This window comes from Chenopodium quinoa, unplaced genomic scaffold (assembly GCF_001683475.1).
Source record: "Chenopodium quinoa cultivar QQ74 unplaced genomic scaffold, ASM168347v1, whole genome shotgun sequence".
NCBI lineage: Eukaryota > Viridiplantae > Streptophyta > Magnoliopsida > Caryophyllales > Amaranthaceae > Chenopodium > Chenopodium quinoa.
This window is the reverse complement of record NW_018744537.1, coordinates 1,734,229-1,984,308: the sequence shown is the minus strand read 5'-3', so window position 1 is coordinate 1,984,308 and position 250,080 is coordinate 1,734,229. Positions and strand designations below refer to the sequence as shown.

Genomic DNA, 250,080 nt, shown 5'->3' with positions numbered 1-250,080 from the left:
GGTTATAATTTTATTTTTTATTTTATTTTTTTGCAAGGTAAGCAAAAGAGAAAATATTATGAAAACCTCAGATTATTAGTTATAATTGTGGTTACTCATAAAGTCATAAGCAAGGAAAATACTTTAATTTAAATGTATAATACAAACGCATAAATGCCAATTAGTTTAGACCATAGTTTTTGTACTGACTAGATCAATTTTATTAACATTATGTTTTGATAACAACAATGAAGGAGAAGGGAGAAGGGAGGTGAGGGAAAGGAGAAGGTGAAGGTGACCTTGTAATTTGAGGGGTATTAACGTCATTTCACCCAATAAGTGGGGTTAGCTTTGTCCTTTCAGCCAACAAGTGGAGGGCTGCTTTGTCATTTCATCTGCTATTCTTTCCATATTATTTTGTTTGTTTTTTTTTTTAAAAAAAAAAGTGGTTGTCTAATTAATGGGGGATTTCCTTGACCTTGTATATAGTATTTTCTTTCCAAATCTCTTCCATAAAATAGAGAGATTTGATTTATTAAAACAGAAAGGAAAATGTATTATTCTAATTCCCTCCCCTTCACTCCTTGCATTGTATATATAAACATATAATGATGCATCCCTCATTTTCTCTTCTCTTCCTTTCTCTCCATTTCTCTCTATCCAAACATACACTACCACAAAAATGGGAATAAGCAACACACAATACCCAACAATCAAGTGGATAGGTGATCTCTAGAAGTTTACAGATTGCCTAAATAAGATGAGCATTGTGTAAGTTGAAACTTATAGAACGCCTCCCCAACTTAATCGTTCTATATGATTTATTATTATTTTAATGAAAAAGTGACTTTGCAATATAGAGCTTCTATCTTAGGTAACAACTCTATTTGTTTTTAACATAATAATAAAAGAATGCTTTAAACGAAATAAAAAAAACCCTAAAGCTCCTTTGCTTTGCAATTAGCCGTTGTCACTCTTATTCCCCTCAAAAAAATTTCTTTCTCTCACCTCCTACTCCTCCCTCCTCTCTTCCTCTTTAGATCTAGCTAATTTGTTGAATGAACGGCAAGCTCCAATTCTTGACACAATCGGCTTAATTAGTTTGTATTTAGAACTTGTAATGTAAATTTCTTGTAAGGAATTTTATAATTGTAATTGAAATATTTGTAAAAAAATTTTAATTAATATAATGTTATTGCTACGGTTTTTTATTCATTGTATACGAAGAATTATTATTATTATTATTATTATTATTATTATTATTGAATAATAATAATAATAATATAATTTTTTTTAAAAAGAAAGGTAAGGAAAAGAGAGCGCTTATCTGTAGTAGGCGTTCTCTTTTTATATATAATCTATAGAACGCCTATCCTAAGATGACAACTCTCTTTTCCTTATTTTTTATTTATTTTATACCTAGAATATAAAGCGCCTATCTGAGATAGACGACTGTATTATGATAGATATAGAACGCCTCAAAGAGGCGTTATGTAGACTTTATAGGGCACCCCCCAAAAGAACGCCTCTGAGGAGTTCTATATTGCTTGTTTTAGGCGTTCCATATTCCCATTTTTGTAGTAGTGATAGTAAATCTAATAATTTATAATTTGGATCTGTTGTCAAATTGATTGTTATTGATTATTGAACGTTTGTCATGTGAAGTACCTTATTTCGTTATTGATTAAAATGATTTTTTGACTTGTACCAACAAAAAAAAAATACAAATTGTCTTTTATCACCCAAACTCCTAGAAGTGTTATTATACAACTAAAAAAAATAAATTAAAAGTTGGATTTCACCACCAACGAACGGATTTCGATCCATTTATGAATTCGTCAGTGAGGCCGCTTATCCCCTTCTATTTCCCCTTTTATCTTCACGGTTACTCTTACTTTCTTCAATCTTCACCTCCATGGTTCCCATTCCTTCAACCTTCAAAATATTTCCTCTTTTTTATTTATTTTTTATTTTTTAAAATTATCCTCTCCATATGCATGTTATTGTGGTTTTTTTTTTTTTAAAAAAAAAAGTCATATGATATATATTTCAAAATAAATAAATAAATAAGAGTCAAAATTTATCGAATTATCTTAATTTTGAAAACTAACAACAACATCAAAAAAAAGTCTAAACCACCCTTTTGTGATTTCTTGTTTCCTATTAAAAAAGACGAACAAGCCCTTAAATTTTGTCTTGGGAGGAATTTACCAAGTGAAATCAACTTTTGTCATGTCTTGGGAAATAGAATCCATATAATTGGTGTTTTGCCAATCAACCAAGTGTCTCTCAGAGTAATTATTAAGGACTACTTCATTCGTGATTTAGATGTTTCGATTTTAACCGTTCATGATTTTTTTTTTTACCATAACCGTTTCAGGTTTTCAAATGCACATCTTTGTCACTTATTATCTCTAATACATAATGTATTTGTATAACATTCAATACTCTCTCTAGTATAAGAGTGAGGGATAGCTCAAGTGATTAGAGCTTCCCTTCCGGTTCCAAGAGATCTCAGGATCGATTCTCACCGTACCTCCACCCTTGTGGCTCTCTAAACACCGGAAAAAAAAATACTCTCTCTAGTATTTGCATCTCGTATTAACTTAGGCGTCAAAGGGGTTTCCTCAAACACACCGACCTTGCTCGCGATTGGACCAAGCTTGTCTTCAACCCACATTCAAAAGTCAAAGTCTTGACCGCATTATTTTTCCCGAAATAAATTATAATAAAAATTTAATATTCTGAAGCCGCAAATATGATGGCGGCATATACACAGTGCTCATTGTGCATCTATTGAACATCAAGCTTTAGACCAAGCCAAAGAGCATGAATACTAATTCCAATGAACATATACCCAATGAACTTAAGAGCTATAACTAAAATGATGTTATGCTCGTTGGAGTTTGTATTGTGCATACCCCTTCACCATCCAATTATTCAAATATTTCTTCAAAATATGAATAGTTACAAGATTCAAAATATGAACATAAAAAAGAAAAAAAAAATAAATACTCCTTAATACTTTGGGTCTAGAAATGTATGGTTAATGCTCAAGTTAATCCAATTTGTTTAAAAACCAATAGTGAATGGACGTTCGAGGTTTTCTATTTAAGAAACTTAATTATTATAAATTATACGGAGTAAGCAAAAACTTTTGGTACTACTTCCAGTATATAGTATTTTTATTGTATATATCGGCCAATTGTGAGGTAACATTTAACCTGATATGGGAGTAATTTAAAAAAAAAAAAAAAAAATTGTAAAGAGTATGGTAATATGATTACATCTATGCTAGAGGTGATCAAAATCGAGACGGGTTGTACTTTTGAATAAAATCTTGTGCTCAAACACGCAAAATAATATCAGACTCATTGGGCAAAACTAAGCTTATCAGGCCGGGCTCGAGTTTTGAACTAAAAATACATTTTTAGATTTGCCCAAACCTGCACTTCACGGGTTAGGCCAAATCGGGATAGCAGCTCGGACCATTGATAATCACCTCCAATCTATGTATTACAATTGATTTTTACGAGATCAATTTCTAGTGAAGAGAGTTAAATTATCAAATATTCCATAATCCATGTACAATATTTAATAAAAGCTCGTAATTTATAAGAGGGTAATGGCAAAATTGAAACCTTTATTATTGTTGAGTATTATATATACTCGTAGCATACAAGAAGATAAGAAGAAGATTTTTTTCTGTATTTTTATTTTATATATAAAGCCGGTCTCGCAGCCAGGCCATGAGACAGCGACACTTGGCATTCTAGTTTTTCGCCAAGTGTTGCGCCACGTAGGCAACAAATAGTATGCTAAATAATCGAAATTTAGATAGATTTTTAACAATAAAAATGTTATAAAGTTTTATTATCGATGCACTACTAATATTTCACATATGCAAAATTAATCATAACTTTTAATAAAACTCTAATAACTCGGTTCTATTTCCATCATAAAATTCATTTTAAAAAGTTCTTTAAAATAAGATCCATTTATAATATATTTAAAATAATAGAGAATTAGTAAAAATAAGTTTTAATCGGTAAAAATACTTTCAGTTTAGTAAAAAAATTTAAGTATGATATCGTATGTCTAAATATCCTACATTATCAAAATTGATTATATAACCGTATTTAACATTATATTCAAGCAAAAAGGTTTATTCTAAATTCAATAAACAACCTGGGAATCGCCGGAACACAAAAACTAGTAAGAAAAATAAATTGGAGTACTAAAAAAATTTAGTTTGGCTTAAAGTCCTATTCTAAATCAAACTCACCAAATAATATCTTTCTGACCATCAAATTAACCAATTACTAATAGTAGTAAAATAGTTTAATTCCTGTGCTTTTAAACTCTTCCCCCAATTCCGTCCAAAAAAAAAAAAAAAAAAAAAAAACAAAAAAACTCTTCCCCCAAATTTTTAAACTTTAATTCCAAGTTCATAATTTTTTTTTAAAAAAAGTGATCCTTAAATTTGACATCTTACCGACAGATAGACTAACCAGACTTTGCTCACAAAGAAAGTTCCTCTCTACTTGCTTATGATTTAATAAACCGTGTTCATTCTAATCTGACGGTCCATAAATCATCTCTATTTCTCTTTAAATTATTTGTTCAATTTTTCATACAATTCTTTCTTCTTGATTTTCCGATCTTCCCAATTTTTATCAGTTGACCCTCCTCAGATCTAGCCCAAATTCCTCAATTTTTTCTACACATTCCCTCCTTTTCTAAAATCCCATCAACCCAAATTCACGATTTTGAGGATATTTCTCTTGGATCTGTCATTCTGTAAGTTCAAAATCGTTAAAGTTCTAATCTTTATGGTTTGATTCATTCAATTTTGTTATATAATCATATAATATATAGTTTTTTCATTATAATCGCTAGTTTATTGTTGATATATTAGACAATGGCTAGTGGTTATTCAGCTGTTCCTAGAGATAAATTTGTGGAATTACAATTGCAAAATCATGATACATCATCTCTTATACCAATTACTAGTAATGGGTATGTAAAACCACCGAATGTGGTTGATGGTAATATTGATATTGATGATTCTGAATTTGATAATTACCCTAATTATCCCTTAATTGTCGGTGGTATTGGTAAAGGGTCTGGGGTTCCTGGTGCAGTTTTTAATCTGACTACTTCGATTATTGGTGCTGGGATCATGGCTTTGCCGGCGGCAATGGGGGTTCTGGGGTTAGGTTTAGGGATGGTTTTGATAGTTGTTATAGGGATTTTGTCGGAGATTAGTGTCGAATTGCTGGTTAGATTCGCGGTGCATTCAAAAGCACTGTCGTATGGAGAGGTTGTTCAGTTTGCCCTAGGCCGTCCTGCGAGGATCTTGTCCGAGATTTGTATTATTATAAACAATGCAGGGGTTTTGGTTGTTTATTTGATTATTATTGGTGATGTGATGTCGGGTTCGTATCATCATGTTGGGGTTTTTGATCAGATGATGGGTAATGGGGTTTGGGATCAGAGGAAGCTTGTGATATTGGTGGTTTTGCTTGTCTTTTTGGCACCGTTGTGTGCGTTGGAGAAGATTGACTCCTTGAGCTTGACTTCAGCTGCTTCAGTTGCTCTTGCGGTGGTCTTTGTTGTTGTGACATGTTCCATTGCACTTGTTAAGGTTGTTGAAGGGAAGATTGATCCTCCTAGGTTGACACCAGATATTAGTTCTAATAAGGCGATTGTGAATTTGCTTGTGGTGATCCCAGTGATGACGAATGCGTATGTTTGCCACTTCAATGTTCAGCCTATTTATAATGAGCTTGATGGGCGCTCTCCGCAAAAGATGAATCATGTAGTAAGAATCACAACACTTGTTACTGTAGTGGTTTATGGTTTTACTGCCTTCTCTGGATATTTGCTTTTTGGGAAGAACACTGAATCTGATATTCTCACCAATTTTGATACAGATCTTGGAATTCCCTACAGTGCTGCCCTGAATTATATCATTAGGATAGGATACATTCTCCACCTAGTTCTTGTTTTCCCAGTTATTCATTTCTCACTACGGGAAGCAGTTAATGCCTTGATTTTTACCCATTCATCTATTTCAGATAGTAAGAAAAGGCTTTACATCCTAACTAGTGTGTTGTTGGCCTTGCTTTATCTTGGTTCTACAATGATTCCTAGCATTTGGACTGCATTCAAGTTTACGGGGGCAACAACAGCAGTATCATTAGGTTTCATATTTCCATGTCTTATTGCATTACGGTTGGATGGGCAAGGGCAAAGTTTGACCCGTGGAGAGAAGTTTTTCTCATGGACCATGCTGGTAGTGGCTGCAGTAGTTGGTATCATTGGTGTGATTGGCAATGTTTATGGACTACAAGATCATTCTTAGTTGTCTTTTTTACGAATTAGGTGTCTTTTAGTTGATATTCTTTGGGGGGATAACGAAGAGACATATACAGGTTAGATCTACTTCTGCTGCGGGAATTCGAGGGACCCCTGGAAACAGGGAGTGTACTGTTACATTAATGAGTTTGTCCATATGTAAATTGCTCCACAATGGGCCACAACAATTGTTTATCCATCATTGCATCATGGAGGTTGATCCAAGGATAGATTTTTGCTCGATAATTCAGGTTGCGACTGATTGCACACAATCAGTTTGATGGCTTGACATATGAAGGGGGAGACTTTCATGAGAACTGCTGTATGTTCAGGGATTTGGAGGCTCCATCAGTGTAAGCCCCTGTTCTTAGAACTAATTCAAATGTTATCTCTCAAACTTGATCTTGTGTAATTTGTTAAAGCCTCAAGTGTTCACTCATTCATTATTGAACAGGTCATTGATGTGCATAAAAGCAATATCTGTATCTCTGGCCTGATTTTTGTGTAGGAAACTGCGGAATAAATAGAGTCTAGTATTATTAGCTGTTTCCGGATGCAGAATCCGACCAGTGTGTTACTTTAATAGCAATATTTTGATTTTTTTAATTTTTTTTTAATTTTTTATTTTAGCTTTGCATCAAGTATAAATGTTTACATTCTTGTTTGCGCCGTACTCTTGAGTCTTGACTGTCTTTGAATTTCAGTATTTATTTCATCATCTGTTTCTTGCCTCTCAGTTCACTTCAATGAGTGAAGCACTTAAACTCTTGGGAGCTCAGATTCAGCTTTTACTTAATAGAAAAATGTTCTGCACTTTTGTGGAATACTGTCATGCTAAATATTGGATGTTCGGCTGTTCGCTAGATGGTTTGGCTATTGGATGTCATAAATCAAGCAATGAACTTTCTTCTTGTTGCTACCCTGGTATGATTTGTTTAGGTTAATGGCACTCTTACTGGACTGTATTTTGGACTGATCACATGTAGAAATAATTGGGAACTGATTGATGGAAGGTACTTATTGACAAGCAAAACATTGTTTAGGATTCTTGACGAGTTTGGATGGACGAACTGTAATGTTGACTCAGAAATTATGATGCTGAACAGCTTATGTCATTATGTTTCTTTTATGATTTTGATGAATGTCCAACGAATATACTTGTAATGTGTTGGGAGGTATAGAGCTTATTGAGTAACTTTGTGTTGGGATTTGGGAAGTATTGAGAGATAGGACTTCGATACTCCACCTTTGTTATGTTAATAACTTACTGAGGGAACTAAGAGTGACTGAGTAACCTAGCATTTGAAAGGATATATTTGAGAATGGTTCTTATACCATAATCATTTGGCATGTCTGCCCCCTCATTTGAAAAACTCTTGTCTACTCAAGAATCAAGATTCATCTTTTATCTCTAGCTTTCTAAGCATTTATTCTTGAGAAATCACCTTCCCTTTGACAAAACCTTGGATTTATCATTGGAATATGACAAGCCATGAGGTTAACAAAGTCTTTCAAACACTTCATCCTCACCATAGAAGAAAGGAGTTGCTGCTGTTAACATGGATTGCTCATTCTAAGCCTTGTAGAGTACTGGCTATAAAGACTAGTCAACCATTGCCTAAATCTCATTTGAGTGATTGATGCGCGACTAATGTATGGTGTGGTGTTGTAATCATCACTGCTAGCACTTTCTCTTGTGCTTTCTTAATGCACTCTTCTTCAGGAAGAGCCACTGATGTTTCCCATGCCCGATTCATTCTTCTTGATGTTTCCATTGTTATTGATTCAATCTCCTTTTAAAGTTCATTGTAGCTCTGTAGAAAGTGTGTTAAACACAGATTTGAGATTAAATGTGAGAGTATTGCAGAGAATTCAGACTTTGCAGTTCTAGAGTATAGGTTAAGTGAAGCTAAGATTCTGATTATAGAAGCCAGGATACTGTAATTCCAACCGTACCTTAGGGACTGTGAAAACAAAGTAAGTCTATGCAATATTAACAAACTAGGCCCAAAGACAATTTTCACTATTACACTTTATTGTGTTTCATCAGAACTCTTTAGGCCCAAGTTGTTGGGCTTTGACTCTTGAGGATAGATTTATTTGGGGTTGTAGGGTGAACAGAGAGACAGAAGATGGTCATGACAACTCCCCATTCCCCAAACTTTAATAATGATTCTATGGTACACTCGAGTGTATATATCAACCAACTATTGGCACAACGGCGCGTGCACCATAAGTGTTGTGTGTGGTGATACACGTGATGAATGTATTGATGCACCTCACATCCTGACACATGTGGGGGATGCAATGGTGGATGCACTATGCTATGTGAACTTGGGTGGGGCACTTTCAGTGGTGGGGCATTAAGCTTGGCTTGATGACTGACTTCGCTTTAGTCATCTGAAATTCATTTGGGTATGAAACCATGATAAAATTGACAGTACTACACAGGAGACAGCAGAATGTTGAAACTCACAAACCTCAATAGAGGAATGTGAGCATAAAAGTGTCAGAAACACTAAAATAGGCTATGAATTCCACAACTTTTCTGAACTCCCTAAAGTAGTGCTTGATGACTAGGTGTATATTTTTGCTCACAGAAATCTACTGAAATTGTACTATAAAATGTCGCAGCAGCCAATATTTTTTGAGAAGGTTTATACAACGAACTGGTTCATTCGTTTGTGAACCACTCAGAGGATGCTGTTTACCCTGGCTCCTCCTCTCTGGTTCATCCTGAACCCATTCGTTGTTTGGCCTTTTTCAAAATACACCCTCTTCTAATTTATTTGGGTACTAACTTGGGCATCGAAGGCTCTACCCTAGGCTCGGAGTTCACTTTGCAGGCATATTAGGGTCCTATATATCATTTTGAAACGCACTCCATAACAAATTCCTTAAAAAAAAAAAATGAATATTTATTTCAGTCAAAAAAAAAAGTTTTCAAAATAATTACTCCGTAGTTGAGATATATAAAAGATGTTTATGAGGCAACACGATTATTGTGAAGGACAAACGGAATGTGTTTGCCTATTTATTTTGGTCAAGATGATTAAAGACAATGTACATACATAATTAAACCTAATTTATTGGGTAATAAATGGTGTTTGTTGGGTCGTTATTCAATGCATTGCTACTCCAAACTTATCCATGCGTGTAGTTCAATGGTTACGTATAGCTTTGCATCGCCTCTTATTGTTGCATTGTCTCTTATGGTCATGATTTTATTATGTAGTGAAGAAAACTCTACGACACTTGTACATAATCTAACTGCTTTGATATTTCGTTTTTGTTTGATAGACATTTGGTTCGCGGAATATAAGTATGAGGTATGGGTTTAGAATGACTAAAACCCATACCATATGTTTGGTCGTCAAAAGTATGAATTTTAAACTCATACCTCAAATAGTCAAATCCATGAAGTATGGGGTTTAGAAACCTTGGGAGGAGGTGGGTTTGACCCATTCCATTCCCTTAGGTATCAAATAAAAGGAGAGAATTGTGACTTGTGAGATATTCCATTTCAAAATTGAACCAAACACATGGTATTAAATATCAAGTTCCAACCCGATCCACCTTAATTCCATTCCTGATTTCAAACTCATACCACTTTGCGTACTAAACGCCCCCTTATAGTTCTCTTAATTGTCGAAAATCAATTTTTGGACCACTAGTTAAAAGGTAAATAGCTAAGTATCTAATAATACACGGTGTTAAGCATAATGTTCCAACATGTAATTCAATTCAGATTTTGCCATCTCGTCGGTCATTAGGGAAAAATGACGAGCTTTAATTTTAATTGAATATCTTTAATTTAGAATATCAAAGTACAGAATCAATTATACACCAAAATGTTAGAATCAAATAGAATGACAATCTAAACAAGAGACCGAAATTTGAATGCTTGTATGAAATTAAAAGCCACTATTAGACTATGTTACATTATTTGAATTTTATATATTGATAAATTATTGTTTGTTGATACGTTTAATCAGAGTAATGTCAAACCGCCGCATTATTAAATGAGGTAAAATTATGCATGATTAGTACCTATAATCCGGCTTACAACTTAGGCCCTGTTCACTTCACTTTATTTTTGCTGAACTGAAATTATTTTTACTGAATTGAAATTAATTTTACTGAACTGAAATTATTTTTGCCGAACATAAATTATTTTTACTTAATATTATTTTTTTAAAGTGAAGTGAACAGAGCCTTATTGGTTTCAAATTTTCAATGTATCATGCAAACTCCCTGCATTGATTTTTTTGACAATAACCACCAATAGTTTATATATATATATATATATGTATGTATACTAAAACACCAACAATAGTTATTGAGCTCCCCACATATAACCCTTAGTCATTGCACTATTTCTTGTTTCGATGAGATCTCTTTCATATACAAGTATGATGCAATTTATGTTTGGTCGATCCTAAAAATTATCATTATCCTTACACGATTCACCTTACGATGACTTAGTCATATTTTCAATCTAAATAAACTCGGCGGCTATCCCTTTCATTGTCCTAACTTCTAACCAATATAATTAGTACTAAACCGACACACAAAACCTTGTTACATAGGCTAAAGTTCCAAACCATTGAAACATGATCACTATCCAAATCTAACATAAATATCAAAAATTGATAGGTGGAGTATGGGAAAGGGTCATTGAGTGATATTATACGTTGAGGACAAAAATAATTTCACATGGTAACATTACATTACATTGCATATCTCATTCTCAAAATTTGTGATAGAAGAGACCAAAAAATATGACAAAGTCCAAAATATCAATTGATTGCATGCATACAAAGAAGGCATGTGAATACATGTGAATTTGAACTGTTAGCAAATTTCTTGTTTTTGGACCTACATATATTGTACCTCTGGTTTATTATGTCCGATCTTTTAAGGAGTATTTTTTGTTTGAACTGGTCTTAATCTAAGTCATTATGATTAAGATTTTGACAGATTGAGTTGTTTAGCCCTTCATTATTGTCAACTCAACATATCTTGATCTTATAGTTAGAACTCATAGCATTAATATAGTAGGGTTTGGGTCTACCTCATATTTTTAAGAGACAACTTGCCCATCACAATTGCATAAGCCGTTTTCAGGATTGGAATAAGGTAAGATAATACTACTTTTAAAGTGCTCCAAGTACGACTTGATCTCATAAGTTCAAGATCATGTGATGTAACTTTAATTTTCACCATTCGATTGAGTTTTGCTTGGTTGATAACTAGAGTTGATGTTAAAAATGGGATTTAAAAAAAAAAAAGAATTCATTGTTTATTATATTTAAAATAATAGGCTGTGTTAAGTACTTTCGTTGTTGGTAAAATTTGCTTTCAAATGAGGTTAGCTTGTTGCGATTAACTTGCTAACTACAGAACTAATTCTATTTATCATTGATCTTCTTACTCATTGTAGCAACATAAATCAAGAAAATGAAATTTATTAGTGAAAAATTATAGGTTAAGAGAGGATAATAGAGGTAGATTAATTTTCCATTGAACAAAGCAAAAATACAAATATAATGAGAAACACAACTAAATAAACAAGTAGGAAAATCAGAGAGTAATGAAAGAAGAAATATATTTCGTAATAAATTGGTTAAAAAGTAGGGATGATCTTCTTTAATTTAACTTTAATTCACAAGTTTTAATTTAACGCCAATACTTTAATTAATACAAAATGCAAAATACAAGTATTGTTGTTAAAAAGTTTACCGCCCTCTAGCGTGCGCATGGGGGACATTAAGTTACCACCTTTTCCCATCCACACTTGCTATGAGATAGTTGGCCAATATCAACATTATTTGTGGAATAGGCTCAAAGGCCACTTGTACTATTCCATAATGATTTTTTTTAAAAAAAAGGCATTTTCAATTATTGTTCATTAGATTCATTTTACTTAAGCTATAAGTGAGCTCAAGTTTAGATTCTTTGATTGTTCATGATATATATAATAATTTACTAATGAAATCAATCGTGTTCTTATGTTTAAAAGGAATTGTGTTTGATTAATCTTTGATGTCAGACAACATTCTTATACAATTACTGTTAGTTTTTTATCCGAACCGTTAAATTCGACTGTTTCGAACCGATTCGAAAAGGAACTGAATTGTTAAAAACTAGTTTTTTGGAAACCGAAAACCGACCCCATCCAATTTTTTCCAATCCGAAACTGAACCGAACCGAATTTGTGCGAACCGTTACTAACCCGACCCATAATCAAGCCAAACCGTTACACCCCGAAATTAAAAACATCCTGAACCGATTATGTCTAAACCTGATAGTAACCCGACTCATTTAAACTGAAAACCGTTTAAACCCGGCAAAAATCCAATAAACCTATATCGTTCCAACCCGTAATCCGTTGTGACCGAACCATTTATAATCCGGAACTCGTTGTGACCGAACCGTTTTCAACCCGTAACCCGTTGAGACCAAACTATTTACGACCCATAACCCGTTATGACTGAGTCATTTACAACCCGTAACCGAATATGTTTATGATCTGATCTGTTTCAACCCATTACTTGATAAACTGAACTTATTTATGACTTGACTTGATTATAACATGACCTATTCCTACCCATTATCTGACTAACTTGACTCGATAATCATCCGACTCAATTTTAACCCTATATGATTTGAACTGAAACCCGCTTCAAATTGGGTAAACTCGTTTTCAAACCAACCAAGTTCAATCCAAACCGATTATAACCTGAAACGATAATGATTGGACCCGATTTCCCCCGATCTGTTTTGAACAGAAACCCATTTTCAAACCGACTTAGTTTAACCCAAACTAATTATGATCCGAACCGCGATTACGACCCGACGTGATTAAGACCCGAATTGTTTTTAACCGAAACCCACTTTAAACAGGCTAAACCCATTTTCAAACCAACTCGGTTCAACCCAAACTAATTATGACCCGAACCGACTAGAACCCGACCCGATAAGGACTCGATCTGAATAGAAACTGCAATTAAAAAAAAACCAAATTGAACTGACCCGATAATTCTCAAAACCGACCCAAGCCGACCCGCTAATTATTTCAACCCGTTATAAACCGACATGTTATAACCCGAAACTTATAAACCCAACCCAAATCCGAACTGTTTACCCAAATTGACACCCCTATATACAAGAGATTGTTGTAACTTCCTTATAAATATAGCTTTAGAAAGAAAAACCATTTGCTCGATTTTGCTCCTATAGTATTTGACGTATGTTTAAAATATTACACTATTTTAGGTTCTGTATGTCTTTAACTGTCATTTTGATACATAATACATATTTTTTTTTGAAAGAACATGATACATATCATTATTAGTATAAATAGTCAAGTGAATCTTGTAATATTCGTCTTGATATAAACTTTCAATTATATAAACTTCTTTTATTTTTTACATTAAAAAAAAAATTAATAGTACGTTGTAGATATGCATTCGGAAGGGAAAAAAAATAAAAAAAAATACATTACGATTTAAAAAAAACAAAATTTTAAAATAAAATAAAATTAAAATTCTAGAACTATAATTTAAGGCAATTTGTTACAATTTTAATTTATTAGGTGTAAAATGCCCACATCTATAGTCTATACGTGCCATTAATAGAAAAAAAGAGAGTCAATACTCATCAATAGAGCGTCAGCCTCCTCCTATAGTTAAAAGCATACTTCGTATCATTATGATTTACGAGGACATAGTATAGTACAGTGATTATCATCAATAAATGTACATTTTATTTAAATGCATGTCCTGCAATTTATGCATGGTATGTAGGACTTTTATAGGCGCTGCCCACCACTACGTCCTTTTATCGACTTCATCTGCTAACCTCAATAAAAACTAGAGTTTGGTACTGACTTTTGCCCCATTATTCCCTACTGTACTGTACAGCTTTTCAACGCTTGATTTAATTCTAACCTTATTCCAGTATTTTCTTAGGTACATACGTAACGTTTAATTCTAACCTTAGTACAGTATTTTCTTAGGTACATACGTAACGTTATGTTCCATACTTCCATGAGGTGTCAAAAACTAAATTGGTCAATCCGATTTGAAACCAACTAACTTAAATAAAACCCGACTCAGATTTCAATGTGTATAAATAATAATTTAGCATGACTCAAATTTGAATTAGACTTAGCTCGATTCGACCTCAACAAACTTGATCCAACTTTCCGAATTAACACCTTAGCTTCCGTCTTTGATGTGTGTGTGGACGTGTGGTACGTATATATGTCTTGTATATATAATTTCTCCCGCCCACCTTATCTTTTTCATTAAAACATATCTAATTAGACTAATTTTCGAAGTGCTACTTTGTAAATGACATATTATGATTTATAAGAGACTTTAACTTGTCATTTGTGTTCATTATTGATATATAGATAGACACCTTAATCAGTTACTCGATCTTTGAGGCTTTAATTCACTCATTATTATCTACTTACGACTTTCATTATTTAATTACATATACTACTCCCTCCATCCTTTATTGATAGTCTCTTATGGAAAAAATCACGGAAATTAAGAAACTTAACTAAGAAGTAGTAAAAGTATATTGGAAAGGTAATTTACATTGGGTATGCAAAAAAAAAAAAAAATAGAGAGAGAAAGTAATAAAAGTACATGAAAAACAAAATTTACATGGGGTTCGTTTGGCTTTGCTGTGGTTTTCTGTTTTTTGGTTTTTTATTTTTCAAAATCATATGATATATGTTATGTAATGAATCAAAAACTAGTCAAACTTATTAAAATCATGATAATTTTGAAAACTGACAACAGAAAAGTGGAAATACCTTTTTCTTATTTCCTGTTTTTGGTTTTTTTTTTTTTTTAAAAAAACATAAAACAAAAAACAATGCCAAACAAAAATTTGCACAAATATTGTTGCAAATTGGAGGGAATTTTGGTAAAAAGTTAATACTAATGGTTTTGAAAAAAACAAATGGAACTATTATTTTGGGACTTAAAATTGACCATAAGGGACGGAGGGAGTATGTGATTATAAGTACTTTAATTAGAAAATATGAATTTTAAGTCTCAAGAATGAACATTATTATAGTAGTAATAAGTAAACCAAATACCAATTAACGTTAATCAGTTGAGTCATTATTACTTAATATAAAATTCTTATAAGTAACAAGTGTTATAATGGAGTGGCTTAAACATGATCATTTTATGCATGGAGTATAACTTATATATTAACGTTACCTAATTAAATCCAACTTTTGTTACAAAACACAACAATAATCCAAAAAGTTATAATAGCGACCATTCCAACACTAACTTATTAGCGTTACATAATTAGTTATTAATACGGTAGATATATTTTAACGCAAATGCATGAACATAACAATTATGATGCAATTAGTATAATTAAATATATGGCACGCATTTAACTTATTAACTACTCATTATTAAAGTGAGGTGATGGCAGACAAGGTAACCTGCTACATACCAATACATTATAAAGTCAAAATGATAGCTAAAGATAAGCTCTTTATATTAAGCTTTTGTCGAGACAGTCCATGCATTTTTATATATTGCCTAGATTACAGTAGATCAAGGACGAAGCAATCGATACACATGGTCAATTACTCGTTATAGTTAATGTGATCTTAGAATGTGGTACGGAGTAGTCTTTTTTAATGTTGATCAGCATTTATTTGAGTCAGAAATATTTTTAAGAATGGTAATTTGATGCCGGAGATTGAATCCCGACTATATTATCGTTGCTCGTATCTCTCAAGACTCAAACTATATAATTACTTAAAAAAAGAGGGAGTAATATAAATTGGATAAAGGTGTAGGGTTAGACTTTTTTTAACATGTTTCTTTACATTGTAATATACTCGTACGAAATATAAACTTTTACACTAATTACATCTTTTTGTTTGAATGTTTATTACGAAATTAGATACATACAAATTACATAAGAAAACAATTACTCATCGAGCCTTCTAAAGCGTAAAACTCTATAATTTGCTACAGTTTTTTTAACAAAGGAAGTGTGTTTCATTAAATCAACAAATTATTTTTATGTGCTTGGCTAAAGTGACTACCTAAGGAAAAAATAGAAATTGGATCCAAAGTTTTGTTTTGTTTATATTTTTCCATCTTAGATTTGTTTAGTTCTATGTAGAGGTGTCAATTCAGATAAGCAGTTCGGGTTTGGGTTGAGCTTATCAGTTTCGGGATATAACGGGTTGAAATGATTAGCGGGTCAATTTGGGTCGGTTTTGAAAATCATCAGGTCAGTTCGGTTTGGTTTTTTTTTTATTACGGTTTCTATTCGGGTCGGGTTCTAATCGGGTCGGGTTGTAGTTGGTTCGGGTCATAATTAGTTCAGGTCATAATCAGTTTGGGTTGAATCGGGTCGATTTGAAAATGGGTTTAGCCAGTTTAAAGTGGATTTCGGTTCAAAACCGTTTAGGTTCTAATCGGGTCGGGTTCTAATCGGTTCGGGTCATAATCAGTTTGGGTTAAACTGGGTCGGTTTGAAAATGAGTTTCGGTTCAAAACAGATCGGGTGAAATCGGGGGTCCGATCATTATCGGTTCATGTCATAATCGATTTGGATTGAACTTGGTCGGTTTGAAAACGGGTTCACCCAATTTGAAGCAGGTTTCAGTCCAAATCATATTAGGTTAAAATCGAGTTGGATACTTATCGAGTCGAGTTAGTCAGATAATGGGTAGGAACGGGTCAAGGTAAGTCATAAATAAGTTGGGTTTATTGAGTAGTGGGTTGAAACGGATCAAATCATAAATATATTGGGTTACGGGTTGTAAACGACTCAGTCATAACAGGTTACCGATCGTAAACGGTTCAGTCTCAACGGGTTACGGGTTGGAAACGGTTCGGTCATAATGGGTTACGAGTTATAAATGGTTCGATCGCGACGGGTTACGGGTTGGACCAGTTCAGGTTTATCGGATTTTTGCCGGGGTTAAACGATTTTCGGTTTAGAATGGGTCGGGTTACTATCGGGTTCAGACGTAATTGGTTCGAGTTGTTTTTAGTTTGGCTTGGTAACGGGTCGGGTTAGTAACGGTTCGCACAAATTCGGTTCAATTTAGTTTCGGATCGGTTTTCGGTTTCCAAAAAATAGGTTTTTAATTGTTCAGTTTCTTTTCGGATCGGTTTAAAACAATCGAATTTAATAGTTCGGGTCAGAAATCGACCGCTCTAGTTTTATGTGTCAGATCTATAGGGATTTGTAACATTTGAATCACGTATCTAAAGGAAATTTATGATAACAACAATGTTGCAAAAAAAGAAAAAAAAAAAGTATTGAAAATTTGGAATTCCAATTGTTAGGCAAGCAATTCGTTCTTTCTACTTTTTTTAGAGCCCTTAAAACAAGTTGTACTGTTCAGATAATCAGATCATAATTCGTAAGGATATACTCTTTAATATCACAAATCTAAAACTACAATGATTTTTCCTAGGCCCGTTAAAACAAATAATTTGTCTAAATTATATGGCATATACCTCAAGTTATTACGTATGATTCCTACACATCTTTTGACTTTTACAAGTTTAATTCGACTCCCTCCTTAGCTTTATATACCGTCTTTGACATCAAATACCCAGATATCCTCCCTCACTCTCAAGTGTCCGATTCACAAAAACAAGCTAGATTAACCCATAAAAAATCCGATCCGATAACTTTACTTCATTATCGATTAATAATTAATTAAACATACAAGTCGATTACCCTAATTAATTAAAGTAATAACCATCCAAAAACTCAGTGGACACAACACGTCAAGACCAAAAATATAGTGGGTAACCCCAAATATCTTTACTTTAAATTGCCCTGAGCCCCGTGATTAATGGCATCATACACAATTTTTCTTAAACCTCACTCTTTCAAAATTCTTCTTCATACTTTCCCAAATTTGTAGGAAATGTGGTCATCCTACCTTTATATCTTAAGACCCTACATTCCCATTTTTCACAACTCTTTTATCTTTTGTCACTCTCAAGTTATAAGTTATAACCATGCCTTTTAATTTTTAACAATAAAGTTTGAAATTAAAATCTTCATTCAAATCTTTTATAAATTTATAAATAAAACCCTTCATTATTATCATATTTTCCTTTTTATTATACACTTACAAACCACCCCCAACTGCCCCTTTTCATCATATATAGAATTTCTACATTTCCATAACAACTTATTATTAATTATTGTACACTTATTATTTTAGTATAACACACTATTACACACTTCAAATTGTTGCTTCCTCCTTTACAATATTCCTAACTTGGAAAATCTTGAAGGTCTAGCTCGTTTCGTGTACAACGGTTGCATTAGATATCTTCGGAAAAGTTTTTTTTAGTCATGGATTGGTATTCATGGTTATCAAAAACAGGGTTAGAGTCATCAATAGTATATGAATATGGGCTAGCATTTGCACAAAATGAGCTAGAAAAAGAGGATATATCATATTTCAACCATGAATTTCTTCAAAGTATGGGAATTACAATAGCCAAACATAGGCTAGAAATTCTTAAGTTAGCGAGAAGAGAGAAAAATCAAGCACAAAGTTTAAGCTTAAGCTTGAAGCATCCAATGGCAAAACTCTTTGTTGCTTTGAAAAAGACCAAAAAGTCCTTGGCTAATTACATAGCAACTTTGGTACATAGGGAAAATGATGGAAGAGCACTAATTGTTTTGTCAAACAAGAAGAAGATCAACAAGAAGAGTAAAATCGGCGGCGGCGGCGGCGGAGGTGGTGGTGGGATAAGCTATAGTTCAAGATGGAAGAAGGCAATGATGATGAGGAGTAGTAGTAGGAAATTAGTGATGGTTAATAGTAATTATCAAGATAGATTAATGCTCACTAATGGTGATTATTTGGGTGATTATGATAATAATAATCATGATTATGTTGATGGTGAAGGTGATCATGATTCAGTGGTTGTGTCATCACCTAAGCTTGATAGTTACTCAAGTCCTTTGATGTATGATCTTCATCAAAATAATAAGGAAGATAATAATAAAGTTTGTGATGATCAAGAAGATGATGAATATTGGACTCCTGCTCTTGAAGAAATCAGGTGGGATGCGATGTTTCAAGATTTAAAACCCACTTAATTTTTCAGAATTTTGTGGGTTCTTTTTAAATTTTAATTTTTTTTTTTTTTTTTTTAATTTGTGTGTGGAATGTTGAAAGATTTTTTTTTTTTTTTTTTCTTTTCATTTTGACTGTTTATTTCCATAATTTGAGGTTGAAAAGTAGATAGAATTTGACTTCAATAATTTTTGGGTTTTGGTGAAAAAGAAATAATCAACTTTATGGAAAAAAAAAAAAAAAAAAAGTTGAGGGTGGAATTTAGTAAGAAGATAGAATTGTAGGTGCTTTAGATGTCAAAGTAATATTTTATATTATGTATGTAATCTTAGACATAATTATTATGAGTGTAGAAAATATGTTTATCTTTGTGACTGATATGAGTTTGGATTTTGAGTTAGACCATATCAGATTCTGTAGCTCAGCTGTGTGAGAATGTATTAGATAATAATATAATAAAAAGTTCATGATTTTGATTTTCCTGTAATGTTGTAATCCTTCTTACTTTCTTTGTCTGGCATATCAAATTAATTGTTAATATCGATAGTGTGATTTGAACTAATAATACAGTGACTTTATTAGGACAGGGGTAGTATGATTTAGACTGATTGATAGCTAGAATTGTTGTTGGGATGATTATGTTGTTGGCAGTTTTATTTGTTAATTTTTGGTAGCAATTTACCCTGATACTGTTGCTTTTACTGCAAATGTTCAGCATCCTATGAACATTAATTTACAAAGTGTAGGTGGAAAAGATGTACAGTTAGCACTCTTTTGAAGAATCTGATATAATGAGCAGTATGATAAAATACACAATATACATTTGATGTTTTTTTTTTCCTTCATGTTCTCAAGTAATCTGCACATACAGTATATATGTCTTTTTAGTTGTTCCAATTTTATCAGATGTTTCCGAACAGAAGAGAAACATCCTTTTAAGTCGAAAGAGTCAATAGATCGATAATTATGTTTTCTTTAAGCTCTTAGTAGTTAGTCTTCAGTGTTGGTTCGCAGTATAATCAAACACCAATAAAGTATAATCAGTGATGTGGTGTTGTATCTCAAATAACATTTATTAACTCCCCTGTACTGTAGAGTTACATCTCCAAATCCCCTGATTATATACTCAAAATTAATGCTATCTTCTAATCATTTGCATGCAAAATTATGAGACCAACATTTGAATTGGTGTTTATTGCTTAATTTTATGTTTTTTTGAGTGAAATTTGTACAAGAGCAGAGTGTTTAATTGTGCAGATGATCGAAATTAAATGTTGTGTGCACACTAATTAAGTAATCGTTGTGTAATTTCTCCTCGTCGCACCCTCCTAACTTATTGTGTCAATAAAAATAATTGCAACTAAATAGAAACAAGGACTCAAGGAGGATCTAAGTAGTATATTGATTTTTATTCGAAAAAAAAGAAAAAAAAAAGACCTTGCTTTCAGATACTCTTTTCCAATTAAGAAGTATGCCGCCAAAAATCTATGGAATGCAACATAATTATGAAATCATTGTTATTCTAAGGTGGCTCTGATTGTTGAAACCTATTTTAGTCCACTTGTGAGTATTCAACATCGGATAAAAAGAAGAGATAGTTCCACTTTATATGATACAGGAGTTATTCCTATTATCACCAATAGATTTTAGTGAGAGTGAATGATAGCTCAATTAGTTAGAGCTTCCTTCCCGGTTCTAGGGATCCTATGATCGATTTTCAATTTCTCATCATCCGCTCTTGTGGCTCTCTAAATAACAATAAAAGACCAATTGGTTTTACTCTAGTATAGAACCTCTTTTGACCTTGTTGTTAGTGAATCGAACTCTCCTCCTCCTTATTCGGGTTGTCTAGGCCCATTTTATGTCATCTCATAATATATCACTAACATATTATGGGCTTCAACTGGCAATCATCTTTAACGTGGTTTATTGTTTTTTTTTTCAATTGAATTTCTAAATTGAACCTATTATTTAATCAATTTCAATCTTTTTTATTTGGATAATAAAAATTAAATGTGTTAAATTTTTATTCTAATATAATTTTAATTTTATGACAATTACGTATTTTATTTGTTATAATTCGAAGTATCATTCACTTTTCATTGTCCATATTTAATTTTATTATTATTATTTTTTAATCTAATTCAATTATTTTCTTTTTTCAATGGATTTCTAAATAGAAACTCTTATTTACATGTAAGGGGAAAAAAGTTTCAAATTAGGGTTTCAATCAAATTATAAAAGAAGTTAAACTTAAACCTCTCTTCTTTCCTAAACCCTTTAGCATCTTATTATTTGACATACGCTCTCTATATATTACTTAGCTCTACCCGGCCACTTCCTCCGATCCTTCAATTTCTTCATTGATGGCTTTAATTGTCCCAAACATGGATGAACCCTCAAAACACCTCTTATCATGGTTAACATCCCAACTCGATCACACTCACACCCACCAACTATCTTCAATGGAAGACTCAAGTCAAATCCGTGCTCATCGGCTTAGACTTATTCGACAAACATATCGACGGCACCTTTCCATTACCATCCACGACCATTCTAACCCCCGCTTATCAAACATGGTTTCGCCAAGATAAACTAATCTTTGGTGCTCTTATTGGTACCATATCATATGATCTCTTTCCTCTTGTTTCGCAAGCCAAAACAACTCATGAATTGTGGGATATACTAGCCTAAACATATGATAAACCTAAACCTAAACCAACGCAGGGCAAATCAGTGAGTTTTCGATCTCCATATTGTTTTTCAAAGTAGATCGAATTATTTTAGTCGGATTACTTGTTGATACGTTTTTGTCGTGTTTATTTTACCTAAGTTAAAAACATACACATGTTAAATAAGTCATATTTTCTTGAATATTAACTTTTTATAATTTTTGTCTATTGATTATTGAAAGATATTGATATTATTTAAAATAATCATTTCATTTCCTTGTTTCATATTTAGTACACATTTGTTATTGTCAATTCATAATTTCAATAATGCTTTATATACGTGAATCGAATTAAGTACAATTAATTGTCAAAGTAGAGAAGAAGTTTTATTTTGGTACAAAAGATTTCATGCACAAAAGTATTATTATTATTATTTTGACGAATAATCCATGATATATTACCATGTTATGATCATTTTTTTGGTTTTTTATTGACACGTTTTGATTGAGGAAGACTATTCAATGACTCATTGACTTGCCATATGTGATGTTTATATTTTTTTGGTTTTTTAATCGATGGTTCTAGTTTAAATACATATAATTAAGGGTTGAAATTGGTGATATATTATTTTTTAATATTAACACTTTATAATTTCTCTAATTGAAAGATAGTGATATTTGAAATAATGCATGATTTCAATATCAATTATCAAAATCTTTGATAATAGAGAACTTAGAGAAGTTGTTATGATACAAAGATTAATTACTTATTAATATAGACAAACTAGTTTGTAGAGAAAGAACAATGTGAAAGAAGGCGAACGAATGGACCGACTTAGCAACTTACCGTATGATATCATGGTACACATATTATCTTTTGTAGACGTAAAAACAGCAGCAAGAAGTAGCCTTGTTTCCAAGAGACGGAGGTATGTTTGGACTCAATTAGTTAATCTAGTTTTCGAGGCCCCGGAATCTTATGACTCTTGCCCGCAACAACTTATTAAAGGAGCTAATGATACTCAAGTAGAAAAATTTTGTACAATGGTTAACAAGGTTATGACCGCGAATTGTGCAACGTTTCTGAATTCCTTCCGAATACGTTTTCCTCTAAAGAAACCCACCCCGAATGAGATTGATAATAGGTTAATAAATTTCTTTTATCCTCTAAGGAACTCCAATCTTGGTGATATTAATAAGTGGATTCAATTCGCCTTAATAAAAAAGGTTCGGAACTTTGAGTTGAACTTGTCAGATTTCTATGAGAATAAAAATGTTCATAATAATAGTTACACAATTTAGAAGGACTTTTTCCTAATTCGCCCGGTTTATAATGATCATCTTAATACCTTACAATCTAACGGCGAGGTCATTAAGGAACTACTTAAGGCCAAGTTTTGATCCTACACAACATCAACATCAACATCTCGTTGTTTCCTCCCTCAAGCTGAAATACTTGGAGATAAGTCACTGCTGTGACATAAAGTCTGTAAAGATTTATGCTCCAAAACTTACTTCGTTTACATATTTCGCAACTTATGAATGTGACTTTTGGAGATGATTATTGCTTTCACATTCTTTATAGTTTGCATCTTCTTTCATCTTTCTCATGTCGACTTCAGAAACTCGCTATTCATTGGTATCAGGTTAGTTGTGAAGAAACATCGCGTCTTATCATCATAAGACCACTTTTATATGTGGTCTGAGTCACTGCAAATATGTGACCCTAAGGTGGTTTTATGGTGGTAAGATAATTTTAATTATAAAGTTTGTATAATTTACTCGGTTTTGGATTGATGTTCTTCCAAATTTGTATGTAGAAGAATCGTCTTCCATATGGATTGCAGATGATCCTTAAAGACAAACTTAGGTCTTTTGTTGAGAAATGCCCTGTGTTGCATACCTTCAAGTTGGAGGTATGATTATTTTGATGCACTTTTTAATTTATAAACTTGAAGGTGTCGAGATGTTACTTAAAAGTCTAAGAGATTAGATTCTCGATTTGAGGTCTTTCATTGAGAAATGCCCTATGTTGCATACCTTCAAATTGGAGGTACAATTATATTGATGCACTTTTTAATTTATGTACTTTAAGGTGTCGAGACTTAAAAGTCTAAGATATTACATTGATAATCTCGTCTACATCAATTTTCTTTTTTTAAATAATCCTTTATTTTTAATGATGCACTTTCCTTTCAAGGCAACAGTAATGTGTATTGACTAGTTTAAGTTGGTTTGCAGCTGTGGCCTTTGTCGCAACAACCAGTGCCAATGTCAGGACAAAGGGATGTTAAGATTAATTACGAGATGCGTAAACATAATAAACTCAAGGTTTCAGAGATTGTTGGATTTGATGGAAGTGCATCTCTTGCTGAGTTTGTGTTTTGTGTCACTCAAAATGCTCCGATGCTAAAGAAGATTATTTGTGATCCTCGCTGTCCCCGATCAAAGGGAAATGCTCACAAATGGTATGACCTTACATACATTGATAGATTAGCCCCCGCAAGAGGACAAGCCAAGTTGCTTGCGAAGCAAATTGGAGGAGGCATTGATGTGGTGATTCTTTGAATGATCGATATTCTTCTCTTATACCCCTTCCATCCCAAAATAAATTACCCGTTTCTTGTTAGGGTGTAATTTTTTTTTTAGAAAAGCACGAATACTTACTCTTAAGTATATAATGTTCTTTGAATTCATCTTGTTGTCACGGTCGACTTCAAGTCCCTCAAATAGTAACCAATGGACTGAATGAAGGTCTGCTCCCTGTTTATAAAGCTCCTCTGATCTTGCTGAGTGGCCTTTGTTAATATGGTACAGTACGACCATTTTGAAGTCGGTGTTTATAAGGAAAAAAAAAATACTTAAAACATGAAAGCAATAGATGTCATTTACTTGATTTCATTTATAAAGGAGTATAGAAAGATTGTACATAACATTGTTAGGACGATGACCACTGGATCTTATCCAATTGTGAATCCAGTTGTGAAAACGCGAAAAACTTATTAAGACAAGCGTCTAGAGCAATGTCTGACAGCAGACACTGAAAATTTTGAATACAAATAAGTATAACATTCAACTGGAAATCACAGGGCAAATAAAATCATTGCTCTCTGGGTTTCCAAAGTTCAAGTAGAATAAAAAATGACACTAGTTACCTCACAAAATGTACCAGACCAATTTTACGAAGGAGTACATGTGTAGTATGTAGCACAGGATTAATCTGATCTACAATTTCTGCAGCCACCTTCTCATCAATGATCTGATCTTTGACGTGAACGAAAAGAACCTCCAGCATAAAGCATTTGATATACTGGTCTGATTCTTAGTGTAAGTATTATGCTTAATAAGGATCCCAACCCACAAAGTCCAGCAAGAACTAAGAATGTAAGCTTAAAGCAAGAAGCCCCGATGCAGATTGATACTCCTTGTTTGTTGGCTTCGGCATCATATACATGACCAGCAAGCATTCCTGAGAAAAGCAGAGCACCAATGGGATTGCCAAACTGTATAAAGTTGTAAATAACGCCAAAATGTTTAAGACCAAATAGCTCAGAGGCTGTTGGAATCATTATTGCAGTCTGAACTCCGTAGCAGATCCCAAGCGATGCAGTTGCCACAAGAAGGGTACCGGTGAGAGCATATGCATAAAAAAGGAATGCTACGACCATAATCAGTTGAGTAACTGTCATCCAAACAGTCCGAGGAATTAAATGTAATCTGCAAAGCAAATATTTAGCAGTCAGTTCATGCTCCAGGAGTTCAAGTCCAGAATATCTTTGTTTGTTTTCAGTCAAACAGCTGTGCACTAGCACAATTTTGTGGGGGATGTAACTTTTCATGGATATGATACTTGGTACGGGTATAAACTAACTTATGCTTTCAAGTTGTAGATACAGATCCAATATAAAAATTTCCCCCAAACAAAAAGAAAAAACTCTTAACATAATACTACGTATGTAGTACTTTAAAGTGACTTTTCATGGACTAGGACTTCTAAGAGTTCTAATATAATGCTTGCACTTACTAGCAGATCATTTCATATGGCTATGAATTGAAAAATGGGTTGAACATCATATTTATGCAAATGGTCATAAAATAGAGCATCAACTCCCAAGATATTCAGAAGTAGACTAGGATTCTGTTTGAATTGTAACATGGTCATCTCTACCTGACCCACTGGACTGAAATTGGTCTTGCAAAATCATATTTGGGCAAATGGTTATGAAGGCTGAAGATTGACGAACATTAACTATAGCTGTTATGAAGCTAAAACGAGAATTTATTAAATTGAACAGTGAAACATCATCAATTTCCCATGAAGCAAATCAGAAAACATTATCACCTGACGAAATATTCTGAAACGGCACCTCCACCCAGGCGTCCAACAAAATTGCAGATAGAAAATAGGGACAAGAGTACGGTTGTGTCATGCTCTTCTTGGGCATAACCTATTTGAGCCAAATTGTTAAGAACAGTCACTCCAGTACCAACTCCTAGAAAGTACACAACCCACAAAAGCCAAAAATCGGCCTTGATCAAAACATCACGGAAAGTAAAATCATCTCCTCTACGGGGTCTCCTTTTTTGTTTTACAGCACCCTCTCCAACAGCTAGAAGGATGTCCAAATCAGAAGCATCTTCACCCTCTCGAAAACCCCCAAATTCTGAAGAAGATTTTACCAGCAAGGATTCTGTTTGTATCGATTCATCTGTATCTGACACCAATTTGTCTGAAGAATCAACAGGTCCAGTAAGTTTGTTTTTGGAGGGAAATAATGTCATCTTGATAGGGATTGCAAGAGGAGCCATCATTAATATAACCATAGCAACAATAAACGCATAGCAAACAGCTCTCCGGACAGAAAGTTTATCAGCAATAATTGTCGTTGTGAGGAGATAAATTCCGAGAAATATACTTGCCCCTTGAGTAAATAGGAAATGACTTTTTTCAGAAGTGTCCTCTCCAGATGCTGGTGTACAAGGTCTGATGAAGTACATCATGGAAAAGCATATGATTGGGATGCCGATAGTGAGGAAAAGGAGTAGGGCAGTATCAGATTTTTTAAGCACCATACCATATATCTCTGTATATATTGCAGCACTAAGACCAACATAACCCTTCAGAAGACCAGCAACTGTGCCCCTACTCAGAGGGAAGTTCCTCATGTTGGTGACAAGAACAGCTGTCCCAAAAAATGCACTGCTATTAGCCCCAATAACCATTGCAAGCCACAGCTGATCATAGAAACGGGTTGGAGTTACAGAAACATCATGAGAGTGATGCCTAATACAATCGTCAAACTAGAGAACAAAAGGAACCAATTTGGCACCAGTGCAGAACAAAGTTTGTGGATCTAATATATAGTTTACAATATAATGTCAAACTAGTAGAAAATTTTTTATTTTAATAATTGAAAGCAGCAATTTTGATAAGTTTAACCCAAAATTCCAGCATAAGAAAATGGGAAGCATGGACATCAATCTTGAAGCAACTCTAAATAATAAAAATTGCATAAAGTTCTCTCATTGCACAGCATTTAACCATCCTCTCATATATAAAAAATCTGTATATTTAGAATTTACATGTCAATGTCTCTAATTTCAAATGTATTCTTTTCCTTTATAAAATATACTGCCTCTATGGTTACTGCTCAATAAATTGCCATTCCTACAACTCCGTATAATCTATAGATTCCGAATTCATTTTTACCAAAGGAATAATTGCTCTAAATTTTACAATACCACAACAGGACTACTAATAACATACTTCACGTCTCTTAATATAAACCCAGGTCTTCATTATACACCCAAGGCTATTTTTTCCGCACATTTACTCATTTTCACACTCCTAAGGGTAAAAAATGAGTGGCTAAGAAGTAAGACTTTCAAAAATCAATTTCAAGTAATGCAATAAGCCAATAAGAATCTAAGATAAAACCCCATAAAACCAATCAATTTCACTATTGGGTACTAAAATAAAGAACACACAATACACGTGAAAATCGTCAATATCTATCAACTTCAGATTCCAAGACTTGAACTTTTTCACACACCAACCAAATCAAAATCAAAATCAAAATTTCAAATGAGAAATTAAGAAAAAGAAGTTCATACCAACCAAAAAGGCAAATTGGAAAGAGTCTGAGAAACAGCAAGCCAAAGAAGTCCATAACCCAGAAAACAACCCAAAGCACCAAAAGAAAGAACAACCCAAGGTGAAAACTTGTTACAAGCAATGCCTGGCAAAATTCCAACACTTTCACCAATATCATTTGCAACACCCAGAATTGTAATCTGCTGTTGTGTAAAACCCAGTACAGATTTCAATGAAGGTGAAAAAAGAGGGAAATTATATGAATTTCCTGCTGAAAATTCAACCCAAACTGCTGCTGCTAACCCTATCCATGGTGGTCTTGTACCAGATTTTAGTGCAAGTTCTGGCATTTTTTTTTCCCACTAGTTTTCTTTTCTGGGTTTGTTAAATTCTGACAAAGATCGGATTTTTTTTTTTTTGTTACTATTTGAGCATATCCTAAAATGAGGCTGAAGATACTTGATTTCAATATATAGTAACAATTATTTGTTTGGAGTTTGCAGTTTGGCACGTTTCCACTTCCACCTACTCAATTTTTTTTTAAGTAAGATTCAAAGTTTTTGTGTTTGTTGTTTTTGGAATATGAATGATTGATTGAATGAAAGGGGGATTGAAGCGGGAGGATAGTAGCTACTTGCTCAGTTGGAGGTTGGATTTATTACCAGAGACCCCAATTTGGCAATAATCCTTTGCCGTGTTTCTCTATCTTTCAATTTTATACAGTAGTTTCTGCCTAAGCAGCTCATTTGTCACGAGATGTTGTTATTATACGACCTCTGTTTCTTATTATGTACAACAAAGGGGTATTATTTGTCCGATATAAAATATTTCTTTGTTGTACTATTAAAAATTACAAATTTCTACTCTGTTCCTTATTAATTGCGGGATATGAAATTTTGCACTTGTTACTGCACATCTTATATCATTAATATTCTCTTCATTTCTTTTTATGGGTCATATTATAACTTTACACGTTTGTCAATACACCTATTTAAACATTAACTAATGTTTAGCCCAGACGATGTCCCAGATCTATACATTAAACATTATTTTCTTCGTATTATAGTTTTCATGTATTATAATAAAATCTTAATACTTTTATTATAGATTTAGTTGAAGAAAATACAAATAAAAATAAAAATAAAAAAACCTCGTGGCCTACATTAACTTTATTTAAGAAGAATAAATAAGCAAAAGTATTACATAGCAAAGATGGTATGGCTTCTTATTTATTTTCTAATGGACCTGAGTTCAATTCTTGTCATAAGCATTTTTTTTAATTGAGACATGACTACATTATGTCTTATACTTTGGGAATAATTTTTTTTAATTGAGACATGACTACATTATGCCTTATACTTTGGGAATAAATTAGAAGATTTTCTCATATTATGAATAGTATCAAAAATCAAAATGTAACCAATAAAAAGGAACGGAGGTAGTATATTTAATTTCTCAAAAAAAAATATATAGTATACATTTAATTATATTTTTTTACAACATAAATAGAAGTTGATATATTAAAGCTTCTAGATGAATCAAATAATATCACATACACTACCTCCGTTTATTATTATTTGCAACAATTGTATCTTTTACGGAGGCCAAGGCAAAAGTTTTTAAGCATGATTATTAAAATATAAGGGCATGTACTTAAACACTAATCCAATTAAAAAAAAAATTATTAGAACCGCTAAAACCTAGAATCACCACCACCACCACCACCACCACCGAACCCACCGTAAACCACCACGAATCAGATTTGAACCCCTACAACCACCCCACGAACCACACAAACATACAAACCCAAACCCACGAACAAGACAAACCCAGCCAGCACCACGAACCCAACCCACGCCACCCCAACAAAACCAAACCCAAACCAGACCTACCCAGCCACCACCATCAACCAGACCCACGCCACCCCCACGAAACCAGACCCACCCAGCCACCACCACGAACCAGACCCACGCCACCCCACGAAACCAAACCCATGAACCAGACGAACCCAGCCACCACCACGAAACCAGCCACCCCTAAAACCATATCTGAAACCTTTAACATCCCCACGAACCAGAAGATTTGTTGATCTTGATGAGATCGTCGAGGGACATGTTCAATCATTTTCCATTGCCATGAGAAGAAGAAAATGTAGAGGACAGAGAAAATTGAAGGAGGAAGAAAATTGGGAGAGAAAGTGGGAAGATGAATGATTTTTGGTGAAAATGATTACAATAATCAGATTTATTAGGTAAAAAGTTAAATTAGGTTAGTGATCTAATTAGATGTCTAAGTTGTTTAAGTAAGGGTAATATGGGCATTTTGTTGGCAAAAAGTTACTAAAAAAGGAAATAAAAAAGTTTGTTGCAAATGATAGGAAGCGCCTAATTTTAGTAAATGTTGCAAATAATAATAAACGGAGGTAGTATATATATGCTTTTCTTATTGCATACTCAGTAAATCACAGCATACCTTTAAGCAAGTATGTGTGCAAACTGTTGTTCAAAAAAAAAAAAAAAAAGTATGTGCGCAAACTGTGACAAATAAATTAGTTGAGAAATGATTGAAAGAGACTTACATGAGCTCAAAATAATGCAGTACTAATAAAACCGACTATTTTTGGTTGAATTAATTCAATGTTTTTTTTCTAAAAGGAACTTATTAAAGTTTATTGATTGAGACAATTTTTTACTTTAAAGTTGAAGTAAATAAAACCCGCACCCCAATTGAAATTGGCCAAATTAATCTGTGTCAAATATTTGTTGCCTACCTTGTCATTATACGTAGAGACGTAGAGTAAGAATGGACTGTAATTATTATGATAAGCCGGTCATAGAAGTTGCTCATAGATTCAAAGCGTTGGCTTGTTCTTACCACCTTATTTGCTTGTACCAAAGATCAAATAACCCTTTAATTGCGCAATTGGACTGCTGTAAAGTGTAACAATTAGCAAGGCGATTGCAAGATAAAACTGGTAAACACACAAGGAACACCGATAAAACTGTATGTGATTGAGTTATTTTGAAAGATAACATAGATTCTTAACAAGGAGTAATATAATTTTTTCTACAAGAATGTAAACCAACATCATTAATTCACATGAATCTAATAGAGTAGATCACAATTGACAGAAGTAAAATCAACACTACACAATCTCTTTAACATGGTATTGATTGGATGAGCATATGCTCAACTTTCGCCGCTAAACTAGCCACATTTACATGTTTAACTAACAACAATGTCTACTTAATCAAATAACTAAATAAAATCTACTTAGGAATTGCTAGTCAAACAAGTCCTACATATTAAGACCTTAATACCTGAGTACAAAAACTCGATATCTTACCCCTTTGTTGAAGACCTTAAAACACAACAGCCCCTACATACAAAACCCGATTGTGTATCTTCCAAGATACATAGATCCTTTCACAACACATACAAATCGTTCACCAGGCTCAGAAGTCCATAAACCCAACTGTAAGTCATGTAACAGCAACACGACCATTAAAATGAACAAAATATTTCTCAAGAACATTCTTATACCAGCAATTACTTGTCTATTAAGCAATGCATTATGATCCTTTTTATAACTAGCTAGACTGCAAACTTGTTACCATAAACTGTCCAGAATTATCAAGATTGATACATGTAGCAAATTCTTTACTCGATTTTTATATAGTAGTATGTTATTGGTTTTTGAGCTTGCATACCTAAGAAATTTGTTCTTTGAACAACTCCTTACTCTATATTGGTTATATACTTGAATGCTTGCTTGATCAGCTAGAGAGACTTAGGGAATTAATAGAACCCTAATTAATGAATTGGGAAATTGGATATTTGAACCAAAATAGATTACTTCACTAAATATACTTACCTTAGATAGGAACAGATTCGAAGTCGATATCATCAAGTTCCGTCTCATTAATGACTTCTACTCTTCTAGAGTATCTCCTCAACTTCACCATAGCCAAACATCCAATTTTGGACTAGAACAAAAACCTCCATGTTTTTGGGCATGTCAGATGACCTTAGGTTGGTCAAAATTCTGCCTCCCATACTAAAAGAAGATTCCGAGGCAAAGGATGTGATGGGAATTGCCAAAACATCTCTAGCCATACGAGCAAGAGCAGGGGAATAACTCGGATAATCGATTTGAGTTTTCCAATATTGGAGAACATCAAAATTACCTCCACCAGTTCGAGGCACACGGGGGGAATATAGATACGAGTCAATATCAAATTTGGTTCCCCTACTCTCAGGTTCATCTTCTTCGTCAAACACCTATAATTAAAGCAAGAAAAGTTGATTATTATACTAAAATCATCAAAACAAAATAAACAAAACTAAAATCAGATGAATCATCAATTTAACAACCTGAAAAATGTTCTTCCAGAAGGGACATAAATAAGAACTTGAAATACTTGGAGTTGAGGATGCACTAGTTTGAACAGAAGATGGAGTAGAGGAATTTGCATAAAATGTATACAGTTCAGTAAATGTGTCATATACTGCTTTCACCTTATCGTCATACTCCTGACCAGCATAAAGCTTGCCATACAAGTACTCCACATATCGAAGTTTATAACGTGGATCAAGCAAAACAGCAATTGAAAGTATTGAGGAGTAGTTATCCCAATACTTCTCAAACTTTTGGAGCATAGGAGCAGCCATTTCTCCGATGCTACCAATAGAGTCATTTTTAGCTTTAGCCAACACATATTTAATTGCCGTAATATAGGCAAAGTACAAGTTTGCAGTAGGGTATTCCGAACCAGAAAACAACAAGGTTATATTATAAAATGGTTTAAGAAAATCACGCATATTTTTAATGGATTCCCATTCCTCCTTGAGAAGAAAATACTCAAAACCAATCTCTTGAGAAGCAAACTTATCAATAGGCGCTTTCGCCTCCAAACATTGACAAAGCATCAAATAAGTTGAGTCCCATCGAGTTGGAACATCAAGCCTCAACTTACCAGAAAAATTAGAATGAGAATCTCTGATAGCTTGCTCAAATCTAGTAAGTGTAGAATCATGATATTCAATGTATTTCACAGTCTCACGCAACTTAATAACACTTTCATCAATCAACTTCATACCACTTTGAACAATGATATTAAGAATCTGATCTGCACCCCTGATATGAAAAAATTTACCACCACAAGGCAAAGCACAAGTAGAATGCAAGTCTTTCTTAAGATACTCAATCATGGCATCCATATCACTGGCATCACCAACAGTCATAGAAAAAGCTTTGCCTTTAAGATGCCACTCATCGATAATATTAAGAACAAAACGATAAATATCAGCACCATTATGGGGAGTTTGACAAAACCTAAACGACAACACTTTGGACCGAAGTGTCCAAGATTTATCAACAAAATGGGCAGTAAGCGCAAGGTAACCACGAGATGAGCACGCATACCACAAGTCACAAGTAAAACAGATTTTACCAGGCACCTCAGACAATAATTGACGCAACTGTGCTTTGAGCTTTTCATGCTCCATGGTGCAATGATTAAGAATGGTATTTCTTGTAATATGCTTCACATTGGGATTCAAATAACTAAGTAACTCCCTATAATGTTTGTCCTCCACCATCTTAAGAGAATAACCATGATGCATGATGGCTTCAGGCATCATAGAACAGAATTTATTTTGATCAAACGAATTTTCAGATTTACGAGCCTTACGTCGTTGATAAGGTTTGCAAAAATCAGCATGTCTTTTAAGGCTAGAAGTTACAAGATGCCCTTCAGATTCAGGAACCCAGTCCTCATTATCAGAATCAGAAACCCAGTCCTCATTATCAGATGCAGAAACCCAGTCCCCATTATCAGCTTCAATAAAAAAATTGTTAGTATGTTATTTAAGAAACTAAACTACAGAGTACTCCGTAGTTAGTATCGAAACTAAGGAAAAAGAGACAACTAAAAAAATTTCATATCTATTGAGCATACAAATTGATAACAAAAGAACATTTCCAATCACATATGAAGAGCCTCAAAGCAGGGTTTCACTCATTAGACAGAAATTTTAGCAGAACTCTAACATATCAAACACATTGATTATTTTGCCACGAATATTAGCATCCTTAGAACCATTCAGAATCATCGGAAACTCAATAACCAGATTTTGCATCATTCCAAGTTAAATTAATCCAATGACAATCAACAATATCAACATATATCAAATTTTTGCTTCACTCAAAACGGCAAAATACCATAAATCAGCCGTGTCAGCAACAGACCATTAATATTTACAAAACATTGCTTAAGAACCTCTCTATCCCTAACATATGCAGCAATTATTGGTTATTTTAGCAATGCATTCAAATGATCAACTTTTATATGATTTTAAACACAAATTATCAAAGTTAATGTATGTAGAAAATTATTTAATCAAAATAATATGGAGTATTGAAGTATACCAACTGTATTTGAGCTAGCAGAACCTTCAATTAGAGCTCCAACCTTAGGAACACATTCATTCGGATTTGATGAGGTTTTCATAATTTTTGGGATTAATGGTAAATTGAAAAGAAAAAAATTTTAATTAAGTTTAGGAGAGATTGATAGAGTAAAGAATTGATTGATTGCTGAATCAGAATATTAGATAGAACCCTAAAACCCTAATTGATGAATTGGGAGTTAGGAAATTGATACTGGTAATCGATTAGGGCTTTGGAAATTGGAATTATGGGATGTTATTTATTCCACAAATGCCCTTGTAATCTAGCCGTTAAGAAGGGGTATGTTAGGAGTTTCCACAATAAAGATGAACGTTAAGAAGGGGTATGTTAGACTTTTAGGTTTTTATTACACCAAATTTTTGACTCGACTTGTGAGTGAGTGATTTTTTACTTATTGAAATTCAATACTTCGTATTTTTGTTAACTAAGTTTATACTCTTAATTTATAATGAATTGATTCTAATTTATAGTCTGATTGAACTAATTTATAAAAGTCTTATAATCATTATGTATTTGTCCTAAGCAACCTTTTTAAGTTGAAGTTTTTTAAAAAAAAAAGAAATTTGTAAGTTGAATTGTTGAAATGAACAACATTTGTGTTTTGATTTGATAATTCAACATTAATTACCTACCTAATCATTACAAGTTGGGTGAATAAATACCTCGACCCAACCTAAATTTACCTAAAGTATTGTGAATTCGATCAAACACTCATCAATAATCACTTTGATGTGTCATGACTAGAATGAGGACCTAATACCTTTCTAATAAAAAGTAAAATAAAGAAAAATTTCTTTTTTACTTGATGAATTCAAGTTGACTTTTAAATTTTACTTGACTTAAGATTGGTAATGGCTAGACTAATTCCTGGAAAACTTCTAAGGAGTATGTATCTTCAATCAACTCACTTGATAGCCAATCCAGCAACTTACGTCTACGCTTGAAAGTAGGGGGGGTATTGGAATTCCCCTACAACCCTACGCTTGAGTTTTTTACCATCTCCACCAAGCAACTCGGTTATGGTGCAATTACATATGCCAAATTGCCAAGAAGTTTTATAATGTAAGACGTATTGATGTCGCACTATATTCCCTAAATCAGGGGTTTGAGTTATATTCTCCACAATCTCAAATTAAATAGTTATCAATTTATAATTAACCACTTTTAACCTGTACTGCTAATACAAATAGCTACTTAAATAAATCATTACAGCATTTTCATGTAGCTTCTAGTTCTAGATAGAAGATATTAAGATGCTATATACATTTTCTTGGGTCTACAGGGACCAAGGACTCCTTCATATTTGAGTCCAAATTTCAGATTACTTCTCCAAAGAGAAAGAAATAGAATGATTCAAGTTTTGTGCATTCATGTCCCCTCTGTTTCTGAATCTGATGTGTCCATCATCATCCACGAATCATCATTGTTAATTTGTTGAAGGTGTAACTGTTGTGCACGGTTTTCAGCCATGTCCCAATCCCGTTTGCAGATACAAGCTTGAATTTCTCTTGGCTGAAACTTCAACCACTGCTCATCAAGAACCCTTTCACCTTCACCTGTACTAAAAGTGGACTCAAGTGCAGCCATTGATGTGGGTATGCATAAAATATCTTTTGCTACTTTAGACAAAATCGAAAACACCCCATCATTTTTCTTCCACCATTGTAGGATGCTTTCATCTCTAGAGATAAATTGTCGAAAAAACAGATATTCATCTAATTGTGCTGTCTTACTTGGGCTAGCCCTTGGCTTCTTCAAAATTTTCATAAGCAATTTTGATCTTGGTGAATGGTCTATCTCCATATCTTCCTCTGAAGACATCATTTGGGATTGAGAATTGGGTTGTGTAGTTACATTTTTGCACTTGTATATGGAGGCATAATGAGTATAAAGCCGCTTCAAAATGTCTTTACACTCAGAAACTTTCTCTTCCACACAATAAGTAACTCCTAAAGTTTTGTAATAATAGTCTAACAAATTTGATAAACCCTCCACCTTAATATCAGGATCAAGTATCGGCGCAATACAGTATATTGTAGGTATATCAGACATATACTCCAACCATTTGTTCTTCATGATCCCAACAGCCAAACCCAAAAGCGGATCATTCTCATACATTTCAAATACATGAATAATTTCTACACATTTAATTACAACTTGATGACAATTAGCATCATAAACCAATGAGAAGGCCTGAATTGCATCATTAAACGTCTTAAACAGCTGAATTATAGAGTTAATAACATCCCATTGCAAATCTAAACTTTGGTCGACATTATCTTTATAATTGTTACTTAATATCTCCTTGTACGGGAAAATCAGACATAACATTTCATACGTCGAATTCCATCTCCTTGGCCAATCCAAAGGGAAATATCTCGGTTTTAACCCAACCGCCTTACAAGAAGTTTTAAAAACATCCTTGAAACCTCGAAATGTCCTAGTCCACCTAACTAACTCTCTAATTGGATTAATCAAACACCCTAATTCCTCCATACCTCGTTGAGCACACAAATTAGCAGCATAAGCACAACTCCTAACATTAGAAATTATCCCTCTTTCAATCGGATTAATTCTATTCGTAAGAGACTCAACATATTCATCACCATTTAAACCAGTACCAAGAGATATGCAAAAGACCTTAGTCCACAACTTAAACACATCTAACACATTACATATTTCCCAACATATTTCATTACAAGTAGCATCATCCTTAATAACTCGAAACCCAATAACCCGATTTTCCACACTCCAACACCCATCGTCGTCATCGATCCAACGACAAGTAACACATACAAAGCGTTCACTCCACTCAGAACTCCATAAATCAGCTGTTACAGCAACACTACCACCAAAATTCAAAAAATATTCTTTAAGAGATTTCTTATCCCTTTTATATGCAGCAATCATTGCTCTTTTAATCAATAAACTCAAGGGTTTCTTTCTAAAACCAGATTGAAAGCTGGGTTGAATAACATGCTCAAAATATTCACTTTTACATGATTTTATAGGAAAATTAGCAAGATTTATGTAAGTAGAAAGTTCTTCCATCATTTGAGAGCAAATAAATATACCTTCTGGGTTTGAGCTATCACACGATTCACACCCTTCAATTTGAGCTCCAACCTCAGGAACAATTTCTTCGATTATGTTGTGCATTTTACCCTTATCCATTTGATTAGGTATATAATATTTGGAATAAAAATCAAATTGAAGAGGAGATTAATTACTTTGAAGACAGTTAAAAAAAAAAAAAAAAAAAATGGGTAATTGATTTGTGTTCAAGAATGAGTAGTAAGAACCCTAATTGATGAATTGGGAATTTTGGCTGGGGTTTTAGGTATTTATTGAATCATGTAAAATTCAAGAAATGCCCTTAAAACTTGGCCATTTATGGCTTTAGGAAGGGGTATAATTGGAATTTCATAGCCGACTATCTCCACTCTTTAGTACTGTACCTCTGTTGTTCTTCGGTCTTCCATTTTACTCTCTCCTCTTATCTCAGTTTTTTTTCATCTCTGCAGTGCTCATCTTCTGGGCTGCCGTTCGTTTCTCAGGTATTCTATTAAACTTCTTCTTTCTTATATTCGTGTATTTTCCCCATTTCATCCTCCTTTAATGATTAATTCTATGTTGCTAATTGGTAACCTATGTTTTGGATGATAGAATTTATTAATTCTGCTTTTCTTCGTCTAGTTTATACCCTGATATTTTAGTAGTGTAATTTTGTGTATTTGAACTTAAAAGTTGGTTCTTTAATTTGATTATTTCTGGGTTAGTTTCCCTTTTAATGGTACAACTTCTCATTGTTACAAATATATAATATGGGCATGACTTATTAGCAAAATTAATTAGATGGTGTTGCATATTTTGAGATGAATCTGACAATTATGGTGATTGAGTGGAAATTTGAAGGTGGGTAGGAAGAAGGATGACAGAGAAAGTTTGATGTTAGTGAGATGACCATAAAAAAATAAATAAATAAATAAATAAATAAAATAAAATAATAAAAAAAAGTGTGAATTTCTTCTCAGTGTTGTCTAAACTAATTGAACAGGAAAAGGGCATGTGTGAACAATGAACAATCTAAAGATGTTTGCCAGAAGAACGTCGGCCGCCTTTTACAACCCTACGTCGAATATTAGGTTGTATCGTTGGTTGTCTTCGTCCATTTCAGCTCCATCCTACAATAATAAGCTGTTTGTTGCTGGGTTGTCGTGGTTGGTTGATGAGAGGTCTTTGTTGGATGCTTTCTCCAATTTTGGGGAGGTTACAGAAGTGAGAATATTGTATGATAAGGATACAGGAAGGTCTAGAGGGTTTGGATTTGTTTACTTTGCCAAGGATGATTATGCGATAACTGCAAAAGATGCTATGGATGGTAAGGAGCTGTTAGGTCGTCCAATGAGGATAAGCTTTGCTCTTGATAAAGTTCGAGGAGCACCAATTGTGGTACCTCGCATTCGGGACACTGTAACTGCTACCAGGGACAAGAGCTGAATTTGTAACTGTGAAGGATCATTGCTAAAGAGAAAGCTTCAAGATCAAGACAATTACTATTCGAGTGTTTAGCATTTTCATCATTGTTTGCTTACAGAATAGTATAAACATTAATACAAATTCCCATACCCGAGACAGTGTTTGATCTATATTGAGGTTTTGTCAAATTTGAAGTTTGGCTATCTAATAAAGGCTGTTTTGGGTGAGGTTGCTAGGACTCTATGAAATACCTTCTATAGTCTCTAATTGGTAGTGTAAATAATTTTAAACTTAACTTGAAAAGTTTTGTTAGTACACTTATAAACTTGATTACATTTCTAGAAGGAATTAGTATGACTAGTTCTGTTTTGAAATTCCCTCCATGCCTGCATAACTGCATTTATGTTTTATAGCAATTGGCAATTTGCCATACCAGGTGTTTGGTATTTACCATACCAGGTGTAAAGTGTTTACCAACTAAATTATGGCTAGAATGGTTGTAATAGCATGGATTGCGGTGAGGGTGGGATTTTGGATTTTCTAGTTGTTTTCCTTGGTGCATTGTGGGAAGGAAACCTTTTTGGATTATATTTGCAGGAAATGAGCAACAGATAAACAAAAAGAATCTGTCTATTTGTGGTAAAGGAATTTGTATGAGCTGAAGGTTACTATATTTAGGAAAGCTTTGTCAATTTGTATTTTCTTGACTTGTATGGTGTTACTGCTGTGCCAAGTCTCCGAAAGCTTGTAACAAATAACCTTCTGCTGTTGATTGTCTACTTCAGACCTTCAGTATCAAGCATGGAAAGGTAAGGATTCATAGCTCTACCAGAATCATGTTTAAAGTACTTCCAACACTGCAGGTATCTCAAGTCGCATCAGATTGCAAGAGATGTCTACTAAAATGCAGTTTTCTTGAAGCATATTCAATGCAACCTTAGCTTTGGTTGCTTGGTTAGGTTATTGAACTTAAGCTGACCAAGTAATGGTAACAGTTGTGTTTGGTAAAAGCTCTATGAACTGTCATTTTGAAGGTGGTTCATGAGGGGTGTGAATATGGCTGTTTAAACTGATACAGAGCTGTAGGATTACATGAGCTCACGCATATTAATCGTTCCTGAAATTCCCTCTCATTTAAAGATGAGTGGTTGGACAGTGAACTCTGGTGTGTTACATGGGTTTAGATGTTGCAGTTTATTGTTACCGTGCAGACTGTAGACTGAGTGCTCTGTCTTGCTTGTATTCACTGTTTTGCCGTCTTGGTGTTTGCAAGTTCTTCATCTGAAGGGTTACAAAATTGATCGTGATAGTGACAAATAAGAATGCTGATATTCATAATAGTTTAGGACTTGAGCAGATTTTAAGCTTTCCCTTTGTTTTGTCAAATTATTGTAATTATCTCTTTTCCTTCCCTCCTATCATCTCATTCGTAGGAGTACTCTGCAAGCTATACCCCCTTTCCCAACCTATAGCTGCTTTTTCATTCTGCTGATGTGCAAAGTACTATTTTCAGTGGTGATTAGCCTGTTTCCTTTATTATACAAGGTTCGACCTGATTCTCATTCTGAAAATGTGCAGCGCTCATGGGTAACAAACCTGCGAAACAAGAGAAGGATGAACTCCTTTTGAAGTTTCCCCCTCCTGTCGACCCTGCTTTTGCCCGGTGGCTTGCTCGTGATATTCAGAGGGTTGAGGGTTACACCGTGAAAAATTCCCAGAGCCTGAAGCCACCAGATCATTACATTGAGTTCATGCACTTGAATGGATGGCTAGACTTGGATTTAGACGACCCAGATTTGGCTCACTTGTTCAAGTGATAAACTGTTTGTTCTCCTTGTAGATTGAATGAGACTGTAAGTGTTGAATTGTATATGCTTTCATATTGCTCTACAGTTTCTCTCAAAACTGGTTTAATGGATTCATGATGCTAAATTATTCAGCAAGTCTGGTGTACCTCTTTTGATTCAGGCCTCGAAATCCAGAAACACGGCAACACCCTTGCAATTTTGTTCAAGTACTACCTATCATAGATTAATTAAATGAGACTCCCTTTTATTCATTCAAATGAACCAATTAGCCCAATCTTTGTAGTTCGTTGTTCGTGATTTCTTAGTCAGATTAAAGGAATCATTGTGCTTAATGCATCAAATACGATCAATGAAGCTTTTAAATATACCAAAAGAAAAGTATGAACACATTACATTATCACGCTATACAAAAACCAAATCAACACACGTAAAGTACGGATTGAAAAGAGATACTCCTCTGTCTCTAAAATTATCTGTTTTGACTATTGTTGTGAGGTAATCACAGGCCGAACAGGAAGAACTTTTTAGAAATGAAGGAAATATTTATAATTGTCCATGCATATCATGTTTATTTTTTTTCTAAGTAAAACCGTAACAGCATAGTGCTCAAAGGTTTTATCTTGAACCAAATGTTGGAATGCATAATGTGTGAACTTATCATATATAACGGTGATAATTTCTTCTCCAAAATGGTGTGGTAGTATCGATTCTGAGTATGCTCTAAAGACTTTCGTAAGTATCTTAGGTCTTTGCAATTTGTCTTCAATTTCAGGTGCAACATCAAGTTCCGTTGTCTCTGAATGTTCAACTGCAAATGACCCTTCCTTTTGCACTATGATTTCCAGTTGCTTTGTGCTAGCCAAATACATAGGGAACTCAAAACTATCTAGCTTCTCTTCCTTGATTAGTCCCTGAAGATTATTCATTGTAAGTTATCTATAAAATAATTCCTTGTAACTTACCCGGAAAATAAAATATTTTAAATATCTTCAACCATTGATATTTTTAAATATCAATATCAAAAATTGTACAGCAAAAATATTTGATATTTGAATGTATAATTATATAATTATTTAAGATGAATCTAACGAGACTCCACATGACTAATATTTTTTTTATGAAAAAAACCAGCAAAAGTAGATATTTGTAATGTGAATCTATAAGTATTACTGTGTCATCTTTTTAAGCACTATAAATAAATCAGCAACTTTTTGGTGCAGCAGGTCACATCGTGTGGCAGGGGTTACCCGAGTTATTTTGTTAGGGGTTACTCAAGTTACTCGGTCAGGGTTACTTGAGGGGTTTGGACAGGGGTTACTCGAGGGGTTCACTCGGTCAAGGGTTACTTGAGGGGTTGCTCGGTCAAGGGTTACTCGAGTTACTCGGTCAAGGGTTACTCGGTTAGGGGTTACTCAGTCATGGGTTACTCGAGTTGCTCGGTTAGGAGTTATTTAAAGAGTTCGGTCAGGGGTTACTCGAGTAATTCGGTCATGAGTTACTTAAGGAGTTCGGTCAGGAGTTACTCGATCAGGGGTTACTTGAGGGTTCAGTCATGAATTACTTGAGGGGTTACTCGAGGGGTTCGACCGTGGATTACTCGAGGGGTTACTTGGTCAGGGGTTACTTGAGGGGTTACTCGGTCAGGAGTAACTCAAGTAACCCCTGACCGAGTAACTCGAGTAACCCCTACCGCACGGTACAGCAGACCGTATATAAAAAATTGTGTAAATATTTTACATCATCCACTCAATCATGAACCACCTATAACAAATAAAAATACTTATAGTAGTATTTGAATCCAAGACCAATAACTTATATAGTTATCTTATAACTATGTTTCATACTTTACTAAAATATACAAAGTGCTTTGTATGTTACTTGAATTACTTTTTGTAATTTTTTTCAGTAGTTCTTTTATTGTTTTCAAATAATACGGAGCATAATTTTGAGTTTTAAAGAAGTAATTCGTGGCATCAACAAAGAAAGTGTTGCAAGTAAATAAAGAAAATACTTAATGTATGTAGTGAAATCAAAAATGAAAAGTAGGAGTAGAAGGATAGAGAACAAAACCTCCGAAATCAGACAAATAAGGGCCTCGTTCAATATTTTGGTCACGCACGGAGTCCAAATCAGTGAATCCGTAGAGCATGGTGAACCAGTAAGTGTTAATAGCATAAATCCATTTGTTACCACTTCTTTCGAGCGACATTTGAGAAACTGGCTGAAATCTGGTTCAAATTGAGCCCAATAAGCTTCAACAACTGGTTTGGGACTTGTTTCGACTATATGAATGTTTCCCTTGTTTATTGACATACCTTGGTTATCTAAAAGCCACGGTGTCTATACATAATATCGCACAGGCACACAATTACTCACTAAAGATACAAAATATCTAACGAGAAAAAACCTATTCCGTACCTCCGTTTCATATTATTTGCTACGATTTGACATAAAGTTGAGTAAGAAAAATGTTTAATCGTTGCAAATAATATAAAACGGAGGTAGTATATCAACTTAACAAGTATTTAATCAAACGAACCTTAGATAGCCAATGAAGAGTGAAATTAGAATGAACAAAATGCAAACTGTTGCGAGGAAATAGCACGTCATAATAAGAACCAGGCACACCCATCAAGAAGCATGAGGGCTAAGAGTCATCCTTTCTTTTTAATACCTCCAAATTCAGCAAATCTTTAAACAATAAGCTAAAATCATTAGAGGGAAGGTCATTCATATACATATGTAATTTAGGGTGTTGATCAACTTCACTATCAAGCCTCAATTCCTTGAACTTCCTTTGCATAATTTCTGTTATCAACGATACTAGAGCTAATGGAACATGGCCCACTCCACATCCCAAATCAGCTACATTAAGGCCCTTAATTAAGCCTTTATCCTTAGAGATTAGATATTGTATTGTGCTCTCTATTAAGTGTTGGTTCATTAGCCACACTCCATTCTGTTACAATAATCAAACTTGCATGATTAACATTTAATTAATCCAATATACAAAGACTCGATAAAGAAAAAGACTTCAATCCAATATACATAGACACGGTAAAGAAAAAATTATTTAAAGAACAAATAGAGTTGCACATGCGCGAATAAATGTCTTAAGAAAGAGATACCTGGTCAAAGGAATTTTGAACGTAACTGAGCTCCCCATCACCTTTATTCATATGAAGAAATTCATTGATTCTCATTTTTGAAACTTATATATATTACTTCTAGCTTCTCTTTTTCTTTTTTGAGCCAAACTAAGCTATTTATAAGTCTGAATTATTAATCACCAAGTTTTTATTTTGAGTTTCTTTTAATTTAATACGCATAACACATTGACCGGTGGTAAGATTACATTATAAATATAATCTATGGCATATTGACAATATTATTCCATACATTATTAGCCATGCGATACGCATGAGAAGTATTTTTTTGGAAATATTATACGCATAATCATAAGTACCGTGCAATTTTAATAAAGTGTGAACTTATATCTATTACGAAATCGATCCATTATCCATAACTTTCATTTTTTTTTTTTAATATATATGTAGACAGTGGCGGACCCAGGATTTTCCGACTGGTGAGTCACAATCGATAATCAAATATGTAAAAAAAAAATTTTACCAAACAACCAAATAATAGTACTAAAAAATACATCCAAATATTCAAACAGTACAAAATACAACCAAATGTTCATATAATACTACAAAAGACAATTAAATAGTAATGCAAACTTATTACAATAGTTCTCGACGAGTTTTCATGTTTTGATATCGATTTATGATATCTTCCATGCTAACATTAAAAAACAAATCATTCTCCAAATAAGTAATTAAACAATCATTCAACATTTGATCTCCCATGCTATTTCGTAGTTTGTCTTTAACTTGCTTCATGCCAGAAAATACCCTTTCCACACTTGTCGTTGCGACAGGAAGAAGCAAGACCAACTTCAAAAGTAAATAGACCCTATCATGAGTTTCAGACAATCCCGTTTCAACCAATTTGATTGAAAGTTCACTAAAACCCTTCAAACTCCAAAACCTTTCATATCCTCTAGCAGAACAAATGTAACTCTCAAGTGTATGACCAAAGACTATCAATTCTGAACTTGGAAATTCATTAGGATAGAATTTCGCAAGCTTAATCAATTTTTCCTTATCAAACTTAGAAAAACGATCCACAGGACTCAAACAAGACATACACACAAGTAGTTCTTTCGTTATTTCGGGAAATCGATTATCAAGTTCTTGCAATTGAAGATCAATGACACCAAAAAAAACTTCAACTCGAAAATGATGTAGATTAGACACTTGTGGGCATTTACCTCTAAACAACCTCCTCCCGAGAACAACATATTTAGCCTCCATATCTGGAACTGCAATAACATAGTCACCAATAAAAGAAATTACCTTTTCCATATGAGAATCCCATCCTTCATCTCTCATTTTTTGCAAATTAGTCTTGGTTACATTAACCATGGCCATTGCATTCACAATGTCTTGATCGTGCTTTTGTAAGGCCACATTCAAAGCATTTGTTATCGCAAATATACTAACCATCAAGTGTGCCACGAACACAAAATCAAAGGACATCAGAAGATTTGTAAGTGTTTGAGCTCTATTAGAATCTATTGTATCAGATACTTTTGCAATATCCTCAAGAGAACCAAGGATTACAGGGAATAAATCAAGTACATTCAAGATTGTCTTGAAGTGAGATCCCCAACGAGTATCACAAGGTCTACCTAATCCACGTTCTTGATTTAAACCTGAACCCGTTTCAAGTTCACCTAGAGACAAAGCATCCACCACTCTTTGAGCTTGATTTTCACGAAGAAACTCTTTTTTTTTTGTGAACCCCCCACAAAATTCAAGAGAGGTGCAAGTACATCAACAAATAACCAAGCACAATCTGAATTCTTTTTAGCAAGTGCAACTTGAGTCAATTGAAGTTGGTGAGCAAAGCAGTGGACAAAATAAGCTTCTTTACACTCATTCTCTATAAGAGTCCTAAGGCCATTAATAGAACCTTGCATATTACTTGCCCCATCATAACCCTGACCCCGTACTTGAGAGAAAGACAAAGAATGCTCCATTAATAAGGATTCAATAGCAGTTTTGAGAGTCAAAGAAGCAGTGTTTACAACATGCACAATTAAACACTCACAAACTTCTCCCTTTCTATTAACATATCTCAAACAAAGAGCCAATTGTTCCTTGTCAGAAACATCAGCGGACTCATCAGCAAGGATAGAAAACAAACCACCATCAATATCTTCAAGCATTGCTTTAGTGGTCTCTTTTGCACATGCATTTATGATATCTTTTTGGACTTTTGGAGAAATAAGTTGACAATTACTAGGAGCATTTTTCAAAACAACCTTAGAATATTCAGGATTACCTTTGGAAATAAGGGATAAAAGTGAAAGAAAGTTACCTCTTCTTAAGGAACTTTCTTTTTCATCATGACCACGGAAAGGTAACCTTTGGAGTAAAAGCCATTGGATTGATTCAATTGAAGCTTCAAGTCGCTTCCTATATGCATTTGTACTCTCAGCGGTTTGTTTTGTCTAGGCTTGTGTGATGCTTGACTTTTGTTTCTTGAACAAATCCATAGCTAACACTACATTATTATGTGCACTCAAGTGTTTACCGACATGTTTTCTTATTAAATCCGATCGATTCCATGATTTGAAACCATCACTAACAAAAGCATCACCTCCAAATGCATTTTCGTCCTTGAATAGATAACAAGGGAAACAATAGGCAGCATCCTTTTCCACACTATACTCAAGCCAAGTCCAAGTATCAAACCACTTAGCACAAAAGCGACGGTTTTTGCCAAAAATAGAAGTTTGAGGAAATACAAAGTCTTTGGGCTGACAAGGATTTCTTTGAATGTAAATTCTTCTCACTAAATCTCTATCATCTTTATGAAATTCACTCATCTTTCTCCTCTTTCCTGGATCTTGTGGAAGATTAGCAAATTCATGTTCACTTAATCTTTCACCAAAGATTGGGGCATTAGGAGAACATTGGCCTTGTTCATTTTGAGGGGAATTGAGTTGAATAATGAGATGGAGATGAATGTTGTTCACTTTCTTGAGGTTGAGATACAGTTTGTTCACACTACTAGAAATAGGTCAATTTACGACGGACTAGTTCCGACGAACATTAAATCCGTCGGAAAGTTCCGACGGATTTAAAATTTGTCGGAACTTTCCGACAGAATTTCTACGGAATACAAATCCGTTGGAATTTACGGGTATTCCGACGGAATTTTCCGTCGGAAACTATATCTTGCTACGGAAATAAAATCCGTCGGAACGTTCCGAGGGAATTAACCGTCGGAAAGTTATGTTTCCTACGGAAATAAAATCCGTCGGAATTCAATTAAATAATAAAAAAAAAAACTTAAAAACCCTATAAACTTTGCTCATCAGCCGCCCAAAGCCCCTTATTTCCCCCTCTCTCTTCTTCTCTTCCTTTTCTCTCTCCTCTCCTCCCTGTTCTCTTCTCCCTTTACTCATCTCTCCTCCCTGTTCTCTTCTCTTCCTCCTCCCTGTTCTCTTCTCTTCTTACTCATCTCTCCTCTCAAACTTACTCCACTCTTCTCATCCCCTTTCACTCTCCTCTCTGTTTCAATACCAACAACAACAACGCAAAAAAAATGGTAACCAATGCAACAACGACATAGCAATTACGGCTTCACCGGGCAACCGAGCAACAATCACAACGGACATCAACAAATTTGAAGAATAATTTTTTGAATCTTTCGTTTTTATTTTTCTGATTTTGATTTTAAATTTGTAGATCTAGTTTGTGTTTATTCGATTTTTTGCTCGGATTTTGATTTTCCTACTTTTGTATTATTCAATGTATATAATAGATTTGTTATTGTTCGATTTGTGGGTTAGATCTGTTTTTGTTTTTTTTTTGTTAATATATATTTTTTTTTAATAACGATTTTCTGATTTTATTTTAGGTTTTTTGGGTGGTCTAATGGGGTGTGAGATACGGTGGGTGGGTGGGTGGGGTGTGAAATACGGTGGGTGGGTTGGGGGTGAAATACGGTGGGTGGGTGGTGTGTTGGGGTGTGGGCTGGTTTGGTGGGCTGGGTGGTGGGTTTTTAGGGTGGTTTCGGTGAGGTGGGTGGGGGGTCTGGGTGTGTAGGGGGTCTGGGTGTGCTGGGGGTTGGTGGTGGTGGGCTGGTGGCGGGGGTGGGATTGGGCAGGTGGGGTGGGGGGCTGCTGGGGGTCTGTGGTGGGGGGGTGGGTGGTGGTAGGCTGGTGGCGGGGGTGGGGTGGGCTGTTTTTTTTTTTTTTTTAATTTTTCTGACGGAATTTTCCGTCGAAAAATACCACCTCCGACGGAATATTCCGTCGGAACCTTGCGACGGATTTTCACTGAAAGTCAACAAAAGCGCCGACAGAACAAAATCCATCGGAAATTCCGTCGGAATAGTCCTTTCCGACGGAATATCGCAAAATACCTACAAAGGGTCTTCCGACAATGCTTTCCGACGGAATTCCGTCGGAAATGGGCATTTTCGACGGAATTTCAAGGTTTTCCGACGGATTTTTTCCGTCGTTGATTGACTGCTTTCTAGTAGTGTCATTTTGTGTTGGATGTGGAAGAGAAGTTGGAGTAGGATTCTTTTTAGCAAAGAAGCTAGTAATGTTTTGCATTTCATTTAGAGTGCGTTTTCTCTTCATTCTGAAAATACAAGACTAAAATCAACAAACTAATAATTAACAAGCTATTAAACACCCTAACTACTGTTCTCCGTGTAATAACAGTTTCAACAATTTACAGCAACAATCACAAGAAAAAACTTAAGAATGATTTAAGGTTTATGTAACCACAATTCAGACACAATGTTTTACAATTCCTGAATCCACCTAGTCTATACGGAACTTCCAGCCGAATATGCGACTAGCACCACTAACCAGTCCACACTGTAATCTAATTATAAATTTATAATCCTCCTTACACTAATAACTGTCTTATACAATGTCCGACATCACATAAACAGATAAACTAATATGTTCAATTTAACAGTCAAAACACAAATAATGCAAATTCAATGAACATTCATCGTATATACTAATTTTAAGCAACAAGTAATGCAAATTTGATCAAAAATTCACAAAAAAAAAAAAAAGAATAAATTGATGATTACCTTGCCAGATGCTGATTGAGGCGAGCAGGCGGAGCAGCAGGGCCAGCAGCACAGCCATCACTGGAGGCGACGAGGCGTGAGCCGGTGAGCGAAGAGGAAGCGTTAACCACAAATCAACCAAAGTTTAAACCAAAGTTTAATAAAATTAACTAATTAGATTGAATTAAATTGAAGATTAGAAATTAAAAATAAAAATTAGAAATCAACTTACTAACGAATTAGCGATTGCGTCGAAGCGATTGCGAAGAAGCGAAGAGCAGTGACCACGGAGACGGAGCAAGCGAGCATCAAGCAGGCAAGCAGCACAGGCAGAGCAGGCGACTGGAGCCTGGAGGGTGGCTGCCTGGCTGGGTGGAGGCAGTCTGGTGAAGATGAAGCGAAGAGGAAGTCAAGAGGCGAAGAGGGAAGAGCAGCTGAGGAGGCAGTGGGCTAGGGCTTGGGGAAGTGTCGGGATCTAAAGTTAGATTTTTTTTTATTTTTTTTTGGGCCCTGGTGAGTCATTTGACCCACCAGGCACAAGGTCCAGTCCGCCACTGTATGTAGAGTATTTGTGGACGAAATGCCTGATTATTCTGCATGATATCTGATGAACATCTGTATTTGATATACTACGTACTTAGATCCAAGTTAATCAACATTAGTCATACTAATTATCTGGCCTATAGCACGTTGATATATTCTAATCTTAAATCAAAAAGTTATTGTATTCCATTTTGATTGCGCATGTTTGAGCATAAATATCTATAGTTGTATATTAGTGAAAAATGTAACAATTAAATTTTAATAAACTACTGATTAAGATGAATCATATAAAACACAACATATGACTATATTGTACGTGTTTTATGTATTGAAAATAATTTAGAAGATTCAATCAACTTATGAATATTTGTAAATTTCAAATGAGTGGGACTGTGGGAGTACTCGTACGTCACAACCTCAATTATGATGTTAAAATATGTCAAGTTTGACTTTGTCGATATGAACCAGAAATAGTATTTAATGATAAAAGATCAAAAAGGGGTGGTGGCGCAGTTGGCTAGCGCGTAGGTCTCATAGCTAAAGTTGAGTGATCCTGAGGTCGAGAGTTCGAGCCTCTCTCACCCCATTTATAATTTTATTATTTTTCTCATTCACTTTTTCATTACTTTAATTTGTATATATTGAATGATCAAATTACAACAACCTGGGGTGGTGGCGCAGTTGGCTAGCGCGTAGGTCTCATAGCTTCTGAGTAATCCTGAGGTCGAGAGTTCGAGCCTCTCTCACCCCAATTTTTTTTTTTTTAAATATTTTTTTCTGCTACTTGACTTTTCTGATTATATGATTTATATCCTATGGATGTGTAATGTGTAATGTGTAATGTGCAAAAGGTTATGTAATGTTTATTTTGCTGTATTCTCTAAGAATATTTGCATTCAAGAATTGTAATTATAAAATTTATAGCTGAAAGATATACATTCATGAGAGCTAACGCATAATAATAGGTAGACATTAGACAAATATGTAATTAACACATTTTTCTTCATTACCATAGAAAAGTTCTCTCAACAAAACCACATTTAATTTAAACGTTTAGCCCTTAAAAAAATAAAACAATTTAATGGGTTATCCCATCAAAACATTTTATTTTATTTTTGAATAAATTAAAAGATACACATGAAACTAAGCACGTCTTCTCTCAACACCGTTGTCATCTTGTCAATATTGAAGACACTAGACCTACTAACAACGTCCTTAAAACCACCAACAACAACCGCCCTGAAGCCATTTCCGAAGCAGCCGATGCGTGCTTAGTAGATTCAGAGGAGTGCTTGGTGGCAGCAATAGAAGCCGAAGGCGGCGGAGGAATAGAATGAACAACAATAGAAACCTTCATTCCACTAGTACAACCACCAGTGCCACAAATGAAGTAGTATCTTCCTGTCTTATTCAAATGGACAAAATCCTTCCCATTGCTCCAATTCCCTGCTGCTCCTTCAATTGTACAATTGTCATATCCTGTCTTGTTCACTTCAAACACATTGTACTCAAATTTCTTGTACCTAAAAGCTGCAAAATCACACAATTTTAGTGCTTTAATTTAGTGCTTATATACCAATAACCAATTCAATATAAGTCCACATAGTCAATATATGATAAAGTCTAACCCGACTTGCTTTGCCTGATACGATACAGCCCAAAATGAAAAGTGTTAAGATCATTCAGAAACGGATGCAGTATCAGTATTTAAGACCAATACTACTAATAATACTACTATATAATTTTCCTCAAAAAAAAAAAGTAATAATAATACTACTATATAATAACTAATTTTTTGTTACTTATATACAAAATAATTAATAAGGTAGGAAGTACATACATATGTAATCACCAACATAAAAAGTTTGGTTGTTAGCCCAATCAGTGTAGTTGATTCCAGGGTTCCAACCCTTATTGGCACCAACAATGTGGTCGGTAGCGGTGGCCGGATAAATTAAAAAGGCAGTACCGACAACGACGAGGAGGAAGTGGATAAGGGAAGGTGATGAATTGGACAACATGACCGTTTGATGGTTGCCCCCACTTCCAACTGGATGTTTTGTGTTTGTGTGGTATATGTAGTGATAATAAATTAAAAGCAGCAAAAGATGTTGCCTTTCACTATATGTTATTGAAGACAGTTTGGATATGATATAGACAGTTGATAAACCAGCTAATATAGACAAACGGTTATTTATATAATATAGGGTTAAAAAAAAAAGGCGCTCCCAGGATATTTGAATATAAAGTATGCAATTTAATATTATACTGTAGTACATAATATTCATTAGGCATTATTTCAATAATAATTATGCTAGAAAAAAGAGGTTAATCCACTTCCTATTTTTTTATATGGCATGCGAGAATGATATATGTACATTTTAAACTGTGCTCCCTAGGTCCAATAAAGCTGTTCTAATAGAGTATTAGTGTATTACTAATTCATTATGAATAATGTAATTATGTAAGTAAATTTTAGTATTATTGAGTCTTTTTTTTTTTTGTAAGTAAAGGCACTTTGTGTGGAACATTATAACGATTTTTAATTTATTTTATCAAGTTTATGAGGTACAATTACAATCCTCCAGATCAACAAAAAATTTGTTTCCCTCCTAAATGAAATGTATTGGATATTCTTCCTAATTTGATTACTTCTTGAATCTTGATTTCTTGTAAATAAAGAAATGAAATAGGCATCTTTGAAAGAAATTTCTTTGAGTTATATTAAGAGTTGAACGAGGATGTAGTTGGTAAGAGCTCTATGAAAAATACTTCGTACTTTAGTTGATTAACATGTGAACACGTGATAGAAGTCTGGATGAGGATACTTGAGGAAATTGTTGATGGTCAAGCGAGTAAACCCCTTCATTTAAATAGATGATTAAGTGCTACTCCAAATGCAAATGTTTTCATGCATCCAAGTCCAAGTATTGATTAATATATTCCTCCTTTTATTACTCCACAAGTCCACATAATTTACCTAAACATTGAGTAGTAACATTAAAGTTGGTCTTCTAACAACTTACGAATCGCTTACTAGGAAGACACAAAAGCTAATAAGGGTACAATTTGATGGATTAAATCATTAGTGTAAATTAGGGGGGAAAATAAAAGGAGGGAAGAAGCATAAAAAAGAGAGACAAAGCTGCATGGTGAAGGAAAACCAGTGAGTACCATAATCACATGCAATAGTAAAAAGAGGCATATATTGGTCCAACTCAACATTGAATATAATGTGAATGTCCGTGATATCAGGCGCAATTTTGGGTTGGTGCGCCCAATGAGCTGCAACTTTAAGCATTTTTGCTTAAAAATAGTCGTAAATTTTGAAAGAAACCTTAGAGCCTTCATAATGACTAGCTACATGTACATATCATTTTAGATTGTCACATTATTAATCTTCAACCTACATGATTTAAGTTACAACATCTACAATGGTAAGCGATATTTTTTGTAATAAATAAATCATAAAAAAATAAAAAAATAAAAAAACAAATTAATACTACCTCCATTTTTTTTTAATTGACACGTTTTGACTTTAACACTATTCACACATTTTCATTTGACCGTGTTTTGTGATTTATACGTAATGAAAAATATAGTCATGTGAGGTCTTGTTAGAATCGTCACGCTTTATATTTTCAAATTCAACTTTTTATAATTTTTGGTAATCGGTAATTAAAGATATTAACAGTTGAATTTGCGCATTGGCAAACGTGACTAAAAACCTATGTATTTTGGCCTTAGCTACAACCTATGTAGCTCCATAATGGCTACAACAGTACAACCTATGTAACTCCACAATGGCTAGCATGTAGTCTCAACATTATTTAGAAATTGCAAGCAAGTCCTTTTATGCAACCATCATAAATGCTCTATATTCTCTTAGAATTAGAAATATTGTGAGGTTGAATCAATGAATAAAAAAGACTAAAGATTTACTGTGCATGATGCAAAATTGCAAATGTTGAGTGTCTCAAATAAAAATTCTATTATGGTCTGCTTAAAATAACCATCACTATTTTTAAATCTAATTGGTTGATTTTTTCTTTTTATTTAAATGTTTGGTCAAACCTCTTTTTTTTTATTTCTTTTTTTTAATTCATTATTTTTTTCTGAAATTAATTTATGTTCTGATATTTTAAAAAATCAATTTTTTACTTTCATAATTATTTGATTAAAATCAATTTTTTAGTTCATTTAGAATTACGTCCATGCAATGTTTATACAAGTAGAAAATCTCGATGTACAAAGATTTTGAAGATCAATTTGACATTTCCCCACTAATCAATTGCATGTAATTACCAGGATTTAATGTGGGAATTGCAAATTTGCAATCACATGAATATTGTACACGATAAGAGGATCATAATGCAATTAGGCTTTTGCACCTTCAAGTAAGCCAATGGATACATTTCTTATATCGGGTAGTATAGTAACTGCCTGATACTGCCGTAAATCGTTCATAATTCATAAAAGCGATTTAAACTGAAATTGAACCAAACCATACTACGGTTAGCTTCTACCTAGCTAGTAAGTAGCTAGTTACTGTACGACCTAAATTTAAAAATTAACTGAAATAGATGGCTAATGATTAACCTACATAATTTTACACACCCGTATATATCTTTCATAATTAATGTTCAATACATAATTAGTTTTTTTTATATGAGAATCACATTGCGCCAATTACGGAGTATTAGAGGAACTACTCCCTCCTTTTTTCGTTAGTTACTCTTTGACTTTTTTTTTTCCCTTTTTTTTTATTTTTAATAAACATTGATTCATAAATAAAAAATTATACAACATTTACAAAAAAATTTACATTTAATATATACATGACAATGGAATCAAATAAAAATATTCGTTCAGCAGAGCTACAATCGTTGTTGCAAATCGTACATTTTTCATACCCTCTTTCATATCGCTGTAATTTACAGTCTTCTTTGACGAGAGGGTTTATCGATCTGTTGTAGTCGTGAAGAAAAATTTCATTTGATTCATCTGATTGTACTCAAAGGATTAACCTCTTTTTCGATCTCGCACAAACTTTTACCCATAAAAAAAATTGTACTATACTAAACTCAAAAAACAAAAACAAAAACTAGAACAAATCCCACCATAGGGGCTCTTATTACACTCAAACCCACTATAAGGGTACTTATTACCTTCAAAGAGTGTAAATTATTGAATTCAATAATAAAAACATAAAGAAATTAAAGAAAAAGAGTCGAAGATAGCCAAATTTTTGAGAAATTTGACTATTTCAGGCCTATAAAACACTTTTTTTTTTTAAGAACCCTAGAGAGGGGGAAAAAAATAGAGAGCTTTGACTTTTTTTTCTCTAATAAAACGATTTCAAACATAACCAACAAACAAGAGCATATATAGTTAAACAGTTTTATTTTATAAAAATAAGAAAAAATTGATACCATCCCTCGTAACTATGGACATTCTTTGTTAAAAGGTGTCAATTATTGATTAACACATGACGACTCTAATTTTGGGGGCATGCTTAAAACAATCCCTAACTTATTATGACCAAGTAGATTGGTTAAAATTGCAACAATGTAAAATTTTTAGTATATTATTTTACTAAATATCAATCCCTCCGTCGAATAATACTTGACACAATCATTATTTTCATTCGTCCCAAAATACTTGACACGTTACTAAAATGGAATCACTAATAAAAAAAATATTTTTTTATACTCTCTTTGGGATTACAAACTATAAAATCCAATTAAATCCTACATTTTTTCTCTCCTTACTACCCCCACCTTCCCCACTTTTTATTTTCTTACAATATAAAAATACAAAAGAGAATCTTTTATACAATAAACAAATGTTTTAAATAAACTCACTTGTAATTTTCTAAAACTATGTGTCCACCCTAACGTCCCAAATATTATGGGACGGAGGGAGTATTGTTTAAAGGTGAAATGAATAAGGCCTACGGAAAGGATAGGTGTTTAGAGTGATGGAAGATTACTTTTTTACTAGGTCTATCGAAAACATGACATGTGACGTTTTGAAATTGACCGATTAAAATTAGGACCTTCCTGAATTAATCGATAGTAGAAAACTTTTGAAAAGAAAACCGGTCATACTCCGTCGTTGATACAACGGGTAAACAAAAGTACTCCTAATGCGAATTATGCTATGTCAGCTACGGCTAATGGAGTCAGAGTAATAAAGTATCAACTGCCTGATTTAGTTATCTGACTCTAATGAAAAACAATGGCTGATTTATAGAAACCGCAATATTAACTCAGAGTGGCCAGCTGTTCAGATTTAGCAATACAAATAATGCTAATTAATTGATTAAAAAATTAAATGAGTAAATTAAAATTTGGAAAGAGAAGAGTAGATAGCTAGGTAGGCTAGATGATCTTTGCAATTTTGGTTGTCTCCTGCCCATCAAACATGGGGAGTTGCACTCCTTATTTGGACCATCTTTGTAAACAACCACCCTAACCTCTTGCTCTTTGTTTTTTTACCCTTTTATTTCTTCGAGGTTGCAAGCTTGCAAGTGCATCATTAGTTCATTACATACGGAGTTCTCTCTATAACACTATTACTCCCTCAATTCCTTTTTGATTGATCTATTTGAGTAAATTTTATAGAAATTAACAACGATAGAGGAAAGCTAGTAAAAGTACATTAAAAAGTTAATTCACATAGAATTTGTAAAAAAATAGGGAGATACAGTAACAAAAGTATATGAAAAAGCAAAATTCACATAAAGGGTATTAAATTTTTAATGCAAATGAGTTTATCGTAATAGACCAAGAAATTGGGCAAATGGATCAATCAAAAAGGATGTAGGAAGTACTTTAATTTTATGTATGGGTATTTGATAAATTTTTTTAGCCCTTGTGTAATTAATTAGTACGTAGTACTGTTTTCATTCTGTATTTTTGGCACACTATTCATTTTCATCCGATTCTAAACGAGGAGGTTCTATATAGGTCGTGTTGGTTCTATTTGTGAGAAGGTTTTGTATAGGTCGAGTTTGCTCTTTTCAACAATAGTTGATTCATATGACCAATTCAAGTCATTCAATTGTTTTATTTCATGTTTAGGTCAAAGTAATTGAGCAAGTTCGACTGGTACAAACATATAGCACAAAGCATAGAAAAAGTCTGAATGTATAAAGTCAACTTAATAAAATAAAAAATAAATTTATAAATGGGTAATTGAATTCAGATAAGGGATTAAAATAAGCTCGATTATTAAAAATAAAAAGTTTAGACAAGTCCCAAACTCCGAATAGTCACTATGATATTTTAAGGTGCAATATACTTCTACTCCGTCTCTTCTTTTTTTAAACTTAAAGTCTATAGATATGATTCATATGAATCTTTTCATGGAGAAAAAATGATCAAAGTAAAAATTAAAGGGTAACAAAGGAAGTATGTAAAAATCTTTTCACCTCATTTCTAATTAATTTTAAAAATTTATTTCATGATTTTAACTCTTCAAACTAATTTACAAGGATAAAATACAATTTTTTACTAATTGTAATTTGTCTTTACTGGTTTTAACAAGTTTAAAAAAAATGCTTAAATGCTAATTTTTGTTAATCTTCCACAAACGGCATATTCCCCCTAAATTGGCATCTTTTAGATATAAGGAATTTAAGATACCTAAATTTGTAAAGTAACCTTAATTTATTTTATTTTAATTAAAAAACTTTAATTTCAGTCAGGATAGTTTAGTTAGCCTGTCAGGTGTTCTAGGTTCCTGTGCAAAAATTTCAAAATCCAAAAGTCTCGTCCCAGATTTAAAATTTAATCAATCTGGATTTTACAGTCTACGATGCTCCAATTTATTTCCGAACTTTTCCGCTCTTATCAAATCTGCAGAGAAGGAAAAAAAAAAAAAAACAAACGCATATCAGATTTATCATCCCAATAAATATACATAATCAAACAAACAAACAAACACAAAAACTTAAAATAAAATAAAACACCTAAAACACATACTCACTTCAAACAAATTATTGAAAAAATAAATAAAAAATACGAAATATAGATAAAATAAATACGGGTTTTGATGAATAACAGGATTTGGATTAAAAATGAAATCAAAAATGTGGAAAAAATAATGGGATTCCTGTATGGAATAATCATCAGATTTAACACACACAAGTTCTTGTAAGTTAATTAACCAATTATTGTGAAATTAGTGATTTAAATTATGATTTAATCAATTTTAAAAAATTAACTAGTAAATTCAAATTCACCATTGATTTAATAAAAATAAACAGGTACTACTATGACTCAAGACTTTCAAGAGATCTAGTAATTTAATTTTAGTAAATGCATAACAACCACTACGTCCTGTAAAAATATTCGGATCTTGGAGGATTTCTATACACAAAAAAAAAAATAAAAAAAAAAAAACTCGGCGAAACAACTCAGCATCAACTCAGTGAGTGAGTCAACGCGGATGATCCGATCCACGACTCAGTGAGTCAACTCGGGCGCCGCTTCCACCGCTCCTGTACATACAACAACAAACAAATTCAAGCATCTTCCGCCTTCGACATCGCACTGAGTCGACTCGGTCGAGGTTGGAAATCGGATCGCCGCCTTTGCTGGTGCGCGCAAGGACGGATCAACGTCGCAAGAGCGCGTTTCACCCACTCACCGCCTTCAACTGTACCGATTCTCACCAGCGAGTTCGTCATCGCGGATCGCCGCATGTTCAACCGGTTCGGCTGATACGACACCGTATTCTGCTTCTTCGCTTCCAGATTCTTGTGGTAGCTACACCGAAATGAGCCAGGATGTGTTGTCGGAGAACATAAACATGTTTTCTTCTTCCCTGTTGTCGCCGGGAATGGATTCCGATTCCGATTCACGGCGGCGAAGGATCTGTTTGGCGACGTCGGTCGGTTATCGATTGAGAATCGAACCGATGGCGACGTCGTTTGAGGAGAGGAGCCGTAGATGCTGACTCGCGTAGGAGAAGATGATCGGTGAAAGAGATTTTCGGATTGCGATGAGAAAGTTGGAGAAGATGAAGCGAAGGAAGAAGATGAGGAAATGGATGATGCACAGAATCTTCCAGAAGGTGAGTGAGAGCGTTGATGGCGCGACGTAGTAGCCGCCATTGTTTTTACAGAGGAGAGAGGAAGTGAGTTTTTTCAATGGCTTAAGGAGGAAGAAAGAGGAGAAATGTAAATCTTTAATTTTGTTTTTTTTTTTTTTTTCTAAAAAAGGGGATTTCGGATTTCAGTTCTCCAAACCTAGAGGTGTCGCCGAGAGGGTATTAATAGAAGAATGAAGAAGATGGGTGTGTTGTAAAAACCTGAATTTTAAAGGGTAATAATGTAATTTCTGATATTGATTTTTATATTAAAATAAAAAATCCGGCCGTTGGTTGAAGAAACCAGAACAGGTTTAGGGTTAGGTTTTTTTAACAACACGCGCGTGTAAAGAGGTAAACTATACGGTTGATTATGAGCCGTTAATTTAGGTAAGATCTGATGGATGGGAATTGTTGCGAGTGGGAATATTTATTGAAGTGCGTGCCGAAGAAAGTGGCTTAAAAATGAAGCTTGAGAAGGGGGAGTATAGATGGGTGCCACGTATGTGATTCGGAAGGAATCAAATCGATATTCAAGGGTCCTGATTTTTTGGGATTCTATTTTTAAATTAATTATTTTGATTTTTAAAATAGAGTGGATTAATAATTAGGATAATTAATTATATGAAGTGCAGTTGAAACGCAATAATAATAGGGAATTCAGATATAGTGAATTTGGTGTACCTTTGATGTCAAATTATTTACCAGAAAAGTTTTAGTATCGTGTCGTGTCGTAATAAGTCGAAACAATGATGCTATTGTAATTTATTTTAACAGTAATTATTTATTATTCTATATTTCTACGATACTAGAGTTTACCCCTATAATATGCACGAGATATATATTATATTAGAAAGATATTAAATATATAATATAAAAAAAAATTTCATATACAGAAAGTTGATTTGACATAGTAATTTAGGCCATGTTCTTTTGAGCTACTGTGGTCTGGTATGCTCTACTCTACTCTGTTAAAATCTGTTCTACTGAGTATTAATAATTTGTTGACACCTATTTAGTTCTGCTGAAATTTGATGTTCTCTGCTTTGCTCTGCTCAGAAATTCAAAAAAACAAGGCCTACTCTTATATGTGGGGGGCCACACAATGTGGCCAGTTATTATGGGGATTACTTTGTTAAAGCTATAGAGGCTACCCATTCAGCGTTATAGGGGTTACTCGATTAGTGTCATAGGGGTTATTTCATTAATGCTATAGGGGTTACTTTGTTCTTCTGCAAGCAGCTATTCGGTGAGGTCAGTCGTGCAAAAAGCGTGTTGTAAGTTTAAAAATGTGAAATGTTATTAGTTATTGCAGTCCCTTGAATATATATATATATATATATATATATATATATATATATATATATATATATATATATATATATATATATATTATGATGGGTAGTTATTGATTTTTTTTATTTTTTTTGTAAGTTTAAAAATAAATAAATAAAGTAGTGGGATGGGTGCTTGGGTAGTTATTGGTTTGTAAATAAAAAAAAATATAAATATAAATAAAAAATAAACTCAAATCCATGAGATTTGAGCTTTGGAAATTTGGAGGGATGTGGTGAATTGACTCTAAAATTATATAAAAGATTAGAGTGTGCCCGTACAAAATACACGGGGTATATATTATATTAGAAAAATATTAAATATATAATATAAGAAAAAATATATTTCAAATACAGGAAGTTGATTTGATGTAGTAACTTAGGTCATGTTCTTTTAAGCTGCTGTGGCCTGGTATGCTCTACGCTGTTATGTTAAAATCTACTTTACTGAGTATTAATAATCTGCTGACACCTATTTAGCGCTGCTGAAATTTGATGTTCTCTGTTCTGTTCTGCTCTGCTCAGAAACTCAAACAAACAGGGTCTTACTCTTATATGTGGGTGGCCACACAATGTGGCCAGCTATTATGGGGATTATTTTGTTAAAGCTATAGAGGTTACCCATTCAGTGTTATAGGGGTTATTCGGTTAGTGTCATAGGGGTTATTTCATTAGTGCTATATGAGTTACTTTGTTCTTTTGCAAGCAGCTATTCGGTGGGGCCAGTCGTGCAAAAAACGTGTTGTATTTTTTATTTTATTTTTGTTTTGATGATTAGAGAAGTGGATATTGTTTGGAGGATATTCCCCAAAAAAAATAAATGCATATAATTGAAGGGTTGGGGATTTTGAGTGCTATGGTGAATTGTTGATAAAGGAATTGTATACCCATATATTATATGCGAAAGAAAATGTGGATTGCTAAACATCGCCCGCAAATCTCCACATAAAGCCCACAAACTTATATTGAAGTTACAATATTGCCCTTGACCTTAAAAAAAAAAACACAACCTCAATAAAAATCAAAGTACGGGGATGTCGAGGCTCGTGGCGGCAAGGTGGTTGGCTCGTGGCGGAAAGGTAGTGGTGGCTCGTGGCGGCAAGGTGGTGGTGGCGCCAGGTCCGGCAGCCACGTCCACCGGCCTGGCGTCTGGGCAGGACGCCCAGCCACGGTGAGTGGCGTTTGGGACAGGCGCTAGTCACTGTGGCTGGGCGTCCTGCCCAGACGCCAGGCCGGTGGACGTGGCTGCCGGACCTGGCGCCACCACCAGCCACGGGCCGTCCTGGCAAGGCGGCCCAGCTGCCTTAATTTTTTTTTTTAAATTTTTTTTTTTTTTTTTTTTTTGGAAAATCAGAAAATTTTTATAATTTTTTTTAATGTGTTTTTTTTTTTTTTAATAATTATTAATTTTATGTGTTATTTTTTATAAGTCTAGTATATATATTTTTTTATAAAATCAAATAAAAAACATAAATTTCCACATCCTAAATCAAAACATAAATTTAATAAACATAATTTTTTTTTAAAAAAAAGGCAAAAAAAATAATAATTAAAAAGTAAGGGCGGCGTCCAAACCAGACGCCAGTGCACTGGTGGTGGCGCCTGGCCTGGACGCCAGTGCACTGGTTGAGGCGCCTGGGCTAGACGCCAGTGCACTGGTTGTGGCGTCTGGCCTGAACGCCAGTGCACTGGTTGTGGCGCCTTGCCTGGACGTCCTTTCCATGGTTCCGGCGTCCAAACTAGGCGCCACCTCGTTTTCCGTCGAAGACGACGTATCTCCGGCGACCCTCGCCTCTCCGGCCTCCCTGGGCAACCCAATACGACTCCACATTTGTTAGATCGAGATTTGTTCACTTTGGGTACGATTTTAGAAATGGGCAAAATTGTCAAACCATGTCTAATTTGTGGGCTTTATGTGGAGATTTGCGGGCGATGTTTAACAAATCCCAAGAAAATAATATAAAGTGAAATGTTAGTAATGTTTTTTTTTAAAAAAAGTGAAATGTTATTAGTTATTGCAGTCCCTTGAAAAAATACAAAAAAAAAAAAAAAAAAAAAATAGTAGGATGGGTAGTTATTGAATTTTTTTTTGGAAAATTTGTCAAAAATAATACGACCTTTCATCGGTCTTCCCAAAATAAAACGACCTTTGGATTATCTCAATATAATACGACCTTTGATACATATCTTCCATAAATGAAACGTGACCGGTTGGTAACCTATTGAATAGGTTACCTATGACACGTGTCAAAGTATCATTGGTCAATTTATATATTATTTTCAATTTTTTAAAAAAAAACCTTAAAACTGAAAAAAAAAAAAAAAAACTTATTAATAAAAAGAAAACCCCCCTGTCATCCCCACCGGCTTTACCGCCCCTCCTCTTCCACTGCCCATCCCCTCTCTTCGCCGGCGTCTTCCTATCCCAACCCTATCGACGCCAGACCTCCCTTTTCCGACGCCATTTAATTCCCATCCCCGATTCCGTACTCCCACTCCCATCCTTGTCCCCAAATTTGGCCCCCAATTCCTACCCTGTTCCCGATTTTGTCGCCCCTCCCTACCACATTTCGATCAGATGCTATCACCTATTTCACCTCCCTCTCCTTCACGCAAGCTCTCTCTACTCTCTTTTCCCATAGGTTAAGGTGTTGGTTGGGTTTCAAGGGTGGAGCGGCAATTTCACGGTGGTGGCGGTGGTTTGAAGGTGATAGATGAGGATATGTACGTTGGTTTGTTTTGAGTATGGGCTGGGAGGGGGCGGACTTAGGGAGTGGGCAGCGATGTGGCTGGCTGGTTTGGGGTGGTTTCCAGGGAGTGTTTGGTGGAGATGGAGGTAGAGGCGGGGAGGGGATCACGGGGAAGAAGGTGGTGTTTTGTTAATTTCAATTTTTAAAATTAAGATCATTAATATAAAAAAAAAATCTTAACAAATTACAACAAGACACGTGTCAAATGTAACCTGTAAAACAAGTTACCGGTTTTTTGTTCAATTTATGGAAGATATGTGTCAAAGGTCGTGTTATTTTGAGATAATCCAAAGGTCGTTTCATTTTGGGAAGACCGGTGAAAGGTCGTGTTATTTTTGACAAATTTTTCTTTTTTTTTTTAAAAAATTTAAAAAATAAATAAAGTAGTGGGATGGGCACTTAGGTAGTTATTGGTTTGTAAAAAAATAAATAAAATAAAAAAAATAAAAAATAAAAAATAAAAAATAAAAACTCAAATGCATGAGATTTGAGTTTTGCGGATTTGGAGGGATGTGGTGAATTGACTTTAAAATTATATAAAAGATTTACAAAAATTAAAAAGTTGCTCATTCTATAAATGAATCCATCCAAAAATTAGATTTGAAAAAAAGCTTTTTCCACTTTTTGTCTAAAACATGATGTTGGGCTAAAATTAGGAAAGGGTTGCTAAAACTTTGAAGTTTTTTTTTTTTTTTTTTTTTTTTTTTTTTTTTTTTTTTGGGAGATTTTATTAAGGGTTTAGTTTAGCTAATGAATGATATAATTGGCAATGTATAAACATCAAATGTACATTTTAAACCTACAATGGTAACTTTTTATTAATTATTGCAAAATTATGTTTTATTCTATTAGAGAAATAATTTAAGACATTTTTACCTTTACTCTTTTTTTTTTTTAAGAAAAAACACATGACTAATATTGCAATTAGCTAGGTTACTTTTAACATTTGTTATTTGAAATCTTAATCGTTACATGCGTGTAACTTACAATATATTTTGGTGCTAAACACGTGTTATGCATTCATTAAATTATGAATCTGTCACGCTATAGCCTTTGAAGCAGTTCATGTTTTCGGGGAAAAAGCCATTAAATAATGATGTTGTTACACTTTAGGTTGCATATTGTGAGAAAATAATTGTCTTTATTAGTCATCAATTACCATATACATTAGAAAATACAAGTAGGCATGAGTGATTTGTCTTGTTCAAATACATATCTCAAGCTAGAAGTACAAGTTTACAATGGTATTAATTTGATAATTAATACTATTGTAAACTATATATTTAACTAACACAACAATTGTATTTATTTAAGTAAAAAATAATAATAATAATTTAAAAAAAGAAAGATATATAAGCAGTGTAAAAGTCAGTTTGATACATTTAACAAGAAAAAGGGGAAGTATTATACTCGTACATTGTGTTTCGGGGTTTTCTGATGTCCTGCGGGAGAGTTACAATTCCGAGACTGGAACCGGACGCCTGTACCTGCAAAACAACGGAGACTCCTGGTGGTGGGAGCTCCGCCTCCAACGATCAAGTTAGTACTTGTTTGAGGAGTAATTAATGCGGAAATTAAAGTGATTGGGTCTCTCTAGGTGAGAGTGTTTAATGTAGGTAATCTGCTTTTTTAGCGTGATCAGCCTGTTGTTCATGTAATCTCCCTTAATGAGGATTAAGGGAGGTATTTATAACCTCGGGAAACGTGCCAATCTAGGTTTAGGTTAACCTTGGGCTGATTGGGCTTCCCTCGGAAGTTGGGCCTAGGTGACCGGTTATCCCATGTGTTATGGGAAGGACACGTGTCGTGTCGTAATTGGTCCAAGGTGGACGGATCATTGCTTGACACGTGGCAGGCTCCTATTGGCCCATGTGACGGACACATGGCGGAACCTGATTGGTCCACTTGTCAGATGGTGACTGGTGGGGAAAAATCCCCTAATCATTTGCCCCTCACAGGTGGCACGTGACTGGTCACATGTTACCTGTGACAGGTATCACCCTGTAACAGGCGACGACCTGCTACAGGTGTCACTCGGCGAAAGGCCGAGAGATTCTCCCGCCAAAATTTTGAATTCTGGAAGTGACCCTTCGCCTTCTCACTTCGCCTATATAAGGGAGTGTTGACTTCAGTCATTTTCATACTTGAGAACTTTGTGAGAGAACATTTGGACCCCTGAACTTGCTCTGACAATTTGGACCCTTTCTGCCTACCGCCTGTTCTGACAAGCCGACTGCACAGGATTTTCAGAACTCCATCAACGTCACTCGTTCAGGTAACCGTCGGTTCTCTTACTCTTAATTTTCTCTTTATTTTATTCTTTTTTGAAATGGCACCACGGAAGCACACGACACGACCTAGGTTAGTGATCAGCCGGTCACCGGGGACGGCTGAATCTAGGACTAGGAGTGCCGCCTGCCCTTTTCCGGACCCATCTTTGCCCTTTATACAAAGTCCGACTGTATCTGTGTCTATGCAGAGCATGATGGCCAGAACAAAAAAGACTGCCAGGATCTCAAACTCAGACGGCTCCTCCCACAGGGTGCCGATTAGTGAAACATCTGACCAGGCGCCAGATGTGGAAGTGAAACAAAGCGGCTTGAAAGCCGGCAGTTCTGAGGGAGGAGTCAAAGTGACCCCTTCCCATTTTATAGTTGACAATTCTACATTCTCTCCTGCTCCTTTTAAAGGAGAGGAGGCGGGCCCCTCCGGGAGAGGGGAGGAGTCGTCTTCTTCGGACTCGTCAGAGGACGATTTCGAGTCTAGCTCTTCTGGCCATGCTTCTCTGGACACAGAAGAGAAAAACAGTCGCCTGCAAGAGGCGAGGCTTTCTCACGCAGTTGAGAAGAGGGACGATTGGGCGGAGCCATCCGCCTCTTACCGAGAGCAAAATACCCCCTACTACTGCACGGTACCTCGGGGCCGGATCACGGCCATGCAAGAGAAAGTGGAGAGCTTTATCGCAAACCACACAATGGGCCCCGACTTTTTAGTGTTTGTGCCGGATCCAGAAGACACAGTCGTCTGGCCGGCTGGTACCAGTTATGATAGCGCCTTCTTTGGCTGCTACGAGGCGGCTATCAAGGCTGGGCTGCGCTTCCCACTACATGCGGCTGTTTAGCGGATCTTGGATGGGTATGAGTTGGGGTTATGGCAGTTAGCCCCGAACTCCTGGGTCAACGTACTCGGCTATGTGGACGGGTGCGAACTGCACGGGGAGGAGCCGAGCTTCGAGGCTTTCGCCCACATGAACTACCTCAGCCGGACCCCTAAGGCAGGCGGTACCGGCTGGTATCTATTGACGAGCCACAGGGGCTACCTCATGACGAGAGGTAAAGCAAACAAATGGAAGGACTGGCGGAGCACCTTCCTCATCATTGAGAGTTCAGACACAGAGCTGAACAAGCGCTTCAACAGGTGGAACAGGAATCCGCCCCTTCTTGCAGGCGGCCGCAGCATGCCGCCTGTTCCCCCCAAGGCTAAGAAAGAGATCCTAGATAAAGGACTCTTCAAAGTAGAGTCGAAGGTGAACTCTACTTTAGGGGTACGAGAGCAAGTACCCCTGCACTGCGTCCCGAGCTTATGGCTCTACGACGAGTACTTTTTGGACGCCTGTGGCCTCAGCAGTCGGTGCTCAAGAGGTAGCCGGCCTGTCGAATACTCTGTTATTCCATGCATTTCTTGTTATGACTTATTAACTTTGCTATTTGTTTTTGCAGCGGACGCTATGAGCAAAATTACCGCCTCCAAGACTGCGGCGACCATGTTGCGGGCCTCCATCATGCAACAATCTTCAACCGACTCCCCCAACAAGGGGGCACCCTTGGTGGGGTTCGAACCTTTCACCCTCTTTTTGGACGACTGTTTTATGCATATACTGACTTCTTCTTTTTTAGACGGGCGCTCCAAGAGCTTCTTCTTCCCAACAGCCGGACCCCAAGGCCCGGAGGACGACTGTTGCGAGCTCTCCTGGTTCTGCCAGGAAACATGCGGCGGCTGAGAAACAGCCGGCCACTTCTTCTAATACTCCAGCTGGGCCGCCTAGAAGTATGAAGTTGTCCTTATAAATTTTAGACTTGCTCCCTTTTTTACAAGGTCTAATCCGTTTGTTTATGCTTGATGCAGCCGGCCCTCAGGAGCCTGACTTGGTCGAGGTGGCCAAGTCTATGATCAAGGCCGTTCCTCCAGCTGAAAGGGAGGCGGTCAGGGGTGTCGGCACCCTTGACCTAGACGGGATTGCAGGGGTCCTTGCTGAGGTATACTTAGCATATTTTTGAGTATTTGAATTCCAGGACGCCTGTTTTCTTTTTGTTTGGAAACTGACGCATGTTCCCCTTTTTACTTAGGCCCTGCTCCGAGTGAACGGCCTTCGCAAGCCGCTTGACCGGAAGAACAAAGAGGTAAAGGCTGCAAAAGCTATGGCCGCCTCTGACTGTGATAAGGCAATGTTTCAAATTGCCCAAAATGAAGTTCTGACCATTGATATTCTTTATTATCAGGCGCAGGCTACCGCCGCTATCCGGGCTCAGTTAGAGGCGGCCCAGAAGAGGAATAGCGAGCTGGAGGCGACCATCAACAACCTCAAGGCCGAGCTGAGACCTCTTCGCCAAAAGATGTCCTCATACGAAACCTTGGAGAAATCCTTGGCGAGCGTAAAGGTACGCCTGGTGACCCAGGAGAAGAGTCTTACTCAGGAGCTCTCGGAAAAGGCCGAGCAAGAAAAGAAAGAGCTGGTCCGAGAGATGATGGAAGACTCTGCTCAAATCCAGCGCATGACTTGGGGCCGCCTCTTCCCCAATGTCGACTTTGCCTCATAGGAAAAAACGTACCGCCAGTGTTCTGATAGATATAATCAAGAGATCCTGGCGGCTGCTGAGGAAGAGGCGTTGGAGGACGCGTTGGAGGAGGAGGAGCAGCCGGTAGTGGCGCTTGTACCGCTTGGGGGTAATGCATCGAAGAAGGATGCAGCTGAAGCCGAGTCCAGCAAGAAGAGTGCTGACCAGGCAGCAACTGCTGATATTGAAAATCTGCCCCCTTCTTAAGCTTTATGTCTTCTTTCCACGGCCTGTGTGCCGTTTGTTTTGTATTTACCCGGCCAGGGGGCCGGGGCTCTGAATATTTTGCCGGTCTTTAATGACCGACTTCTTTTTAATGAATTTTTTTGTTTTGCTTCAAATTCGTTTAAGTATTGAATATTCTGAAATCCAATTGTTCACTATACCGACTGTTTTACATGGCCGATAGTTGCAGACAGGTACGGATAGTTAGTCACGCCGCCTATGCCCCTGGACTACTGGTTGTCTGTTTCCAGGCTAGACGATCAGTCGGCCATTTATCCAATCGGTATTCGAACCATTTTAAAGACTGGATCCCCTTTAGGCAGGCGGTCCTGTCATTTGTAAAATTCACCAAGTAGGAAAGTGGTTTGACCAAGTAAACATGATTGTTACCTAGTCGCCAAGTAACTGAGTAGTAGAGGTATCAAGCGGTGGGTACCGGTTGTTCCCCTTTATTCGCCAATGTTTGTTGGCTTTTAACTCATAAGTTGTTAACCTAGCAGGAGTAGTGGTTGAGAGCCCCTGTTTGCTAAAAACAGGCGGACGACTCATACCTTTTAGGCTCCATACTAAGTTTGAGAGAGTGACTATGAGTTAACTTTGGAGTTACTCAGTCGCCGTCACTCCTGCTTGAGTAGTAAAGGCACCAGGCGGCGGAGGCCGGCTAAACCTTTTGATTCACCAATGTTTGTTGGTTATTAACTCAAGAGGTACCCCCTGCATTTATCCCAAGTAATACAGGCGGTCATCTGACTCAGATGTCAACTGCTACCACTGGTTTGGTTAGTGATAGAGTTATCCTTGTCTCAAAAACGGCTACGTGGTTGCCCTTGGGGACAGTCGTATAGGTGCCGTGTAATTAGTTTATAGAGCAATGTTCCACCCAAAAGGGAGCTGCTCTCTGCGACGAATTTCATCCGGAGGGATGCCGCCGGACGCCTGCTATGATGTTGGGACAGGTCGTATTAGTATTGAAGATAAGATCAGTTGGCTTAGAGCCTGGTCTGATCATTCGGCCTGTGGCCTTGGTTAGTTCTTGGTGAACGTAGGTGCTAAGTAAAAAGAGGGTAGCCGCCTGTTTAAGCACAGGGTCGGCCAGGCCCTAATTTTTTTTTTTTAGCTAAGTATAAGGGGGGTGGCTGTGTGCTTTGGAACCAGTCGGCCCTCTTCTATGGAGAGTAGCCGACTATATGTCCAGACGACATGCCCCTATGGTGATAGAGTAAAATACTCAATGGAGAGTAGCCGACTGTAAAGGTACAGGCGGCATGCCCCTCTGAAGATAGAGAAATACTCAATGGAGAGTAGCCGACTGTATAGGTACAGACGGCATGCCCCTCTGAAGAGAAAAATTAAACATGGAGAGTAGCCGACTGTTTGTTAGTAGGCGTGCCCCTCTTAGTACAAAATTGAATATTAAGTACGCAAACTTTTATTAAGTAGCCCTTGACTATTTACATCATTCAAAAGAAATTTATTTCTTAAGATTGTCTACATTCCAAGTTCGAGGCAACGGTTGGCCGTCTGGTATTTCCAGACGGTAGGTACCGTCCCTGACTTCTTCATAGATTCGGTAGGGTCCTTCCCAGTTGGGAGTTAGTTTGCCAGACTCATTAGCCCTACCAACTGCTTCCATTTTTCTAAGTACAAAGTCCCCCACTTTGAGTGGACGCCTGTGTACTTTTTTGTTGTATGATCTAGTCATTCTCAGGCGGTAAATTTCATGGCGCAAGACAGCATTGCCCCTCCTTTCAGGGAGTGAGTCTAATGCCAGACGCATGGCTTCCCAGTTTGCCTCTTCGTCATATAGCATTACTCGAAGAGTCGGCTCTTAGTGTTCTATTGGAAGAACAGCTTCCGCACCATAAGTTAGGAGGAATGGAGTTTCTCCAGTCGCCCCTTTTTCAGTCGTCCTAATGGCCCAGAGAACATGTGGTAATTCATCCGCCCATAGGCCGCCTGCTCGTTTAATTTTTTTCTTGAGACCGTCTGAGATGATTTTATTAAAGGCTTCTACCTGACCGTTTGCTTGTGGACGGCCGACAGATGCAAAGTAGTGTGCAATCCCTTGGTCACCCAACCAGCTTTTGAGAACAAGCGTCTCAAATTGGGGACCATTATCAAAAACCATAGACATGGGAACCCCGAACCGAGTGATGACATTTTTCCAAATGAATGAAATTACATCCTTCGTCTTGATTCCCTTTACAGCCTCCGCCTCTACCCATTTAGTGAAGTAGTCGACGGCGACAAGTATGTACCTCCTTCCGCCTGTAGCAGGCGTATATGGACCCAGAATATCCATGCCCCACTTAGCAAACGGTAGTGGGCTATGAATGGTAGTGAGGTCAGTAGCCGGACGATGAATTAGCTTGCCAAACCTTTGGCACTTGTCACATTTTTTCACCATCACCATCGCATCTGCTTCTAAAGTAGGCCAAAAGTAGCCCTGCCGCCTTGCCCGTTGAGCAAGCGTCCTACCGCCTATATGGGAAGCACAGTAACCAGAGTGAAGATCGTCTAGTATCTCTCGTCCCTTTTCTGGAGTAACACACTTTAAGAAGGGTTGAAGGTACCCCCTTTTGTGAAGTTCTCCCTTTATTATTTCAAAACTGGTTGCTCGTTTTTTCAGTGCTGCCGCCTGATGATGATCATCCGGCAAGGAACCGTTTGTCAGATATGCCCTGATTGGATCCATCCAGGTTGAGCTTCTGTCTAGGATTCCAATAGGGTCTTCCTCGATGCTTCTCTTCTCCATTACTTCCCATAAAACAGTTCGAGGAGTATCACAGGAGGCGGATGATGCTAATTTTGACAGTGCATCCGCCTGGTTGTTTTCTGATCTCGGCACTTGGATCAGATGGAAATCCTCAAGGGAGCCGACTGCTTGTCGGACCGCCTGTAAATACTTGATCATGGACGGATGGGTTGCTTCGTATTCGCCATTGTACTGACTCACTATCAATTGTGAATCGGAACAGGCGTCTATTTTTCTTGCCCCTGCCGCCTTGCACATGCGGATTCCGGCTAGTAAAGCTTCATATTCTGCCTCATTGTTTGAGGCCTGAAAAACTGAAGCGTAGAGCATACTCGTACCTGTCGCCCTCTGGCGACTGACATATGACGCCTGCTCCACAACCATTTGAAGTAGAGCTTCCGTCCACATATACCTTCCAGACTTGGTTTGTAACTTGAGAGTCAGGAGGACGAGTCATCTCAACAATAAAGTCAGCAAAGGCTTGCCCCTTCACTGCTTTTCTAGGCTCGAAAGTAACTTCGAGGCTCTGTATTTCTATGGCGCATTTGATCATTCGGCCTGACGACTCCATGATGGTCAGTGGCCGCTTGATAGGTTGGTCTGTATACACGACGACTGCATGTGCCAAAAAGTAGGGCTTCAATTTTTTAACAGCCATGAAGAGTGCAAGACCAAATTTCTCCACTAAGGGATACCTCAACTCGGCATTTTTTCAGTACATGACTGACAAAGTAGACCGGGAGCTGACAACCGTCTCTTTCAGCAAGGAGAACAGCGCTTAACGCATGATCAGAGACGGCCAGGTACATGTAGAGTACTTCTTTGGGCAAAGGGCTGACCAGCCTCGGCAAGGAATGCAAGTGAACTTTCAATTTCTGGAAGGCGGCCTCAGCATCCGGCCCCCATTCAAACCTTGCCTTTTTCTTAATTGCCTGGAAAAAGTATAGGCATTTGTCGCCTGATCGGCTTAGAAATCTTCCTAAGGCCGCCAGACAACCTGTTAACTTCTGAACCTCTCAGATGGTACGAGGCGACTGCATGTCAATGACCGCCTGCACCTTCTCAGGGTTCCCCTCTATTCCTCTCTGATTGATAAGGAATCCGAGAAATTTCCCAGACTCAACTCCAAAGACACATTTCTTGGGATTGAGCATGACATGGTGCCGCCTGAGTGTGGCGAAAGTTTCTCGGAGGTCCGACAGATGATCTTTCTGAAGTTTTGACTTGACAATCATATCATCAATATATGCCTCGACATTTCTCCCAATTTGATCAAAGAACACAGTGTTTATCATTCGCTGGAAAGTGGCCGGGGCATTCTTAAAACCAAACGGCATGACCGTGTAACAGTATAACCCCTGATCAGTGACGAAGGCCGTCTTCTCCTGATCTTTCTTCCATAAAGGAATTTGATGGAAACCAGAGTAGGCGTCCATAAAGCTCATCAAAGCATGGCCGGCTGTTGATTCGACCAGGTTATCAATTTTAGGCAGAGGGTAACTGTCTTCGGGGCACGCCTTGTTTAAGTTTGTGTAGTCTACATACATTCGCCAGGTGCCATTCGGCTTTTTAACAAGCACCACATTTGCAACCCAGTCTGGGAAGTAACATTGCCGAATGAACCCTGCATCAAGTAATTTTTTAACTTCGGCGGCTGCCGCCTGACTTCTTTCTTCGCCATGGTTCCGCTTCTTCTGCCGTACCGGCTTCTTTTTCGGATCCACAGCCAGTTTATGTACCGCCAGATCAGGACTAATGCCTGGCATTTCATGGACTTTGAATGCAAAGATGTCCTTGTATTCTTTCAATAGTTTGTGAAAGTCGTCACCTAGGACTCTCAGAGCAGTCGTCCCAACTTTGACTGTTCGGTCAGGACGCGAGTCGTCTAGGATCAGGTTCGTATGCTCACCAGCCGGCTGAGGGCGGAATTCATCCGACCGCTCCTCTGCCAATGATTGCTATTTTCTGTCTTTTCTTGCGGCCCCTGTCTGGGATGCCTTTCTCTTCTTGCCGCCTACTTCTTGAACAGGCGCACTCTCCTTGAAACTGTCAAGGTCTATTTTTCCACCACTCGACCCAGTGGCCATAACAGTGGGTTTGACATCCGAGAGATAGCACTCTCGGGCCATCCTCTGATCTCCCCTTAGGGACCCGACTGTTCCATTATCCCTCTTAAACTTGAGTAACATAAGAGATGGGATTATAACAGCCTTGGAATTATTCAGGGTTGGTCGTCCCAGAATCATGTTGTAGGCCGAGAGTTCTTTTACTACCAGGAACCGGACTACCATGTGTCGTCCTTCTCCTTTTTCGCCCAGGCGGATGGGTAAATCCACTCGTCCCACTGGGTGGACGAGTCCTCCTCCAAACCCTACTAAAGGGTGGGATGCCGGATGTATGCAATCAGTCTGATATTTTAGTTTCGACAGACATTTGCTACTGATGAGATCTGAGGAGCTTCCGGTATCTATGAGGATTCGGCCAACTCTCTGGTTGGCCACTTTACATTCAATAACGATAGGGTCGTCATGCGACCCTCTTACCCCTCCTAGATCTTCTTCAGTGATGACAATCTCAGGAAATGAATATTTGGAGGGCCATTCTTGGTGAACGGAATGTACATCTAACCGCCTGATATTGTCTTTGTTGCCCCTAATAGTGGGGCTGCCTCCTGAGAAGCCGCCTGCAATGGTGTAGACGACTGCATCATCTGTATCGGAGCTGTCGGCCTGTTGATTCTTTTTGGCCGACTGCTTTTTCGAGGAAGTGTTCCCCATAGATTTCTTGACATAAGTGTCAAGATCACCTTGCTCAGCCAGGCGGTCCAGATACCGCATGAGACTGATGCAATCATTGGTGTGATGACCTACATCTTCATGATAATCACAGAATTTTTCCTGGTTCCGATAGTTTGCAGAACCCTTCATGGGGACCGGCTTCTCAATTGAGATCCGTCCCTTGATTTCCTTTAGGATAAATTGGCTATCCTTGTTAAACGCATACTTTGGGGAGTATGGTTTGAATTCTTTTTTCTTTTTCTGGGCCGGCTGTTTAGAGGAATCAGCCGCCCAGACCTCTTTTCTCTTCTCGTCTTTGTTGGACGACTGCTTCTGTAGTCCTTCTCTTTTGTCGGACCTTTTCCCGTCCGACTGTTTTACCGTACTACAAAGATCAGTCGCCTGTATATAGGCTTCCGCTTCAATCAAGGCCTCTTGAAGAGTCGCCACCCTCTTTCGGACCAAATCAAATTTGAAGGTCGACCCGTCTTTGAGACCTCTGAAAAAGTCAGTATAGGCTACTTCATCCGGTAACCCTTGAATCTGTATTCTCATCAGGTTAAACCGCCTGATATAAGAACGAAGCCCCTCCTTCTCGCCCTGCTGAATTGTTCCTAAATCAAGAGTCGTCTTCTTCGCAGGGATGTTCATGGCGAAGTTGGAGGTGAATAAGTAAGCAAGCGTCCTGAAGCTATTTACACAACCAGTCGGCAGGTTGCCGAACAATTGTTGTGCGATTCCTTTGAGAGTCGCTGGGAAACACTTGCACCAAGTGGGATCATCCAACCCTTGAAGGTACATCAGGTTGGTGAATGCCATCAGATGGTCTTCTGGGTTAGTAGTGCCGTCATAGGCGCCTACTAATACATTTTTCACTTTAGCCGGCTGAGCGGCTCCAGTAATTTCCTTGGAGAAGGCCGACGGCTGTTCTCCAAGTCTAAGCAACCGTAGCTGCCAGTCCATAGGTTGGACGTTTTTTTGCTGCATGTCCACCAAACGGAGGTGGCTGTAAGAAATACTGTTGTTGCGGTACAAACGGTAAGTTTGGTACCGCCTGGTCGCTATGATAGCCGGACTGACGGGAGGTGCCGCCTGACTGACTCTCATGATACGACTGAGTATGCCTCATCGAGGTATTTCGCAGACTGTCTTGGAAGTTTGAAGTAGAGGCCGACTCTGACAATCGGTTACTCTTCTTCTGCTCTAGCAGTAGCCGAGCGTCTGTGTATGTTTTCCTGGACCCGTCCGCCTGAATATGACGAACAGGTTTCCTAGTTCCTGGAGTAGGAAAACGGTATTTTGTGAAATCAAGGGCAGTCGGCTCCCGCTTCCTAGATTTAGGATGAGGAGTCGCCTCTCGCCCTTGAACTGGCTTCCTCTTCTGTGAAGTGGAGGGTTTCTTAGCCGACTGCTCCTTGTCCAGAGCAGGCGGCTTCTTGTTGATCAACTCTTGAATTTCTCCCTTGAAGTCCCTCATGAAGGTCTTGAGTTCGTTCCTTGTGATGGGAGCAGACCCATCAGTCGGCTGCTGCCGAACAGGCGGTGCGCCTGCTGGCTCACTTCCAGTTTGAAGATGCTCCCGTTCCCTCCTTTCGGTATGACGGGTACGTCGGGCCCTTAGGGTCCCGTCTGAAGCTGTGTGAGCTTCAACTTCAAATTCATTCTCAGTATCGTGGTCCGACTGAACTTGAGGGTCGTCTAGGGGACGCCTCTCTTCAGGAGTCGGTACAGACTTGGATGCCATCTCAGAAGTACTCTCCCCACAGACGGCGCCAAATGTTTTGGGGTTTTCTGATGTCCTGCGGGAGAGTTACAATTCCGAGACTGGAACCGGACGCCTGTACCTGCAAAACAACGGAGACTCCTGGTGGTGGGAGCTCCGCCTCCAACGATCAAGTTAGTACTTATTTGAGGAGTAATTAATGCGGAAATTAAAGTGATTGGGTCTCTCTAGGTGAGAGTGTTTAATGTAGGTAATCTGCTTTTTTAGCGTGATCAGCCTGTTGTTCATGTAATCTCCCTTAATGAGGATTAAGGGAGGTATTTATAACTTCGGGAAACGTGCCAATCTAGGTTTAGGTTAACCTTGGGCTGATTGGGCTTCCCTCGGAAGTTGGGCCTAGGTGACCGGCTATCCCATGTGTTATGGGAAGGACACGTGTCGTGTCGTAATTGGTCCAAGGTGGACAGATCATTGCTTGACACGTGGCGGGCTCCTATTGGCCCATGTGACGGACACATGGCGGAACCTGATTGGTCCACTTGTCAGATGGTGACTGGTGGGGAAAAATCCCCTAATCACATTGTTCATATACTAATTCCCGTAAGAAGTTGTATTTCATGGGAAATCATTTCCCAAATGAAATATTTTTAAGAATTTCTTTAGGTTGTGTTTGGAAACATGTTATTCATTCAAATGTTGGAATTGAATTTCAGAATTTGAAATCTTGATATTTAATTCCATTGTTAGGTGTTTGGGAAACATTAGAATTTCATTTCCAGAATTTGAAATTCTAACTTTTGTTTAGAGATGACTGATATTTTGAATTAAGCAAATAAAATTTTCATTAAGAAAAAAAAGTTACATTTACTTAATTAATACTCATGATAGATAATTAATTAAATTAAACAAGCAGAAAAAAATGAAAATAAAATTAGCTAATCAAGTAATCAACATTTAACTATAAATTGGAGGAACATATACTCGGTAATTAAAAATTTTATCGAAAAAACTGAACATTAACTGATAATTTCGACCAAAAAATTATTGACTTAATCGATATTATCTGGAAATTAAGATGATTCAATAGAGGCCCAGAGAAAGCTCAAAAGCTCCTTCAATGGGAGAGTGATAGCTCACAAGTCAGTTTAGTGGAGGAGAAAGAAAGCTCACACGCCATTTCAACGGAGGAGAGAGAGACCTTACACACCGCTTCAATGGAGGAAAGAGAAAGCTCATACGCCGCTTCAATGGAGGACAGAGAAAAGCTCAGATGCAGCCTTAATGAAGAATTGAGAGTACACTTTTATGGAGAAGACAAATTAAAGCTTACTAGTTGCTTTAATGGAGAATTTGAGTACGAAAAACCAGATCAATTTTCAATGGAGCTAAGTATAGAGCTCACAAAATGCTTCAATAGAGGAGAGAGAAACCAAGCTGAAGAGAGAGAAAATCAGAAAAGGGGAAATCGGGTCTAACCCTAGGAGAGAGAAAGTCAATTATTATTTTTATTTTTAAGAAAGTAAGAATTTGAAATGATAGACTTTGGGATGGAATTTGAAATTTTGATAAAATGGGTATAATTCTTTAAGGCTGGATTTCAACCAAATGCAAATTTTAACATTACCCAAACTTGTTATTTGGCCCAAATCCAGCATTTTAAATGAAATGCTTGGAACCAAACAGGCCATTAAGTTGTTTGGTTCATTGGTTGTGACAATGAGAAGTTGAAATTCCTATGAATTTTGAGTGACCAAGGGGGACTTAGGTAATTTACTTCTTACATTTTGTGGGAAGCGGATTTTCCAACTTCCCTCATTTTTGTTTTTTTGTGTCAATTAAACAGTTACCCAAATTACAAAATCCCATAAATTTTCACTTTCTCCATTTTATTTTGTCAACCAAACTAATCCTTAGCATTTTAATAAACATCAAAAGAACTATATTACGTAAGATGCCGTTAGATTCAAGTTGAAATATTATTTGTAAACATCAAGTTTGTAAAATTTTTACTCATATATTATATACTTCCTCCGTTTTATTTAAGTTGGTACGTTTTCTTAGTCACATTTAAGCTACATGATAAAAACAGAGGGAATATATGATACTGGAGTAATGAGATTGCGAATACATTGGGATTTGCAAGGATCACAGCACAAAGACAGCTTATCCCGAAGGTCCCTCACACTAACGTCATAAACTAGAAAATGATACCACCATACACAATGAATGAATACAAGTCTATCTACAAAAGCTCAACCTTAGTGATTCTCAATTTATCAATCACCCGATTTGTCATATTTTCCAAAATAGTCCTTTTCCCTTGCACCATTTCGTGGCTAGCAAGAGCCAAACAAGTCCTTAATTTCCAACTTTCTGGATAAGCATAACTGCCCTGGCTGCCCCATTTGCCCGTTTTGGGTATCGGTTTAATTGTTCGATTTGACCAGACCGGTGTGTTAAAGTCTGAACCGGTGGGGTGGGGTGGGTGGGGCTTGTTTGGGTGATTGAGTTACGGAAAGGAATTAAATTAAGGCGGTACATTGATTCGAACCAAACAAGGCGCGGGAAAATGACATGTTGTTTTATTGTGGTCCCCTTTATTGTTTTGTTTCACCTTCTTTAGTTTGCCATCTGTTGGATTCTGTTGCATGTTTTGTTAAAGTAATTTACTCCCTCCGTCCCTTATTAACATGCCTACTTAACATATCTAATTTTTTTTTAGGGTTTCAAAACTACATGTTTATTTCTATTTAAAGAATGTATTATTTTTTTTTTTACAATATTCCCTCTTTTTGATGAGTTGTGATTAATTTTCTTTTATTTTTTGTACTTTTGACATCATTTTCCAACATTTTCTCTCTATATTTCTTTAATAATTACCAACTACCTTTTTTTTCGCTCTATCTTTCTCTAATCCCACATGCACATTTGTACTTCTCAATCATGGGTTTTAAGGAATCTTTAAGTTCCTTAATTCTCGTGAAAAATGGAAAATAAATATACATATAGGTAAGGGACGGAGGGAGTAACATTTTATCCCCTCAAAACAAAACATTAATGAAACTTTCATTATTATTATTATTATTTTTTATACAGAGTAGTTATAGCACTTTTCTTTTCACGCTTATCGATACATAATTTTAGTCGTTAATATTTTTAATTATTAATGTGTAAAAATTATAAACATTTGATGTTAAAATAGTATAAATTGAAATGAATCTAACAAGATCCCACATGATTATATTTTAAAGGTAGTCAAAGTAAAAAACATAATAAATAATGTAAAAGTCAAGCAGTTGTAACTATAAAAAAAACAGAGAAGGTATAAATTACGAAGTAAAATAAATGACCCAATTAATTTTTTTTTTTAAAAAGTATTTCATATTGACATGATATATATGTCGATGCAAAACTTTAGCCAATAATATTTATTTATTAAGACGATTCCAGCCATGACTATTTTTTTAATATATATTATTCACAAACATAGGTCAAAGTAGGTATGATGAATAGTGCCAAAACTCTTAATGTGACACTTCACAAAAAACAAAAGGAGTCCCATGTTTGTCAACGTAAAACATTAACCCTTAAATTGAAACTTACTTAAGGAGCGTGTGTAATTTTAAGTGAGGAGAGATATAGAGGGGAAAACAAAAAAGGGGAAAAAAAAAGGAAAAAAAAACTCATATAATGAGAAGAGATACATAGAATTATTGTTCTAATAAAGTATTACTCCGATATTACACTAATTTAAAATATATTCGTTGCGATTATAAAAGAGCGGAGTAAAGCGTCAGCATTAACCATCCTGAAAAAACAAACAAAATGAGACACTTTTTACAAAAAAAAAAAAAAAATTAATTTAATTTGTATAGTTGGTCGTGTGTGAAGTCCGTGCATGGCATTAGCAAATTAGTATATTTGCATATTTGCATGTGTTGTTACACTGGCTTTGATAATAGATTAGATCAACTCATTTGGTATGATAAAATCAAAAGAAGATATTTCTTATGTACGTGATGAAAAAGTATTACCATTAATCTTTCTTCTATTACTTAAAAGGGAGTGTTAAGTAAGTTAGAATCAAGTAACAATTGTAATTAACTTAGAATAGTGTTAATTAAAATCCCAATTCCCAAATCGTGTCGTGGCCCAGTTGGCAGCGATTTGGACTGAACGTAAAACATGGGTCCATTATACTTTGAATACTTTAACAACTAATTAATACTACTAATAATAATAATAATAAAATTAATAATGCATAATAATAAGAAATTTGATGTGACCACTGACCGCCCAACTTGGTGTCTAGGTGGCTTGTAAATCGTAATCGTCGTGTTTGGTCCTCCAAAGTATGATCACTAATAAGATGTTTGCCAAATGGATAACGTAATCCAACTATTTTGTTCATATGCTAGTCATCTAAAATTGCCATGAAACAAATTTTTTTTTTTTGCTCTATTCGCTTCATATTTTAGGACGCTTAACTTATTTTACTTTGTTTTATATTTATCAAATACCGAGTACCTTCATATTTCCTATCACACTTATTTTTATAGCATTTACACCTTTTTACATGTGTTTCCTCCTTTGTCCTCGTCCTTTCAAGTTTAAGATTATAAAGATCATCTCGCTACGCTCCTTAGGTTCACACATTTTTTTCTCCTATAGAGAAATGAATTCAAAGTTCCTTCACATCTGTGCATTCTTTTCGAGTGAAGCGTTTCCTCCACTTTTGAAAAAAAGGAAAAAAAATTACCTTACAAAAGCTTCGCTTAAGCGACTACGTTCCTTCTATCCTCTAAAAAAAGTGGGTAGTAGTGGCTGGCAAAAGCTAATCGAGAAGGGAGAACGAATGGCTCAGGAATCAATCGGTTCTGAGCAGATTCCAGCAGCTGGAGAGGGTCAACATAGTTTGTTCCCAGATGTTAGTTTGAATAGCATCATCTTCATCTCTTTCATCGCACGTAGGCTCAACATCCAAGATAGCGTAACAAGACCCAAACTATTCTGGTTGGATGAACCAACTTGAGATACAAAAATATTCCATCGCCGGTAAGTGATATAAAAACATTAGGCACATCAAGCTTAACTAGGACGGAATCATCGCAACATAATGGGGGAGGAGCGAAGGCATGTATGTGTTCGAGAGGTAGAAAACAACCTCTGCGGCTGCATTTACCAGGTATAATTCAACGGGTCCCTAGCCCATCCTGGAGTCCTGAACAAACATTCCATCCTAAAAAGAGAGCTCAGGAGCCTTCATCTCTTATAGTAACGAGAGATTTCATACAACAAAGACCTGAACTAGCAGCTCCTTTCATTTGAAATGGGAAAAAAAAATAAATCATTTTTATTAAAATCAATCATTAACAGAAGGAATCCAATTCTCTCGACTATTAAACTTTAGAAACCGAAAAATGCAATCTTAAATTACATATGCTCTGGCTCTGGGATGAAAGGATTCGAACCTCCGATTAACGGGACCAAAACCCTATGCCTTACCACTTGTCCACGCCCCACTTATATCTCCTTCATATTAGGAATGACTTAAGTTTTTCCATTCCAAAATTATATACTACGAAGTATTTTTTTTTTTTTTTTTTTAATTCCATTGGATTTTATTTATTTATGCACACTTTAATAACATAATTCTTAAAAAAGAAAGTATTGTATGAATCTGGACTTATGGTGAGACATACAATATAAGCTAAGGGACATTTCATTTAGATTTTTAAACATCTTGACTTTTATAATTTACATATAAGTTAGTTTTTTTGACATTTCAAATATTTTTTGTAAAACTTTCATATAATATAAGTATTGAATTTTTATGTATTCGGTGAGTGGACTCACCTAATATCTTATGTTAATTACCCTACCCAATATGATGATATAATATCAAATTGTATTTGCCTTAGTGATAGACCCAAGGGCTTTAATTTGGAAATATCTCTACTCAATAATTTGCAACATTTTTAATTTTATTGTTGCAAGACTTGCAACAAACCGGGAAGAAATAGTCATAATCTAATGTGATTGACGCCATTAAGGAAAAAGTACATAGGATTAGTATAAAGTAAATACTCCCTAAGTCCCTTTACAAAGTTAAAGTGTTCTAAAAAACAAAAAAAAAAAAAAAAAAAAAAAGTTAAAAGTTAAAAGTGTTCTAGAATAATTTAAAATTGAAACTTTTAAGGGTGACACTTCTTAAACCTTATCATATACGAAGTGTAATTCACAAAATATCGTAAGCATTATTTTTAAAATTGATATATTCAACTAGTCACTAATGACATGGGTTCCGCATCCTACTTTAATTAGTTTTGATTTTTAAAGTAATAGTTATAAAGGATAAGCCCAATTAGCCAAGGGTCTATGCTCTATGATCTAAGCAAATTATAATAGTGCATCTCAAAAACATTATCTTTATCTTTATTATAAGGGTCATATAATCAATTACGTGATATCATCATATATATGGCTCTTCAAAATAAGGGAGGCCTCTTTCTTGTTATATTTGAATTACTTTTTTTTTTGAAAAATAAAATAAAATGTATTAATAACAATATAAATATGAAAGTTGAAGTTCAAAGTTTATGGAATAGTATAAAACTATTGTAAAAAAAATTAAAATTTCACAATTATTTCGAGAAGTAGAAAATATTAATTTGAGTGTCATTTTCATGGAGAAAGGTCTATCTAAATAAATCAAAGATATTATCATTAGGTAGAATAATTTTCTAAACGTATAAAAAGACATATACTTAGTATATTCAAAATATTCAATGCTTAGTTGCTTGATAAGCTTAATAATTAGCCACTAGACATAGTACGCATCATGAGTATTATTTGTATATAAATCTACTATGTTCACGAAAGCTTATCATATCCATTAGAAGACTCGAAGATAACAATTGTATTAAATTATAAAGTACGATTAGTCAAAAGTGGTGTACCAAATTCACTACATCACTTTGATATTACAAAATCCGTCTATAGTTAATGTAACTTCATTAAGCAATTAAGTGTCAACTAAATTTCCTAATTATGGATTTATTAATTAGTACGAGTACTTGTTACTCAATAAGATTAATAGTGGATCATGTATGAGATAGACGATAGATTGTGATTACTTACATTAGCTTCCAACTTTCTAATTTAGGATAAGCAGTGCGTGTTTTATCATGTTTATTATGACGCTCTTTGTAATTAACTGATTAATATAATTGACAGTATTAATTAAACTAGTTGGTTACATTACATGCTTGTCTAACTCTTTAAATTATCTATTTTATACTTACCAAAGCTTATACTCTTGTGCATCCTAACGCATCTTTACCTGGCTACAATGTATAATCTGATCTGTTGTATGAGACCAATAGAGTGTACTGCGATTTTGAGGATCACATGAAGTATATCACAATTATTGTGATTTGTTAGGCTGTAATCTTTAACTTTGTATGAAGGAGTCAAGAATCTAACTAAGTTTGAGTTTCTCAGTTATTAGACATGAAATACTGCCATAAGATTTAATTTATTAGAAGGTCGATCAGAAGACCCATTAATCATCAATAATGTAAGCTTAGGTTTCAAAAAAAAAAAAAAAAAAAAAAAAAAAAAAAAAAAAGTAAGCTTAATTAAATTACCATTGCACCAACCTAGTAGGAGGTGACAACCAAGTTGTTAGTCGATCGGCTTCATACTTTAGTGAAGAGGATGATTATTCAACCAACAATGAAAATAAAAAAAGAAAAGAGAATTATGTACTTTTCTAATTATTTCTGTTGAAAAAAGAGTGACAAGATCATAACAATGACCACTTTTTCTCATACAAAAATGATAGATGATGCATGTTTGTTGCTTCATTCGTTTCTAAATACTGCTTCTTCCAATTCGTGGATCTCAAATTGCAAGAAGTGAAACTATTCGACGACTGTAGTTTAAATGAAGACACTTTTGTTTGATTCAATTGGTAAATTAAGATATTTTTTGTAGATCATATACGAAGTAATACAATTCAATTTGTTAACTTTTTGTCAAATATAAAGTACTTTGTTATTGAAAATTCTAATTAGTGAGTATTGTCCAGGGTTTTGATATGATATTTTCACAAAATACAATGCTGAACTGTTAATTACCTACTCTATAAAATTTAAAATGCATATTAGAGCATCTGTAATAGTAAACTAATAGTTAGATTAGCTTGTCATGCCACATATGATTTCAAACTAAATCTCTTTGTAGCTATTTTGTGTCCCAATGGTTAGCTACTAGCCTACTAGCTTGCTAATTAAATAAGCTTGATTTTCTCAATTAGCTTTATGAATTTAATGATTGTAATATATTAATCTCCAAAAATTTTGGAAACTTTTTTCTCGAGCAAATCAGCTTGGCCATGCTAATTGTATTTGTTAGCTCCGTTAAGCTAGTAGATAGAGATTTTTGAAAATTACAAGCAAGTACCTAACTACAACCATCAGAATTGCTCTTAAGCTATAACTATACTTTGACAATTACTTATCTTGAAATTAGTTGATAGTAGTTACCTCTTTTGTAACTAATTGTATCATTGCATTTGTCTAATTGTATATTACTCTTTCCGCGGATAACAATTACATGTTATATATATATTTTGCCAATCAAACAAGCACTAGAGTACAAAGCATTAATGTAGACATCTTTCAAAAAAAAAAAAAAAAAAAAAAAAAAAAGAAAAGAAAAGAAAAGGTAACTTTGTCAGAAAAAACCTTTTAAAAGCACCATTTTGCAAAAAAAAAAAAAAAACCTTTTTAAAAGCTTTTTATGCTAAAAAAACCGCCATGTTCATTTTTTTTGCGAGAGGAAACCTATTTCCTTAATTACCGTCTAAGTAACTTAATTAGACTCTAATTTCGTCTCATTTCTTCTAATTAACCTCTAACCCACCAAATTACTAAATAATTAGATATAATTTAGGAAAATTCAATAGGAATAATCCAACCTTTTGTCCGTTCTCCCATATTAATCCCACCTTTTGATTATTCCTCATTAATCCAACCTTTGCCCCCCTTTTTCTCACAGCAACCCTTGGAGGTCATCTACCGGTTACAACCGGTTATTAGTGCTACGTGGCACTTCCTAATTGGTTTTTTGTTTTTTTTTATTTACTTTTTTTTTTAATTTTAATAAGTAAAAAAAAAATAACCCTTCTTTATTCTTTCTCTCTCTTACCCCGTCACCCGATTCACCACCATCCTTCTCTCTCTCATTTCCCTTCCATGGCCATCCTCCATTACCACCATCCTCCTCAATTACCATCTCAACTTCCCTCCTTACTAACCAACAAAAACACCAACATCACCATGTACCACAACCACCATGAAACCCTTCATCCACCCTCTCGACCTCACTACACCACCCTCGCCATTTGAAAACCATCTAAACCCACCCAATTACCAACCCCCACAACCTGGAAACCAACCCCAAAATCTAAAAATCAATCCAACCCATCGGGATCTAGTTGCTGCGATTACCTTTAGGAGGTGGTGCGGGTGGTTGATTGTTGCGAGGGAGTTGTGGTGGTCAATTTTCGGGTGAGTTGTTGCAGATGGTCATTGTGGCTACTGTGATGTTTTGTAGGGTGTTGTTTGTTGTTGTAGTTGGTGCGACTGCTGAGATGGAGTGGCTGATGGCAAAGGATTGGTGTTGAGTGGGTTAATTGGGAAGTGGGTAAGGTAGTAATTAGGTTTTTAAGGATGGATTAGCCATAAAATTAGTCTATGGAAGGGTTCTGGTGGTGGGGATGGGGTGAGGGTGCGCCGGAGTATTGTAATGGTGGTGGAGATGGGGTGGTTTAAGTGGGTGGCTACCATTGAAATGGGTAAGGAGAATTTCGTGGGTGAGAGCTTGTTTTGGGGTGGAGGGGGGTTGGCTGTTTTTTGGAAGGTGGGGGCTGCTTTGGTGGAAGGTGGTGGCTGTTTTGGTGCTAGTGGTGGCCAAAGGTGTAAGGTGGTCAAGGGTGGTGAACGGAGGTGGAGCTTTGGGTGGTGGTAATGGAGGAAGATGATGGCAAATGGTAAGAGGAAGGAGAGGGAAAAGATGACCAGTTGTTTAGGTAACCGGTCATTTGGGTTCATTTTGGGAAGATGGGGTATAAATGTTGGATTAATGAGGAATAATCAAAAGGTGGGATTAATATGGGAGAACGGACAAAAGGTAGGATTATTCCTGTTAAATTTTCCAATTTATATATAAAAAACCCACCACCCCCAACCACCAACCAACCACCCCCTCCCCTTCCTCCTCCCTTTCCCCCTCCCTTGGCAGCAACCCCCTCCCCTACTAGACCCACCTCCCAATTCCCCCCACCTCCGGCAACCTACCTCCACCGCTGGTCGATCCTCCCTTTCCTCCTTATCCCCGCCGGCGACCACCACCTCCTTGATTTTGAAAAACCCTAGAAAATCGATTGGGGGTTTTTAATTTTTGTGCATCTTGCTTGTAATTGATACTTGTTTTGGCTTTGATTATGTATGTATGTGATGATAGGGTGATTTAGAAGCATATTGCAATTGATTTGGACTTGATTTGAGCATGTTTGAGTAATTAAGAGCCAAAAATTCGAAGGGAGGTGGTGGTCGCCGACGGGGATAGGGAGCAAAGAGAGGGTCAACTAGTGGTGGAGGTAGGTCGCCGGAGGTGGGGGGATCTGGGCAGCGGGTCCTGTGGGGGAGGGGGTTGCTCCCAAGGGAGGAGGAAGGGGAGGGGGTGGTTGGTTGGTGGTTGGGGGTGGTGGGTTTTTTTTATATATAAATTAAATCTAATTATTTAGTAATTTGGTGGGTTAGAGGTTAATTAGAAGAAATGGGAGGAAATTAGAGTTTAATTACAGAAATAGGTTTTCTCTTGCAAAAAAAAATGAACGTGGTGGTATTTTATAACCAAAAAGCTTTTCAAAGGTTTTTTTTTTTCGCAAAATGGCTTTTAAAAGGTTTTTCCGACAAATTTCCTAAAAAAAAAAAAACAAAAAACACCCCTGAAATAGTCAACTTCTTCATCAAAAAGGTTTTTCCAATTATTTTACATTTCATAGGAACCAAAACAAAAATATATAGTAGGAAAATTGGCTTAAAATAATCCTAACTATTAGCGGTGGGTGTAAAATAATACGAACTGCTTTCAACGGTACCACCTTTTGTAATATATGTGGAAAATGGTACGCCAGCTATCGGAGAAGGTATCTCGAGGAATATTTCGTCCATATTTATTATTATAATATTTTATACTATTATTTTTTTTTCCAAAGTACATAATTCCTACATCTTATTTACAATAACACACTATTTTGACATAACACACATTTTAAGAGAGACACTAGACTTGATAAATGGACAAATTAATCAACAAAAGTTTACCACCAATAAGAAGAAACTATCATGTTTAAAAAATTGAAGAAGAAAGTGTTAAGTTGCTACAATTAAAATTTGTAGCATTATTTGTCCGCTTACATAGTCTAATAATTTTTTCAAATAGCTTAGCATGTCAAAAGGTGTGTTGTAAGTATAAAAAACAAAGGAAATATTATGTTAATTTTGGTTGTTAATACATTTTTGAAACTAATTAATTATATCAATATAATATGCATTTAAATACCCTATTTACTTTTGTTTGATAGTAAAAAAAAAATCTTTAGAGAAATTAATTTACTAGCCTAACAAAGGGGCTGAGTATTATTAATTTGGATAGGATGAAATTATTAACATAAAATGTGCAAATAGTTGAGGTCGTATTATTTTGCACACACCGTTAATAGTTGGTATGATTTTAAGCCAATTTTCCTATATAGTATTCATTATCTTTTATGATTAAGTTATATAAAAGTGGAATTATGAATATTCTCTAAATTAGAGATTCAAGAATTGAGGAAATATGATGGTTAATTTAGTGAAAAATTTACCCTTATAGTCACATCAAATCATCACCTATTGTTCCGAACACACCTTATTAATCGATATCAATATCTTTCACTATGACGCTACGTATTGTCAAATGTGACTTATTATTTGACATCAAAGGTATTCCATTCATTTCGATCAGATAAAATTGTAGAGTTCACAAGCATAAGAAACAAACAAAGCCATTCCATAAAAATTCAGTTGTGTTTGTAATTGTAATGTATACCAACAAAATTACAAAAAAAACAAAATTAATACTCTTATAGGAGTATTACAATATATCTTTTCACTCCTCAAAAAATAACAAAATAACTAAAATAAAATAGAGGAAGGCATTTTTTTTTTTTTTTCTGTGTGTAAATCAATCACCTAACCAAAAGTGTACTATTATTCTGAGATAGGCTAAACCTGGTGGGCTTGGGCTTGAAGCGCCAACGCCTTTGGAGATCATGTCTTGATGGGTTGATAATCTGTAACAATAAGGCCTTCAACAGGCTGGTCTTTATGGCACTATTGGGCTCAATTTTCCTGAAGTTAGGCCTTGCTGGTGGAGATCTCATCGGAAACTTTCGTCAGCCGCGGTGGAAGCTGCACCGGAAAGAGCCTTGATGGGTGGTAGGAGAGCAAAGGCATGTTCTTTTGGTGGTGGAGTTTGAGGTTTTGGTAGCCATGCCAACATGCTTTTCCATTTGCAATATTATCTTCTATTCTCTAGGCATGCATATCACATAGGAGGAAAATGACCAAGTTACACTTTGCCTATTCCAAAATTAAATTTTTATTGGACTATAAGTAATGGAGCACAATTATGGTGTTGACCTTATCCAATAGTTATCCACCTAAATCATACATGGATATTCATTATAAGATTACGTGAACAATCAAGGGTAAGGTAGGTCTAGTGGCCAAAGTTCTTGTTTATCTTTTAATTCGAAGATTGAATCGCACAAGAATGGTTGTTCGATGTCATTGCATGACTTTCTACATATCACAAAGATTTTGTTTGAACTTAAAATTTTGTACATCTGTAATTTTAGTTTATGGGAGCATTGGAGCCTTCTCAAAACAAACATTCTATCTCTTGTAAGGGGATGATAGTCTGATTTAGTATATTTGTATCGGCTATACTTAGTAGTACATGTGTACCCTAAAATATTGCTAACTAGTCAAAGGCTCTAATATCTTCTAAAACTAATTTTATGGTTGAATGCAAATTTTGACAGAGATGTGACAGGTATATATGAACCGTAAATTTTATCATTTTGAATAGGTTGCTAACCAATTTAGTCATCTTTTGCTTTCACGTTTCAAGAGTTGATTGCAACATTGTATGCATTTTGGGTTGACACTCAACACAAATTCATCTCATCAAACGCTTCTTAATTACATTAAGAAAAACAACCCAACAACATTCACCTTAATCCCTTCCTTTAAATATTTTAATGTTTTAGTTTAATGAATCAAATGCTACACGGTGATTTGTTTGATTAAAGTAACTTTTTTATGAGATCAATAAAGACAACAATTTTATTTTTATGATGACATATACATGTAACAAATACTTGTATAACATATTGTGTGACAAAACAACTAAAAATTCTAAGTAATACACTTTATATAGATACTCAACATACCACATTCATAATACATTTAACATTTTTTTTTTGCTTTATTTATAACATTTTACTACATTTTTTAAAGAAAAATATATCAAAAGTTAATATTATATGAGGTACTTCATATATAATTACATAGCTGGATTGGTTTCATTGAATATCAAGTTTTTATTAAAATATTTTTTATTTATTTCGTATTTAGTATCAAGATGGTCAAACTTGTGAAGAAAGTCAAGTGTGTCAATTATTTTAGAATAGAGAAAATACTTGTGATTATAAACTAATGCTCGAAGTTGTGTGTTACACACAATCTAATCAAGAAGGTAATTTGGTAGTTTCATACTTTCATAGTTTGGTTACTTTGGTATTGTTCATTGTTTGTGCAATTATGCCTCTTGATAAAGAAAATTAATTCATGTGCTTAACCTTGAACAAGAAGTGCCCACTCTAGAGCTTAGACAAAAGTGAGCACATCTCACATTCTCACTTCCCATAAAATCCCATTCATACCCTCAACCCAGTTTCCTCTCTCCTCTTTGACTCCCCAACAATGGCAGCAACCCATTTACAGCTTCATTTGGCGGCGCCATTAAAACCCCGAATTCATCTTCATAAAGCTAAAACCTTTGCTACAATTAACCCCACAAAATTCCCAACTGTGCGATGTTCTGCTGCTGCTGCAACGCCCACCAAAAGAAGCTACAACATCACTCTTCTTCCTGGTGATGGCATTGGCCCTGAAATTATCTCTATTTCTAAAGATGTTCTTCAATTAGCCGCATCTCTTGAAGGTTTTGACATTGTTTTTGTTCAATTATTGTTACTTTTGAATTTAAATTTCGTTTATTGTTATCTTGTATTGAATTGGGTTTCAGCTATTCTACTACTTTGTGATCTTTGTAGAAAGTTAGAAACCCTTATAACGATGATTATGGCTGAAATGAAGGATACATTGATGTAGCTGGAAATGTGTGTTAGGTGAATATTTGTCATTGCAGTTGGGGTTGTCCCACTTGATTGTGTGTGTTTGGTGGATGGATGGGTGGGGGTATTGTTAATTTATTCTTCATTGTTGAGAATTCGATTTCGGATTGCGTCATTGTGGTTGTACTCTTCATTATTGAGTGGATAATAGGGCGGGGTTGTTAAGAAAAAGGAGAATTTTGTAAGTGTTAGTGAGGATTAGGGTATAGGAATTTTGAGGTGGGTCATTGCTTGGATAAAGGTAACATTTTATGAATTTTGGGATGATAAAGGTTTGACGAATATGATTGTTGAGTAAATTTTTAATCTTGATATTGAGAGCTGTCTTTGGCGGGTGCTCTGCGGTATAATGTTTATAATGTTATATGTAGCCATGTAGGACACAAAGGCATAATATACTCATAATTAGTTGGATTGGTGTGTTGTGTGGAGAGGGAAAAATGAGCTAGAGAACAACAGAGAGGAAATGAGAAAGGAGATATTCATTCCCTTCAATAGTAGTGTATCATTTTCTTCTCACTTTATGAAGTGTAGTAGGAGAAGTATGACTAAAATGTGTATGATTTTGTTTTTAGAAAAAGTTAAGTTTAGGGAGATACAATGATAGGTTTTAGGGTTTGATAAGAGGGTTTCTAGATTTCCCATGCATAACTTGTTGCTTGTTTGATGAAAAGTTGAGTATTTTTGTGCGGGTGTGGATACTTTAGGACAACTTCACAACTTTACATAATCCCACTTGACAAAAATTCTTGATTTATTTATAAAGAATGATCACTTGTCCTTTCTAGACTTTATACTTTTTAGGCTTCCTTCTTGCTGAAATGGATTGTTGATGTAGATGACATTTGTACTAACCAAAGAAGTGGTATTTCTTTTTATTAGCAGTAGTTTGTGTTTGAGATGTCGTGTACAAAGCTATATAAAAGTATCCAATCTTTCTAGTATGACCATTGGTTCTATGACAGTCGTTCATGGATGTTTATAAACTCCTTCTATCTATGTTTAGCAGCACTTTAGGATGAAATAACCGTTAATTCAAGGGAGAGGCCCAAACAAGAGAAGTTTATGGTGAATACCTAGCTGCCAGAGATGTAGAAGGGTGTGGTATTCTTTGGATAAGATCATGAACAAATCTTAGGCGGAACTGTGGAAGGGATGGCTATCTTTGTTTCTTGAGTTTAAGGGCTTGATGTTTTAGGTTGCTTCCCTCGTGCAATTATATATAAGTGTTGATTTAAGGTTAAAGGTGACAGATTGGGCTTGTCTTAATCTGGATTAGTCAAAGTGAGACCATCAGCATTCAGTTAGCTTAGAGCTTATCGATATCTTTTGTAGTTATATGACTAATACGTGAGAAGTGGAATAAAGAGATTGATGTTTCCCAATAACCTCATCTATATCTATACTTGTATATTAAAAAGCGTTCCTAAGGATGTTTACCTTGCTTCCTTATGGTTTATAGGGCATTTTTAGGGGTATCTCACTTTCGAAATTTCAGTTTACTTACTTTGAGTAAACTTTGTTTATTTGGGTCTATTTGGTGCAAACACATAACTAAAGGTGTATCCAATTAAATTTTCTGAGCATCAGACTGTGTTCAGTTGGCTCTCAGCCTCTTAGAGTGGAAGGGCTCATAAAGGTTTTGAGGACATTCTGTTAAATGTCAGGTTTTCACGTCAAATCATGCCATTACTGTTTGCTACTTGCACCTTGTTGAGTGTAACTATAGAGCATCAAGACTTCTGCAGTATGTAAATTGTGATTAACATAATGAATGAATTAACTATACCTTTCTAAAAAGGCTACTCCATATGTACATATGGACCTCCTAAACCCTGACTAAGTGCAGGGTCTGTGGTCTATACACTAGATAACTAATTATATGTTTTTGGTTAACTTCTATATCTGCCATTCTGCCTTATGCTGCAAATTGTTAAAAGTTAAATTATTGAAATTATGCTTGTCAGAAATGATTTTTTTTTTTTTTTTTTTTTTGGCAGCTTTTCAGTTGGTCATATTGTATTTTTCTGTCAATTTTTAATTTGTTCATTGGCATTCTTAAATTTCTAGGGATTGAGATCAAGTACCAAGAGATGCCTGTTGGTGGCTCTGCTTTTGATCTCGCCGGAGTTCCATTGCCAGAGGAGACCCTTGCAGCAGCAAAACAATCTGATGCTGTTCTTCTTGGAGCTATTGGAGGGTAATATCCATTCCCACTTGTTTTAATTATTTTTTTCTCTCTGTCTTCCCTCCCTTGTAATATGTGAAAATAAGGATGGGTTACTTGGCCATGTCGGAAATCAGGTATAAATGGGACAAACTTGAAAAGAAGTTGAAGCCAGAGACCGGCTTGCTTCAGCTTCGAGCAGGTCTTGACGTGTTTGCAAATTTAAGGCCAGCTACTGTCTTGCCTCAGGTTGCTCTGCTGTTTCTTTTTTCTTTTGCTTATATTCGGTGTTATATATTTTATTTTATTATTATTATTTTTTTTATTATAAAATGTGGTTATGGTGATTTATACTGAAACTTCTTGCATAAATCAAGCTCATGGGCTTTCCCAACCCCCCTCTGTCCCTCTCAAGGCATAACTTTCATTGTTTTCCATGGAGAATATAACTTTTGTAAACGAAGACTACAACTTTGAGTAGCAATGTTCTGGATACTGCAGTGATTACTGTTGAGGTGGGAAGCATTAACCCCTGAATTTTTGTATCCTTTGTTGAAATAAGACGTATATGGCTTATGAATCCCAAGGGTAAAAAACCTTCTAATGTATTTCTATATAAAGCAATGAGAATTATTATGTGACGCAAGTGACCTATAGTTTTGTTGAGTTTAGGAATGTAAAAAATATATTATGAATTGTTTCAACCTACAGTATCTTAAGTCAGATTTGTCTTAATTATGGCCAGTGTAGTACAAGAATCATTTAAGTTTGTCCTTAGTTAATGTAGAAAAACCACTTCGTGAATTTTTGAGGGCAAAAGTTATTTAAGTACTTTCTGAAAGTGTGCCTTGGAAGTAATAACTGTGTGTTAATTAAAATTATTTGCTCTGGAATAAGACTCTCTCTGGCTAAATGCTATTTTATGGGTAAGATTAAATCTTGCTCCTAAAGGATGCGGCTACACTATTATTTATATCTGGTCGAATTCCTAGAATACTTTTGGTGTTATTTAATTTTACTAATATTTTTGAAGTTTCTAATGTATGGGCTTTGGATTTCCAGTTGATCGATTGTACAACATTGAAGAGAGAGGTAGCTGAAGGTGTTGATCTAATGGTGGTGAGGGAGCTTACTGCTGGTAAAAGTCCTATATTGTTGAACTCATTCTGAAAGCGCTTCTAAATAACTTTATTAGTGGATGTAATTTTCTTTCTTCTCTGAAACTTCTGTCTTTATATTCAGGTATTTATTTTGGGGAGCCTAGGGGTTTTGGTGTGAATGAAAAGGGAGAGGAGATTGGTTTCAATACTGAGGTCTATTCTGTTTCTCAGGTATGTTTTCCTAGGCAGATTTTATGTAAACTTTAAGGTAATCTTATCTTTTGTAGAAATACAATTTTTGATGTTTAAAATTGTCCCACAAAAACAAAATGGACTTATCACATAGGTTCTTCGTAAAAGTTCTTTGACATAGAGTGGAGAGGAAATTGGGTGGAATGGGAAATAGGAACTCTGAATCCTTTTAGATAGAGAAATTTGTCAGATATAGTACAAGGTAAGGATTCCTTCTATAGGCAAAAATTAATAAGACCAAAACAAATATACGACTTAGTGACATTTATTTGCAGTGGCTATCCTAGTAAATACGGTTTAGTGGGGAGGTGGCCTGTCTTTGGGATGAGGTGTGTCTGGGTGAAAACTGTTAGGAATACAGGTCTACTAAACTACTAAAGGAGAGACTTTGACTGCTTACACCTTGTTTACGATTCTTCAATATCTTCATTATATTTCCTTTTCTCGTATAAGCGTAGCTCTCAAAATGTCTTACAAATAGGGGCTTCCATCACAGATGGTTATGAGGACCTTGGTTTCGCTTGTTATGGAGCCCAGGAGGGTTGGAAACTTGTCTTCTCTTTCACTTCAAAAGATCCATGAGTGTTAAAGCTGTATGGGAAGAATGTAATGGTATTGGGAAAGTTATCTGTGGAAGGAATACTTTTTATTTCTTAATTTGACTATGTAAAGTTAATCATGAACTAGATTATGTCAGAAGCTTGGGATCATGGAAGTGTACAATGCCAAGTTTCTTTTTTCCATGATAGCAGACTAGGGTTGTTTCCTGTTCCCCTATATTGCTCCAGAGCTGAGCGAAATGTCCATTTAGCTAGGAACACTGTTTGTGCAGTGTAGTTTGGCCTCCATTCTTCTCATTTAGGAATCAGGCTCTATTTGCTTTATTCAGTCATTCCAGTGACAGTAAATGGTGTATGTCTCGGGTTATGGGTTCATGTTTTGTCTATAGGCGGCGGCTAGTGGATTGAGAAAAACCAGATTGTAGTAATTATTCAACCTATGAATTGAACTTGCTTTTTCAATTTTGTTCTTGTTTACTGGATTAAACTGTCTTTGTTTCTGTCATCTTTTTAATTAATAGTTAATGTGTATATAATTTAATATAAGTTAATGATGAAATATTTTTGCTTGATGTGAACATTTCATTTTTCATGATAAACTCACAGTAGTTTCTTCTTGTAGTGAATTGTTTGTGTTGACTTCTCTGCATGGTGCCATGGTGCTCGCTGACTTAATGATAGTGTTGTTATGGTTGCTCATCTATATGTATATCTTGGAGCAAATAGGATGAAACTTTCTTTTGTTTAATTACCTTTATTAGCAGTTAAGCACCCAAAGAAAAAAAATTATTGGAGTTGGGAATAGAGACTTTTTGTCCTTTGCTCCCTCTTTCAATGATGCAGTTATCTCTGCAATTCATGATCTCACATTCATTAAACTGTTTATCAAAATTTTCTTTTGGCAGATTGACCGTATTGCTCGTGTTGCTTTTGAGACTGCTAGAAAGAGGCGTGGGAAACTGTGCTCTGTTGATAAAGCCAATGTTCTAGAGGTTTGTGGTGCTGGTGACTAATAAGAATATTTTAGTTTTTGAGGTGATTTTTGTGTGTGGGTGTGTGTGTGTGTGTGTGTGTGTGTGGGTGTGTGTGTGGGGGGGGGGGGGGGGGGGGGACAATACATCTACATATGGCGATTATGCTATGCATAGCATGTGGATTAGCCTATACTGGCAAGTGACAGTATGGTATAAAGTGCGCTAAAACCCACTAAATAGAATGAATATGGCTATAAAAGTTCTGAGTTATAATTACTATCAGGCACCTTTCCTTTGTACAGAGTTTGAGAGGGTTGTTTACTTCTTTTCTGTATAATATTTGTGGGATGCGTTTTTGTGTTTTGACACTATCTTGTTAGCATTTCATCTTGATGGACCTTATGCAGATTTTGCTGTAATTCTCAGACAAGCTAGTGTATGATAATTACCAGTCCCGTAAACAAGTTGTTCTACTAATACAAGTATTCTATTGCAACCACAAAGATTTGGTGTAAATTATTTTAAAAAAATATATAGTTAGGCATAAAGGTGATCTCTGTCTGTTACTTTCTAATTTAGTACTTTCAGAGATATTGGTGCATGATTTGGTTGCATAAGTCCTATGAAGTACATCTTTCGGATTATATGTTACAGTGAAGTTTTTCATAAGTTTAATTTCTGATTATTATACCATATATGTTGTTAAGTCTCATTTCTATACAATTTAGTCAGGCATCTATGCTTTGGAGGAAAAGAGTTACGGATATGGCAGCAGACTACCCTGATGTTGAGCTTTCACATATGTATATTGATAATGCAGCAATGCAACTTATTCGTGATCCCAAACAGGTATTTTATTCATCTATTCACACTTACCAGCCCAAAGTAACTAAGCACTCAAAAACTTATTTTCTTTCCTCTTTCTCTTCTTTTCTCCATAAGTAACAGTGTCGGTTAATTTATTTGTGCAGTTTGACACTATTTTAACCAACAACATATTTGGTGATATATTATCTGACGAGGCTTCAATGATTAGTGGGAGTATTGGAATGCTTCCTTCTGCAAGCATAGGTCAATCGGTATGGGAGTATATTTTGGTGTCACTAATTGCTTGCTTTTTGCTTTTTTCTTCCAATGTTCGGTGTTTCAATAGTTTAGAATTTATTTTATATGACTAAGGACTTTGTTTTATGATTAATTTAGGGACCTGGACTTTTTGAACCTATACACGGCTCTGCTCCTGACATTGCCGGACAGGTTGGACTTTTAGAAAATTGAATCTTAGTTTTGCTTGAATATAGAATGGAAATTTTGACTTATTGAAAAATGAAGGACAAGGCAAATCCATTGGCAACGATCTTAAGTGCTGCAATGCTTTTGCGATATGGTCTTGGGGAAAGCAAGGCCGCAGAAAGGATTGAGGCAGCTGTTATGGAGACCCTAAATAGGGGATTCCGAACTGGTGACATATACTCAGCTGGAAATGTATGTGTACTTAATGAATTGTGATATAAATTCCACATTCTGCATGTTTACGTTATCGTTATATAGATTGTACTCTGTAAATTTTATGTTTTATGTTTTTTTTTTCTTTGGTTGGGGGTGGGGGGGGGGGAGAGGATTGTAGTGTAGCGGGCGGGTTTTCCACCTCTTGACTCTGCTGTCACAACTCACAAGGATTTTAGAAATTTTGGAGTGCATGAGAATCGCATGTGGTGTGACCCTATAACATGTTTCTATCCATGGCAGTGTACACTACGCTTGACTATTTTCTCCTTCCTTCAAATAAAACAAAAAGTGCAGTTAAATTGAACTCTTTCAATGTACACTATATAATGAAATTGGTAATGCTAGCTTTAAAAATGGGTACACATTGTCAGGTTTTGTACACAAGTCAATTTGCTTCTGGTTTGCAAAAGCATTCATTTTACGATGCACAAATTTTGTGACGTTAGTTTCTGAATTTGAATATAATGTATGACTAATTACTTACTTTTGGGATCATTACATTTTTTCTTCTCTTGTAAACCTTTCTTTAGTTCATGACTAATGTGTAATTTTGACTACTGCTCACAGAAATTAGTTGGATGCAATGAGATGGGTGAACAGGTGATGAAGTCAGTAGACTCTCCAATTCCTGCTGCTGTTTGAGTCTGCATTTTCGCATGAAAGCCCAGTGGCTGATATTGGACAGTAGCTCCCTCCAAGTACTGAGGGCATAAAATCCTGACAATTCATTCATGTGGAGGATGATCGAGAAACTGACTCACAATTTTGCGTAGCATGCTATGATATGTGGTAGGTTATTTCCAATTTGGGAATAACAGATTTGCACTGTAATTTCTGATCTATATTAAGAATAATACTGTTAACTCAAAGCCGTAGCAAAATGTGGCATTCAATGTAACCAATTCTTCTGTCTTGTTAACTGTGAGGCAACTGATAGAGGATGAAATAAATAGGGGCCCTGGGTCTATATTTAATGGGGCTGCAATTTGCTCGTGATGACTAAAGAAGGGAGTATTATGTCATCCTCAATAACTAGTAACACTATAATCATGATGAATTATGAAAACCATGGACAATTTTAGTGCTTGTTTGGTTGGAAGATATATCCCTTGAAAATGGAAATTCCTAGGCAATAGCTGAAATATGTTGTGTTTGGTTAGATATTTTCTAGGAATGAAATTTTCAAGGTGAATGTAAATTCTCACATAGCATGGGAAATAACTCACCAAGCAATTAGGAAGGTGAGTGAATTCCTACAATGCATAGGATGATATTTTCTAGGAAATACTAATTCCCATGATGTCAATCAAACACTTTTGCACAATTTTTATGCAATTAGCAAGGGAAAAAACTTCCCATGATATATGATTTCATGTGGGAATTTATTTCCCATGTTGAACGAAACGAGTACTTAATATGCTGCTCTTTGCTATCCTCCGAGGGATATTTCAGATTTTCAGGTGCTATTGTTTAAGAACAACCTTGTTATAAATTAGTCATTAGAAATTACCCTTTAACTTGTCACCCGGTTTTAACACATTGCGTGATAACAAGTACCTGGGTTGTCTGATCCTAATCGAATGCTACACCTGGGTTTGCCTAAGAATTTGCAAGACACCCTATGCTTTGCACACACCTTGTCTTAGCCTTGAGGATGGGCTATAGTTTTGGCATCAGATGATGCCTTGGGGCTTGGTCGGACAGACTGTTAGCTTGGTCCTTGCAGCGGTTGGGAACATTGGAAGCGACAGGATCAACTCTTTCAGTACCAAGAGAGGACCACTGCACGAAGTACATTACCCTGAGTCCCTTATGCTTACGCAAGAATAAAGCGGTCCAAACAGCCCCTCAAACAGATACGGAGTATTTTAGAAGTTGATAGCTCGAAAGGAAATCCAATCTGACAAAATGCAAGACGAACATTGCTAGATAACTGCTTCAACTCAAGTAAAGACGTGCACTGGTGGGGCAACTCGGCATTATGAAACAAAATTGTTGCTTCTACCAGCCAGTTATTTATGAACAATATACATCTCCTACAGACCTACCATACAAAATACATTTCATAGGGGCCAATACAATATACACCCCCTTGATCCCTAGAATCCAACCAAAATTTTGAACGAGATAACTGCACATTCATTGACACACCGTAACTGGTTCTAAGATGGAATCACATGTACCAAAGTTTCGGTGTTTGCCATCAGCAATATTGGTGAGGAAGAAACCTCGTTTTGGAAGCTGATTGATCAGAAGGGTCTCAAGCTGGCAAGCTACACTCTTTCCTTGGACTACGAACGAAAGGAATGCAGCATTCTGCATACCATCTTTTAATCGATGTGCTTGGACTCGACCTTGGAGATCATCAGTCTGCAGCACCATGAAATTCGAAAAATAAGGATCTGTTGATTTGTTACAAACTTACTACGGAGTGATTACTACAGAAGTACATATCTGTAAGATTCCAGCATGATGAAGCAAGGAATGGATGGGATCTTGGTAAAGTTGTTTGCTAAATGGCAAGTAATAGAATTTCAGCAAATAAAGAGCTCCCTTATAAGCCTCTTTTTTTTTCTTTTTTTTTTTTTTTTTTTTTTTCCAAATATTTTTGTATAATATAATGCATAAATTTACCTCTCCAACATATAATTTCTTATCCGGGCGTAACATGACATAAACACTTGAAGCACCTATTGTTGATGGAGGTGGCTGTTCCTTAGCGGCAATAAAAATGCAATTAATCTCTGGAATTTGAGACGAGTCTGCCAATTTATGAAGCTCAGCCAACTTCTTCTGGCATATGGCAGTAACAGCATTATAGACTTCTCTCTTTAGAGTTTCCACTTGGGTAGCCAAGTTTAAGTTAGAAAAGGAAGTACTCATGTCGCAGCGAGCTTCATTAGCGTTATTCACTATAGCAGTAGAGCCAAAACAATCAGATTTGTCATATTTCAAAGGCATCTCATTTGCATATACAGAAAGATATAATTCTTCAGCTCGTTTGACTAGAGTTTCAGGTACCCCTTCTCTTTGGGCAGTTTCAAATGCGAGGCTCTCTTTACAGATTCCATCTACTAACTTCCAAGTTGGTATTGTTTGACCATCAACAAATTCTGCACTCATTGCTTTGTTAACAGATTTGCTTCTTCTCAGCGGCAAATCAAAGATTCCATGCAAGTGAGTTGATACAATACCCAAACAGCCAATCGCATCCAGAGTTTCAACAATACTACCTGCAATACAAGTTCCCTTTGCTGTTTCTGTTCCTCGGCAGATTTCATCTATGAGAACAAGACTTCTTGAGGTCGTTGCAGATAGTAGTGAACGCATCTCTGACATTTCTATCTGAATTTTTTATATTTAAAATCAGAAACTTGAATGCAGTCCAGACATAAACAACTGAATTTAACTGCTGACTAGGCACTAGGTAGGGGTGGGCAAAAATTCCGATCCAACGATCCGATCTGGGATCCGGTTTATCCGATCCGAAAAATTAGATATCCGATCCGGTTTTTTCGATTTCGGATCGGATATCCGAAAATTTTCAGATCGGATTCGGATCACGAATCTAGAAAAATCTAATATCGGATCCGATCCGATTTTTCCATATAAAATAAAATTATAAAAAAAAATTAACTAATTTGCAACAAACTCCCACTTAGAATGTTAGCTCTAATTATAATGTAATACTGTATTTGTATCTTGGATTTTAAGGAAGTGATTTTTTATTTTTATTTTTATTTTTACAAGCTAGTATTTTTTAGTTGCCTTAATAATCAAGCGAACCTTATTGCATCATTTTGCTTGAATTTGTTTCGTTTATTTAAATTTTTTATAATTATTACGAAAGTTCATAAAATATAAGATTTTAAACAACTCAAATCAAGGGCATTTTACCAAAAGAAATACCAAAATTTCAATATTAGTATGCAGATCGGATATCCGGTGATCCGATCCGAAATTTCGAATATCCGAAAATCGGATATACGGTTTTTTTCGAATTGGATTCGGATGAAATTTTGGATATCCGAAATGGCCACCCCTACCACTAGGTGTTAATTCTTTTAAATATTTTTTTTAATAGATATCCCAGGCAACGTACCTGAAAAGAGCTTTTCCCATCAACAGGGCTATCATAGGATTTCATGTGAAGAATAACAGCATCAAAATGAGGGATTGAAGCAGACTCTGCAGGAACCATAAACCCACATATTCCAAGTAAAGCGGCTGCACAGACTGATCTCAATAAACTTGATTTACCACCTCCGTTTGGTCCTGTTAGAAGGAACAATGATTTCATGTTGACAGTATTGCACACTGCATTGCCTTGAGCTATATCAAACCAGTATGGGGATAGACCGGTCATCTCCATGCTTAAGGATTCACCATCCAGCTTTCCATTCTGTATACAGACATGGATACATCAAATACCCAGTTTGGGCAAGAAGGATCAGCACTTCAGGAAAGGGTAGGAGAAGGAAGGAGTGATTCTTCTTTCTTTCTTTTTTTTTTTATTTTTTTATTTATTTTTTTTTATTTTTTTTTTTTTTTTTTTTTTATGTTAGGGGGGGATTGGAATCAGGAACACTACCTGTGAGCTGCTAAATTCCACCAGAGTAGGAAAGACCCATTTCCTTCTCCTTCCTTCACTGTAAATACAAATGAAGATTGGCATGTATTAGTTGCATTACTTGATCTTGTGTCAAAAATTTCCAGCTCTCGGATGGCAAAAAAGTAGTCCTAATATTAGAAATTTTGCTTAGATACAAATAAAAAGAAACTCAATTACACATGTATCGACTATGAAGGCATTGCAATAGGCTGGTTACAGCAACTAGATGTTATTTTTTTGGCGGGCAACAACTAGTAGATGTTAAATGCCGAAAGGATTAAATTTGATTAAATATGAAGCTCAATCTCTCTGTCTTGGCATGAATAGTGCTCATATTATCACTTTCGCCTAATGTCCTGACACACAGATTTAAGAAGCATACACCTTAGTAATAAAGATTCCTCAGCAAAGACTTGATAAAGCCATAAATTACATCAACCAAAGAATACCATCATAAGTCAACTATTAACGAAAACTTAAACTGCATCGAAAGATAGCAAGAGTACTGAAAGATAAAAAGAGTCTAGAATGTGCAACTCTGCAACACTAACCTGACATGTGAAAATAGAGCCTTTGCAATAACAAGCATCATGGATGCAAAGACAAGAACGTTAATTTTATGTTGTAACTCAGAAGACAGACCCCTCAGCAGTTCAAGAACTTTGGCTTTAGCCTTTTCATTAGCTTCATGGTACCTGAAACCCAAAACTTATTTCTTAAGCATTTTTCATTGTTAAATCATAATTCAATTCTAGTTACAAATCAGAAGCAAACCTCATCAATGCATCCTCCACCTTTGTCGTGGTAAACCATTCTTCACTGACTTTCTTCCCTTTCGAATCTAATGCATGTTTCAGCTGTTTAATTTGTTCCTCCCCTGGGGTCCCAGACCATACTGATGGTACAAACCGCTTTCCTTTAAACCAAACAGCCTCATGTTCTCGAGCATAAAGAATTTCACCCTTTGGCCCCCCAAGTGGCGCTATAGAAGCTCTTATCCTTGAAATAATGGGTAGAAAATCCTCCGATACCTAAAATATGTGATAGGCACAAATGGTCATTGGAAGGTATCTTATGCTGTAAGCCTGTAACTCTGTAAATTCCGGTAAGAAAACATAACAAATACAAAATAGACAACAACAATTGAGTCATGTTGAGTGATGAATAGATTCATTTAATCCAATTTAGCAGGACACAGCTGTAAAATATAACAGCTACAATAAGCATCCCCACTAACAATCCTCAATGTGTTTGCCCCAATCCAAGGCAAACTGGAATGCTACTCAATTCTTTGGTCACAGGAGCAAGGATACAAAGAATTATGATTTAACCCCCTGTCGAAAGTAGAATCCTCTTGTGAGGAGCTTGGTTGATAGTTTCATTTTTTTTTTCTTGGAGAAATCAGGTCTCGTCACATAAATTTGATCATGACTTTGCTCAAATTACATCATGATCCCCATATGATAAAAAGAGAATGAACGTATGATACAAAGGAAGTGCAGGTATTGTATAAAGAACATGCAGCTGCAACCATAATAATATTGAAGTGTATGAAAATAACACAGTTAGGTATATAATTGAAAACAAACATGAAGTTATTTCTTAAGGTCAAGAATTCATGATCAAAATCCTTACAATGAAAAGGATGTGAAAGATTTCATGTGCAACCTTTGTTAACTCAGATATGATGCACCTATTTTTGAATAGAATGGGCATATATTAATTTTTATTTTTCCAGTGAAATCAGAAACTATTTTCAGCCTGAAAAAATATGCACATCCATCTTTCTTACTCTTCTTGTTGGATCCCATATATAAAGAATTTTCACACTTTTACCCCTCTCTACCATGCAACGCTCCCTATTTTACTTACATAAACCCCACATTTTCTCTCTCTTTTTTTTCTATTACGTGGCCAACTTGCTATATTTTCTCTCCTGTAGTCCTACCTTAATATTTGTGCAAATATACTCATTTTACTTAAGTACTCTTGCATATTTTTTCAACTGCAACAATATCAATTTGTTTAAGTGCATAATATGTAATTGTGTTGAGAAGAATATGTACATATATATTTACAAAATAAAATAAGAAAAAAAAAAAAAAAAAATCAACCATGTAAACAAATTTCTCTATTTTGTAAAAATTTTAAACTGCATGTTCTTTCGTGATCATGATGAGCATCATGCTCCTGAGAGCATTGTATAACTTAGTCTAACTGAACATAAAATCCATACAGAGTAGTTAACATCCTGGATCCTGGTAAGACATTTAACGGTAGAAACTAAGAAAAGCACTAGATTGAGCATCTTTTTCCACAAGCATATCTGCAATACATAAATTAGGATGTTTAACAGTCTAACAAGACAGTCTACAGCAACAACCAATAACAGCCAAACAAGGCAATGTAATGTCAGTTTAACCAGGAAAGATCACTTTATCATATAATCAAGACACAGAAAACATTCCTTTGGCAATACATAAGCGCTGTAGGCCTGTATAATGCAGTAAGCATAAGAAGTGTGACATCTCCCAGGGCAAGATTGCTCAAAGGTTTGAAGTTATAAGAAATGCATAAACAATCTCAAGGCAGCAATTTCAGCTGCATTTATCAGGACAATTTCCAAATTATTTTATGTGAAGTATAGGTAAATTTGAAAGAACAATTCAGGCTTAATAGCAGGAGTTGGTAACAAGCCTGAATAATGTACCGATATAGTATCATTTATCAGGACGGTCACTAGTTTGTGATTCTGTGTCGGTGCACCATCCAGAGTTCATTGCAGAGTTTGGGATCCAACAAATGAAATATTATGATACAAAGACAGCTATGAAAGAGCACAATTAGAATCCAGGAAATACATGCACCTACCGCCATATCAAGGACCTTGGCTGCTTCATCAACTTTTTCATAAAAATCTTCCATATGCTTTCTTTTCACGCGCCCTTTCCAAGAAGACTCGATGTCTTCAAAAAAATCACTAGGAATATGCGGGAAAGAACTTATTTGTTGCTCGATTTCACCATCTAGTGAAATAAGCTCACCAATTCTACGTGACACCCATTCACAATCATTAACCTGGAAGATAATTTTTTTTTTTTTAAAAAAAAAAAAAAAAAAAAAAAAAAAAAAAAAAAAAAAACTGTTAGCCAACAAAACCAATACTCATGACGAATTATGAACCATATACAAATTCCATTACCAATAAAGTTATTGGCTAGCATAGCAAAAATTCAGAGTGCCAGTTGACATACTACATCACCCTCACCCCAAAAAAAAGATCTGTTTTTAAAAGACAATTCATCAATTCATTTCATTTTGATATCAACTTAAAGGTTGCCTATTTGACTAAATATCTTTTCATTCAGCTTCAAATCAGTCCCTACCAGTGCTACTGATTACGCATTTATGCCTGTAACATTAAAAAGCCATAGATCTGTAACATCTATATTTTCAGATTAACACTTCAGACATAATGCCCCACAATTAGGACTAGTCCGTTCAAGAAGCAGCTTCCTTCTATCTTCAAGTAGTATAAGTTACAATCCATTGTATCATATTCTTTAATCAGCTCCTAATTTTAATTGCAAAAACATAAAAGAGCATATATTAAAAGTAGTCACTTTTGAAGAAGATAATCTTTTGCACACTCACTAGTGTGTCAAATTCAAGGTTCAATCCAGTTGCCACTGAAGTAGGAACCATCAATAATTCGAGGATCTGACGAAGCTCATATTTATCATGCAACTGCAATATTTCTTCAGCAACATTATTTATTCTGCAGAACTCAATATGATTAGCCTCTCTCAGCTCTAGTAACTTGACAAGCTGCAGATGAAAAATCCAAAATTAGATATCCAACAATATCTAGCTCAAAGGAGTGGATGGAAAACAAGCACTTTCAGAATGGAAAAAAGATGACAAGATGCCTGATGCACGGATACGGACATGCATAATACAGAAAGGAAGAAGGTTCTATGCAGCAGATCGATATCAGCCTATGGATCATCAAATTTAAAAAAAATATAAAAATATTTACAGCCATCAATAGAGAATTAATTATCAAGAAGAGAGATAAAGAAAAAAAAGATGGTTTGCAGTTTAAGCAAGCCATTACTGCTTACAGATTATTTGGTTACCGCTTTCCCTACATATCATATCTTGGAGAAACACTCACATCCAGAAAAGAACAAAGCAGTAGTCTATTAGAGCACCCGAAGCATGCAATTCTACGAAAGATCCACAGCTAGTTTGTGTCTAACAAACACAGAAAATGGGTATGAAGATGTGTTGATGGTACATATGCATTTAAGGAGAGCATATATACCATACACTTGATTACTTTAAATACTCTGAACTGCATCAGTGACTGAATAAGTCATCACACATACATGCACATCACTCATATAGTCATTAAATGTGTAGCTCTGTATTCTGAAAATGAATTTTTGATTTTAAAGATTAAGTTTTGAATCCTATACTCTTTTATGATCGTCATGCGGAATTGCAGATCACATAAACATGTGGAAACAAATGGCTTCTGAAGTAAGACACATAGCCTCTCACAGGCTCTCCCTTGAGGCAAGGATGGGTGTAGGAGACTAAGATGTATCCTCAGACTGAAGATATGAAATTTCAATTAGATCCTAGTTGCAAATGTATTGATTAGCGTACTGCATTCCCAGGGATGGGGGATACCACATGTTTTGACTTTTAAGGCAGGAGAATGGACATGGAATCTACAAAAACCTTTGAGTTTAACAAGACTAACTAGATAAACCATATAGGCAGATGAATACAAAGTCAAGACAGAAATGATGAACAATGAGGGCAACTTCTGACATTTACCAGACCAGAAGCCTAGAGATTATGCATAAATCAGTACATAATTACACATGGATCAACCATATATTAAGGAGACTAGAGGATAACCTTTGCAGATGATACACATGTGAACTCAGGTATTGAGCATGTCACAATGCTCATGCGTTTGCATATTTCTGCAAATAATTTAGAGGTACATGAGAAAAACTACATCATCGAGAATCCATAAGGACTTAGATAATTTCAAAAGTGTAAAACATATATTAGATCAAAGTATCTGCTTCTAATTCAAATGGAGTAATGAAAAGAATACTGGGTACAGAAACTACTGACACTTAATAATTTTAGATCAAGAGTCAAATGGAAAATACCTCTCAATTATTATAGAATAATACTTTTATAGGGGTAGGGTTGCATACATCCAACCCCTCAAAACTTGCTCTAGGTGGGAGTGTCTTCAAAGGCATTGACATAATATAGAAGTTATGTTAGTGTTGATGTTGATGCATTAGTATAATAAACTCTTACAGTACTTGCCAAATACTTACTAGAAGTCTTTTATAGCAATTCAATGACATTTCAGTCTACAGGCATTCTACCAGACTATTATAACAAGCACTGACATATTGTTTTACATGTTAGTTTCAATATATTTCTTTCAATGAATCAAAAACAATTAATCCAGCCACTTGAAAGCCAAAAATATGTTGGCAGCTGGTTACCCCAAGTCTTCTAACCTGAATATCAACAAGCCTAACTTCAAGGCCTCGAGCCTATATCAACATACCTTGAATTGTAGCTGCTACAGCATAAGCAGGAGGATTAAGAAGAAGATCTCTAACATACCTGAAACAAAAAATTTCAATTTAAAGATAATAGCACTCAAAAGTCAAAACCCCAATAAAGGCATAATCCCACAAGGTAAGGATTGGTTGGGGTGAGTAAAAAAGACTTGTGAAGAAGCTAGATAACAATCAGTGCATGCTTTAATTTAAAAGATAGAATTCGTTTGGTAAAACAAGGCCAAAGCTATATCAATTATACAGTTTATCACTATATATTGAAAAGATTTAGGGCAAGTAAAAAGGAAGGAAATCCATGCAAGCCCTAAACCCTCAAAAAGCATTCCAGTACATATTTCTAAAAAAATAGAAGGCAGATTTTCATACCGACAAATTAAATAAGATGACCAATGATTCAACAAAATAAAGAAAATAAACTACTTACGATTGGGGCAAACCAGTGCAACTTGATGGAAGTAATACTTTGAGCAAACAAGGTATACCTTCTGTTGGTATGGCACCTGAAGACATCAAAAATAAATATGACCAAAAAAAAAAGAAGTCAAGAGCTAAATAATATTACAAACTGCACTAACCAATCTGTGTGGCAGTTCCAAGATGTAAAGGGCGGGGCCTTTTTTCAGAAGGAACAGCTATATTTCTGAATACAACTACATCTTCAAGACCATAAAGCTCCTTCACCTGCATGTTAACTTAAGCTTAAACATAACATAAAAAAACATCATACAGAACTAACAAAAGGATAGGCATAAGATATCCAGTCATTAGCTTCTTCAAGGAATCAACCTTGAGCAAAAGTTCTTTGACGGGGTCACCTTCAAACCATTCGAAGTATCGAGAGCTGCATTCTGCCCACAGCAATCCTCCCTCACCAAATTCTCCCCAGCGACAAGTTCCTGAATCAAAGCATCTTCATGTGAGATAAGGAATTGTTCAATTATAAAAACTAAAATTCAATCAATCACTAGTCCCAAGCCTGGATAAAGGAGGAGGGTTACGGTGGGCCAGTGACAGCTAGTGTAAGACTTTGTCACACCCCATGACACGGGCCAAAAACTAAAATTCAATTTCATAAAAATTTCCATCCAAAATACCCTATAATAATGAAGCCAAAATTACCACCCAGTATGATCCTGCAACTGGCAAGATCGCGACTCAAAGTGCATGTACCCTTAAACCCTGATTAGTTTACAGAGGGCCAAAAGAACCAAAACAAAGAATAATTATTGGTTCTTCAAAGGGAAACATGAAGCATCTGATTCTATAATTAGCGAAATTGGTGATATTAATTCATTCAACAACTGTCAATAGCTTCTAAAATCAATAGCTATTTACTATAATGTGACTTGAATAATGTTTATCCAAATTACTTCAATATAAGTGGTCCATAGGTGACAAATCAAACCCAAATACACAGTCTATGTCAAGAGTAAGCACCATTGGGGGTTGATAAAGTATATCGTTGAAGATTACAAACAAAAAAGGATGTGTTCATTGCCTCTGCAAAGTATGTTCCAGATAAATTAAATCCTAGAGCAAAAGGATAGCAAAGCAACAAAGCATCAGCGATATTACCACCACAACTAGAGCATCTGAATACAAGGCATGAGAATAGGATATTCACATATAAATATATGACTTGAAGTCAAAGATGCACACCTGAAGAGTTGTGCTTTAATGATTTGTGGAGAAACAAATAATGGCAGTGGCAAGTGCGGAGCTTTGTGACTAAGGCTTCTTCAGTTAAGCCATCCTCAACAGAAAATGTTTTCAAAGTCTCCAAGACTGAGGTTAAAGAATAGCCTTTTGCAGAACGAGACACCCCTGAAAACAGAAATCAAATCAAATACCCAGTATCTGATTGGTCTCAATAGTTTGCAGAAAAAATTCAACAAGGGGAAGAATAATTTTGACCAAGATGCCCACCAAAGAAAGAAAGATATCCAAAAAGCGGACAGTACAATTGACAGGAAATTTTAAGTTTTTAACACAGACCACCCACTCAAAAGAAAAAAAGTATACGGAACAAGAACAGGAGCTACAGCATCATTAACTGAGATAAATAAGAGCTAGTCCACCATATTCATTATTTATTCGAACTTCAATTCAAAACTCAAAAGCACTACCAAAGTGTTTCAAAAAAAGTTATCTTGACATAGCACAACCAAATAAAGATATAATTAGCATATTCAACTGCTCTCTTACCAACAACAGGCATTGGTTCAGGAAAATCAAGGTCGCGATCAACCCCAACATGGCCAAATACATATGGGCTTCCTGGATGGGCGTGCCTAAGCATCAAAAACAAGTTAGCTCACATTGAAACCCTGCAGATCCAGGCTTAAGACAACATACACAGACATCTATTTCCTATGACCAATATATTCATGCACCTCTGAAAAACAGCCTTTGTTATTGAGCAATAATGGGTACAAAGTCACAGACAACACAGTACATAGGAGGAACTTTAGCTAAGAATGGGATTATGAAAACATTGATAACCAGCAGGCATCCTATCATCAGCAAGGAACTTTTAATAGGTAAATAATTGATGCTGTCAAGACAACCACCAACCCAAGTGCAGATGAAGTCATGCCACAGAAACCATCTCAACGGCTAACAACTTTTCTCGCAAATGTGAAGGATGAACTTCAAGGAATGAAAGCAATATAACAAGATGTTCCCTTTGCCCCTTCAAGGCATAAAGAAGCAACTTTCCCTATTACCCCTCCCTCTATATACCTCACCTCCCCCCCCCCGCCCCCTCCTCTCCCCCCCCCCCCCTTCTAGAATTAAAAAAACACTAATCAACTAAAAATCCTGGCCAGTTAAAATAGAGGACTTGAAAACAACAGCATCCCAACTAGGGAGAGGGACATTCTTTTCCAACCTTTTTTTGGCACAGCAATGAGAAAATATAACATGTCGTCATTAGGGAGAGCTACTTTCAACCTTATATATATCCTAGTTTCTGTAAAACATAGAGACAACTCAATGTATTCCGTGATACCACTTCCAGTCAAAACTGTCAGTCATGGACCTCATGTTCCTCATGGAATGCAAGGGAGTACAAAGATTGTGCATAACAATGGAAAATTCAAACCCCTATATTAGACCATTACTACTTTTTAACTTTTTCAGTGGTTTCATGGTTCACAAGGGATTTGGCCTCCTTCCACACCATTTTCAAAATCACATTACCTACTTAACTAAAGTGATTGTCCCTTCAAAATCCATAGGTTTCAACCAACAACAGTAGTCAGTTATATGACATGGTTCTTGTTAAACAACTCCTTGTCAGAGGCGCCATAAGGCCCATAAAGGAAAAGCCGGTAAAGCAAACTCAGAAATAATTGATTGGTAAAAGAAAAGTGAATCTAAAATAGCATATACATATATATACCCAGATATAAAACGACCCTTCCGAGAACGAGATTGAGTTGGACCCTGCACTTCCTCAACTATGCACTGCAAAGGAAAACCAACTTGTTTAGCTAATTATATGATACAAAAAATACCAAGTGAGCAACTCATAAAAATAAAAGGCGAATTTCTTGCTATGCCCATTTGTTTTTAGATTGCGTGAGATGGAATTAAGAAATTTTCCAACTCAATTTAGATTCTTATATACCTCTCATGTGGAGTGCCATATGAACTCATATTTTAAGAATAATTGTGAATTTTTTTACTTTCAAGTCTTTTCAAACGGAAAATTTTCAAAGGAAACTTTCAGGCAATTTTATGGAATTAATAAATACTGGTATGTTACACAGTCAGTCAACTAGCTTAAAGTACAATATAAACATAAGACAATTCTTAAACTGCTCATAGTTTTTCATTTCTCTAAAGTACAATATAAACATAAGACAATTCTTATACTGCTCATAGTTTTTCATTTCTCTACAAAAGACAAAGACCCTAAACACAGCAAGGGATAAGTTAAAGACATTTATGTCATTAAAACACTTAGTAGACTAGTAGAGCCATTTATGTAATAAGCTTTTGACTTCTCCATGGATTAAATATGAGACTATATGTAGATCTATTAATGTTAAAGAAGACAGCTTTAAACAATACAATAGTCTTTAGAATACTCACAACAGAATAGCCATTGCGAGTCAGGTCGTCCAATGTTTGTTGCAAATTCTGCAAAAGTACAATACAACAGTAAATCTCATAGGAGAATCGGCATGCAGACAAAAAGAGATAAATTCACTTGAGAGCCCAAATGGAGGAAGAAGAGATTTCCAATAAAGAATCAGTAAATTATCCCCAGGCAAATAAACACTATGGGGGGGGGGGGGGTTTAGGGTTTAGGGTTTAGGGTTTAGGGTTTAGGGTTTAGGGTTTAGGGTTTTAGGGTTTAGGGTTTTAGGGTTTAGGGTTTAGGGTTTAGGGTTTAGGGTTCAGGGTTTAGGGTTTAGGGTGAATAATCAAGCATGCAAAGTTCCAGCAATTCCAGAGTAAAATAAAGATATCTTTACAAACCTCCATATTTGACAGAGTTATAAATAAATTTTAGTCTTATGAACATTATTTTTCTGACATATCTGAATTAATCATAGGGAGCAGTGAAAAAATTGGCTATGAGCTAACCCTTACTGGAGGATATAAATATAAGCCCCAAAAGGCTTTTCTATTCTAAGATGTCCTTACATAAGACACAGCATGGTCAAAACCCATTTGTTCTTAGTATTAAATGAGTAAAAATAAAGGCAAGGGAATAAGCCCACTTGACAGCAATATAAGATAAAACATAAACATAGATATATTTTATTTTGGAAACTAGATAATCATGAAACATAAGCGACTCTACGTCTCTACCAGTTAGTGCTGAAAAGAAGAGGAAAAGACACAGAGGACCTTTCCTTTTAACAAAGCACTGAATAAGCTGAAGAGCTGAACAGTATCTAGAATAAAAGACAGGTTTCAAATTAGTTCACATTCTTGCTACTATAGTAACAGTTAAAACAAAGTAGATGCTATATTATGTGCTCCCACATAGCATGAGATGATGAAATTATCAGGAATAAAAAGAGAAGTCATTTCAATACCACCACAGGACAGCCAGCTCTTGGAACACTATCCGTTCGCAAGCCACCAAATGGATTTAAGCCAGCATATTCAACAAGAACACAAGCATCGATACCAATGGCTTCATAAAAATCCCCAACCTGAAAAAAGGAAATGGGAAGAAGGCATAAGTTAACCTACCACTGCAGAGGATTTTGAAGCTAAGTGTGATAACAACAAGGGCAGTAAATCAGATGAAGGCATACTCTACATAGCAGAACTTCACGTGGGAACCTTGACTTGAACTGCAACATTTCCATGTTAAGGTTTCCTTCTTTTAAACTGCATAAAGGAAAAGTATTCCATGTAAGTATATAAAGGCTGAACAACTTGTCATTATTCCTCTTATGACAAGGATCTACATATGATTTATTCAAAAATCAGTCACCAAAAAAGCAAATATAAATGTGGAACCAAAACAAAATGGAATTTACTATTCCAAACTTACCCCCTAACTTCCAGTCAACATCTAATACAAGCAACAGAAAAGCATTTATCTAAGAAATTTTATTTCACAAAGCAGAGAAAAACTACACAACCAAAATGCCAAAATTCTGAAAAAACAATCAGTTATATTAGCTTACCTTCCATTTTTCAAGTTAACATCCAACCCAAGCAAGTTGGAGTAGACAAGTCTCTTAATAAGTTGAACTGTTGAAGGTTTCCGGCATGCACCTAATTTCTACAACATAGGAACGCGGAAGAATATAGACGTAAGCTATGTATAAATAAAGAAATGCATAAAAGTGTTGATATATACAAATTTGTGTGCACATGTAAACAACTGTAGACATCATAGACATGTATATGGGCAGGGATGAATGTCAATGAGAAAGCATATAGCTAAGGACCTCTTTCCACCAGAAAATATGAGAATTATCCTTTTCACTCAGAACATCTTTCCATTCTTTAGCTTTCTTGTTTTTCCTAGTTGTTCCTTTCAGAGCTTCTTTATCTCTGTAATATTGCACTCCTTCACTCTGTCTGCCTCTGCAAGTAAGCAAAAGCACCAATCAAATTTTCTTTTTTTCCTTTTTGGAAGGGGAGAGAGGAAGAAGGTAAAAGTGAAATGTCATCATACATCTTTTCGTGTCAAGGAAGAAAACAAGAAAAAAAAAAAAAAAAAAGAACTTAACAATGAGTCGAAAAAGACAAAAGCACAAAAAAATTGCGGAGTATAACCCATTTGAACCTTTGACAAAATAATTTTGATGACAAACAGTTAGATGTCAAACTTAGAATAGTACATCTTATTTTAAAATGCTTATAGGTGATTTGATCCCACAGTCAAACTTTTTTATCAGCTGATCTCCAATTGTCATCCCAGTTAACTACCCTCAGGTGTTGCAACATTCGAAATAATCATACATTTACTTATCAAAGATCCCTGTAAAAACTAGCAGCAAAAAACTACCATTGCTTCCTAGTTCCTACCTAAGTAGTCTTTATTTATGCCATCCACCTATCTTGATTACCTCAAAAAGTTCTTCGTACCTGCAAGCCCAACATTCTACAATGCCCAAATACACTATCTACTTTCCTTTGTAGAATAACTTCTAGACCGGTCAGGAAACGACTGCAAGACTTTGTTTTTAAGTCATCTCTCTCCACACACACACACACAAAAACAAAAACAAAAAAAAAAATCACGGACTGTAGCATTGTAGTAAATCAAACATTGCTCATTTTGATCCATTTCTCAATAATAGTATAATACACTCCTAATTCTTATATACTCATACTGGAACTAGAACTCACCTCTCCCTCAACAGCTAAATTCTATGAACTCCGCCTTGAATAATCCCCATTTTACAGTAAACAAGTCAATGTATAATGGTTTCAAAAAAACAAAAAAAAAAAACAAGTTAATGTATAACAATAACAAAAACCCAACATGAAACATACATCTATGCAACACTCTCATAGTCTCATAACACAACAAATCCTAAACACTCTCTTAACACGAGTATCAACACAAATACTGTACTTCAATTTTTAGCCAAACAAGTGCAAAATTTTCCCAAACAAAATAACATTCTTACACACACACTACCCTACTCCCCATATATTTGATATTGTAATAATCATACAATCTTAATACTCTTATATTAACCCAACAAAATTAAGCTAAACAGACCAACAAATAATTATTACCCATTTCATAATTTGCATAAAATCCCAGAATATAGACTATAAAAATCAAAAAGTTAGAGAGAGAGAGTACATTGGGAGTGAAGAAGAACGAAGAGACGAGCAACTGTGGAGTGAAAAAGGTAGAAGAAGAACAACTGGGCGCCATTTTGGAAGTGACAGCGGCATTGAACTAACAACCGCTTTCATTGTTAACCTGTACATGTGAATTTCCAGCTTTTTTGCAGTTTTTTCTTGAAACCCTTTTAAGAAACACAAACCCAGAAAAACCCCAAAAGAAAAATTGAGTGAGAAAACCCAGAAAATTCAAAGAAGAATTAAGCAGAAATTAGTTGAAAATGCAAAGTTGTACCCAAAATTAATCGAAAAATTGAAGGTACCTGATTTGCGCGCGCAAATTGCAGGGTTATTGTGAAGAGAGAGAGACTGATGACTGTTTGTCTGCCTTGCTGCTCCTTTGCGTTTCTGTTGCTTGCCTTGTCGTCTTGAAAACACACAAATATTCTTACATGGCTTAGGCCCCGTGCCATGTACAGTAACTCAATAGGCCTATTTTTCTTAAAAAAAATAATAAAATCAAACAAATAAAATTTGATAAAACTTACATATCAAACCTATAGAAAGTACATTGTCATAAATCTATATCAAAAGGCAAAGCAAAAGTTTAATGTATGAACTCATATTTTAGATATATATAAATAAATAAAACTAATTGTACAACAATTTGTACTTCAGGTACACCTGATTTTCACTTATCTTATTTTATCTAAAATAATCTAAACTTAACTTAACTTATCTGAACTTAACTTAACTTATTTGAACTTATTTTAGTCGTAATTTGAACTTTGGTAACTCTTATCATAACTTATTTTTCCTGAACTTAACTTATCTGAACTTATATTAACTTATCTGATCTTATATGAACTTATTAGATCTGAAATAAGTGAAAATAATGTGAACAAAAACAGACCCTTTATTAGAGCATGCACATTATTGAGGAAATCTAAAAATTCTTTCTTCTTTGTTATTTTTACTGTTGTATTTATTACTTCACATTTCACGAAGTTTTATCTATGCCGTTATCATTTTTTTTTTGGAAATTTTTTTTAAAGAAAACCTTAAAAAAAATATAGAAGTTGGTAAAATTACATTAATATTTTACAGAAAATTAATTCAATTTTTATTGTTTCATAAGATTTCAAATCAATAATATGAATAGAAATGTCTTTTTTTTCCAACGACCCACACTACACTACGTTATTTAATGTAATGGTAATTCTAATGTGAATTTTGTATGCATGTCTCGTTTTTTTTTATAATAAAATTGATATTTTATACTTACTAAAAAATAACAGTCCAAGTTAAGTAAATGAATATTGAAAAAAAGGTAATAAAGGGTATTAAATTTTTGGCAAAATCTAATACTCCTATAAAAGATAATTATACAAGAATTGAAAATATTTTAGGTAAATGTGTATGGAAGAATAAAAAATACCTAATAAAAAATAATATTTATAAAAGATTTGGAATAAAATTATTATAGTTGAATTGTACAAAAATTTAACAAAATTATTTTATCTAAAAAGGAAGGGGAGTTTTGGAGTAAAAAAACAGAACCAGGATGTGACACGTGTTAATCATGGTGTCTGTTTTAGTATTAAGTTATTGACTGATTTGAACTCGCTATTTGGCACGAACCGCTAAAAGATTTGAAACCATAACCTCCGAAACATAAAGATAATACAATTATCTTTTGAACCAACTCTTATTAATGTTTCAAATTTCACATAATATTATATATGTAGTCCTTTCATTTATTAAGTAAATTAGAGATAATATAATTCATTTATTTTTCACAAGATTAGAATATAAATACATATGAGGTAAAAAAAAAAAAGTGACACCTGAGACTATGCCCGAACCACATACTAACTATACAAACAGTTGAACATAATTGCCAAATTAAAGAAGTACACAAACTAGGGCGTCGCCCGGGGCACACACTAATTGCTTCATCAAATGTTGTAAGCTTCTAAATACCCGCAACACTTGTCTTTTTTACCGTTCTAAAGAGTACTTGCAAGTTGCAACAATTTTTTTATAAGGAAACTTTTTTATTTCATATATTACGTGTCTTCGACCATTATTGGGTCCTTACAAACCTTTTATATACACCTGGATGCACATAGAGGTAGGTGCACCCAAAGATGTGGAATACTGGTTGAAGGATTTCGCTGATTTCAAAGACGGGTAAGACCCCAATTAACTATGGTTAACTCCTTTCTACATTCTACCTAACGATGTTATCTGGGAGTTACATGCCAATATTCTATGTGACGAAAAAATAACGAAAGTACCCCTTCTTTTTAGCAGGAAATGACCAAAGTACCCCTAGATAAACGATAAACATGCCCAGTTTATCTAGAAGATGAACCGAGACCTGCTAAAAAAACTCGTGTAACTCACAATTCAAACAATATGTGAAACATGTGAGCTTATCCACTCGGAGACAATTGCAATTTTGGTACGGAGTAATAGTCCAAATGCTCTACGTCATTACATAGTACATACAAAGCGGGTATAAATAGTATGGCAATTTGGAACAAGCTATGCAAAGAAAATTAATACTAGCACTTGTAGAAGTTGAGAAAGTAATATAAGGAAGAGAGAGATAATATTCAAAGATAATACTACAAAAATGGCGTCTGTACCACCAATGGCTGTACCAGCAACGGTAGTCTGTCTGAAATCAGCCTACAATAGCAAATTCCTACGCTATAGGAACGACATAGATAGTCAAACATATGGCCTTCTTGAGTTTGCTGGTGATGAGGTAATGGATCAATATGCCCACTTTGAAATTGAGCAATCCAAGACTTATGATGGTCTTGTCCATCTCAAATCCCGCTACAATAACAAATATTTTGTCAGGTATGCATTTTTTTTTTTTTTTCTCTTTCAGACATCTGTTTCAAATTATTTGCAAGGATTTAACATAAAGTGTTGGTACGTAGATAATATCTAATTGTTATGAATAATTCAAAACGGATGTAGTATGTATGTACTTACGCTTTGTCTTATATTACTTCCTCTGTTTTCTTTAGATGCATTATTTTCGAGTCATGTACAACTTGATATAGTTTTGTTTGGAGAAAGATATAGTTTGATATTCTCTAAAAAAGGAGCATGTATGTATGTAAGTAATGTAACTATATAAGATGATATATAATATGCCAAATGTCACTGTCTCGTGGGCTGGCTGCGAGACCGGTTTTATGTATTAGTGATGTATAATATGATTTGACACCTCAAAATTAGCAAAATTTCGGTGTCAACAAAAATGATCAATTATTTATTGATAAACTCCGTTAACACTGGACTGTTTATTTATAGGTGGTCTCCCAGTCACAATTGGATTAGTGCATCAGCCCACAACATAGATGAAAATCAAAGCAATTGGAGTTGTACATTGTTCAAGCCAATATACCTAAGTGATGATGACGGTACACAAAAAATGCGACTTATGCATGTCCAACTCGGTCATTATGCAAGCTTGTGGAAGGACGAAGCCTCTTTTGATTCATGCTTAAATGCAGGGTCAAATGAGACTAATGAAGACTCGTATGATGTTTTCACTCTCGTAAACTTGTTTAATATACCCAAGCATGTTGCATTAAAGGGAGATAATGGCAAATATTTAGGTGCAGTCTCGGTAAGGGGTGTTTGGTATCTTCAATTTTCATTTGATAATCATGATGATGCTATGGTCGCCCACGAGGTGTTCGAAGCTCCTGATGGTACACTTTGCATAAAATCGAGTCACGTTGGAATGTTTTGGAGGCTTGCTAACGATGATTATATTGTTGTTGATGCAAATTATCCTCGCGGTAGTAGCAACACTGGTGCTATGTTTAGGGCTGTTGTGCGTGACGTTAATGCCATTGCACTACTAAACATGTCCAAAACTTGGTTTTGTAAGAGATATACATTTATCTGGGACCACTTCCTGAATGCCGCTACTCAAAATGTTGATGAATTTGCAATACTCGAGATGATTGATTTGGGAGCTTAACGGGGTCGCGTCGTTCTGTATGTGAAATCATACTACTATGTTATTTCTTCAACTATATATGGTGATATTTATGTTCTTTATTTATTATATATGTTCTCAATTTAAGAAATAAACGAGTTGTTGGGCTCGGACGTTGAAACGGGCTACTACATGTGTAACAACTCGATAAACCCCAAGCACTTCGGGATTTTAATTATTTATAAATAAAGATATCCTTATCGAAATTTTAATTAATTAATTTATTTTTTTATACTAGACATTAAGAAGTCTGTAGGACAGTATTTGGATTCACCTTCATTTGTTTTATTTGAAATGCACTATCTTAGCAAGGTGATCGATGAACCACAACATTGTTATCAATCCCTTTTAAGATGCATGGACCAACTAAAAAGTATTCCCTCTGTCCCTTAAGAGTCTATTTGGGTTTTTTCATGGAAATTAAGAAAATTGGTGAAAGTACATAAGTGCATGTGGGGTTAAAGAGAGATTTAGAGAAAAAAAAAAAGTGGTAAGAAATAATTGAAGAGAGGGAGAGAGAAAAAGTTTTTGTAGTCAGTGGTTCATTTTTGGTGAAGTTTAACTCCCCTTGCTCTTACTAACTATGGTCAACCAAACAAATAAAATGAGCACTTGTTTCAAATATTTTTCTATGTTTCAAATTTTTTCTACTTATGTAGTTATATTCAATTTTTTTTTTTTTTTTTTTTTTTTTTTTTTTTTTTTTTTCAATGTTCCAAACCTATGTTCTAATTTTTTTCTCATTATGTTCTAAATTTTTTTCTGCTTATATTCTAAATATTTTTTTAACCTATGTTCTAATTTTTTTTTTCTTATGTTCTAAATTTTTGCCTCATGTTCTAAATTTTTTCCATGTGCTATTTTTTTTTTTCATGTTCAATTTTTTTTTTTTTTTTTTTTTTTGGCTTATGTTCTAAAATTATTTTCCTATGTTCTAAAATTATTTTCTTATGTTCTAAATTTTCATATGTATGTCATCTTTCAACACTAGTAATTGCTCACAAATAATTCTAGAGTTATGCATTAAATATTGTAGTAGTTAAGTAAGAACTATAGAACTAACATAAATCAAACTGAAGGATTAGTTAAATAAAGTCGGAGCAAATAAAATGACCAGAGTCACAACAAACTGCTATGATTTCCCAGAAAAAATCTTAAAGTAAAAGGCCATGTAAACATGTGAAACAGAGTATTTGTAGCACTAGTCCACCAACCAAAGACTGTCAATTACCCAAATTTAACAAGGCAATTATCTTTAGTGCTCGGTTTTGGCATGTTAAATGCCAAGAACTCGGTTTGGTAAAATTACAAGTATTGTTAATATAACCAAATGCTGCTAATTAAACCAAAATCAAAGACCACCATATTAACTATATAGTTGATCTGAAGAGGTAGCAAGAATTGCAATAGGTTAATATATCCAGGATGATTAGCAAACCAAAAGAGAAATAGATAACATATTCAAATTAATTATGGTTTAGAACTAATAGATGCCAAAGTATTCAAAATTAAAGATCAGCATAGAAAGTAATTAAGGAGCATAATGAAAGGAAAATCCATAAATTACAATGAAGTAAATCGTGTAGAATACAACAATAGTCCAATATCTTCCTAAGTATGAATCTGCTATGACATCTACAATATTGTAGTTAGTAAACAAGTTCCTAACCATGCTGTTACATTCCTAGCCACAAATACATTTTCGATCAGAATACATGAATAATCAAACAAAAAAACGAACTGAATAATCGTGCAAAAAAAATTGTACAGAAATAAAATGAAATTAAAATCGAAAACAACAAAACAATAAAAATGGAACAAAAATAGACCAAAAAAATTGCCCAAAAATCGCATAAATTCATCAAAAAATCGCTCTAAAATGCGCTCATGAAATTGCTCATGAAATTTACATGTTTTCTAGTAGTGATCTAACAATTCCATCACTATTTCTTAGTGTTTGTTCCGGGGGCATCAATAAGTCGATAACTACTTGTAGTTTACGGGCCCAATTATGTGGTCCTAATATTTTGTTTAATTTATACTCGTAATATTTTTTGTAAAAATCAACTCATATATTTTCACACTAGGGTCAAATAAGTAGAATCAATATCTAGGGGGAATAGGAGGACTCGACCTGTGGTTGGTAGTGGTGTCCATCCGCGTCCTAAATATATTGAAGGACCGTGCTAAAATTTAAATACTACTTTAGTTTTTTACGGAGTATAAGTGGCCTAATTTGGCAGGACACATATGTATAACATTGATTGATGTATTGTGTTTAATTATCGATAAATATAAATAATAATAACTTAAACTTTCTATCCGAAAACTACATTAGGACGATTCCAACAAATCTTGAATAAGTGTATATATGACTATTTTTTCCTATGTATGAACCTCACTAAGACTAATTAAAGTGAATTTTGTGAATTCATATAGTGCAGAAAATTAAAATGGCACTTAAAAAAACAAAGGGATCATGCATTGCTTCATACTTATAAAAATGTTAGCTACATATAGAACAATGTATCAATCAATGTCATTAATATAAATAAATATTTTTAGTACAATTTAATTTACCTAAAGCATAGATATAGATAGGATAATATGTAAATGTTAATATAAACACACAATCTTCATTATATGTCGAATTTTGAAACCCTCTTAAATGAGGGACCCCCTATAAGCGGTTGGTCACTTTGCACACCCTCATTGATGGCAGCCTTGAGCCAGGTAACTCTCTACCTTACTTCCGTTGGCATATAATAAAGGCATAATAAGTTATTAACTTACTACCTTTGTTATATTATTATGTGTAACTTTTGAGTATTATTTGTGAAATATAAAAAATTCAAAACTTGCACATAATATGCAATGGAGCTGAGGTAGTATGTTACACTAGCTAGTGATGAATAGTGATGTACTTTCACTACTCTCTCTCACTCACTCACTCACACTCACTCACTCACTCACTCTGAATCAAGACCCTTGATAAGAATATGCACACTGCACCCTCATTGATGAAAGCCTTGAGCCGAGCCAGGTAACTCTCTACCTTACTTCCGTTGGCATACAATAAAAGCATAATAAGTTGTTAACTTACTACTTCCGTCACATTATTATGTGCACCTTTTGAGAGTATTATTTACGGAGCCGAGGTAGTACGTTACACTAGCTAGTGAGTAGTGACGTGCTTTCACTACTCTCTCTCACTCACTTTGAAACAAGACCGTTGATAAGAATACGCTTATCTATGATTCGAATAATAAACTACGCAATCAAGGAATTGGAAAGCCATTAACAAAGTACTGTAGTGACTACGTACTTACGAATAATAATCAAAGAAATTCTGCTGATCTGCTATATATATTGATTGGAGGAAAGTGTGGTTATTATTTAATTTGTAGTCATACATGCAAAGTTGCTGAATAATAATACTTATAATACAGATAAAATGAATCATTTAGATACTCTATTATTGGCATTTGGCAACCAAATAAGAATCATATTTTCTACAAAAATATTTTATCCTTTCTAGATGTGTATATATTTTACCATATATACTAGAAGTTGGAGCTCAACAGCCATTATTATCACATAAATATATAAACTCAGGCAGATGAAAGAATCAAGGGAAACGACTACTTTATTATGGTGAGTTTTTTTATTTCATATGTTTTACATGTTAATTAATTGTTGCATTGGATTTCAATTAGCAAATACTAATCATTATGTCTCTGGAAGTTCTGCCTATTTGAACGGTAATGATAAACTCACAAGAAAAATCCAAATTAAGAAGAATTTTGTTTTTGTATGTTATTTGAACCTTGATGTTCTATATATAGTTTTAATTATGTTTATTATTTATGGAGTATTGTACAAGGCATATATATAGAAATAATGGCATACACGCACACAATGACAGAATAGAACAAATAAAGGGTGGTTTACTATATTGACGAATGACTGTATATGTTAATTTCATGATTCCAAACGATGGACAATAATGTATGACGAAAATCTTCAATACCTATTTTGGTAAGTTTGAATGTTCATAAGAAAAACATGTGTAACTATACTTTGAAGCTAATTTAAGCGACTAGGTGGAATGCTCTATAGTTCTATATTCTTTATTCTTGGCTTCCTTATCTTTTTCCATCCTACTATCGAAATTTAAAATTGGGTTGTGAAGGTGAGTAAATATGATATCAAGTAATTTATAATATAATTAAAAAAATATTTATTTTCTAGAAAATTACACTTGTTAACAAAGATATATAGAGTATATAAACCACTCCTGGACTTCAACTATAAGCTTAACCTTTTGATTGTGATAGTCCCTTAATATACTAACTACAAGTATAATTGCCCTTTCCTCCAGAACACTTCACACTTAATTAAATTACGAAAAATCATTTTTCCAACTTTTAATCCAAAAAACACTCCAAACTTGTAATCCTTATTTTATTTTTTATTTTATTATTTTTTTTTTTTTTACACACTTTGTAAAAATTCTCAAAACTTTTAACATTGTTTTTCTTTACAAATTTGATATATCCCGTAAAAAATTTATGCAAGTGGCGTAAAAGTGATACATACTGTATCGATCTGCATCGTATATTCGTATCCCAACCGGCAACACTTAATAGCCATAATAACAAGAGGTAGGCCTAGAAAATTAGAAATAGCACTACCTACCCCATACTCCAAGTTGCAAAATAAATTGATGTGTCATTTTATGAATCCCATCTATTAAAAAAGGAATAAGCATAATGGATGATGGACCCCATAAAAGAAAATTAAGGCTATCAATAATACCCAAATATCAATGTATGACCATGTACGTTAATATTTCCAAACATAATTATTAAAATTAACTTCACTCTTTTATATATTTTCAAACAAATTTACATTTCACATTTCCTTTTCATTGTGCACTTCCACACACTTTTCTTTTCATTGTCATCCGATCCCTCATCACTTTTATACTCTCTCTTTCCAAACACTTCCTTTTAACTTTTTACCATCCCCCTCATGCCTAACCCTTGTACGATCAAAGTGTTGGAGGTGATATCAAAAAACTACTAATTGAAAGTATATACAAGACGAATCAAATATGATCACATGCATGTGTTTTGTAAATAACAAAAATTTTCTTAAAGAGTGTGTGTGAATAGTGCAAATGCCTGCTAAAAAACAGCCTATAAATTTTTTAATACTCTATAAATATAATTTGATCTCAATTATTTCGTACTCCATACTCTATAACTATAATCTGATCTCATGCATCTTCATACCTTATGCATAATTTGTTTTTCTCTCTCATCAATTATATAACAAAAAACAAAAAAACGAGTTTACTGTTGTTATCGTTTCAATTATAATTTATAAATCCTTCAAAAATCATAATACTTCGTATGTCAAATTACGCTACCACATAAACCAATAGTCCAATACAATACTTTATTAATACTTTGAGAAAATAAACCAATACAATACACAACGTGTTTTCTATGTAGCTGGCCATACCAACTGACACACACCAAAACACTGATTGGGTAACCCCTAATCGAGTAACCCCGGCCACACGGTGTGGCCAGCCACAAATGATACTTTGTGTATTATATAACGTGATTAAATTATTGAAAATGAAAGTGAGGGATAACTCAAGTGGTTAGAGCTTCCCTCCCAATTCCAAGAGATTTTGGGATCGATTCTCATCATCTACCCTTATGGCTCTCTGAACATCCAGAAGAAAAAAAAAAAAATTGAAAAAAGTATAGAATATCTTTTAATTACAACGATGAAGTCGACTAAAAAAATCAATGGAAAATCATATTGCAAAGGCTACTAGGAAAAACAAAAGAATCTATCTGGAAACCATTACAACGACGTGTTCAATATTGTAAGACTAAAATTGGTCCAATATGACCACCAATATTTTAGACTTAGACTTTTTCATAAACACCTACAAAACTATACTATATATACACTTATTATTCCTTTATTTGACGTTACTTTGAATTTTGTGTATCCTCTCTCAAATATTTCATATGGTTTGGCATGTTTTAAATGATATCCTTTATTGATTATTTTCTTAGCTTATTTATCTTCTTATAATTAATTAACTCAAAGTATTATTTATTAAACCACGGCAGGGTTATGTGTTAATTAATCAATCATCTAGTGAACGAAGGCATAAAATTGAATTGTACTAAGCTAGTAGTTTTATTACAAGAAGAGTCATGGAGGAGGGAAAGATTATTGATGAGGGTAGCCCAATTATGGGAGAGATTACGACGATGGAGGCCATGAAGAATGATAATTATTCATCATCAACAACAAAACCTTTAGATTTTGCAAGAATTTTGACGAGTTTATTGGTATTTTCGACGCTTGGAATTGCATTTTTGGTCTTGTATTACTCTTCAAATGAAAAAAATGGGCAGTTTGTTCCAAGTTTGGGGCGCTTATCTTCTTCTTTCTACGGTGACAATAATGGCACGGTGAGCTTCTACTCTTAGTCTCAATCTCGATGTTTTTCTTTTTTGGTGTTTAGAGAGTCACAAGAGTGAGTGATGAGGATCGATCTCAAGATCACCTAGAATCGAGAGGGGAACTCTAACCACCAGGGTAATCCCTCGATCACTCTTTTAAATCTTGACTTTAAAATTACTTTTCCAATCGATTAAATATTGTTTGATTTCTTTTTCATCACCATTAATTATCAAGATCTTAAATTTTAAGGACGGTATGATACAAATTACGTAAAACATTGGTATATCATACTATCAAATTTGTCCATTTCATGATATATATTTAACGACCGTCGGTCCAATGTACGTATCATACGTAGAATGAATTACTTTGCATATGACTAAATAAAAAAAATTAGAACATTTACCATTGGATACACTTATTATTTTCACAAGATTTGAAAAGTAAACACACATATATTGACAACAAACTTTGATAATTGTAGTAAAACTATGGACTTATTTTTTAATCATACATTTTATACATGTAGGTCAAAGACGAGTATTATGAGTTAAGGAAGGTTCTAGAGGCGGCTTCAACAAAGGAGAAAACAGTGATATTGACAACTTTGAATGATGCATGGGCAGAACCAAACTCCATATTTGATCTTTTCTTAGAGAGTTTTAGAATTGGAAATAATATAGCCTATCTTCTCAATCATTTGGTTGTTATAGCAGTCGACGAGAAGGCGTATTTTCGATGCCATGAGTTGGGGTTCCATTGTTACTATCTCAAGACTAACAAATCATCTTTAATGGCTCATGAAGCTAGGTTTATGACCCCTATCTATTTGGATATGATGTGGGGAAGACTCGCTTTCTTGCGAACTATTTTAAGCTTGGGTTACAACTTTGTTTTTACGGTAATTATTCTAATCTACACATTAAACATATATGCAATTTTGGTAGAATATTGCGATCCCAATTATATGTGGTTTGTGCGTACACACGTGTTAATTTTATTAGTTTGCTATTGGGTGCGTATGCAAGTGACAATTTTCAATAAATTGAAACATATATAAATGTTGCACGATAAATAATGTTACATGCATAGCAATTATGCCATATTAATTTTGTTTTCTTTTACAGGATACCGACGTTATGTGGTTTAGAGATCCATTACCACATTTTACACCTTATTCAGACTTTCAAACCTCGTGTGATCACTTTAATGGCGACGAATTCGACTTAAACAATGCTCCCAACAATGGATTTGTTTTCGTAAGGTCTAACAATCGTACCATCAAATTCTACGATTTTTGGGTATCCTCGAGACACACGTACCCTCGTTTGCATGAACAGGATGTTTTTAACAAGATAAAAAGTGGTGATTTTGTAAGGCAACTAGGATTAAAACTAAGGTTCATGGATACAACTTATTTTGGTGGGTTTTGCGAAAGAAGTAGAGATTTTAATAAGGTTTGCACAATGCATTCTAATTGTTGCATTGGATTAGATAACAAAATAGCTGACCTTAATACTATACTTAAGGTTTGGAAGAATTATTTGTCCAATAATCATATGACACTTCAACCTTCTAATTGGCGGGTCCCACATAAATGTCATATGTGAAGTATTTCCATGTTGACTAATTGGATTTTTTTTTATAGCCTTGAATTTGATTATAGGTTCGTGTACATGTTTTTCTTTTCTTCCTTCAGCTGAGTGAAGTGAGTTGTTATTGTATCAATTATAAATTTTTTTTACTTCTTGAATCTTACAATTGTAACAAAATGATAGATAAGTTGTAGTTATAAAATTATAGTTGTTCAAAGTTAACTATGATGATATCAAAAATATTATGTCATTCGTACCATTTCAATAATATATAATAAATTTAAATGCACGTAACGTATGTTTTAGATTTCAAAAACAATTACTCATTATCTCTAATTTTTTTTTTTTTTTTTTTTTTGACAAACGCCGCAAGATATCATTAAATAGCTTCTCTGTCCAACGAGACAGAGGAAAGAACATCAGATGGGCAGTCCTCCATCCAAATGAGACACTCCTCAAAGTGAAGAGCGCATTTAGCCATGGAATGAGCTGCTTTATTACAGTTTCTACTAACATACGAAAACAAACAAACATTAAAAGTCCTACTACAATTGCATATATCATTCACTATAATCTGAGTTTCAGAAATCTCCTGTGAATTGCCACGAATTAGAGCTACCAAATTCAGGCAGTCCACTTCCACTTCCATTTCGGAACCCACGAGTCTTCCCATATCCGAATTTTTTGCCCATTGCCAACAACCCAACTCGAGCCATCTTTGATCAATTCCCTTGGTGACATTATCTCTCTCTCTCTATATATAAGTAAAGTATACTATTAGTTATTTTAGGTGTGCATCAAATTAATATATATTCAAAAGGTGGCTTAATTATTATAGAAATATTTGGTAACTTAATAATTTGACTCCACCAAAAATATAACAAATGACTGTTAAGTTTGCTTCGGCCCTGTTCAGTTCACCTTAAAAAAATATTCGGTAAAAATATTTTCAAGTACAAGAAAAAAATAAATTCAGTTTAATAAACTAAATTTTAGTTCAATAAAAATAATTTTAGTTCAGTATAATAAAATCAGTAACTCTAAAGAAGAAATATAATTGGGAATCAATAAAAATAATTTCAATTTAGTAAAAATAATATCAGTTCAGTAAAAATAAGGTGAAGTGAACAAGGCCTTTTTCATTCGTTCCTTGCTCAAGTTAAGTTATCCGATTTGCATTGATTTGAATACTCACTGTTTATTTTAACATCGTGTTTTTATGTGTAGCTGGCACACCATGTGACCGCTTGTAAAAGAATAAAGTGACACCTATAACAGTAACCCCCTGTAATGTTGACCGAAGAACCCCAAGATGAAGCAATAACACTTACCGAATAACCTTTATACCACTAATAATGAGATAATTCCCTTGATGACTGGCCACACATATAATAATTTGTGTCATTTTAATTAGTTGTCCCATTTAATTCAAAAATCTATCATCATGTGAATATATGATAGTCAAATGAGGTAAGTAATGAGACAAAGAAAAAAAAATTAGTACAAAATAAATTGATGTTATTATACTATTTTTTTTATTTTTTTTTTTTACTTTTATGTCTTGTTCAATTCACCTTAAAATAATATGAAAAATAAGTTCAATTCAGTTAAAATAATTCCACTTCAGTAAAAATAAGTTCAGTTCAGTAAAAATAATTTCAGTTTAGTAAAAGACAATAACTTTACAAAAAAAAACATAATAGAAAATCTGTTAAATAATTTCAGTTCAGTAAATATAATTTCAGTTCAGTAAAAATAATTTAAGTTCAGCAAATATTATTTCAGTTCAGTAAATTAAATTTCAATTCAGCAAAAACTAGTTTAATCTCTATTAAATAGATATTATTTGTTTAAAGCAGTAGTCAACATTAGATCTTTATTCGAAAATGTGCAATCATAATCTCATTAATTAATATTGAAAGAAATATTCATATTTGTTTAGTTTTAGACTTAGGAGGAAAAAACTAGAGAAAAAAAAATGATGATGTCAAAAATAGTTTTGATGGGAAAATTTTTCATATAAAGTTGATACGTGTCCCTTAATGATGTCAGCATGTTTTGTTTTAGTAATAGTTACTTCACTTCACCTTATTTTGTTGAATTTAAATTATTTTTACTGAACTGAAATTATTTTTACTAATTTTCTATTATATTTCTTCTTTGAAGTTAATTATTTTTACTGAATTGAATTGAACTTATTTTCACTAACTGAAATTATTTTTACTAAATATTTTTTTTTAAGGTGAAGTGAACAAGGCCTTATAATTTTATAAAATATACAATTTTATAAAATATACATGTAATTATTTAATAACCTTCTTAATTTGACGCCATAATAAATTGAACAAATAACCTCTTATTAGGTGTCATTCATATATATATATATATATATATATATATATATATATATATATATATATATATATATATATATAGATATATAGATATATATATGAGCAAATCACGAGAATATATAAGAAACTGGATATTCAAAATCGGAAACAAGAAGTGCAATGGAGAATAATCAGTCAAATAGATACGCTAGAAAATTTTCTTTTTCAAAGATCTTCTTAATTTAATTAAAATAGTCATTATTTGTTTTTTGTAATATAAAATGGGTTTATGACGAGCCTCTGTTCACTTTACCTTAAAATAATACAGTACTATTCAGTAAAAATAATTTCAATTCAATAAAAATGTAATAAATTCAGTTTAGTGAAAATAATTTCAGTTCAGTAGAAATCATTGACTTTAAAGAAGAAATATATTAGAGAATAGTAAAAATAATTTCAGTCTAGTAAAAATAATTTAAGTTTAACAAATATAAGATGTACGTAGTGAACAGGGCCTTAGAAGAGCTATAAGGGTTTTTTTTGTTTTGTTTTTTTTTTTATATCTTTTTTTAATTTTAAAGTTCTAACTTGAATCTTCTCAAAATTGGATGTAAATCGAGAGATAGATATGTTCATATCAAATCAAACCTTCACCAATCTTGTTTGATTTCCATTCACCAATCTTCTTGGATCTCAAGGCACAATTGAAAGGACCACACTCATATATCCGGATTTTTCCCCTAAGCTGCTCAACTGAGCCTTGGATCTTATTGCTGTTTTTGCAGCTCTGCCAAAATGAATAATACCAATAATTATTCAAAAAATTGTGTTAAAATAGTAGAAGTAGTGATGTTATTCTCAATATGTACAATTTCATTTCTAATGTTGTACACTTATGATCCGTACATCAATATTAGCCGATTTATATATATTGAGGGTTACGATGAATCGTTCATACCACCACCTGGAAGTGAACTCGTAAGTGATTGATTTTTGTGTCTAATTTCTTCTTTGCTTGTGCTTGAAATTAATTTTGCGCGATGAAATATTAAATTATACTCTGGGATGTGTATATACTTTAATTTGTACTTCGTATATTGTCTAATCTTAATCAGCGGTCTAGTTCATGTATACTTTAATTTGTACTTCGTATACATGTACAATAATTTATTGTTACGAATCATTGTTCAATCAATTTCATCAATTAATTTTATTATTAGTGCTATGTACTGTATTTCATTAATAATAATGATCTGCTGAAATTTAAGGTCCATGATGAGTACTATGAGCTAAGAAATCTTCTAAAGGCGGCAACAATGAAGGATAAAACAGTGATCTTGGCACATTTGAACGAGGCATGGGCAGCACCAGACTCAATATTTGAAATCTTCCTAGAGAGTTTCAGAATTGGCAACAATACAGCTTACCTTCTCAACCATTTGCTGGTTGTGGCTATCGACGACAACGCCTATACTCGGTGCCAGACGCTTGTCTCCCATTGCTATCTCCTAAGATCAAATGCATCATCGGCATTGGCTCATCAAGCTAACTTCATGACTCCTAACTATTTGGATTTCATACGGAGAAGAGTAGCCTTCTTGCAAACTATTTTGACCTTGGGTTATAACTTCGTTATTACGGTAATCTTTTATCTACCTTTTCCATTATATTCGCTTTTACCCCGATAAAAGTCCTCACACTTTTAGTTAAGCTTTTGCAACTAAAGTGAAAAGAAGTGGTATTATATATATATATATATTATATATATATATATATATATATATATATATATATATATATATATATATATATATATATATATATATATATATATATATATATATAGAAATGGGATCATGTGAGAACTCATGGCTTAGGTGAGAACCATTTTAAAATGAGAACTCATCTAACACCATTCATTTTTATTAGATGAATGGTTCAGATTTATTGTTTCATTAGTGGAAATTCACGTGGGCCACCTTCATTAATTGTAATGATTGTTTGTATTTTTTTTTAATTTTTGTGCATTGGGACACAAAATCTGCCAGAAGCTGTCATTATTACATGCTTTTTATTATTTATTGCATTGAAACACGTTACGTTAAAATGTAGTTGAAGTGTACGTCGTTAATGATGTTTCGTAAAATATATCAAGTGTTTCAATTTATAATATTAATGTTTCATATATATTATTGTTTGTTTCATACAGTTGGGCTCTATATGAACTAGGTGTACTGTGATTTCTTATACCTTATCTGATGTTTCAAAAAATATACCTTATGTTTCATTTTATAGTGCTTATGTTCCATAAAATATATGTGTTGTTTCATATACTAATGATATTGTTTTATACATAAAAATCATTGATGTTTCATACAATATTTTATTCGAATATTATTTATATTGTTCCAGAAATTTGAACTATTGTCTCATAAATATTATACATTGTTCCATACCATATGTGTGAAATGTATCAATGACTGAAATGCATGTTCCCAAGAAAATTAAAAAGCATGTACCAATGACTGAAATGCGTGTTCCCAAGAAAATGCATGGGAAATTGATAATTAATCTCAGCCATCCATTAAGTGTAGTTGGTGTACGTTAATGATGTTTCGTAAAATATATCAAGTGTTTCAATTTATAATATTAATGTTTCATATATATTATTGCTTGTTTCATATAGTTGGGCTCTATATGAACTAGGTTTATTGTGATTTCTTATACCTTATTGATGTTTCAAAAAACATACCTTATGTTTCATTTTATACTACTTATGTTCCATAAAATATATGTATTGTTTCATATACTAATGATATTGTTTTATACATAAAAATCATTGATGTTTCATATAATATTTCATTCGAATATTATTTATATTGTTCCAGAAATATGAACTATTGTCCCATAAATATTATACATTATTCCATACCATATGTGTGAAATGTACCAATGACTGAAATGCGTGTTCCCAAGAAAATTAAAAAGCATGTACCAATGACTGAAATGCGTGTTCCCAAGAAAATGCATGGGAAAGTGATAATTAATCTCAACCATCCATTATGTGTAATTGGTGTACGTTAATGATGTTTCGTAAAATATATCAAGTGTTTCAATTTATAATATTAATGTTTCATATATATTATTGCTTGTTTCATATAGTTGAGCTCTATATGAACTAGGTTTACTGTGATTTCTTATACCTTATCGATGTTTCAAAAAACATACCTTATATTTCATTTTATACTACTAATGTTCCATAAAATATATGTATTATTTCATATACTAATGATATTGTTTTATGGGACAATAGTTCATATTTCTGGAACAATATAAATAATATCCGAATGAAATATTATATTATGTATAAAACAATATCATTAGTATATGAAACAATACATATATTTTATGGAACATAAGTAGTATAAAATGAAACATAAGGTATGTTTTTTTAAACATCAATAAGGTATAAGAAATCACAGTAAACCTAGTTCATATATAGCCCAACTATATGAAACAAGCAATAATATATATGAAACATTAATATTATAAAATGAAACATAAGGTATGTTTTTTTAAACATCAATAAGGTATAAGAAATCACAGTAAACCTAGTTCATATATAGCCCAACTATATGAAACAAGCAATAATATATATGAAACATTAATATTATAAATTGAAACACTTAATATATTTTATGAAACATCATTAACGTACACTTCAACTACATTTTAACTTAACGTTGACAACACAATTCAATGTAACATTACATTTTTTAATTGAAACAACGACAAGTCTTTTTGAAGCAATAATAACATCTTTTGAAACATCTCAAAATTATTCCTTTAATACAATAAAATAAGTAATTAATACTGTTCCAATTGAATGATATGCCCGTTATTGTCAATACAATTTATATTGTTCCAGAAATATGAATTATTGTCCCATAAATATTATATATTGTTCCATATATAAGAACTAGTGTTCCAATTACATGATATGCCCCTAGTTTTCGAATTTTAAATATGTCGTTCCAGAATTTTCAACTATTGTACCACATACAGATTTGCTCTTTTTTTGCACTACTTCGAAAATTCTACCAAAAAAATATCAAACAAACTCCAAAAATTCAGAAATTTTGTATGCTTATTCTACACAAAAAAATAAGCGGATTCAAAAAAAGAATCGCTTCAAAAGGGTTTTTTATGAGAGAAAAATCTTCATTTGAAATCCGTCTTTCCAGATTTGCTCCTTTTTTGCACTACTTCGAAAATTCTACCCAAAAAAATATCAAACGAACTCCAAAAATTATGAAATTTTGTATGCTTATTCTACACAAAAAAATATTCAAATTAAAAAAAAAATCGCTTCAAAAGCTTTCTTTATGAGAGAGAAATTTTCATTTGAAATCTGCCTTCATTTCTCTCTCTTCAATGGCTAAATTAAAATGAAACTAGATTTTCCATTTTCTCTCTCTTCAATGGCTGAATCTCTTGGTTTTATAGTATATAAATCGGTGTTTCAATGCAGAAAATAAGGAAAAAAAAGTAAAAAACATGTACTAATGACTGAAATGCGTGTTCCCAAGAAAATGCATGGGAAAGTGATAATTAATCTCAGCCATCCATAATCTCAAAATTGATAGTGTAAGATTGGTTCTTATTTTAAGAGGGTTCTCACCTAAGGGGTGGGTTCTCACATGATCCCTCCCCTATATATATATATATATATATATATTTTTAAATGACACATCATTATTATTATTACTGCTTTGACAAAATAATCAACCTATATACTTATATAATATTGCATATATAATTTTTGTTTTACAGGATAGTGATGTTGTATGGTTTCGAGATCCACTCCCGCATATAATGACTGATAATAATTCAGACATCCAAGTTTCATGTGATTGGAACCGTGGAGACGAATATGACTTGAACAACCTTCCCAACTTTGGGTTCCTTTTCGCAAGGTCTAACAATCGCACGATCAATTTCTATGAATTTTGGGTATCCTTAAGACACAAATATCCCAAATTACATGAACAAGATGCATTTAATCGAGTAAAACATGAACCTTCTTTAAGAGAAGTTGGAGTGAAAATAAGGTTTTTAGACACAAATTATTTTGGTGGGTTTTGTTCACCAAGTAAAGATTTTAACAAGGTTTGTACCATGCATGCTAATTGTTGTGTTGGGTTACATAGCAAAAAAGCTGACCTAAAAACAACATTAGAGAATTGGAAGGCTTATTATTCTAAAGATAATCTCACGGCCGTGTCACAACCTTTTCATTGGAGTGTTCCTAGAGAATGTCACATATAATGTATTTTGTATGTAGATGAATGTTAAATACATTCAGGTGTTATAGCCAGAGTAAATTATAAGAGTGTTACAAATTAAAGAAATAAAAAATATGTGTTTCTTAAATCAAAACTTTTCTATATCTTGCACTGAATGATAAATTAGAGATTTAGGTGGAATATAGGCCAGGCTTATATGTAGGTGTACGATATTGATACAGACGAGATTTATGTTAAGTTTTGAGAACAATCTTAAAATTGCATGTAAACGGTGCAATTAAAAAAATAAGATAAATAAATAAAAAGGAAGTATCCATTTTAGTTTATGTAATATTGTTACGTAGTAATCTAAATACATTATGCACACTTCTTATTGAATTGAAATAATTGGTTATACGTCGATCCTCTGCAAATTGCTCCATTGTATACTTATGAATTGTGTTTTGAAGATATTGTTAACTAAGCATTTATTGTAAAGCTTGACTCAAAAATCATGTCCGACTTGACTAGTCTGTGGCTCGGACAATCTACAGAAAAATACTTATGTAACACATTTATCCTTATAGAGTCGTCGTTCGATCTTTTGGACTTATTTTGTTAATACAGATATGAACGAAGTACATGAAACTATGTTAGTTATTATGAAATGAAAAGAGTATAAATTTATTAGTAATCACTTTATCTGTCTTGTTACGGGTGCAACTCAACCAAAAACTTAAGATAATAATAAAAGGTGGGGTTTATATACTCTATTCATGCCCCCCTATATGTGAGCCCAAGTCCATTATACTTAAAATGTAGATGCTACATGGGGTTTCTAACTCCAACACTAAATATTATTCAACTTAAAAAGAGGGTTAGATAAAATTTGAACTCGTGCCCTACATCTTTGTTACGATTGATACGACGTTAGAGGCATATAAGCAACAAATATTCCTTGAAAGGCAATAATCGGCAAAAAAAAAAAAGGTTTTGGATCAAAAAAGTTTGTTTCCTTTTTTATTTTTATTTTGTATTTTTACTCCTTTCTTAGTGGAGATTCTATTGTTATAAATGTTTATAATAACCCCTTCACCTCTAATAAATTAAAAAAAAATACAACATTGAGAGTGGAAGAACAATCCAATTACAACGAAAATGATGTATAACAATAGGATTCAAAAAAAAGTATCAAATTATGTTAGAATAGCAGTAGTAGTGTTAATGTTACTGTCAATGTGTACAATTATATGTATAATGTTGTACAATTTTGCTTCGTACCTCAGTTTTTCTCGATTTACATTTTATGAAGGTTCCAGTGAATCTTCCTTACCACCACCTCTAAATGAACTTGTAAGTGATTTTTGTGTTTATTATTTTCTTCTTGATTGATTTGTGCTTAAAATTAGGTTTGCGCTATGATATACTCCGTATTATACAATGTAGTATATACTTCATATATACTTTAACTTTTTACTTCGTATATTGCTGTATCTTAATCAATAGTAAATAAATTATAATTGGAAATTTTGTGGAATCACCATATCCCATATTTTTATGGGTAATTATGAATTTTATTTATTTATTTTATTATTATTATTTTTATTTTAATCTTTTTATTCTTATTTTTCGTTTAGATATGTACTAGGTAAGAACCCGAGCGATGCACGATTTATATAAATTTTATTTTTATAATTTGTACATTTTTTTAAAAAAAATGTACAAATATAAATAAGAATTATACACCTTGTACAAAAATACCTGTTTATTCTCATCAAAATTATGATATAATACATGTTCAACGTCGCGTAATACATATTTCAATGTAGGAGTCTATTTATTAGTGTGCTACTTAAAATTATTTCATTTTTTAAGGATAAACTGATTAAGTTGTATTTGTAATGTAGAAGTTTCCAATATTCAAATTTCAAAATTATTAAATATAATAGCCCCACAAAAAAATAAAAAGAAAAAGAAAGAAAGATGACATCATCCTTGTATTTAGGCAGGAAAATTTTTATTATGACAATAACATGTGAACAGTGATGACATCAGCAACTTTTGTTTTAGTAATGGTTAATAGACGAGTTCTTCCCTAAAAAAAAATAAAAATACAATGAGTTCGTATTTTTTGAAAAGAATATTGTTTCCAACTCTATCGAATTTTTATCTCACCAGGCCACATGATCTAAATTACACTTTTTTTTTTTTTTTTGGGTGACGAGTACATTATATTCCTTATAATAATACGAGGTATCAATGTTTTACAGTCTAAGAGCATGTTTGGTTAGTGTATTTTTTTTTATTGGAAACAGATTCGATTAAACCAATACTGTTACCAAGTGTTTGATTAGAATGCTTGATAACAGTTACCATTACCTAAGGGTAATGATTAGTTCTCATTTGTTGCCAAAAATTTAGGGTAACAAATACCCTTACCCTCCTCAAACACAAACAAAGGGAGTAAAGTAATTGATTAATTTCTATGGTTAAACCAAACAAATGAAAAGGTAATATTAATTAAATGATTCTTTTTCCCCCTCTTATCTATTTCCTTTCCATTCCGTTTCCATTATTCGAACCAAACACCCCCAGGTGTTTAAGACACTGGTGTCTGCATGTCTCTATGCAACTTTTTCTTTCAACTAATTATATATATTTTTTTTTGCTATAGCAAGTAGGAAATTAAATACATAGTAATGTTAATAATTAATATACCTTATTACTACGGATCAGAGTGGTACCATTATCATTATTACGTAGTTTAATACTTTTTTTGATCTTTAATTATTGCTATATATTTCATTGATAATGATCTGAATATTAATTAAGGTCCATGATGATGAGTACTATGAGCTAAAAAATCTTCTAAAGGCGGTATCAATGAAGGATAATACAGTGATCTTGGCACATTTGAACGAGGCATGGGCAGCACCAAATTCATTGTTTGATATCTTCCTAGAGAGTTTCAGAATTGGTAACAATACAGCTTACCTTCTCAACCATTTGCTGGTTGTAGCTGTCGACGATAACGCCTATACTCGGTGCCAGTCGCTAGTCTCCCATTGCTATCTTCTGAGATCAAATGCACCATCATCGGCCTTGGCTCATCAAGCTACCTACTTGACTCTTAATTATTTGGATTTGATATGGAGAAGAGTAGCCTTCTCGCAAACTGTTATGACCTTGGGTTACAACTTCCTCATTACGGTAATAATTATGTTACTCCGTACTTCTTAAGAAATTTGTAGAGAATATAAGGAATATGCGTAGAATATATAGAATGTCATCTATTTTTCTTTAAGATAGTAACGACACATTGCCACATTCATCACGTATGTACCATACCAAACTAGGAGTTATGATATAATTAATCACACTATTGTTAATGTTTGGGTCCAATTTAGTCAAAATTGGGCCTGAGCACTAAATGATCCAATTAAAAGCCCAAGGTCAAGGTTCAACTCTCCAATTGCTCAAAAGTCAAAAGTCAGCCCACAAAGTAAGCCAATTGGGCTAAAGCCCAACCTCTCCAAATATGATGAGGTATAAAAGCCCTCATATTAACACATTCAAGAGACATCTCATAACATCATATACACTATCAGACACAACAACACATGCATCATCACATACATTATCTCATACACGGATTATTCCAACTCATATGCTCATTCTTGCATTGAGAAATACTCCACAAAAGCCTCAAGCTACAAACTCTCTTGCATAGTGTCTTCCTTTTTACACATTGTACTGACTTTAGCATCGGAGGGGCCTTCCTCGGAAACACCCCCGAGGCTAGTTTACGTGTGTTCACTGTGCAGGAAACCTTCGGCCCAACACAGCTTGGATCGAATCCAGTCTTCTCCATTTTAGTGGACCTTCGGCAAGGTCCCATTGTTTTCAACCGAAACAATTTGGCGCCGTCTGTGGGGAAGACTTTCAAAAATCTTTAAGCCAAATTCCTAACCAAGATCATCTTGCAATTGTCTTAGCAGCCATGGCTAAGAACCGCAAGAGCAAAAGCCTCCGTCAAGGAGCGGGCGAAAAGCCTAAAACCCCTACACCATCGCCCTCGCCGGACCGGAACTCTCCCAAGGGTGCCGGCTCGGGGGGAGGATCACACAAGGAGGATTCCCTATCTCCTATAATGCATGACTCTCAATATAGGCCGGACCACTCTCGGTCTAGCAGGGGTCAGTCTGATCATAGGACATATTCAGTGTCCCGAAGACAACCATCGGCTGCACGGCCTCATGCCCACACTCGGCCGGAGACCCCTTTGACGGGGCCCAGTTCGGAAGAGGTGGCAAGAGCGCTGGCAGTACTCATGGAGGCAATGAGGGCACAGAATATGCCACCGCCTCGTGATCGAACTCCTCCGCATACCCGGCATCAGCGGAGGAAGTTAGACCATGACGGTGGGAAGCTTCCTTCCTTCCGGGAACTGGAAGAGTGGGAGGAGGATTCTTGGAAAAATGAAAAACAGAGGAAGAAGAACTCTCAATTATTTAAAGGATCCTCATCCTCAAGACCAGCAGCGCATAAGAGCAGCAGCTCAGCTTCTCGGCCAGAATCTGCTCGCCGGGAACCTGAGACTGCTCGCAGAAGCGTCCTTGACCGACTCGGCGGCCAGGAACCGAGCGTGCGTAGTCGCCTCACGTTCCCTGCAGCCGAGGCCCAGACTTCCCAGCCAGGGACGAAAACCACTCCTACCTCTCTGAGAGGGCGGAGCGCGGTCCCTTCGGCCAGGAACAAGGGCAAGGCCATTATGCTTCCCGCTAGTTCACCATTCGAGCAATGGATACTAGAAGAGCGCGTACCCACGGTTAAAATACCGTCGCATATCACATATGACGGGACCACGGATCCGAAGGACCACGTGGCCTCGTATGAGACTCATATGCATCTTTGCCCCAGATCCGAGGCGACTTGGTGCAAATATTTCCCAACCACTCTCAAGGGGGTCGCGCAAGCGTGGATCTCCAAGGGAGTAAGGCAAGGCTCCATAACAGGTTGGGATGATCTGTCCTCCAAGTTCAGAAGCAAGTTTTCCACGGCAAACCGCCGAGAGAAGACTACCGCAGAGCTCATGGGTCTGCAACAGGGGGAAACCGAAAGCCTCCGAGACTACCTGACCCGTTTCAGTAACGAGTCATCAAGCGTCTCTCAGCTGGACCAGGGGCTAGCTGTTTTTGCAATGCAGAATGGCCTTCAGCCAGGAAAATTCCTAGACTTCATGGTCATGCAAACCCCGCAGACCTTGGAGGAAGCTCTTAGTGCTTCGGATAAGTTCATCCGAGCCGAAGAATGGAATAAAGCAAAAACCCAACCTCAATCCGGGGGAGGGAAACAGAGGCAAATACCCTTGTCTGAAGGCCGAGGCCATAAGGCAAAGGGAAAATCAAAGGCCTCGGAACCATCTTCGGCCAGCGACCTAAAGAAGGACAGGTTTGCCTCATACACAGGCAGATACGAGTCCTACACTCCGCTCTCTCTTCCACGCGCCAAAATTTACAGTGTGACGAAGGAGGAGCAGAGTTACCGAAAGCCGAAACCACTCCCAGAGTGGTATCAGCAAAAAAATAAAAATCAGTGGTGTGAGTTCCACGAGTCTTCGGGCCACAACACTGAAGAGTGTATCCAGCTGAAGGACCAGATAGAAGACATGGTCCGGAAGGGATACTTGAAAAAATACATCGCGGATCACCGCGAGAAAAAAGAATCCGAGAGGTTAGCAAAGGACTCTCGGCAGGACCTTGATTTCCCCCGGAAAAACAGTAAAAAACCGGAGGGGAAATTCCCTCCGATCAATGTTATCTCGGGAGGAATATACTCTCGGAGGGAGCACAAGCGTCACCTTAGAGCTTTGACTCACCAGGTGAACAACGCTGACATTCAATCTCCCCAGTCGCCGGTGCCGAACATGACGTTCACAGCCGCCGACTGCCGGGGGATTACGTTCCCTCACGAGGATCCGTTGGTGATCATCGCCACGGTGGCCAACCACGACGTCAGTAAGGTCCTTGTTGACGGTGGCAGCGGAGCAAACATTCTGTTCCGAAAGGCCTACAACCAAATTAAGCTGAAGCCCAAGCACCTTACGCCGGTACCCTATCCGGTATCCGGGTTCAATGGGGCTTCAACTTATCCAGATGGGAAGGTGACACTTCCTGTCACCATCGGTTGCGATGAGGCAGCCCGGAACGTCATGATTGAGTTTTTGGTCATCGACGCTCCTTCAGTGTACAACGTGATTTTGGGGAGACCCATAATTCACGAGATCCAAGGGGTCGTCTCAACTTATCATCAGCTGATGATTTACGTCTCAGACGCCGGCTTCCCCGAAAGGATACAGGGCAACCAGAAGGACGCCCGAAGGTGCAACTACCTCAAGCCATCCAGTAGTCGCCCAGATAACGACAAGGATGAGGAGGAGAAAGAAAAAGAAAGAGAGCCGAGCACAAAAAAGCCGAAAGGCCTAAGTGCTTCGGCCCAAGGATCAGTGCCCAGAGAAAAAGGTCCCGAAAGGGAAAAGGTTGACTCTTCATCTGAGCCGAAAGACTCAGAGAGCCAGCCGAAGAACACAAAGACTGGGACACCTGCTGACATTGGCAGCAGACCAGATTCTGAAGAGTCCAGTCCATCGGCAATGGACATGGACCAACAGACTGAAACAGTTGAGTTGGCCGAAGGAGATGCTGAGAAATGTGTAACAATCGGGATGGACCTTGATCCTGACACCCGTTGTGAACTTATTCAGCTCCTTCGGGATAACAGAGATGTGTTTGCTTTCTCGGCAGCTGATATGCCCGGGATAAGTTCAGACCTCATCTCCCACAAGCTTAATGTTGACCCAGCGTGTCGACCAGTTAAGCAAAAGAAGCGGAATTACTCCGCCAATAAGAACCGAGACATCGCAGCCGAAGTCAAAAAATTATTGGAGGCAGGATTCATTGAACCTTGCCAATATCCGGAATGGCTGGCAAATGTGGTGATGGTTCAGAAGCCCAATGGTACCTGGAGGATGTGCGTTGACTTCACGGACCTAAATAAGGCTTGCCCAAAGGATTTCTATCCCTTGCCAAGAATCGATCAGCTAGTCGATTCGACAAGTGGCCATGCCTTGCTTAGTTTCATGGACGCATTCTCAGGGTATCATCAGATCTTCATGCACCCCGACGATCGAGCAAAGACAGCATTCGTCACGAACGCTGGGGTGTATAATTACAAAATGATGCCCTTCGGATTGAAAAATGCGGGGGCAACCTATCAAAGGCTGGTGGATCAAGTTTTCGCCGATCAAAAGGGCCGAAACATGGAAGTCTATGTTGACGATTCAATCGTCAAAAGCAAAAAACTAGAGGACCATGTAAAGGACCTGGCTGAAACTTTCGCCACCTTGAGAAAGCATCAAATGAAGCTGAATCCGAAGAAGTGTGTCTTCGGCGTGAAGTCAGGGAAATTCCTGGGTTTCATGGTCAGCAAAAGGGGGATTGATGCCAATCCCTCTAAAGTCAAAGCGGCGTTCGACCTTCCTGAGCCAAAAACGAAGAGGGATGTTTAGCGGCTCACCGGAAGAATGGCAGCCCTTTCGAGGTTCATTTCTAGAGCTTCGGATAAGGGGTTACCCTTCTTCAAAGCCCTGAAACTCCCGAAAACAAAAGAGCTTGTTTGGGAGGAAGAGCAAAAAGACGCCTTTCAACAGCTTCGGGAGCATCTGGCTCAACTCCCAACGCTGGCTAGCCCAGTTGAAGGAGAAACTCTATACCTATATGTGGCCGTTAGCCCGGCCACCATCAGCGCAGTATTGCTGAGGGAAGAGAGTAAGAGTCAGCAACCGATTTATTTCGTCAGTCATACACTGACGGATGCCGAGACCCGCTATCCTCTACTCGAGAAAGTTGCTTTCGCGGTAGTAGTAGCTGCTCGGAAGCTGAGGCCCTATTTTGATTGCCATCAGATAGTGGTCTTAACTGATCAGCCATTGGAAAAAGTTCTTGGCAAGGTTGAAAAATCCGGTAGGCTAGCCAAGTGGGCTTTTGAGCTCACCGAATTCAGCATCAGCTACCGTCCGAGGGCTGCCATTAAGGCTCAAGCCCTGGCGGATTTCTTGGCCGAATGCTCATACCAAGAAGTGCTGGACAGTGAAAAGAAAGTCTGGACCGTGTTTACGGATGGGTCTTCCACCGAAAACGGTTCGGGGGCAGGAGTAGTGATAACTTCTCCCGAAGGCAAATCCTTTGAGTATGCACTAAAATTTTCTTTTAAGGCCTCGAACAATGAAGCCGAATATGAGGCAGCAATCGCCGGCCTACAATTGTGCATCTCCTTGGAAGCCGATCATGTCTGCTTAAAAACAGACTCTCAGCTAGTTGCATATCAGATCAGTGGCAGCTATGAGGCCAAAGAGCCCTCCATGATAGCTTATCTTGCCAAGATCAAATCAGTCATTGCAGAGCTGAAAACTTTTGAGGTTCAGCTGATCCCAAGGGGTCAGAATACTCAGGCCGATGCACTCTCCAAACTTGCTAGTTCATCTTTTACCGAGCTGAACAGATCTGTATATGTAGAAGTGCGTCGAGTAAGAAGTGTCGACGAAGCACCTGAAGTGTGCTGCGCCGACCCAGAGCCTAGTTGGATGGAACCCATTTTAGCTTTTAAGCTTCGGGGAGAAACTCCTGAGGACAAAGCTTTGGCCTCCAAAATGAAGAGAACCAGCTCTAGGTTCATTGTCTTCAAGGGGGAACTTCTGAAAAAGTCCTTCTCAGCCCCATTGCTGAAATGCGTGGGACCAACAGATGCAGATTATATCCTGCGGGAGATTCACCTCGGCATCTGTGGGAACCACATTGGGGGAAGAACCTTAGCCCACAAGGCATTGAGGGCCGGATATTACTGGCCCACCATGATCGCAGATGCTAAGGAGCTGGTTCGGAAATGCGAAAAATGTCAAAAATATGCTCCAGTTATCCATCAGCCAGCAAGGGATCTTCAGCCGATCCTTAATCCACTCCCGTTTGCCCAATGGGGACTGGATATACTGGGACCATTTCCAGAGGCTGTGTACCAGAAAAAATGGCTGATAGTTGGCGTCGACTACTTCAGTAAATGGATCGAGGCCGAAGCAGCCTCGAACATTACAGAGCAAACTGTCAGAAAATTTATCTGGCAGAATATCATCACTCGCTTTGGCATCCCGAGAGTATTTGTTTTCGATCATGGGAGGCAATTTGACAACTTACCGCTGAAGCGATATACAGATCAGTTCGGCATAAAACTGGCATTTTCAGCGGTATGCCACCCGCAGAGTAACGGACAAGCCGAAGCAGCAAATAAACAGATCTTAAGTGCCCTCAAGAAGAGGGTGGAAGATCAAAAGTCCAAATGGCTAGAGGAGCTCCCTGGAACCCTTTGGTCCCTTCGGACAACTGAAAAAGAGGCAACGGGCCACTCACCTTTTGAACTGGTGTATGGTGCCGAAGCCGTCCTTCCAGTGGAAATTGGCTCTGAGAGCCTTCGAGTGCACCATTTCTCGGCTGAGAATGAGCGACTGATGAGGGAATCTCTCGACTTCCTCGACGAAGTAAGAGACTCAGCTCGAGATAAAATGGCGGCCTATAAGCAGAGAGTCAGCAAATTTTATAACCGAAGGGTCCATGCAAGGCCTCTCAAAATTGGGGATCTTGTCCTTCGGAATGCTGCTGCAGTTCAGAAAGGCCGAATCCATGGGAAGCTCTCAGCTACATGGGAGGGACCTTATGAAATTTATGATGAGCTTCAGCCAGGGACATACCGACTTCGGCAGTTGGATGGAACTGAGTTGAAGAATCACTGGAATGCTGATGTACTGAAAAAATACCATGTGTAAACCCTTCGGGGCAGAACAATCTTTGTAAGTACATTTTGAACTAATGACAGGCCTTGGAGCCGCCATTTATATAAAATTTACAACTGTTTATCCTTTCAAAATTTTCTTTGTTCTATCTACTCTTTGAGGGTTTTTTATTCAGCCTCGTCTGAAGCCTTCGCCTTCGGGTAACTGGGTTTCAGATTGCTGACAAAACCTGTCTTTTTAAAGAACACTGGTCTTTCAGCTGAAGTCAAACTTCAGTAAGACTTGTTCTCCAAAGACATGAGTCCATGGACAATTCTGGGATATTGCCTTAACTGAGCCTTGTATCCCAGAGAGCCATTATCCGAAACATTGCCTTAAGTTGGCCCTGTGTTTCGGGTATCCATTTTTCAAAGATAGCCAGAAAATCAAGGATAACAGCAACAGTTGAAAATTTTTAAATCAGCCTCGTCTGAAACCTTCGCCTTCGGGTAACTGGGTTTCAGATGGCTTACAAAACTCAGTCTTTTTAAAGAACACTGGTCTTTCAGCTGAAGTCAAACTTCAGTAAGACTTGTTCTCCAAAGACATGAGTCCATGGACAATTCTGGGATATTGCCTTAACTGAGCCTTGTATCCCAGAGAGCCATTATCCGAAACATTGCCTTAAGTTGGCCCTGTGTTTCGGGTATCCATTTTTCAAAGATAGACAGAAAATCAAGGATAACAGCCTTTTTAAATCAGCCTCGTCTGAAACCTTCGCCTTCGGGTAACTGGGTTTCAGATGGCTTACAAAACTCAGTCTTTTTAAAGAACACTGGTCTTTCAGCTGAAATCAAACATCAGTAAGACCTGTTCTCCAAAGACATGAGTCCATGGACAATCCTGGGATATTGCCTTAACTGAGCCTTGTATCCCAGAGAGCCATTATCCGAAACATTGCCTTAAGTTGGCCCTGTGTTTCGGATATACGTCTTCTTTAAGAACGCTGGTCTTTCAGCTGAAGTCAAATTTCAGTAAGACTTGTTCTAAAGAGGTTAGTCCCAGAAAGCTAATATCCCAAGCATTGCCTTCAGTTGGCCCTGTGTTTCGGATATCCAACTTTCAGACAATCTTCAGTAAGACTTGTATCCCAGAAGCATTGCCTTCAGTTGGCCCTGTGTTTCGGATATCCAACTTTCAGACAGTCAATCTTCAGTAAGACTTGTATCCCAGAAGCATTGCCTTAAGTTGGCCCTGTGTTTCGGATATCTATTTTGAAGAAGTTCAGAAATTGCTTATTCAACTAAAGTCATACTTCAATTTCTGTGGGGGCAAGAAGCACGCAGTGCAGCTATGTTCGGCAGAGTTGAAGAAAAGAAACAGTAAAGCATTCAAAAATAAAGCAGCTGAAGAAAAAAAAAATTTTTGAGCTACAAGTTCAATAATTCAGTATCGGCAGCCGCCCACAAGCGGAAAATAACAGCTGCCGAAATACGTACATAAGCAAAAAAATAAAACTGTTGTACGACAAGGCAAGCTGAAGCAAAAAACAAGGCAAAAAACTCAGAAAGCGGCAAGTCTAAAGTTAAGCACATGATGAACCGCAAGATTCTGAAGACGACTGCCCGAGTTCCTATGCTTCAGCCGGGGGATCAGACTGATCAGCGTTGAGTCCCATGGTGGCCTCAGCCCCAGCAGCCGAAGAGGCGGGCTTTGCATTTTGCCGAGCCTCCCTTTCCCTCTGCTCAGCTTCCAACTCCAGTCTTTCAGCTTCCTCTTCGGCTTCCTCAGCCTTAAGAATTTCAGCTTCAGCTGGAGTTGCATACTTCATGTGAGGGTCTTCGGGATTTTGGACCCACTCAGCACATTTAGACCAGTCCAGCTTCGGCTCAACATGAAGGCAGAGTCTTCGGCATACTCGGAATCCGTTTCTGAAACCCATCTCATATTCCTCTTGGGTGTAAACACGGACTTTGAGTAAAGCCTCAGCATCAGCCAGCTTCTTCTGGGTCTCCTCCAAGTCTTCCTTGGATTTCTTCAGCTGTTCAGCGACTTTGGAGGAGGAACCCTTCAGCTCATTCAGCTCTTGCTGAATTTGGAAAGCCTTTGTCTGAGCTTGGGCCACTTCAACTTTCTGGATCAGCAGTTGATCCTCAGCCTCTTGGAATTTAGCTCTTTGAGCTTCAGCAGCAGCAGCAGCCTCTGAGAGTTGGACGTCTTTGGCCAAGAGCAACTCTTCAGCAGCCATTCGGCTGGCTTCAAGAGCCTCTAGACGCTGCTGCACTTCAGCTTGTGCAGCAGTTCCTTCTTGAATTCGGCTCTCAATAGCAGCCTTGAATTTGGAGACGTCCACTCCCATATGCTCCTGGAGGAATTTTTCCCCTTCCATCAGTGGGGGAAAAACCTCCATCTCCATAGCATCGCAGAAGGTTTTCAGAGCTTCGGCAGCTTTTTTACCGTACTCCTCAACCTCCTGCTGCTTCTCTTCAGCTGCTGCTTGCTTCAGCTTAGCAAGCTTAACTTCCTCTTCAGCCACCTTCCTTTCGTGCACAGCAGCGTCTACCCTATCTTGTAGGGTATCAATCAGCTCTACAGTGAGAGTCTGATTGTGCACGAACTGAAAACAGGAAGACAAAAAAAAATAAGTAATAAGAAAAAAAAAATAGAGCTGAATTTCGGAGGAAATGAAGGAAAATTACCTGCATCATCAGCAGTTGGTTAGACCTGGCTGGGTCAGGAACTGATCTACTGGATTCGCCCATCCCAGCAGTGGCCTTCAGCGACCAGATCCTTGCCCTGTCTACTTCGGACATGCCAGCAAAATTGCCGAAGTAGGCTGCAGCTCCTTCTCGGTTTTGACCCCATATGAGGTCCCAGATGTGATCTGGGATTGGAATTCGGGGGGCCGAGAAACCCATTTCTCCAGAATGCAGAGTCTGGAAAGAAGGGAAGGACGACGATGGAGCTTGATTAGCTTTGGTTGTCTCAGCATCGTCCTTCTCAGAGGAGTCAAGTACTATGACCTCCTCTTCTTCAGGGGTGAGGACGAAAGCCTCAACCTCTCTTGCGATATCTGCCGTGAAGCCTTCAGCACTTGACATCACGGCATCTTTATTTTCGTGCTCAGCAGCACTCTCCTTGATTTCTTCTTGGACCCCTCCCTTAGGTTCGGGAGTTCTCTGATCCACCTCCATCTCAGGAGGTGGCGGAGGGGTCTTTTGAGGAGATTGGGGTGTTGGCTGGGGAACCCTCGGCGATCCATTGCCTTCCTCAGGTTCCCTTATTGCGACGCCGATGGTCATCGGCCTCTGCTGAAAATCATGAGGGCCGATGATGGCCATCCTTCGGCGCCTTTTCAGAAGAGGCTGCTCGTCCATATCTGAGTCTGAAGACTCTTGTATTTGATCTTCGGGACGAACAGGAGCTTTGCCTTCTCTGTGTCTGTTACTCTCTTCAGACTGTAACAGACAGGGGGGAAGAAGAGTGTGAGTAAAAAAAAAAAAAAAAAAAAAAAAAAAGAAGAAAAGAAAAAAGTTGTCTGAAAGCTCACCGAGGTCTTCAGCAAAGCCTCGTCTTCTTCAGCTGCTCTAGCTGCAGCTTCGGCTTCAGCAGCTCTGGAGGACCCTTCTCCTCCTTCACAAGCCTCAAGTACCCGTGCAACCTCTTCGGCTGTGCGGGCAGCTTCAGCTTCTTCGTTCAGCAGCTGAAACCAAGGGTCTCTCTTCTTCCACCAAGGCTTCTGCCTCTGATACAGAGCAACAGCCTCAATTTGGAAGTGGGAAGAGTCCAGATGAACTTCCCTATGCCTCGGCTCAGTGATAGACGGGGCCCGTTCAGTTACAACTCGCTCTCGGTTAACACCAAGACGAGCGTAGTTAATACCAACGTTGGTCTCGTCCCGCTCTGAAAAAAGGAAAGGGAAAAAGTTTAGCTCAGATATGTTGGCACAGCATAAAAAAGCAAAGCGAGAGAAGAAAAAGAGGTAGTTAAAAGCCTCGGCCCCAGCCGAAGAAGCTTACCATCCTTAAACTTTCGGCTGAGGCCAACAGCTGCTAGCATATTCTCTTGGAAAACGTAATGCGTATCGGGGAGCCAAGTCTCCGGGATATGCTGCATTCGACCACTTCCCCCCGGGTTCGGCAGCTTGCCGAAGATATGTTGCTGATCCAGGTTCGGATCCGCCCCGTTATCTGCGGGGGGACCTAGACTTCCCATTTCGGGATCAGGCTCAGCTAAGTACCGGGGAGCGCTGAAGACACAAGGGTGGCCCGGATCTATGGGTGCCCTAACCCAAATCCATTGACCTCTCCAGTCCTTGTCTGAAGAGTCATTTGGCCACATGGTCAAATATTGGGGCCGGGACTCAATCCGATACCACCCAGAACCATGGCTTCCGTGCCCACTCTGAATATTTGGCACTAGCCGATGGAGCTTTCTGAAGCAGTGCAGGTTCGGCACGTATCTGAAGAACTTGCAGACCCATAAGTATGTCATCACCCTTCGGATGCTGGTGGGGGTTAGCTGACATAGGGAAATGTTGTAATGGATCAGCAAGTCTCGGACGAAAACGTCCAAAGGGAACCTCAGCCCATACTGAAGCTGTCTCGTGTACACCCCCACATACCCCGGGGGTGGACGATGGATTCTATCGGATGCTGAGGGCATTCGGCACCAATATCCATCAGCTTCAAAAATGCCGTAGTGCAACTCAATTTGCTCAGCAAATCGATATTGATCGGCGTTCTCTACCCACCATGAGTAGGGGCGGTTCTTTATCATGGCCGAAGCGACTTCGGCATTCTCCCACTCTGAAAACCCAGGGAGGATATCCCAAAGGACAGCGGGAATTTCATCGTCCCGTCCAGAAGCACTCGGCTCACCCGTTCTTTGAGGAGGAGCCGAGGAAAGGGGAGTCGCCCTAATCCCTTCAGCATGGTCAGACTCCGGCCTTCGACCATTCCAGGTCCCAATCCTATTCCTAGGATCGGGAATCGGCCTTGCTCTTCTTGGAGCACGGGCTCTACCTCTAACTCCTCTTGCCATGGACTATTTCGAAGAGAAAAGTCGAAAGAAAAGGGGAAGGAGTTCGAATTCGAAGAAAAATAAACTGAAATCAAAGGAATTTACCTTAATCTGAAGCGAAAGTTGCCGATTTACGAGTTCGTAGTGGCAAGTCTCAGTTTCTAAGCTCAATGCTCGGGGGAATTTGCGAAGTTTTGATGCGGGTTCTTGGATTCTCTCTCGAAGAATTCTGGGTTTGTGTTGGTGAATCAGTGAGGAGAATGACGCGCCTCTGTTTATATCTCCAGGTACGGGATACGAAGAGTCTGTGCTTTAATTTCTCTTAAGTACCCACTAAGTAACCATTAAACACATGTCTTGTGATTAAACCGCCCATTATCCGTCCAACTTCCGCAAATCATTAACCGTTGTTATCTCATTAATTACGGTTTAAATTCAAATTTTTGGATCAATTAAATCATTTACTTCCCTCCTTTTCTGAGTTAAATCAAACCCGACCCGTCATTCTTCCGAATCGGGTCTGGGGGGCAAGTTGTTTGGGTCCAATTTAGTCAAAATTGGGCCTGAGCACTAAATGATCCAATTAAAAGCCCAAGGTCAAGGTTCAACTCTCCAATTGCTCAAAAGTCAAAAGTCAGCCCACAAAGTAAGCCAATTGGGCTAAAGCCCAACCTCTCCAAATATGATGAGGTATAAAAGCCCTCATATTAACACATTCAAGAGACATCTCATAACATCATATACACTATCAGACACAACAACACATGCATCATCACATACATTATCTCATACACGGATTATTCCAACTCATATGCTCATTCTTGCATTGAGAAATACTCCACAAAAGCCTCAAGCTACAAACTCTCTTGCATAGTGTCTTCCTTTTTACACATTGTACTGACTTTAGCATCGGAGGGGCCTTCCTCGGAAACACCCCCGAGGCTAGTTTACGTGTGTTCACTGTGCAGGAAACCTTCGGCCCAACACAGCTTGGATCGAATCCAGTCTTCTCCATTTTAGTGGACCTTCGGCAAGGTCCCATTGTTTTCAACCGAAACAGTTAATACTAAATCTTTTATTTTCTTTTGCAGGATATTGATATTTTATGGTTTCGAGATCCACTACCACATATAATCACTGATGATGATTCAGACATCCAATTATCATGTGATGCATACAATGGTGACCCATATGACATGAACAACTACCCCAATGTAGGGTTTCTTTTCGCGAGGTCTAACAATCGTACCATCAAATTCTACGACTACTGGTTATCCAAAAGATACTTATATCCAACTATACATGAACAAAGTGTTTTCAATAGGATAAAATTTGATCCATTTCTTGCATTAATTGGGTTGAAAATACGGTTTATGGATACAAATTACTTTGGCGGGTTTTGTACACCAAGTAGAGATTTCAACAAGGTTTGTACCATGCATTCTACTTGTTGTGTTGGGTTGAGTAACCTGGTCTAAACACTTCACTTGAGGATTGGAAGAGATATTTATCTTCATATCAAAAGGCTAATTATGCACCACAACCTTCTCATTGGAGATTCAAATGCCAACGTTGATGGGTCTAATCCGTTGTTCTACTTTTTGTGTACCATACACATATGTATTTGCTCTATACTACGTACATAATACTTCTTATATTGCATTGCATTGCATTGTTCTATTACTAAAGATTTTTAAAATATGAATAATGTGAATATTCACCATAATGCTAATGTCAACCAAAATAAAGTGGGACGAAAGTTATGGATCCGAACTTGATCACATTATTGTACGTCATTTCTATTGTTTTAATTATTATATTGTAGATTGAGGTGTTAATTCGGATGTTTGGATCGAATTCGGTGAGGTCGGGTCGAGTCAAGTCAATTTTAAAAGTTAAGTCATACTAAATTATTGTGTCCATGTAAATCAAAATCTAAATCGGATAGTTTTTGCGTCGGTTTTGAATCGAATCAGGTCTAGTGTGCTTTTGACACCACTAATTATAGAAATATTTCTAGCCCGGAAAAATCATGAATACAATATTTCAATAAGCGCATGACTAATTAAGCTAGATTTTTGTCGAGAATGTCATATGCTCATAACTTCATAAGCAATCATAATTAAAATTGTGGGTTTATGGAATTTGGGGCACACTCACTAAACCCAACACTAATTAAACCAATCTTAAAATACAACCAAATTGTAATTTAATTTAGCATTGGCTATTTGTATAAAGGAATTTATTTATTTATTTTTAAAAAAAACCTAAAAAATAAAAAATTTCAAGTTTAATTCTACTCATCGATATTTTGTTTTTGCCCTACCTAATCTCTCCATCCTGTGTCTACTTACTACTCCCTCAATCCCTTTTTGTTTGCATTATAGGCCCACTTTTTTGTGAGAGGTTTTTGGATTAAATGGTACAAACAATAAGAGATAAAAGGAGTAATTAGAGAGTGGAAGTGAAAGAAACAAGCTAGTAAAAGTGTTCTCTAACCAATAATTTATTGAGATTAATGGGTGGCGCGGCGGTGCTTAGTTTTTCTCCAGGTCATGTGATAACAACGTCGACTTTAAATTAAAGTGTTTCTTTACGTACGGTAAAGAAAGATTATTACAATTAGAGAGTGATTAGAGTAGACAAAAAATGTTAGATTATACAATTTACAAATTATTTAACTATGTTTGAGAACATAATTGAAGTCTAAGACTGTTATACGAGTATAGTACAGCCTTAGTTGTTATATATGTATTCACTGAATGCACACGTACATGATGATATGCTTCTTTTTGTTCGTAGATCGAGCAAGATAATACAGCCTCGGATGTTTCGGTTTATTTTACCTCATATGTATTTATTTTCTAAACTTGTGAAGAATAAATAAATTAAATAACCTCTAATTTGAAAGGAATATATAATGTTAATTATGTGAAATTTAAAACACTAATAAAAGTTGGTTGAGATGGTAAGTGTATAACCTTTACTTATTGGAGGTTGTGGGTTTAAATTTAGATCAAACCATAATTTTTTATTTTCTTAAATGAAGTTGCAAGCTTACGTCGAGTATGGCTTAATAATAAGCATGTACGTTGAGATAGATCATTTGTCAGTTTATAACGTAAAGAAGCTAACGTATGTACTTAACTATCTTAAGTCATCCTAACACAAAAAACAAATAATAATTGTAGAATTGTATAATTCTCATTAAATGGCAACATGCCTACTATACACATATATATAGGTTACCAAATAACCTATCGTACATAAATACATTATACTCAAAATATACATACGGTATTTATTGTCTAACACACCCCCTCAGTTGGAGCAGGAGAAGGACGGATGGTCAAACTGTGACGAAAAACCACAAACAAAGGTGTCGGAAGACCCTTTGTGAAAATGTCTGCATACTGAAACGCGGGAGGAACATGTAGAACACGTACATCACCAAGAGAAAATGAATATCCATCTCAATATGCTTAGTCCGTTGATGATGAACCGGATTATGGGACATGTAAACAGCACTGATATTGTCACAATATATACAATCGTAGCAGATCGTAATGGACAATGTAATTCCAAGAGAAGATTACGTAACCATGTTGTTTCAGCAACAACATTCGCCACACCTCTGTACTCAGCCTCTGCACTCGAACGGGACAATGTGGCTTGTCGTTTAGACGACCAAGATATAAGATTATCACCAAGAAACACAGAATAACCAGACAACCACCCCAATCAGCATCAGAATAAGAAATGAGACCAGAAGAAGGAGTGGCAGATAAATGCATACCATAATCAAGTGTACCTTGTAAGTAACGAAGTACCCGTTTCAAAGCATTGTAGTGCGAGACACGAGGATCATGCATGAACAAACACACCTGTTGAACAACATATGATATATCTGGTCTTGTAAAGGTAAGATACTGCAGAGCCCCTGCTAACTGACGGTATAAAGATGGATCATCAAAGGGAGCACCGTTATCACCACTAAGCTTAGACTTAGTATCCACCAGAGTGTTTGCAGGCTTACAAGCACTCATATTAGCCCTGGCCAAAATTTCCTGTGCATACTTGCGCTGACAAAGAAACAATTTACCCTTATGTTGCGTGACTGAGACACCCAAAAAATATGACAAGGGACCCAAATCTTTCATTGCAAATTCTGCACTAAGGAGAGAAATAATACGTTGCCGAAGACTAACTGAAGAGCATGTCAGAATAATATCATCAACATACAAAAGAAGAAAAGTCGTTTCCGATCCTTGCCGTAAAACAAATAAAGAGTTATCACATTTGCTGTTGACAAATCCAATACTCAAAATATAAGTAGCAAAACGTTGAAACCAAAAGCCCGCGGAGCCTATTTCAAGCCATAAATAGAACGACGAAGAAGACACACATGATTGGGTTTAGCATAATCAACAAAACCTGGTGGCTGATGCATATACACAGTTTCTTGAAGATTTCCATGAAGGAAAGCATTCTTGACATCAAGTTGATGAATAGACCAGTTTCGGGAAAAAGCCAAACTCAAAACAGTACGAATAGTTGTCGGTTTAACAACCGGGCTAAAAGTTTCACCACAATCAATACCAATTTCCTGACTTTTGCCATTTGCAACAAGCCGCGCCTTATAACGCTCAAAAGACCCATCCGCCCTCTCCTTATGTGTAAAGACCCAAAGACATCATGAGGTCTAAGAACCAAATCCCATGTGTGTGAGTCATCTAATATGAAATGGAGGAAGTAATATACTACTTATGGAAATTGCTAGAATGAGAATGAGAATATGAGAAAACCACTTAAAGTTGGCACATGTCCCACTTCCTAATAAAAAGCAAATATTCATTTCTTATATACTTTGTACTTTATAAGGGACACGTGACAATTTTTAACTAACTTTCTCATCTTTTCATTTCTTATTCTAGCAAATCCCTACTACTTATATATTTCATGTATCCCTAGCTTTTTAGTAGGATAAAATAGGGTTAATTAATTAAGTTTTCCTCCATCCTAGATTTTGATTTGATTAAGAAAGTCAAATGTGTTATTTGATATAGTACTACCTTTGATAAGACTATGGAGTAAGTGATTTCATAATTAATACTCAAAAAATAAATATAAACACTCCATCTTTTTAATACTTCATATATTTCTTGAACTGATTAAATTAAGTCATCTACTTTGTACAAAGTTACTCATATAAATGGAATATTAAAAAGATATATGGAGGGATTGACGTGTCCATCTTAATAAGAAAGAATCGAAATAATTAAATTTCTTGTACAAAATACATACTGAAAATAAATTTCTCTTCATTACTTAACCTTCTACTTCATTATTCTATGTACATTAATTAATTATTAACTGTCATATTTGCTTTTCATGATGTTTGACAGTTAAATATTTCCGTTTTTTTATCTAACAAATCTTTAATATTGAATTGGAATTTCAACTTGCAGGATATAGATGTAATATGGTTTAGAGATCCATTCCCACATTTCATTCCTGATTCTGACTTTCAAACATCATGTGATCTATTTAACGGCAGACAATTTGATTTGAACAACTTTCCCAACATTGGGTTCCTTTTCGCAAGGTCTAACAATCGCACAATCAAATTCTACGAATATGGGTATCCTTAAGACACAAGTATCCAAATTTACATGAACAAGATGCATTAAACCAAGTAAAACATGAACCTTCTTTCAGAGAACTTGGAGTGAAAATAAGGTTCTTAGACACAAATTATTTTGGTGGGTTTTGTTCACCAAGTAGAGATATTAACAAGTTTTGTACCATGCATGCTAATTGTTGTGTTGGGTTAGATAAGAAAATTGCTGGCCTAAGTACCGCGTTAAAGACATATATATCTACAAATCACACGGCCGTGTCACGACCCTTTCGTTGGAGAGTTCCTTACAAATGTCGCACGTAATGGTTAGTATTTTATTGTTATTGTTATAATATTTTTGTATGAATGAACCACAAAGACACTGAACACGCCATTGCTAATGGGGGTGGGTGAATTTACATGCTTGTGATTAATCGTACATCAATCATAGTTTTACGTCTCTTAACCACTAGCCAAGGCCTCATTCATATATACTGAGTTTGTATGTAGATGAATATAAACTTCAATAGTAAAATCAAGAATGTAAGCTCAAGTGTATTATTTTTTATTTTATTTTTTGATAGAGCTCGAGTGTATTATTAGTAACTATGAGTTTGTTACAATTTTTGTTTATACATGGATGATAATGTAAGGTATATAAAATACGGAGTATATAAATAGTGTAAAAATCACTTTGCGTATACGGACAACGCATGTGGTGCATTTCTCCCACATTTTGTCATAGAAATGTAATTTGTGTTCCCTTGAACAACATAAAAATCTATGTAATTCAACTTACAATCCGAAAAAACATAATGTAACCCTTCTATTTTTTCTGTGGAAATATAAACACATTTGATCCCAAAACAATTGGAGGACTTATGGTGGAGATTAAAGGTTGGAGTTGTCCAATTCTGAATTTGATGAATCCTTCTTCATCATCATCAACAACAACAAGGCCATGTAATTTTGCAATATTGCGTAAAATTGCGGTGTTGATCTCAACTCTTGGAATTGCATTCCTCATCTTAAGCTTCTCTTCTCCTTTCAATCGTTTCAATAGATTTTCCCCCCTTGATGAACAAGTGAGTCTACAATTTTCTTGTTATAATAGATTGATTTCCTTTCTTTTGCTTTTTCGATAAATTTGAGGGTTGCGGATAAGCATTAAATATAATTCTTAAATTGTCTTCATCAAGTTGATAATTTATTACTAAATTATGAGTTGTTCTGAATGATTGAAACTTTTATCATGCATGTCTCATTATAACTTGTTACATGTAGAGCGTATAACATTTTGGCATCATCTCCATATTAGTCAATTAATAACATTGCTAGAATTGAGTTTTTACACATTAATACCGTTGCAAGAATTCATTAGAGGAAACAAAAAGGAAAAAAAAAAACAAAGTATTGAGCAGTCATCTTAAAAGGGATTCAAATTCGGGTTTTCTCGACTTGCAAGTGTTTTTAAGTTTACCAAAGGATCTCCCCTTTCTTATAAAGGGAGGAGTTCTTTTTTTTTTTTTTCTTGCAAAACCTTCACCAAAAGTTATTTGCTCTCTTATAATGCAATGTGATAATTTCTTACATTTTATCAAAAATTTTGACACTTGAAGGTCCATGATGAGTATTATGAACTAAGAAAGCTTCTAAAGGCAGCTTCAACAAAGGAGAAAACAGTGATATTGACATACTTAAACGAGGCATGGGCAGCACCAAACTCGATATTCGATATCTTCCTAGAGAGTTTCAGAATTGGTAACAATACAGCCTACCTTCTCAACCATTTGCTGGTTATAGCAGTCGATGATGACGCCTACACTCGGTGCCAGACATTAGTCTCCCATTGTTATCTTCTGAAGACAAATGAATCGTCTGCAATTGCTCATCAAGCCAACTTTATGACACCCCTGTATTTGGACATATTGTGGAGAAGACTTGCTTTCTTGCAAACTATTTTGACTTTGGAATATAACTTCATTATCACGGTAATCTTATCTATCTTAAGCAATAACACATTATTATTAATTACTTTATCTAAACAAAACTATACACTTTTGTTTTTACAGGATACTGATGTTGTATGGTTTCGAGATCCATTCCCACATTTTATCACTGATGATTCAGACTTCCAAACTTCATGTGATCGATTTAATGGAGATCAGTATGACTTGAACAACTTCCCCAACATGGGATTTCTTTTTGTGAGGTCTAACAATCGTACCATCAAATTCTATGACTTTTGGGTATCATCAAGACACTCATATCCACATTTACATGAACAAGATGCTTTTAACAGAATAAAACATGATCCAGTTGTTGCACTACTTGGGTTGAAAGTAAGGTTCATGAATACTGATTATTTTAGTGGGTTTTGTTCACCAAGCAGAGATTTCAACAAGGTTTGTACCATGCATTATAGCAAAATTGCTGATCTAAAGACTGCATTAGAAGATTGGAAAACCTTTATTTCTGCAAATCAGTCTGAATTATCACAACCTTTTAATTGGAGCGTCCCAAACAAATGTTTGTATTCCTTTCTTGGTTAATTTTTCTTGATCTTCTGCATTTGATTAGGTTTGTACTTGTATCTAATCACTAGCTTACTCAATTTAGCAAGGGAAAGAATTTCTCTTGAATTTTGTATTTCTACTTTGTAAAGCTGAATGTTACGATGGTAAGGACATGACTGTCATCTGAAGCTTTGTAATTACTGAATTTCCGGTTAACTGAATTTGTTACATTTGTAAATAGCTACAAGAGCAGATTCATCACTACAATCTAATTTGAAATGACTGACCTGAGGTTTTTGGAATCTACAACGAAGGTTCTCAAGCACTGTACTTTTCTGAAAGTATTCCACTGGTTTAGCGGCAGCTAACCAGCACTGTGAAATTAACAGGTAAACATTTCAACACTTTGGTGGGCAGTCTGCTAGGTAATGGATATCGCAACTTTGAGATAATATGGTGCTAAATTTAATAGGCGCATTCATGTTTTGAATCCAGGTTTTGGGTTTTTCCCCTGTTTCGTACCACATTACATGGAGTTACTACAGAGGTAAGGGGGGGTGTGAGAGGATCTGGTAATTCCTTAAGAGAAGTGTGTATGAAAAGTGAAAGATGTCACATAACCTCAGTATAATAAGAATTACTATTGCTGCAAATGATTTTTTTCTGTACATATCACTGCTCATACCTGGTGACAATATTACAACTACTGGAACATGATATGGACAACCAACTGACAATTAACATTGTTTAGCTAAGCTTAATAAAACCAAATCTCTGTGAAAACTTGTCAAATCAAGCGGAGAATCCTTCTTCAAACAGTTAAATATCATTTCTGTAATCTTTCTCAGATTCCTTTTCTTGCCCATATGATGCATGCACAAGATTTCCCTTCTCTCTGAACATTGGGACATATAAATCAAGTATGTGGCGAGGAGAGATGTCTAGACCTTCCTCCACTGCATAAGCTGTTCTTCCATCTTTGGTAATCAGCTGCAGGGCAAGAAGTCCAAACGCAAAAATGTCTTCCTTGACAATAGCACCTGTTTGTCAATATATAAAAAGTGATGAGGTCATGATTTTGGAGAACACGGGTTCTAGTTCTATACTGCATTCTGCAATCAACTTAAAAACGTATACCTTCTTGTGTTGAAGGATAGTATCTGGGATTATCATAGGTGGTTCTTTGCCCTTCCACTACACAATGCCTAAAATCAACGACTTTAGGGATGAAGTCCTGAAGATCAGTAGACAACAGTACAATAAGTACATTTTTGGTCAGTTGGCAATTGAAATAGTAAATTTCAATTATCTTCATAATATAGAGATGCAAATTTGTGCAGAATAACAAAGCAAAAATTTAGGGGCATATAAACTAATACAAAGCAATATTACTATAGATTATACCTTAGTAATAAGAATGCTGTTAGTACTGATGTTGGAATGCACAAATGGCCCTTCTGAATGGCTATGAAGAAAAGCCAACCCGGAAACAGTTCCTTTTAGAACCTTCAATGCTTGTTCCCATGTCAAGCCTGTTTGGCAAAAAATGAAGTTAAACAAATGTTATATATATATATATATATATATATATATATATATATATATATATATATATATATATATATATATATATATATATATATATATATATATGTATGTATGTATCCGGTGGGAATGCATGTGTTCTATCAATAGGTTAACTAGATCAGTAACTAAAACAAATATGGAAAGCTAGAGTAATTTAATATTGAAGAAGCAGATCAAAATTACATTAGGTTTCTATTTTTGCCATTATTTACTAAGCTTGAATTTATAGAGACATGACTCAGAAGTCCAAACAGACCATACTCATAATCAAAGTGATCCACGTACAAACAATAGGTACTCTTCTTGCTTCAAAAGGCAGGAGGAAGGGGTACTGATCACAATTTTCAGAGAAAGGGAGATACCATTTTCACTAAAATGATCATAAATGAAAAGATAATGTGTAGCTGAGCCACACTACAAACCATTAACAGAGTTCAATAAGTCACAATTATAAGATTTAGACAAAGCAAACAGGCAACTAACCCTTGACAAGTTCTGATAACGGCCTGGCTTGCAGCATTTCATAGACAAGGTAAAAGTTCTCCTTTGTCTCGGAAAATCCAATCAAACCAATAATATTGCGATGTTTCAGAGAACACAACTTCAACTCATTCTGCAGTTCACGATGCAAACAAATAAATTACAAGCATAAGTCCCAGAAGTTTTATGAAATGAAAAAAAAAAAAAAAAAAAAAAAACAGTTGCAAACTTTGAATGTTCATTGAATTCAACATATGTAAGAACTAAAGGTTCCCTCTATTCTATTTTAACACATGTATTAAGTATTTTCTCTCCATTGCATTTGCATTTTAAAATGACACAATATTGCATTACTTTTTCAAAGAGGCATGTAAACTTGCACTGTTATTCTAACAAGTCTAAAATCAACATTCATTAAAAGAGTTGCCTTAAATTGACTCGACTTTCTCTGCGACCTCCGCAAATTCACTTATGTGCATGTGTGATAACCACATAAACATAATACAAAAGAGTTGCCTTAAATTGACTCGACTTTCTCTGCGACCTCCGCAAATTCACTTATGTGCATGTGTGTCCTATGCATTGATGCACATCGCATTTAACATGCATCATACATTGATACATATTGGGACGTGTCCGTGCTTTTCACGAGCGATCAAGCATACGCACAATAGAAATTAAGATGTTAGAAAGTCAAAACGTTAAAAAAAACTATCTAACATCCCAAATTAATAACTTGACTTCCACTACCTAGTCACAATCATTATTTAACATTTAATCTAACCTCAAGATCTAAGATCTATCTTCCAATTATTAATCAAACATTTAGTACGATGTACACAATACAATAATAATCAACACTTAATGATTTATTACACCCTCCAAAATAACCAACTTTGAACTTTCTAGTCCACCATGGAACCACCACAACTTCTCCCATATCTTCTCTCTCTCCTCTTCGTTCTTCTTCCCTCCCATTCTCTCTCCTCTGCGCCACCTCCGGCCACCGTCTGCATCATCGGAAGCGGAATCTCCGGCGCATCAGTCTCCCATTTCCTCCGCAAATACTCGCCGGAACCCTCGCCAATCGCCGCCATTCATGTCTTCGAGAAAAACTCCGTCGTCGGAGGTCGTATGGCTACGATCACAATTGCTAACAATACCTTCGAAGCTGGTGCCTCAATTCTCCACCCTAAGAATTACCATGCCTTGAAATTTACTGAGTTTCTTCAGTTGAAGAAGAAGGTTTCCGAAGATGATGATAGCGAGTCTTTAGGGATTTGGGATGGGGAGAAGTTTGTGTTTACGACGTGGAGTTCGAATTGGGGATTTTCGATTGTTAATAAGGTTGTTTCGTGGCTTAATTCGTTTAAGCTTTTGTGGCGTTATGGATTTTCGTTGTTCAAAATGCAGAATTACGTTGAGGTAATATACTTTCTTTTCTAAAATTAGATAGGAGTGACAATTAGCATACTGAAAGTGACAAGTAAATGAAGCAGAAAGGGTCAATCAAAACAACAACAAAAATTATAAAGGGGTAATCTTAGAAGCATTAAGTAATAATATGAAGATAAAAATTATTTTGAAATATTGCAAGTAAAATCACAGAAAAATTATTTTGATCCAAAATTCAATCAAAGAATGTGGCTATCATACTGGCTAATCTCTCCCCAAGTCGTTGCATAATAGGGGTAAGAAAAATCTTGGTCATCATTTGACACTGTCTTATACCTGAACTCACAGCATGGAGTTAAGTAAGATTGCAGGGTAAAATTGTACTCCCATACCCGGCATATGGATTCAAGAAATAATGAGCTTAAGCGGGGTGAGGTTTGCTCTGAGATAGGGCATCTTTGTAACCTTACCAAAGTTCTTGAGGTTTTAGCAAACAAAAACCCGTGTAACCTCATTAAAAAAAAGTACAATTTGCTGGATCTTCGGAAAGTATAGTATAATTCACATTCAACTTCAACATGCTTCCATTAGCCAAAGTATCTACTCAGAACTAGGAAATAATTCGTAAATAACAAAAATGATCTGAAGTAACAAACAAAAGAGCCTTCTAAAGATAGGTAACGATGAATAACTGGCTCTTCATCACTCTCCTTCAAGCTTAGCAGTTGATAATTTATCAACAACGTATTGCTTACTACCAGAAGATGACAAAAACCAGCATCTCCAAGTCTCCAACAACAGTGCTCCCACTCAAATCTTTCCCCACACCTCTCCGTCACTTATAGCAATCCTATGAAGACCTAAATGCCTCTTGATAAGGGTACAGTGCTAGAAGCTGATAAGATAAGCCGCCAAGTATAAGTACCTAGCAGTCAAAATTTCTTCTTCAGACGGAAGGGAATGACTAAAAGGGGAGAAAGGGGGGAAAAGGGTGGACAAATATAAGGAATGGGCAAAGGGGGTCTGACATTTTTCTTATCAATTCCTACCCTTCTATTACAGCCTACCAAATCGGCAGTAATTGTCAGATATTAATAGATTTGAGACCCAAAATGAAATTCAATCAGTTAAGCTATAAGTCAAAGTAGCAGATATGAGGAGCAGATAGGATCTAAACCAACAAACCCTTTTCCCTTTCTTTGTAATAAAACACGCACATGGAATGCGTGCACTAATCATTTTTTAAGCTCTTCTATAACTACTGTAAAACTGAAACATATATTAGCCTGTGCAACTAATAGCCAGCTGAAACAAACCACTTCTAGATTAAAATTTTACTAATCAATTAACAAATTCAGCAATCAGCAAAACAAACAAAGAATTTAGAAAATAGAAAAAACCACATCAGCTAACAAACTAAACATACTTTAAACTGTATTTGAAGATTCTCTTCCTGATCTTCTATTCGAGGGTGTGACACTCTGATCGCCACATCCATCTCCCCAAGTCCATAAGAATTGTTAGCAGGAATGTGACCAAGGAAAGTCTTGCCAAACGCATCCACCCTACCTAGTGGTCGCTCACTCTTAAACGCTTGAATATCTAGTGGTGTGATCTCCATACCTAGCTGCATCCAAAATGATAACAAACAGCTTCAATACACCTCACAAATCATGCACATAACTGAAAAGGCAAACATTTTATTTCCCCAAAACCCCAATAACAGCAATCACAAAACACAATAATGTTCGAAAAAGCAGCATTCGAAGCAAGCCAATTCACCTCCAAATTTTACACCTTAATAATACCATAAAACTCTCCTGGCCCTTTAAAATTATTATAGCCTCGGTTATGCATTGTCAGTAACCCCATTTGAACGCGTCACACTATCAACTAATGGTGTTACAAATCGCATAAACGAATTTGTGCAAAATTAATATGCCAAGATTTACAGGTTAAACATCCAACTGATCTTATACATAAGCTTGGTTCATCCAAATAAGACCATCTCTAAACATTTGATAAATACCCACCACTTGAAATTGAAAGGGCAAAATTTAAAGTACTTTAAATGAATATTTTGGAGGTGATTTATTAAACTATCTAATATATACAAAGCAAGGTGGAAAATTGTTTTGCACCCAGTTCCTCTTCTCATGATACGAATTCAATTTATCAATAAACCATTAACATAATAAACATACCATAAATTATTAAAATCAAACACAAGAAAAATTGCAAAGCAATGAAATTTAAGATTATAGATTGAAAATGGAAAGATATTAAACTGACGAATGCTTACCTAAGTAGATTGGGAGATGGACAGGAGAACTCGCGATGAGCCGGTGAAGTGCTTAATCAATCAATAGTCTTAATTAACATTGTAGTAGACTAGTAGTCGGTTCCTTTTAGGAATTTTAACCTTTGTATGTATAATTCCGTTTACTCATGTTGTGGTTGTTTCATTTGACTTTTTACGGGTTTTAACTTTAAAATATGTCTTAAATTTTAATTCTTTTACTTTTATTATGTTAAAATTTTTAATTATTTTAAAAATAAAAAAAAAAATTGTTGAAATATTTAAAAAAATGTTCTCTCCAATTATTTTTGGTTATATTAATTTTTAACTTTATTGATCCCGAAAAATCAAAAACCTTCAAAAAAATTTCTCCCAAAAACAACCACCATGATAATTCCATTATTCAAAATAGCAAGACCCTCAGAATACTTAGCCATAACAATATGGAACATCCAAGACATTAAACTAGCCAAGAAAGCTCTGATTCTTCCCGGCCAACGTTACGTTCGGGTCAATGTTTCACCTGTCAACTACACTTTCAACGTCCAAGCAATAAGTTCCGAGAAGCTCCCTTTTGTGCTCCCTGCAGCGTTCACTATCGGCCCTCGAATCAACTCCGATGATCATCACAGCCTTGTTCTGTATGCTAAGCTCATGGCACCCCATAACATGAATTCTGATCATGTTCATGAACTTGTTCAGGGTATTATCGAAGGCGAAACTCGGCTTCTTGCTGCTGCTATGACTATGGAAGAGGTTTTTAAGGGTACAGAGTTTAAGAAGGAAGTGTTTCAGAAAGTTCAGATGGAGTTAAATCAGTTTGGTCTTTTTATATATAATGCTAATATTAAACAGCTTGTTGGTGTTCCTGGTCATGAGTATTTTTCTTACTTGGGTCAGAAGATTCAAATGGAGGCTGTTATTCGATCTAAGGTAATATTTTCTTGATTCTTGGAATTTTAATTTATGGGTTTTTTTGGTTTTCCTTTAATTTGGTGGTAATTCTTGAAGATTGTGAGGGTTTAATTTGATTAGATTAGAGTTTTGTTGATTTGGGGTTTTTGTGTTTTAAAAATCGTTATATTTGGTTTATTAACCAGAAGGAGGCTGATGTTGCAAAAGCAAATGCCGAGCTTGCTGCTTTGAAGGCCGGTAGGTCTAAGTCGGTTCAGTTGGCAGAAGTTGAGGCTGAGCAGGCTGTTTCCCTTAGAGGGGCCAAGTTGCAAGTCAAGGTGGGGAAGAAGAATGCTCTCACTAGGACTGAAAAACTCAGGCTGACCTCCTCAGTAAAGCCTCTGTTGAGTGTGACATCAAGGTACTGATTCTAATGAGTATTTGCTAAACTTGTTAAGAGTATATGTTTAACATGTTGCTTTTCTTATCTAGTTCAGTTTTCTTTACTGAAATTATTAGCTGTTAATGATTGTATCCTCTTGTGTAAGTATCCTATTTAGTTGATGTTTATGCTTAGCTTTTGTTAATAAATTTTATTTTATTTTTTTTCATTTTTACATGTTTGCTAGCTCTGTGGAATAATTGATGATAAAACGTGTATGCTATTGATGTTATGTTAGTCTCTTTATCTCTGCATTTTCGTACCAGTTGAATACGGTGAAATGGTCATAATTTGCAGTTTAAAATAAGAAGGTAAAATAGGCCAGGTTTTTGTTGGTTAGTTTGTAATTTGGTTTTACATGATACTTTGAGCAATGTGAAGAGAGTATGCCCATCTTTTATAAAGGATTTGGGAAATTTTGTGTCATATTCTTGATTACGAGCCATATGAAGTTAGGATAATGTAATTATGATAGCATTCATCCAGAACTGAATAAAGTAGTACAAATTTTAGCATAAAGTAATCATCTTCAGAGCTGAATGCACCTTATAGTTGAAATGCTAACCAAATCTGGTAATGGAAATGTGAGATGCATACAATTCTGACCCTGTGACACATTCTGTTTAAGCTTCTATCTGGCTACTACATCTTGTTGCTTCCTCATTCTCAACTTCCTATGCTTAAAAGTCGTGCGAATGAAATGATTTTAAGGCTTAATCCTTTTACTGATCTTCATAAATACTCAAAATGACAGAAGATACTAATATCGGATATAAATGTGTGTGAGTAATAATTTTCTATTATATCTCCTTGAGTTACTTCCTGATTTTTATTAACTTGCAAATTTTTGGTTACCAGGGTCAAGAAGCAAATAAATACCTATACAACAACCAAAGAGAGGCAGATGCAATTCTCTACAGGAAGCAAAAGCAAGCTGAGGCAGAAAAGGCATCAGCAGATGCTGCCTTCTACACTCGCCAGCAAGGAGCTGATGCAGACCTCTATGGCAAGAAGAAAGAGGCTGGGGGAATCTCGGCCCTTGCTCAAGCCCAAGGATACACCTCAGTACCCTGCTCAAGGCCCAGGGAGGACCAAGGCAACTCCGATGCTAGGGACTAGGCATCATGGTGGAACAATGGGGCTCGAGTGTGGATTCAATTGGAGGGACAGGGCAGCGGCGCACGGAAGCATCCAAGGGTCGAGTGGTGCGCTAGACCAGGTCGCAGGCACGTGCTCCATCGGGCGATCTTGCCGAGGTCGACAAGAATTTGGGTGGGGGAGAACGTCACGGGTCATCACCCTTGCCAACCATGGGCGTCATTTGGGTCACCAGGCAACATGGCATAATCGCAGCTAGGGGGCTTGCCCTTGGTGCCCAGCTGAGCACTTCCCCCTATGTAGCTTTATTTGGCCCAGGTAGTGAAATCCTAGTGAACACCCAATTAACAGTAACACAATAATGGGTCATTTGGGGGCCCAAACGAAGTCCAAATGGGCTCAAATTTGGGGGTCCACCGTATTTTGGGCTGAGGAAGACCGTGGTGGTGACGGTTTTCCGAGTTGAGGTCCCAAAGTACATTCTAGGAAAAAATTTCTGGTTTTAATCCATACAATGATGCGAACTACCATATAGTTGCAAATTGTGTGCTTTTTATGATTGCAGTTTGCTCCTGGTTTTGTTATTCTTACAAAAACTCAACTAGATGTTTGTTTTGTGGCCTTGTTGTCTAGAACATAATCTAAAAACAAAAGGAATAATGTTTGACTTTATGATTAATCATACAAGCTCTATAGCAGGAGCGTGTGCCCAAGGCTGGAGATATTATGCATGTTGAGAATATGAGAAGCCAGTTTATATACTATATAATGATCATAGGTTCTGTTAAATGACATTTATTTTTCCTGAAAAAACCAAGGTCTCATTGTAGAAAATATGAACTGATCACACAGAAGAATGTTTGTAATTAATAAATACTTTGTATTTTATTAACACAATTAAGACCTGACAGAATTGCTTAAGCTTACAGTGAGGCCTCAATAGAACGGTTAGTTCTTAATGATACTGAATCATTCTTTTGCTAAAAGTGCAACTCTAGACATGGTTTGTGAGGAACATCACAACTATAGACATGGCCATTAGTGTCCATGAAACTCAAACCACCTTTTCAGCTTCCTCAACACTTATTGGAATTCCTATACCTAATCTCATAGTTGGCATATATTGCTCAGGAACTGCAGCCCCAGCTTGAACACACAATTCCACCACTGCAGGTGCCTGACCATAAAAGCTTCGAAGTTCCCGCTTCATTGGAGGACCATTGACATCCGGCACATGCCACACATATCTTGGGGGTATCAGGTCATCAAGTACTCCCCTTTGCCAACCATGCTGTCCATTCCGTTGCTGGTGCTTATAGGCTCCACAGTTTTGAGCCTTGTGCCCTGAAGAACCCACATGCACCTCGGGGCAATACCCACATACCCTAACTGGATACATTTTCATCAACTTATTGGCTCCTTTTTTCATCCTCTCCCATGCTAAAAGTGTTTCTTCAGCTAGTAAGACAGTTTCCTCAGCACTTGATGGGGGTACTATTTCTGCATCAGGAATTTCAGATAATATTGGAACTCTGGGAGTTTCTAGTTCAGGATCTGGCAGATGACTTTCATCTGCATCAATAAATTCATTTTTCCCAATTCGAATAACAGCCTTCCTTCGCCGCTTCACAGGGTATTCTGGAAGATTAACTCCAGCTTGGATGCAAAGTTCTACCACAGCAGGGACACGAGGAATCGAAAATCTTTCATCATGAGCAATACGCTTCCTGAGACGGTCATGCAGATGGTAAGAATCCACAGGGACTAAAATGTCTTCCACCACAACACCTCCCCAGTCATGACAACCATACCGACTTGATGCTCCTGGACCCCTACAAGACTTGAAAGGGTGCCCGACGGGTCCAACATGGATCTCATTGCAGCCTCTACACAGCCAATAAATTAAATAAAAATGAATACAAAAACCACATGTAATCAGAAAGAAGATTTTCTAATATTTCTTAGTTGTTATCTCAAGTATGACCACAATTTCCTTTAGTTGCAACATGTGTTTCAATTAAATTCATCGAGAATAAGAAGCCCCATACATAACAATCATGAAATATGAGCATTACAATCATTATCCAGAATAAAATGTGCAGATGCATGCAACATTGAAATATGGTACTCTTCACCTATAATGTAGTTCAACTCTTTAGGATGTCAACAAAGTCAAGTGTTACAATACTTAACTACTCAAAATTACTGGTTCAAACATCGATAATATCTTCATAAAAAATTGCTCACTACAACCAAATTGCATTCCAGCACGGAACCACTGGGCAAATTCAGCAGTGTTTACATGGGTATATGCAGGTACATGTAGAAACTAGCAAATTATAGAATAGGAGTTTGACAAGAAATATTACTTGCATGCATGGACTTTCACAACTTTCAAGAGCTTCTTCAAATTATTTATCAATAAAATCCTCGCATTCAGGACATCATAAGCAACTGGTACTAGGCTCTTCACCAGCAGGCCATTCTTTGGTGGTGGCACAGGTTTCCTAGGCTGACCTCTGCTATTCTTTAATCTCTCTCTGGCTGCTCGCCTCAGCTCTACTATAGGAATTGGAAAAGGCTTCTTTTCCCTCTTTGAGTAATATTTAGGAAATCAGCATTTTGAGGATAATCATTCTTAATGACCAAAGAAGAAGTATGGCTTGAACTTTGTGGCAGAAGTCTATGCTTCAATAACAGTTTGGATAGATTGCCACACTAAAGGAAGAAAAATCAGAACAACAGAGTTACTCCAAAAACCCGAGCAAGCTAGTTGCACACATAGATAGGGTACATAGAGTATGTATTCAACATATATAATGCTCAAAAATTTTACAGAATGCAAAGGAAAATTACAAATTTAAAACAACTCAAAATAATGACAATTACATTTTTAAAAATTTGTTCCAGGTTCTTCTAGGACCAAATATTAATGAGAACAGCAATCAGCTAAATTTTGAATTACAATAGATTGAGAGATGAGAATCAAAACTTAATAGCGTCATACTATCATACTAGGCATCAGTTTTAGAGCACAAAAAAGACTTTGAAATTTGTTCTATAAAATCTATAACATACAAGGGAGGTTGGGAAACATGTGGATAGAGAGGTTTCTGTAGTTTTTTAAGTGTCTTTTTTGTTTTATTCCCTTGGTTTTCTTCTACTCTTGCATATGAACCATTTCGCCTCCTTCTATTCTAAATCTGGATTGCAGTGAGGATGGACCAACTAGATTCAAGGAAAGAGTGAAATAGAGAAAAGGATGAAAGGTGATTACTCAAAAGTATGTTGGCCACTATCAACACTGTTGGTTTAAGCATTTAGCTTGTTTGTGCTAGCTTTAGAAATATATATCATAGAAAAAAGCACAAATATTTTTAGAAGGGCGTGTTCCTACATATATTCTATCATACCAATCATGAGTTTCATTTCCCTAAGAATTTTTAACAATCAACAGTCTATAACACAAGGGCAGCCATTGATTACCAGTGTTTAAAGTCGTAATGGCTACATTCAGGCAGCAAGATTCGCCAAAATACAGTGCCATCAAATTTTATCTTCCGCCCCTCTTCCTTTTCCCAAATCACAGATTTTAATTTCGCAGCTAACAGAATGTGATGCAAATCTGATTCTTGCAATAGATAGAAGTCTGGATCTCATAATTTTCAAAAGGGTACAAAGCTGAAGAACTGAGGCCTCATCATGGCCACTCACAGTTAGGGTACGATAACAAGCTATGACAATTTCAAAGAAGATGAAAGAGGTAACAGGGATTTGTAGAGTGGCAATGCAGAAGCAAATATTGAAGCTTCATTTATGTACCTAAAGTCCTGAATCACAACACATACAATGACAAAAGGTGTATCATACCTTCAAATGATTATTAAAACCAAGATCAGAGTAGCCATTGAGCTTCACAAACTCTGATTTTCTGCTGTAGGAAACACTGGGTAACGTATTACGACTAAGCAAGACACATTCATTAAGGTAGCCTGAATTCATAGGGCATGCTTGTAGATGAGATGAAGTCCCTGTAAGAATTAAAAGATGGAATTATATGTAGAAAACATCCAATAATTTAGGGGCTTCACTTTTTGCCAACTTTAACATGAAGGTAGCACCTGGATTTTTTTATTTTTTTTAAAGGAGGTACCAACTGGATTTGAATACACATCATGCACAAGTAGATAATTATCTACTCCAAGGATGTTATGGCAAAGGGAAAACACAAAATATTTCTAGGATCTTTTGCACAGCTCTTGAGTTACAAAGGAGGGTGAAAGTGATATAGAACAAAAATTATATCTGCATAAAGTATGCAAAGATAGAGGAGCATGATCTAATGAAGAATGAAGGTTCACTACATGCCAAAGGCCTCAAAAGAGACAACACATAAATGCAGGTAGAGAGGTGACTGGTAAACTCTTCTCGGGAAAATTTTGTGAGACATAGCAAATGATGTAACATTAGTTGTTCTGCATCCTACTCAGCTAAGTCCTAGTACAGTAAAAGATAAAGGTGTACCTCCTAATGCTGGAGTCACTGAACTTGGCTGGAGAACCACCAATGGCATCACCAGGGGATGGACTGAGTAAAGAACAAAAGGATCATTTCCATCAGCATGAAAATTTGAAGTAATTCAACTTTGTTAACTCACTTCTGCTACTTTCTGTCAAAGATTTATACTAAGAAAACTCCAAGACAACAATAAACAAACATACAAAGATAATTACTCAAAGCAAAATCTCTAGTATTGTAACTTAAATTGTAACTACACAATAACTGAAGGTTGTATTTTATGAGACTTCATCTTAATAATGAATCAAATCCATCAACAGAGCATACATGTTGTATGTGACTCTATCAACTCTGCACTTAAGAGTTTCTACTGACAATCAGGTTAGAAACTTGAGCCGTACCCTTTCTTAATTTATCATAAACCCAAATAGTAACACATGAATGGTCCTAGCTTCTTATATTTTGTTGATTTCCCAATTTCACATGAAACTCTTCATGAAGTTGCAATTTGCAAGAGTCGACAATTGAAATTTTACTAGATTCACAAATACACATCAAGTACATCTTCTTAGGAAATTCTACTTCCTATAGAATGCGAAAGCTGGTTATATAATAAAATAAAGCCTGGTAACTGAAGATTTTTGAGAGAAGTCGATCAATCATTGTATCACACTCCTCAATCCTTAATAATGGAATGGCAATTTCCTTACAACTTTATCTCCCTACATCCACCCACACGACCACTCATTTAAAACCGAAATATGGAACTTACTTCCCCTCAAGCCCTTACTAGAGACAGGAAGATGATAACCATTGCATTATATTTCAAATTCGACCCTTAAATCTTCCAAAACAACAATAAATCCTTTTCTCTATACGTTACTTCTTTTTCATTTTTTTCTACGAAATTCCCATTCTTATTGGCATCCTCGTAAATCTACTCTTTCTGTCCGGATATAGTTGTCACATTACATATTCAAATTACATTATCAACGTGAATATTAACCCCGGATACCCCGGATAGAGGAAATGATATGCGTCCGGTAGTGTGTTATAAATTGGAAGAAAGAACAACAGCAATCAACTAACAACCTCCATAAAAAAATCAAAAAAACTATTCCACTCAATTCATAATTGTTATTATCAGTAAACATAAAGTAGATGCTTTTCCAGAACAAAATCAAATACGAAGTACAAGTATATCATAATTCACAATCATATCCACAAAATATAAACAAAACTTAATGCGACGTACAAAAAATTCCAACTTATTTCAATAAATAACATAAGCTTAAAATCATACCTCCTTATTCTTCACTCAAGTTCCAATTTTTTCAAATGGGAAAGTTTGAACAATAAAAATGGTTGTGACTTCAGTGTTGGCAACAAATGAGTAGCTCCAAATTGACGTAATTCGGGTTTAATTCAACTGCAATTTAGCTGGGTAATCTTTAATTAAACCAGTGAATAACTACTGTTATTGGGTATTTATTGGAATATGGGTTTGAATTGAAGAAACAGAGCAAAAGCACAGAGGAACAAGAAAAGAAACTGAACAAACAAATGAGTTGAGACTTGAGATAGATTGTGGCCTTTTATTGAGGGAATAGGAGGATAATACTCAGTTAGAAAGAAAAGGAGGACAGTAAGGAAAAAATACGAATTGGCGTTAACTTATGGTGTGAATTTTTTTTTTTTTTTTTTTTTTTTTTTTTTTGCCTTTTTTATTTGGGATCAAAATCACAGCCTTAAAGATTTAAAAAATAATCAGAATTGTTATACATTAATCCGTATGCGTGATTCAAGAAATGCTTATAGGTTATGTATGTATGTTGGCACACATGCAGTGTTCGCATATCTCATGCTTAAGCGAGTCGGGTTTAGAATGAGCTAAGAAATAATTATGTCGTGTCAAACTCATGCTAATCCTCAAAATATGAGCCCATAACCAATCTTATTTGTTGTAATAAGAATCCTTACGCTGCACCTTAAGAAATTCATATCCTTTGTAATAATCTAGTTTACTTTTGTTGTAATAAGGTATCCAGAGAGGTCGTATTTATAGCCCATTCTCTAACTCATAGGGCTAGAAAAGAAAAACTAGATAACTTCTCCTTTGCTTGTTTGCCTGTTATAAAAAAAAAAAAAAAAAAAAAAAAAAAAAAAAAAAAAAAAAAAACCAATCTTATTTTACATTATTATGAGAGGTCGTATCTATAACCCATTCTCTAACTTATAGGGCTAGAAAAGAAAACTTAGATAGCTTCTCCCTTGCTTGTTTGCCTGTTGTAAAAAAATAAATAAAAAATAATGGAAAACCAATCTTATTTTACATTATTATGGTTATTATTACTTTATTAATGTTTTTTCAACCATTTAGCGTTTGAAGTTGTTCCTCTAGTTTTACAGACGTTCCTATCAATCGTCTTTGTTCTATCGTCGTCCATCTCTAGGCTCTTAGAAATTGGGTTACAGCGCTTTCGCTTTCCTAGGTGCTTCGTATTTTGCAAGGTTAAGGTGGGTTGCAACTTTTTTTTTGAGAGAAAGGTTCGCAAGGTGGGTTGCAACTTACAAGGGTAGACTAGCTTCGTCTATAAATGATAACTCATGCAATTTATTGTGAAAGAAGACGTGCCGCATTTTATTTATTTGGTTCTCCTGTTACGGGGTACTTAGTTTTTACGTGGCTGTTTCGTTTTTATATATGTAGTATATGTTACCCGTAGTGTTTTTTTTTTTTTTTTTTACAAAAACCCGTAGTTTTTAGGTTGTACGAATGTTTTTCATTAAATAAATTTCTTGATAAAGAAAAATCGTTTCCAATCTCAAATACAGTGTAAAATAAAAAAATATAAAATATAAAAAAAATAATAAAAAAAATCCCCAAACTGAAAAATCATCTTTCCTCTTTAGGGTTCTTCAATCACATTTCGTAGTCCTCTGTCCTATCTTGGCAAATCTCACTGTACAAAACTCCCATTTAATCAGGTAAAACCTTAATCACATATTTTATTATTTGGATTAATTCTTGAAATATTGTTCAATTCATTTAAGTTCGCATTTCAGATTCAATAATTGGGGAAAAATTGGTTGTTCTGTAAATTAGTAATCGGGGCTTATTTGTTAAACATCATCTTAATTCAATCTGCTACACATTTGAATTAGAGAGGGTGTTCGTTGATTTTGGTATTGCTTTATCAATTTGTCTGTTGAGTAATAACGAATAAGCACCATTACCAGAATTGTCTACTTTGTTCTTAAAGTTCTTTTTAACAGATTTTGTAATTTTTGTGTGTTTTTCTATTATATTATTGCTATAATTTAATGGTCTTATTAATTAATAGGTTTTTAAGGAATTAAAGGGGCCAGCTTTAAGTTTATAATCTGTGATTCAGGTGGAGTTTAAGTTGCTAGTAGGAGGGAAAAGAAATTAATGTGGTTTCGTTTCGTCTAGTGTTTACATCAATGGTTGATTAGTGTACTAATGATGTTAAAAGGTGGTTGTTAACTTATGGATTGCTAATTTGCATGCCCACTATATTATGAGGACATAAATCTTTTATGTTAATGGCTATGATTGAATGGATTCTTTGCTTAAAGGAAACAATGGACTTATTTCATAGTTAAAGTAACTTCATATGGCGGCCTTATGATGCACATGTATTTTATGATCATCTTATGCATCACTTTGCTAGCTATTGATTTTTGAGGGAGAAGGTAATGTTTACCATCTTTGTTACAATGGTTTTAACTTCCTTGACCTTATCTATCACATACTATGTACTACACCTATTTTTCTTTATTTAGCATTTTTCAAGCAAAGTAGCTAAGGAAGTTTGGTGTCTCTCCTTGCGAGAGCCAATTCAATAGGATTATATACAATTTCCTATAGGGGGAGATGCACCACTACTCTTGGCCCCACTAAGACTGAAATTTTTTACGTTGTACTGGGATAGTGGGATTACAACATGATTGCTCAGTTTGTGGCTTCAGTGAATTAATATTAGGGTATCGGTGGTGCCCCTGATGGGTTGTGCCATTGTGCGGCATTCATCAATATTGAATTGAAGAATATAATTTTTTTTCTTTTGGTATTTACCCTGGAATCTTAGTATTTGTTTTTGATTCTTTAGCTTTCAGTATGTGTATTTAGGTAATTTAATTAGGGCATTGTGGTGGTGTTTTGTGGGCATCCAAATAAATCAAAGATACGAATATGTTTTTAGTCTTTAAACGCTGACGTATGGCTCTCTTTTCAGAAAGAATTATGTCTTTTCTTTTTGGTGAACAACTATAGGAAGGAATCTTGCCGCAGGATTGTGTCTTTGGCAATGAATGGCACTGTACTTTTATGGAATTGCTTTCTAATTCATCTATGTGATTTCAATGAGGGAAAGAGATGTTTTGAGATTATATAAAATGGCTCTACTGCCTTGGAAATTATCCAAGCCAAATGTGTTCCTTTCTAATTTTCAGTTAAGAGTACCTTCAGATTTGATATGATGTATCACCCTCATAGATTCCTGTGTGCTTGTAATTAAGAAAAAGTAGTTATGGTCCTTGTAAATCCTGGGGATATATGAAGATATGTACTTAAAGCTGGACCCTTTCAATATACTTTGTATAATTATTTTCTTAAGCAAGTGCATTATGTTCCATCACTGTCTGAAAAAGGTTCTTGCTTGAGTTGAATTATTTATCCAGACAGGAATTTTAACATCCCATCCTTTAGCATAGGTTTAAATGTGACTCATAATTGTGCACCTTGTCTATACTTCTTGTAATTGTGCTAAAGGCCATTTTTCTTTTTCATGTCCAGCTTGCTGTAGGAGTGTGCAGCGTGCAGACTACACACTACGCAAGGAAGTTCAGTTTTAATGGACACTTTGCCAGATGCATTGATATGGGACATTTTAAGTAGGATTACCCGAACTGAAGATAGAAACTCTTTATCTTTAGCTTGCAAGCGCCTCCTTGAGCTTGAAAATGAGCAGAGACTATATCTTCGTGTTGGTTGTGGTCTGAACCCAGCAAATAAAGCTTTAAACACACTATGCAACAGGTTTCCTAACCTGATGAAAGTGGAAATTGTTTACTCTGGGTGGATGTCCAAATTGGGTAAACAGTTGGATGATCAAGGGCTTCTTGCTCTTTCAAACAGTTGCCCTTCTCTTGCAGATCTGACCTTAAGCCACTGCACCTTCATTACAGACGCTGGTATTGGTTACTTGGGATCATGTTCAGTACTCTCATCCTTGAAATTGATTTTTACTCCTAGAATAACTGGCTGTGGAATTCTCTCTGTTGTTGTTGGCTGTAAGAATCTGAGTGCGCTGCATCTTATTCGATGCTTAAACATAAGTAGTGCTGAGTGGCTTGAATATCTTGGGAAACTCGAAAAAATTCAATACCTTGTTATCAAGAATTGTCGGGCTATTGGAGAAGGTGACTTGGTAAAGCTTGGATATAGTTGGCGGAATCTTAAAATTTTGCAATTTGAAGTGGATGCCAATTATCGATACATGAAGTTATACGACCGCATAGCAATAGACAGATGGCAAAAGCAATTGATCCCATGTGTTAATATGAAGGAACTGAGCTTGATAAACTGCATCATCATGCCTGGAAGAGGTCTTGCTTGTGTTTTGGACAAGTGCAATAACTTGGAGAAAATTCACTTGGACATGTGTGTTGGACTTAGGGACACTGACATTGTGGGCTTATCCCAAAGCTCAAGAGGTCTGCGGTCAATTTCTCTCCGAGTTCCGTCAGATTTCTCAGTACCTCTTCTAATTAGCAATCGCTTAACACTAACAGATGAAAGCTTAAAGGCACTGGCAGAAAACTGTCCTACGTTGGAGTCTGTCAGAATATCGTTTGCAGATGGTGAATTCCCTTCACTTTCGTCATTTACTTTAGGTGGAATTCTGTATTTAATTAGAAGTTGCCCTCTTCGTGAACTTTCACTGGACCATGTTTATTCGTTCAGCGATGATGGAATGGAGGCTTTATGTTCAGCTTGCTGCCTTGAATCCTTGGAACTCGTGAGATGTCAGGAGATAAGTGACGAGGGCCTACAACTTGTAGCTCAGTTTTCACGATTGTCTGTTTTGCGGCTTAATAAGTGCTTGGGTGTCACTGATGATGGATTCAAGCCACTGGTGGGATCAAACAAATTGGATTTATTGGTAGTGGAAGACTGCCCTCAGGTTTCTGAGAGAGGCATTCATGGGGTGGCCAGAAATGTGTCATTTAAGCAAGATTTGTCTTGGATGTACTGATCTGTTGTTTGCTCGCTCCACAAGATTCAGTGAACTTGAGTTGGTAGAGAGGAAAATTCATGTTGTCGCTGCATCACAGGAAGTTATGTATCTGTTGTTGACTAGTAGCTTCACGTTGGTCAGAATTTACTGTAATATTGGTGTATTGTTGAATAACTAAAGCTCATATATTTATGGTTGTTTTCTTGTTGGTAGCATTATGAGTTTTAAGTTGTTTTTAAGTTGAGTGCCAAACAGCATGGGGAACTCAGTGTTGGGCATAACAATAAGTACATTAGTACTTCGTATTACAGTAGATGCTCATGTTAGCCATGTATGCACGAATAATTGTAGTTGCTTGTAAGAAGTAATTCGTGATTATATAGTGGTTGACGCTTAGTGCTAACCATCTTAATAATCACATTTTTTATATCTAATACAATTTCTCGCTCATTGTTTTTTAATCACAATAATAACTGTAAAGACACAAAAAAAAATTACTTCATACTCCATAGTTAACTAGCTAGAGTATACTTCTACTCTCTACGGAATTTATAACATTGTCGGTAATACTTTGACAAAATACTCTTTTTAATACTCAATTTTGGCTACTCTGTTTTATAAAACTCACACCAATTCAACAAATTATATGTCATCTGTGTCCATGTATATGAGAAAACAGAATTTCAAAAAGAGAATGTATTTAAAAATATACATTAAAACTAATCCAACAATCTATTTCATTATAAATTATTGTTAATACGGAAGGAATGTTATTTTTTCTAAAATCGAGGAAGACAAAGAGAACAAATCCAATAAAACCCATTTTCTTTCCAAAACCCTAAACTACAAGTCTACAACCTCATTTTTTCTTCTTTAAACCAGCAATGACTTCTTCCCTACAATGCATCTTCGGCAACACCGCCGCCTCTTCCACCAATCTCCGCCGTCAATTCAACCTCCCACCCCTCAACTTCGGCCACCATAAACGCGCAAACATACCCTCATTCACACCTTCAACATGCCTATACGTCGACGTTTTGGACCAGAAGAATGCTCCCCAAATTGGCGCCAAAACAAAGGAGATAATGGAGGATGATGCAAAGGTGATTGTGGGAACGTATGCTAGAGCTCCGGTGGTTTTCTCCCATGGAAAAGGTTGTAAATTGTTCGATGTTGAAGGGCAAGAATATTTGGATCTTACTTCTGGGATTGCTGTTAATGCTCTTGGTCATTCTGACCCTGATTGGGTTCGGGCTGTTTCTGATCAGGCCCATTCTTTGGCCCATGTTAGCAACATTTATTACTCCGTTCCTATGGTATGATTTTCTCTCTGATTTCTTGATTATGTTGTTGTTGTTGTTGTTATTATTATTAATTTGATTGTAATTGGAGAAATGGGTTTTGATTTTGGTGTGTTATTTGCTAATGGGAAAATACATGATGTTGAGGTTTGTGTCTGTTTTAGATAATTTATGGTATAGAAGAAGTATTGTATTGGACCGGAATCTCACACGGGTCAATTAGCTATACGCCTAAGTCCTCGGAGTGGGGCCGGGGTTTATGTAGGAGAAGCTGCTTTGTGCATCAATTTTGTACCTTGTTAAAGTTGGATGTTATATTTGTTGGGTAATGAAATATAGGTAGAGTTTTGTCTCATGTTAGAAATAGGTGGTTTTGGCTCTTTGAGTATGCATATGATCATCTTGTTAGCTTCTTCACTCGTTTGATTAGTTTGAGGGAGAGTATGGAATGTCATTTGAGCTAGTAGTTGTTTAGTAGTTTTGAAATTTTGGCTGATTGATGATTTGCACATGAAATACAAGTGTAAAATTATATATGGCATCAATTTGTGTCAGGTTTTGTAATTGCTGGACTGCTATGTGATGGATGATGTAGATGTAGAGGTTTCAGTGGCTTTATTGATGTGTGCTGCTCTCATTCTTTCACCTTTTAAGTGGAATGTGATGAGAAATCTGTTATAAATTAATTTCAGGTGGAGCTTGCAAAGCGTCTAGTTTCATCTTCATTTGCTGATCGCGTATTCTTTACAAATTCTGGAACAGAAGCAAATGAAGCTGCCATTAAATTTGCTAGAAAGTTCCAGAGACATACACATCCTGATGCAAAAGACCCACCAACAGAGTTTATTGCGTTTAGTAATTGTTTCCATGGAAGAACAATTGGTACTCTCTCTTTGACTAGTAAAGAAAATTACAGATCTCCTTTTGAGCCACTCATGCCTGGAGTCACTTTTCTTGAATATGGTAATTCTGAGGCAGCAAGAAAACTTATATTGAGTGGGAAAGTAGCTGCTGTTTTTGTTGAACCCATTCAAGGCGAAGGGGGAATATACAGTGCCACCAAGGAATTCTTACAGTCATTACGTGCAGCTTGTGATGAAGCTGGATCGCTCTTGGTTTATGATGAGGTAAGAAGTTATGTGTTCTGGTTCATACTCTTTATTATGGTTAAACCTCTATGGCAGTTAAGCTAGATGTGTTTCGGCATGGTATATATTTACAATTTCTTATCTGACCACTAGCTTTTTCCCATGACCTATACTGATGTTTTTTTTTTTCCTTTTATTGGTAAAGTGGGTTGGATTAAATTATCCAAATTTTACTTTGTGGCAAGCTGAAACAGTGTGTGTTAGCCTGGCTATTCATGGCCTGTGGATGATATTCTCTAAGTTTGAATAAGGGAAATGGAAATGATGGTTCTAGTAAAAGGTTTGAGCAGGATATTACTATGGGTGTTTTATTATTTTGAAGAGGGCCCCTGTCCTTGTATGAGTTGCACTGTGACATCCGCAACCTCTTCTATAGCAAAGTATGCCCTGCGCCAGCTTGGTATCTGGGTTGAATGAAAAGGCGTGGCTGTATTGTAGAATTGAATGCTAGTCTAGACTTCTCCCAAACAAATACCCTGTAATACTTCCTGCATTTGATGAAAAGTTCATTCTGATCCTTCCCTGATATATTCCAACTTGGAGAGCAAATCCACATGCCGAGTCCCTAACCCTAAGCACCCGTATATTTATGACGAGTTAGTAAGCTTAATGGTGCATCCTGAATAGGGTTAATCTGATATCTCAATATAGAGGATTAATAGAGGTGGTCATGTAACTAGTGTTCCTTTGCTCATGTATTTGTATTTATTTAAGGCATAAAGATGATTGTGAAAAATACTTTTAACAAAACCTATATATGTTGTGACTTGTGAAGGTTTGACTCAGGATAGCATGGACTCCACTTTTTCCTTGCTGAATTGGAAAGAGTTGGAATGAGCCTGGGGAAGAGAGTGATATTGAAGTAATCCTTCATGTCTTCACGATCACTCCATCCCCCTTGCCTACTAACTCTTAACCACAAAGTTGTTTTTTAACTACCAATTTGACTCACTGAACTCTTATGTATATGTCTACTAGGTGCAATGTGGTTTGGGCAGAACAGGTTACCTCTGGGCACATGAAGCCTATGGTGTATACCCTGATATAATGACACTTGCAAAGCCTCTTGCCGGAGGCTTGCCTATTGGAGCTGTGCTGGTTACAGAAAGAGTTTCATTGGCTATAAACCCTGGAGACCACGGAAGCACCTTTGCTGGTGGACCACTTGTGTGTCAAGCTGCACTTACTGTCCTAGATAAAATCTTGAGTCCTAGTTTTTTGGCTGGTGTGTCAAAGAAAGGCCAGTACTTCAAAGAACTCTTGACAAAGAAATTGGGAGGAAATCGACATGTCAAAGAAGTCCGAGGGCAGGGTCTTATTCTTGGTATAGAATTGGATGTACCAGCTGGTCCTCTGGTTGATGCTTGTCGAAATTCAGGACTGTTAATTTTAACTGCTGGGAAAGGAAACATAGTGAGATTGGTTCCTCCACTCATCATATCAGAGCAGGAACTTGAAAAGAGTGCAGAGATTCTCCTTAAGTGTTTCCCTGCCTTGGATTGAAGCAGTCTACGTTGGATTAGTGTACGATAAATGTAAAATTTTCCTGTGACATCAATAGATCCGAAGCACATATTAGGGCATAGTAGCTGATTAGCTGTAAATCAGAGAAGTTGTTTCTACTAAGCCTCTCTTTGAAGTGTGCCATGGAATAATGTAGAAATTGTTTTTTTTGCCAAGTATACTACTCGTTCAATAGGAACACTTAAGTAATTTTGCTTGTTAAATTTTGATACTAGTATGTGACTTATAGCAGCAGCAAAAAAACCATACCTAGTGATATCAATGTTAAAAAGAATAGACACAAATTACAAATTAAAAGTTATCCTTAAAGGAATTAAAGTTATTTTTAAAATTGCTAAAACTATTCTCAAATTGACCGACATGACCGTCTTACAATAAAAATTAGCGTAAACCTGCCTAGTATAATTATAAAATGGTAAGTGACGGCTGTTACTACCGAGAGAGATGAAGTTCATCGTCTAAGCATTTCAAAATCGATGCCATTATACAATTTCGGATATAAACAATTCTGCAAAACGGAGTCCATAATACAATCGATGCCATTATACAATTTTGGATACAAACGTAGCCCGATCAATTAAACGATTATTCTACAAAACGGAGTCCATAGACCATAATACAACAGCTCTGTTCTTGAACAGCCAAAATGTCGATCTTACCCCCACATAAATCCAGGAAATTACGACCTTACCCCTGATACACACAAAATGTATCTCAGACTTATCAACATGTAATTTCTTCCTATTCTTGTGAAAAAAAAAAAAAAAAATCTCCCTTTTAACTGTACGGCTGCGCCGCTGCACCTCACTCTCTCTCTCTCTCTCCTCCATTGAAGCGAGCTCTGAGTTCCCCATTAAAGCTGCTTTTGAGCTTTCTCTCCTCCATTGAAGCATAGGTAAGATGTTTTTCCATAACTATCGAATATCAGTTTCACATTCTAATGACTCGTTATTTTATTCAATTTAGGGTTCTTGAAGATTTTAATCTGATTTTGCAGGGTTCTTGTTGCTGGGTTTGTAGCCAAACATGGGAAGCAACAAACCAGAAAAGAAGATGAATAAGATGAAGATAAAAAAACGTAGTCGGGAGCTCCTTGAAAAGGGTTCGTAGCACAGATTGCTAGCCTTCTTACAACTATGTGCTCTTTTTATTTTTTCATAAATTGCAATTTGGGGTGTTGCAATTTGATCTTGTTAGTTATAAGTGTAACACTTTGATTCTATGTGTCGATGACCATCTTCGAGTTATTATAATTCTGTTCTGTGAGCATAATATTTGATTGGACTCGACATTTGTGCAAATAGATATGCAAAGTAGCTAGAATTTTGAATGTGTTTGGCTTCATGTGTGCATTATGGTGTCAATTTGATTTCTCAAAGGAAACTAAGGGAAGAATGACTAATAATTGAAATTGTCCGTGCTCTGCTTATTTTTCATGGGAAGAAGGGGAGATGGGAAATGGTGCTACTGTACTCGCTGCAGTAAGTAGGATGGGGAAAACGTGTTGATGTTTAGAGTATGTAGAATTTCCGGTAATTGGAAATATATGCTAATGTATCCTGTCTATGGTTTTAGGTGTTATTTCTAGATTATTGGGTATGATGTTGTAAAAGCCATTTATGATATGATGCTTTGTTGCAAGGACTGGTAATAAAAAAGAGGCAATTCTGAGCAAATAGTCCTGTACTGAAATTGATTTGTTTATTTCCTGACCCGAAAAGCTAGCTGAATTTAGGTTAGTACTCATCATTCTTGGAAGTTGCAGGCTTTAGTGAGTCATTGGCAGCTCAATAAAGGTCAAATCTTTGATGATTTTATTATACTTGATTTTATAACAGTAACTTCTGGATGCAAGGTGTGAGGGATGGAACATTGTATGTTTTGATTCCAAAGCCTGCTAGAACTCTATGCATAAAAAATTTAAATGTAAACTTAATGTTAATGTCTTTTGTGTTCCCTATTCAAGCTATTCCTTCATGCTAACATTTCAAATTTGGGGTTCATATATACATAGGATTGCTCTTGCCCTGTATCAATTTCTAAATGCTGCTCTCCAGGTGATGGGCTATTGCTGCTGTTATAAATTGTTATCTTATGGAACCTCTTTTCAGGTGAAGGTGCAGCGAATGCATGTACTCTTGAACATGATGGCAAGTATCCTATTGTCAAGAAGAACGAGGATAATGTGGCTGGAGTAGATCGAAAAGCTTGTAATTCCATATTGCCTGCTCATTTATTTTCTACTCTGATATGATTTAAATCGACAGTAGTGTATATTTCTTCCCTCTATATAAAGCTGTGGTACTTATTCCCCAAAGAAATTTTTTTTATAAGGATCGTCATATACTATTTCTCTTTTCTCATATTCAACGCGACTTTTTGTAGTCCTCAAGGCATGTTTTGAACTTTTTTTTTTTTTTCAAAATTTTCGTACTGAGTAATTAGAGTGTAATTTTATTCTGGGATGGTGGTTTGAAACTCAAGCACACCAGCCATATTTTCCACTTAAAAGTTTTTTAAAACAATAGCAAGTTAGTCATATACTAATTAGTTTGATCACTTAAAATTGAAATGGGACTGTTAAAATGGAATTGAGGGGTACATGTCATGTTGTTTAAAAGAATTGAATGATTGACTGGACTTTTAGAATGTTCTCCTGATAAAGGGAGTGTCTGAAGTAGATAAAAGTACTAGGCATGCTATGATTGCTATCAATGCAAGTCTACATTAAACGGAAATCAGAGATATAATGGTGATTTGTTATTCTCTTAGCAAGCTTTCTCTATGCTGTAGATAAGCCAAAGAAAGCTCGCAAAAGCAAAATTAAGGATAATCATCCAAGTGAACCAAGCATAGTGGTGAATGAGAAACCAGATACAGAGGTTTCCTTAAAAAAAGTAAAAGGTTTGTTGCTCTATGAATGGTTTCTCTCTTCTTTATCTGTTTTCTTAAGATGCAGACCTGCTACTTTAGGTGAAAGGATAATTGACACTAGTTATTTGCATGTTTATTATCTCACTGGGCTGTTGAGAGATTTTGGTAATATGTTAACATAAATGCAATTTCTTTTTGTTTAGGAAAGTCAAAAAATGCTCATAAAAAGAAGATGGATGGTCAGTCAACAAATAAAAAAATCAAGTCAGTGAAGGAGGTGCAAGAAGTTGCAATGGATGATGTATATGAAATCTCTTCAGTAGATGAAGATGACTCCAAAGGGATGAAAAGTATGCAAATAAATTTCTATTTCTGTTATCTTAAAGTGTTCTCAAATGGGCGTGTGATTTTTTTTTTTTGGTAGTCATTTAAATTCTGTTAGAAAACGGTAATATAATATTTTGCTTTTTAGGCCCCATTCTATTACCTTATTTTCGCTTATTTTAGGAAAATTAAGTTTATAGACAAGATAAGTTCAAGAAAAATTAAATAAGTTAAGCTCATATAAGATAATTTCAAACGAGTAAAAATCAGGTGAATAGAACACCCCTTCATCCTCTCAGCTTACAAATCTGGAGTTGTTGGGATTTTTATTTTCAATTCTTTCTGTGAGGTCACATTTTATGTTCTGGGGATTTTTGCTCTGTGCCTTTTATGTCAGCACCTCATTGTTTCTTGATTTACTCAGCAGAGTTCATGTTTAAGTTATTTGAACTTTAAGTGCAACATTTAGCATGACCTTTTTGGTTAAAATATGTCAATTATAGAGTGGATTAAGGAGTTTCACGTTAGGAGACCTGGATTGAAGGTGCTGCAAGAACAAATTGACAACTTTATAACTGCACATGAGGAGCAGGAGGAGCAGGTGATTTTTCTTCTTTCCCTCGTCAAGTCGTCATTACATTTACATATAAATGTGGTTCAGGCGTTTATACTTTCAACCTGTTTGCCATCCTTTCCATGCTCATGTCTCTGCCTTTATAGACATAATTGCTTCTCATTATAGATTTATACATTTGTTGCTGAAGCACATACAAACAAGAAGTACAAGGTTACTGTTGTAATGTGCATGCTCTTGCAGACTTGCTTAACTGTAATCATTGGAAGTCCAGGACTAAGGGCAGATGGTTACAATTTTCTTAATTTCCTTGTTATTGTTCTGGACACATTGCCGTTGGCATCATCCTTTGATGTGGAACAGTTGCCTTGTCATTGTTTAGATATTCCCTGTATATCGTTATGTGTTAAGTATTAATTAACAAATTCAAGTCTACTTCTTAAATGGTTTTGCCCTTGGTAATCAGTTGGTGATCATGTCTGAATTCTGTTTTCCAGTTTGGTGTGTGGCTACCCTCAAGTCCTTAACTACTTCCTTGATATGTATATAACTGTCATGGTTTTGTATCACAGGCAAAAAGAGAAAGAGAAGCCAAGCTTGCTGAGGAAGGATGGACTGTTGTTGTACATCGCAAGGGTGGGAAAAGAACAACTGATCCTGATAGTGGTGTTGCTGTTGGATCTGTAGCTGAGGCTGCTGTGCGCGATAAAATGGCCAAGAAAAAGAGTAAGGATGTTGGGCTAGATTTCTACCGATTCCAGAGGAAAGAAGCACACAGGAGTGGTATGATTACATTATATTTATGCTCTCAGATTTACTTTTTACTTGCTAAGTGGGATGGCATTGAAATCCTCTTTATTTTAGGCATCCACTTGTGTGGATTATGTTGATGCATGTCTCGTATGGTTAGTTGGTTACTATTTAATTGAATGCTGATTTTGGTTCTTCATGTATCCTGAGCCTTGGCATTCTTGATAGACAAATGAGGTGTTGCATTATCATGTGATGTGTTGTCAACAATGCATTTCAAATTTTCATTTTGTTTTAGAAATCTCGTGGCTTCTCCTTCCCTCATACTCACCTAGGGATATGTTACGACTTTTAAGCTCCATCCTTGGTGTAACTTGTGAAACATAGTAGACTCACTCATTTACATTAATGAAGTTAGATATTTGTTTTTTTTGCTCACCCCCTAATTGCCACAACCTTTTTCTACTGGCACTGTTACATCCTCCTTCCAAGCACGGAGCAATTGCAACTATGCATGCCCATTTCACCTAATTATGGGATAATAATTGAGTAATGCTTTGATTGACTTAATATCTCTAGCTCAACTGGTTTGGACAAATATTTTCTTAGTCTATAATTTGTGTATCGCTACTGTTGATGTTACAGTCCTAGCTCCAATATTCCCTGTAGATGATCACCTGTTGGATCACATAGACAATTTGTAGATGCAAGTTAATTTCACCTCATTTCTCTATGCTCAACATATCCTATCTGTTTGCAGATATTATGAAGCTACAAAGTAAATTTGAGGAGGACAAGAAACGGATACAACAGATACGAGCTGCAAGGAAGTTTAAACCTTACTGATTGTTTCCTTTTAATCACAAAGCAACAGAAGTATTTAAAAGGAGGTTAGAGAATTAAATCAATGAGTCGGAAGCCACAAAGAACTGTCGATATCATCCACGGATACAGACTTTAGATTCCCTTAGTGCTATGTCTATGCAGAAACCTGATCTTTCCCTATTGTTATAGTGATGAGGGCTGAAAAATCTTAGGCTGTCCAATTGTAACAAGCTGAAACCAGTGACCCTGTCTGCTTTACAATGAAGCGCAACAATTTTGTATGTCCTGTGAGTCTTTTATTTATTTAGATTTTTATTTTTTATTTTTTACATTGGCCAAGAGTAGCCAAGTATGATGTACGTCTCTTGATTAGTAGATGTGGTTTGATCAAACACATACTTCCAGCTCAATACTTCTGTTATGCTGTTTATTACCAGGGAATTTGATTTCCTGTTCAAGAATATAAATTCCGCTGACATTTGCAAGGCTACTAACTACTGGAATCAAGAACAATATTTTGACCAACAATCTTAAAGCAATTTTAGTTAACTTCAAATTTTCTAAATTGCAGCGATATGCTTCACACGGAAAAAATTTGAGCTCGGCAAAATAGAACTTGAACAAATATACACGATGCTCAATTGCTCACTGTGTATCACAAGAACCTGAGTGCCTGTGTAAATTAACATGTGATATGCTGTTTTTGCAATAGTTACAAACAAGAATAACGTTGTTTTATAATTGAACTACGAATTGTCGACGAGTTTTTTTTAAATGGAAAAATAGTAAGGAATGCTTTTACTGTCCCGCCTTTTATAAGCTTATAATGATGGGAATTTATTATACTACGAGTAGATTGTAAGATCTTCCTAATTTTCTCATGTAGAAAATGTGGTCAATGTATACCAAGAGCATGAGTAAATGAAACAGAGTGAAAGTTGCCTATTCATATGGAATTACTTCCTTTGTAATTTTGTATACATCCACTTTAAAATTCATATACATTCATATTTTTTTCTTATGTTCATCCAAAAAAAATTCATGTATTCGTATAGTAATTATTTTTATACATCCAACATTTAAAGTTTTTTTTTTTTTTTTCCCCTTCTAATAATCCATCCAAAAATTCTGCAGTATAATTCTTTTGAGCTCAGAAAAACTGATATGCTTAAATTACTTTGGCCATTTATCAAAAAAATAAAGAATAAAACAAAAGAGTAATGTTGTAAGACTATCAGTTGATCGACAAGATGAAAGTGAGACAAAGAAAACTCTAAGAATGAAGCACTGGAAATAGATTTTTTGTTCTTTTCCAAAGTCAAGTCAGATACTGTATATTGTGCATGTTTCACTGCTATACTCATGTGCATACTGTGGAGTATTTGTAAGCTGTAGTAGAGTTTGGAAATTATGACTACTCCTTATAATTCTACCTAACATAATTTTACTCTCTTCACCTCAAATCTCAAATTATATGTCACCTTATGGTTTATTCTTTACTCCGTATTAAATTTTTCAATTCAACTATAACGTTACCATTGTCAATAGTTTTTCCTTTTAAACTTATCTTCCTAAGTGAAAATCACTCATTTTCTCTCTTTATTAGTATCTAATCTATCTATTATTGCCAAAATGATTTCCGTCAATTAAAACGAAACATAGGTATTACATTTTTTTTCTGCACATCCGTGTATATATCCCCAAGTAAACCTTACTCTGATCTAACATTCTTATTCACAATAAGTTCCTTAAACCATGGAAAAGTCATAGTAATACCTTCATTTTCTTTAACCTAAGCAATTCTAATTATAGCAATACAATAGTAAATAATTACCTAGGACTTTACCAATCAAACCATAATTATTTCTAACCAGTTAGTACATAAATAAACGATTTTGTAATACTTTTTTCACTGTTTACACTTTCAAGTAGGGCCGAGCAAAATAATCCGAAAACCCGAAAATCTGAACCGTAACGCTAATCGAAAATTAGGGTACCGGTTCCGATAACCATAACGGTTCGGGTACCCGATCCGATAATTTGTTATTAGCTACGATTATTGGGTATCATTTTAATATTAACGGTTATCCGATCCGATCCGATAAGCAATTTTTTCTTTTTTTTCCTACTTAAATCTATTTATCCAAAATCTAAACTCTTACTTTACTTCATAATCACTTTATAATTTAAACGATTAGTAATATTATTAGTGTTATCGGTTATCGGATACCCAAACCAATAATGCTAACGGTACGGATATCCGACCCATGCTCACCCCTACTTTCAAGTGATGTTAGTTGCATGTTTCTTATGGCAACACTTAAAACAACACAAACAAGAAAGCATGTAAACAACACAGATTATCAGTTACACGTATTTGCACTTTCTTAACATCAATAATTTCATAAAGTTATAATCATACCTTACTTTTACTTCCGATTTTGCTTCAGTTTCTCTTTTTAATCCCAAAGATTTTACCTTTTTGCATGACACAGTAAAAAAAAAAAAAACAAGAGGAAACCAATTTTATATGTCAGTCCAAAGTATGTTCCCTTTGTTTTCTCTTTTTTTTTGGGAGGGTGTAATTTTATTTGAGGTAAAAAAATAAAATATTGCTACTACATGCATATTTTGTTTTCCCAAATTTATAGATTTAATACAAGTATATCTATATATTGTCATGTATTGTGTGTTTTAGTGGGTAATGGACCGACATTCTCTTTGGTTTGTTGGGAGGTGTTTCTTTAATTAGCTAATGAAGAGTTACACACTTGCTATTTCTTGTTGGGGACTTCCTTAATTTAGAGGCATAAGGTTTTTTTTTTTTTTTTTTTTTTTTTGGAAAATTTAGAGGCATAAGTTGGGTTACAATTTACTCCGTAGTTAGTAGTTTACACACTTGCTATATCTTGTTGAGTTATTGGGGACTTCCTTAATGTAGAGGCATAAGTTGGTTTGTAATATGCAAATTACTCTCTTCATCCTTTTTATGTGCATAAAATTAAACGTTTTATTTATTTATATTCAAGTTATGAAACATTTTTAAATACTTTAAAATAAATGTAATTTCAACTAATACAATTATTCATAGTCTAACTTTCTGAACATAATTTAACTAAGATAGAGGCAACGTATTCAACCCGGTTCCACAAAACTGAATTATGAGTAGAGTTCATCTAAATTAAATGCATTTCCTGATCCAATATTTGCGAATCAAATTAATCTTTATGTATTAAGTATTTGAAATTGATTTGATACTCAGTTGTACTAACTATTGTGCAAATTTTGAATTCAATACCAAAATAACACTAACCGTTACACAACTATTGGGTTTCATGATCAATCGAAAATCATCAACCAATTATCTATTTATGTTACATGTTACACCAATACACCTTATATAGTTATATGTACCTAATTAAAAATCAAGACGATAAATAATGTTATGATAGTGGAGTACAGTGAGAAACTACTAGAGAATATCCTATGGTACATCGTGAGCATTACGCCATGCAACAGGTGCAAGATAATAAAGATGTGAATCTATAAAATACTCAGAATTATTGTCAAATAAATTCTGCTACTGTACCATATTTATATATCAATCATTTCAAGCAGTCAAACTAGAGCTATACTATCTTTTCTTTTCTTATGACGATTATCTGACGTTAATTATTACGGTATATATCCTCAACCTAAGCTACTCTTCCACCCATTAATTATTTACAGTACCATTTTCTTACAAAAAAAATTATATCTTTGTTTTACATTATCAACGGTTCTCCTTTTTTACCTAATTTTTTTTTTTAACTCATCTCGAGATTGTAATGTTGTTTGTACTTACATTTATCATTAATTTACCATCATCTATAATTTAGACGTTTTACAAAGTTGTACGAGTACTCAACAAATAATAATAATAATAAAAAAACCTAACCTAACTACTTTAAAATTTTAAAATTTGAAGTTCTCTTTAAAAAAAAATTAAAAAAAAAAAATTAAAAAAATATAGCGCATATTGCATATGTAATTATTTATTGTACTGGCTTCATTTTTTAATTGAAGACATACCTATTATTTATAGTTGTCATAATTAAAGAGTTTAAAGTTTGATTACGAATTAACAAAATGCAAGAATTTTTTATATATATATAATTTAAAAAGTTAATAATAATCTATACTAATATATTAAAAGGTGTTCCTAAAAAAGTTTATGTGTCACGTAGACCCCTTTATCAAGCCACATCATCCACTCAACTTCTTATTATGACCCCTTTATGTGTCACGTATAATTTAGTTGCTCGTAATTGCAATACATTATGTTATGGGTTTATACTGGCTCATTATTTTAAAATATTATGATATAATAAGTGTTCACATATAACCATATAAATATAAATTTTAAAGGTAAAGGTTGCTAAGGCTTTTAGTGTCTCATATTTTATATGCTACTATACCTAATAAAAAAGACTTAAACTCGTCCCCCACACAAAAGAGGGCAGAAGGACTACGGGAATTGAGGTTCATGTTGGAGTCATTTGATCTTCAAAAAATGTTTGCTTAACCATATACTGTTGGTAATCTAGCTTGGTGAACATGTGAGATTGACATTGGACATATTAGTATTACATAGCTCTCTATGAACAAATATTAGCTTTATAATAACCATTTGTGTAATTTGTTAAGTTTCCATCAAATAATTTTAAACTTGTTATTTTAAAATAACTATGAGTATATAAATAACATTTCTCTATGTTTATCTGATTATCTCACCTATGTAAGCGCATGCATTGATGCATAAGCTATATATACTTCCTTTATTTATTGTTTTTCTTCAATGTGTTAGCAAGCGTTTTAAGAAAAGTATTACATATAAGATGTACTAAACGAATAATTCAACTAAAATAACTTAAATACAGAGAACCTATATAAGAAAGTATAATTATATTGTAGATGTTAATTTAATTAGGATCAAATCTTATTTACTTCAAAGCCCTAATCGATCTCAATTGGGAGTATACATACCCAATTTTTTTTATTTTTTATTTTTTTATTTTTGAATAATTGTGGTAAGATGTATATATTGACCAAATGAAGGAGAGACAAGAAATACTAAAAGTAGAACTGTAAACAGATTTTACGTTCTTTTCCAAAGTGCAACAAAATACTGTTTCTGGAGTATATTTGGACTCACTCACACTCACTACACTACTTGCCTTTGGCTACTACTACTAGCTGTTACACTTTATGACTTTTGCATAACCTTACTTCCTCTTCCTCACATTTATATACTTTGCATAAATTTAATTTCATTCATATCTACCTACTATTATTATACTCCGTAATAATTATTTTCATTATTATAAACTTTATTTTTCCCATTAATTTCTACTGTATTACTTTTAAATAATTAGCATTAATTGATCTCTTTGTAATAAAAAAAAAAAGTATTAATTGACCACTATATATTCATCGGTTATTTGAACAATTAACACACGTCTATAAATTAAATAATACTCCCTCTGTCCCAATATATAGTTTTTATTTGTGTTTTTTCGCGGTATTTAAGAAATGAAAGGAGAAAATAAATGAACTACATACAAAAAAGGTTAAAAGTACAATTATAGACAAAAGTTAGAGAGAGAAAGTGGAAAAAAAGTTCAAAGCAAGTGAAAATTTTAAGGATAATTTTAAAAGTACAATTGATAAATTTAAAAAAATAAGGGTATAATAGTCTTTAAAAACTATCCAAAAATAGGAACACCATTAAAACAGGAACTATAATATGGGACAGAAAGAGTAGAATAATTATTTTTATCAATTATTAATTGACCACTATATATAGAAGTAGAGTGGCTTTTCATCATTTCTCATCCCTTTCTTCTCTTCACTCCTCTCACACTAAAGTTAAGCCACCATGAATGATCTTAGTACCTTAGAATACGTTTCTTCCTTCATATTTGAGCAAGAAACGTTTCGAAATCTACCCTTTTTCATTTGCAATGACCCTATTTTCAACACCCTTTATCAATATGATGCACTTTCATCACCTTTCTCACAAAACGTTTCTTCAAGCTTTCCTACTACAATTGATAGACAGAAGAGGAAGACTCCTCCTCCACCTCTTCCTCCTTCGCCGCCATCGTCTCAGGTCCTTGAAGGTATTGCCGCTGTTGTAGGCCAACATGTACTCTTTGGCACCACCCCAACCACCAAACCAACAACATGCAAAGATGACAAGAAGGTTGAAGTTTCGAATCCTAACCCTAACACACTGAAACGTTTCGAAAATGAAAATGATAGAAGAAACGTTTCGGAAAAACAGTCAAACTCTAAGGGAAAACGTTTCGAAACGAGTACAGGGGTGGAGAAGAAGTATAGGGGAGTAAGAAAAAGGCCATGGGGAAGGTGGTCAGCCGAGATAAGAGACCGAGTTGGGCGATGCCGGCATTGGCTTGGCACGTTCGACACACCCGAAGAAGCGGCGCGTGCGTATGACGCGGCTGCTCGGCGACTCCGAGGATCCAAGGCCAAGACAAACTTCCAAGTACCGTCGGTGGTCCCCACCTCAACCTCAACGACATTGTCTCCGACATCATCATCCTCGTCTTCCTCGTACGACTTTATGAAGAATAACAACGCAACAACAACAATGTACAAGAAAAAGTGTCAAGTGGTAACATCTATGTCTCAGCTTGTTACTAAAAATAGTTTTATGGAGCTTGACTTACAATTGGGAGTACATAAATAGAAACTACTCCCTTTTTTCTCTAATTAGTATTAAGGTGCTAGTTTAGAAGTGTTTAGGTAAGGAAATTATATTAGACTATATATTGTTAGTGCATGGTTATTTAGATGGAGAATTTACATAATACAAGTACGAAGTATATGTATCTTTAACCTAATTATTTAATATTTTACTAATTTTGTTGGTAGAAGGGTTAAGAGTACGAAAAAAGATATTATGTGTTGAAAGTTGTGAAGTTATAAAATTATAAAGTCACGTAGGTTAAGATGGAATCATTTCTTGTGATTTTGAATGGAATCTTGGCCCAACATTTTTTGTCATTAATTTCCTTATGATTTTGGTATTGAGCAATGATAATACTCTAATGCAGTTTACCAAGTTTACCACTCGTGTACGACGCAATTTAATTTTTTTCTTGCACATCTTCATTATCTTTTACATGGGTGGAAATGTTTCAAATCAAGGGTTGATTATCTGTTGTAAACTTGTACCGAGTAATTGTTGATTAAATTAGATTTAAATATGGGCTACTACGCCCTTTTTAAAAAAAAAAAAAAAAAAAAAAAAAAAAAAAACTGAAAATTTCAAATATTGAGCATTAGATTAATTAGTGAAATTGATTATTTGATACATACACGATGTACACTTGTACGTGAATATTATACTCACGTGCAACTAGAAATAATCAGAAAATTTACTAATATATTGGACAGCAAAATGTTCAAGTTTTATTTGTTGTGTGAATTGTGATGCATGTCTTAATGGAAGTGCTTCTTAGCTCTTAGACAATATTCTACCACATGTGACCTAAAAAATGAGATTTCACAAATTTTAACCAAAATAAATTAGAATTCAGAGTAAACCTAGAAAATGATGGTAAAATAGTTACAAATTACTCCATATTATTGTTGATTATAAATTTATCATGAGGTCCTTCGATTTTAGGGTTATTTAAATCATCAAACAAGGACCCTAAATATTTAAGATGTTATACGTTATACTTCTTGACATCCTTTTACTATGTATCCTTAGCTTAATACTCAGTACTCTCAATTGATCTATACTTTGAAATGTAAATCATGTTTTTTGTTAATCACTAAAATACTTGTTTATTCTAGCTACATTAGTGAAAATGACAAATAGTCAATTTCAAGATACGGAGTAACATGTTTGATGGTGTAATTGATTTTCCGATCCGAAATTATGAAGAATAGTTTAACTTTAATGATAAGCCTATGGTAATGGCATTTCCAAACATGATAATCATGCAATCACATAAAAATACTTCATATTTAAATTCTCCTTTACTCCTGTAATTTTGGTTACATGAATTATCAAAATACTATGGACATAAAGTATACAGTATGGTCCAACAGGAAACTTCAGCTAACTGGAATAATAGATTCATAGATCCCTTGGGTTTCAAATAAATCCCCTGATCTCTGCCAATATATCTTCCCAAATGTACTTTTTTCTCTTTTTTTTTTTTTACTTCATGTTTTCAATCTGTATCTACTTATTAAAACAAATTACTACAGTATTGTATTTTTATAATATTACCAAAAAAAAAAAAAAGAAAGGGGTGGAAGCAGGGATTTTGGTACAAAAAATCTGGCATGAAAACCTGGATATAAGTTGTGAAAGTGGCCCCCCCCCCCCCCCTGCAAAGTAACAGTTGAAGATACCTCCTTTACTTATTGATTGAAATTACTGCAAGTGCACAGAGATTAAATTGGGAGTTTGATGGATTTTGAAGTTTGAAGGGATGCTGATTTTCCTGGATTTTACTACGGAGTACTTCTCTATACGTTATCTTAATTTTAATTTTATTACACAAAAAATATGCAAGATCAGAAATTTCATCCTTGGTGTCATACTGTCATTATAAGAACCAATGGTTTATGGACAATGATTTTATTGTATTGTTTTGGTAATTTTATGTGTTAGTTAAACTCGCAATCTCGAGGGAAGCTAATTATGGGATTAATCCATAAATCTATAGTCTTAGTGAGTATAATAACCTTATGGATTTCGTTCTTGGAAGAAATTGAAATGACGCAATTGGCATATAAACGAAACACATCTATGTTTAAAGGTTATGTTTGTTCTTCTTGTCTTATATTTTCACTTATCAATTTACAAGAAATAAGTCATATGAAGTACAATATATGTTCAAGGTTAATAAGATAAGATAAGATAATCCCTTCAACAAAAAAAAAATTAAAAAAAAAAAAAAAAGATAAGATAATCTAAGCTTAGGTGCAATAAGTTAAGAAAAATTATATTAAGATGAAGTTTAGGTTTGGCCAAACTATCTAAATTACTCCCTCTGTTAAATGTCATGTGCAACAAAATGAGAGTTCGTGGTTGTCAATGCAAAAGTTAAGGGGCAAAGATTAGAGAAAGTTTAAGGAACTTGTGGTATGTAATTAAGGTGGAGAGAGAATGTTTTGATAATTAATCAACCACCCACTGTCGCCATCAAGACCAGCCAACACCACCCACACCGCCTTCACCAACACCACCGCCGCCTTCACCATCACCACTACCACCCCCACAAAACCACCACCACTACCAACCCCACGAAACCACCACCACCCTTACGAAAACCCACCATCCCCACGAAACAACCCCTCATTCGTCATCCCCTCCCTTTTTCGACAGCCCCCTCCCCCGTCTTTCCCTCCTTTTTCCGGCAGCCCATAAATCCCAAACCTAAAAACCCATAAATCCCAAACCTAAAAAACCCAGAAATTGTCACCTAAAACCCACGCCCTAGAACCCTAACCCAGAAATCCGACCATCATCATCACCTTCAATTGAAATCAAAACCCACAAAATCAAAACTCAGAAAATCGCAATCAAAACCCAAAAAATCGAAATCAAAACCTTGAAAATCAAAGCCAAAAAAATCGAAACAAAAATCCAGAAAATCGAACAAAAGAAGGTCCGATCTCAAAAAATTGAATGAGCGAGATTATCAACTTCCCCTCACTGTCGTCGTCAATGGCCATGTACGCCTCGTGAAAATGAACAGAGAGTTGGTGGTTCCAAAAACTCATGAAGACGAAGAGGAGAGAGAATGACAAAGAAGATGAAGATGAACTAGGGTTCATCTGGAAAAATCTGAAGAACTTATAAGGAAGACCAGCCATCACAGTAATTGTTGGTGGTTGGGATTGTGAGTAAATGGAGGGATTAATTAAATTAGGGAAATCTGATTAGTTTTAGGTTAATGTGATTAAATTAAGTTAAGGGCAAAATTAAGAAAATCAGAATTTTTAAGTAAGGGTAAATATGTAATTTCCAGGGTTTTTGTTTACTAAAAATACAAAGAAAACAGAGAGTTGCACATAACCCTAATCATCCCGTTTTGACAAAAGTTACACATAACATTTAACGGAGGGAGTAGTTTGTTTTGCAAAGTCAAACTCGCGACCATGTTAACCAGGGGATAATGAATCATTGATTAACAAAATATAATTACCTCCATCATACCATGCATGTAGGTAACTTGTTAAGTAACTAAATTATGGCATACATAAATTGATATTGTTCTCCTTGCCTAAAGGTGCCTACATAAATTATATATCATATATATTGTATTGTAACATATCCTCTTAATAATTAAATGAAAATGAGTAAAACAATCAATAATAACATAATACTAAAACAGACATCAGAAATGACACGTGTCACTTCTTGGTGCTGTTTTTTCCCTCCAAAACACATTTTTTTTCATCAAATCTTTCTCAAATATATTTACTATATTATTATAATATATAACCTTCCTATTTGACTACCATATGTTTTAAAAACACTAAAAAAGATTCACGCCATTTATATTATAGCAAATATCTAAAATTGTCATCAAAATAATATTCTATATATCGCTAATATATATTTCCAAATTAAATCTTCAAATACATCCAAATCAATAATTTATATATATATATATACTAAAATGAAATTAGGCATGATACATGTCATTTTATGGTTAAAAATTTTCTCTCCATTTTTCCTTTTTTTTTTCAATATTTCAAGAAAACAATTTAGAATTAGATATATAATATATATTTTCCAGTTTGACAATCAAATTTTTTCTATATATATACACACTCAATTGGAATACTTTTTCATATCTTTCAATTATTTTATATTTTGCATGTATTTAAAAAAAATGAACAAAGATTATGTAATTATTAAATTAATACTTTAATTAAATTATTCCTATAATATTATAATTTTTCCTTTGTTTCAACTTTACTATTTTTGCAATAAAGTTTATTTCAATTTTTAATAAATCATTTAGGTAAAATATATATGTACAAGTATATCTTTCATTTTATTTTTTATAAGTGGTATTAATAATAGCATGGCCACTGCCTGGGTATTAAACTTGATTTGTATTTTTTTAATATAAAATCTCATAGACCTTTTTTTATTTATTTTTAAATAAAGTCTAATGTTTCGATAACCTTGTCATTGGTATAATAAGTATAAAAAATAATGGTGTACGTACCATTATTGTTGAATTAATATTGCAATTTGTTACAATATACTCCGTAAAAATTTATTAATAACCGTGCGATGCACGAGACTTAATCTAGTAAGTTTAAAATGAGTAGATTTCCTCCTCTTTAACACTTTATTTGGATAAAAAAGTAGTTAAGCGCCTTCATTCTTTTAGGTTGGATATACGTGATATAACTTACGAAGTTACAAGGTTTAATTAACCTATATGTCATATTGCTATAATAGTAGTGCACTATTTTTTTTTCTTTTCTAATTTTTATTTATGGCATAAATTGACAACATTGACCATATTAAAATATAATAGAACATTAATAGTCATGTACAACATTGTTAAATACTAAATCTATTCTTAAAATTATTTACATTTGATTCTTTCATGGTTTCAAATACAAATCTATGACAATTTATTATTAAAACAATGATGTAAAACTGATGTTTCAAAAATATACGTTTTAAGAAAATCAACAAGGTCTCACTTGAAAATTCAAAATTTGCATTAGCAAACAACTAACCCTAATAAACAAATCAATATACTTAATTTAAGAGTCACTTTTAACAGAAAGGTCTAAAACCCCAATCCACATATGATAAAATTCAATTATAAAAATAAAAATCATGATATTCATGCACCAATAACTTTGTTAATGTACTTTCTATTCATACAAATTATTATAATATGATTAATAATACGAATATTTGCACAATTACATTACATTCTAGTTCTAGGATGAAAAATTACAACTCATGCACCATTCTCAAATACGAAGAATTTTTTTTTGGACCAATTTTGCTAACTTTTGCTTTAGTCCAACCAAAACATTTGGGTCAAGCTTCAAGCAACCCAACTCAAACATTATAGGCTCAAAAAACACCCAACACAAACACAAGCCCACCTGAATCGAAATGCACCCAACTTCAACTTACCACTTTTATTTAGCTTCTTCAATGGCTTCCAATTTCTAAGGTTAACCCTTCATTCTTCTCCAAAATCTCAGGGTTTATTCCTGCTACTACTACTCAAGCATTCATCAATGGCGTCTTTAGCTCTTCATCTTAAATCCCACCACCATAAACCCTCTCAATTCCTCCTCAAATCCACTTCATCTAATCTCACTTTCTCTCTCCTCTTTTCTTCATCTTCTTCCTCCGACAACAACAACAATGGCGGCGGTAATCCCCCCGACAAGCCGCACCCCTTTTCATCTTACTTTGATGGTATCAAATCCAAGTTAAAACACCATGAACAACAGCGAGAACAAGAACAGCAATCTTTGGGTTTTAAGTATTCGAATATTGGGGCAAATCCTCAAGGTTCTTTGAATCCCAAAAATGCTGCTTCATTTGATGAAATCAAGAAGAATTTGTCGGAGTTTCGCCGTCGATCGACGGTTCCGCCGCTGGGTTTCGAGCAGCAGCAGAAGCAGACGATGTTTCAGACCGGAAATGCTGGAAACCCTAATGATAATGCTGGGAAAAATAGGGGGAATTTATCGTTTGATTCAATTAGAGAGAGTTTGCGAAAAATGAAGGGGACAGTTGGAGTAGATGGGAGTAATACGAGTGCTAAGATGTCGTTGAATAACTATAAGCAAAGCCTTAAATTGCAGCCGATAATGTCCGGAAGTGGCGGCGGAAGCGGCGGAGTTGGTGGTTTTGGAAAGGTGATTGGTGGGTCGAGTGAGAATTTGCCAATGGAGGTGTTTGGGAAGGAGATGAAGGAGAAGGAGATGAATTCAGGGGAAGCTGGGGATGAAAAAGGCGACCACGAGTCGGGTTTCGAGTTATATAAGATGTACACTCATGATGAGTTGGGGAATAAGCTGAGGGAGCTGAGGCCTGAGGTGAAGGGGAAGAACAAGGATGGAGAGGAGGAGAGTTGGTTTTCGATTTCGGAGTTGGGTGAGAGGTTGAAGAAGCTTAAGAAGGATGAGGAGGCGGCCGAGAAGCAGAGTCCAACTTATTTTAGAGAGTTGAGGGAGAGTCTTTCGTCTCTCCACAATAGTAGCAAGGATAATAGGCTCAAGAATGCTCCCAGTGAGTGACTTTCTTACATTGATAATGTTTTTATTCTTTGAAGAATTGTGTTTTTTGTAATGTGATTGTGATTTAGTGTTGACTGTTTTGTCTATTATTTTACATAGTAGTTTAGTAACTCCCAAAATTCTTATCCTAAAAGGGGTTAATCTGTAACGTTGATATGAAACAGAATTGATAATGAACTTTGCTTGGTTTTGGGATTGTTATTTTGAAGTGTTGTGTATGGAAGGATGATTTCATAGTTTTTGTTTGAGCTTGAAGAAATGACTTAATACCCTAGTGTTTTGTTAGTTTCTGAGCAAATTTGCTGAGCTCAAGCACGTTTTAAGTTATAATGATGTTTTATTCTTAATCCGTGTTCTCAATTAATGTATTTAAGGAAGTTTAACATTTCATTGTACTTATAGTTTAACATTTCATTGTACTCATCTCTTATGATCATATTGGGGTGTGGGTTTTAGTTGGGGTACGTGGGTGGAAAATGGTTTCATTTATATTCAAGGCTGTATATATTTTTAGTTTATTTTTGGTTTGAGCATTGAAGCCTTGAAGGCCTCGCATGATAATTCCAGGCTTAAGATGTGTTATAGAAAAGAAAAGTATGAAATGCTAGAGGAAGTGAAATCCTTTTGTGGACATGGAAGGCAGTGAACATATTTGATCTGTTTGATGTTTGGGGTTACAGCTCTCTTCTTGAAATGGGGACTTTAGGATCTATGTTCATGCTTTTAGCAGACTTCTTTGTTAAAAGCATGAATATACGACTTGGAGGGGATGATGTTTAGTTTGGGTAGAAGGTATGATTTTTTTGCTTTTGAATAAACATTTGAAAGAAAAAGTCTTATTGTGATGGATTAAGGATGTTGTTTTCTGTGCATTTATTCATCATTGGTCACACTCTATTGTAATGTCTATTGTCAAACCCTTAGTTTTCTTTGTTATCCTAGGTGGGAAACTCCATATTAATGTTATTGTTTTAGACATAGCAAAGTAAGAGTAGTGTTTATACACCTTGTTTGGTGCTTTCTGCTGCTAGGTAATATCATATAATCTCATCTTGTTTTATTTTCAGAAAGATTCCATTGGTGTAATAATATCTGTCAATTTACACCACTTAAAGTAATAATATCCAACAAATTACGCCATTTAGAGTATTTATCATACACTTGGACGGTGTAGTGGATGCTGCATGCCTGCATGAATGGCTACCTTGAAGCTCTCTTGGCTGTATATGACCTGGTTGTGAAGGGTCTCGTTATATTTATAATCTGCATGGTTACAATTTGCAATATTTAATACTCTTCAGAGGAGGATTGTCTGAAACATGAAGTATTTTGTCAATTATTATTGGTTGAAGTATTGTACTTAAAATTAGAGTGGCTCATTTTGCTATTGTACTTAATTTTAGAGTGGCTCATTTTGCTATTCTGATTTACTGTGCTGATGAATGCATTTTTTCTCTCGTAGTCCAGAGTTTGGGTTTGTTGTCTCCATCTAATTTCACGGAGTATCCTCCTCAAGAGCATTTAGTTGAAAAGGTAGTGGTTCCTTTCTGAGACCCCTTTTACTTTCCTCTGTTGTCTCCTCTCTGAAATTTCTGTTATTATTACGAAGTATATTTGTGTGTTTATTTGTCAGTTTAACTTGCAAACATGCCTTATTATTCAATTATGTATCATATTCTATCAGCTTGATACAGCGAATGTAGTTGACCAAGGCTAGGGAGAGGGGCTGCCAACACTTGTTCATCAGTCCCCACAATATAACAAATGTGAACGCCTGTGGGGCGTAGCTTCATTTATAGATCCAATTTGATTAGTCTGAGGGGTTGACTTTTTTCTCTCTAGGACGAAACTTTGTCTGCTTAATATTTTGGATTTATAAAATTAGTAGGATTGAGGGACAGACTGTTTATTTATATGTAGTATGTTATAATTTTATTTGTTTCCTTGTTTAGCTTTCAAATCATTTCTGATGTCACACCTTAGGCTGGGAACTCCTTTACTTGTACTCAAACATTAAGAGCATTCTATTCAAAGCTTCATATTTACTCGAGTTTATTATAATCTTGACATTTGACCATGAACCAATAGTCAGGGATGGAAATATTGCAAAACATGTTGAAATCATACTGCCTATTTTCTTTTACTCTTAATAGACATTATACAATTTAATTTTTTTGATTTTAATGGTTTAAATTCATTGTTTTTTTTTTGCAGTATTTCCATCCAGATAACATGTCTGCCGAGGAGAAATTAAAGCTTGAGTTGAAAAAAGTGCGGGATGAGTTTAAAATGCATGAGTCAGATTGTGGATCAACACGTGTTCAAAGTAAGCAGGATAACTTATTTTATTTATTATTTCAGTTTTTAATACCGTCTCGGACTTCCTATCTTCCTTGAAAGTGTCCAATCAGAATGCTTCCCTGGTTTATTACCTTATTTGGAAATCAATGGTCCTGTAAGGGCTGTAACAGTTGATTCCTTTTTTCATGGACTATAATTCAAGAGGACCAACTCTAATGTTAAGTCGCTGACTTTTGGAACAAGTAGACTTATAGATTTTTCTGCTGATATTACAGTGCTATGCAGCCAATATATGTTGGGAATTAGTTTGTATGATGTCTATTAGGGACAGAATGGACGATCTTTCTGAAAATCTTTTTTCCTCCCTATATTTTGGTGGTGTTAATGAAATTATTGGTTTAAAAGTGATGGCTTATAAATAATCGTATACAGGATTAGTTGCTTACTCAATTGTGGGACTTCCTCGGTTTGTTGATAATTGTTCCTCTTTGACTTCCTTGTGTGACAACACATATTTTTTAAATGTTAGTATCTTTAACCATCTACCACTAGAAAGAGTTGATATTTGTTAAAAAAAAATGTATTAATACAAATCCAATAAATTTAAAATAATACACATGTTTTATGTTGTATTAATACTAAATTTATGTTCAAAGTGTTTAAATAGATTAATTATTACTTTACAGGACAATAGGAACTAATCTTGTCTCCCCCTTTTCTTTTAGAAGAATGGTTCTGACACTCTTGAGAAATGTAATGCATGATCTTTCTTCTTAATGGATACCAGGCTGCCAATCATTTTAGCAATTTAATGATTGATGATGAAATGTGATACTTGAGGGTTGATATTTGTTAATGTTTTGAAAGAAACCTGCTTAGTTCTTTCTCACCCCAAGATAATTCTTTCCTGCTTCTGCTGCAATCTCGGTGAGTTATTAACTTCTTGTGTGGCAATGTGGAGACAGTAGAGTTTCTCTTGATTAGAGATTTACAAATTCTTTTGAAGGGTTATCCTGTTTTCGGGTTGTGGGACTAATTGCCATTAGATAAATGGTTTATTGTTTGTAGTGAGGTTGAAATTAGAAACTTTTTAAAGGTATTGGCACATAGGTAGTGCCCCTGCCTTTCCGATGGACCACATTTATCTCTCTCTAATCTTTATCTTCCATTCTGTTCTTCTGCCTTCCTCTGCCTCACTTTTTTATTTTTATTTTTATTTTTTTTAATTGTTATTATTTTTTATTTTATTTAATAAAAGTCAGTCTGTTATTACTTCATTGTCCCTCGTTGTATGTATGAGTTAGATACCTGTACCTCCCAATAGAACATACTTCTGTAGTTCTCTTATTTTAGTTGGAACATTTTTTTTGGTGGTTTCTAATGGGTACCTTTGACCATTATTAACTTTAGCTTTGTTTGTTGAAAAGTTACATTTTGAAAATATACAAGATTACAAATCTTACAAGATCCCATATGATAATAATTTATATTTTTCAACACCATCCAATTAAGATAAGAGAATTGGTTAAATAATACAACACATTGTATACAATAACTGGGTTCATGCTAGTGTTGTATGTTTTTTTTTTTAAAAAGATGGCTTTAAAAAGTTTCTTTACATTTGATTTATTTGAGAAAAGCAAAGAAAAACCACCACCACCATCAGTCTATCATCTTGCATGAACCTGACAAAAATGGTTGGACTCACCGCCATAAAAAACCAGCTTCTAAGAGGAATTTATAGTTGAAATAATTATGTAATTGTTAGTGGCTAGGGTTGCCTAGGAAGGGAAATAATTCCTTAGTTTTGCTTCTTTGAAGGGATATTGGCTACCATCACCACCATTTATCTATCACCTTTCAGTAAAACCTACTGTAGTAGTTAAGTAGGAATAAGGAGAAGGAAACAGATTGGGAGTGTAGAGGAAATTGTACTCACTTTAGGTTTGGTGGAAAGACCACAAATCAAAGCATTCCGACTGAAATCACAAAGGGGGAATTGGTTAGGGGAAGGGGAAGAGGGAGAAAGGAAAGGTAATCAAAGTTGCGAACACTATATCAATTATCAACCCAAGGGTGGAACATTTTAGGTAGTCCAATGTAATTATGATAGTTGTATCTTGAAAAGGGAGATAGTTGGCTTGTTAGAGGTAGAGGAGATTTAATTTCACAATAAATAAGGTAGAGTTGGCATATATAAAGGCATCCAGAAATATTGAAGAGTCATTTGAGCTTTGTTTAGCACTTGGGAGTGAATCAGGCCACTCGGAAGCATGATAAGTATCCTCTAATTTCTGCAATTTGTCAAATTGAATTCTCTTTCTTCTTCCTTCAATTTCTGTTACCATTGTGATAATTTCATAACAAAAGGTTTTGAAAGGGGAAGGGAAGAAAAAAGGTAAGGGAGTCAAAGTGGCCAACACTATCTTAAACCCTACATTGAAAGGATGTAAACGTGTCATGGAACATCTAGTTGGGTGTTTCATGTTGATGGCCCTTGGTGTCAGATCCTTCTTGATCTTGGCTCACTATTATACTTTGTTTTCCACTTGCTCTTTTACTAGCCATGATTATGCCGGTCTCACATCTCCTGACTTCTGAAAGTAGCCTCTGGATGTACCTTTTCATGTTCACGAATTGGTCCCATGGATTGCACAATGCTATTAGCTTTGTGTATTAAGTCATTTTCTATTATTTGTAGGTGTTGCCTGATCTTGTCATCATTATTGAAATGGTTGATAACTTGTGATTCTTCAGTCTTATTGCTATAGTTATTGGTGTAAAAGAATGATGGAATTTCGTTTTCATAGGGTGTTGTATTGATCGGATCATATTCATCTTGGTTTGGCTATATCTTGTGTTTAGGTGCAGCTTCACTCTTTGAGTCAATGAAAAAATGCTAGTTTTATTTTGTTCTGACATCTGGGATGGGAAATTTCTTGTCAATGAAATTTGTTAGCGTTGACCGTGGCTGTGGAAACCTTAGTTTTTACCTGGTATTGAGTATTTTCAAACTTTTGAGTTTGGGAAACATACTATAATGCTCTGTTCAGCTCAAGTATATACCCCAGTATAAAATCAAGATTTTGAAACTTCTGTTGTTTTCATGATTTCCATTTTCGTTTATCCGTAGCAATTGATCATCATTTTTCTCTTTGTACTTTGCAGTTGCACAACTTACAACAGAAATACTTCACTTGTCTGCTGTTTTGCACAAGAAGGTAAATACTCTGTTATGGACCCTCAACATTTCTGCATGTTATTGTGTACTACAGTGTATGTATATATTGAAGAATAAGTTTCTCTTGAACTTGTATTGTTCTTTCAATATATAATTGATACAGGTGTCATATGCTTCTGAAGTCCTGATATGACGTGCATATTTTATATTCAATAGAAATGATAATGATTATACTTTATCTATTAAATATAGCCAGCTTTAGGGGTGGCAGTCTGGAGCTTCTGGGTACTCTCATATTTGTCATTCTTTCGCCTTGTTAGTTACTATGTCTGTTCCTTTTATGTTCTTTACACTGTTTAAAGTTCTATTTCGTTCCATTTTAGGTAATTGATCTTAACACCTTTTGCCCACATGCTTACATTTGCCACTATTTCCTTTTCGCTCTTTCTTCTTTTCTTGATTCCTGTGCAAATAATAACTTTAGGTGCAGAATGTATAATTTGCTTCTCTCTATCCTTGATTATGTATTGGAACATATTGCTGTCCAGAACATTTAGGCATGGAATTAATACGTAGTAATATGATTGCCTCACTCTATCCTTGATTATGCTTTGGAATATATTGTCTTAAGAGGCAATCTTGTTTTTGGGATCTTTCTATTTTGTGTGATATACTTTTGGTTATTTATTGGCAACACCAAGCAATAAATTCTTGTTGGATGGAATACAAAAATTTTGCCACCGATTTCGTATAGTAATTTCCCAAGTTCTTATGCTGTCTGTTCAGTGTACGCACACTGCAATTCTTGTATGAAAATTTTATGTCTATGGTAGGGGTTTGGTGTGTGTGTGGTCTATACCTTAGCCTTATTTCTGATTTATTTGGCTTTCTTAATCACCAATGTAGTTTTTGACAGCTTGATATGAAAAGGTAAACAAGTGACGTAATCTTTCACTTTATCTGGAATATTTTTGACAGCCAACAATTATGTTGTTATTTTGTTCTAGGATAAGCATTCTCGTCGAGGATTGCAAGCAAAGGTGCAGCAAAGGAAGAAGTTGTTGAAATATCTGAGGAGAACTGACTGGGAGTCCTATTGTTTTGTTCTTTCAAAACTTGGCCTTCGTGACAATCCTGATTACAAGAATTAAGAATGTATACACAACTTAGTTTTCATTGCGGTAATGAATAGTTTGCCTCTAATTTTCCTGCTTTTGTATTCAGTTCAAGAAGTCCTTTTTTGATTTATCAAAGATTCAAAGGTGCTAATGGTAGCTGAGATTAGAAATATTAATGCATCCTTCCATTCTGTCTTAATTTGTATACAGTGCACAAGGTGATTCAAAGCTTGCATATAATAAAGCTGAGTGTAGCATTATCAGGCCGACGAAAGTTAGATTTTTTGGGGGAGAAATTCCCTTTTGTAAACGTCAAGGAAATAGCACTTGATTTGACTACTTTATCTTGCATTATCATCAAGGAAAGGGGATGTAATGCAGTTATTTTTCACTAGGATGGTTACTTCATCTTACATTATGTCTCTTCAGTGTTGGAGAATAGCTTCTCTCAATTTTGGAAGGTTGATGATAACAACACGGACCGTATTATCAGAGGTGTAGGCAATATTACCTGCAGGCTAGAATGGAGATTTTGGTCGATAAAACCTACAATTGATACTTCAATCAGGCATAGCCGAGCACGGAAACTATGAAAATAAGTAGACTTTATCATACAAACATCATTGATGCCACAATTTATTTTTTGCATTACAATTTGCCATCACATGATTTGGTCTTGATATCCAACTGTTTTAGGCATTTACATTGATCACCAGCCTAAGCCTCGAAGAGCATCAGAGGCCATGAAGCTCACCTTCTAGGAAGGGTATCTCCATGCACCCCACACATCATATGCAAAGGCCTAGTTACATTATATCGACGACTTCCTTAGCACAATAAAGAGCAACGCTAGATTCACTATTCATCTGAGCAGCAACGACCAAACAAGCAGCAATGTTTTCCAGTCAAAAGAGCACGATCCTTTCCAATGAACTGTACTCAACAGCTACATCACGTTGAATTTGTGGCTACCTGGAGTACATCATTACAACATTGCCAATACAATCAAATATTGTTCAAACTGAGCTAATAAAAAACTGTTATAAGATACTCAAAAAGTTAGCTATCTTGTAGTTTTTGACGCCTGGAGTTTATGTGAAATACAATCATATACTTCCTTTTGTTAATATTAATGTGCCATCTTTTGATATATTTCCTATTTTGACTGTTTCACAAATATTTATAATTTATTAAATTTCAGAAATAAATTAATCAAGTTTTAAGTAAGTTTGTAAATTAATTACTATAAAATAATTATAATTTACCTCAATATAAATAAAAGATACTGAATCATTATCGATAAATTTGGTTTCATCACAAGAAATTAAGCATGTAAAAATCATTTAAAGGTATCAAATAGTCCTTTTTAAAACTTAACCCTACAAAACAGATCTTAATGTGCAATAACAATAATATCATGTACCAAATCAGTAAAAAATAAAAACATATGGAGTACCCTAAAACTTAATGTTGTACAGTAGTACATAATTTCCCCAAAGACTTTGAATTTTATTTTATAATGTAGGTAAGCAAATAGTGGAAAGGTTCCATAACATAATCAACACATGATTTGGCAAACTCTCCACCTCCATATCATGCAATATGAGCTCATCAATGCTTCGTATAGACTCCCCGAAAAGGGACTTCATTAATTGAATACTGTCTATTTCTAATATCCTTGAATCGAAAACATCACCGCCAGCTGAATTATTGTCGTTGCTGCTTGAAGACGAGTCGGAAAATGAGGAGGCATCAGGGGTCGTTGCATTTGCTTCATCATCTCTTTCTTTACAGCGAGATGACGAGTTTTTCCATCAGGTCTTTTGCTGGTGTCCTCCATCAAGTACGACTCCTTTCCTGCGACTTCTTGAACCAAATCATGCATTTTACAAGAATGAATTTCACCATATTCATCATGTCTAATATCTTTTTTTGGAATTTTTATTACATAGATTTTTGGGGTTTTATCACTTTTTTGTTCATGGGTAATTTGATTTATAAAGGCCATTAATATGTGTGTGGTTGATAACATTAAACAACTTAATTTGATGAGTTTTATGCTGTCGAAAAAAAAAAACTTAATTTGATGAGTTTGATTTAAAAATCTTATACTTTTTAGAAATAGATTAAAGTATGTAGTATTATTAGAAAACGATAGATAGGGTTTGAAATAGCTAGATTGAAGTAGTTTATGCATCAATGTATTGAACTTATTAACATCATCATTATACTTTTAATTGTGTTCAAATCTGTGTTAAAAATATGCAATGTAGAGGGAGTATTTTAATTGCTTTTCTTGTATATTTCAGGATGGGAATATTTATAGATTCAATGGTAATCAAGAAAGGCTTCAAGTGGAGAGTAACCATTTATTTTTAAATGGTTGTATTTTTTTCCTATCAAATTAAACACTAGTCTGTTATATATATATATATATATATATATATATATATATATATATATATATATATATATATATATATATATATATATATATATATATATATATAATGTAACATTTGGTTATATATGAAATTGATTTTATTGTTATATACTGTATTGTTATAACGGTTGCTGAAGCGAAATCAATAAAAAATTAAGATTTTATCTTTTAATGGGCAATAATTTATCATCAAATTTTAATTTTACAACTTTTGTTGAATTGTATGTAGCATAAGTATAGGTCCAAAAAAAAAATAAAAAAATTCAGCAACAAAATTTGTTGTTGCTAAAGTAAAAATGTTTTTAACAACTATTATTGTTGCGAAAAAATTCTAAGTACAGTCCTAAAGAAATAATTTCCGCTACAAAATTTGTTGTTGCTGAAGTAAAAATATTTTTAACAACAACTATTATAATTGCGAAAAACTACAAACCACAAATCAGGTAATATTAAGATTTGGCAACAAAAATGTTGTAGCGAAAAAACTATTTTTGGCCACGAAAGTAATTCGTTGCAAATACCTTTGGTAACGGCATCATGGATAACAAGCGAAAGTCGTTGCCAAAAACCAAATTTCCTGTAGTGTTCCTAAATCTATCCCAATATATCACATATATCTTTTCACAATAATATCTCTTATGATATTATTCTCATAATATCATATCACAATATACATTCCTATCTCAATAATCACCAATTGATTTTAGTTTTCATACTCGTATATTGTAATACATACCCTAAATTATACATATATGAATTACATTATGCAGCCACGGTGGTTGAAAAGATGGCAACAACTTCTGACCAAAGACCTATGATTGTATTTGAAGAAGTGGTGATAGTCGAACAACCAAAAATCGATCATATTTAAGGAAACCGAAAAACAAAGATGATGTTTATGCAACCAAATACTGGTGGATTAGATGCACAAATTATTAAAGAAGTTACAGCAAGTAATACCGGGGTGGCTATAAAAACATGCGCAGTACTAGGCGAGGAATGTAGTTTTTTATGGAGGTGTTGTCCGGGTACCAGTTGCGTTTCAGCAACATTTTGGGATAGAGCTGTTTGTACAGCGTAAAATATATGAAGTACGGAGTATAACATTAAGAACCACCAAGATGCCGTAGCTCGAACAACGGAATGTTTAGCTGAGCTTATCTCTCGTCTTTCTTGCTTTAAATTGTGTACTTTGTCATCTGCTTAATTAATTACTTTCACATTAAAGCTTTTAATCTATATGTAATACTTCTTTCGTTCTTTTTTACTTCACCTGTTTTTAATTATTACGTTTGCTAATGCGTGCATGACTTTGACTCCCAATAATAACTTTAATTCTCAATAAGTAAAAATTATTCCCTCCATTCTTAAATAATTAACACGTTTGACTTTTTTTTCATTATTCATATATTAATTTTGTCCATCGTTATTTAGTAATGTATTAAAAACAAACTTTTTTTATCATGAAATATTATTGTTAAAAATAAGTACTCGTATTATTATAAAGTTTCATAATATTAACTTTTTTTTTATATATATATATTTTACAAATATTTAATCATATATATTCATTATTCAATGTCAAACTAGTGCGTTAACATGTGTGTCAAGTTTAATTTAACTGTGTCAATTATTTAGGAACACAGGGTGTATGAAATTTATATAATATAATAATATTTATTGAGATGAATCTAACAGAATCCCACATAAATATGATTTTTCCTTACATGTAACTCACAAAAGATTGTCAAAGGAAGAGTGTTGAATACTGTATAAGTTAAACTAGGCCAAGTAAAAAAGAATGGAGGAAATATATAATTGTGTGTTTGGCTAATCATGATCATGAATCATGTACTCCTATACTATGCATTGTACAGTATTATGATGGACCATAATAAATTATTTACAGAGCATATATTAGATATTTGCTACCACTTCCGTTTTTTATTATTTGCAATAAATGAATTTTTTATGTCTCACTAATAATACCCTTTTGTTGTAAATAATAAGAATTGAAGGTAGTATATAACAAGCTCTCTGACAAAAGGTTTAGGAATCATATAAGACATGTATCAGAAATTTATATTAAAACGTACACACTATTACATCCTCACACATTTTACATTTTGCCAGCTTAATTAGCTTGTCTACTAAACAAACATAAAACAGAAAATCAAGCAAGCGAACGACGCATCATAAAATAGAAAAATACAATCAAATCAAAGAAATTAAAATCTAGAAATGAGCCCAATGGTATAGTAAGTTACGTGCATATACTTACTCTGTTAAAAAAATTACAAACACTTTGACTAAAAATGTGCGAGTTTTTTTAGACAAAGTGTTGCAATTTTTATGAAATAGAGCAAGTATATATCTATATGTGTACTGTGCTGTAGATCTTAATTGCAAAAACCACCAGCAACGCCTGCAACAATCATACAAGAAAATCCTGAGCAACAAGAAGGTCCAATAAATGGGATCGGGTTACAATATTCCCATATTTTTGCACACCCTAAAACGTTCTCCATAGACCATAGTAGTTACTGAGACGTCGTCTTGTTTATTTTGAACATGACTATCTGTTTGTTGTAAAATCATCTTTCTATTCTTGTTTTCGGTCTCTATATTTGGTCGGACTATCACCACTTCTTCTACTTCGATGTCATATCTAACCGCCGTTTCTTCAGAAGTAGTTGTTCCAAGCACCGGATCAGCTGCGCGCATAAATACAATCAATAGAAACGCCGATAAGCTTCAAAAATAGTGCAAATAAATCAAGCAAATATATATACTTCGATGTCATATCTAACCGCCGTTTCTTCAGAAGTAGTTGTTCCAAGCACCGGATCAGCTGCGCGCATAAATACAATCAATAGAAACGCCGATAAGCTTCAAAAATAGTGCAAATAAATCAAGCAAATATATATACTACCTCCGTAAATATTAACTGCAATAACTTTGGAATATTTTATATCTCACAAACAATACCTTAAAGTTGCAACTAATATTTAACGGAGGTATTATATGTATATATACATACATACAAAACCGAATAAAAAACTAACCTGTTGTGAAACTCATGAGCATGAACAAAATAGCTAAAACTGCAAAACCAAGGAGTTTGGCTGAAACCCTCTTCATTTTGTTCAACTCAACACTAAATAGAAATTTCAAATTCTATAGTTAGTTACTAATTTAATGCTTGAATGGCTGTATCATTTCCTCATACAACTCTTTCTATATATACTGTATATAACATAGTAAATTATAATTTATAACCTTTAGGCTATGCGGCCCCTTCAAAAAATAAAAATAATAAGATCAGTTTAAAGAAAATAATGCTCATTTATGCTATTACATTTATATTATTATTCCTTCACCTTGGCCTGTCTAAGCCAGAACACCTTCCTACACGACTTGATCACTTCTATTATTATTCGATTATTGATACTCCCTTCTTATTTTTTTTGTTTTTATTTTTCCATTTGCATTTTGTGCGATCTTCAATTCAATGTACATCTTTATCGGTGTGTCCACTACTATTTCCAATTTCGAACCTGCCACATGATAATTACATCATCCGTTGCATAAAAATGTAACATTTTGCCCAAAATATTTTTACTTTTTTAGTCAAAGTGTTGTACGTACTAGTAATTTTTTTGAAACGGGGGGGAAGTATTTTCTTATACATAAGTTAATTGTTGGAATTGTCTAAATGAATAGTTTATTATATACAACTGTTATAATTTTTAATTATTGATAATTAAAGATATTATTGGTCAAAGTTTGTATTGACATACATGTACAAGAGAAGCGTTTCGCTTAAAAAAATATGATGGGAGTACTCAGGGGCGGACCCACCTTTAGTCATAGTGGGTCCGGTGACACAGTATTTTTTTTAAAAAATAAAATATCAAAGAGACCCCTTATTATAGATAGGGGGTCTCTTTGATACTCCTAGTAACAACAAACAATATCAAAGAGATCGCTTATTAAGATAGGAGATCTCTTTGATGCTGCTATTGCTACAAAAGACTTGGTGTGTTTTTTTTATATATTAAAGACCTGTTATTTATATAAGAGGTCTCTTTGATGCTGCTATTGCATTTCACAATTTTTTTTGCGTTACTTTCTGTTTCATTAAAGAGACCAGTTATATTTAATAACTGGTCTTTTAAGTTATCTCACTTTTTTTTGTATACTTTTTTAATAATTTTTTTTCCCTTTTTATATCTTATATTTGTACAACCAATTTTAATATTTCCCCATAAAGCTTATCAATTAACTAAAAAATCATAAAGTTAATTCAATATAATAATTTTATTGTACCATTGGTTTATAACATGTTATTTGTAGTATTTTCGACTTGTAAAATTGAATTCTTAAGTACTGTATTTGGTTGTGATATGAATTTTTGTGTCCTATTTTTGGATTGAAATCAATTTGGTATATGTATGTATATATACATATGTATATATTTTATACATATAAGTTTTGGATTGAAATTAATTATGAACAAGACATGGAAAAAAAAAATTGTACTTTCACAAATGATCAATAATTGATGGTGACACACTATCTCGGAAATCCTGGATCCGCCACTGGGAGTACTATCATATTTTACAAACCATTTCGCAATAAATTAAAATTTTGACTATGCTTTCTACAGAGTAATATGTAAAAATAAAATAAAATTTGTGCCTCTCCCATGGTACTATAGTGGGGGACAAAGAGTTATAACATACAGTAACATTTGATTTTTACATATCAGTAAGAAAATCTGGTCAAATTTCATGTATTTATAGCGCAAAAATTAACTATTGCAAGTATTCAGAAACAAAAAAGTGCAAAAGTCAAACTCAAAATAAACCAATGAAAACGTAAAAATGGGTTTTGTTTATTCTCCTTGAACTAGGTAAGAAAAACCTTCCAAGAGCGGCTGAACTAAGAAACTGAAGAAAATTTAGATCAATTCCTACAACGGCTACAAGCTACTGCTCTAATATGAACTTCATGCACCTTAGATCTATTAGCCGTACATAAAATTAAAAATCAGTACCCAGATGGTAATTTTTCAACATCTGGAAACTTGATTGAAATTGCTTCAAAAGCAGAACTAGCCAAAACCGACATCAACACAGACGAGTCAGTGAAAAACTCAGCTGTGAGCCTGCAATCCAAAGCACAAAAAAAGCACTTTTCAGCGCGCACAAAACTCTGCTGAACTGTCGGCTTGATTGTTTAGTGCATGGTAAATGAACTATCAAGGGCTCCTTCAAAACTTGTATCTTGTAATAACCTTCAAGTTCCAAATGCGAACAGTATCCACCAGGCCACTGGCAACCAATACAACAGGCAGTGAGGTTTTTTCATTTCTACTTATTAGTCAATTAGCTACACGACTAGACGTGGATCCCCCCACTGTCATGAATAAACAGAGTCAATGACTACGACTCTACGAGTATCAACTATAACTATAGTATAAAAGCAGCATCGCCTGATGCTCACCCTCAAGGTTGAAAACTGGAAATACATATCTACTCAAACAAATATGACCTCAAACTTAGAGCATGGATTGTTTTCCATATGACTTCTAAAATCACTCTCCTTAAATTTAAAGGTATACAAAGCCTGTCTCTGTGTCATGCCAAGAGGATATATTCTATAAACTTTGAGCTCGTCTCCTCTAATACTTTCAGGTCTTTCAAGTTTCCAAATAGGCACATGTCTCAAGTAACTAAACTTCTTCAGTACTGCAGACTCCAAGGCCTCCATCGTCAAATTGTTAGACCTGCACGGCAACTTTTCAAATTAATCCATGCAAATCAAATACAAGTATGCAACTATACTAAGTATAGCAAATGAAATAACATTATAAAAACACAGAGGAATTACACAACTCATGTCCAGCTATATGCTATACATAAGAACATAAATTATATAAAACAGAGGTTTTCTTGTGCTCTAATAAAACAGTTTTCTTTGATTTTCTCAAAGATAGGTCTCAAATTCTCAATAATGGTGAATGGAAAACTATGTTTTACATACACTATTTCATGTAATGCAGGACTGAAGTTTGCATGTGTATCTCCAGTCTTTACACACAACAAAAATGCAGATCCTAAGATTCAAGCAAGCAAACAAACTGGACCTAGAAGGATCATGCTTATTCTAGATAAAAATAATAATCTCGTAAGGCTTAGAATTTAACAGTAACAATATCGTTACCATATTCTATTGTCAGTAAAGGCAGGATTTCAATCATCAATTAATAAAAACTACTCCAGTCCTGCCCACATAATTTTTCAACAGCAAAACGCAGCCATCAACTAAAGAATCAACACTACTGTCACATTAACATCAACGGAGCCACTCTATGACAGGAATATAACGAGGATGGAGCAAAAGAAGCAGTGGGGAAGGGGGAAGAGGGTCAAGGGAGCTCATATAGAGCCCATCATCATCTGTAAGCACCTGCTTAGGTTCTACTAAGTAATAACCATCAAACTGCAATGATTACTTGATTAGTCATTATTCAAATTAAGATGACCTGAAATAAGGTGATAAAATTTAAAGTGAAAACTGGTCAAGAATGAAAGTTTGCCTGAGAATCCATCTCTGATGGTTGGATATTTGCAGGATCGTGCCACTCAAAGAAGCAATGCTGCAAGACGTGGAACCTAATGGAAATTCCTTACATTTTAAGCAACACTTATCATTTTATCAATCTTGATATTTTAAAGTCATGCATGATTCAACAGCCTAATCTAAAGCTTATTTTATCTTCAACTAGTTCACTACTTGTCATCTGTTGTATACAGGTGAGAGCGACATCCCTTTTTGAGTTTGATGGAATTCCACATTAGTAGTAGGATCTAGCCATCCATGTTTTAAAAAAGAAGTTCAAATCTTGATTCTTTTAAAGGAAAAAGAAGGGGGGGGGGGGTGATAACTAAGTCTTCAAAGAGTTCAAGTGGTATGAATATTTGATAAGACCTGTTTTGTTTTGTAGTCAATTCTGTTCATGCGTATAATTATAGGACATTTACATGACATTTCTTTAACATTTCATTACCATGGGGGTTTTTGATACTGGATATAATAGGTTATTGAACAGATCTACATATGGATGTCCAAGGAAGATAAGTGTTTTTTATCATTGTAAATAACGTTTTGTTAAACAGTGTTTTACAGGCCTTCCACAAAAACATTGAGGATTAAGAGTTACTTTTCAACCTACAAATTAATATAGTTCTACTTTTTTTTTTTCTTTCTTTTTTTTTTTTTGGTAAACTTAGGTTTGCAGGAACGTTCAACAGTAGATAGAGGGAAATGGAGGGTGAGGACCAAGTTGACAAGCACGGGCGATAAAATACTAGTTCATGTAGACAACCCTTGCTGTCCTATATTCTTCTGTAGATTTTCCCAATAACTATTATCACTCCAGTAATTTTATATTACAGAATACAGTTATATAATATGCAATAATCCATACAATATTATAGACTAAGAGCATGCATCAATATCCTATATATATTTCCATTTGATACGATAACTACAGGTTTTATTGCAAAATTGTTGAATGATCATAAGAGTTTTTGATATTGTTTCTCTCCACAAATCATTAACTTAACAAATTGGTGCATAGGGAAGACCACTAAATCGACCTATTTCTATGAAGGTATGACCAGTAAATAATTATTAAATTGATTCCTTGCTCAAGATTGACAAGATGCAAGCCCCTAATCCTCAGGAATAAACAATAAAAATGAGAACATAATCACTCTAAATCAACCGCCAAAAATAAAAATTGCCTGATCCCAAATGTTTAACCACAAACACCTCAAGCCATTGATTCTTCCAGTTAATAGCATTGCAGTCCAATACCCTAGGAATACTAGTTTTTTGTAATATGGTTTTGCTTTACTCACACTATACATGATAATGATCAGATTTTAGAGATCTATGTTGAATGTAAGACAAAACCCATATTAACTTACGCAAGGCAGGAATAAGAAGGTAAAATTACAACAGAGAGATTCTTACTATGCAATAATGAGGCTAAAATTTTAATTAAAAAACAAAAGCAAAATGAATCCTTACCTAAGGAAAATAGACTCCATCTCAAATCTGCCTCTTTCCCTTACGTATATATGATAAATAGTTTCTGAGCCTCTAGAACACTTGCAAGGACGTTTCTTCAATCCTGTTCTTCTCTCTTCATCCTCACGGATTCTAGTTGCCAGGTGAATGCAAAGGCGGCATGATGAGTGAACTGCAGCCATATCAACTAGGGCCTTGAAAGAGTCATTTGGGCCGTCATATTTCCACCTACCAACAGAAAGCCAATGTCTTACAAAATTCTCAAAATACTAAACAGATTTCTGCAACATTACAGCTATGAGCCGGTGACTGTGAGACCACTATATGAGAAACAAATAAGTGTACCTCAATGACTGGTTGTATGCAACAGAGTTTTCAGCAAGATACTTCATAGTCTTGGCAACTGAATCAATATCTTCCAGCTCCTTTATATGCAGCACTGATCCAGGGCAAGGAGCAAAGTCTTGAATATTTGGAGCGCCAACAACAACAGGAATTGTCCCTACATCAACAAGAGCAATCTCTAATTATATTATAACAGAAACGTGTGGTTAACAGATAGTAATTTCACTACATAGTTTAATTTCCACTTCTGCTTCAAAAAAAAAAAAAAAAAGCTTTAATTTTCACTTCATCATTTTTGAGGCTTTATATTTTAAAAGAAAAAAAAGGTCAAAACATATTCCTCAATAGCAGCCACCAAAACCCTGACCCATCGATCAGTTTCTCACTACTTCACTGGTAGTCCAATATCATCTAGAACCCACATGACAAAGCATCAACTTGTCTTAGAGAGGCTATTGACCAGCTAATACATGAAAGCCAACAGATTTGGGGAGACAACTATGTAAAAACACTATAATTTCACTATTAGCTAAAATAGCTACCAACAAGTGACTATGACCCATCTCCAAGTGTCACATAATCTATCTTTCACTAAATCCGCACTTGAACCATGTGCGGATTTGCCACTTTAAATAAGCTTTCAGAATTTACAAATCAACAATATACTAACACTGACGCAAGGCATCATGTTAATCATTCCCAGTTCAGTCAAGAGTCATTGTCGAGAACTTTTAGCATAGAATCACAGTGGAGTACTCAGAGTTTCACCACTCTTATCAATTTTCTTCTTTTTTTTTTATTTTTTTATTTTTTATTTATTTATAAAGTTGTTAAGACTTAAGAGGCAGGTAAGCTTCTAGAAAATTTGAATATTCAGATCAACTTAATAGAGAAAATTAAATTTAAGGGAAAGCACTAAAGCTGTATTGATGATCAGAGTAATCAAATATCTCTCACTCTCGCTCCCTCCCCCCCCCCCCCCCCGCCTCATCTCTCTCTCTCTCTCTCTAGTACATCAGCCTCTCTAGTACATCAGCCTTCCATGCTGCCTGCATTAGATTTCCTTCACCCAACCACACAGTTAGACTATGAATCTTTTGCAAGTATACAAAATCAAGGGAAAGATAGCTCCACTTTCAATACACCATAAAGAATATCATCAAAAGTCTTCCAAAGGATACTTGTTTTCTAGAAGAAACAAAGACATAAAAGGATGAATGAGGTTTTTGTTGAGAGCCTATAAGTGAAGTTTAGGAGGAAACAAACTTCATTTCCCTGGCTCGGAATGAAAGGATGGTGACAGATAGTTGCAATTAATATTGGAATCTTCTCAGGTAGAAAATAGATACTATCTACATTATCCTTCACACTGAGCGCACTTAACAGTTCAAAACTTGAATTGACTTCCTTCAATTGGACATCTCAGATACACAGAAGCAGTGGCCATGAAACAAGTATCTATATGCATACAAAGCACCAGATGTTGAAGATCAGTGTTCATACCAGCAACAAGGGACTGGAAGAATTTCTCTGTGACATAGTCCTCCTCATTCGAATTTTCAAAAGCCAAGCTAAATTTATACCGCTTCAATGTTTCAACTTTGTCAACTGAAATATTAATAAAAAGATTTTGTTAAGTCACTAATCAGATGGTAATACAAATTAAGCAAGATGATGAAGAATTTGAAATTTATGGGATCTCTATTAAATGACTAAAAGGCAAGTACATAAGAGATTCGTAGTTATCTAGCATGAAACATTTTCTAGTACTCTGTATCTGACAATCAATTTGGGAAGCCAATGACATCAAAATATGCACAATAACCACCATCCACGAATACACCAAAATTGGCATCCAACTGTCACAAGGAGCAACATTTAATTTTTTTCAAAAGCAACATTTAAAAAGGTATGAATTAGACAGAGGTGACAATACACCTGGAATCTAGCACCAGGTGCAAAGCAATGTATGCATTTCTTATATCAAAGTATAAAGAATATTTTACATGCCAGGTAACCAAAATCAAAATCTGGCTTTCAACTGAAATTTTTGAATAAGAAGATGCTGCCAATTGGAGCCCTCTATCATACGTTATTACTTGAGAAATAAAATAAAAGAATAAGATAGAAGCTCTATGCCTAAATCACCAAATTTTTTATAGAAATGAATAATATTACTGATCATCAAAAAAATTGAAAACCACAAATCAAGTTTTTCTTTTTCCAATAAAGATTTAAGAAGATGGTAATTTAAAAGAGTGTCAATAGAAATGCCTATTGCATGAGAAGCGCCTTAAGGTGCCTAGATTTTTAATTGATAAAAGTGAAGGGTTGCAGCATCATAAGTAAATAAATAAAAAATAAAATAAAAAATAAAAATAAAAATAAAAAGATAGAAGACATAAAACAAGATAAATTTGCTTGATTTGACAAACCTCTTCCATCTCGGTTACGGTGACAACCACCATAAGAATCTATCTTCATCCCACTCTTCTCAAGACCTTCAAGTGCTTGCAAACGAAAGTTGTGAGCACCACAATTAGAGATGAAAGCTGCAGCCAAAGCACTCTCGGTTTTTGGTTGCACAGGTGCCATGATGTCATACTCTGCCCAAGAGAAATATCCTACTGGAACATCAGATGACAGACTAGTGGTCATAATGACGTCATAACCCTTCCTGACACAGAGCAACCCAAACATAATAAAGGGATCAAGAAGCATCCAACTCAATACAGCATTGGTAGAAATATGTTGCTGAATAAGGATATGATATGCATTATCGTATATGACTAGATTGCCTACAATGCTAGTATTATAGGCATGCATGAAGGATCATACTCCACAGAGGTGGCAAAGGAAAGAGATGCTAAATCTACATGTACTTCATCATATATGAAAACACATGTTCTTACCTACCCTCGTGCATTGGCAATATTGTTTTCTGCATAATACTGAGCTGATTCCATTGAACGGAGCACACTAGCCGTTCCATGCCCTTGAGGCCAACCAAATGCAGCATCTGGTTTCCTACCAGAATCCTGTCCAAACTTGCATCCCACCGAGCAAGTATTCCACTCCTAAATGAGGAACAAAAAGACAATGTGGGCCAAAAGCATCTCATCATAGTTTCAAAATATGTAGGCAAATCACATCTTGAAGTTAAAATTAATCTCTGGTTGACTGATTGATGATATGACATTATCATTTACCAAGGCATAGCAAACAAAACCAAATCTTAGTAAGTAATGAGGAAACAGCACAGTCCCTAGACAAACTATCAGCTCATAAAACAGCATAACATTAAAAAGGTTACAAGGAAAATCAGCCTGGTATTCACTTTTAGAATAGGAAGCATAAGACATTTAGTTTTCACAACCATAACAGCGGGGTGGGGGTGGGGGTGGGGGGAGGGGGGCACTTAACCATCTCCATGTTTCTGACAGTCACAGGACAAACCGGATCCAACTCATCCAAGCAGTTCAGTTGAAATAAGAGAATTTAAAACACCACTTAATTTTGTAAATTGGAATCTGGTTCTGTGGTAGTGATTCTGTTTCTATTTTGTGGAGCAGAGTTTCACCCAGCTTATAAAAATTCACATATCATGTACTCGTACTTATTATCATCAAGTCATTGATCAATAAATCTCCAACTCCAAATAAAACCATATCAGATCAAAGGAGCTCAAATCAATATCTGAAATTCCATTGTCTCGAACTGCAAATCTTTTCAGTTTTGCCTTTCAGCAAAAATCAAATTTGATATTTTAGTCATATAACTTTGGACTATTGAAGTCAAGGTATCATTTTTTTTTTTTTTTTGGAAATAAAAAAGGCAGCTAACAATTTCCCTTTGGATCTTCTTAAGTGACAAATACAACAAACAGGCATGCCTTTCCCTTGTGCACCAAACAGATCCTTGATAGGCGAGTAGGTGAGTCATTCTTACAGTCAGCAACCTTAATTTGGCAGATTTTTTTCTTCTGAAGTATAAAATTTCCCAACATATTGAGACAATAGTATGCCCATCAGATCCACTCACTTAACCAATTTCTCATAAGTAGTAGACTAGAAAGAAGGGTAGGAATGTATGATAAGGAGGGAGGGTAGATATTGATGGACCCAAGTCACTCAAAGATATTTTGTATCAATACATCCCATCGTATGAACATTCTTAAGTTTAGAAAAACGCCAATCTCCTCTTGCATTTCTATGTGTACTAAGGCACTCACCTTAGGTCATTAAGAGCAGTCTTTACCAGTATTCTGATACATTCACAACTTGTACCAGATTTCCATTTTACTTGAGCTATAAGCTTTGAAAATAAGGGTAGCAAAAGGATCAAATTGAGGCCACAAACAAGTTTCCATGGTCTTAAGTTATATGCAATTTTGGAGGTTCATTACAGAAATCCAAGCAAAAGTTTCTATATTGAATGGAAACCTAGAGAACTGGAAACTCATTGAGCTAGCCCCATAAGTTGATGGACATTAATGACAAACAAAACTCGCAGAGGAAAAGGAGAAGCCTAAACCAGATATATTCATATATATATCTGGACTCAAACACAGCATATGGGCAAACTAACACACCTAACCATCAACCTCCCAAAACCCTATTCATCATTGGAGATATGAATTTTCCTGTTTCTTTGGCCACATCTGACTACAAGTCGAACAATTGCTTCCAATTGTACATTTCTCCTTCAACATAAATCCACCAATTAAACATAACAGCTAAATTCCAAAATAACAAGCAAATTAAAACTTCAAAAACCCTAATTTACTAAACTTGCAACTCAAATTTGATCAATAACTTCAAACAAAACAGACAAATTACTAATTCAATCGAAATTATAAAAATTAAACAACAAAATATTGCTAAATTGATCAAGTAAATCGAACAAACCTGATCACCACCAGCAACCAAAACAGGATCTTTATCAAAATCCCTAGAATAAATCACTGTATCCTCTTTAAGCAACCAGCTCTCACAAAAACCACCATCTTCCTCCGCTTCCGACGCCGCACCACCGCCATCGCCGTCATCGGCGGCGAGGAACGAAACAGCCGGCGACGATTGGTGCAACAACGAGTCCGCCCACGAGTTAACCATAGCAGCATTTTTAGCCATATCAAGGCGACCTAAAAAAGTAATTTCTGCAATTACAACTAAAGCAATGAAAAACGGCATTAAATTCGTCCATTTTTTTCTGGAGTTCGCCGGAGTTTCGCCGTCGAAGGTTGTTTTCGGCGGCCTTCCGCCGGAAAATCCAGGATTCATCGGAAATTTGCGGACCTAGAAGAAGGATTTAGTAGAGAAGAAGCATGGAAGATGAAGAAGGTGAGGAAAAGCAAAGTTGTTGAGTTGATTTGTTTGATTTGGTGAGCCAATGCCTAAAATACAATTCTACAAGTTTGAAGTTTCCTAATGGGATTGGTCTTTTTAGATCATAGGAATAGAAATTGGATGAATGGTAGTTGGTGTTATGATTTCAACAAGAGTGGGGGACTACATGCAACATCATTGAATTTTGAACTTTCCACAAAGTGTCAATTTCGAAATATGAAGGATTTTCTAAGTTTTTGTATTTGGTATTTGGTTGTATTAATCGAAAAACATTTGAATTGCAATCGATTGAACCAGTTCCTAAAACTAGGAAATCGGTGTAGAACTAGAACAAACTTGTTCAATTATTGAGTAACCGATCAAAATGTTAGTTATACTTTGTATAATTGTGTATGTTATTTTCGAGGGCTACCTAATTTCAAATGCAAGTCCGCTAGGAATCAAATTAATAGATTCATGTTTTCAAAATTAGATCAACTAGAAATTAAAGCCAATTATTAGTCTAATAAATTTTTGGATCCGGAATAGAGACCAACGGTAATGATCAATGATACAAATCTAATGAAAGTTCTTTATCGGTTCTTAGTTCACAATATGTACTATTTAAATCTAGTTTTTATTTACTCTGCATTACAATTGACTTTTGCCTTTAAAACTTATTTTTTACATTTGTAATAACGAACTAGTGTATGACCCAGGCGTTGTCCCGGGATATTACTTTGAGTATTTTTTTAAAAAAAAGTATTTAAATTTTTTAATAATAATAATTTGGAATATAATGTCGAATATCGAAGAGAATATAAAGAGTAATAAGAGTCTTTTTTTTTTTGTTTGGATGTTATTTTTATTCTACATTTAAATACATTTATGTGGATAAATAGAGCATGCATAAATTATTGCTAGTTAAGATGGCAAGAAGTGTGATATTCATTCCATGAGCTTAGGGGTTCAAACCTCTTTCTATGCGTTTTTAAGTTAAAATTGCCCTGAATTATTAAATGATGATGTGGCCCTTAACCTTTTTAGGAACGCGCAAAGTGTCGTGCCCATGTAGGCGACAAATAGGTATTATTGTGACACATATGGTGCTAAATAATTGAATTTTGGATAGAATTTTAAAGATAAAAATGTTGTAAGAGTTTTTATTACCGATACACTACTAATATTTCATATATACAAAATTAATCATAATTTTGAATAAAAAACTAATAACTCGGTTCTATTTCCATTTATAATATATTTAAAATAATAGAGAATCCGGTAAAAATACTTTCAGTTTAGTAAAAATAATTTAAGTATGATATCGCATGTCCAAATATCCCACATTATCAAAAGTGATTATATGACCGTATTTAACATTCAATCCAAAAAGTTTATCGCCATCACCCGAGACACAAAACTAGTATATTATAAAGTATAGATTTTTAGTATTAGAATTGATTCACTATTTTTATTTGTTGATAACCTTTTATATATATTCAAATGTTTAATAAGATAATACAATCTTCCTAAAAATAATTGAAAACCTATAATCAATGATTTCATACAATCATACGTGTCACTCCTTTCACCAAAAACATAGCATTTCCACCATTGACTCCCATATTTTAGGCCTATATTTCTCCCACTTTCTCCTCCTCCTCCTTTGAAGAAATTGTTTGTTACAGAAAAGTAGTTATGTCAATCTCCATCTTCATCCTATGGGTAGCAAGCATCCCATTAACATTAATCCATGCAGATGATCTTCCTGCTCCTAGAGGTAAATATTGACATCAAATTATGAGTTTGTTTATTTCATATTAGTAAGATAGACAATGTTTTTGTTAATACGCGTGTATCCTGCATGCAAGTGGAAGGGTGTGTGAGATAACGCACCCCTCCAATTGATTGATCTTAACATAGGTACATTTTGATGCATAACATAATTCGTGACTTTCATATGACATAATTTTGAATTAAGTTAAAAAAATTTATTTCAGGTTTCTTGGTAAGTTGTGGATCTTCGGAGAGTATAAACATTAGTGGTTTAAAATACATACCGGACCTAAGTTTTACCTCCGTTGGAAATGCAACAACTGTGAAAAACAAAACAGACCAACTATTTCCTATATTGTCAAATCTAAGGTTCTTCCCAGATAAATCTGCTCGCAAATTTTGTTACACCTTCCAAGTGATTCAAGGAGCCAAGTACCTTGTTAGGACCACTTACTACTATGGTAATTTCGATGGAAAACAAGATCCACCCGTGTTCGATCAAATCATCGACGGAACTAGGTGGAGCATCGTCAATACCACTGATGATTATGGCAAGGGTCTTGCTTCTTATTACGAGCTTGTAGTTGCTGCCCATGCCAAGGTCCTTTCGGTTTGCCTTGCTCGTAACGGGTACACTAAAGGTGCTTCTAGCCCCTTCATATCTGCCATAGAAGTCATGTTCCTCGATGATATTCTTTATAAGTCTGTTGATTTCCACAACTATGCACTTAGCACTGTTGCTCGTCATACCTTTGGTAAGGATCACAAAGATAATGGTGAAGCAAATTTTATCAGGTACATAATCAATCTTTTAAAAAAAAAACGTTCTCATACAAGTTCTTTATATTTGCGAGTTTAATTAAGTTTCTAGCTAAAGGTTTGTTTGGTATCACTGATAGTTTTAATTTTTGGTATACACTTTGTACATTCTGCAATCCCGAACTAAAAAAACAGAAAACTAACAGTGGTACCGAATAGATTTAGATAGTACATCTATAAAAACAAGTGATTTATTTTTATAATATGTAGTTGATTGATTATTTGGAGACTAGTTATCCAGATGACGAGTATAACCGAATGTGGCAACAATTCAAAGATACAAATCCAACAGTGAAATGTCAATCTAACATAACACCATCGGATTTTTGGAACATGCCACCAAGTCAGGCATTAAGCTCAGCAATAACAACAAGCCGAGGCAAAACCCTCGAAATCAAGTGGCCGCCAACGCCATTGTCCGATAGCAACTACCACATATCTCTTTACTTCCAAGATAACCGAACTCCTAGCCCATACAGTTGGAGAGTGTTTAACATATTGATTAACGGCGACGCGTTTTATAACAAGATCAATGTAACAACTAGTGGGGTGAATGTGTATACACCTGAATGGCCTCTATCCGGTCAAACTCAAATCACGTTGATCCCGGAGGACGGCGCCCCTGTTGGACCTGTCTTGAACGCTGCCGAGATGTTTCAGCTCCTTCCCCTTGGTGGGAGGACTAGTGACAAGGATGGTAATACTATGCTTGCTAAGTTGCTTTTCTTTTACTAGTCTCACTTTAACAAGATTGTGTAAAAAGTCGTGATAAGATAAGATGAAGAGAACAAAACCTAAATCTAAAGGCTTTCACATAGTCGTAAAATTTGGCAGTGACTGCAATGACTGATTTGGATCGAAGCTTGAATAATCCGCCCGGTGATTGGAACGGAGATCCTTGCTTACCTCGAAAAAATTCATGGAGTGGAGTTACATGTTCCCAATCAAACGGCATTGCTCGAGTTGAAGCTATGTCAGTTCAATTCTTATAAGAAGAATTACAGTAATTTTCATCCCGGTACCTTCACATTTAGTGCATTTATAGCTGAAGTTCATCTAGTTCAATATACGAGTATATATAGTTATAAACTTTTGTTTAAAGACAAGCTAAGTTAATTTGATTTACATCAATCAATCACATATTTTTGGAGAGCCATGCTACTTTTGTCATAATAATATTTACATTGAAATTGAACTTATGATTATTGAAACTTAAAATACATTAAATGTGAATGTATCGGGATAAAAATTAGATGTACTCAATACAATATATAGTTTGTACTCACTGATGTTGAAAAAACTACATTATATCATATTCGTATTTTAATTTTGATCATGGAAGTTCTATCTTGTAACATATTCTCTTCATAAGTTGTGTAATATGTATACAACTTATGTGAAGAGTTTATTACAAGAAAGAATTTTCCTTTCCTTTTTGTTGGTGTTATAGGAATTTGACAGGTTTGGGGCTCTCTGGATCTTTATCGACAAGCATAAAAGATCTAACTGCAATTGCCCATCTGTAAGTCGTTAAACAAACTTGCCTAGTCCATTCATCTACGTGCACGTACTCCGAATCGAGGCATGGTAGACACTAGATATTGTGTGTGCATTTTTTTTTTAGAGCAAAAAATATATGTGCATCTTAGAGAGACAACCCTACTATTTTGTGATTCTATTTTTCAAAAAATCTGAGGCATAGCCTTTTTAAATAACACACATAAGATCTCTTTTTAATTCGCTCACGTTTCATGGGCCAAAACGCATGTTTTTAGAAAAAATGCACTCTCCCTTCCTAGTGGGTAAAGAATAGTCATGTTAGCTGTTACATAACACCACCGTCACCGTGTCATTATGGTAGCTGGTATGACTCACTTTTGTACTACGTAGTACGTATATATGTACCATGCGCTCTTAGGGAGTACACTTTTATTTGACGAGGAATTCACTTTTTTTGTTACCTCCCTTAGATATGCCTAACCTATATTACCTCTTTCAATTCTCATAATATGAAAAGTCGTTGGTTATGACAATTACTATATAATTTTTTAATTATAGTTGGCTTGGGCATAACAAACTCTCTGGTACGTTGCCGAATATGAGCTCCATGAAGATGCTAGAAACCTTGTAAGCTCGCTTAATCAAATGCGTGCATATTGAAATTACAAATCAATTAACCATTTTTGTTATTTTTGGATATATTCTATCAATAGTTTTGCATTAATGTGTAAGATTAAACATGCATAAAATTGATACAGGCATTTGGAAAATAATCAATTTGAAGGATCAATTCCTGAATCATTAGCCAAACTTCCACGAATCCGTGAGATGTATGTCATGATTAATCTTATTACAAAAATCACCTCTGAATTTTCTAAATAAATTTTGCAATTTCGGTAATATAATTTTGTATTTAAGCCACCTCTAATATAATTTGCTTATTAAATTTAATGGCAGATATCTTCAAAACAACAAATTTAAGGGTCGTATCCCTAGCAGTCTAAAGAATCGACAAGGTCTTACGATTCGGTAAGTACAAATTTCTATACTTTCTCTTTTCCACAAATATTGCAACAAGGATGAAATTACGCATCCCAAAGCACATTATATGCTGAATATCTATAATTATATAAGAGTAAAAATTATAAAAAGTTGATATTGTGAAAGTATTTTACGAGAAGAATCTAACAAGACCCACATGACTATATTTTACTTTACATGTAAATCATAATATGTGGTCAAACAAGAGTGATGAATAGTGTAAAAGTCCAGTTGTTGCAATATTACTAGAATAGAGGAAGTATATAATAACATTATTTCAAGAACATTACAGATGAACCCCTTCTTAGCTTGTGATTACTATACCCCTGATGATAGAAGGTGTATATAACAATCTCTCCCATGAACATAGAGTTTGCTAAAAGCATGAACTTAAGTCTTTAATTTATTATTTTTTTCCATAAGAACATTACAAATGAACCCCTTCTTAGTTTGTGATTATTATACCCCTGATGATAGAAATCCTGGGATTCACACCAACTTAACTATCATATAAGTGTTGTAATATAAGAAGTATTTCAAGGCTACAATAAGAAGTAAACAAGAAGATCAAAAAGTTGATCTTATGACAATGGAAAGAGTACGGTGCGTCGTGAAGCAAATTCACTGACTTGAAAACGAAATTCCGACGCAACCGGGGTGCACAATTGTATTCGTCGGCACGTTCCCTAAGGTTAACACACTACTTCCACACAAAGGCACTTTTGGGTGGAAGGTTGGAGCCAAGTAACTTATGCTCAATATAGAGTATGTGTTTAAACTTGTGTTTGAAGGTTATGTTCAAGTGTATGTAATTCAGAAAATGAACAAGCTATTTATAACCAAGAATATAAGATGCAAAGAATGAATCTAGACATCAAAAGGGTGATTAAATAAGAATAAAGAATATGATTTAATCACCACGTGCCCGATCGGGGGGACAAGGCCCGACTGGGTGAGCATCCAAAGAAGAAAGTGACGGATTTCGAAGCTCCTCGCGCCCGACCAGGCATGACTCGCCCGATCGGGCGAGATAAGGTCTGTTTCCAGACTTTCACTCGCGCCCAACTAAGCCGAGTACCACCCGAGTTGAGTGTTTTGTCTATAAACTCCCACTATTTTTCCCAGTATTATCATTAGGGTTTCCAGCATTTCTGGTCTGAAACATCGTCTACTTCTACTGGTGCTCGAAAACCAACGGCGGAACCGTCGATCGACGGCAAAACTCCGACAAATTCTTCTTAATTTCATCAAATGAAGCAGCATTTTTGGGATTCAAAGAACCTTGAGGATTTACCCCAATATTCGAATACTTAAAACCCGAAGATTGTTGTTCTTGTTCTCGTTGTTGTTCATGGTGCTTTAGCTTGGATTTGATACCATCAAAGTAAGATGAAAAGGGGTGCGGCTTGTCGAGGGGATTACCGCCGCCATTTTTGTTGTTGTCGGAGGAAGACAATGAAGAAAAGAGGAGAGAGAAAGTGAGGTTAGATGAAGTGGATTTGAGGAGGTATTGAGAGGGTTTATGGTGGTGGGATTTAAGGTGAAGAGCTAAAGACGCCATTGATGAATGCTTGTGTAGTAGTAGCAAGAATAAACCCTGATATTTTGGGGAAGAATGAAGGGTTAACCTTAGAAATTGGAAGCCATTGAAGAAGGTAAACAAAAGTGGTCAGTTGAAGTTGGGTGCATTTTGATTTAGGTGGTCTTGTGTTTGTGTTGGGTTTTTTTGAGCCTATAATGTTTGAGTTGGGTTGCTTGAAGCTTGCAATAAGTCTTACCTGCACCCTGGTGCAACTAGGATAGCTGCACCACGCCCTATAATATGAACATTTAGTAAAAAATATGAACACGTTAAAAAAATGAACATTCAGTAATAAAAAAATGAACACTTAAAAAAAATGAACATGTTAAAAAAAATGATTATTTAGTATATTAAAAGTATACATAATTATCATACAATCATAAAATTGATAGACCTCGACCTTAAAAATGAATATTTAGTAGAAAAAAAAAAAAATTGAACACGTATAAAAAAATGATCATTTAGTAATAAAAAAATAAACACGTAGAAGAATGAATATTTAGTAATAAAAAATGGACATGTCAAAAAAATAAAAAAATAAAAAAGAACATTTAGTGTAGTTTTATCATACAGTCATAGAATAGCTGAACCATACCTAATAAAATGAACCTTTCATAATAATATATGAATACATTATATAAAATGAACATTTAGTACAAAAAAATAAACACATAAACACATGTTTAAAAAAATTATGAATATTTAGTATATTAAAAATGAACATGATTTTCAAAATATTCATATAGGTTCAAATTCATTGTATATAATAATTAACAAAAATAAAGATAAAATATATCGTTAAATTATGTTCATTTTTTATATACTAATGTTCATTTTTAGTGTACTAAATGTTAATTTTGTACAAAATGTTCAATTTTAAATTACTTTATGTTCATATTTTTTTTTATCTACAGAACACAAATTCGGTTGTAATTATTTTAACTCTAAAAATTTGAATATCGACCTTAAATCTAATCTTGGTTCATCATAGAGACAACAATTATCGATCTATAACATAATAGATTAGAAATCAACAATTTTACAAAATTCACATATTTATAATTTTTTTTTAAAAAAAAAACTCAAAATTACCTCAAGTTTCGTGATCGTAACGAAGATGATGATGATGCAGAATGCTAAAATGGTGACGAATTGGAGAATATCCGAATTAGAATGACAAAGAAGTATAAAGATTGGAGAAAAGTGAGGTAAGAAAGAAAATTAACATATAAAAAAGGGGGGAAAAAGAGGAGAGAGAAAATTTCAGATTAAGAAGCAAATAGAGGCGAAAGAAAATTAATAGAGGTAAGAAAGAAGAAGGAAGAGAGTTAAGATATAAAGAAGGGAAAAAAAAAAGTATGTTTTGAATTACTATATGGATACAGTGATGCAGCTAGTTTAGCTACATAAGTTAGAAAAAGCTAAGAATTTGCGTGAAGCTTGACCCTAATGTTTTGGTTGGACAAAAGCAAAAGTTAGAAAAATTGATCCAAAAAAAATAATTGAGGATGGTTGCACGAGTTGTAATTTTTCATCTCTACTAAAGTGTAGCAGTGCAATTGTGCAAATACTCGGGACATTTTTTTATGATAGAGTTTTATAATTGGTGGATTGGGATTTTAGATTTTTTTTTTTCTCGTTAAAAGTTAGGCTCAAGTTACCTACCTTGTCGGACTGCATGCACATTCCACTTCTCAAAAAGACTCATACTAAAGCAACGTGTTTCCACTTATAAGGAAAACATCCCTTCCTTATTTCTTCCATATGAGACTTGGGGTGAACATTCCCAACAAGGGTTAATTGTTCGCTAATGCAAAATCATATAAAAAAAATGGTGTATTAAAAATACACTTCAAAAAAATAACAAGATCTCACTTAAAAATCCCCCATTCTTAATACATCACTATTTTATGTAGTTTTACTTATAAATTGTTAAAGATTTGTATTTGAAACCATGAAGGAATCAAATGTAAATAATTGTAGTAATAGATGTAGTATTTAACAATGTCACACATGACAGTTAATGTTCTGTTATATTATATTGTCTTTGTCTTTTTTTTTTTTTTTTTTTTTTTTGATAAGGGTTATATTATATTGTCAATTCTTGTTATTACGCCTAAAAAAAAGAATCAAATGTAAATAATTTTAGTAATAGATGTAGTATTTAACAATGTCACACATGACAGTTAATGTGCTGTTATATAATATTGTCAATTCTTGTTATAACGCCTAAAAAAAAGAATCAAATGTAAATAAAAATGCATGTTATTATACATTGTTAATTACTCCGTATAAAGGTCGATTCCTCTCTTGATGCAGGTTCTGATTAGTGTGAATTTGGTGTTGATCATGAAGGAGGTGTAAAGCTGAACTTGACCAAATTAAGAAGAGCTAGTATATTATTGTGTTATTGGTGTATATGTATCTTATATCGTGCATTTTATAATATTATTTTGTTTAATTGGAACTTAATTGATTGCATCTTTATCTTTTTTTTTTAGACGAGAATGCGTTGAGAGGGTTTCACCATTAGCTGCCATTCTAGCAATAGTTAGTAACTTAGTATAGTCAGAATAACTCGATCAAGAACTGAAATTATTGTTTCTAAACTGAAAAAAAAAAAAAAAATTGCTAAAGTGAAATTATTTTTTAATATTATTATTAATACATACTTTCTCTATTTTCTTTTAAATGCAATACACCTTTTTGGCTCGCTATTTTAGAAGTTGATTAGAGTAGGTAAAAACCTATTTTATCAAAATAATTTAAAAACCAAGATTAGAGAAGGGTTAAATTAATTACTACGTGTATAAATTATTTTGATTAATTTGGCCGTTTACATTACTTAATCTTTTCCTCAAAGTTCATGCATACTTAAAAAGAAAAATATATAAAAATAAATAAAAATAATCCACACGTCATGTTGCTTCTCCTGACCTCCTTTGTTGGTTACCGTTGCATTCCATGCCATCATAATTGATTAAAATATGGTACCCTTCTAGCCTCCGTTATTGGTTATCATTCCACACCATCACACAGACTACAAAAATAAATATATGACTTACTCTATAAAAATTGAACCCTGAGAACAAATAGAGAGCATATATAAATAATTAAATACATGTTTTTTGGTCTTGATATATAAATACATGTAATAGGCCGTTGCACCGTTCGAGCCCAACAACTCGTTGATTTCTTAGATTGAGAACATAATAAATAGAGAATATATATAAATACCCCATTGCACTGTTCGGGTTCAACAACTCGTTTATTTCTTAAATAGAGAACATAAATATCACGACCATCGAAGAGATGATATAGTAGTATCATTTCACATACAGAGCGGCGCGACCCCGTTAAGCTCCCAAATCAAACATCTCTAGTGGTGTAAATATGTCAAAATTTTCAGTAGCAGCTCTCAGGGAGCTTTCAATGTCACGACTCGTATATCTCTTGCAAAACCAAGTTTTGGACATGTTTATTAGTGCTACGACATTAACGTCACGCACAACAAGCCTAAACTTTGCATCAGCTTTGCTACTACCACAAGGGTCATCGGCATCAGCTACGATCCAATCATCGACACCAAGCCTCCAAAACTTTCCGAAGTAACTCGATTTTATGCTAAGCGTACCATCAGGAGCTTCAAACACCTCATGGGCGACCCTAGGATCATCATGATTATCGAATGAAAATTGAAGATGAGGAGAACCTCTTAGCTGGATCGCACCCAAATATCTGCCATTATTTCCCTTGAATGCAACATGCTTGGGTATATTAAACAAGTTTACGACAGTGAAAACATCATACGAGTCTTCATTAGTCTCATTTGACCCTGCATTTAAGCATGAATCAAAAGAGGCTTCGTCCTTCCACAAGCTTGCATAATGACCGAGTTGGACATGCATAAGTCGCATTTTTTGTGTACCATCATCATCACTGAGATATATTGGCTTGAACAATGTACAACTCCAATTGCATTGATTTTCATCTATGTTGTGGGATGATGCACTAATCCAATTGTGAATGGGAGACCACCTATAAATAAACAGTCCAGTGTTAACGGAGTTTATCAATAAATAATTGATCATTTTTGTTGACACCGAAATTTTGTTAATTTTGAGGTGCCAAATATCATATCATATTATATATCACTAATAAATAAAGTCGGTCTCGCATCCAGCCCACGAGACAGCGACACTTAGCATTTTAGTTTTTCACCAAGTGTCACGCCACGTAGGAGATAAATAGGTATTATTGTTACACATATGATGCTAAGTAAGCGATTTTTAGATAGGTTTTTAAGATAAAATTATTATATAGAGTTTTATTATCGATATAATTCTAATATTTCATATATACAAAATTAATCATAACTTTTAATAAATATCCTATAACTCAATTTTATTCCATCATTAATTCGTTTTAAAAAGTTCTTTAAAATAAGATCTATATATAATATATTTAATCCCAAACTTTTATACGTAGCTGATCAAACCGTGTAACCAACTATTACAAGAGTTATTTCATTAGTGCTATTGGGGTTACTTGGTCAGTGTTATAGTGGTTATTACTCAATCAGTGTTATAGATAGGGGTTACTTAGTCAGTGTTAGAGGTTACTCAGTTAGTATTACAGGAGTTACTCGGTCATTTTTATAAGGGGTACTTTGTCCGGCTAGATGGTGTGGCTAGCCACATACAAAATGCATTGTTATTCAATTTATTTTAAAAAAAAATTAGAGGATCGGTAAAATTAATTTTAGTTTGGTAAAAATACTTTAAGTTCTGTAAAAATAATTTAAGTGCATTAAAAATAATTGCAAGTCAATAATAACAAAGATATTTATTTACAAACAAAACTACAAAAAGTATTAATATATAAATATAAGCCATATGATATCATATGTCTAAATATCCTACATTATCAGAACGAATTATTTGACCGTATTTATCATTAAAGTAAAAACGTTATCTTAAAATTTTATCAACCATCTGGGCATTGCCCGTACACAAAACTAGTCACTAATAAATAAAGCCAGTCTCGCAATTAGGCTACGAGAAAACGACACTTGGCATTCCAATTTTTCGCCAAGTGTCGAGCCATGTAGGCAACAAATAGATATTATTGTGATTAGATTAGATTTCACGTTAGATTAGATTGGATAGTTTTGTTTAGGATAAAAAAAGTATACATAAAATAATTTATAATTCTTTTTTTGAAAAAAAATTATCTTTTTGTTGACAATATAATTTTACTTATAGCAACACACCACATATTATAATTAATATGAATATCCACGTAATCATAATTTTAAATATGGCCATGTATCATTTTTTTTTAGTCTACCATTGATTTACCTATAAAGCTTTTGAATCAAGTATTCTTCATATTCGGTTGTAATATTTTTGTGTATGTTTGTGATTTTGTTCATGAAATTAAAGAAGTCATCAAAAACTACTAAAATTAATTAGGACACAATAGAAATTGTACAATACAAGGGAATCTTGAAGTAAATTCAGATCAATGTTAGCAAGGTCTTAAAACTTTACGAGTTTTTCACGCGTTTCAATATTTTATATTTTTATTTTATTTTTACGAATAGATGTTATTGTGACACATATGATGCTAAGTAAGCGAATTTTGGATAAATTTTTTAACATAAAAATGTTATATAGAGTTTTATTATCGATATACATCTAATATTTCATATATATATATATATATATATATATATATATATATATATATATATATATATATATATATATATATATATATATATATATATAATCATAACTTTGATATCATATAACTTGTTTTTATTTCCATTATCATAAAATTCGTTTTAAAAAGTTGTCTAAAATATAATTCATTTATAATATATTTAATTTATTTAAGTTTTAATCAGTAAAAATAATTTTAGTTTGGTAAAAATACTTTCAATTCAGTAAAAATAATTTAAGTTTAATAGAAAGAATTTCAAGTTAATAATAACATAGATACCTATTTACAAACTAAACTACAAAAAGTACACTATTGTATAGCTAAGCAATATGATATCGTATGTATAAATATTCTTCATTATTAAAAGAGATTATATAACCGTATTTAACAATTTTATACAAAGTATGACAAAAGAGTACAGCAATATTGTACAAAGTGAGGAAAAAGTTTGAATTTCGTTACCCAAGTTTTGGGACGAAACTTCTTTTAAGGGGGGTAGATTGTAATACCCCGTATTTTTATACGTATTTTAACTTAAATAAGTATTTCTTATTATATTTAAATAATTCAAAATGAATTATTTATGGTGTTTCATTAATTTAAAAAGAATTATTTTAATTAAAAGTTTATTTTTAATTATTTAACAATCTTGAAAATATTTTATTTCATGATTTGAAAACTTTGGGGTATATTATCATATAAAAGGTAAATTTTAGAATCAATGGTATTTAAGGAAAGTCAAAATACTAGTTTGAATAGGAAAGGGATCATTAAGGGTAGTAAAGGAATTTTAAGTAGAAGGGTTAATGAGAGAGGGTATAAATACCCATCACATGAGCAAAATCAAACTTTGCCCAAGGCGGAGAATACCCAAAGGTAAACTCTCTCTCCTCTTATTTTCTTTTCCCCTTAATTTTTCCCCTTCCCCTTTATTTTATTTTTAGTTCACACCAACCCCCCCACACACATCACGGTGGCCGGCTGCCACTACCACCACAGCCGGCAGCAGCAGCAGCCGTGGGAGGTGGCGCCAGCCACCCTCCTTTTTCCCCCTTGTGTGTGCGTGTGTTTTGTATAAAAGAAAAAAAAAATCTTCTTTTTGATTTTTACTTCAATCCACCCTTAATCTAATTATTGTTTTTGGGTTTTGTGATGGTTTTTATATATGATGTTTGATAATAAGTATTTGTATATAAAATTTCAGATTTGGTTTTGAATTAAAAAAACCCCAAATTATAAACCCTAGGTTTCTAAGTTTATGTATATTGATGGAATTTATTTATGGGTGAATTAAATTATTGAGATAAGTGTTTTGAAACACAATTACAACAATTTTGAATGATTTAATAAAGCTGGAATTTTTGTATATAAGCTATAATTATGTTTCTTGAAAGAATTTTTAATTACTCATTAATTGGGAGTAAAAGTAAGGGTTTTAAATTAAATTTTAGCTTGTTTTAGAGGGTTTATGAGTGAGTTAAAGAGTGTATATATTGCTGGAAATTTGTGTGGAATAGGTATTAATGCCTCTTTGTAATTTTGGTTTGTAGGAGTTTTCCAAGTGAGTAATTTTATTTAGTCGTGGCGATTTTGAGATCATATTCAAGGTACGTTCGCGTACTTGGTAATTATTTGAATATGTAGAAACATGCTAGGCTTTGATAAATTAATTCCAAGTAGTATAATGATAGGTGTTGGTTGGAATTTATTGATTGGATTGATGTTGGTAAATGATTTGTGATGTATGAATTATTTATATGATGAATTGGTGATTGGAATTAGTTATGTTGGCATGTTGGATATGAACCACACTTTTATTATTATCATGATGGAAGGCATGTTTAAATGTTTAATTTGGTTTGGAATATGAAAAGGAAATTTTATTATGGTTCATAAATAATTTTTATTGATGCTATAAACATGAAAAAGGAGCTATTAAAGTGTCTAAGTACACGAGGATTAAATTATATTTTGGTGCCTAAGTGCACTTAAGGTGTTCTAAACACCGAGAGATAGGATTTGAGGTGCTTTATGCGCTTAAGGTGTTATTTAACACCGAGGTAGTTTAAAAAGGATTCAACATTAAATTTTATGTGGTCACTAATTATTCAAGAATTAAATTGGTATGTTTGATTGCTTGAATGAATTATAATGTTTGATTGTGTTATAGTTTGAAAGTCATCACCAAGTATAATAATATGTAAAGCAACGTAAAGTGAAAGAGATTACGCACCAAAACTTTTGGAACGTATATACCTTGAGTATGAACATATGGGGGGAATTGTGCGACTTTATATTTGACCATAACTTTTACTGGGAGTACAAGACGTTGTATATTCCTTTTTATTGTGCGCAGGAATTCCGCCACTTACGAGTGGTTTCTTTTAGACAGGCACGGTTAGCTCCCGTGTCCGTACCCCTTTATTGGGGCAGGTTAGGGGGAAATCCGTTCGATGCGTAATCAAATTTAAATGGACATTGGTATTTGTCTAGTTAAGTGTTGAATGTCTTGTATGCTTGTTTACAGGTGCAACAAGGTAAGTTGTATGATGATAGGGTGAAAGCATGTTAATGTGTTTTAGTTACGAGTATGTACTCAGCATTACTGATTGTGTGTTGTATGTTTGTTTGGCCTTGTCTTTACCTTGGCCCTATGATGACCCATTTCTAACGGCAGTAGTGGGGACAAGTAGAGAGAAGTTTTTCAGGTGATGAAGCATTTTCGTGATGGGCATGAGTGAAGAGCGAATCATGCTTAGTTTCCATAGGAATATGATGTGTTTTATTTGCTTTGAATATTATTTATTTTATTATGCTCATGAGACTAACGCAAAGGTTTTCAGTATTGTTTGGTTTTGAGGGTCTGTAATGGTTCCAAGTTGTAGGTTGACTTTGTTTGACTTTACTTTCTTTTGGTTTGACTTTTTAAGTTGATTTATTTTGAATAGTTTTAAAATATAGCCTTCCGCTGTGTGTTTTTGATAATTGCCTTAACCGTTTTCACGGTGGCGGTAATGTCTTAGATTTTCCTACTTCGTATTTCAAAAAGGGTAAAATAGATACTCTAAAGGAAAGGAATTTCTAGGGTGTTACATATACCATTTATACACATTCAACAAAAATATTATTTTTCTACATATAACTTTGTGACGTAATTTTTAATTATTTGTATTAGTCGTGCATGTAATACTCCCGCTAATTACAATAATTTTAATCTTATTTAATTATTTGGTAATTTTTATCATATTTTTGTAATTACGAGTTTTTATCTTATTTTGCATGCAATTAGATTATTTTTATGATTAAATATAGTGTTAAACTAATAATAAATAGTGAAAATTACCGTGCATGACCTAATCTAGTACTCTATATAAAGAGAGTTGTTTATAAGGTTTAGTGAGACTCAGATGGAATACGTCACAAAAATCCCATCTCCTCCCTTCTTCCAAACATCGTAGGTATATAATATATATTAAGCTGACAAATACGAGAGTTGTAATAATCCACATATTACCAATCTATATTATTTCCGTATAGTTTTCTGCCTCTTTATTTGTATATTGTAGGTTTGGAATTTTTATGGTTTACAAATTGGCACGCTCGGTGGAACGATTTTCGCTCTTCATCTCCGCTCTTCAAGTTTCAAAAGTCGTAGATTTAATGGGGGCATGCCAAATTTGCTTCCAAATTCTACTAGAAAATTTCGAGACCAAGTTGCATCCGATGTCAAATCTCCACAACAGGTCTCGAGGGGGCATTTGTTGGCACCGAAATTTTGTTAATTTTGAGGTACCAAATATATGTTAATAAGGAGATAATATCAAAAAAATATATATATATACATAAGATATTTATCTTCAAGATCCCGTAGCATATTTGATAGTTGTCTTGTTTACTACTCTACAACACTCTATATAAAGAGAATCGTTTCTAGGGTTTAATGATCCTCAGATAGAATAATTCACAAAGACTCCAGCTCCTCCCTACTACCAAACATTGTAGGTATATAGTATAGATGAAGCCGACAAGGCTTCGTACTATCTATAAACACATACTAAAACCCTAGCCCTTTGAAGAGAGGAATCAAGAGATCTACGAGAGTTGCAATCCACATATTATCAATCTAAATATTATTTCTGTATAGTTTTCTACCTCTTTATTTGTATATTGTAGGTTTGAATTTTTATGGTTTACAATTTGTTCTAATGTTTGATTAAAATAATTCTAAACCGAGCAAAATCATACCACCAGAAACTCAAGTTAACCTGAGAATTCAAGACCCAAAACTGGACATGACATGACCTAGAGATGATAGATATGACCAGAATATAACTCACAAATTATTGACCTAAACCAAATCCGACCTGGACCTGAGAATGACCCAAACCAAATTTAACTTATTGAAATCCGGATTCATTCAACTCATTAATATCGACCTGACCAGATTCAACTTAACCTATTACTAACCAAACTCAAATTTGATCAACTCGACTTGATAGTTGATATTGACTAGCTGACCATATTCAACTTAAACATCAAATATATCCTTTATCTTATATTATATAGTTACATTACTTACATACATGCTCCTTTTTTAGAGAATATCAAATTATATCGTTCTCCAAACAAAACTATATCAAGTTGTACATGACTCGAAAATAATGCATCTAAAGAAAACAGAGGAAGTAATATAAGACAAAGCGTAAGTACATACATACTACATCCGTTCCGAATTATTCGTAACAATTTTATATTATCTATGTACTAACATGCAAAACCCTTGCAAATAATTTGAAACAGACGTCTGAAAGGAAAAAAAAAATGCATACCTGACAAAATATTTGTTATTGTAGCGGGATTTGAGATGAACAAGACCATCATAAGTCTTGGATTGCTCAATTTCAAAGTGGGCACATTGATCCATTACCTCATCACCAGCAAACTCAAGAAGGCCATATGTTTGACTATCTATGTCATTCCTATAGCGCAGGAATTTGTTGTTATAGTCTGATTTCAGACAGATTACCTTACTTGCAACCGTTGTTGGTACAGCCATTGGTGGTACAGACGCCATTTTTGTAGTATTATCTTTGAATATTATCTCTCTCTTCCTTATATTACTTTCTCAACTTCTACAAGTGCTAGTATTAACTTTCTTTGCATAGCTTGTTCCAAATTGCCATACTATTTATACCCGCTTTGTATGTACTATGTAATGACGTAGAGCATTTGGACTATTACTCCGTACCAAAATTGCAATTGTCTCCGAGTGGATAAGCTCACATGTTTCACATATTGTTTGAATTGCGAGTTACACGAGTTTTTTTAGCAGGTCTCGGTTCATCTTCTAGATAAACTGGGCATGTTTATCATTTATCTAGGGGTGCTTTGGTCATTTCCTACTAAAAAGAAGGGCAACTTTTGTAATTTGTTCGTTATAGAGAATATTGACATGTAACTCCTATATAACATTGTTAGGTAGAATGTAGAAAGGAGTCAACCATAGTTAATTGGGGTCTTACCCGTCTTTGAAATCAGCGAAATCCTTCAACTAATACTCCACATCTTTGGGTGCACCTACCTCTATGTGCATCCGGGTGTATATAAAAGGTTTGTAAGGACCCAAGAATGGTCGAAAACTCGTAATATATGAAATAAAAAAAGTGTTTCCTTAAAAAAAACAAGTGTTGCAACTTGCAAGTACTCTTTAGAACGGTAAAAAAGACAAATGTTGCGGGTATTAAGAAGCTTACAACATTTGATGAAACAATTAGTGTGTGCCCCAAACGGTACCCCAGATTACTAGTTTATGTACTTCTTTAATTTGTATGCCCACTTTTTATGCAGTTACGTAGAGTATCTGGACTATTAGCCCGTACCAAAAGTGCAATTTTCTCCGAGTGGATAAGCTCACGTGTTTCACATATTGTTTGAATTGCGAGTTACGACCATGATACTTTTTTTGTTCATGATAGATTACGACTCCCTTTTCCTTTTATTTTTGCTCCATTGATATTTTTTTGGTCAAACTTTGATTATAAATTACCGTTAATCAATAAAAGATAATATAGTCATGTGATATTAAAGTGTCTTTGGAAAGTGAAACTACATAACTTTGTAGAACTATGTAGTTTCATCAAAGCTACAACCCTTGTAGCTCTTCAATGGCTAGCTAAAAGCTCCGTTCTAAATATTTAGAAATTGCAAGCAAGGACCTCTTATCAACCTTTGGGGGTGCTCTTAAAATTTTTAAAGTTTGACCCAAAAATTAGCAATGGAGCAAAAAAAAATAGAGACGGAGAGAGTATACTTTAAAATGTAGTCTAGAATCATGACAATAATGTATATATACAATTGACGTGTCAATTATGATCCACATGTTATATGCAAGCTCTGATTTTTTTATTTATTTTTTTATTTTTATTTTTTGTGTGTGCTCTCTTTATTTTTGTTTGATTTTAGGTTTATAATAACTCTTTGTTTTCTTGAAGGGACGTCGTTTCTTTATCGAATAATGACAAGGTTTTTCATTATCTTTATTAGGACGATTTTAATCTTATGAATGACCAGATTCTTCTTATCTCTTTTTTAGGAGGATTTGTTTTTTTTATTATGGTCCGTTTGGTAGGGTGTAAAACATTTTCAATGTAAAATGGTTTTCCATGAAAATCATTTTACAATGGAAATTAAAACTCATTTTCAAAAAAGTTTTCCGTTGTTTGGTTGAATGGAAAATGATTTTCAATTTTAAGCATTTTTCATTGTTTGGTTGAACTGAAAATTCAATTGTGAGGGAAAATGTTTTCCCTCCACTTGTGATGGAAAATGTTTTCCTTTTAAATTGGGGGGAAAATGTTTTCAATAGGGTGGAAAATGATTTTCCACCCCAAGTTTTACATTTTAATGTTTTACACCAAACCAAACAATGTAAAATAGGAAAACACTTTTCAGTGAAAATATTTTACGCCCTACCGAACAGAGCCTTAATGGATTGCTGTATGTTGTGGTGTGTCCAAATAACACACTTGCTACATGATGTGATGTGTCCAAATTTTCAAAAGAAATGCTTAGGCATGCCGAAATAGGCCTGAGCATGGGTGAGATAGATATCCAATTTTAAATGCTATCAAAAAAAATTTATATTTGATATATGAATTCATATCAGAAAATTTTAGATATCCGATATACATATATTATTGGATCGGGTAATTTGAATATCCAATATTCGTAGTTTATTTAAAGATAAAATGTACTCCCTCCCTTCCCGAAAGTTCGACTCACTTTGCATTTGCGCGGGTTTCAATGAACATCTTTAACAATGAATACCTTTAGCTATGTATGAGTAAAAATTATAAAAAGTTGATATTTGGAAAACTTATAATAAGGTGAATCTAATAAGATCCCACATACTAATTTATTTTTATTGTATAAATCACAAACTGTGGTCAAACTTATTTTATTTTGACCATATGAATAGTAAGTGAGTCAAACTTTCAGAAACGAAGGTAGTATTACATTAATGAAAACTGGCAATGCTAAGATTTTTTTTATACATAACTCAAAGACTATTATAATTAAACTTTAGTAAGATCAATTGACACACAACTATTCACATTTTTAAATTTATAAAATAAAAATATACTTCGTATGATTAATTTTCTAAGCATTTTTTTATGTATAAATAATTTATTTTCAAATGATACGGAGTATTAGTTTATACATTTTCTTTATTTTTTTTAAAATCTAAAGTTTTATAACTTGTTCATATGTTGAATTATTTTTTTTCCAACTCCTTATTTTTATAATGTAAAGGGGTAATTTCATTGTCATTGATAGTTAATGAATTATATTACTTTATGCATATTTCACGATAAGATTCAATAATGAAAATGTTGATTTAAGAAATATTTATATTTAATAGAAGTGATAATAAAAGGATAATATGGAAGAAAAAATAGGTGAGTTTTTTTTTTTCCTTATAGATTAGATTGCACATAATTTCAAAAGTAAAAAAAATAAATTTCCTTATAGATTAGCTTACACATAATTTCAAAGTAAAAACGAGCCGATTTAAGAAGCGATGGGAATAATGAATTGTGTAGGGTACTTTGGTTTTATGTTATTAGTGGATATATACAAATTGAAAGAGGAATTTAAATTTATAAATAGTGTCTTTTGATAAATACTTCTTTTTTTTAATAGTAAAATCTAATATATATAAATAAAGTAGGCATTTTTGGAGAGCATTCGGCATGCCCCATAAGCAAAGGTATATTTTCGACTAATTAAAAATTAGATTTCTATTTTATTTTGGAATTAAAAAATTCGTTTGCCACCTAAACAAAAGTGACGAATGAGATTTAGGAATTTTGCCACGTAAGTAAAAATAACGAATATTGATTTATTAGGATTTAAATTATTTAAAAAACTAAAAATTATCTTTTAATATAATCATCTTTAGATATAGGATTTATATACCTACTATTATAAGATAAATTTTGATAGTGTTTATGATAAGAAATAAAAATTATTTCTTCATTATAATTAAATTAAAATTTGTGTTACCTACCATTATAAATTGACACATCATACGACACCAACTAAATTTCGTATCAATACAAAACCAAACCAAGCAAATTTTGTGTCATTAATTTTGTGTCAGTTTTATTAGGTCATCAATGGCAGGTAATTCTTAGCCTAATTTTTAAAACCCATGTTTAAATGTATATTTGTGATTATTGCTTAAATTGTATTTATTTGGGATACTTAATGATTATATGTTTATGTTTTGTTTATTGAATTTTGTTTTTACATGCAGATCTAATTTAATTAGAGAATTATATTCGAGCAAAAATCTTTGGAATATCAAAGTACGAGTTTCTCGCCTGATGATCCTATTGGATGAGGAGGTATTATATCTTTATAAATCGTTTACATTTATTTAATTTTTTAATGAACCTTTTAGTTTTTATCAATTAATTTTATGATTAAAACAATTTTTTTGTGATATAGGTAGCTTAATTAAGTCATAAAATTAACTTAATTTTTTATTTTTAATTATAGGGTGATTACGTTCATGCCTCAATTAAAGTCAACTTTGTTCTACAATTTTGTTCAAAATTGATTGAAGGAAAAAAATTTACTCTATTAGATACTTTTCAGTCGTTACAAATAAGAAGCAATATCGCACGCATTGTCAGCGACAATAAAATAATGATCCAATTTTCCAAAATACTATTGTTTGGGTAATTGGAATGATGAAAAAATTCCAATGCATAGATTTAATTTTGTATAATTACAATTTTTAGATTAATTTCTCAACAATTATTCACTTTCTGGTAAATATTTTAATATAAATTTTATATAAATTTTATTTTTGATAACATGTTCTATTTATCCAATTTTGTTAGATGGAAGAGATATCGGTGTGAACAAAGTTGGTGATCCTATCGATTTTTTTTAATACAAATTTTTATACATCAAAATATAACATCTAATAACTATTATTTTTAATGTTCAAAAATATTTTGAGTATGATCTAATTACAAAAATTATGTTTATATGATTTTATGTATAAAAAACCGCGGGATATTAGGATTTAAATTATTAAAAAAAAAATTATCTTATGAAATTAATGGTTTTATCTAAATACCCGATTAATAAGATTTTTTTCATAAAAAAAGTTTAAAACTTATAACGTAATAAAAAACTTTACCTTCTTTAAACATTTTATGTTTAAAAATTTGAAAAAAACAGATAATTTGTTAGAGATCAAGAGATCACAAGATATGTACAAAATGATATATAGATTTGAGAGTTTAATTTCAAGTGTAAAAAGCAACGAATAATGATTTAGAATTTAAATTATTTTAAAAATAAAAAATTATTATCTTTTCACATTAAAGATTTTATCGTAATATGTAATCAATGAAATATCATATTTACAATTTTTTTTTTCTTTTTTTTCTTGTGAAAGATATCATATTATTGTCATATAACTAACAACAACAAATAAAATACAAAACAACAATAAATTAAGTCGCATTATAAATTACATTAAAAATATTATACTTTTGTAATTGGCAATATCATTTTAATTAAATTATTATTTGTTTTTGGTTTTTTTTTTTTTTTTTGTGTCTGAATTATTAAATTGTTAAATAAATCAAATAATTAAAAAAAAAACTTAGAGTATATAGGAAATATAATTTCTTGAGATATATGTATGAATAATCGTGCATCGCACGGGCTTTCATCTAGTTAATCCATTAATGAAAAGTTATACAACATCTATAACGGTAATCGAATTTAACAAATACATAATTTGAATCAAATAAAAATTTCCTTCATAAAAACTACTATAGTCAAGCAGATCTTGCAATGTGGAACATCTCCTGCTTATTTTGTTGGAAATGCAGCCTTACTTGAGAGACAATCTAACAATCCCTTGTAGTCGTGAGGATGATTTCCATCTGACTCATCTGATTGTATCCGAAAATTTGAAAACCTTTGAGACCCTGCATAATTTTTCACCAATGAAACAATGTCACGGCAATCTATCAAATCTATTATCCCGGATTTTAAGCTAAAGAAATCCCCTCTCAAAAAGGGGAGAAAACCCTGTCTTTCGAAAGATATAGAAAAACCTTGTCTTTCGAAAGAGATCGAAAAAACCTTGTCTTTCGAAGAAGATCGAAAACCCTTTTTTCGAGGGAGAAATCATTATTATAAACCAAAAAAAAAAATAAAAAAGTGTAAAGAAACAAAGGTCGGGGCTTTCTATCGGTAAAAACCAAGTCCCTTTAAAAATCAAGAATGGAAGCTGGGTTTTTTTTTTTGAAATGAGCATGATAAATACTTTATTTTAATATAGCAAATTCAAAAAAATAAAAATCCGCTAAATAAAATAAAATAAATTAAATTAAATTAAAGTATCTTTCAAAAAATAATTAAAGAAAAACAAAAAAAAGTTAAAAAAACATGAATGACTCAGTTGGACCTAAGTAGTATAGTACGGAGTATAACTATATAAGCTACGAGATAACCAAAATGGTGAATTGAAACTCTCATACGAATCATACAAATCATAGTGTCATATTGGTCATACAGAGGACAATCCTCTTGCAATTGTGTCTAAATAGATCACTCCATCGATCCAAAAAAAAATATACTAAAAGACTATTTAATGGCTACAATAAAATTGGGGCTATTATAATGACATTAAATCTCAGCCATTTATTTATAAAAAACGATCTTATCCATTCATTTTAAAAAAAAAATAAATAAATCTAAACTGGTAAGAGACTTCTTCTCCCAAAAATTAAACGTTTAATTGTATAAAAACCATTTTCTTTTTATGCTTCAAGATCAAAACTTATACCTTCCATGAATAACTTCATTCCATTCTATGTCTGTTAAAAAAATATAATTTTTTTTTCCCAACTTTTTATTTATAAAGTACATGAATACTCTTGTTGGTCACATTAAAATAACATCGTCTATGTATTTTTTCATTTAATTAATGATCAGAATATGAATTTCATGTAAATGGGATGATTGGCTGTTCATAATTTGCAGAGAATTATCAATTGAAGTTTCGGTACGAGAGTAGTTTACTTTTGGGAAAAAAAAGTTCAAAGTTTTTTTTTAATTATCATTAATTTATAACTGGTAATTTCCCACAACCTAGCTCTTTTATTTGATTAATGCGCATACAATTGTCCTCAGCCCAATACTCCTATAAATTGATCAATTCATTTTTTCTTTTTTTTTTTCCTTGGTTGTTTTTTTGGTCAACTTAATGAATGATACTAATTTATATAATGACAATCAAAGATTCAAGGATATAAATTTCATTGTTGTAATGGCCACAATTTTATTGTAACCATTGCAAAACTATCAAAAAAATATGAGTACATAGTACAACTTATTATAACCTTTTATTACTTTTAATTTTTACAAAAAGTACATTAAAAGAAGAGCAAATTTTACAACTTAAGAAGATTAAAAGAAAGAAAGAAAGAAAAAAAAAAAAAAAAAAGCGCACAACAGACCACACACCAAACCTGGTTGCCAACCCAAATAGGAAAGTAGGAAACGGAAAGACATTTGATGAATCACAACGAGGCAACACGACTAAACAATTCCACAGACAAGTCTTGGTTTTATACACAGGATAACCCCGTTCCCAAATCAATCATCTTTAGTATTGCAAATTCATCAACATTTTGAGTAGCAGCATTCAGGAAGCTTTCCTTTTCATTAAGAGTAAATCTCTTACAAAACCATGTTTTTGACATGTTTAGAAGTGCAATGACGTTAACGTCACGCACAACAGCCCTAAACATTGCACCAGTGTTGCTACTACCGCGAGGATCATTTGCATCGACTACAATCCAATCACCGTCACCAATCCTCCAAAACTTCCCAACGTGACTCGATTTTATGCAAAGTGTACCATCAGGAGCTTCGAACAACTCGTGGCCGACCTTAGGATCTTCAAGATTGTCATAAGAAAATTGTAGACATGGAATCCCATTGTGTTCGAATGCGCCTAAATATTTACCATTTTCCCCCTTAAATGCAACATGTTTGGGTAAATTAAACAATGATTCCCAATTTACGAAAGTGAAAACATCACACGAGTCTTTATCAATTTCTTTTGACCCTGCAAATAAGCATGAATCAAAAGGGGCATGTAGCCTCCACAAACATGCATAATGATCAAGTTGGACATGTAGAAGTCGCATTTCTTGTGTATCATCATTATTATCACCCAAATACATTGGCTTGAACAATGTACAACTCCAGCTGCTTTGATTTTCATCTTCTTTGTTAGCTGATGCAATAATCCAGTAGTGATTAGGCGACCACCTTCATAAGATAATAAATTAAATAAAGAATACACCAGTATTAATTAACGGAATTATTAGTTGATAAATGATCATTAGTACTAATGTTCGAGTAAAATTATCAATATCTGATTATTTTTGTAAGGGAATGAATTTTATCCCGATCCCTAACCTGACCTTCATGTCGTAAGGTTAAGGTTAATAAAAAAAAGAATGCATATGTACGTACCTGACCAAATATTTGTTATTGTAGCGGGATTTGAGATGGACAAGACCATCATAAGTGTTGGATTTCTCGACCTCAAATTGAGCATATGGATCCATGACTTGGTGAACAGCAAACTGAAGAAGGCCATGTGTTTGAACATCTTCATACCTATAACGCAAGAATTTGTTGTTGTAATTTGATTTCAGACAAACTATCTTCATTCCTTCAGCCATTAGTGGTACGCCCATTATTTCTATCTCTTTCTCTTCCATTCTTAGCTTCTACAAGCACTAGTAGTATTAATTTTGTGGTCACTGAAATTATATTCTTTACTTAGCTAGCTCTAAATTGCTATACTACATATTTATACCCTTCTTTGAATTTTATAGTGATGAGCCCAAATGTTTCACATATTGTTTGTTTTGTTCGAAGTGTGTGTTACACGAATACGTAACTTCTTTTTGGTCCCCCGTATTTCAAACTAAGCTTGATTACTACACTTTAAAAAAAGTAGTAATACTGCATATTTTGATCCACTTTATACAGAGGACTACTAGAGGAAGGATTAAAGATGGATGCGGTTTGTGCTTCATGCCCATTACTTTTTGTGAGACCCAAACATTCCCTCAAGTTACTAGCTTAATTACTGCTTTGTAAATATCTACCCAAACCTCATATTTTGTCACACAAAAGGTTATAAAAATCAGAATTTTGAAATTTTCATTTTCATTTTTGTTTTTGTTTTGAATACAATCAGAATTTTCATTTTTTTTTAGGCAAATCAGACGGGATTTTATTAAATTAAATCAAGCTCCGCCAAATAAAGTTGTTAAACTTTGCGGGAACGGACCAAAACAAACAACCGTTACTATCCTATCTAGCTACCAAGTGAGCTAGAGTGTTTCCCGTCCTCTTTACATGAGAAATATGAAAAGAAATAACAATTTCTCCAAGGAACTGGTAAAAAGGAGAGAAGCCCATAGCATTCTTCATCACCCCACTGACAACATTACTAGCATCACATTCCACATGGACATTTGTGTAACCAAACCTGAGAGCCAACAGCAACCCATATAAGCACGCTGCTGCCTCTGCAAAATCAGCCCGCCATCCCGCTTCTTCTCTGCTCACTGCAGCCAACACAATAGTACCAGCATGATCTCTGAAGACCACCCCCATCCCTGTCACAACCCCTATATGTGCATCACAATTAATCTTCACACTTCCCTCCATTGGGCAGCACCAAGCACTAGCTGAAGAGACCTGCTGTACCTGCGTGGGTTTCGCTAGCTGCACTGCATACTCACCATAATCAGCCACCAGTTTCACATATGCAGCAGCCAAGTGAATTGGGCTAACAGTAGCATTCTCGAAAATTTTCTGATTTCTACCACTCCAAGCAGCCCACGCCAGCGTTGAAACCTCAAGCAACTCAGCCTTTGTCACATTTGATGCGAGCCATCCCCACTTCTCTGCAAAAGAAGCCAGAGCTAAAAGAGCAACATATTTGCTAGCAGCCCACATCTCCTTAGCAAGAGTACATTCGAAAGTGGCATGAATAATCATTTCGCTGCCGCTGCCGCTGCCACTGCCTCATATTGTACAAGTGCTGTCAGGTAAGAGATGCCTAAACATCAGTCTCTATTTCACCCCCAGGAAACCCTTACAAGCTCTCTATTGAAAATGGAGCAGCTTGGGAGGACCATTGAGCTTCCAAAGTCGCTTCCACAGATCACAATCTCCATGGGAATGTAGCAGCGTCGAGCTATTTTTGCTAAGCCAGTAACCTGACTTGACTTTATATACCCCATTATTCTCAGGCCACCAATACATAGTATCTTTTGGTCGGCTTGGAAGTAAAGGTAATGACATAATTAAAGCACGGTCAGAAGCAGCAAAATTTTCATGAATAAACTCCATGTCCCATCTATTATAATGTGGATCAATGAGATCAATAACACGCAAGTTCATGTCACTCGATGCATTAGGGGTTGGCACCAAAACAGACGTATTACCAGGGAGCCATGCATCACTCCACAGCATTATGTCACTGCCATTCCCCACTCTCCACTTCATTCCCTCAAGAAGTAAAGCCCTTGCACCCCACGTACTTCTCCATGTATAACTCGGATCATACCCACACCCTGCCTTTAAAACATCCCCATTCTTGAAATATTTTGCTTTTAAGATCGAATGTAGGAGAGTGCCCGGGTTATGATATAGTCGCCAACATTGTTTTGCCAGTAGAGCTTGATTAAAACACCGCCAGTCTCTGAACCCCATACCACCCAGACCCTTCGGGAGATAAAGGATTTCCCATCGCTGCCAATACAATTTTTTACCCTCATCAGAAGACCCCCACCAAAATCGAGCAAGAATAGAATGGATTTCATCAATGATGCCATCCGGAATCTTAAAGATACTCATCATATATGTTGGAATGGCCTGTGCCACCGCTTTGATGAGAATCTCTTTACCCGGCTTAGATAATAATTTTTCTTTCCTTCCTTGAAGCTTCTTCCAAATCCGCTCCTTAAGAGCCGCAAAAATAGCTTTTTTCAATCTGCCAATTATTATAGTAGGAAGTCCATGGTATTTCTCATGACGATCTGCCTCACGAGCACCCAACGTATCAATTATCTCCTGTCTTCTGCTAGTACTCACCCTTTTACTAAAAGCCACCTCTGTCTTACTAAAATTGACACTCTGATTAGATGCTCTTTCATATTTACTGATGATATCAGCTATCACTGAGCATTCTCTGACATTAGCTCTAGAAAAAAGGATACTGACATCGGCAAAAAAACAAGTGAGATACAGATACTCTAGGCGCCCCTCCGCAGATTCTAGCCCCATGAATAAGATTATCCTTGGCGGCTTTAACCAACAAAGTAGAAAAAGCATCAGCACACAATAAGAACAAATACGGAGAAATCGGATCACCCTGTCGTAGTCCTCTTGATGAACTAACCTCCCTACTAATTTGCCCATTTATTTTAAAAGCAAATTTAACACTTTCCACACAACTCATAACACGACAAATCCAATTTTTCGAAAACCCCATCTTTTCCATTACCCTGACCAGAGACACCCACTCCACACGATCATAGGCCTTACTCATATCCAGTTTCAAAGCAATCGTACCCTCTTTGCCTTTCCCACCTCGCTTCATAGCATGAAAAATCTCGAAGGCCACAAGAGCATTATCACTAATCAACCTATGTGGAACAAAAGCACTCTTTGATTTTGTGAAATAACATCACCCAGAAACACTTTCAACTTATTTGCCAAAGTTTTCGACACAATCTTATATATGACATTGCAACAACTAATTGGTCTAAACTCTGTAATACATTTCGGCTCATCACATTTCGAGATCAAAACTACACAAGTATTATTCACTTCCGACAGATCATCAACCTCACCCCTCCACCATTTTTTTCACAAAATTTATAATATCAGGACCAACAATGTGTCAAAATTTTTAAAAAATAAATCATGCCCGGTGCTTTATTCGGGTGTATTTGGAACAAAGCCTCCTTAATCTCATCTCCCGAGGGTTCATGATCTAGAAGAGTATTCATATCACTCGGTGCCACCTTCTCCAAGCCA

The 250,080-nt window shown here is 34.9% G+C and overlaps 25 protein-coding genes, 2 non-coding genes and 3 pseudogenes across 30 annotated transcripts; 18 read left to right on the top strand and 12 right to left on the bottom strand.

The window, feature by feature from the left end:
• Positions 1 to 4,102: 4,102 nt before the first annotated feature.
• Positions 4,103 to 7,454, top strand: LOC110698611 (amino acid transporter AVT6E-like). The gene is made up of 2 exons (XM_021876072.1): positions 4,103 to 6,692; positions 7,077 to 7,454. Exon 1 carries the CDS (start codon positions 4,901 to 4,903, stop codon positions 6,344 to 6,346), a length of 1,446 nt encoding a protein of 481 aa, XP_021731764.1. The 5' UTR covers positions 4,103 to 4,900; the 3' UTR covers positions 6,347 to 6,692; positions 7,077 to 7,454.
• A 10,751-nt stretch (positions 7,455 to 18,205) lies between these two features.
• LOC110698610 lies at positions 18,206 to 19,943 on the top strand. Its single transcript, XM_021876071.1, has one exon. It carries the CDS (start codon positions 18,724 to 18,726, stop codon positions 19,477 to 19,479), a length of 756 nt encoding a protein of 251 aa, XP_021731763.1. The 5' UTR covers positions 18,206 to 18,723; the 3' UTR covers positions 19,480 to 19,943.
• Positions 19,944 to 24,997: 5,054 nt separating this feature from the next.
• LOC110698609 (protein NUCLEAR FUSION DEFECTIVE 4-like) lies at positions 24,998 to 29,044 on the bottom strand. The gene is made up of 3 exons (XM_021876070.1): positions 28,242 to 29,044; positions 26,470 to 27,362; positions 24,998 to 25,844 (listed from the first exon to the last, which is right to left on the bottom strand). The coding sequence occupies exons 1-3, from the start codon at positions 28,569 to 28,571 to the stop codon at positions 25,379 to 25,381; spliced, it is 1,689 nt and encodes a 562-aa protein (XP_021731762.1). The 5' UTR covers positions 28,572 to 29,044; the 3' UTR covers positions 24,998 to 25,378.
• A 7,017-nt stretch (positions 29,045 to 36,061) lies between these two features.
• Positions 36,062 to 37,867, bottom strand: LOC110698944 (zinc finger BED domain-containing protein RICESLEEPER 2-like). Its single transcript, XM_021876448.1, has one exon. The coding sequence runs from the start codon at positions 37,865 to 37,867 to the stop codon at positions 36,062 to 36,064; it is 1,806 nt and encodes a 601-aa protein (XP_021732140.1).
• Positions 37,868 to 38,113: 246 nt separating this feature from the next.
• On the top strand, positions 38,114 to 41,115 carry LOC110698608 (glycine-rich RNA-binding protein 4, mitochondrial-like). Of its 2 annotated transcripts, none has more exons than XM_021876068.1 (2): positions 38,114 to 38,250; positions 40,751 to 41,115. In XM_021876068.1, exon 2 carries the CDS (start codon positions 40,756 to 40,758, stop codon positions 40,987 to 40,989), a length of 234 nt encoding a protein of 77 aa, XP_021731760.1. In that variant the 5' UTR covers positions 38,114 to 38,250; positions 40,751 to 40,755; the 3' UTR covers positions 40,990 to 41,115. The 2 variants fall into 2 exon arrangements, with proteins under 2 accessions (XP_021731760.1, XP_021731759.1); XM_021876067.1 differs by lacking the exon at positions 40,751 to 41,115 and adding an exon at positions 38,751 to 39,546 and having other exon boundaries at positions 38,160 to 38,250.
• A 21-nt stretch (positions 41,116 to 41,136) lies between these two features.
• On the bottom strand, positions 41,137 to 44,183 carry LOC110698943 (caffeine synthase 1-like). The gene is made up of 6 exons (XM_021876446.1): positions 44,109 to 44,183; positions 43,745 to 43,939; positions 43,520 to 43,627; positions 43,051 to 43,320; positions 41,571 to 41,891; positions 41,137 to 41,193 (listed from the first exon to the last, which is right to left on the bottom strand). The coding sequence occupies exons 1-6, from the start codon at positions 44,181 to 44,183 to the stop codon at positions 41,137 to 41,139; spliced, it is 1,026 nt and encodes a 341-aa protein (XP_021732138.1).
• A 540-nt stretch (positions 44,184 to 44,723) lies between these two features.
• On the bottom strand, positions 44,724 to 46,936 carry LOC110698942 (zinc finger MYM-type protein 1-like). The gene is made up of 3 exons (XM_021876445.1): positions 46,642 to 46,936; positions 45,847 to 46,389; positions 44,724 to 45,757 (listed from the first exon to the last, which is right to left on the bottom strand). Exons 1-3 carry the CDS (start codon positions 46,934 to 46,936, stop codon positions 44,724 to 44,726), a joined length of 1,872 nt encoding a protein of 623 aa, XP_021732137.1.
• A 3,254-nt stretch (positions 46,937 to 50,190) lies between these two features.
• On the top strand, positions 50,191 to 50,278 carry TRNAM-CAU. Its single transcript is given in 2 exon segments — positions 50,191 to 50,228; positions 50,243 to 50,278. It is a non-coding gene; the product is annotated as a tRNA-Met (tRNA).
• An 80-nt stretch (positions 50,279 to 50,358) lies between these two features.
• Positions 50,359 to 50,443, top strand: TRNAM-CAU. Its single transcript is given in 2 exon segments — positions 50,359 to 50,396; positions 50,408 to 50,443. It is a non-coding gene; the product is annotated as a tRNA-Met (tRNA).
• Positions 50,444 to 50,666: 223 nt separating this feature from the next.
• On the bottom strand, positions 50,667 to 51,839 carry LOC110698606 (lamin-like protein). The gene is made up of 2 exons (XM_021876066.1): positions 51,533 to 51,839; positions 50,667 to 51,222 (listed from the first exon to the last, which is right to left on the bottom strand). The coding sequence occupies exons 1-2, from the start codon at positions 51,711 to 51,713 to the stop codon at positions 50,864 to 50,866; spliced, it is 540 nt and encodes a 179-aa protein (XP_021731758.1). The 5' UTR covers positions 51,714 to 51,839; the 3' UTR covers positions 50,667 to 50,863.
• A 5,021-nt stretch (positions 51,840 to 56,860) lies between these two features.
• LOC110698605 lies at positions 56,861 to 59,115 on the bottom strand. The gene has a single exon (XM_021876065.1). The coding sequence runs from the start codon at positions 58,811 to 58,813 to the stop codon at positions 58,223 to 58,225; it is 591 nt and encodes a 196-aa protein (XP_021731757.1). The 5' UTR covers positions 58,814 to 59,115; the 3' UTR covers positions 56,861 to 58,222.
• A 29,828-nt stretch (positions 59,116 to 88,943) lies between these two features.
• LOC110698604 (3-isopropylmalate dehydrogenase 2, chloroplastic-like) lies at positions 88,944 to 97,270 on the top strand. The gene is made up of 11 exons (XM_021876064.1): positions 88,944 to 89,530; positions 91,794 to 91,923; positions 92,028 to 92,139; positions 92,953 to 93,028; positions 93,133 to 93,221; positions 94,708 to 94,794; positions 95,509 to 95,625; positions 95,748 to 95,855; positions 95,980 to 96,033; positions 96,109 to 96,261; positions 96,853 to 97,270. The coding sequence occupies exons 1-11, from the start codon at positions 89,290 to 89,292 to the stop codon at positions 96,925 to 96,927; spliced, it is 1,242 nt and encodes a 413-aa protein (XP_021731756.1). The 5' UTR covers positions 88,944 to 89,289; the 3' UTR covers positions 96,928 to 97,270.
• A 976-nt stretch (positions 97,271 to 98,246) lies between these two features.
• Positions 98,247 to 114,283, bottom strand: LOC110698603 (DNA mismatch repair protein MSH1, mitochondrial-like). Its single transcript, XM_021876063.1, has 23 exons — positions 114,129 to 114,283; positions 113,822 to 113,990; positions 112,449 to 112,587; positions 112,182 to 112,279; positions 111,804 to 111,879; positions 111,579 to 111,698; positions 110,623 to 110,670; positions 109,928 to 109,992; positions 108,730 to 108,815; positions 108,184 to 108,348; positions 107,311 to 107,420; positions 107,100 to 107,205; positions 106,949 to 107,024; positions 106,509 to 106,567; positions 105,830 to 105,897; positions 104,552 to 104,725; positions 103,769 to 103,975; positions 101,672 to 101,928; positions 101,449 to 101,592; positions 100,877 to 100,934; positions 100,388 to 100,687; positions 98,920 to 99,630; positions 98,247 to 98,655 (listed from the first exon to the last, which is right to left on the bottom strand). The coding sequence occupies exons 2-23, from the start codon at positions 113,950 to 113,952 to the stop codon at positions 98,425 to 98,427; spliced, it is 3,429 nt and encodes a 1,142-aa protein (XP_021731755.1). The 5' UTR covers positions 113,953 to 113,990; positions 114,129 to 114,283; the 3' UTR covers positions 98,247 to 98,424.
• Positions 114,284 to 116,369: 2,086 nt separating this feature from the next.
• On the top strand, positions 116,370 to 118,044 carry LOC110698602. Its single transcript, XM_021876062.1, has 2 exons — positions 116,370 to 116,679; positions 117,142 to 118,044. The coding sequence occupies exons 1-2, from the start codon at positions 116,447 to 116,449 to the stop codon at positions 117,818 to 117,820; spliced, it is 912 nt and encodes a 303-aa protein (XP_021731754.1). The 5' UTR covers positions 116,370 to 116,446; the 3' UTR covers positions 117,821 to 118,044.
• Positions 118,045 to 121,252: 3,208 nt separating this feature from the next.
• Positions 121,253 to 126,183, top strand: LOC110698601 (uncharacterized protein At4g15970-like). The gene is made up of 4 exons (XM_021876061.1): positions 121,253 to 121,492; positions 123,997 to 124,344; positions 124,866 to 125,237; positions 125,464 to 126,183. The coding sequence occupies exons 2-4, from the start codon at positions 124,084 to 124,086 to the stop codon at positions 125,944 to 125,946; spliced, it is 1,116 nt and encodes a 371-aa protein (XP_021731753.1). The 5' UTR covers positions 121,253 to 121,492; positions 123,997 to 124,083; the 3' UTR covers positions 125,947 to 126,183.
• A 2,963-nt stretch (positions 126,184 to 129,146) lies between these two features.
• On the top strand, positions 129,147 to 133,592 carry LOC110698941 (uncharacterized protein At4g15970-like). Its single transcript, XM_021876444.1, has 3 exons — positions 129,147 to 129,242; positions 129,533 to 129,904; positions 133,098 to 133,592. Exons 1-3 carry the CDS (start codon positions 129,147 to 129,149, stop codon positions 133,590 to 133,592), a joined length of 963 nt encoding a protein of 320 aa, XP_021732136.1.
• A 1,214-nt stretch (positions 133,593 to 134,806) lies between these two features.
• On the top strand, positions 134,807 to 154,332 carry LOC110698940 (annotated as a pseudogene).
• Positions 154,333 to 154,889: 557 nt separating this feature from the next.
• Positions 154,890 to 156,560, top strand: LOC110698939 (uncharacterized protein At4g15970-like). The gene is made up of 3 exons (XM_021876443.1): positions 154,890 to 155,093; positions 155,628 to 155,999; positions 156,081 to 156,560. Exons 1-3 carry the CDS (start codon positions 154,890 to 154,892, stop codon positions 156,558 to 156,560), a joined length of 1,056 nt encoding a protein of 351 aa, XP_021732135.1.
• A 574-nt stretch (positions 156,561 to 157,134) lies between these two features.
• LOC110698600 (probable receptor-like protein kinase At1g80640) lies at positions 157,135 to 162,493 on the bottom strand. Of its 2 annotated transcripts, XM_021876060.1 has the most exons (6): positions 162,289 to 162,493; positions 161,413 to 161,613; positions 158,595 to 158,724; positions 157,929 to 158,056; positions 157,662 to 157,758; positions 157,135 to 157,564 (listed from the first exon to the last, which is right to left on the bottom strand). In XM_021876060.1, exons 2-6 carry the CDS (start codon positions 161,605 to 161,607, stop codon positions 157,344 to 157,346), a joined length of 771 nt encoding a protein of 256 aa, XP_021731752.1. In that variant the 5' UTR covers positions 161,608 to 161,613; positions 162,289 to 162,493; the 3' UTR covers positions 157,135 to 157,343. The 2 variants fall into 2 exon arrangements, with proteins under 2 accessions (XP_021731752.1, XP_021731750.1); XM_021876058.1 differs by lacking the exon at positions 162,289 to 162,493 and having other exon boundaries at positions 161,413 to 161,733.
• Positions 159,238 to 164,858, top strand: LOC110698599 (annotated as a pseudogene).
• Positions 164,859 to 165,504: 646 nt separating this feature from the next.
• On the bottom strand, positions 165,505 to 171,129 carry LOC110698598 (annotated as a pseudogene).
• Positions 171,130 to 171,740: 611 nt separating this feature from the next.
• Positions 171,741 to 175,950, top strand: LOC110698596 (F-box/LRR-repeat protein 14-like). Its single transcript, XM_021876057.1, has 2 exons — positions 171,741 to 172,225; positions 174,057 to 175,950. The coding sequence occupies exon 2, from the start codon at positions 174,115 to 174,117 to the stop codon at positions 175,516 to 175,518; it is 1,404 nt and encodes a 467-aa protein (XP_021731749.1). The 5' UTR covers positions 171,741 to 172,225; positions 174,057 to 174,114; the 3' UTR covers positions 175,519 to 175,950.
• Positions 175,951 to 176,272: 322 nt separating this feature from the next.
• Positions 176,273 to 179,676, top strand: LOC110698595 (acetylornithine aminotransferase, mitochondrial). The gene is made up of 3 exons (XM_021876056.1): positions 176,273 to 176,816; positions 177,494 to 177,928; positions 178,928 to 179,676. Exons 1-3 carry the CDS (start codon positions 176,385 to 176,387, stop codon positions 179,450 to 179,452), a joined length of 1,392 nt encoding a protein of 463 aa, XP_021731748.1. The 5' UTR covers positions 176,273 to 176,384; the 3' UTR covers positions 179,453 to 179,676.
• A 371-nt stretch (positions 179,677 to 180,047) lies between these two features.
• LOC110698594 (ribosomal RNA-processing protein 7 homolog A-like) lies at positions 180,048 to 185,314 on the top strand. The gene is made up of 8 exons (XM_021876055.1): positions 180,048 to 180,368; positions 180,471 to 180,575; positions 181,585 to 181,683; positions 182,267 to 182,377; positions 182,551 to 182,697; positions 183,175 to 183,272; positions 183,818 to 184,028; positions 184,756 to 185,314. The coding sequence occupies exons 2-8, from the start codon at positions 180,500 to 180,502 to the stop codon at positions 184,839 to 184,841; spliced, it is 828 nt and encodes a 275-aa protein (XP_021731747.1). The 5' UTR covers positions 180,048 to 180,368; positions 180,471 to 180,499; the 3' UTR covers positions 184,842 to 185,314.
• Positions 185,315 to 190,737: 5,423 nt separating this feature from the next.
• Positions 190,738 to 191,571, top strand: LOC110698938 (ethylene-responsive transcription factor ERF084). Its single transcript, XM_021876442.1, has one exon. It carries the CDS (start codon positions 190,738 to 190,740, stop codon positions 191,569 to 191,571), a length of 834 nt encoding a protein of 277 aa, XP_021732134.1.
• A 5,413-nt stretch (positions 191,572 to 196,984) lies between these two features.
• On the top strand, positions 196,985 to 205,221 carry LOC110698593. 2 transcript variants are annotated; one of them, XM_021876054.1, is made up of 6 exons: positions 196,985 to 198,138; positions 199,609 to 199,679; positions 200,361 to 200,472; positions 203,616 to 203,668; positions 204,636 to 204,809; positions 204,957 to 205,221. In XM_021876054.1, exons 1-5 carry the CDS (start codon positions 197,136 to 197,138, stop codon positions 204,777 to 204,779), a joined length of 1,383 nt encoding a protein of 460 aa, XP_021731746.1. In that variant the 5' UTR covers positions 196,985 to 197,135; the 3' UTR covers positions 204,780 to 204,809; positions 204,957 to 205,221. The 2 variants fall into 2 exon arrangements, with proteins under 2 accessions (XP_021731746.1, XP_021731745.1); XM_021876053.1 differs by having other exon boundaries at positions 196,986 to 198,138; positions 204,636 to 205,221.
• Positions 205,222 to 212,018: 6,797 nt separating this feature from the next.
• On the bottom strand, positions 212,019 to 221,253 carry LOC110698592 (putative fucosyltransferase-like protein). The gene is made up of 7 exons (XM_021876052.1): positions 220,545 to 221,253; positions 218,554 to 218,714; positions 218,073 to 218,314; positions 217,141 to 217,245; positions 215,638 to 215,794; positions 215,293 to 215,520; positions 212,019 to 212,980 (listed from the first exon to the last, which is right to left on the bottom strand). The coding sequence occupies exons 1-7, from the start codon at positions 220,917 to 220,919 to the stop codon at positions 212,731 to 212,733; spliced, it is 1,518 nt and encodes a 505-aa protein (XP_021731744.1). The 5' UTR covers positions 220,920 to 221,253; the 3' UTR covers positions 212,019 to 212,730.
• A 1,409-nt stretch (positions 221,254 to 222,662) lies between these two features.
• Positions 222,663 to 226,092, top strand: LOC110698590 (putative leucine-rich repeat receptor-like serine/threonine-protein kinase At2g14440). Its single transcript, XM_021876050.1, has 8 exons — positions 222,663 to 222,744; positions 222,965 to 223,535; positions 223,793 to 224,256; positions 224,394 to 224,532; positions 225,010 to 225,081; positions 225,618 to 225,686; positions 225,818 to 225,889; positions 226,017 to 226,092. Exons 1-8 carry the CDS (start codon positions 222,663 to 222,665, stop codon positions 226,090 to 226,092), a joined length of 1,545 nt encoding a protein of 514 aa, XP_021731742.1.
• Positions 226,093 to 230,765: 4,673 nt separating this feature from the next.
• LOC110698591 lies at positions 230,766 to 238,562 on the bottom strand. The gene is made up of 2 exons (XM_021876051.1): positions 238,239 to 238,562; positions 230,766 to 231,720 (listed from the first exon to the last, which is right to left on the bottom strand). Exons 1-2 carry the CDS (start codon positions 238,481 to 238,483, stop codon positions 231,039 to 231,041), a joined length of 927 nt encoding a protein of 308 aa, XP_021731743.1. The 5' UTR covers positions 238,484 to 238,562; the 3' UTR covers positions 230,766 to 231,038.
• A 6,449-nt stretch (positions 238,563 to 245,011) lies between these two features.
• LOC110698881 lies at positions 245,012 to 246,887 on the bottom strand. Its single transcript, XM_021876391.1, has 2 exons — positions 246,490 to 246,887; positions 245,012 to 246,282 (listed from the first exon to the last, which is right to left on the bottom strand). The coding sequence occupies exons 1-2, from the start codon at positions 246,738 to 246,740 to the stop codon at positions 245,574 to 245,576; spliced, it is 960 nt and encodes a 319-aa protein (XP_021732083.1). The 5' UTR covers positions 246,741 to 246,887; the 3' UTR covers positions 245,012 to 245,573.
• Positions 246,888 to 250,080: the final 3,193 nt, after the last annotated feature.

Coding starts and splice junctions, on each gene's coding strand:
- LOC110698611 (XM_021876072.1), top strand. CDS start 4,901: ATGGCTAGTGGTTATTCAGCTGTTCCTAGAGATAAATTTGTGGAATTA.
- LOC110698610 (XM_021876071.1), top strand. CDS start 18,724: ATGGATTGGTATTCATGGTTATCAAAAACAGGGTTAGAGTCATCAATA.
- LOC110698609 (XM_021876070.1), bottom strand. CDS start 28,571: ATGCCAGAACTTGCACTAAAATCTGGTACAAGACCACCATGGATAGGG. Junction 27,363..28,241: donor CCAATTTGCCTTTTTGGTTG/GTATGAACTTCT, acceptor TTCTATGATCAG/CTGTGGCTTGCAATGGTTAT. Junction 25,845..26,469: donor GTTTCAGAATATTTCGTCAG/GTGATAATGTTT, acceptor TTTGCTTTGCAG/ATTACATTTAATTCCTCGGA.
- LOC110698944 (XM_021876448.1), bottom strand. CDS start 37,867: ATGGATAAGGGTAAAATGCACAACATAATCGAAGAAATTGTTCCTGAG.
- LOC110698608 (XM_021876067.1), top strand. CDS start 38,771: ATGAACAATCTAAAGATGTTTGCCAGAAGAACGTCGGCCGCCTTTTAC.
- LOC110698943 (XM_021876446.1), bottom strand. CDS start 44,183: ATGAGAATCAATGAATTTCTTCATATGAATAAAGGTGATGGGGAGCTC. Junction 41,892..43,050: donor TTATTTGTCTGATTTCGGAG/GTTTTGTTCTCT, acceptor AATAATCTTCAG/GGACTAATCAAGGAAGAGAA. Junction 41,194..41,570: donor TTGAGCACTATGCTGTTACG/GTTTTACTTAGA, acceptor AATCTATGATAG/GTAGTACTTGAACAAAATTG.
- LOC110698942 (XM_021876445.1), bottom strand. CDS start 46,936: ATGAGTGAATTTCATAAAGATGATAGAGATTTAGTGAGAAGAATTTAC. Junction 46,390..46,641: donor TTTAATAAGAAAACATGTCG/GTAAACACTTGA, acceptor TTATTTCCAAAG/GTAATCCTGAATATTCTAAG. Junction 45,758..45,846: donor TCTCTTGAATTTTGTGGGGG/GTTCACAAAAAA, acceptor AAACGGGTTCAG/GTTTAAATCAAGAACGTGGA.
- LOC110698606 (XM_021876066.1), bottom strand. CDS start 51,713: ATGTTGTCCAATTCATCACCTTCCCTTATCCACTTCCTCCTCGTCGTT. Junction 51,223..51,532: donor TTATGTTGGTGATTACATAT/GTATGTACTTCC, acceptor GTGATTTTGCAG/CTTTTAGGTACAAGAAATTT.
- LOC110698605 (XM_021876065.1), bottom strand. CDS start 58,813: ATGGCGGCTACTACGTCGCGCCATCAACGCTCTCACTCACCTTCTGGA.
- LOC110698604 (XM_021876064.1), top strand. CDS start 89,290: ATGGCAGCAACCCATTTACAGCTTCATTTGGCGGCGCCATTAAAACCC. Junction 89,531..91,793: donor ATTAGCCGCATCTCTTGAAG/GTTTTGACATTG, acceptor TTAAATTTCTAG/GGATTGAGATCAAGTACCAA. Junction 95,856..95,979: donor CTGCAAGCATAGGTCAATCG/GTATGGGAGTAT, acceptor TGATTAATTTAG/GGACCTGGACTTTTTGAACC.
- LOC110698603 (XM_021876063.1), bottom strand. CDS start 113,952: ATGTACAGGTTAACAATGAAAGCGGTTGTTAGTTCAATGCCGCTGTCA. Junction 111,880..112,181: donor GTTAACTTGAAAAATGGAAG/GTAAGCTAATAT, acceptor TCCTTTATGCAG/TTTAAAAGAAGGAAACCTTA. Junction 104,726..105,829: donor CATGTGTATCATCTGCAAAG/GTTATCCTCTAG, acceptor TTTCATCTGCAG/CTTGTCAAGTTACTAGAGCT.
- LOC110698602 (XM_021876062.1), top strand. CDS start 116,447: ATGGCGTCTGTACCACCAATGGCTGTACCAGCAACGGTAGTCTGTCTG. Junction 116,680..117,141: donor AATAACAAATATTTTGTCAG/GTATGCATTTTT, acceptor GTTTATTTATAG/GTGGTCTCCCAGTCACAATT.
- LOC110698601 (XM_021876061.1), top strand. CDS start 124,084: ATGGAGGAGGGAAAGATTATTGATGAGGGTAGCCCAATTATGGGAGAG. Junction 124,345..124,865: donor ACGGTGACAATAATGGCACG/GTGAGCTTCTAC, acceptor TTATACATGTAG/GTCAAAGACGAGTATTATGA. Junction 125,238..125,463: donor GTTACAACTTTGTTTTTACG/GTAATTATTCTA, acceptor TTTCTTTTACAG/GATACCGACGTTATGTGGTT.
- LOC110698941 (XM_021876444.1), top strand. CDS start 129,147: ATGTTGTACACTTATGATCCGTACATCAATATTAGCCGATTTATATAT. Junction 129,243..129,532: donor CACCACCTGGAAGTGAACTC/GTAAGTGATTGA, acceptor CTGAAATTTAAG/GTCCATGATGAGTACTATGA. Junction 129,905..133,097: donor GTTATAACTTCGTTATTACG/GTAATCTTTTAT, acceptor TTTGTTTTACAG/GATAGTGATGTTGTATGGTT.
- LOC110698939 (XM_021876443.1), top strand. CDS start 154,890: ATGGTGGAGATTAAAGGTTGGAGTTGTCCAATTCTGAATTTGATGAAT. Junction 155,094..155,627: donor TTTCCCCCCTTGATGAACAA/GTGAGTCTACAA, acceptor TGACACTTGAAG/GTCCATGATGAGTATTATGA. Junction 156,000..156,080: donor AATATAACTTCATTATCACG/GTAATCTTATCT, acceptor TTGTTTTTACAG/GATACTGATGTTGTATGGTT.
- LOC110698600 (XM_021876058.1), bottom strand. CDS start 161,619: ATGCAGCTAGGTATGGAGATCACACCACTAGATATTCAAGCGTTTAAG. Junction 158,057..158,594: donor GTTATCAGAACTTGTCAAGG/GTTAGTTGCCTG, acceptor TTTGCCAAACAG/GCTTGACATGGGAACAAGCA. Junction 157,759..157,928: donor ACAGCATTCTTATTACTAAG/GTATAATCTATA, acceptor ACTGATCTTCAG/GACTTCATCCCTAAAGTCGT.
- LOC110698596 (XM_021876057.1), top strand. CDS start 174,115: ATGGACACTTTGCCAGATGCATTGATATGGGACATTTTAAGTAGGATT.
- LOC110698595 (XM_021876056.1), top strand. CDS start 176,385: ATGACTTCTTCCCTACAATGCATCTTCGGCAACACCGCCGCCTCTTCC. Junction 176,817..177,493: donor TTTATTACTCCGTTCCTATG/GTATGATTTTCT, acceptor AATTAATTTCAG/GTGGAGCTTGCAAAGCGTCT. Junction 177,929..178,927: donor CGCTCTTGGTTTATGATGAG/GTAAGAAGTTAT, acceptor TATGTCTACTAG/GTGCAATGTGGTTTGGGCAG.
- LOC110698594 (XM_021876055.1), top strand. CDS start 180,500: ATGGGAAGCAACAAACCAGAAAAGAAGATGAATAAGATGAAGATAAAA. Junction 181,684..182,266: donor TGGAGTAGATCGAAAAGCTT/GTAATTCCATAT, acceptor TCTATGCTGTAG/ATAAGCCAAAGAAAGCTCGC. Junction 182,698..183,174: donor TGACTCCAAAGGGATGAAAA/GTATGCAAATAA, acceptor TGTCAATTATAG/AGTGGATTAAGGAGTTTCAC.
- LOC110698938 (XM_021876442.1), top strand. CDS start 190,738: ATGAATGATCTTAGTACCTTAGAATACGTTTCTTCCTTCATATTTGAG.
- LOC110698593 (XM_021876054.1), top strand. CDS start 197,136: ATGGCGTCTTTAGCTCTTCATCTTAAATCCCACCACCATAAACCCTCT. Junction 198,139..199,608: donor TAGGCTCAAGAATGCTCCCA/GTGAGTGACTTT, acceptor TTTCTCTCGTAG/TCCAGAGTTTGGGTTTGTTG. Junction 200,473..203,615: donor TGGATCAACACGTGTTCAAA/GTAAGCAGGATA, acceptor TGTACTTTGCAG/TTGCACAACTTACAACAGAA.
- LOC110698592 (XM_021876052.1), bottom strand. CDS start 220,919: ATGAATCCTGGATTTTCCGGCGGAAGGCCGCCGAAAACAACCTTCGAC. Junction 217,246..218,072: donor CCGTAACCGAGATGGAAGAG/GTTTGTCAAATC, acceptor TTAATATTTCAG/TTGACAAAGTTGAAACATTG. Junction 212,981..215,292: donor ATGGAGTCTATTTTCCTTAG/GTAAGGATTCAT, acceptor GTTGCCGTGCAG/GTCTAACAATTTGACGATGG.
- LOC110698590 (XM_021876050.1), top strand. CDS start 222,663: ATGTCAATCTCCATCTTCATCCTATGGGTAGCAAGCATCCCATTAACA. Junction 223,536..223,792: donor GGTGAAGCAAATTTTATCAG/GTACATAATCAA, acceptor TTTGGAGACTAG/TTATCCAGATGACGAGTATA. Junction 224,257..224,393: donor GAGGACTAGTGACAAGGATG/GTAATACTATGC, acceptor AAAATTTGGCAG/TGACTGCAATGACTGATTTG.
- LOC110698591 (XM_021876051.1), bottom strand. CDS start 238,483: ATGGCGTCTGTACCACCAATGGCTGTACCAACAACGGTTGCAAGTAAG. Junction 231,721..238,238: donor AATAACAAATATTTTGTCAG/GTATGCATTTTT, acceptor GTTTATTTATAG/GTGGTCTCCCATTCACAATT.
- LOC110698881 (XM_021876391.1), bottom strand. CDS start 246,740: ATGGAAGAGAAAGAGATAGAAATAATGGGCGTACCACTAATGGCTGAA. Junction 246,283..246,489: donor AATAACAAATATTTGGTCAG/GTACGTACATAT, acceptor TATCTTATGAAG/GTGGTCGCCTAATCACTACT.